Source organism: Papio anubis, chromosome 16, assembly GCF_008728515.1.
Source record: "Papio anubis isolate 15944 chromosome 16, Panubis1.0, whole genome shotgun sequence".
Taxonomy (NCBI): Eukaryota; Metazoa; Chordata; class Mammalia; order Primates; family Cercopithecidae; genus Papio; species Papio anubis.
This window is the reverse complement of record NC_044991.1, coordinates 21654114-21864498: the sequence shown is the minus strand read 5'-3', so window position 1 is coordinate 21864498 and position 210385 is coordinate 21654114. Positions and strand designations below refer to the sequence as shown.

At 45.6% G+C, this 210385-nt stretch overlaps 2 protein-coding genes and 1 pseudogene across 3 annotated transcripts; 1 reads left to right on the top strand and 2 right to left on the bottom strand.

Annotated features, from left to right (window-relative positions):
* Nucleotides 1-15307: 15307 nt before the first annotated feature.
* Nucleotides 15308-16332, bottom strand: LOC101018612 (annotated as a pseudogene).
* A 4179-nt stretch (nucleotides 16333-20511) lies between these two features.
* Nucleotides 20512-196344, top strand: ZNRF3 (zinc and ring finger 3). Its single transcript, XM_003905376.5, is given in 11 exon segments — nucleotides 20512-20755; nucleotides 20757-20788; nucleotides 20790-21006; nucleotides 126076-126201; nucleotides 180940-181014; nucleotides 181757-181888; nucleotides 183237-183347; nucleotides 185182-185349; nucleotides 186884-186986; nucleotides 187715-189487; nucleotides 192406-196344. Coding segments are annotated over 11 exon segments (2835 nt in total). The 5' UTR covers nucleotides 20512-20701; the 3' UTR covers nucleotides 192450-196344.
* Nucleotides 196345-197190: 846 nt separating this feature from the next.
* On the bottom strand, nucleotides 197191-200581 carry C16H22orf31 (chromosome 16 C22orf31 homolog). Of its 2 annotated transcripts, none has more exons than XM_009217001.3 (3): nucleotides 200500-200581; nucleotides 198983-199411; nucleotides 197191-197700 (listed from the first exon to the last, which is right to left on the bottom strand). In XM_009217001.3, exons 2-3 carry the CDS (start codon nucleotides 199289-199291, stop codon nucleotides 197260-197262), a joined length of 750 nt encoding a protein of 249 aa, XP_009215265.1. In that variant the 5' UTR covers nucleotides 199292-199411; nucleotides 200500-200581; the 3' UTR covers nucleotides 197191-197259. The 2 variants fall into 2 exon arrangements, with proteins under 2 accessions (XP_009215265.1, XP_003905427.1); XM_003905378.4 differs by having other exon boundaries at nucleotides 200363-200507.
* Nucleotides 200582-210385: the final 9804 nt, after the last annotated feature.

Genomic DNA, 210385 nt, shown 5'->3' with positions numbered 1-210385 from the left:
CTTATTTTCCCCTTCCCCAAGTAAATACTAATCCTAAGCTTGATGTTTATTATTCTCATGTAGTTCTTTCTACTTTTATTACATCCATACATATGGCCTAACAAGAAGTGGTATTGTTTTGCATGTTTGTACAGCTTATCTGTTTATTTATGTGAGACAGAGTGAGACTCTGTCACCCAGGCTGGAGGCAGTGGTTCGATCTTGACCCCCTGCAACCTCCATCTCCCAGGTTCAAGGGATTCTCATGTCTCAGCCTCCTAAGTACCTGGGACCACGGGCGCCTGCCACCACATCTGGTTAATTTTTGTATTTTTAGTAGAGATGAGGTTTCATCACGTTGCCCTGGCTGGTCTTGAACTCCTGGGCTCAAGCAATCCACCCACCTCGGCCTCCCAAAGTATTTGGATTACAGGCGTGAACCAGCATGGTTGGCTGACTTTAATCTTGAAGTTGATTTTTGTGTATGTTGTGATGCAGGAATCTTCCCCTGACACACACACTTTTCTTTTCTATGTGGATAACTACTTGTTCAATAATCAGTGGCAGAGCCAGGCATGGTGGCACTCCAGCTACTCAAGAGGCCGAGGCAAGAAGATTCATTGAGCCCAGGAGTTCAGGGCTGCAGTGAGCCATGATCACACTACTGCACTCCAATCTGAGTGTCAGAGGGAGGCCCTGTCTCAAAAATAAATCAATAAGGCCGGACGCAGTGGCTCAAGCCTGTAATCCCAGCACTTTGGGAGGCCAAGACAGGTGGATCAATAATGAGGCCAGGAGATTGAGACCACCATCCTGGCTAACACGTGAAACCCCATCTCTACTAAAAAATACAAAAAATCCAGCCGATGGTGGTGGGCATGGCTACTGCAGTCCCAGTAGCCACTGGGAGGCTGAGGCAGGAGAATGGCGCGGAACCCGGGAGGCGGAGCTTGCAGTGAGCTGATCCCGCCACTGCACTCCATCCTGGCAATGAGCCAGACTGGCCCCTGCAAAAAAAAATTAATTAATTAAATAAATAAATAAATAAATAAACAAATAAATAAAATAAAAGGAGAAAAAGAAAAAAGAAAAATCAATGGTAAATTTATTTAATATCATTTTCCTCATTTTAAAACCATCCTCATGTGCTGCTGTCTCCGCTTCTCTTGCTTTATAATCTGTTATGGTTGCACAAATTGCCCCCAATCCACCCTGCCCCCCTGCCAGCCCCTGCCACCACCTCCTCACTGCTCTGTTCTCCAGCCAAGTACCTTGACCTTCCTTTCACTTCTTTCTTTTTTTTTTTTTTTTTTTTTTTTTTTTTTTTGAGATGGAGTCTCGCTTCTGTCGCTTCAGGCTGGAGTGCAGTGGCTGATCTCAGCTCACTGTGTAAGCTCCCGCCTCCTGGCTTTATGCCATTCTTCCTGCCTCAGCCTCCTGAGAAGGACTACAGGCGCCCACCACCTCGGCCTGCTGTTTTGTATTTTAATAGAGGCGGATTTCACTCATGTTAGCCAGGATGGTCTCATCTCCTGATCCTTCTGGATCCGCTCTGTCCTCGCCCTCCCAAAGTGTTGGGATTACAGGCATGCAAGTTTCCTCCACTTCCGCTGGGCCCTTCCTTCTCACTCTCTAAAGGGCTGGGCTCTCTACCTCACTGATTTTTTTTTTTTTTTTTTTTTTTGAGAGTAGCTCATCACCTTAGGCTAGGAGTGGTGGTGATCTGACACTGCAACTCCACCCAGGTTCAAGTACTCTCTGCCTCGTGCCTCCCTGAGTAGCGTGATTATAGTTTCACTTACACTTGCATTTTGGTAGAGACAGGGTTTGACATCTTGGCCAGATTGATCTTGAACTCCCTGACCTCAGGTGATCCACCAACCCTCAGCCTCCCAAAGTGCTGGGATTATGTTGCATGAGCCAACTGCCTGACTACTGATTTGTTTCTCACTACCTAGCATGCCCATATTCTTCTGGTCTCAGTTGATACTAGTTGCAGTGGGTTGAAAGGTGGCCCTTCCAAAAGATATGTCTGCCTAGAATCTGTAAATGTGATCTCATTTGGGGAAAGTATGAAATTAGGCTGGGCATGGTGGCTCACGCCTGTAATCCTAGCACTTTGGGAGGCCAAGGCAGGTGGATCACTTGAGACCAGGAGTTTGAGACCAGCCTGGCCCACATGGTGAATCCGCATCTCTACTAAAAATACAAAAATTAGCTGGCCGTGGGGGTGCATGCCTGTAGTCCCAGCTACTTGAGAGGCTGAGGTGAGACAGTCACTTGAACCTGGGAGGCAGAGGTTGCAGTGAGCAGGGATTGGGCCACTGTACTCCAGCCTGGGCAACAAGGCGAGACTCTGTCTTAAAATAAAAAAAGAAAAGAAAAAAAGAAAAGAAAAATGAAGTCAATGATCTCCAGATGAGATCCTCCTGGATGACCTGGGTGGAGTCTACATCCAATGACAAGTGTCCTCATAATAGAGACAGGAGGAAAAGACAGAGCAAAGGGGAATGTCATGTGAAGATGGAGGCAGAGATTGGAGTGATGCAGCCACAAGCCAAAGAACTCTGGCAGCCACCAGAAGCTGAAAAAGACAAGGAAGCATCCTCCCCTAGTCTTTGGAGGGAGGATGGCCCTGGTGACACCTTGATTTAGGACTTATGGCCTCCAGAACTGTGAAATGGAGACAGGGTCTCCCTATGTTGTGCAGGTTGATCTCGAAGTCCTGGGCTCAAGTGATCCTCCCATCACACCAGAGGATTACAGGTGTTAGCCTCTGTGCCTGGCCTCATTTCTGTTGTTTTAAGCCACCAAGTTTGTGATAATTTGCTACAGCAGCCCTGGGAAAATACTAATAGGCAGGAAGCTGGAGTGGGGAACAGCAAAGTCAGGGGACAGGGCGGCGAGACTAGAGGCTGGAGAAGACCAGGCGGGTGGCAGGATGAGGCGTGCTCACCTCCCACACACACCAGGAGCAGGGCAGTCCTCTTACACATAGGCAGGTCCATTCCGCTGGGGCTAGGCAGATGGGGTCTCTACCTTCACTGATTTTCCTTAGAAAGAAGAAAGAAGAAAGAGAGTGATGGTGGTAAGGACAACAGGGCCCTGGGGTGCACACGGCTATGCTGTGGCTTGGAGAGAGGCAGACTCTTCTCAAAGAGAGGTTAAGGGCCTCTAGCTTTTGCTAGAGCATGGCTACAAGCAAGGTGGCTAAGGTCAAGAGACCACGGTGCAGAGGCAGATGCCAGCAGGCTAAAGGACAATTCTGGAATGGGGCAGTGGGAGGGGTCCTGTGTCTTTGGGCTTCTTTGATCCCTGAGACACTTTGGACGGGACAGAGCCTTGGCCACCAACGGGGTCATGTCTGTTTAAACAAAATTTAACACGGGAGGTAAATCATTAACTCATTGAAGAAACAAACAGGAGTGCAGGCCATATCTCTAGCAACAGGACTCGAGAGTCACAGGGATGTTAAGAACTCCTGAATATCAGAAGTGGCTGCCACTCATGGCTTCTGTAAGTGAGTGCAAGCATTTGGTGAGCGCCTTCTATAAGCGAGTCTCTGTGTCAGGTGCTGTGGGAACAGATGTGTGAAGATGCTCAGAGTCTGTCTTGAGCTTGGAGCTGGGGGAATACCAGCTCACAGCCATTGTGAGCATGCCCATGCCTGTCTATCATCTCATGTAATTCTCATGCCTCTGAGGTAGGGCAAGGATTGCCTGCATTTCATAGTCAAGGAAACCCAAGCTCAGAGAGGGAGAGCAACTTGTCTCAGCCACACAGCTTGTCAGTGGTGGAGAAAAACAAACAGGAGCTGGCTTTTGCAAAAAGGGGAAGAAATTGTTAGGGTTCGAGGATGTGTTTAGGAACTTAAGGGCAGGAAGCACAGCTTCCTAAAAGACAGGAGCCAGGTCCAGCAAAGCCATCAGGAGGCAAGACAGCCACTGACCCTGTCTGGGACCATGGAGTCTCCCAATTCTACTTCTCACGGGAGATTTATTTTATTCTTCCCTCTATTTGGAGGTTAAGAGCAAGGGTTCTGGCATCAGATAGGGCTCCAGTCCTGCCTTCACCATTTATTACCTCTGTGACCTCAGGTAAGCCTACTTCCCCACCTACAAAACAGAGATACCACGATCCCCAGGTAAGGATCACAGGAGAAAACATGGGCAAAGCCATTGGTACAGTGCCTGGCACACAATAAATGCTCAATAAAACCCAAGTTGCTATTATCATTTCACTGGTAGGAAACAGCCTCCCCAGGCCTCCCAGCTCCACGAACACCCATCAACTCACTAGCACCCTCCTTCTGACTTCTTCAGCCAGAAGAAGCAACTATTGCAAGTTGGTATAGCAACTATACCAACTATAGCAAGGGAGAGAGGAGGGTCACTTCATTCAAACACAGTTTCAAGTATGTGTGGACTAGTTTAAAGAAAAGTAGAGGCCCGAGAAATTGAGTAGACTAGTCAAAAGGTTTCTGTGACAGGAATTTCAACTGCAGGGTGTTGTGATCAACCTTTTCTGATTCCTCCATCATGAACACTTGGGGTATTGGGGGAGGGCAGTCAAGCTGAGGGAACAGCAGGATGAGGGCTCAGAGGTGGGAAAGGGCATGGTATGTTTGAGGGGGTGGTTGATCTATAGGCCATGGAAGGTGCAGAAGAGGCAGGAGGTATAGTTCGGGGCCCAATTAAGAAAAAGCCTTGAGGCCAGGCTCAGTGCCTCACGCCTGCAATTCCAGCACTTTGGGAAGCCAAGGTGGGAGGATGGCTTGAGGCCAGGAGTTCGAGAACAGCCTGGGCGACATAGCGAGATCTCCATCTCTACAAAAAGTAAAACAATTAACCAGACATGATGGCATGCTGAGATGGCAGTCCCAGGTACTTGGAAGGCTGAGGCAAGAGGATTGCTTGAGCCCAGGAGTTTGAGGCAGCAGTGAGCTATGATGGTGCCACTGCACTTCAGCCCGGATGACAGAGGGAGACCCTGCCAGGAACGAAGGAAGGAAGGAAGGGAGGGAGAGGGAGAGAGAGAGGAAGGAAGGAAGGAAGGAAGGAAGGAAGGAAGGAAGGAAGGGAGGGAGGGAGGGAGGGAGGGAAAGAGAGAAAGAGAGAAAGGAAGGAAAGAAGGAAAGAAAGAAAAAGAAAGAAAGAGAGAGAGAAACAGAGAGAGAAAGCAAGCAAGCTGGCTGGCCACAGTGGCTCACGCCTGTAATCCCAGCACTTTGGGAGTCCGAGGCAGGCGGATCACAAGGTCAGGAGATCGAGACCATCCTGGCTAACACGGTGAAACCCCGTCTCTACTAAAAGTACAAAAAATTAGCTGGGCATGGTAGCACGCACCTGTAGTCCCAGCTACTCGGGAGGCTGAGGCAGGAGAATGGCGTGAACCCGGGAGGCGGAGCTTGCAGTGAGCCAAGATCGCACCACTGCACTCCAGCCTGGGCGACAGAGTGAGACTCCGTCTCAAACAAACAAACAAACAAACAAAAAACAGAAAGAAAGAAAGAAGGAAAGAAAAAAACAGGCCTTGAATGTCAGGATTTTATTTTATTTTGGTGTAGACTCAAGAGTCATTCATTCATTTAGCAAACGTGTGGGAGGCATTACGCTGCATTCAACTGTATGGGAGGCATTTTGCCAGGGATTAATTACCTGCCTAAGCAAAAGGCATAGTCCTTGTCCTCAGGGAGTTAAATGGTCTAGTAGGAGGAAACAGGCACAAAAATGGATGAATGTTTTGCAGCATGATCCAAGCTCCAAGAGGGATCTGCTGAAGTGGGAGAACAGGGGGAGGAGCACCTGTCCACCAGCGGCTTGGGAGAGGCGCAGAGAAGACCTTAGAGGAAGCAACTACCCTGTCTATTTTTGCTTTTATGTGTTTTGCCTGACTACCATCCATTCCTTCTTTACTAAGTGGACACAGTCATCAGTCAAGCTGGGTCCACATAGTTTCAAAGTACTGACTCAGGTCCCCTGATCCAGAGAAGGGCAGATGAGCCAAGTCTAGCCAATCAACAGAAGCTATCTCCCTGGCCATAGTGATTGGTTCAGAGAGGTGTACATAAATCAGGTGTGGCCAATGAGAGTCAACCCATGATTTGGGTGGCACTGAGGGGAAAGGAGCTCTCTTTTTACCAGGAGTGTTGACAATGTGGATTATCTGAGCCCGGAAGAGAGGGGCCGCCATGTAAGAAACCGAGAAAAGTGGCGTCACAGAGGAAAGCAGAGCAGCAAACTGGAGAGCAATGGCATCTGACAGTGTCTTTGAGCCCCTGGTCCCATTTGTGTCTGAACCCGAAATTATCTCTAGACCTCAGCTAGGCAGGGTGGCTCACGCCTGTAATCCCAGCACTTTGGGAGGCCAAGGCAGGTGGATCACTTGAGTCCAGGAGTTTGAGATCAGCCTGGGCAAGATGGCAAAATCCCTTCTCTACTAAAAGTTTTTATTTTTAATCATCTGGGCTTGGTGGCGCGTGCCTTTAGTCCCAGCTTCTCAGGAGGCTGAAGTGGGAGGATCGCTTGAAACCAGGAGGTTGGAGCTGCAGTGAGCTGAGATTGTGCCACTGCACTCCAGCCTGGGTGACAAATTGAGACCTTGTCTCAAAAAATATATATATATAAAATATATATACACAAATATACATGTATGTAGTTACTGTATTAGTCTGTTCTCATGCTGCTAAAGACATACCCGAGACTGCATAATTTATAAAGGAAAGAGGTTTAATTGACTCACAGTTCCACATGGCTGGGGAGGTCTCACAATCATGGCTGAAGGCGAATGAGGAGCAAAGGCACTTCTCACATGGCAGCAGACAAGAGAGCTTGTGCTGGGGAACTCCCCTTTATAAAACCATCAGATCTCGTGAGACGTATTTACTCTCAGGAGAACAGCAGGGAAAACATGCCCCCATGATTCAATTACCTCCTAACAGGTCCTTCCCACAACACGTGGGAATTATGGGAGCTACAATCCAAGATGAGATTTGGGTGGAGACACAGCCAAACCTTATCAATATATTATCTCTGGACCTTGAAGTTATGCAAATCACTAAATTAGCTTTTTTTTTTTTGAGACAGGGTTTTGCTCTTGTTGCCCAGGCTGGAGTGCAATGGCACGATCTCAGCTCGCCGCAACCTCCGCCTCCCAGGTTCAAGGGATTCTTCTGCCTCAGCCTCCCAAGTAGCTGGGATTACAGGCAGGTGCCACCATGCCCGGCTAATCTTGTCTTTTTAGTAGAGACAGGGTTTCTCCATGTCGATCAGGCTGGTCTTGAACTCCTGACCTAAGGTGATCCACCCACCTCGGCCTCCCAAAGGGCTGGCATTACAGGTGTGAGCCATCTTTTTTTTTTTTTTGAGACAGAGTCTCACTCTGTCGCCCAGGGGCAAGATCTCCATCTCGGCTGGCTTCAACCTCCGCCTCCTGGGTTCAAACGATTCTCCTGCCTCAGCTTCCTGAGTAGCTGGGACTACAAGCGCCCGATACCATGCCCAGCTAATTTTTGTATTTTTAGTAGAGATGGGGTTTCACCATGTTGCTCAGACTGGTCTTGAACTCCTGACCTCAGATAATCCACCTGCCTTGTCCTCCCAAAGTGCTGGAATTACAGACTTGAGCCACCGCACCCGCCCTAAATTATCTTTTTTGCTAAGGCAATTTGAGAAGGCTTTCTGTCACTATAAGAGAAAGGGTTTTAATATGTTTGATCTCTTATTCCAGACTTCTGGTTTTCCTTTTTTTCTAAATAATTCTGATAAGTTTCTTCTATACCGTCTCAGGAAAAAAACATATATATTTGTATACATATATATGGAGTTCATATATATATATATATATATAATTTCACTGTATTTTCAAGGACGTTCATTGCAGCAGTGTTTGTAGAAGCCAAAGAGTGGAAACAATCTGCATCCACCAACAGAGAAGGAGTTATAGATAAATGAAGTTATAGCCTACATTTGCTTTAAAATAATGCAGAGGGGGAGGGAGGGAGACAGTATGGGGGAAAAGCTGAAGCAAGACTGGCCAGATTTTAATAATTAGTGAAACTGGGCTCATCCAGTTCCATTCACTCTTTTGAATATGTTTGAAATTTTCCAAGATAAAATTTTTAAAAATTTAAATTATGTTATATCCATTACCAGAATATTCTGCAACAGTGAAAAGTGAAATAGGGCCAGGCGCGGTGGCTCACGCCTGTAATTTTTGGTATTTTTAGTAGAGATGGGGTTTCATCATGTTGGCCAGGCTGGTCTCGAACTCCTAACCTCAGGGGATCCGCCTGCCTTGGCCTCTGAAAGTGCTGGGATTACAGGCGTGAGCCACCGCTCCCGGCTACTTAATGAGTTTTAATAATATAATAAAGACCCATGATCCCACCATCCAGAATGAAAACTAGGACTTTGAAAATAACCTACAGGCCCGGTGCGGTGACTCACGCCTGTAATCCCAGCACTTTGGGAGGCTGAGGCAGGTGGATCACGAGGTCAAGAGATCGAGCCCATCCTGGCTAACACAGTGAAACTGTCTTTACTAAAAAAGAAAAAAAAAAATACAAAAAATTAGCCGGGCGTGGTGGCGGGCGCCTGTAGTCCCAGCTACTTGGGAGGCTATATATATACACATATATACACACACACCTCTCGATATATATATACACACACACACTATATATATGTATATAGCATATATACATATACTGCTGCACTGCTGCAAGCCAGTGCCCCAAATACACAAACGAAGAAGGCAATGTTGTGGGATATCTCCCTGCCACATCATGTCTGTGCTCAGTATTTAATTGTTGCCAGATAGCACCTGTGTATAAATGAGACCATGTAGGAAGCTGGGCACCTCCATGCTGTGTACTTTTATTGATCTATTAGCTTATTGTAGGTTCTAGGTCTCGGTTTTCTGATCTCTAAGGTGTCTTTCAGCAACAAAACGTGAGGCTTATTTGAATTCCATGTCACATTTGGAGATGACAGATTTGTTATCTTCTGTGTTGTGAGTTATTTCTTCCAAGTGCCCTCAATTGAAATGATAAGGAGGCTGTACATGATGGCTCAGGCATGTAATCCTGGCACTTTGGGAGGCTGAGGTGGGAGGATCACTTGAAGCCAGGAGTTTGACCAGCCTGGGCAACAATGCAAGATCCTGTCTACAAAAACAAAAACAAAAACAGGCCACGCATGTTGACTCACGCCTATAATCCCAGCACATTGAGAGGCCGAGGTGGGTGAATCACTTGAGGTCAGGAGTTCAAGACCAGCTTGGCCAACATGGTGAAACCCCATCCCTACTAAAAATACAAAAATTAGCTGGATGTGGTGGTGCACACCTGTAATCCCAGTTAATCAGGAGGCTGAGGCAGGAGAATTGCTTGAACCTGGGTCGCACCACTGCACTCCAGCCTAGGCAAAAGAGTGAGACTCTGTCTCAAAAACAAAACAAAAACAACAAAACAAAAGTTAACCAGGTGTGGTGGTGCATGTCGGTCGTTCTAATTACTCAGGAGGCTGAGGTAGGAGGATTGCTTGAGCCCAGAAGTTTGGGGTTATAATGAGCTATGATCAATGCACTCCAGCCTGGGCAATACAGTGAAACTGTTTCAGGAAAAGTAAAATAAAAATAACAATAAATGATAAGGAACTCTAGTCTGAGTATTTTTTCATTCATTCACTTAATTAATACATAGAGCACTTCTTTATTTTAGGTTTCTGGCTTTGGAATCCTTTTCATTTTCCTTGATTTGCAAAAGATTTTCTGAGAGGTACATACCAGAGATTGAAAAGTGAAACTATGTTTGGTTCCACCGCTTTTAGAAAGTTTGGGTTTCTTGATCCACCTCAATCTCAGTTTCTTTGGTTTGTTGGTGCATATGTTGTATGTGAGTGTCTACCTCTTATCGCTGCTGCTAGTCACTGAACTAGTCAGCTTTACTGCTGCATTTGTCAGGAGTCTTTAGTTACAGGGATGGATCCAAGTGCTAAATGGATGCAACCAGTACCCTTCCTCTTCTTATTTATCTTATCTCAGCTTGTCTCTGCTCCTTTTTCCTGCAGCAGCAACAGCAGCGATAGCAGCATTTTCTATGCGGTTGAGGAAAAAAATCACAGTTTAAGTTTACATAATCCTTACAGTTTGAGACGCCAGAGGAGAAGAAAGATCTCTCTCCCAAATTGCCATAGATCGTATTTCAGGGAAGATTCTAATTGGTCCTACCTTGGTCACATGCCCACTTCTGAGCCAATGCTTGTAGTTAGGGGAGTGCAGTGCTTTGATTGGCTAGTCTGAGTCACATGCCCACTTATGTTGGGATGCTGAGCTCTGTGATTGACAGCCCCCCAGAGATAGCATGGGCTAGGAAGGCATGATACCCTGGGAAGGGATGTTGAGTCAGTAATTCCTGTTCATTACTACCTCCCTGCAAGCTGATGTTGTTTCCCACTCACAGTGAATGGACTGTGTATTCTCACCCAAACTATCTTCTTTCCTGTTAACTCACCTCTGTGGTAAGCTCTCCTGTCTGATACTGTTTGACATAAGTAATTGGCCTTTATTTCTTTCTGATATTTTCTCCCAATCCTTTTTTCTTTATCTTCAAATAGAGATATGATCAGTGTAAAAGCAACCTGACTTCCCTATCTTTTGAAGGTCTAATGATCCCTCATCCATCATCAGCCTTTCTTGGCCAAGTAGGCATATGATTACATTTCCACGTCAATTAAATGCTGCACCCTGAAGACAGATGTCTCTTGTGGTCAAGGGTGCTGCCCACGAATACAACTGTGTCCTATATATAGTGCAGTATTTATACTTCTGAGGTCTTGGAACTTCTTCCTTTTCCTCACCTTAATAGCTTAGAAGTGATAATTTTACCACTTGGTCCAATCAGTGTCTACTTTGTCTAATTTCTCTTCCGTGTCTCTTGAGTAAAAAATGGCCTATAGATGTATTCATTTAGCTCCACAGCAATACTAATCTATAAAAATCTATCATGAACATTTAGGCCGGGCACGGTGGCTCACGCATGTAATCCTAGCTCTTTGAGAGGCCAAGGCAGGTGGATCACCTGAGGTCAGGTGTTCGAGACCAGTCTGGCCAACATGGCGAAAACCCATCTCTACTAAACATACAAAAATTAGCCAGACGTGGTGGTGTGCACCTGTAATCCCAGCCACCCAGGAGGCTGAGGCAGGAGAATTGCTGGAACCCAGGAGGCAGAGGCTGCAGTGAGCCAAGATTGTGCCACTGCACTCCAGCATGGGCAACAGAGCAAGACTCCGTCTCAGAAAGAAAAACAGAAAATCTATTGTGAACATTTAAAAACTAGGAGATGCTACAAACAAATAAGAATTTTTACTTCTTTTGAACAAATCAGAAGATCTGTGCATCTTGGTTCCACATTCCCCATAGCAGTGACACGCTGGAGTGGCCCTCTGGACTGGCCATGCATTCCCCAGGCCACCACTCCCAAGGGTGTTCCCATTTGAAACACTGTTGTCATTTACCATCTCATTTGCTGGTTATTTTTGCTTACATTTGGCCCACTTCACTCAGTCACATTCCCTGCCTGGCCCCTGGAGCACTCTTGGAGTTTGTGACTCCCGGTTGGGCAGCCATTGCAAATCAGGGGCAGGTTGAAGCAAGGTTTAAACTACTGATGATTTGGGGCCTAGACTGGCTTTCTGCCTCAAGGCTCAAAGTAGACATAGATTGATGGCATACTTCAAAGGCCGAAGAGATACTTCTAAGAGTTTTGAAAGAACTGCCGCTACTTGTCTATATAACATCTATTGTGCCTTTCAAGAGAATTATATGATGTTTAAATACAATAAACGAAAGTTTCCAGAAATAGATATAAATACTTTGGAAGAATGCTAGCATGTCGTACATCTGGATCACCTGAAAGAGGCAACATAAGGTTCAAAGTCTTAAAATTATTTTGTAAAATGTTAATGTGTACTTATATTTTATTAAAATCTTTTATTGACTTCTTTATCTGTCCCATATAGTAATAAATGTTTCCGGATGGAAGGAAGAAATGGAAAAAGAAAGGAACTACTTGAATACAGAGACTAGTTAATCCATTTTTTTAATTTAGTTTTTTTGTTGTTTTTTCTTGAGATGGAGTCTTGTTCAGTCGCGCAGGCTGGAGTGCATTTGCATGATCTCAGCTCACTGCAACCTCTGCCTTCCAGGCAATTCTCCTGCCTTGGCTACCTGAGTAGCTGGGACTACAGGCACATGCCACTACGCCTGGCTAATTTTTTAATTTTTTAAGTAGAGATGGGGTTTTAGCATGTTGGCCAGGCGGGGCACAAACTGCTGACCTCAAGTGATTCACTCGCCTTGGCCTCCCAAAGTACTGGGATTTCAGATGTAAGCCACCGCCCTGGCCATGTTGTTTTTTTTTTTTTTTTTTTTTGAGACGGAGTCTCGCTCTGTCGCCCAGGCTGGAGTGCAGTGGCGCGATCTCGGCTCACTGCAAGCTCCGCCTCCCGCATTCACACCATTATCCTGCCTCAGCCTCCCAAGTAACTGGTAGCTGGGACTACAGGTGCCCGCCACCATGCCCGGCTAAGATTTTTGTATTTTTTTAGAAGAGACGGAGTTTCACCATGTTAGCCAGGATGGTCTTGATCTCCTGACTTTGCAATCCACCCACCTCGGCCTCCCAAACTGCCAGGATTACAGGTATGAGCCACTGTGCCCGGCCCCCTTTTTTTTTTTTTTGAGACGGAGTCTAGCTCTGTCGCCCAGGCTGGACTGCAGTGGCGCGATCTCGGCTTACTGCAAGCTCCGCCTCCCGGGTTCATGCCATCCTCCTGCCTCAGCCTCCCGAGTAGCTGGGACTACAGGCGCCCGCTACTATGCCCAGCTAATTTTTTGTATTTTTAGTAGAGACGGGGTTTCCCCATGTTAGCCAGGATGGTCTCGATCTCCTGACCTTGGGATCCACCCCGCTCGGCCTCCCAAAGTGCTGGGATTACAGGCGTGAGCCACCGCACCCGATGCCCGGCCCCATTTTTTAAATTTAGTTTTTATTTTTAAATAATTAGAAGTTGCAGAAATAGTACATAGGGCTTCTGTCTCAGCTTTCCTCAATGGTGACATCTTCCATAACTACAGGCCAATCTGTTTCCATATTCCAGTGGTACACATGGGTGTTCAATACAGTTTATTGAATCTATTTGCATATAGGAAATGAATGTTATAATCAGTTGATTTAGCATGTTAGTCTTTTTATTTATTTTTATTACTTTTGAATATGTAATAAAATGCACGTGAAGCAAACTTCACTAGGTACAAATGATATACAGTTGTCCCTTGGTATCCATGGAGGATTGGTTCCAGGACCTTCTGCAGATACCAAAATCCGACGATGTTCAAATCCTTTATATAAAATGGTATACAGTAGCCAGGCGTGGTGGCTCACTCCTGTAATCCCAGCACTTTGGGAGGGTGAGGCAGGCAGATCACATGGGGTCAGGAGTTCAAGACTAGCCCAGCCAACATAATGAAACCCCGTCTCTACTAAAAATAGAAAAAAAAATTAGCTGGGCGTGGTGGCGGGCGCCTGTAATCCCAGCTACTCAGGAGACTGAGGCAGGAGAATCACTTGAACAATTTCTAAAAAAAAAAAAAAAATAGTGTACAGTTCGCATATAACCTATACACATTTCCTGTATACTTTATTTATTTATTTATTTATTTATTTATTTTGAGACGGAGTCTTGCTCTGTCACCCAAGCGGCAGTGCAGTGATGCGAACTCGGCTTACTGCAACCTCCAAATCCTGGGTTCAAGTGATTCTCCTGCCTCAGCCTCCTGAGTAACTGGGACTACAGGCGCCCACCACGATGCCCAGCTAATTTTTTGTATTTTTAATAGAGACAGGTTTTCCCCATGTTAGCCAGGAGGGTCTCAAACTCCTGACCTCGTGATCTGCCCTTCTCGGCCTCCCAAAGTGCTGAGATGACAGGGGTGAGCCACTGTGCCCGGCCACCTTATTTTTATTTATTTATTTATTTATTTGTTTGTTTATTTATTTATTTATTTTGAGATGGAGTTTCACTCTGTCTCCCAGGCTGGAGTGCAGTGGCGCGATCTTGGCTCACTGCAAGCTTTGCCTCTCGGGTTCATGCTATTCTCCTGCCTCAGCCTCCCGAGTGGCTGGGACTACAGGCGCCCACCACCACGCCCGGCTAATTTTCTTGTATTTTTAGTAGAGATGGGGGTTTCACCATGTTAACTAGGATGGTCTTGATCTCCTGATCTCGTGATCCGCCCACCTCAGTCTCCCAAAGTGCTGGGATTACATGTGTGAACCACCGTGCCTGGCCCTTTTTTCCTGAATAGTTTCTATTCATGGCTCGTTGAATCCATGAATGCAGAACTCACAGAAATGGAGGGCCGACTTTTCAGGAAAAAGGAAGTTTCCCTTTATTCCTTGCCTCCCAGTCACCAAGATGCCTCTCCCAAGACAACCATTTATTAGTTTCTGATGTCTCCTTCCATATATAGGTAATATTTGCAAACCTTCATGTATCTGTTGTCTACTCATCCACCCCTCTTCTGTTGTAGAATACCATATACATCTGTGTTTATTTAGCACAGATACAGTCTCTTTAGGTACTAAATCATATGTTTATGAATTTGAAATCCCTGAACTCCCTATTTAGTCATATAAATAGAACTTTGCTGGTAGAACATTTCCTGAAGCTTTGTGTAGTTTTTGGCCTAAGTCAGTGAGATTTGCCAAAGGTTTGGCAGCTTTAACCAATGCTAATGCACCTGTTCTCAGTTATTTTCTTCTGAGCTGTGTCTGATAAGCAAGAAAAGGAATAAGTTAAATTACACCCAGGATGATCTGCTAGGGATGTGCCACACAAGATAATGAATGTGCTTCACTTCTATCACTTGATCCAGCTTGTGGATCCCTTCCTTGTCCTAGCTGATGGCTCTTATCTCTTATTTGAAGTTATTTTCTATCTCCCCTTGCTGCCTGCCAGATTTTGGTGAAACTTCATTACTCAGTGAATATTTCCTTTCTGAACAGCTTCACACTGCTAAAAGATGAATCATGCTACCTCTGTGTTGCTGAACTACGTCTTATTAAGCCTATGTCTCTCTTTCTCTCTCTGAGACAGAGTCTTGCTCTGTTGCACAGTCTGGAGTGCAGTGGCACGATCTTAGCTCACTGCAGCCTCCACCTCCTGGGTTCAAGAGATCCTCATACCTTACCCTCACAAGTAGCTGGAACCACAGGTGCCCACCACCATGCTTGGCTATTTTTTTTTTTGTAGAGATGGGGGTCACTTTATGTTGTCCAGGCCCTTTTTCCTTTTCTTTTTTTCTTTTTTTTTGGCAGATGAAAATTTATTACTACAGTGTTTTCACCATTAAAATTTATGATCTTGGTCTTTCCTTCTTTCCTTTATATAGGGCCAAAGAGACACATTGGCTACTTTGACAACCTTAAAGCGGACTCCAGGAATATCACCAACAGCATGACCTTTGCGACCAGATCCAGCAACCAGAACTTCATCATTTTCCTCAATAAAGTTCAAGCAACTGTCGTTGGGTACAAAGGCTGTGATTTTTTTGCCGTTCTTGATCAGCTGGACCCTGACACACTTCCTAATGGCAGAATTTGGCTGTGTGGCTTCAACTCCTACTTTTTCCAGCATGATTCCTTTTGCATGAGAAGCACCTCCAAAAGGGTTGGCCTTCAGGGCTGTGCCCAAATGGGCTTTCTTTTTTTTTTTTTTTTTTTGAGACGGAGTCTTGCTCTGTGCCCCAGGCTGGAGTGCAGTAGCGCGATCTCGGCTCGCTGCAAGCTCCGCCGCCCCCCCCCCCCCCATTCACGCCATTCTCCTGCCTCAGCCTCCCGAGTAGCTGGGACTACAGGCGCCCGCCACCTCGCCCGGCTAATTTTTCTTGTTTTTTTAGTAGAGACGGGGTTTCACCGTGTTAGCCAGGATGGTCTCGATCTCCTGACCTCGTGATCCGCCCGTCTCGGCCTCCCAAAGTGCTGGGATTACAGGCTTGAGCCACCGCGCCCGGCCTAAATGGGCTTTCTTGTACTGTTTATCATGCCACTTCTGGTCTCATCGGTGACTACGGAGCTTCCTAGCAGTACGAAGTCCACGACACTTGCCCATCCTGTCGGTGCCACGGGCCTCCCTTTTTCCTTTTTCTTCTTGAGAGATGGGGTCTTGCCATGTTGCCCAGGCTGGATTTGAACACCTGTGCTTGAGGGATCCTGCTACCTCAGTCTCCTGAGTAGCAGGGATTATAGGCACATGCCACAGTGCCCAGCTTTCATATCTTTCCTTTTCTTTCTTTCTTTCTTTTTTTTTGAGATAGGGTCTCACTCTGTTGCCCAGGCTGGAGTGCACTGGCACGATCTTGGCTCACTGTAACTTCTGACTCCTAGGTTCAAGCGATTCTCCTGTCTCAGTCTCCCAAGCAGCTGGGACTATAGGCATGTGCCACCACGCCTGGCTAACTTTTTTGTATTTTTAGTAGAGATGGAGTTTTGCCATGTTGGCCAAACTGGTCTCGAACTCCTGGCCTCAAGTGATCTACCCTCCTTGGTCTCCCAAAGTGCTGGGATTATGGGCATGAGACATTGTGCCCGGCCTCACATTGCATTTCTTGAGGAAAGGATGTTCATTCTTCTTCACACTCAGAATTTAGTTTGGTCCCATGAAGCCCAATGCTCCAATGCAGCTGTTAAAAAGCTGCCCCAAATGTTTGCAAAATGGGAGGAATACACATTGATGAGGTTATCACTCATTCATTCAGTCATTAATTCATGCAACAAATATTTATTGAGTGCATACCCTGGGTCAGGCAGCCTCGGCCTAAGTCACTGAGCAAGACAAAGATCTCTGTCATTAGAGAGCTTGTTCTCTGGTATGTGTGCATGTGGGGTGTGGAGGACAGACAAAAATAAATATGCAAATTATTTAGTATGTTAGAAGATGATAAATGCCTCAGGGGTAGGGGAAGGCAGGCCAAGGGAGGATAGGAGTGGATGACAGGGGACACAATGCAGTTTAAAATAGCATTGCCAGGGTAGTCCCTGTTGAGGGTGTGAAATGTGCGCTAAGACTTCAAAGAGCAGAGGATATCCTTATGCTGTATCCTGTGTGTGTGTGTTTGCATGAAAATACCACTAAAGACAGATTTTTTTTTTTTTTTTTTTTTTTTGAGACAGAGTCTAGCTCTGTCATCCAGGCTGGAGTGCAGCGGCTCAATCTCGGCTCACTGCAACCTCCGCCTCAGCCTCCCAAGTAGCTGAGACTACAGGCGTGCACCACCACAGCCGACTAGTTTTTGTATTTTTAGTAGAGACAGGGTTTCACTGTTGGCCAGGCTGGTCTCGAACTCCTGAGGCCGAGTGATCTGCTTGCCTCAGTCTCCCAAAGTGCTGGGATTACAGGCGTGAGCCACCATGCCCAGATGGAAATATTTTTTAACAGCTATTTTGAGATATAAATCATACCAGCCAGGTGTGGTGGCTCATGCCTGTTAATCCCAGCACTTTGAGAGACTCAGGTGGGAGAATTGCTTGAGCTCAGGAGTTTGAGTCCAATGTGGGCAATAAAACTAGACCCTGTCTTTACAAATAAAAATAAAAAATTAAAAATTTAGCTTGGTGTGGTGGTGTGTACCTGTAGTCCCAGCTACTCATGAGGCTGAGGCTGAAAGATCACTTGAGCCCAGGAGGTGAAGGCTGCAGTGAGCCGTGATGGCGCCACTGCACTCTCCTGACAGTGAGACCTTGTTTCTAAAAGAAAAAAAAATTCATATGCCATAACATTGACCCTTTAAAACTGTACGATTTAGTTGTTTTTAGTATATTTACAGAGTTGTGCAACCGTCACCATTATCTAATTCCAGAATATTTTCATCACCCTCCAAAGAAATCCATTAGCACTCACTACCCATTCCTGCCTTCCCCCATCCCCTGGCAACCACTAATCTACTTTCTGTCTCTATAGATTTGCCTGTTTTGGGCATTTCATATAAATGGAATCATAGAGTATGTGGGCTTTTGGGTCTGGCTTCTTTCACTTAGCATAATGTTTTGAAGGTTCATCCATGTTGTAGCATGTATTTCATTTTCTTTTCTTTTTCTTTTTCTTTTTTTTGAGATAGAGTCTCACTCTGTCACCCAGGCTATAGTGCAGTGGTGTGATCTTGGCTCACTGCAACCTCTGCCTTCCGGGTTCAAGGGATTCTCCTGCCTCAGACTCCTGAGTAGCTGGGATTACAGGCACATGCCACCATGCCCAGCTAATTTTTGTAATTTTAGTAGAGACAGGTTTTTGCCATGTTGGCCAGGCTGGTCTCAAAATCCTGATCTCAGGTGATCCACTTGGCCTCCCAAAGTGCTGGGATTACAGGTGTGAGCCACTGTGCCCAGCCAAGTGTTTCATTTCTTTTTTTTTTTGAAAGAAGTCTCGTTCTTGTCCCTCAGGTTTGGATCTCAGCTCACTGCAAACTCCGCCTCCCAGGTTCAAATGATTCTGCCTCTGCCTCTGCCTCCCAAGTAGCTCTCATTAAGGCGCCTGCCACCATACCTGGCTAATTTTTGTATTTTTAGTAGAGACAGGGTTTCACCATGTTGGCCAGGCTGGTCTCGAACTCCTGACCTCAGGTGATCAGCCTGCCTTGGCTTCCCAAAGTGCTGGGATTACAGACGTGAGCCACTGTGCCCGGCCAGTATTTCATTTCTTGATAGATAATATCTCATTGCATGGATAGAACACATTTGGTTATCCATTTATCAGTTGGTGGTGGGTGTCTTTGAATTTTAAATATTGCAAAATGTCATCCATGAGCTATAGAGATTTGCCCTCCCCCTTAATTAAGACCTGGATGGAGGCTGGGTGTGGCACCTGTAGTCCCAGCTACTCAGGAGGTTGAGCTGGGAGGATACTTGGGTACAGGAGTTCGATACTTGGGCACAGTGAGCTGTGATCAGACCACTGCATGCCAGCTTGTGCGACAGAGGGAGACCCTGTATCTAAATGAAAAAATAAAAAGACCTTGTGGGGGTCATTGTCAGGACCGATGGTGCCCAGTTGCAGTCAGCACTGGTTAGGCTCGGTTTTGGAGAAACTAAAAAGCCACCTCCCTCCAGAGTGCTGCTTTCCCAGGTGCCTCCCTGCTGAGTGGAAGCTCTGGGTGGTCCAAATGTGGTAATACAGATCTGTGGATTTTTCTCAAGTGTGTTTTCTGTTACACATTAGATTTTTTTTTTCAGCTTTAAAATGTAACCTTGGTAAGTTGTTTACTCAAGAAAATTCTCAATGAGTTTTCTTTCTTTCTTTTTGTCTTTTTAACATTTTGGGTGTGGTAGCAAGTAGAAGCAGATTCATCCTAACCAAATATTTGCAAATATCTGAACAAAGCTATTCTGGCCAGGGAAGGAAGACTCCACGGAGGAAGTGGGAATTGGATCTGGCTTTTGAAGGAGGGGTTCAATTCTCAGAGGACTAGATGAGGAAGGAAAAGGCATGTTCCAAAAAGGGGCAGGGAATTAAAAGTTTATTTTCTGGGTGAGTGGGAACCTCTGAGCCCTTAAGCACGTGCCTTAGATATGTTAGTTTGGCAGCCAGCAGTCTGTGCATAGACGGTGATAATGGTGTTGGACTCCTCTGGCCTGCACGTGGCGAGACTCAAAGTTTTCAGACTTCTTTTGGGGACGGTGTCTGAATTACAGTCTCTGGGGCTGCAGAAAGATGAACTCCATCAGAAGGTCCTCAAGGGCTTCCCCAACTCCTTCAGTACAGACTTCAGAGAGAGAAGCTGTCTAGGCGACACCTGTGCAAGAACTGGACACTACCCAAGCTGCAAACTGCCCCGACCATCCCGGCCTTCCCCGTTCGATCCTGGAGGTGGGGGTGGGAATGGAGAACCCAGAGCGGGCGATCAAGCTTCCTGGGAACTGTGAATTGGGGCGGGGGAATCAGGAAGGACGAGGCCTTTCAAGACCAAATGGCCCTAACTCCTGCACCCGACCAGGACGCGTGGCGCCTCCAGAGAGGACGAGCATCGCCCGGAGCAGGTTGCGGTCCCAGTTCCCGCCGAACTCTAGCAACCGCGAGGAGTAATGTCTGCCGTGGGAGGCGGAGCGCAGCGGGGGCGGAGCGAGGCCGAAGGGGCGGAGCGAGGCCGAAGGGGCGGAGTAGAGACGACCGGCGGGGGGCGGAGCGAGAATAATGGAGTGGAGCAAGACGGCGGGCGGGGGCGGAGCGAGGACGACGAGGCGGAGCGCAGACCGCCGGCGGGGGGCGGAGCTGGGATGATGGGGCGGAGCGAGAATAAAGGGGCGGAGCACAGATAGAAGTCGGGGCGGGGAAGGGCGGGGCGTTCTCGGCCTTCGGGCCCCGCCTCTCGCCTCAGGCGCGCCTGCCCCGCCTTCTCACTCCCCACGGCGGCGGTGGCGGAGGCCGAGGGCGGGGAGGGAGGGGAGAGCGGGTCACGACGCTGCCGGGGCCGGGATAACCCCTCACGTGGAGCAGATGAAAGGGCCGCGGCGCGACGGCCGGGGAAGCCGAGCTGAGACTGCGACCCACAAAGCCGCCGCCGCCGCCGCGATGGGGCTGTGAGGCGTCCGCCCGCGTTCGGTCCTCAGCCGGCCCGCGACTATGCCCGGCCGCGCCCGCCCTCCGCGCCCTCCCGCCGCAGGACCATGAGGCCGCGCTCGGGCGGGCGCCCAGGGGCCCCGGGCCGCTGCCGCCGCCGGCCTCCGCCGCCGCCCCCGCGGCCTCCGGTGCAGCTGTGCCTGCCGTGCCGCTGCCGCCGCTGCCGCTGCCGCTCGGGCTGCTGCTGGCGGCCGCGGGGCCCGGCGCGGCGCGGGCCAAGGAGACGGCGTTCGTGGAGGTGGTGCTGTTCGAGTCGAGCCCAAGCGGCGACTACACCACCTACACCACCGGCCTCACGGGCCGCTTCTCGCGGGCCGGGGCCACGCTCAGCGCCGAGGGCGAGATCGTGCAGGTAGCTGCCCGCCGCCCGGGCCCCGCGCCGCCGCCGCCACAAGATGGCTCCGGGGGCTGCGCCCGCCGACCCCGCCGCGGGCTGCCTGACTGGCGGGCGGGCGGGAGGGGTGGCCGAGAGGCCGGCGGCATCCCTCCCTTGCGGGCGGGCAGGCGGGCGGGACGCGGCCTCCGGGGCGCAGCCGCGGGGGTCGAGCGCACGTGGGGGCTAGAGCTCCTGTGAGCCCCGGGGCGGGAGGGGGATCCTGGCCCGGCACCCACGCTGGGGCGGCCCCCTTGGCCGGTTGGGTATTTAGGTCTGCCTCAGGTGGAAGTCCCGGGAACTACCTGTTGAATGTCAACTTTGGAAAGACAAGTGATGAGGGATGGGGTGGCTCGTTTCAGGTTGCAGGCTTTGCTTTCCATCCATGCATGTTCTTTTTGGGTGCGGCTAGGTTTGTCTGAAGGGCTGCACAACATTGGGTTCTTCCCCGGAACCTGCCGCCCGCCTCACCTGGGCGCCGCTGACCCTTCTGCGGGGCTCTGGACAAGCAGCAGCAGGCAGGGGAGGAGGCGGAGCTGGTCGAGGAGTGGGGATGGGGGTTCCCTGGAGTGGCAACGGAAGGCAGCCCTCTCTGCGTGCCTCACATTACAGAGGGTAGGAGGGATACTGCCTGCCCGTCCCTCGGCCAAAGACTAATGCGAAGGGCCTGCAAATGGGGAGATGGGGTCTCTCACTGACAGGGCCTCCACCTTGGACCAAGTGAAAGAGATCTGCATTCCGAAGGAAGCTGGCTAGGGAGAGCTTTAAGCTGTGCCTACTCTTTGGAGGAGGGACTCTCAACTGAAGCTTCTGCGGACGGTTAGCTGGGTGGATGTCTTCCCGCTTCCTTGGCCATGGTTTTATCAACTTGTTACTAGACGGCCAGCGCACTTATGGCAGTTAATATGCGCGCCTCGGATGGGGGCGATTTGTAAAGGTTGGCTTGTCTTTGAACTTTTGGGGTGATCGGATGTCTGCAGGGCCTAAGCTTTGTGGGCCTTCTGTGCTTTACTCTTGGATGAGTTATGAATGAAAAGAAGGGGACTGCATGGAATGACTGCATAGCAGCTCACAGCGTAGACAGTCTGTTCCGAGGTGTCCTTTTCCCTCCTTGGGTGCAGACTCAAAGCCCTGCCTTCATAGGACAGAGAGAGCTGTGCAGCCTGACTCCGTAGAGATGTGCCCTTACAAAGCTGGAGGAGGCACCCAGGCCCAAGCGATTAATCAGCAGCATTGCCTTACCGGGCTCTTATCCCCGTCTGAAAACTTCTGTGGGGTAAATAGAAGAGGAAACTCCTTCATTGAGCCCTTTGACTATGTTAATGCTTTTGGACTTAAAAAAATGTTGTAATTATGATCTTCATAAGTTTTAGAGATGATGCTTTGCTGAAGATTCCTAAACATTTAAGTCTTGCTCCTTGCAATTTCTTGTCTTTCTTTGAGGCTTTCATTGTGCCCTGATGGTTTTTGAAATGTTTGATTTACAACCTTATTAAAAAAAAAAAAAAGACGCTTTAGCGTGGCACTTGACTTTTTGAAGGAGACTTTTGAAGTTTGCAGTTTCTATCTGCAGTGTTTTAAAGTGTCACTCTTTCTCAACAGTAGTTTGGTGAGCGAGCTATCCATTATGAGGAGTGTTATGCTTTGGAGATAATCTTGGGTTCACCATTTAATACAAAATTAGCAGTTTAAACACCATTTGTAACTATTTTATCCTTGTGAGTAGAGAGATAATATGTGAATTTGGCAGAAGGAATCTATTCTCTTCTGAAACTTTTTGAAGTGCTTATCTAACTCTTTTGTAGTCCATTAGCCTAGCCAAAAAAGAAAAGAAAAAAAAAGTCAATAGTTGCTAAGTAAAGAAAAGTGACTTAAATGGTATTTAATAAGTTTACCTGTTAAGCAATCACTAATAGGTGTCCTTAATTCCCTTATAGCTGCAGTAATGTTGGTGAGTTTATCTGAGCTGTCTGAATAGTCATTTCATGGTGCACCTCGTATCTTTAGTAACTTTATTGTGGTGGCTGACTTGTTGAACCTCCCTGTTTCTGCGGACAGAGTGCAGTGTGGCTTTCAGGGATGTGTGTGTACAAAGGCTAGCGTGCTTTTATGAGTTCTGCAAATACTGTTTGATTGAAGGAACTGGTGTGGACCTTGTCTGGCAGCCCTGAAAAACTTTTTTGTAAGGAAGGCTGATGTTTTAGGGCCGCTGAGAGGGAATATAACGTTTTCTTTTGGTGAGAAATGAGAAAGCAGAAGGAATAAATTCGTGTCCAGCTTTGGATTAATCATGTTTTCTAAGTAACCTGACCTTTTCAAAACCTCCTTTTATTTACTCTTTAAAAATACCTCCTTTTGTTGACTATCTTGAAAAACCTTTATAGGCTTTAGAGATGATGCTGTGCTGAAGATTCCCAAACATTTTGTCCACAGTCTTCAAGAATAGTTTGAATCTTAACTCTTGCTCATTGTAATTTCTTGTCTTTCTTTGAGGCTTTCATTGTGCCCTGGTGACACAATCTCATTGAACTTTTCAAAACTTCCTTTTATTTACTATCTTAAAAGAAAACAGTAGCCGGGCATGGTGGCTGATGCCTGTAGTCCCAGCATTTTGGGAGGCTGAGGCAGGAGGATTGCTTGAGCCTAGGAGTTCGAGACCAGCCTGGGCAACACAGTTAGACCTGGTCTCTACACACACACACACACACACACACACACACACAAAGCCCAGTGTGGTGGCATGCGCCTGTAGTCCCAGCTACTTGGGAGGCTGAGGTGGGAGGATTGCTTGAGCCTGGGAGGCTGAGGTTGCAGTGAGCCATGATTACACCACTGTACTCCAGCCTGGACAACGGAGCAAGACTGTCTGTCAAAAACAAACAAACAAAAAACAGTGTGATTTGCTGATTAGCGTTTTATCGTCTCAGAGCAGAGTTCATTTTCCTATAACTAAAGCTAAATAGTAGCATTATAGCATTGCTTTTGTTATTTCCACCGGGGTTCTGTAGCAGTATTATTCATGGTTTAGGGGAGAAAAAACCTGTTTAGGAGTCTGTCACCTTTAAGAATTCTAAGATAAGAAATTGGTTTGCATTACTGATTTTTAACCCCCCTCCTTATTATATGCCAATGAAAAGTGTGAGAGTGTGTGTGTGTGTGTGTGTGTGTGTGTATATTTGTATAGTAGATACCATATCACAGTCTGGTTTGCCTAGATAATTCTAACTAGAGTACCTGTTCAGTCATTTCCATGGGTTAGGGTAGGGGAAGCCTAGTTAAGAATTGTCAGTTTGTTTGTCAGTGTCAGAGAGAGAGAGTGCAAGAGGGAGAGAGGTAGTAATTCAAACCTTAGGATTCGTCATCAGGAATCTTGGTTCTTCTCCTTTGCATTTTAGCTTAAATAACTATCCCAAGGTCACCAGTGTAATCTGAATGAAGAATTTTTTTTTTTTTTGGTCTCCATCTGTGAAAGTTGTGGCGAAAACAATTTGTGGGTATGAAATGCTATTAGTTACTTTTATTATCTTATTTATTTATGCAGTGTTAAAGCCCGTTTGCTTGTAAGAGTGTCAGGCATACAGTTTGAATGCTGGAGAAATTAATTACACTTCTCCTATAGTTCTGAAGTGTGGGACTTTAAAGGGTTCTTAGACATATTGATATATATTTCATCTTTGAACCAATTTGTTCTGTTAATGAGATCATTATCTGAAACTTTCAGACTTGGCTGTGCAACTCACATGGTTGGTGATGTTAAATAAAGGCCTGATTAAACACTGGCTAGTGGTATGTGGATTGGTTAAACAAAGAAAATTTGCATTGCTAGAGATGAAAGATTGTTTTAAAGTGGAAATACTTTTTTTTTTTTTTTTTGCTTGAAGTCAAATATTTAGAAAAGCTTGAGAAATTCATTTGTAGAAGGAATCTGAATGATAGGTTCTGTGTAACTTTAAATTCAGCCTTTCTGGATCCTAGGTTAAATGTTGAATGGACTTGAAAACAGAGAGAAGCTGAGGACATTTAAGAACTAAGTCATTTCCTTTAGCTATTAGGGGTGGGAAGAGAGCTGGGTGGTGGGTTAAAAGGGCTGATCAAGGTCCTTAAATATCCGATGTTAGGTAAAGGTATCACAGAGAGTAATTTTAGGAAACTAATTCCTCTGCTTTGTTTCCCTGTCAGTGTGCTTCTGCAGTTTAGCATTTGATCAAACACTTTCTTTTCATCTCCATTTTAAGTTAACTTAACAGGCCTGCCTCTAAAAATTGACTTGGTCTAGTAGAACAATTGTGTGCTGACAGCTGACCTGGATTTACACAGAAAGAGATTGCCCACTGTCTTCTCAGATGGGCCTTCAAAGGTTAAAACCAAGCATTTGATTCAGGGGGAAAAATTGGGGCTGTATTTTTGTCGTTATAAATTCTTAGAGCCTCTTGCCGGCCGGGCGCGGTGGCTCACGCCTGTAATCCCAGCACTTTGGGAGGCCGAGGCAGGCGGATCACAAGGTCAGGAGATGGAGACCATCCTGGCTAACACGGTGAAACCCCGTCTCTACTAAAAATACAAAAAAAAAAAAAAAAAAAAATTACCCGGGTGTGGTGGCGGTCGCCTGTAGTCCCAGCTACTTGGGAGGCTGAGGCAGGAGAATGGCGTGAACCCGGGAGGCGGAGCTTGCAGTGAGTGGAGATTGCGCTACTGCACTCCAGGCTGGACGACAGAGTGAGACTCTGTTTCAAAAAAAGAAAAAATTCTTAAAGCCTCTTATTTTCTGTTTTGTTCCCTGAGATCTCGTGGGAGTTACTAGTACAATTCTGAATAGGAATGAAGATGGGAGTTCAGTGTAGAGCTGTAGACTGAAGGGAAGGCAGTGATGGTTTCCTCTTATTTATACAGAGCACTGCCAAGCATGTCATGTTTTGGTTCATCTCATCCTGACACTAATGTGCAATTAGCCACTGTTGTTAACCCATTTTACAGAGGAGAAAAACCGAGGCTGAGAGAAGCAAGTTGACTTCTGTAACTTCACATGGCTAGCAAATGACAAACCTGGATTGAAACCCAGGTCTGCCTGGCCTGCTTGTTCTTGTTTTTGCCAAATGAATAGAATTTGACTGGTTAGGATTTTGACATAAATTCAAGTCTAATTTTTAACAACATATAATATAGCAGTCCTTAACCTGAGGGTCACAGACTTTTAGAGATAGCCCATGAAATCCTGCAAGTGTGTGCATATTCTTGTCTATGGGCAGTTACAACTTTGCCTCTTCCAGGGTTCTATGATGTGCCCCCTCCACCCCCAGGAGGAAAAAGGAAAGCTCTAATGTAGTGGAGCATTGAATAGTCCATTACCAAGACTTTGAGTGGGGTTCAGGCTGACAAGAGTTGTAGGGAAGAAGTCTACAGGTCTGGGTGCCTCCATTGAACATATTTATTTCGTAGACATCTATCACAGCCCTGTTCTGTACCAGACACTGTATTGCTGTTATCTTCTGGAGTTCAGTCTCTCATGGAGACAGACACATGCATGGATAAATGATATTTCTTCCCAAACGGGTCTCTCCACTGAACTGAGTGCTTAGGCCCTAAGGCATCCATTGTCTATAATGAATTAACTTCCCTCCTGTGCATTGTGCATCATCCTTGGGAGAAGTGAAAATATAGTCACTCAAAGACTTTTCTGCATTTATATGGCAAAGTGCAAGAACGCGACACTCTGAATGCAGGATGTGGGAAAGCAGAGTATAGTTCCTTTTCGTAGTTCATTGAAAAATGAAACAGAGCACCTGTCGCTGTTGAAATGCCTAAAGAGCAGCTTCTCACACCTTCCCTTGTGGACCTGTACCCCATGGGGTCTGTTTTTGCTCATTTCTGGATCTCCCCACTGGGTTCCCACTGCCTGCTATGTATGAGGCACTCAGTATTTATTGAATGAATGATGGAGAGTGGACATCAGGCAGGCAGTGGGTTTTATGGATTATTTATGCTTTAATTGATGAAAACAACTTGCTTTGGCTTGGTTAATAAATTCTGGGATTATCCTTCCTTTTTGGTTGTTGTTTCCAGAAACTTGCTTGGATGGAAAGGATGGCTCTCTCTCTGGTTCCCATAGACCCACTGGTATTATAATACCGGGTTGTATGAAAGTGATCTGGCTGGTTGCGGTGGCTCACGCCTGTAATCCCAGCACTTTGGGAGGCTGAGGTGGGCGGATCACAAGGTCAGGAGATTGAGACCATCCTGGCTAATGCAGTGAAACCCTGTCTCTACTAAAAATATAAAAAATTAGCCGGGCGTGGTGGCAGGGGCCTGTAGTCCCAGCTACTTGGGAGACTGAGGCAGGAGAATGGCATGAACCCGGGAGATGGAGGTTGCAGTGAGCCGAGATCGCGCCATTGCACTCCAGCCTGGGCAACAGAGTGAGACTCTGTCTCAAAAAAACAAAACAACAACAACAAAACTGTGTGAGGTGTTTATATTCCAAGGCAGGGTACCTGGCATAAGAAAAGTCTGAAGGTGTTCTTTTCCTGATGAAACTGAGTATTGACAAAGCCTTAAAGTGGATAGGTTATGGAAGGAAAGAATCTTGAATTTCCAGTGTCCCTGGGAGTAACAATAAGGGATTGGCATTCAGTATCACCATTAACCTAATCATAATTAACCTATATGCCATGCTAAAAACTTTGCTGCTTGCTTTCTTTCTCTCTCTCTCTTTTTCTTTTTTTCTTTTTTGACAGGGTCTCATCGTGTTGGCCAGGCTGGAGCACAGTGGTAGGACCATAGTTCGCTGTAGTCTTGGACTCCTGGGCTCAGGCAGTCCTCAGGCCTCAGCTTCCCCAGTAGCTAGGATTACAGGTGTATGCCACCATACCCGGCTAATTTTTTATTTTTTGTAGGTATAGTGTCTCGTTATATTGCCTAGGCTGGTCTTGCACTCCTGGCCTCCAGTGATCCTCCTGCCTTGGCCTCCCAGTGCTCTGGGATTACAGGTGAAAGCCACTATATCTGGTCAAAACTTTGCTTCTTGATGGTATTTTCCCAAGTCTGGAGAATTTGCATTTCTAATTTGTGACAAAAATGACATTTAAGTAAATCTTCATAATCAAAAGAACCAGATTCAGTCCTTTAATATGTTAGAAAGGAGACTGAAATCCAGAGAAATGCTTTGCTGAAGGCCACATGATAAGGTAGAGATGACCCAGGATTAATATTTGGGTCCCCTGACTCCCAGGCTTGGAGCCCTTCTGTTATCCCCGGCTGTACCCTGGCTGAGTGTGGCAGGGAACAACATATGCAGGGCATGCTTTATGATCAGATGTATAATTGAGGAAAGCCAGGCATTCTTAAATTGTATATTGGGTTTAAGTGGTTGCTTTTCTTCTCTAATTAATTTAGATTTCGAGTCTCTCAGTCTTCCTCCCTACCAGAACACAGTGCTTTGCTCACATTTAACAGACAAAGTAGATGGCATGTGCCAGGTTTTCAGATGAGGAAGCCAAGCGCAGAGAGGTAAAGTCACTTGTCAAAGTCACTGAGCAAGTCATTAGTGCAGCTGAGGTTCAAATCTGGTCTGTCTGATTCTAAACCATTTCTGTTTTCACAAGACTGCTTCACTTCACACTTTCTTATGATGAGGTTATGGGAACTGATGTGGAATTTAGAGTTGAGTTTAAACCCAAAATGATTGACCAAGAACTAAGTCTGTAACTTCAACTGAGAAGATGCCCTATCCTCACAAAGATGTATTTCCTTCCTTTCTTTTCCTCTTCTTTTTTTAAATCATAAAAGTCTCATTCTAACTTTTTTCCACAAAGAGCCCATCTGCCAAGTTCAGAAAGAGGGACCAGTGACTTGACATATACAACTGTCACTCGATGGCACTTCTGTTTTCAGCTATCGGGCAAGCTGGAACGGCTGTAGTTTTCTGGCATTTAAAGGGATTTCTGGTGTGAGACATACCTCCTTCCTGTGGCTGACTTTTATAGCAATTTGGGAGTCTGCAGGTCTTTCTCCAAAGAGGTTGTCCCCTGTTTGTGACCTTTCTTACTTTGCGCAGGCTCATTTAATCCTCCTGGTTGTTAAAACTTACTGTGAGTGCTACATTCCTCAGTTAGCAAACATTCAGTGATGCCCCACTGTCCATCAGATCCTTTGTGGGGCAAGGCAATGAACACATGAGTAGGACTTGGTCCCTGCCTGCAGGCAGCTGAGTGTAGGTGGCCAGACAGCACACGAGCGGTTGCCTTACAGTACAGTGGGGCATGCCCTATCTGGTAGGAAACAGCCTATAGGATACTGAAGAACACCTGGGGGAGGGAATCTGGCCCTGGTGCTAAGTTTAGACCTGAGCAGCCCATTGTCTGTCACCGTATGAGCATTCTGGCCTTTTCCAACTCATTTTTACCTACCTTTGAGGTTAAAGCTGATAACCTCTTTGAAGAGAGGTGCCTTTATACCTTTCTAACAGAATAGGAAGGAGGCAAAGAGTAGAGGTTCTTTGTTCTATTTGTAGCTTGAATGAGATGTTTTAAAATCTGACATTCAGTGGCTCTGTTTACTCTTGATAGTGTCAAAAGAATAAGGTCAGCTGGCCCGTTGTGGTTCAAAGGAGAGCATTTTATTTTTATTGCCCTTAAGATGTGTTGTAAGATTTGATATTAATTTCCTCCTCTCCCCAGCAGCCAGTGTAATATAGTTGTTTAGAAACTCAGTATAGAGTTTGATTCTGTGAAAACAAAGTTTGATCCTAGAATTTTGATGGGAAAACATATGTTAGAATGGGAACTTCTGGCCTCCTGGTGCAGGAGTGCCTGCATTTAAAAAATAAAAGAGTGGGGTAGTACTCAATTAGGTGTGTGTAAGGTCCCATCCAGCACTGTAAGAATTTGATTACAACTTGATTTTCTACTTGAGTTAATTTTAGTGTGCTATCTTGTCAGCAGACATTTATTGAATGTTTACTGTAGATACTGTATAGAGAAGAAACAGATTTTATGCACCCGTGATATAATTTGTGCTTTTCAGATGTTATTTCTCTGATTTATTTGAGAGTTTGAGGCTGTGTGAGCTACCATGCCAGCCTGGGTTATTTTCTTAATTTCTTTCTTTTTTTGAGACAAGGTCTGGCTCTATCGCCCAGGCTAGAGTGCAGTGGCGTGATCTTGGCTCACTGCAACCTCTGCCTCCCAGGCTTAAGCCGTCCTCCCACCTCAGTCTCCTGGGTAGCTGGGAATACAGGTGCACATCACCACACCCAACTAATGTTTGTATTTTTTGTAGAGATGGGGTTTCTCCATGTTGCCCAGGCTGGTCTTGAACTTGTGAGCTCAAGCAATTCACCCGCCTTGACCTCCCAAAGTGCTGGGATTATAGGCGTGAGCCACCATGCCTGTCCTGCTTTGGTTATTTTCATAGGATTTCTAGAATTAGGCTCACTGAATTAAGTGGTATAAAAAATTTTGAGGCTTTTGCTACGTATTTTTAGATTGCTTTACAGGAGTGGTCTAGTTTATACTCCCCTACCAGGTCACCATGTATGTTTCCACACGATAGCCCTACTCGCAACAGATAGTATGTTTTGCCCTGTTGCCCAGGCTGGAGTGCAATGGTGCAATCTTTCTTGGCTCACTGCAGCTTGAAATCTCAGGCTCAAGTGATCCTTCCGCCTCAGCCTCCCAAGTAACTGAGACTACAGGCATGCACCACCATGCCTGGCTAATTTTTTTTTTTTTGTAGAGATGGGGTTTTGCCATGTTGCCCAGGTTCATCTCAAACTCCTGGGCTCAAGTGAACCACCCACCTTGGCCTCCCAAAGTGCTTGAGACTACAGGTGTGAGCCACTGTGACCCACTGTATGTTTCTTTAAAAAAAAATGTCATAAAAGTGAAAGTCTATATATTCCCTATCATTTAGTAAATAGTAAAATACTGACTTTTTTTTTTTTGTCTGCCATGAGGATCTGAATTATGACTAATGTCTGCACTGAAGGGAAGGTACCTGGCATGGCATCTGGGTGCCTCCCTTGGAGGTGTATCAGAGCATGATTCAGGAGCAGCAGGTTGCCCTTGTGTTCTAGGCAGGAACACAACGTCTGTCCAGGCAGATGGCCATGCTCGGAGGCCTCACGGTGGGGACCACTGTGCTGTCGTCACACCCTGTGGCAGCAGATTGTTGCCCAGGAGGGTGCTGCTTCAGTTGCTGGTTTCTGCCCTTCCTCTTTCCCGTTGAGCAGGCTTTCTGCTTCTGAACCGGCTGGATTCAGAAAGGCTGAATGAATCTGTCCTCGAATTCAGAGTGACACTGTCAGTTGGTGGTGGGCAGAGATGCAGGTTGAGCCCAAGCACCAGACTCTCGGGGGTGCATCTAAGCAGCAAGCATATAGGCTGAAAACAGCTTCCAGGTGTTTTGTTCGATCTCTGTTAAAAATGTAGAAAGTGTACATAAAAATGGGCTCTTCTCAAAAAAAATTAAGAGATCTGGCATCAGGGGGTCCATAGTCCCATGAGGCAATAGCCTGCCATAGTGGAGTGGCAGCTGCCCCCTTCAGCAGGGGCACAGGCACAAGTCCCTATTGCATTGCCCAGCTTACTTCCCTCACTGACAGTTCCATTTACAGATGCCTGGCCCTGTAGGCATTGGGGTTGGCCATCCATTCTGTCTCTGGAAGTTCCAGAGTTGAAAGCTTTTAACTTGTGCTTGGCGAGTCTCTTTTCTCTCCTTCCCCAACCAACCTGAGTGTGAGATGTCCATCAGTGGACCCCATGAGTCTCAAGTTACGCTACTGAATAAGGCCCAGCTACCCTTGATGTGACCAGAGGGCATTTTTTGCTTTGGTATAGGTGTGGAAGGCTGAAGTCTGGAGCCATTGGCCTGTGCCTTCATAAAGATCTTTGCTCTTTCTCTCTTTTTGGCTCTATGGTTTCTCTTAACTCTGAGACTTAACTGCGCTGAAGGGCACCTCAATTGAAAATGCTGTGACTCAGCTCTCCTTTTGCAGTGAGGGAACTGGGGCAAGGGCTTCTAGCTTTTGGTCTTAAGAGCTGGGATTAGAACTCAGAACTTGGGGTTCTTTCTAGAACGGCATTCTGCTGCAATGGTTGAATTCCAGAAAATCTTCCATGTGCCTGTAGCTTTAGGGTTCCGGGTGTACTTTCACTTATAGTATCTTGGTTCATCCTCTCATTTGGGAGCACCTTTTCTGGATTCTGCCTCAGAAGGCTGTCTGCCGTTATGGTGGTCTGAGACGGAGTCTTGCTCTGTCGGCCAGGCTGGAGTGCAGTGGTGCGATCTCGGCTCACTGCAGCCTCCCCATCCTGGGTTCAAGCGATTCTCCTGCCTCAGCCTCCCGAGTAGCTGGGATTACAGGCGCCCACCATCACTCCCGGCTAATTTTTATTTTTATTTTTTTGAGATGGAGTCTTGCTCTGTCCCCCAGGTTGGAGTGCAGTGGCGCGATCTCGGCTCACTGCAACCTCCGCCTCACGGGTTCAAGCAATTCTCCTGCCTCAGCCTCCTGAGTAGCTGGGACTACAGGTGCATGCCACCATGTCTGTCTAATTTGTGTATTTTTAGTAGAGACAGGGTTTCACCATGTTGGCCAGGATGGTCTCGATCTCTTGACCTCATGATCCGCCCACTTTGGCCTCCCAAAGTGCTGGGATTACAGGTGTGAGCCACCACGCCTGGCCCCTATATTTTTAGTAGAGACAGGGTTTCGCCATGTTGGCCAGGCTGGTCTCAAACTCCTGACCTCAAGTGATCAGTCCGCCTCAGCCTCCCAAAGTGTTGGGATTACAGGTGTGAGCGTGAGCCACTGTGCCCAGCCTGAGAATGCTTTTCTTTATACCTAATTTGTATACTTTTCCTTAAATGCATTTGACATTGCGTGTTTAGCACCTTTATGGGATTTCTGGAATATCGCTGGGTGCCTGGAGACTTGGCATCTTTTCAGAATGTGCCTCAGTCTTGGAGTAGGTGGTGAGCAGACAGCTAATGGCATGTAAAGAATGTTGCAAGCTTGACTTGCAAAGCTATTTCAAAATTTAAATAAAGGTAGCTTGTGGCTGAGTTGAAGGGAAATGGTGGTATCTTCAAGACAATGCTTGGCTTGCTCTGCCCCTTGCTGACTTCCTTTTTCAGGCCTGATGCTGCCCAAGCTGTTTCCCTGTCTCTCATTCTCTATCTTTTGGTTTTTCTTTTTCTTTATTTATTTTTAAAAGAGACCAGGTTTCACTATGTTGCCCAGACTGGACTTGAACTCTTAGGCTCAAGTGATCCTTCTGTCTCAGCCTCCCGAGTAGCTGGGACTATGCAGGCATGTGCCACTGCAGTCGGCTCTCACATTCTCTTTCTTCCCATCAGTTCTTCCCTTCCCTTCAGATTCATCCTTCTAAAGTAATCTTTGGTCACATCAGTCTCTTGATCAAAATCTTTCGTGGTGTCCTGTTGATTACTACTGAGCTGAGTGAAGAGGTGACCTAGCTGCCCCAGTCTCTCATTGTTGCCTCTGGGATGTGGGCCTGTGTGTTGCTGTCCTTGTTCCTGAATGGGTCCTGGGCTTTCCTCTCTCTGTGCTTTTCTTTCTTTTTTGAGGGTGTAGGGGAGACAGAATCTCACTCTGTCATTCAGGCTGGAGTACAGTGGCACAATCTTGGTTCACTGCAAACTCCGCCTCCCGGGCTTAAGCAATCCTCTTGCCTCAGCCTCCTCAGTAGCTGGGACCACAGAAATGCGCCACAATGCCCTGCTAATTTTTGTATTTTTAGTAGAGACAGGGTTTCACCACATTTCCCAGGCTGGTCTTGAACTCCTGAGCTCAAGTGATCCACCTGCCTCAGCTCCCAAAGTGCTGGGATTACCAGCGTGAGCCACTGCACTTGGCCTGTGCCTTTCCTTTTGGATTGCCTGCTGCAATACATGTCTTCACCTCCATATTTTTGACTCCTATCTTTGCTTTCCACTGTCTTTTTCCTGTCCCAACTCCTCCCATCTGCAGCCAGACTTTCAATCCTTCCCATGAAGCTTTTTCCTGGATTCCACCAGTGTGTTCCTTTGAACCAGAGCACTCCATCTCCCTATTGCCTTGGATGTAAAACATGTAAATTATTTACCGAACCGGAATTCTCCTGATCACACTACTTTGGGATAGCATAGTGAGAGGAATGTGAAAGGGGTGTTAATGTGGCCTGCAGAAAAAAAGACTTGGCTTTTTTCTCTTTTTTTAGATGGGGTCTCACTCTGTCACCCAGGTTGGAGTGCAGTGGCACAATCTCAGCTCACTGCAACCTCCGCCTCCTAGTCTCAAAGGATTCTCCCACCTCAACCTCCTGAGGCTGGGAACATAGGCACACACCACCACACCTGGCTAATTTTTTGTATTTTTGGTAGAGAGGGGGTTTTGCTATGTTGCCCAGGCTGCGCTTGAACTCCTAATCTCGGGTGATCCACCCACCTCGGCCTCCCAAAGTGCTGGGATTGCAGGCGTGACCCACTGTGCCCAGCCAAGACTTGTTTTTTTGAGGGAGAATGTTCTATGATTGTTGCAACCATTTGCAAGCAGCTTTCACACATGGTATGTCCTGATTATTCCAAATAGTTGGGATAGTCCAGACTCTCAAAATAATTTCACCTTGCCTGTGCTTCCTGGAGGTCTGGAGAAAGGAGATAGTATGAGGAGGTGACACCTTCTGGCTCCTTCCAGCCTGGCTTGTGCCTGCCCTGGGAACATTGTTCAGAACATGCTAGAGAAGAGAATGTCACAGCCTGACTGTAGACTTCTGGGGATGTGTTTTATTTAAATATGTAAAATATAATAGTTTGGTGTCACTGAAAACACTGGGACTTTTGGAGGAATAGTAGAAGTTCTATGTAGCTTCAGAATGACCCATCAGAAACAACTGTATATGAGTCTTTACTTATATTTGTACCATATTGCTTCCCCCTACATTTTTTTCCCTTTGGAAGCTCTGGCATGGGCCTTGATCCTGTGTTTAAGTGCTGTGTGGGAAGCAGAATTTAAAAGGACTGTAGTAGTATTTCTAAAGAGTCTAACAGGCTACATGTGAGAGAATTTTAGATTTCAATTTAGCAAACATTTGATTTTCTAGTCTTTATGGGGCTGACTGTAAGCATTTGGGAAATTATTGAAGTATTGCTTAGTTCTGTGTAAGTTGGCATGTTGAGGGTTTTTTTTTTTTTTTTTTTTTTTTTGGTTACCATTGCTGTTTTTGTGGGACAGTGGTGATTATATGGGCATCGGGACCTTCAGAAATATTCCAGAATCTATGATATGTTGTATTCCACTTGTGCCAAAGGGGTTTCAGGCTGCCTTTTCATGGCATGTTCACTCCAGAAAAGCTCTAATGCCCATCAATAAATGTCACCCTCATCCTAGGAATTAAATGAAGAGATAATATGTAGTTTTGAAGTTTTGGTGTTATTGGGTTTAAATCTCTAGGACACATATAAACGCACTTGTGGTATTAAATGTGCCGGGTGGGTGATTTCAAGTTCCAGTGGCAGTGGTAATTTTTGCATTTCCTGACTCTTGTGTTTAAATTTGCAGTCTCAACATTGCATCACCATAGGTTTTCACATTTAATGAATATTTATGTTGAACTGAGTTCTATACGAATGTGGTGGTTTCTTACTTGATTATAGCTTGCTGTGTACTGTGGCCAGGAGTGCCCTACAGACAACAGAGTTGGCACACGTCTCAGCATGCCAAGCCCCGGCGGATGTGGTTAGGGACCACGGTGACTGGGGCATTGGTTGCCATACCAACCTTGTTTTTGGAAGGGGAATGCTCTGAAACAGCAATGGGATGGGGGCAGAATAGTTTTGAATATTCCAAGTAAAATTATTCCCTATATGTTCCCTGCAAGAAGATGCTGTAGAAAACTATAATTCTTACTATGTGCTCAGATAGCATGAGTTAATTTTCTTTCTTTTCTTCTTTCTGTCTTTTTTTTTTTTTTTTTAGACAGAGTCTCATTCTGTCGCCAAGGCTAAAGTACAGTGGTATGATCTTGGCTCACTTTAGCCTTGACCTCCTAGGCTCAAACGATCCTCCCACCTCAGCCTCCCAAGTAGCTGGGACCACAGGCTTGTGCCACCATGCCCAGCTAATTTTGTTTATGTTTTCTAGAAATGAAGTCTCAGTATGTTGCCCAGGCTAGTCTCGAACTCCTGGGCTCAAGCGATAGTTAATTTACTTTTGCAAGGCTGTTTTAATTGTCCTGTTGCAAAGGTGTGGAAGTTATATGATGGGCCTTTCATGTGTGAATTTCTTCCCTACTTGTCGGAGGGTAAACAGGGATCTTCTGTCTCTTCCTATTACAGACCCTCTTCTCTCAACTCTTGCCAACCTCCCTTGCCCTCTGGTAACCTAGTGATGACTGATTGGGGGAAGGAGAAGGGAAAGAAAAATAGGAAGGATAAATGGGGGATTCCTCCTCCCCCAGCTCCTTATCTACATTCCTCACTTTCCCCTATACCAGAAAGGGGTTTCCTTGCTCCTCCCTATTGTATATAAGCAAAGACCACAGTCGAAGGTGCGGTCACACATAAGTGGGATGTTAGGATGCCCTGCTCACGAGCTTCGGCAGACAGAACTGGGATGAGAGGAAGGAAACGTCCCTGGCATCTCATGCTGGAATGCTGTTACCTCTTTGCAAATGGTGCCTTGCATGATTAATTCTATGGTACTTGGTGGCGTGCAGTAAAATGTCTGGAAGGGAATTGATTGGGTCTGGTAAGCCAGATGGGAGCCCAGAATGGCAGAGTGGGATGTGACTTGCAGGTGGCATCTGCTGTTCTAGTGCCTCTTTACAGAAGATGACCTGAGCTTCCGGAGGCTGCCACCTGTCCAGGTTCAACAGCTTAGGCAGTCTGGTGTTGTGGAGGGCTTGTCCTCAAGCCTCATCACACAAAAAAAGTAAAAACCCCACCCCTTTGAAAAGAAACTTACTATTTCAGAAGAGGGAGGCGAACCACCGATTTAATCTTCACTTACTGACTTGGAGCCAACTCTCCATTAGATTGTAACCTCCTTCCGGGCAGGGTTGGTGTCTCAATCTTTTTAACATTTTTCAGCCGGGTGTGGTGGCTTACACCTATAATCCCAGCTTTGGGAGGCTGAGGTGGGATGATTGCTTGAGGCCAGGAATTTAAGACCAGCTTGGACAACATAGGGAGACTGTTCCTACAAAAAAAATTTTTTTAAAAAAATTAGCCAGGTGTGGTGGTGCACATCTGTATTCTTAGCTACTTGGGAGGCTGAGGTAATAGGATCACTTGAGCCCTGAAGGTTGAGGCTGCAGTGAGCTGTGGTCGTACCACTGCATTCCAGCCTGGGTAACAGAGAGAGACCTGTTTCTAAAAAAAAAAAAAAAAAAAAAAATTAATATAGAAAACATTCCCCAGTTCAACTTAAAGAGCCTCTTTGTTTGAATTAGGAAAAGCTGTACCTTCCTCAAGATACCTGACTTCTATTTGCTGCAAATCGGTCATAATGTGAATCTAGGATGAGCACAGATCTGAACGGCACCTCCTAGAGTTGTGCAGTGCACAAGGCCAATGCCCAGAAGGCACTCTTCCATCTCCCTGTTGGCTGATGTGGCACCTAAGTTGTTCCCCCTTCTCTAATGCTTCTCCCTCAGCAATTCTGATTTGCTGCTGCTTATTTCTGTAGTCCTAGGAAACCAGGGAACCATGTTTGTTAGAATTGTGTGTAAAGTTAGGGAACAGAGACATGAAGGGGGGGTGTGTAAGTAGTTTAGTATGTGGACTGGTTTGGCTGCTTTTCTGCTTTGTGCTGGCTCTTTGGAGATCAGCTGACTGGAGCACGGAGTCCTCACATTTTGGGGGCATGTAATAAATGGATGGGCGTTGTTTTTTTTTTTATTTTTTGAGACAGAGTCTCACTCTGTCACCCAGGCTAGAGTGTGTAGTGGCACGATCTCGGCTCACTGCAACCTCTGCCTCCCGAGTTCAAGCGATTCTCCTGCCTCCTGCCTCAGCCTCCTGAGTAGCTGGGATTACATGTGCACAACACCACACCTGGCTAATTTTTTGTATTTTTAGTAGAGATAGGGTTTTGCCATGTTGCCCAGGCTAGTGGATAGGCCTTTTATGGTGCAGAAATGGCACCACTATTTTGTGGGTATTCCTAATCACCAACTTTTAAGTTAACTTTTTTTTTTTTTTTTTTTGGACTTAGAGTCTCGGTCTGTTACCCAGGCTGGAGTGCAGTGGCTCGATCTTGGCTCACTGCAACTTCTGCCTCCAGGGCTCAAGCAATTCTCCTGCCTCAGCCTCCTGAGTAGCTGGGATTACAGGTGTGCGCCACCATGTCCAGCTAATGTTTGTATTTTTAAAATTATTATTATTATTATTATTTTTTGAGATGGAGTCTTGCTCTGTCGCCCAGGCTGGAGTGCAGTGGTGCAACCTCGTCTCACTGCAACCTCTGCCTCCTAGGTTCAGGTGATTCTCCTGCCTCAGCCTCTCAAGTAGCTGGGACTATAGGCGCCCGCCATCACACCCGGCTAATTTTTCGTATTTTTAGTAGAGATGGGGTTTCACTGTATTAGCCAGGATGGTCTCGATTTCCTGACCTCGTGATCCGCCCGCCTTGGCCTCCCAAAGTGCTGGGATTACAGGTTTGAGCCACCGCGCCCGGCTAATGTTTATATTTTTAGCAGAGACGGGGTTTTGCCATGTTGGCCAAGGCTGGTCTTGAACTCCTGACCTCAGGTGATCCACCCGCCTTGGCCTCCCAAAGTGCTGGGATTACAGGTGTGAGCTACCATGCTCGGCAAGTTAACTTTCAATAACCTGGTTTGGGTGTAAGTTCTTTTTAGTTCTTCAGACTACAACCTTTAGCCGACTGTATTTAAGAGGAGTTGGGAGGACAGAGCAGTGTTTTTTATTTTGCTATGCAGACACCCAGCATTTGCCAGGCCTTTTTCTTTTTATTTTCTTTTAGATGGGGTCTCACTCTGTTGCCCAGGCAGGAGTGCAGTGGTGCAATCTTGGTTCACTGCGACCTCCCCGTCCTGCGCTCAAATGACCCTCCCACCTTAGTCTGTTGAGTAGCTGGGACTACAGGCGCCCTGCTAATTTTTGTATTTTTCGCCAGGTTCTTTAAGCATGTTGTAAACTTTGTAGAACAAATTGGTTCTGGGTTTCCTTTGATGGGAGAGGCTGCAGAGTGCTGAGTCTGGAGCCAGACAGCTTGGGTTTGAATCTGGCCTTTGGCAGTTACCTGCTGTGGAAAGATGGCATTGCCTCTCTGGATCTCAGTTTCTGCATCAGTAAAATGGAGATAAACTTTTCCTAGTGTTGTTATGAGGATTACATGAGTTACTCACAGTATGCAGTTAATATTTAGTGGGGATGAGGTTGAAGAAAATACATAATTTCATGCTGCTCCTCACATATACCTAACGTTTATGTTGTAGTTCCCAAGTGGTTGGAAATTCTTATTCTAAAATGGTAGCTTATCAAAGTTAAAGGAATCCAAAAATGCCATTTACTGAGAAGAGAAGTGATCATAACATAGGAATTTTTTTTTTTAACATGCTTAGTGCCTTTCCACTTGGACCTAGGTCCCTTCTCCCCTAGTGTGGGGGTTCATGGGCTCCCCAGAGTAGTTCTTAAGCACTTTGCAAGAGGTGCAGGCTGCTCATTTCTCCAATTCCCAGTTCCTTCTGTTTCCTGGGAGGAATGCTTTGCTGCAGCTTCACCTGCTCATCCCTACTCTCTACAGCTGGATCATTGTCCAGGCCTTAAGCTCTGTTAGTCGGGCACGTGTGCACACACAGACACACGCACGCACCGCTGGATGTGAACTCTTGAGTCCAGTGTGTTTCTAGGCCAGCCTGCCTGTTGTTCCAGGTTGCTCCCAAGGAAAGGAGGGTGCTGATTCCTCCCTTGGATCCAGCCGGACGTGTGGAATGCTGCGACATACTAAGGCTGTGCTCTGGGGGCCTAATTACATGGGACTTGTGGCAAGCATAAGTGACTTCAGCGCTTGGTTTGATCCAGCGTGTGATTTTGCCAAAGCAAATACTTTTTAAATCTTAACCCCCCAAATTAGACACATTGACTTTTTCTAAAAATGGGAATGATTGGAGAGCATTATTATTATTTTTTAAATCCCCTCCCCCTCCTGACCTCCCCCTCACCAAGACTGGGCTTTGCATTCCTCTCCTTGAATGGAGAAGGTGAGTTCTGCCTACCTCCCCCTAACATTCCTGAAACTGGGTGCTAGAAAGATGCCCCTTTCTGAAGGTGTGTGTGTTTTCCCCAAGAGGTTCTGCTCCTTCCTACGTCAAGGCCAAAGAAAGGATTTGCCATCCTGATGGAACTTTCCTAACTGGGAACTCGTCCTGGATATCTTGGGATTCTGATCCAGAATGTGTATAGGGAAAACTGTTGGGTGACTTCCCATGGTGACCTTGAACGCGTCTGAGAGGCTCAGCCAAAATTTCTTGTGTGGCCTCTGAGTGAGCTAGCAAGCAAGCGAGGTCAGTGGGCCTTCCCGCTCAACACCCTGTCTCTCTCCTCAAAGTGTCTTGGGTAAAGGGCATACTCACAGGGTGGAATTAATCTGGCATTAGAGAGAGAGCTTGTTCTTATCTTGTCTAAACTGGAAAAAAAAATGCCTTTAAATAAGCAACCTAACCTCACCCCAGAAAACAACTCCTAGTTAACCTTGGCTCCTCTTCCCTAGGCCTCTGTCTTTAAGTCTGAGTGACCTGGTGGGATTGATCAGCTTTGAAGTCCTAAGATGCTATTTTAATACTGTTCTTTTACGTTGCAGGTTTCGAGACTGATTTAACTAGATTCTGGAGGAGCTTACTTTACAGCATTCTTAAGAGCTCGAACAATCTTGAAAGAGTTAAACTCTAATTAGCTCATTCCTAAGGTATTTAATGCCCTTATTAAAACTCAACTGCTCGTTCACTTTTTTCTTTAGTGAATCAGATTTCTTGAGGAGCTGAGCCTTCGCTCCTCAGATCACAGGCTCACATGTTGAAGCTGGCAGTGCTAGAGGCTAGTTCCTATCTGTGTGACAGCATTTTTAATTTAACAGGACCGCCTTTGATGTTCCCAAATATTTATAGGCAGCTTTAGATCATTTCAGTGTGTGCTTTCTTTTTCTTCTCTCTCTCTCTCTCTTTTAACTGGAGCAAAAGTTCTTCCTCATGCAACAGCCTTCCTTTTATCCTGTTTAGTTTATTTTTGTTTCCTTTGCAGCTTTGGCGAAGGCTGTTTGGCTGCATTCACACACACACATGAGATTGACCCTTCTTTTTGCTTCTTTGGTAAAGGCTACCTCTCTGTATCATCCTGCCTGCTTGAGATTGCTTAAGGCACTTCTCTTCATCCCTTGACTTTCTTCAGGCTGAGTTTTTTTCTAATCTGGCTCAGGAATCTGTTCTTTGGCTGACCTGAGAGCTTTCAGACTATCATGGAGACCTGGGCATTGTGTAAAGGTGTCTTTTTTTTTTTTTGAGACAGGTTCTCGCTCTGTCACCCAGACTGGAAGTGCTGTGGAATGATCATAGCTCACTATAACCTTGATCTCCTCAAGTGATCCTTCTACCTCAACCTCCCGAGTAGCTGGGACTACAGGCACTTGATACCACTCCCAGCTAATTTTTTTTTTTTTTCATTTTTTTTGTAGAGATGAGGTCTTGCTTTGTTGCCCAGATTGGTCTCGAATTCTTGGGCTCCGGCAGTCCTCCTGCCTTGGCCTCCCAAAGTGCTGAGATTACAGGTATGAGCCACCTCACCTGGCCTTGAAGGTGTCTCTTTATGGATGGCCAGGCTGTAATATCCTACTCTGCTTGCCAGCATTGACATTGATGGGGCCTAGGCAAGTTGGGATTTACAGTGTATCTTTTGCAGATACTGTTATAACTGGGGCAGGAAATTCAGATAGACAGAATTCTCTCCTGATCATTTCAGGCTTACGCTGTTAGACTTCTTGGCTGAAAATAACAGAGGATCAAAGATTTTGGTTTCAGGGATGGGAAAAACAGGGCTGCTAGGTAGATTTGTTAAGCTATTAGGAGAAAGAAAAAGGAAACTTTGTACCAATCAAAACCAATGATAGAACAGAGGATAGTGCTTCCTCCAGCTTGGCCTCTGGGTAAACTTTCTGCTTGTGAAACAATCCAAATTATTGAGTTCTCAGTTGCTATTACTTACCTGAGCCTGGCAGACAGAAGGCCAGAAGATTTCATGGCTTCTTCCATCCCTGCTGGCTGTGCCTCCTATTACATGGAAGCCTTTTAGTGCTGAAGGTCTCATAAGTGGTTGAAGAAATTTGGGAATGAATGAACACTGTGTGTAAGACACTATTCTTGAGACCTTATACTGTTTTTCTCACTAGATCCTTAAGAGGATTCTGAGCGATAAGAGATTTCATGTCTGTTTCTTTAGATGAGGACACTAAAGTGCAGAGACGTTTATATAGCTAGTGAATGGAGAAGCTGGCCTGGAGCTCAGGACTGTGTCTTATAGCCTCACCATGAGGTAGCTGGAGGCAGGTAAATCCAATGGCAGTCTGCTAACCTCTTAGAACTAAAAAAAAGCCTGTTGAGGCTGAGCACGGTGGCACACGCCTTTAATCCCAGCACTTTAGGAGGCTGAGGCAAGTGGATTGCTTGAGCCTAGGAGTTTGAGACCAGCCTGGGCAATGTGGTGAAACCTCATCTCTACAAAAAAAAATTCAAAAATTAACTGAGTGTGGTGGTGCATGTCTGTAGTTCCAGCTACTCAGAAGATTGAGGCAGAAGGATTGCTTGAGCCTGGGAGGCAGAGGTTATAGTGAGCTGAGATGGCGCCATTGCACTCCAGCCTAGGTGACAATGATACTCTGTCTCCAAAACAAAACAGAAACCTCTCAAGGCTAAACTCTACTGTATGTTGCATTGTGCGAGTTCAGAGCTGACCAGGCTGTTGCCATGTAAAGGGCACAGTGGTGGAGAGTACAGCCCTGGGGCCAGATAGGCCTGTGTTTGCATTTCAGCCTGCTACTGCCAGCTCTGTGACCTTGGCCAGGTCATCCAACCGCTCTGAACCTCTGCTTCTTCATCTATAACATGAGACATGTACGTCCAAAGGACTGTGAAAATTAGATAATATATGTAAGGCATACATTATGTGCTTAACACATTTCAGTTGGTGTTTGTCGCTGCTACAGAATTGTGACTTTCAAAGGGTTCACCAGTCCTGTGAGAAAGCATCAGGTAAACCAGCTATTAGAAGACGACTTGGCAGCTACAACAAGGAGATGTGATGGTGCTGAGTAGGAACCCAGGGCAGAAGCCACTGGCTTGGATTTTTATTTTCTTTCATTCAGCAGATACGTATTAAGTGCTTACACTGTGCTGGCAGAGCCACTGGATCACACTGATTGCTGCCAGCTCCCCCTCGCCTCCCAGTTTTCTCTTTCCCTTCTTAGGAGAATTTGAGCTAAAATGTTAATTGCTACCTGAAGAAAGATTTTCATGGAGTCATTTTCTTTTCTTTCTTTCTTTCTTTTTTTTTTTTTTGTGAAATGGAGTCTCGCTCTGTTACCAGGCTGGAGTGCAGGGGCATGATCTCGGCTCACTGCAACCTCCTCTGCTTCCCAGGTTCAAGCAATTCTCCTGCCTCAGCCTCCTGAGTAGCTGGGACTACAGTCATATGCTGCCACACCCGGCTAATTCTTTTCTCTTTTTTTTTTTTTGCATTTTAGTAGAGACAGGGTTTCACCATGTTGCCCAGGCTGGTCTTGAACTCCTGAGCTCAGGCAATCCGCCCACCTTGGCCTCCCAAAGTGCTAGGATTACAGGTGTGAGCCACCGTGCCTGGCCACATGGAGTCATTTTCACATAAAACGCCAAGGTTCCAAATGGCACAGCCACACTCCCATTTGACCATTTATCTTACATGGCCTTGTGCTGTCCTTCAACTCTCATTTTAATCTTATCTAATTTCCTCTAATTTCTCTGGTCTCTTCTACATGAGAACTTTACGGTCCTTGAGAATGTACAAGCGACTCACCAAGGGAGCAGGTGGTGGCCGCATGGTTTCCCACAGTGCCCAGATGGTGTCCATGCCTTTCATGGTCTGGTTCCATGGGGATTTGTTGATAAGATTTTGCTTTCATTTGGTTTTCCAACCCAGCACCATATTCAGATTTGATTACTGGCACTAGCTTTTTTTCTTTGCAGAGTTTCATTGTCTGAGTCACTGGCTATCTTGAAACATAAGTCCCATTCTCTACACCCCCTTCCCCTTTGCAATCAGTGGGGATAGTTATGTGGTAGATCTTTTTCCCTGCCCACAGCGCATGGTGCAGAGTGGTGTCAGCATACTTTCACTTGCTGAGTTGATTGGTAACATATTTGAATCTAGAACAAAAGATAAAATTGAAAAGCATTTGTGGTTGTCTTTGTATAGTTACAAACCTCTAAAATAGATTTGAGGTCATTTCTATGTCTTTCCTTTTGAATTAGCAAGCAAGCTTTCAGAGGGAAGTGGGTGTTTTCTAAATGCACTATTGATTTGAAGCTAACGTGATGCTCTACTTTTGGACCATAAAAATAATGTTAATTTTTGATTTGACTCTGTTTGGAGGGACCACTGGAATAGGTCATTTATATTCAACTCTGTTATCCATGCTTTCTTTAAATAGCATGTTTAATTTCACATTAAAACTAGCTTCTGTTCAGCTAAAACAACAACTGAAAAGATGGTTCGGAAGAAGGCAAAATGACAGAGAAAATGCAGCATGCAATGGAAATTGGCTGTAAGTCATCTCCATAAGGTGATTGAGAATGAAGTGAAGCCCAGCTTTCTTTCCAAAGAAGCCTCAACAACCCTCTATGTTAACTTACCTTCTCCTGGGAGTCTTGGTGGCCTCCTTTTGTCCTTGGTGTATGTTACATGCCAATCATGCTGTAGAGAAGGCAGTAATATCTAGAAACACATCTTGAACTAGTGTTGGGCCATATGCAAGTCTCTTTTGGTGGGGATATACGAGAGTCACTAACTAGCAACCGTTAGGGAAAAAGAAGTCCAAGAGGGTTGAATTAGTAACCACCGGGGCCTGTACGTGTTGACGTTTGCTTTTTTAAATGATCCTTGTGGCACATCATTTGCCCCATGTCATATGGGGCATGTCACCCCGTTCCCTGGATGTCAAAACTAAGAACAGAAGCAAAATCCATTCTGCATTGACTCTCCTTCTTTAGACTTAGCCGGATTGCTGATTGTGTGGTCAGTTGGATGCAAATTTGCTTTTGCTAAAGAAAAAGAAGGCCTGCTTTAATAATACAATGATAAGACCTGTGCTTTCAGTTTGTGTTTTTTAAAGCGGTGATTAGATCTGTCTGGGTGGAAAGCAAAGATGAAGCTATTGGTCAGGTAGAGACCATTGGTCCCAGATAAGGGCCTGGTGTCTCCGTTGGGTGTTTTTTTTTTTGAGATGGAGTCTCACTTTGTCTCCAGGCTAGAGTGCAGTGGCACGATCTCGGCTCACTGCAACCTCCACCTCCCGGGTTCAAGAAATTATCCTGCCTCAGGCTCCTGAGTAGCTGGGATTACAGCCGCACACCGCCATGCCCGGCTATTTTTTGTTTTGTATTTTAGTAGAGACAGGATTTCACCATGTTGCCCAGGCTGGTCTCGAACTCCTGAGCTCAGGCAGTCCGCCTGCCTCAGCGCCCCAAAGTGCTAGGATTACAGGTATGAGCCACCGTGTCGGGCCTCTGTTGGGTTTTTTAGGCGCACTTGTCTGAAGAAACTCTTTTGATTTTGAGCCACTTTTTAGAGCTTTGAAGCTCTTCCTGATTTTAACTGTTGCTACCTATGGAAAAATTGCTCTTTGGGAATAGACAGCAATTTGGAGCTAACGACTTTTAAGCATGGACCTCTCCTGGGGGCGTGTTGGGCCTGTTTACTAACTTTACTGTGGACTCCACCTTCAGACCAGGATGGTTTTCATTGTATTTTTTTTTCCTCAGAAAATAAACCAAAACTTGCCCTTGCTGATACAGAGTAGAGTGACTGTGCAAATCAGGTCTGCATGCTTATGTTCCTAGAAATGCAGTTCAGTGAAAAGAAAACAGCGCCTCAATGGATCAGATGAAACTTGATTTCACCCAGGCTGGAGTGCAGGGGTGTGATCTCAGCTCACTGCAGCCTCTGCCACCCAGGCTCAAGGGATCCTCCTGCCTCAGCCTCCTGAGTAGCTGGGACTATAGGCGCATGCCACCATGCCTGGCCTTTTTTTTTTTTTTTTTGTGATAGGGAAAGGGTTCTACCATGTTGCTCAGGCTAGTTGCAAACTCCTGGGCTCAAGCAGTCCATTCACCTCGGCCTTCTAAAGTGCTGGAATTACCGGTATGAGCCACCATGCCTGGTCACGCCCAGCTAATTTAATTTAATTTTTTTTTTTCTAGAGACAAGGGTCTTACTATGTTGCCCAGGCTGGTCTTGAACTCCTGGCCTCAAATGATCTTCCTGCCACTGCATCTGGCCTGATTTGTATTTGGGAGCCTCACTTTTTCTATTAACTTTTTTTTGTTTTCTTTTTGAGACGGAGTTTTGCTCTTGTCGCCCAAGCTGAGGTGCAGTGGCACAATCTCAGTTCACTGCAACCTCTGCCTCCTGGGTTCAAGCGATACTCCTGCCTCAGCCTCCTGAATAGTTGTGATTACAGATGCCCACCCCCATGCCTGGCTAATTTTAATAGAGATGGGGTTTCACCATGTTGACCAGATTGGTCTCGAACTCCTGACCTCAGGTGATCTGCCCGCCTCGGCCTCCCAAAGTGCTGAGATTACAGGCATGAGTCACCATGCCCAGCCTCTCCATCAGACTTTGGATCTGGAAGATAGTAAGAAAAAAAGCAAAGTAACTTAGTTCTGTCCTCTCCTAGTGGATGGAAGCAGTCTTGGCCTCTTCCTGATGGCCCACTTTGTTACTGAATTATTGGGTACGAAAGTGAGGTCTGCAACAGGCTTTGGATGTTTCAAGGTGTGTCTGGCTATGGTTTGCTTTCGGAGTGCCAGCCTTAATGTCCTCTTATTTTCTGGCAAGGATTGATGGATGTGGCACTGAATATTTTCTGAATAGTGTTCACAGAATCACTGAGTGAATGCTGACCTCCTCCTGTGTGTCTGTTGAGGGAGGGCTTATGGACCAGTGGGAAAGTCAGATGTGTCCCTGAGATGGTGACAGAATAACATGCATAGGCTGAGTGCCAAATGCCTGAGGCCCAGAGAAAGTGCCTAGAAATCAGAGAAAGGTCTTAGGGGTGGACCTCCAGCTGGACTCTTAAGGAAGATTGGTGCTTGGATTTGCTCCTGCTGGCTCTTGATGTGGGGAAGGCATTTCTTGCCGAGACCCAGGCTAGGCTGGCAACTAGTGGAGGTTTTCTAGCTTGTGTATACCTGGAGGCTGCCTGGCATAGAATGTGCCCATGGCAGGGTGGGGAGAAAGGAGAGGCCAAGTGAGGTGTGGCTGGGAGACAGGAGATCTGCTCTACTCTCTGGTCTGTCATTTAAGTGGGATCTATCGGAGTCAGCCTTTCTGAGCCTCAGTCTCCACATCTGCAAACTGGGCATGGGGCTAGATGAGATTCCTGGAGGGAATCGGGGGATCTGCAGTGGTGCCTCTGAAGGATGTCTGGGGACAGAAACGGGAGTGGGGAAGAAGCACACTAACTGCGGAATTGGGGAGGGCAAGTTAGGGGAGGGATAAGAGGGGCTTTGAATGCCAGAAAAGGGTGTTTGACTTTTATCATAAAGACCAGTGGGTCCCACAGCCAGAATATAGGTGATGTCTATGTGCATGGCCATGATTTTGGTGACCCGACTCCCGCCTGCCCCGTGTGTCCTCCAGCAGCATGGTATGTAATTGCAGCCCTCACTGCACAGCAGTCAGGAGGCTCATTCGGGGGCAGTTTTCCAGCAGTCACTCCTCTCCTGAGAACAGTCTGGAATGTAAGGGAGTAAGTGATGTTCTAGTGACAACCTTGAATTCACTTTATTAAAGATAAATAAATCACATGCCAACTCTGGCCTTTAGCTGTTATTAGTAACAAATTGCTCTCTACCCATGCACTTGACCATTCATGACACCTTAGAAGAAAATTGCTGCTGTGGCATTTGACCTTGGTTAGCACTTTTTTTTTTCTGAGAGTTTTTAAATATATCATGAGTATGTAGAAACTTCTGGGGAGCAATTCCTCAGCTGCCTTTCAAGTCCTGCCCCTAACCCCTCAGTTTGGGCTCCATCTGTTGACTGCCCTGGGTTTCAGAAGGGAGATTGCGAGTATGCTATCTTGAGCCTGCTCCGTTAGGATTAGGCAATAGAGTGATAGGCTGGTTTGGACATTTCTGGTTATTGACAGTCCTACTGTGGCTTCCCCCAAATGAATGTGGAATATATTTTTCTAAATCCAGCCAGTGAGCCAAATGAGCCACACTGGGATAAACTTTGTTTGTTTACAAATTATGTAAGAGAAGGGCCTGGCCATTAAATTCTTCTGTGCCAGAATTCCTACCCCTCTTCAAAGTTGTAATCAAACTAAACAAACACTTTCCACAGGAACTAACTCCCTCCCGAGAAACAGGAGCAGATGCTCCTGGGAGGCCTTCAGCAACTTTGGAATGTTTAAAGTAGAAATATGTAACCAAGGTGAAGTTGTTCCAGAAACATTGCCTGCCCTGGCCAGAACCAAAGCACGTGTCAGCTTTTTTATTTAGGGCAAGAGGTGCAGAATGTATTGGGCCAGTCCAGGCAGAATTTTCTCTAGAATGTTTAATTTTTAGTTTTCATCTTAACCTTGCTTCTCATAGTATCAGCTCCCTATGACCTTTATTCCCTTCTGCTTAAAAAAAGTAACTTTTTCTTTAAGCTTGATCTTATCTCTTATCTTTTAGCTCTATGCTGGATTACATCCGGGGATCAAGAAGCCCGCCCGCCTCTTAAAGCACTCAATTATTGCCTGTCTGTCCCTAGGAAAGATGTCAGCTGTAGCACAAACACTCCAGGGGAGGGAGGCTGAGTCTCACCTTACCTTCATTATTGTCTGGATAAGATAGGGAGAATTGCCACTCTTCATTTTTTTTGGAGATCCACAAAGACCATCAATCTAGGCTCAGGGACATAGTTTTCTTTTCTTTCTTTCTTTCCTTCCTTTCTTTCTTTTTTTTTTTTTTTGGAGACAGAGTTTCGCTTTTGTTGCCCAGGCTGTAGTGCAGTGGTTTGATCTCAGCTCACCGCAACCTCCGCCTCCTGGGTTCAAGCGATTCTCCTGCCTCAGCCTCCCAAGTAGCTGGAATTACGTCGTCCACCACCACACCCAGCTCATTTTTTTGTGTGTTTTTAATAGAGACGGGGTGTCACCATGTTGGCCAGGCTGGTCTTGAACTCCTGACCTCAGGTGATCCGCCCATCTTGGCCTCCCAAAGTGCTGGGATTACAGGCGTGAGCCACCGCGCCTGGCAGGGACACAGTTTTCGAATCCTTGCCGATTTAAGCCTTTATTGAGTGGCTTGATTTATTTTGGCTTGGGAAGTTGTGGATTTTTAGAACATCGGGTACATTTGTATTAAAATAGATGTATACTTTCTTAAGCCAATTGCAGATTTTTCTGGAGTTTGCCCAAGATGAGCTTTTCTCAAGGCATCGCCTGAAGAACAGCAGTCCTGCACAATGTTCTGTGATGAAAGGGTTCTATGAGGATCTATGCTATGCATTAATGGTGGGGCTCAGTATTTGAGAAATATCTAGTTTTCTCTTAGAGATATATTCTGCACAGTAGTGACTTAATGGCTCTGAGAAATTCTGTTGAAGAGCAATCTTTCACTTTATTTAATCTGGCTTCCCAAATATACTTGATCACAGAACTTTTTCTCAAAGGATTCAAGGTGCTAGGGGACATGGAGTGGTGGGTAGGCAGTATTAGGTTAGTTTAGGGTCTATACTGGTTCAGTTGATGTCCTGTTAGATTATGAGGATGGAAGGCCAACACCAAGTTAACTACCAGCTTTTCGCAGGGTCCTGGGATATAGTCATCACCACCTAGAATGAATGGCCTGAACACCTTTGAACTGTGGTAGGACTATTTCTTCCATTTCAGCTTAGATTTGTGGTCTTCTCTATAATTGGGTGACGGGGTATAGGGAGTTGTAGTATAAAAGAACCAAGAAACAGTGCTTCTTTTTGAGGAATTTAATTTCTACTGGAATGGGAAGATTCACGAAGAAGTTAAACAGTACCACCGTCCAAGTAGGTATGAAATAATGTCAAGCAGCCTGTCTTGTAGGCATTTTGTAGTCTGTCTTGTAGACAGGTGGGGCCCTGCAGGAAGCAGGGGCAGCCTTTATTGTGACTTGACTTACCAAGCTGTGGGGACTGTGATGGCAGGCAGATAAGATAGAGGAGTCCCCCCCGACCCCTGCAGTCCTAAATGCCTCTTCATTTGCCTCGCCTCTTTGTGTACTGTACTATGTGTGAAAGTCTCTTAGACTCCCCCCCAAAGTAGACATTTTAGAGTTGGATGAAATGCATGATAAGAACTCCCTCTGGTACTTCCCAAATGTATTTGATCCCAGAACTCCTTTTTCTCAAAGGACCCAAAGTACTGGGGAACATTTGGTTCCTTCTGGAAGGAGAACTCCCTCTGGCTGATCTGCAGGCCCCCACTGCCGGGTTGTCATCCTGGATTTGGGGGTGGCCACCCTCCGTGACTCTTAGGCCTTGAGCTTGGCTATCTGGTTTTGGGGACCTGGTGCCTTGGAAGTGCTGGGCTGAGTTGAATGGAAGTGCATTTGCTGGGTTAGTCTACCTTGGTTAATGCAGGAAAGAGTAGATAGGCTCTGCTGACTCTAGCTGCCCATAGGAAGGATGTGTGTGACATGAGCAGGGCTGAGATACCCCCCATCGAGGTGCTAAGAGGAATCTGAGATGAGGAGTTTAAATTATTCTCCAACTATGTGTCATATTTCATAGACTGTTGACTTAGAGCTTTTTTTTTTCTTTTTTTTTTAACTTTAAAAGTTGGAGGCCAGACACCGTGGCTCACGCCTGTAATCCCCGCACTTTGGGAGGCCGAGGTGGGAGGATCACCTGAGGTCAGGAGTTTGAGACCAGCCTGACCGACATGGTGAAACCCCATCTCTATTAAAAATACAAAATTAGCCGGGCGTGGTGGTGCATGCCTATAATCCCAGCTACTCGGGAGGCTAAGGCAGGAGAATTGCTTAAATCCGGGAGGCGGAGGTTGCAGTGAGCCGAGATTGCACCATTGTACTCCAGCCTGGGCAACAAGAGCAAAACTCTGTCTCAAAAAAAAAAAAAAAAAAAAATTAGGTTAACCTACCTGATGGATATTGTTGGCAGTTGAGCTCTGTCTAGCCTGGGACATTCAGCCTTTTGCCTCAGTAGCTTTTGATGAGGCCCCAGGCTCTGCTGTGCATTAATGGTAGGGCTTAGCCTCAGTTCAGGACCCAATCCCTGCCTTACCCCTCAGCCCCAAAGAGGAGACATTCTCTTTTTGCAGATGCTGATTATCAGAAATCGTTCTTCCTTACACTGAAACAAATTTCTTCTGCTCCTTGGTTCTGGTTCTGTCTTCTAGAGTATGTTAAGTATCCTTTGGTTGCCATAACAAAGTACCACTGGTTAGGTGGCTTAAATGACAGATGTACTTTCTCATGATTCTGAAGGCTAGAAGTCCAGGATCAAGGTGATCAGGGTTGATTTCTTCTGAGGCCTCTCTCCTTGGCTTATAAAGTGATGGTTTTCCTGTTTTCACGTGGCCTTCCATCTGTAACTGTCTGTGTCCAAATTTCCTCTTCTTATAAGGACACCAGTCATATTGTATCAGGGCCCACCTATATGACCTGCTTTAACTTGGTCACCTCTTTATAGACCCTGTCTCTAGGTAGTCACATTTCGAGGTACTGGGGGTTAGGACCTTAACATATCAATTTTTGAGAGACAGAACTCTGGCCATAACACAGAGCCATTAAGACATGATGGCCCTCCAGATTTTTGAAGGTGGTTTTCTTGTCACTTGTTTTTTCCTTGCTGAGAACCCCCAGTTCTTTCCATTCTTCATATGAGATGGTCTTGAAGTCCCTCACCATCTTGGAATCTTCTGGACTTGCCTTAGTTTTGGAGGGACAAAGTAGAATACCTTGGACTACTCGTGATATTATAGATAGAATTCATTCTAATGTCTGCTCAAGCAAACAATTTTGATGTTTTATGAAAAAGATTAAAAGGCTAAAAATTAGACTGTAAAGTTTCAGTAACAGCTTTAAGATATTTGTCTTTAATCTTGCCTGAACAGGTCTGACCACTGACACACGTGCATGGGCACTGCCCCCATACCCCACCACATGCATCCAGTGCTAACTCGATGTCTTCTTTTGACTTAAGCATTTACGTTAGAGTTAGTAAGTGCTCAAGGTCTAAGTTTATTCACCACCCTTCCTCCCTTCCTTCATACTTTTTTAGTTTTAGGAAACCTAGTTGGGAGGGTTTTTTCAAAAGAAAAAATGAATGTAGAGATTTTTATTTTTTTAATTTAAATTAAATTTACTTTTTTTGAGATGGGGTCTTGCTCTGTTGCCCAGGCCAGAGTACAGTGGTACGATCACAGCTCACTGCAGCCTCCGCCTCCTGGGCTCAAGCAATTCTTCCACCTTAGCCTCCTGAGTAGCTGGGACTACAGGCAGGTGCCACTGTGCCCGGCTAATTTTGTTTATTTTTTTGTAGAGGTGAGGTCTCACTAGGTTGCCCAGGTTGGTCGTGAACTCTTAGACTCAAGGGATCAGCCTCAGCCTCCCAAAGTGCTGGGATTATAGGCATGAACCACCATGCCTGACAGATTTTTATTTTTTAAGTGTAATTGCTGTCTGGAGAGCCTAGAAATAACTCAGTTACTGGAGTATAACTCATTTTAGGTTCATAGTCTCATGCCAACTTGTAGTGTAATTAGATTTAAAATTATTAGGTATCCCCTTCACTTTTGGAAATTATTTACTTTTTATTGCCCTTCTGCACCAAAAATTGTGTCAAAAAAGCTCATATGTTTTGTTCTTTGCATTTTCAGCACTTAGCAGAGTGAAGCTTAAAAAAGTTTGTTGAATGACTAAAGGCATCCTCTTAATCATCTTGTGCTTATTTAATCAGGAGCATCCTATTGTCTCTTTGATAGAAATGGCAGCTTGGGGTTTAGGGGTTATTCTGGCCGCTGTCCCTTTTGCTTTTGAATTGTGGAGATCCTCACAAAGAGACCCTCAGTGCTGTTCACTCTTCTGCTAAATTGTGGTCTGTAAGTCCTGATTGATAGTTTTGACAGGCTTTCTCTCCTTACCGTAGTGTCTTTAGATGGAGTGTGACGCTCTTGGAGTTCCTTTCTTTGAAGATACTTTGACTATACCGCCCAGGATTTCCAAATTGTAGCCTTTAGATGCCTGGAGCCCTGGCCCCACACAGCTGTTAGGCCCCTCTATTCTGGAGGCCCGACAACATTAAAAATACCAACTATTTATAGCATACTTTTCAGTGTCAGTAAATTATAGGATGCCCTTGCCAGTGGATGGGGTGAACACTCATCTGCCTGCCACTGTGTGATTGCCTAGAAGCGTTGGCCAGGTGGCAGGAGCTCAGCCCCACCTGAATGCTTCCAGGTCCTCACCTGGCACTCCCACAGGAAACTGAGGCCTGCCAGGATGTCTTAGGGTTTTAGTAGAGTCCATGTCCTTTGTGATGGAGTGGTTGAAGATTACAAACACAGACACACACACACACAAAAGACACCTAGGTATGTGGGCTCTTAAGAGAAGCCCGTTCTGATCTAACTGCCAACTCCCCAGGTGGCTGTGTTGTCAGCCATCTGTGCACAGAAGTTTGCTGCATCACTGGTGAGCTGGGGAGTGTCCTGTGCAATGTCCACTTTATCTTACTAGGAAGGATCCCCTCGTTTCAACAAGGTAACTGAAGAATGTGAATCTAAATTTGGGTAAGATATATTCTCTGTAGGGTGAAGAATTTGAAGAGTATATAAAAGCTCTTATAGCTGGGTGCCTTTAGTCCCAGCTACTTGTAAGGTTGATGCGGGAGGATCCCTTGAGCCCCGGAGTTTGAATCCAGCCTGGGCAATAGTGAGACCCCCTCTCTTTAAAAAGAAAAAGAGGCTGGGCGCGGTGGCTCACGCTTGTAATCCTAGCACTTTGGGAGGCCGAGGTGGGCGGATCACGAGGTCAGGAGATGGAGACCATCCTGGCTAACACGGTGAAACCCCGTCTCTACTAAAAATGCAAAAAATTAGCCGGACGAGGTGGCGGGCACCTGTAGTCCCAGCTACTCGGGAGGCTGAGGCAGGAGAATGGCGTGAACCCGGGAGGCGGAGCTCGCAGTGAGCCGAGATCTCGCCACTGTACTCCAGCCTAGGCGACTGAGCAAGACTCCGTCTCAAAAAAAAAGAAAAAAAAGAAGAAAAAAAAAGAAAAAGAGCTTTTAAGAAGGCCAAAAGGACCTAGGGTCTTTATCTTCCCTCAGCTGCCCCTTGGAAAGGATCTCCTGGCCTGCCATTCAGAGTACACGGTGAGGGGAGGCCCCCTCCACAGGGTACTGTTTAGAACAGGCTCAGTTGTTAGAACACTGCTGAGGGCGTTGTGTCCCCTGGCCACCAAGCCAAGTTGGACTTTTAGGGACAGGTTTTGTGGTGGTAGCTTTTGGATTCTTCACTTCTTTGCCTGGACTGAACAGTGAGCAGTGCTAAAGAGGCCTGTTCTGTTAGCTGGAGTTTCCATTGAAGTGCTAACTGCTGGATCCTTTGAACCTCTAGCCTGGGAGGGTATTTATAACTAGCTGTTTGCGTGCTTAGAGGAACTGAAGTCCTGCCTTTCTGTAGTGGTTTAAGAGCCGTGCCCTTGGTGTGGGCTGAAAGGGCAGGCCTGGCGAAGTGTGGGGACTCAAATGCCCAACTCCCCACGACCTTGTTTGCCTTCCCCCTGCCCTGCCAGCCCAGCGGACCTTTTAGGGTTAACTTCTCTGCTTTGGAAGCAGCTGGCCAGTTTACACTCCTCCCTGGGCTGTACAAAAATACTTCCTTTGAAGTGTTAGGAGAAGCGGTGAAGGGTAAAACCTGGTGAAGAATAAAACCTGGAGTGGGGCTTGAATGCACTTCTCTTCCAGGGAGTTTGCTGGGTGACTGAGCCCCACAGCCTTCCTCATAACCTATAGGGCTGAGTGGTTCTCCTCACATAGTTACAACTTGGAGCCTAGTTGCAGCTGGCGTGCGCGTGTGGGTGCGTGTGTGTGTGTGCACACGTTTATGTATGTGTATCTGCATGTGTGCATGCGTGTGTGTGTGTGTGTTTGTGTGTTTGTGTAAAGTCTCCTCAAAAGGAGTATTTCTCTTGAGAGAGAGAATGCAGCCACCAAGCTTGCCTGGTAGCTGGAATCCCTTTGAAGGCACTTTTCCCTGGGGCAGAGTAGGGGTAATATCCTGGGGTATGTGTGAAGCTACAATGTTTCTACTTGGTCCTAAAGCAGCCAGCCCTGTTCTTGCTCCCTTCTGGGGCAGGAAAGATGCCACTGATCCCATCTCTGATTCAGGTCAAAGCACAGCAGCCTAAAAGAATGCTGGGCTTGAAGTCAGTGGTGCTGGACTTCTCTTAACCTTGGGTTTCCCTTCAATAAAGTTGGGCTGGTGGAAATATCGGATTGGGGCACCTTGAGAAAGTGCAAGACACTTCTCTAATGTAAGGCCTGCAGTTGAGCAGAAATGGCATTTAGGATAAAGAGGCCAAAGAGAAGAATGCCAGAGCAGAAATGAGACGGAACAAAGCTTGAATGTCTTCTTAATCCTTGAGTATTTGCAGCCAAGGAAGGGTTGGGGCGAGATGGGAGGAGAGGCAGCTGTTATTTTCTAGAGAAGAATGCCAACCTGTTTCTCCCCACAGAGGGGGCCACACAAGTTCTTTCTGAACCGGAGTTTGTAGTCCCTTCCTTCCTGAAAAATGCCTTCATATGGATTTCTTATATCTTATTATACTACTTCCTATCTCCCTTAGACAAGGAGTGTCCCTTAGATAGATCTAAAATAATACCATAGAGCTAACATTTATTGTTGGCTTTTGCTAGGCATTGGGTTAAGCACCCAACATCAATGATCTCTTTTATTCCTCATAACAGCCCTGTGCTGGTAGCTGCTCTTGTCCTCATTGAATAGATGAGGAAAGGGAGGCTGGAAAAAGTGAAACGACTTATCCAAGGTCCTCTTACCTACTGATACAGGTATGGAAATACAGACCTGGTTAGGCTTTTAGTCCCTTTACTTTTTTTTATTTTTGAGATGGAGTCTTGCTCTGTCACCCAGGTTGGAGTGCAGTGGTGCAATCTTGGCTCACTGCACGTCAGCCTTCCGAGTAGCTGGGATTACAGGTGCGTGCCACCATGCCCGGCTAATTTTTGTGTTTTTAGTAGAGGTGGGGTTTCACTGTGTTGGCCAAGCTGGTCTCGAACTCCTGGCCTCAGGTGATTCGCTCGCCTCAGCCTCCCAAAGTGTTGGGCTTACAGGCTTGAGCCACCGCACGTGGCCTCATTTACTCTTAATAGGTATGTTACAATATGTGATGAGGGATGAAATTTAATTCTGTGCCCCAAACCTTATCAGAAGCTGTTTTTAAGGAAAGAGGTGAAACATTGAACTCTGTTCATTCTGGCTGTTTTGACCCATGTTATATTCATCAGTGGACTTTTATTTTATTTTTTGAGATGGAGTTTTGCTTTTGTTGCCCAGGCTGGAGTGCAGTGGCGCGATTTTGACTCACTGCAACCTCCGCCCCCTACCCCGGATTCAAGTGATTCTCATACCTCAGCCTCCCAAGTAGCTGGGATTACAGGCACCTGCCACCATGCCCAGCTATTTTTTGGGTACAAACGGGGTTTCACCATGTTGGCCAGGCTGATCTCGAACTCCTGACCTCGGGGGATCCACCCACCTCCGCCTCCCAAAAGTGTTGGGATTACAGGTGTAAGCCACCGTGCCCGGCCTATTTTTTTTGTTTTTGTTTTGAGACAGAGTCTTACTCTGTTGCCTAGGCTGTAGTGCAGTGGCGCAATCTTGGCTCACTGCAACCTCTGCCTCCCGGGTTCAAATGATTCTCGTGCCTCAGCCTCCTGAGTAGCTGGGATTGCAGGTGCCCACCACCACACCCAGCTAATTTTTGTATTTTTAGTAGAGACGGGGTATCACCATGTTGGCCAGCCTTGTCTCGAACTCCTGACCTCAAGTGATCCACCTGCCTCGGCCTCCCAAAGTACTGGGATTATAGGCATGCGCCACCGCGACTGACCAGTGGACTCTTATTGATCAGTTATATTTCAATACACATGAGTGTGTTTTGCCTTGTGGTTACTGAAAAGAAACTTTTCTTACTTCTCATTTTCTGTGTTGCCTTTACAACAGCTATGCTTTTTTCCCTCTGATTAGAAAGGATTGGGAGGATGGCTGCTCTGTAACTGCAGCTTTGTTACGGTTGAAGGTCTTGGTGTCGCGGATTGATGGGTAGCCTGAACCCCTTGGAATCCTTAGCTGTAGGCTTTGGTCTTTCCCCAGACTAGAACCAGACTTGGCACTTACTTCAAGGGGCTTGAGATCCTGTGCTTGACCCTCCTTAGCTCATGGGGGAAACCAAGGCCTGGGAAAGTTTGAGTTTGCCACCAGTAACACACGGGGCTAGACCTAGGGCCAGGCTGGCAGGTTCCCAGCCCACTGGCCACATGCTTCTCCTTTTCACCTGAATTTCAAACAGGAGGGAAGATGAAAGGAGTATAAATGACCAGTCAGAGGAGTAGGAGGGCTCTCATTTGCAGTTAGTTTCTTTTGATCTTCACCCCATTGTTTAAAAAACCCCCACCAAACCACAACTGGTAGCATGAGCACATGCTTCCCTCTGGTTCATTGAGGGGCAGTGATTTCTCTTTTAAGTGGGAAGTCCCCCCCACCCCTAGTGGTCTGTTTCACTTAGGGCCCCACACCACCTCTCCCATTCTGCTACTCAGCTGCCAGATGCCGTGCTCCCCTTCACAAATCTTTTAGAGCTTTTTACAGCTTATAGGATGGAGTCTAACTCCGCCTTCCCCTAATATTCTAAAGCCTTTGACATTTTGTGCCCAGTCTGTCTTTACAGTTTGGCATCCAATCACAGAGCCCCTTGCCTCTAGTCAAAGGGCTCCTCCGAACGAGCTTTGGCCTTTATTTGCATCTTTGCCCACATACTGCCCATCTTTCAAGGCTACCGCCTCCAGGAAGCTCTGTTGGACTAATGCAGCAGCCAGTTGCCTCTGCTGCCTCTGAACCTGAAACAATCTGGTCTGGCAACTCATTTGATGCTTAATATTATTTTGTGTTGTTTAATTTGTAGATGTGTCTGTCTCCATAACTAGATTGTAAGCTCACTGAGGTCAACAGCATGCCTTCTGAACTGCTTTGTATTCCCCTCTGAACTGCTTCGTATTCCCCCACAGCATTCCATAGGGCCTAGGTTGGATGCTGTGCAAAGTTCTGGGACTGAAATGCTGTCATCTTTCTAACTGTTAATAGGAATGGAAGAAATGAGTTTCCCCAAAAAGGAATAAAATGATTAACTAGAGAGATTTTTAATAGCATCTGTGCTATGTTAAGATTAATATATAGGTTGAGTATCCCTTATCCTAAATGCTCGGGACCAGAAGTGTTTCGGATTTTAGAATATTTGCATATACATAATGAGATGTCTTGGGTATGAGACCCAAGTCTAAACATGAAATTCATTTGTTTCATATACACCTTATTCACATAGCCTGAAGGTAATTTTATACAGTATTTTTAATAATTTTGTGCATGAAACAAAGTTCCTGTTAAGTACTTATGTGTGGAATTTCCACTTGTGGTGTCATGTTGGTGCTCAGAAAGCTTGAGATTTGGAAGCCTTTTGGATTTCATGTTTTTCGGTTAAGGATGCTTAACCTGTACTTTAAATCGGGTTGAATCGGGAATTTTAGTTTGTTGTAATTTTTTTTTATTCGTGTAATTTTGCTGGCAAACAGTCTATTGTGAAAATTTCGACCTAGACCCCTTCAAGATGAAAGTAAATAAATGCATGTTATTTAAAATTTGCTGTTGTTGCTATTCAGCACCCTAGATGCCTGTTTACTTTTTTACTTTGTTGTTCTTACAACTTTTTCTCTTTCTTGGATCCCTATTCACACTGTTACAATTGTGTTCTTAAACATACTTCTAATCTTTTTTAGCTATTATGATAATATATTTTGTTTTCTTGACCCTTTCTGTAGTTTGTTAGGTTGATGGCCTCCACTGGAATTTTAGGTTTGACCTCCCAAAGGTGGATCCACCTGTATGGAAAAGATTTGTTTTCCCTCTCCATCCCCTCCCAGTCCCTTCCTCTGCGTTCTGGCCTTGGGTGTATGAAATTCTGGCCTTGAACACACCTAACAGTCCTGGCCATGTCCGTTTCCCAGTTAACTCTTTTGTGCCCGATCTACATGTGGCATGTTCTGCCACAACTGTGGGTGGAATCATGCTTGTGCCCCCATATACCCTTTTCTTTCTTAGTATTTTTTCTTTTCTTACTCCTGAGTTAAACATGTAGCAGAAGAAGTGTAAAGACCCAGGGCCAGCATGAATAGTGCTCCGTTTTTAAGATGTGGAAACCGGCTTGGAGAAGTTAGGTGACTTATCCAATGCCGTACATCCAGTAAGGAGAAAAACTGGCCTTGTGACATAGCCCAGGGATGTGCTGTGCCCCGTGATGGCTCCATATATTGGTGTTGGGAGTTCAGTGGCTCATCAAGTGCCTGTAGCTCTTAAAGGAAAGGAGTTGATAAAATGAAGCAACCTGGGGCACTTACTCTAGGGACCATTTCTAATCTGATTTCTGTTAGTGGATTTTTGAGAGTGGGTTATTGTATTTCCTCCTGGTCTGGTGTGTTCATGGGTATTTTTCTGGAGAGATGGACTCTACATCCCAAAACTGGTGAGGATTCCCTGATAGAGGTGCCGTTAATGCCCCTCCCCATGCAGGGTTTATACTGGAGAAGCTGTGTCTGTGGCCTGCACCCCTCTGGAAGCTCCAGTGAGTGTCCTGGGGATACATTAGGAAAGTCAGATGTGATCTACCCTCACACCCGCCAGTCTCAAATGGCTTTTTTTCCTTCGTAAAAGTCAGCGAGGAATAAACTAAAAATAGCAGAGGGTTAGAGATTCCTTTTTTTTTTTCAAGCTCTTGTAGGAAATGTTACATGTGGACTCCAATAGATAGAACGAACATGTTTTGTATACACCGTCCCTCCATATACTCACCATCACCCAGAATAGTTGTCAACGCCTGGCCCCGCTTGTTTCACTTACACCCCCATGCCACCCCCATGTTATTTTGAAGCAAAGCCAGCCATATCATTTCCCCCTCCCCGTAAATATTTCTAAAATAACTATAAAAGCTTCTTTTTAAAAAAGCATGATCTCTAGGCTAATCCCACAAATGTTAAGCTAGTGATGTCCCCTTCCAAGGGGCAGCCCCGCACTCCCTAAGAGATGGTGTATGTGTTTGGCAGCTCATGCACTGGCAGCCAAGTCTGGAGGCTGGGTCTGGGGTGGAGCCCAAGTTGGGTGGGGGACCGAGCAGGCGAGGCCACGGCTCTGCGCTAGCCGGGCAATCATGATGATCTCGGATCCCGCGTGGGCGCTGTGATGGTATCGGCTTTGCCCCGGGCGGGAACCACAAGATCAAAGGCGCCGCACACCGGGGCGCTTCAAAGCCGGTGGAGCAGCCCGGATTGATGCCCAGAATGAGAGCTCTCTGCTGATGTAATCGTAGCCTGTGAGACAGGTTCTTTTTTTAATTTAAACAAAGACACCCCTTGTTTGTTTAGCGAGGTGAAGCATGTGTTGCAGAGGGCACACAGCCTCTGTAGGGCTCCACTCTGGCCTGGTGGGTCCATGATAGGGCAGGAATGCTGCAAATGACTAGAATTTTCAGGTGGATTCGTAGATTTTCCATAAAAGACAACCTGCTTCTGTTAAGAGTAATTTTTTCTCCCTTTTTTAGTATAGTCAGGCTTGTTCTCAAGTGACTTTCCTGAAATACCGAAAGTGCTTTCCTCTGATGGGGTTGTCAGGCTTTGGAACACACCTGGTTAGCTAGCTAGGAATTCAGATCAAAAAGTAGGTAAGCAGCCAGGGCATGGTGGCTCACGCCTGTAATCTCAGTGCTTTGGGAGGCTGAGAGGATTGCTTGAGCTCAGGAGTTCAAACCAGCTGTGGCAACATAGTGAGACCCCATCTCTTAAAAAAATTTAGCTGGGTGTAGTGGTGTGTGCCTGTAGTCCTAGCTACTTGGGAGGCTGAGGTGGGAGGATTGCTTGAGCCTACAAGTTCGAGACTACAGTGAACTATGATTGCATCACTGTACTGCAGCCTGGGCAACAGAGCAAGACCTTGTCTCTAAAAAACATAGTAATAAATAATAATTTTTAAAAAGTAGGCAAGAGGGCTGCCTTTGGTCAGTCTTTCCTTGGGTCTAGAAAGGAAGCTCATCTGTCCCTTCCCTAGAGTATGTGAGAGGCTTGCCCAAGACTGGTAGTCAGATCCTATCCTGTTGGAAGGAGACAGGGGTCTCCAAGAATATGGCTGAGTGCCAGGATCACCACCACCCCTAGCCTGAATATTCTCCCAGCCTCTGTAAAAATCATAGACATGTGGCTGATTTTTCTGGGTGTTCCCAGTTAAGGTGGTATCCCTGCCTTTAGTAGTTGATCAGTACACAAATCAGTAAAACCCTGTACCATACATACCTCCAAGAGTGAAATCGTGGTCATATTCTGTTCTTGCTTAGTAAATTCTTCTTGCTTAGTAAATCTTGCTGACAGATAGATGAAGAAGCCTGCCAAACTGAGTCAGCTTGTTGGATGCTGAGTTCCTTCCCAAGATGTTCCCTACATCAGAATTCAGGGTCAGTGGGGTCTGAGGCACTCTACTTAACTTAAGTCATAGTGACTAAAGTCCACTTCAGCATCTTTTTTTTTTTTTTTTTTTTTTTTTTTTTGAGACGGAGTCTCGCTGTGTCTCCCAGGCTGGAGTGCAGTGGCGTGATCTCGGCTCACTGCAAGCTCCGCCTCCCGGGTTCACGCCATTCTCCCGCCTCAGCCTCCCAAGTAGCTGAGACTACAGGCGCCCGCCACCACGCCCGGCTAGTTTTTTGTATTTTTAGTAGAGACGGGGTTTCACCATGTTAGCCAGGATAGTCTCGATCTCCTGACCTCGTGATCCACCCGCCTCGGCCTCCCAAAGTGCTGGGATTACAGGCTTGAGCCACCGCGCCCGGCCACTTCAGCATCTTACAGATGTCCCAACCAAACCCAGCATGTGTAAAACCAGATTTCTCTTCTCTCTACAAACCTGTTTCTGTTGGGTTCTTTTGTTACGCCAGCTAAAAAGCTGGTGTCATTCTAAACTGTTTATCCTCGATGAGGCGTCCCCTTCTCTCGCCCCATTATGCCTCTACCCATGCACATTGAATTGTCTGTAAGCTACTGGAAGGTTTTTTCCTTCCCTTTTAAACTACAAACTAGGTTTCCCCCATCTTCTATAAAAGCAGCCCCCAATATTGTGAATTTCAAACATGCAGGAAAAGTGAGAGTTTTGCAGTCATCCCCCATATACCCACGATCTATATTCTACCGTTAACACTTCACTGTACTTGCCTTCTCACATTTTTATCTGTCTGTGCATGTGATGGTTTTTTTGGGTTTTTTTGAGACAAGGTTTCACTGTGTTGCCCAGGCTGAAGTTCAGTGGAGCAATCATGAATCACTACAGCCTTAACTTCCTGAACTCAGGTGATTCTCCTACCTCGTGGTGGGTTTTTGATATTTGAAAACCAAGCACATGGGGGCTGAGATGTTTTAATGGATGTGACAGAGTATGTAAGGTTCCCTTTTTAATTTGGTTTCTATCACTTTTAGATCCAGGTCTCCCCTTCTCTCCCTATCTACTGCCTCCCCCTTCATCCCCACCCCATTCCCTGGCTGGGAATAGCCCTAGAGAACTGGTTTCTTTATTCAGACACTCAAGGGGGAACCCAGGAAGTTGCAGTGCCTGGAGGACCACCTGGTGCATGGAGTTTGCTGTGGAGACCCTGTTGTGTTTGAATGACTTGCCCTCTCACATTTCCTAAAGCCTACTGCCCCTCCTTCATCTTGTCCCTCTCTTTGCCTTCTAGTGGTATGGCCTTGTGGCTACAGTGAGCATGTGCACATTCTGTTCAGAGACTGTAGCTTTTTGTGCAGTGGAGTGGGGGTGCTACTGTAGAGCATGGAGCAAGCCAGCTGGGTGGAACTCCTGGTGGGTTTTAAACAAATTGGTTTGAAAAAAAAAACTCTAAACAGTATTTTGTTTTTTTGATTGATTGATTTTTTTTTTTTAAGAGATGGGGGGGGTCTCTCTGTGTTACCTAGGCGGACCTTGAACTCCTGGGGTCAAGTGATTCTGCCATCCTCAGTCTCCCCAGTAGCTGGGATTATAGGCACGCCACTGTGGCTGGCTTTTTAATTTTTTAAATTTTTTTTATTTTTTAAAGTCAATAAAATGGGCCAGGCATGGTGGCTCACACCTGTAATCTTTGCACTTTTGGAGGCCGAGGTGGGCAGATCACCTGAGGTCAGGAGTTGGAGACCAGCCTGGCTGGTGAAACCCCGTCTCTACTAAAAATACAAAAATTAGCCGGGCATGGTGGTGCATGCCTATAGTCCCAGCTACTCAGGAGGCTGAGGCAAGAGAATTGCTTGAACCCGGGAGGCGGAGGTTGCAGTGAGCCGAGAGCGTGCCACTGCACTCCAGCTTGGGCAATGAGCAAAACTCCATCTCAAAAAAAAAAAAAAAAAAGTGAATAAAACAAATGGCTGGGCGCAGTGGTTCATACCTGTAATTCCAATACTTTGGGAGGCTGAGGCAGGAGGATCACTTGAGGTCAGGAGTTTGAGACCAGCCTGGTCAACATGGTGAAACCCTGTCTCTACTAAAATACAAAAATTAGCTGGGTGTGGTGGCATATGCCTGTAGTCCCAGCTACTCGGGAGGCTGATGTGGGAGAATCACTTGAACCTGGGAAGCAGAGGTTGCAGTAAGCTGAGATCATTTCACTGCAACAGGGTGAGACTTCGTCTCAACAACAACAACAAAAAAGTGAATAAAACAAGTTCCTTTTCTTTTTTTTTTGTTGAGACGGAGTCTCGCGCTGTCGCCCAGGCTGGAGTGCAGTGGCGCGACCTCGGCTCACTGCAAGCTCCGCCTCCCGGGTTCACGCCATTCTCCTGCCTCAGCCTCCTGAGTAGCTGGGACTACAGGCGCCCACCACCGCGCCCGGCTAATTTTTTGTATTTTTAGTAGAGACGGGGTTTCACTGTGGTCTCGATCTCCTGACCTTGTGATCCGCCCGCCTCGGCCTCCCAAAGTGCTGGGATTACAGGCGTGAGCCACCGCGCCCGGCCAACAAGTTCCTTTTCTTGAGATTATCAGTGTAAACTTGAGTTTTGGCTGAGTGGGGGCATTCCATCGGACTTGGCAAAGTCAGCTTATCTGAAATGTTAACCCTTTCATAGAAAGGCTTTAGCTCTCACTTGTAAACCTGCTCAAAGCGCGGGGCATGGTGGCTCACACCTGTAATCCCAGCACTTTGGGAGGCCGAGGCGGGCGAATCACGAGGTCAGGAGATTGAGACCATCCTGGCTAACATGGTGAGACCCCGTCTCTACCAAAAAAAAAATAATAATAAAACAAAACAAAACAAAAAAAACCCGCTCAAAGGGTTCGGGAAGCCCAGAAAATTTTGACTTATATATTAAATGAGTATGTTTTGCAAAGTTAAGATGAGCTACAACTTGTTGCACTTAGACTAGCTTTCTATGAACTGTTTTCTTTTGCTTTGCTTTGCTTTGTATCCCCTCCAAAACAAATTAATATGTGATTGTGTGTTTGTATGTGTGTCTACGTATGTGTGTGTAAAGTCTTTTAGAGTAGAAGCAGCATTCATCATCTTTACTGTTGTAGACCTGTCCGGCTCCTGTTCACAAGGTAACCTGATTCTTAGAACAGACTAGATTCACAGAATAGATAAGCTCTTTCTCACATGGCAGCGAATTTTAATTCCAGTTGGTGGCTTCCCTGCTTACAGGAGCTCAGATAGATTTCTCTTTTACTGTGCGTGTATGTGTGTCAATATGTGTGCATGCATGAGCGTGCATCTTTAGGAGCATGATCTGACTTTGCATTGGGCTCCTGTGGCTTCCAGGATGCCAAGAGCTCTGTGACTTGAGCTACCTGAGTAGTGAATCTGCTGACTGTGCCTTTTGTGCCGGTATTGTGCCTATTGTATTTTGCTGTAGCTATAGAAGGCAGCTGCACAGGCTTTAAATAATGAAGCCAAGACCACTGTCTCCAATTTGATTCTGTTTAGAGACCATTTTTTGTACCGTCTAGAGCCAGTGATAATTGCAAGCTGATCTCCCAACCTTCTCTTTTGGTCTGTATTTAATTTTTGCCCAATCCTTTTTAAATTTTATTTTTTAAGTGTTTAAACCCATAGAAAAGTTGAATGAATAGTTAGTGTGTGTGGCAAAATGTTAACAGTTGCTTGATTTGTGTTCTCTGTTACATACACTTAGTTTTGATTTTTTTACCCACTTTTTTACTCACTTTTTAAAACCACCTTTTTAGGCTAGACTATTTGAAAGTTGCCAACATCATGACATTTCACGCCTTAGTACTCCAACATGCATACATCTGCTAAGACCAAGGACATACTCCTAACTGCTGTGTCATTATCACACCTAAGAACTTGACATATTTAAATTTCTCTGATTGTTCTGGAAATGTCTTTTATAGCTGGCTTTAAAAAATTCAGGACCCATGCAGGGTTCCCATAAGGTATTTAAACTTTTAAAATATTTATACTGAATAGATGCACAGGTCCTATAATGCTAACAGGAGGCAAAATACAAGGAAAGATTTCTCTCACAATTCTACTACCACAGTTTCAAACCAGTTTCTTTTTCATCTCTCTATTCTTTAAAAATGAGGCTTTGGACAGATTTTCTTTAGTTCACTTTCCTAACCATCCATGAGATAAAAAAAGAACACTGATCAAGACTGTGGTGCTGTTTCACTGCATAAGCACATATTGTGGTCTTTGAAAGTTCTTGCTGAGAGATTTGGAGTTTTATTAAGAATACCAGGAAGCCAGTGGCCTTTGAGTAATGTTTGAAACAAGAGGGAAGAAATCAACTATTGCTTTTGTTTGTTCAAAAGCTGACTTTATTGATGATATAACAGTGTCTGTAGGTCTTGGGATTCCTTTTTCCTTACTTTAAACGAGGTTTCTCCACCTCGGCACTGATGCTATTTGGAACTGGATAATTTTTTTTGTTGTGGCTCCTGTCCTGTGCATTGTAGGATATCAAGCCACATCCCAGGCCTCTACCCACAGGATGCCAGTAGCAAAACCTCCTTCCCAGTTATGACAACTAGAAATATCTCCAGACACAGCCAGATGTCCCCTGGTTGGGGGCGGGGGGGGGGGCAAAATTGACTTCATTTGAGAACTATTGTTCTAGAAATTCTTTAGGAGTAACTTGAGATTGACTGTGTTACTGATAAATATCTGCAGAGGGACATTTTCTTTTATAATAAGCTGTATCCCAATTTGAAAATCCAGAAGTGTCTAGATGTCCACTGGCCAAGGGATTGAAATCACTTGGCAGATGACAACTGAGTGTGTGCCTTTTCATGATTTTCACACTTTAGCAGAAGCCTTGTTATCTGATACTGTTGGGACCTGTAGGTGGTTGGGTAATTGAAAAGGTCAGTTAAGTTGAAGCAGGGAATGATTTAAAAAGAATCATCATTTGAAATTAAGTTTTAATTAAAGCTTATAAAAGGACATTCAAGCTCAGGCCTTTGTGAATAGGACCACAGATATGCACTCCTTAGAGTCTTACATTAACCTCAACCTTGACGTATCATTTAAAACATTTCTCTCTGTTTGATAAAAAATAGAAATCAAAAACATTTAAAAAGAAAAAATGAAAATGTACATTTCTGATGGGTTTTTTATTTGTTTTTTCAAAGCAGAGCAAATACTTATAAACACTTGTAAAGCTATCAGGAACTATCTAGAATCTTGCTTTTTTTTGTCTTCAAAAGTTGCACTTAGCTCTCAGGTGTTTTTTTTGTTTTTTGTTTTTTGTAGTTATTTGCCTTCATTTAGTCTTTCTTTTCGAAGTATATTCAACTTAGTGTTCATATAATAAAATTGTATATTTTGCATTGCTTAATATTAAAATCAGTTACATAACTGTAGGAGGTGAGTCTGCATAAACAGATCTAGAAACACATATAGCTCAGCTGGTGGGAGCAGTGGTGTGTGGAGGTACTAGAGTAGTTTCCCAGCCAGCAGTCTGCAGTGTGTGCAGGCTGAAGTTATAGGTCTGCTAATAGCCCCTGCCGTATTCTGAAGTTCATGGAAAGGCCCCCAGAGGATGGTTCCAATTTGAGAGTCGGAAGATTGGGTTCAAACCCTGGTTCTGTTGCTTTCTCCATGGTTTTGGGACAAGCCCATCAGTAGCCACAAGCCTCAGGTTCCTTATCTGTCAAATGGGAATGATAGTAATGCTTGTCTTGACTACGGAGCAGGTTATCCTGCAGGTTACACACAGGCCACATAACAGGAAATGCCTTTATAAATGTTCCATGGCACACTAGTATGTTATTAATGAGCTGGTTATTGCTGAACCCGAGATGTGCACTTCTGAGAATGTGTTAGCTAGCCTTTGCTCTTTAAGCACAGAGCACTTGAGCCTCACAGTGAGAGATTTAGGTCAGAAGAGGAACGGAGGGGGCCTTGCTCAATGCAAATTTATACCCACTCTTGCAGAAACAGCTTTGGGCTCCTGCCATGCTGAAGGTGGAGGCACATCACATGGCTGGGTCTTTGTCATAGGTTTTGCTTGAGTGGAGATTACTGACTTCTCAGTGATAAACCCAGCGAGCAGGCAGGGAGTGAGAATACCAAGGGTTTGGCCAGAGTGTAAGAGGCAGCCAAGGTTCTCATCACAAGTCCGTTACCCATGCTTTGATGTATATACAAAGTGAGTGACATCGTGAAGATTGTGCCACCCTGGAGGAGAAGAAGTAGTTTTTTCAGTGCAACACTTTAGGGTCTTCTGGAAAGTAAGAAATTCTATTTATTTTTGCCAGTATGCCTCTTTTGTTCTTCCAGTGATTCGTCAGCAGTTTGACTAAAATTAGAGCTGTCTGCTAGTCTTGTCCCATTGAATGGTTAGATAAATCTTGCACCGATGTTCATACCTTGAAGGACCCTTTGTTGTGGAACTTCATGTGTTAGAGAAACTGAACCCGTGTCAAATGGAGCAGATCCAATTGCTCTCTGTAACCTTGCTCCCTGGGCCCCAAAGAAAGCTAGAATCTCCCAGTTTTGGCCCAGTAGGTGAAGATGTTACTTTGTGAGTTCTTGTGTAACCTGAAGAAGACTGAAATTGTACGGCAGTTCTCATGAGGGAAACCCTGGGATTATTGGTCCAAGTCTCTCTCCAGTACAGCAGAAATTCTGCTGTTAGACTGGCATTACTGTCTTGACAAAAGGGGAAACAAAGAGGCTACTACTTTGTTAGGGAACCCCATCCATCTGTCCACCCATCTGTCCATCTGTCCACACACCCATCTGTCCACCTACCCATCCGTCTGTCCATCTGTGCAACAATGCAAGGTACTGTATAAGGTACTGGGAATATTGCAGTGGAAAAGACAAAAACCCCTGCCCTGTGGAGCCAACATTGTACTTGACAAACCAGGTCCTAGCACATTGTCACCCTAGAATCAGGAGGACTCTTCCTGCCCAGTTCCACTGGGCTAGACATGTAAAGAGAATGTGTGAGTAACAGCTGAACTTTGGTCTTACTCAGCTAAACTTTGGTCAAATGGCAAAATACGGGTGAGGTTCCTATGGACAGAGAAGGCAGACGGCATAATGGGGATATGCTGAGCTCAGTGATGCATTACTGTAGACAGCTTGAGAACTCTAGGCATGGGCCAGCTTGGGACAGAGGCCATGGAAGAGACGGGTATACTGTGTGGCACCTGTAGCTGAGGCTTAGATGATAACCTTATTCTGCTCTAGCGTGGAGATGACCCGTTCAGCCACACCTGTGGTCATCACTGAGTGCCTGTTTGTAACCAGGGTTGAAAGGATTGAAGCAGAGGTCTCTGTGATAAGTGGGAGGTGGAAGAACTGATGGCTTATCTTAGCTGGGGAGGCTGTTCCCTCTCCTGGCCTTGGTTTCCTCACCTGTAAAATAAGGCCGGTATCTCAAAGGTCACCCAAGTTAAAAAAAAAAAAATCTTAGCTTTGTTGAGTAAGAATGTAACCGGTTTCCTCTTTGATCTTTGATCAGTGATCCACATGAGTGGAGGGAACCTGACTTTTCCTGGTGCCCGCTGCCTTTGGAGTGAATACAAAATGTCCATTTTGCTGATGACAGGCTCCCTATTGGCATGCACAGAATCTCAGGCAGTGTGAGAGTGTAGTAGCCACCTAGCAACATTGGGTCTTTGCGTGTGTGTCCTTGTGATCTATTACCATGCTGCTCTTCATCTTGATCTAAGATACATTGCCAGTCTGCCCTGCATTGACTCAGCTGAGAGGCAAAACCGGGCAGAAAAGTGGGCTTCTGCAACTGGAACCCCAAAAGCCTGGGCAGAGCTGACCCGTATTGCCTTGAATCCTTGTCTTGGGTTGTTACTGGCCATGGTTGGCTCTCCTTAAGAACCATCAGAAAAGAAGGTCACCAAATGTCTGTCTGCCCATCAGGAGCTCTGCACTTGATCTCAGCCAAAAGGCTGAGAAGAGATTCATCAGGAGCTCTGTAGCCTTCTTGATACCAGCAGTAAATCTTTAATACGTGTCTTCTCTAAGAGATACTGTCTGTTGTCTCTGATCTTCCCCATGCCCCCTTCCTCTCCCTTCTTCTACCTTAATGAAAGAGCAAAACGGCTAATTATATGGAAACAAAGATTGCCAAGGTTTATATTAGGATGAAGTGTGTGTTCCACCTATGATAGTGGCCAAATCTTCCAAAGTACATCATCTGACATTTTAGAATACAGACTTCCCTTTCATAGCAAACCTGTATTTTAATAGCTTGTGGTTTTAAAAATATCATCTAAACTCATGAACTAACGCATTCTTCTCAATTATATCCCAACTCTACCATCATCTTCCCTTTCTTCTCCTTAACTTCTCTGGAAATTATTGGAATCTGCTTTTAAACACTGGGGGATTGTACATTATAGTTGTTTAAAAATGAATCAATTTAAGTTTGAGCAATATGGTAATTCAAAGCAGTTTTAGGTGTTATTGGGATTTTTTATAAAGAGCATTCCTGAGCCTGAATGAAGCAGTCAGTTTTCCTATGAGCCATGACCCCAGTGCATTAATGTTCAAGTCTCCTGGTGCTCATGATAACGATTAAGGAGTTAATGTTACCTCTGCCATGTTTAAACATTAACCAAAGGGCTTCCTCTGCTATTATCTGTTATCAACAATTACTTGGAACATTTTCTGGCAGTGGAGCTTTGTTTTTCCTCCGAGGAGATGCTAGAACAGGATGAGAATAGACATTAGGCCACATCAAAGGCAGATTCTTGATTATGTCCAAAGAAACTCTGGCCTTGTGGGTATGGAGAGTTTGCCTCCTTAATATTTTGTAAACTCCTCTCACACCCCCACCATACACACACAGACGCACACATACACACACACACACGCGCGCGCGCACACACACACACACACACACACACACACACCCTGTCCCTCTCCCTCTCTGTCTCCCTCACCCTTACCCTCACCCTCACCTGGGTCTGGGGAAGAGGACTGAGTGATTATTTCACTGTATCATGGTGAGTGGTACTGCTTTTCTTATTTGGGATACTCATTAGAGTTGCTCTGTGGAGATGGAATGATGGTGGGGTGCAGTTAAACACAGCTGAGTGCTTTCTGCTTAAGGACCTGATGTATTAATGCTCTCCAGGTCATTCATATTTGGGGGAAGGAACAAAGCGGGTACTGCTGTACTGCAGATGTGTTCATTTGGTTATTAACAAAAGGCTGGGTGACCCAGAAACTGAAACCCTGAGAACAAAAGTACTTTCCAGCTTCCAAATGGGAAGATCTTGGAGACTCTTGAGTGGCTCCTCTGGAGTGCTTTCTTTACCACCTAGCTGTTTGGAGCTGTCGTGCCTAATAGCTTCTGAGCCTAGAGGGCCCCATAAAATTTTAGCCTGTTTCTATATAGAGTGCTTTGGAGTGGCCATTTCTCTCTGTCTCTTATTTACTCTCAAATACCCTTTGGAAAAAGAGCTGATGAGGTGCATTGAGACTTGGCCTCAAAAGCCATTCATTGATAGCCATCACTCAACTCTCTTGGACTTAAATTTTGTTAAACAACAACAACAAAAAGTCTTAAAGAATTACTCCTGTTTCCCCGAATGTTGAAGTAAGAAAGAAAATAATTACTCCTGTAATGCAAGAAGACATACTTGTTAAAATCTAAACAGTGAAAAAGTATATCGATTAGGTTGGGCACAGTGGGAGGCTGAGGCAGCACTTTGGGAGGCTGAGGCAGGCAGATCACTCGGGGTCAGGAGTTCAAGACCAGCCTGGCCAACATGGTGAAACCCCATCTCTACTAAAAATACAAATATTAGCTGGGTATGGTGGCGGATGCCTGTAGTCCCAGCTACTCCGGAGGCTGAAGCACAAGAATCGCTTGAACCTGGGAGGTGGAGGCTGCAAAGAGCCGAGATCGTGCCACTGCACTCCAGCCTGGGTGACAGAGCGAGACTCTGTCTCAAAAAAAAAAAAAAAAAAAAAAAAGTGTATTGATTAAAAAGGGGAAACCCTCCCATCCTGTTTTTCCTGTAGATACCACTGGGACCAGCTGGGTTTCCAGTTTTTCTTTTCTGTGCATTTCTCTATACTCTATACTCACACAGGTTTTGCATAAATGGGATTATCCTATACACCTGTTACTTGACTTGCTGGCCCAGGATGTCTCTGAATGTAGGGTATGCTAGATGCACGATAACGCAACCCCATCATGGCTTATAATTCAGGCACTTAGCGTAGGCTGCTGGGTTTCACTTTTCTTCTGGAAACTTCAGGCATTGCCTCGCTTTCTGGATGTGCTATGGTTCTGGATTCTTCCTTTCTTTTTCTCTTTAAGAGGGCTTGTCTAGGATGGAATTTCAGAATAACTTGATTCTTTCCATTTGAGACACAAGCACACAGACCCCTTAGTGGAAGGTTTTTTGTTTGTTTGTTTGTTTTTTGAGACGGAGTCTCCCAGGCTGGAGTGCAGTGGCTTGATCTCAGCTCACTGCAAGCTCCGCCTCCCGGGTTCACGCCATTCTCCTGCTTCAGCCTCCCGAGTAGCTGGGACTACAGGCTCCCGCCACCTCGCCCAGCTAATTTTTTTATATTTTTAGTAGAGACGGGGTTTCACCGTGTTAGCCGGGATGGTCTTGATCTCCTGACCTCATGATCCGCCCATCTCAGCCTCCCAAAGTGCTGGGATTACAGGCATGAGCCACCGCGCGCGGCCTAGTGGAAGGTTTTTAAGGTTGCCTGTGTACCTGCCCTTTGCCCCTAGAGGTCCCACTGTGAGTGCCCCAGTCACATGATTCACTCCGGCCTTATGGGGGCAGCCCACCCTGACACCCATGTGGTGAAGACTACTCGTTGTCAGATTTCCAGTCATTCCTCTCTGCCCTTAGCTCTGTTGTTCTGTGGCTTTGCTTTCTGGGTGCTCTGCCTATGTCCTCAGTTCATTTCTCTCATTCCAGGTTCTTTGCCTGAAATATCCTCACTAGGCTCCACTCCTTGGGGTCAAGACTGCTGTCTTTGTGCACTTGGAGGCTGGCCTGTCTCTGTTGAAGTAATGTGTGGGTTGGGTGCCCACACCAACATCCCTGACACAGATCTGGCCAGCCACCTCGGATCAGCCTGCTACCTCCTCCCATCCCCTCTTAGATTTGTTCAGTTCCACCCTTCATTGGCTGCAGAAAATGATTCTCTACAATCTCTCACTGTGGTTTATGATAGAATCCATTTTCTTAAATCTGATGTAGGATCACTTTCACCAGCAGCAAGGTATTCTCTTAGGGTCTTCAAAATGGCTCCCCCACCCGAATTCCCAACCATCCCACTACCCCAGACAGTGGGGAGAGGAGAGTAGATGATACATTTGCTTCAAGGTGCTGCCTGTACTTCCCATCCATCACCACCAGGGCATATTGAACCCCTCTGGCTTTTCTGGTGCCCTCCGTGATGTGAGGGGAGCTCAGTGGTGCAGAGTGAACACAGGGTAATTTAGGAAGCTAAGCGCTCCATGTTGTCCTTGGCACAGGTTTCTCTGAGTCAGTTGGTCACTCCCTCCCAACTGCCATAGTTTTCTTTCACCTTGGGGCTTTTATTGTGAATCTCCGCTTACTGGTGCTCCTAATATCTTGCAAAGGTCTTTCGGCCATAGGTCCCTGATCAGGGAAAATTGTCTCCTCTCTGCACTCCAGTTTTTTTCTCCTTATCCTCTCTGGCTGAGAGTCCTGACCTGACTCAGCCACGCCCCAGAGCCAGAGCCCTGGCCACTTGTCCAGCTTGGTCCATCTCTCACTTCTACCTATTCAGCCTAGGTGTCGTGGCCATCATGCCCACCCAGCATGCCACCCTGTGTGGTCTCCTGCCTTGACAAGGTGTGTCCCCTGCCCAGGAGTACATCAGCAGGCAACCCTGACTCCTTTCAGCTCCTAGTGCCCCAGCACCTCTCCTGGGATCCTGAGGTCCACTCGCCGGATGCCCTGGCAGAACAGCAGGCTCCCGGGAGCACCTGGGATTGTGGCCCCTGCTTCCTGGGCCCAGGAAGTGCCCTGAGTAGCTACTTGGTGGTGGGTGGGTTCCTTCTGATCAGTTTATATTTACTTTACTCCTGCCCACCTTGGTTTTTTCATCCACAGAGTAGAAATAAATTAAGTGGCTCTAAAAAGTAGTGCTTCTTTTTTTAAGGTTGGATTTCTGTGCTTTTCTTTACCATGGCTTTCATAGTTTTGCTAATAGACAAAAACAGTCCCTCGACTGCCTCTGAGAGTAAAGCTGAAATAAAAATTCTAGGCGTCTTCTTCAATAGCTGGAGTCCTGCACTGTCCAAGGAGTCTCAGAATGTAGTAGGAGGGAAAGAAGCCAGCTGGGGATTATAAATCTACCTGGACCATGGAACAGGATCAAAGAAGGGCATTGAGCAGCCATCCCAAAGCCAGGGCTTGTAACTTAACATGACACCTCATTCATCTGAGCTGCTACTGCATGCAGGTTTAGGATTCTTTTTAAAATGTGCAGATGAGTCTCTATCTTTTAAACTCTTAGTTGTCATGCCTTGGCTGGTGCTGTTATTATAAAATTGAGACTAGAGGCCATACATTTGAAGATAAAGACGGTAATCTGCTGCCAACCTACTTCTCTCTTAAAAAAATATATATATATATGTGTATATATATGTGTGTGTGTGTATATATATGTGTGTGTGTGTATATATATATATGTATGTATGTATTTAACAAAGGAAAGGAAAAAACTCATGCCAGACTTGTTTGTCTGAGATTTATCACTGTAGGGATCCCAGAGGGTCCCATGGAAGCTGGCTTTAGTGGTGGCTGGGGCTGGGGACTGGACAGAACAGGTCAGTGTGAGCTTGAATTAGACTGCACCTCCCTCCTGGTGCGTGTACTGTTTGGGCATGTGTCAGCTCTTAAAATGCTGTTCATCCATCAACATACTGACCCCTTTTTCAAGTTTCATTGTTCTATTATTGTGACTATAAAAGTGGCACTTGTTACAAAACCAGTTTCTGTGATCTAGAACAGTGTTCTCAAACTTGCGACTATCAGAATCATCTGGCCCCACCTCTAGAGTGTCTGATCAGTAGCTTTGGGGTGGGGCCTGAGCATTTGCATTTCTAACAAGTTCCCAGATGCTGCTGCTACTGCGGCTGACCTGGCAACCACCCTTTGAGAACCACTGATCTGGATGGTACAAAGAAATTAACATCATCTTCAGTCTTACCACTCAGGAGAGAACCACTGTTAACATTTTAGGGTATAATGAATATATTCATACATATATGGACATATTTTTAAAAACAATGATAGTTTTGTGCTGTACATAATGTTGCTTTTTAAAAAAACTACCTTCTTTCTTTTGGAATAGTTTTAGATTTGTGGAAAAGTTGCAAAGATAGAACAGAGGGCTCCTGTATACCTAGTCCGCAGTTTCTCTTATTGTTAATATCTTACACCATTATGGAACATTTGTCAGAACAAAGGAGCCAACATTCATACATTACTGTTAACTAAACTCCACATTGTTGCTGCTTTTATTGAAAATACATGAATGTATTTTCATAAGATTCGAATATCAGAAATACATAATGACAGAGAGCCTCTTCACTCCTACCATCCCACTTCCTATATATTTCAGAGTATTTTTTGTATATTTATATACACATGTAATTATGCACACACACCCATCCATCTTATTTTGGGACATGCTTTTTCATTTAAATATGTCTTAAAAGCTTTTTTTCAGTATATCTAGATCTGCACCATTATTTTTAATGGACAACACATTGTTTTACACCCTTTTAAAATATATCTTATCTATTTTAATCTAGCAGATTAAAGGTGAGGTCTGGCACACCTCCCTTTTATCTTAAATTGGAGGTTAGAGATTATTTGTCCTCCTTTGTGGAGTACTTACTGTGTTCTAGGCACTGCCAAGCACTTAGCATATATTATCTAACCCAGTTATCAAAACAGTCTTATGACATAGGTGTCATTATCCCTGTTAACAGATGAGGAAACTGAGGGTCAGGGAGGTTAAGTGAGCAAAAACTTTTGACGACTTTCTAGCTGAAGCAGGCTGTCTCTGGTATTTTGGGTGCCATGAGCTGTTCAGCTTAGGGTGCACATTGCTTAGTTTATGGAGTCTTCCTGTGTGCTACACCTAGTGCCAGAATAGGAAGGTGAAGGATATGCTTAGGGAACTCACAGTCTCATAGCTGAGGGGAGAGGTATATATAAAACAAATGATTATGTGATAAGTATTACATTAGAGTTTTTAAGTTGTAAGGTGGGTTTTGGATACCTTAAAAAATCCACTGGAAGTAGGGCATGTGCTTGGAACCATGGCAGAACAGATGGAAGTGTAGCATCAGATTTGGCAATCAGACCCGAGTTCTAATTCTGAATATTACTGTTTAGCTGTGAGACTCTAGAGAAGGCAATTAACCGCTCTGAGTTTTTGTTATGAATATCTCAAAATAGGCCAGGCACAGTGGCTCATGCCTGTAATCCCAGCGCTTTGGGAGGCCAAGTCTAGCAGATTGCTTGAGGCCAGGAGTTTGAGACCAGCCTGGCCAACATGGCAAAACTCTGTCTTCACTAAAAATACAAAATTAGCTGGGCATGGTGGTATGTGCCTGTAATCCCAGGCTGAGGCAGGAGAATCGCTTGAACCTGGGAGGCGGAGGTAGCAGTGAGCCAAGATTGTGCCACTGCACTCCAGCCTGGGCAACAGAGTGAGGCTCTGTCTCCAAAAAAAAAAAAAAAAAAAAACCACACACAAAAACAAAAACTCTCAAAATATACTTCATATGGCTGTTAGGGTTACGATTAAATAAATACATATAAGAACTAGCTATTGTTCTGCTTAGTAAATATGTATATATAATGTGTTTAGTATATTTAGCATAAATGTATAATCTCTGCCACATCAGTTGCTGAGGGAAACCTGCCTTTAAAAGTCCTTGGAAAGTTCCAGACAGAAACAAGGAAAGAACCAAATCTCTAAGACCAAATCCTGAAGCCCTCCCTGAACCCCTGTGCCCCCAGTCTTTGCATCCTGGGAGCATTCTCTGAATGGGCCTCACTCCCATTTACATGTTATCCTGTTTGTGCCATCTCTCCTCTGCAACTACAGTTTCTTGGAGGGCAGAATCTGTGCCTTTCATTCTTGTGTCCCCTGCAGTTTAACGGAAGCACATTAAATATTAGTTGTAGAACCAGATGCTGTAGAAAGGGCCCACATCCTACACCCCAAGTCAGATGGAGCTTACATGTTATGGTTTTTGAAGAGTTTTTTCCGTCTCTTCCAACCATCCTTCCCCCACTGGGTTTTTTGTTGTTGTTGTTGTTGTTGTTGTTGTTGTTATTTTGAGATGAGTCTCACTGTGTCGCCCAGGCTGCAGTGCAGTCGCGTGATCTCGGCTCACTGCAAGCTCCGCCTCCCGGGTTCACGCCATTCTCCTGCCTCAGCCTCCAGAGTAGCTGAGACTATAGGCGCCCGCCACCATGCCCGGCTAATTTTTTGTATTTCTAGTAGAGACGAAGTTTCACCATGTTATCCCAGGATGGTCTCGATCTCCTGACCTCGTGATCTGCCTGCCTTGGCCTCCCAAAGTGCTGGGATTACAGGCGTGAACCACTGCGCCCGGCCTCCCCCACTGGTTTTTTAGGCATTAGCCTTTGACACCCAAACTTGAGTTTAACATAGAAGGGCCATTGAACATTTTATTCAAAAAGATTTTTAATGAATTATGTCTTGATATATGAGTAGTCCTCATTATGAGTTAACTTAATCCTCAGGTCTTTCACTGGGAGGAAAGATTTATGTTGATGTTTTTCCCCCAACGTAGAAAAGCAGAACAAAACCTTAGCAGGCCTATGTCTTGTATAGCCAGGGCAATTCTTACCAGACTGCCACAGGTTAGATAAAGTGCTGCCCGTTCTTTTCCTTTCCTGCTCGTGCTTAGAGGAGACAGCATTCTGGCAGAGATTTTGGGCCAGTGAAGTTGGAATAATACTGTAAAGAAGTTTTGGTTGAAGACAAGGCTAAATGAATTAAGGGAAAGACTAGTTTCTTTGCTGTGTAATGGCTTGGATAAATTTCTTTTTCTTTTTCTTTTTTTTTTTTTGACACGGACTCTCGCTCTGTCCTCCAGGCTGGAGTGCAGTGGGGCGATCTCGCTCACTGCAAGCTCCGCCTCCCGGGTTCCCGCCATTCTCCTGCCTCAGCCTCCCGAGTAGCTGGGACTACAGGCGCCTGCCACCATGCCCGGCTAATTTTTTGTATTTTTAGTAGAGATGAGGTTTCACCGTGTTAGCCAAGATGCTCTCGATCTCCTGACCTTATGATCTGCCCACCTCGGCCTCCCAAAGTGCTGGGATTACAGGGCTTGGATAAATTTCTGAGTTTGTCCTAGAAAGATTGGTAGTTAAAACATGTTCCATGTCAACCTGAACTGTCTAAATAGTAATCTTGAGAGGTATGGCAGTGTTATTTTTTTCTCCTTCTGGAAAATCAGCTAAACTTGTTAGAGTATGTGAAAATCCACTCTCCTAGATCTGAAGAGCAGGATTCTTTTTGGAGGGCAGTTACAGAGCCACACTAGGTTTCTGCCTTTTTTTTTTTTTTTTTTTTCTTTAAATAGGAGATTGCTGCCTCTTAAGCGAGCCAACGATTTAGAAAACTTAATCACAGGTTCTTCTTCCATTCACACTTAATCTGGTCATTCAGAGGCTCTTGCCCTCCCCTTCAGAGACTGCAGCGCCTGACCTGGGGCCACGGAGGTCTTCCTCCTCAGCCTTCAGAAGGTTCAAAGGGCAGGAGTGAGTCTGATTCTTTGGGTAGGGGGTTGGGTTGGATCTTTTAAAATTAATTTCTGGGTGTGAACTGGAAAAGAGACGAACCACTAGGTATTTACTCTCCTCCATAATTTACCATTGCAGCCAGAAGCCTGATGGTTTCAGCCCCCTAACCCAGAAAAAAATTTATAAAAATGACCAAAATGTTACAGAAATTTATTTCATGGAAGTTGTTCATTTTATGGACAATTGTTCCATTTTAAGCAGTTTGGTCACCCTCCTGATTCCCTTTTTTTTTTCCTCCCCCTTTCTGGACTTCAGTTCTCTAGCATGTTTAGTGACAGAAGCAAAAGGGCTTCAGGAAGTCTTTCTTCATGTAAATAAGCACCTACATCTCTCCCCATACTTTTATTTTCCTCTGGCATTAAAACGAGAAGAGCAGGGTAGGGGACTTGGAAATCCTATCATTGCAAAAATGGTTGGCTTAGATGCTGGTGGTGGTGGTGGCAGCCAGGGAGGGAAATCAAGAGTCCTTTACATGCTGTCTGGGTGCACCTGCTTGTTTATTAGATGCGTGGCTGTAAGCCATCTGGAGTAGTGCAAATTTATGTTTTTATTGATTTGAATTCAGAGGAGGTTTTTGGTCTTAATTAATTTAACTAATTTATTTTTCATTTTAGAAATTCAATTTCAGCTTCACCCTAATTGTCACTACTAAAATCCTATATATGCAATTCTAAGCTTGCCAAACTGATAAAATAAGATGACTTTATTACTTTTATTTTTTAAAATTTCTCGTTTTCCTTTTCTCTGTTCCACTTGGCTGAGGACAAATATAGATAAAATCTTGGCCTATTGAAGAGCCATTAAAATGTTGTTTTATTTTTGCTTCTAACCTGGGATGTTTTATATCTGCAAAATGTGGTAAAGACAGACCCATTGATTAAAAACTGACTGTTCGACTGGGCACTATGGCTCACACCTGTAATCCCAGCACTTTGGGAGGCTGAGGCAGGTGGGTCACTTGAGGCCCATAGTCCAGGACCAGCCTAGCCAACATGGTGAAAGCCTGTCTCTACTAAAAGTACAAAAATTAGCTGGGCGTGGTGGCATGTGTCTGTAATCCCAGCTACTCAGGAGGCTGAGGTGGGAGAATCTCTTGAACTCAGGAGACGGAGGTCGCAGTGAGCAGAGATCGCACCATTGCACTCCAGCCTGGGCAACGAGAGCTAAACTGTCTCAAAAACAAAACAACAACAACAACAACAAAAACAAACCAGACTGCATAAGTCTTTGACTTCTGAGTGTTTAGGCTGGAAGAAATTTCTGGTGCCATTTAGTTTTGTCCTGCACTTGGGGTGTGGTTCTTTGATGCAGTTTCAGGCCTGAAGCCAAATGTGTACCTCTAGCCCTGTGAACCTCTCACCTGTTTTAGGAAATAATTTTGAGCAAATCATACCTTCTTTGAGGATCTGAAAAGTTTGTCAAAAAAGCTTGTCTGGAGCTATGTGATGTGGCGTGACGCAGACACAGAGAGCCTGGATGAGGCTGTACAGATGTGCCCAACTGCCTGATAACCTGACTTCTCTGAAAACCTACTAAAACCAACAGGTGGACTGTTCTTTTTTTGGACAAGAAGAAAGACCTAGCACTTTCGTATAGCACATCAAGCCTTGGTAGCAACCAGAAACTAAGTGACGAATGCAAGCTTTTAGCCCCTTTCCTTCTTGTCCCTAGACCTTCATAGTTGTAGCTCGTCAGTAGAAAGAACTTTGGCCTGGGAGTTGGGAGATTACCTGGGCTCCAGATGAGCTGAGTTACCTCGGGCAAGTCTCTTAGTGTATCCCAAGATCTTTCTCCAGAGTGAGAGAATGGAATTTGATTCTCTAGCGGTCTCTTACACATCTTACAGATGTGAAAGAGACTGAGGTGTCCACTTAAGAGCTGCAAACTCTATTGACCCTTGTGTCTTTCAACTGGAAAAATGAGAGCAGCTTCTACTCAAATTAAGAAGTGCCCTCAGATTCCCCTATTTAGACTCTGTGAACCAGTGATAAGTCCCCTCTTCTGTGTGATTGGTGTTGCCCTTTTGGGATGGAGACATTTTGGACTAAAGATTTTAGAGATTTTTTTTACCGAGACAGGATCATATGTGTACTAAGATGTCCTTAAAGCTGGTACTGTCCCCTTTTATCACTAATGGCTGCTATTTCCAGAGCTGTGGGCTTTATCTGACCATCTTGCAGGTATTTTGAAAGATTTGACTAGCACTTAAAAGGTATGTTCAGAAAATGCTATTTTTCTGTATTTCTTCTTTACCCTATTTCCCTCTTGTTGAACAGTGAAAACTACCAGGTTTTATGTTCCACTGGGCAGCTGCTGCTGGTCTGATGTTTTTCTCTCTGTCCCTCCTCCTCCTTCTGTCTCCCCTACCCCGGGGGTCCTCCCCCAGTTCCACCCCCCGCCCCCCGCCCCATTCTTGCTGCGGTCTGAAGGGAGCTGTACCTTTGTGGTTCTTCTGCAGCTGCTGGACTTTGATGGGGACATGCTTGCTGCCTCTACACTTGCTTCCCTTAGCAACCGATCCTTTGACGATGACCTCTTGCTGTTTGCCTGTTGTCTCTCATGTTGGATTATAGATGAGAGATTTACCAGGCTGGGGGTAGAGGCCTGCTGTTAGCACATTTCTTTTAGGGTTCCCAGCGTCCCTCAGCCTGTGTTTTCTCTCTCTAAAATATGAGGTTTAGAGAGGGTGCATGTTTGTGTATGTGTGGCAGGGATATTAGTGCTGAATCAAACAGTTTTAAGTTCATAGGATTGTCCTAGTTGTGAGCTAATTTTGAAGTAGATGCGGTGGTGGTTACTGAAGCTACTTGATTTACTTCTCATTTTTATTACAATGTGATTAACACACATAGGAAGGGGGAGGGGTGCCATTTGTTCCTCTTTACACTTTCCAAGTGTTTGTGTGTTGGCACTAAACTTGTTTCCTGGTGTAATCTGAGCTCTGAGAATTGCCAAATTACCTAAATCTCCACACATTTTGGCACCTTTATTTTCTCCTAAAGCATTAAGTTTTTGCTTTATTTAAAGTAGCAGTATTCCTGGACTTGTGGACCTTATCCTACATGGGCAGCTTATAATGTCCCATGTGTAACTAGTATGTGCATTTATGTTTAACTCGATGGACTTGCCTTGGACAAAGTAGGAACAAGGACATTGTGGGACAGCAAGAATTCCAAAAGAACCCTGGATTAAGGCCAAAAAGGAAAAAAAAAAAGCCATTTTAAAAGCTACCCAAAGAGGAGAGTCTAAAATAAAATTAACAATCATTTTTATAAAAAGATACAAGAAAACAGATACTTACACACTGCTGGTGGGGAAAGTTGCTTGTAGCGGTACAATGTATCAAGAGTCTTAAAAATACTCATACCCCGGCCGGGCGCAGTGGCTCACACCTGTAATCCCAGCACTTTGTTTTGTTTGATTATATAGTCTTTGGGGGAACATTTTTTTTTTTCCTAAGTTTTCACAGTTTAGAGGAGGGCTACTTAAAGATTTCATTATATAAAGTTACTACTTTGGCTGGGTGCAGTGGCTCACACCTGTAATCCTAGCACTTTGGGAGGCTGAGGCAGGCAGATCACGAGGTCAGGAGATTGAGACCATCCTGGCCAACATGGTGAAACCCCGTCTCTACTAAAAATACAAAAAATTAGCTGGGCATGGTGGCACGCACTTGTAGTCCCAGCTACTCCGGAGGCTGAGGCAGGAGAATTGCTCGAGCCCAGAAGTCGGAGGTTGCAGTGAGCCAAGATCATGCCACTGCACTCCAGCCTGGGCAACAGAGCGAGACTCCGTCTCCAAAAAACAATAAATAAATAAAAATGATAATAATAATACTCATACCCCTTGACTCAACAGTTTTTCTTCTACGAGTTTATCCTTAAAAAAAGTTGAAGATGGGCTGGGTGCGGTGGCTTATGCCTGTAATCCCAGTACTTTGGGAGGCTGAGGTGGATGGATCACTTGAGCTCAGGAGCTCAAGACCAGCTAGCAACAGAATGAGACTCTGTCTCAGAAAAAAAAAAAAAAAAAAAAAGTCAAATATGTATATCTCAAGACTTACATGTAAGGATGTTCACTAACATGTTATTTGTAATAGAAAATTACTAACAATGAACATGTAATAATAAAGGGCTAGCTAAATGATAATACTTTTGTTCTTATAGTAGAGTACTATGCAGACATCTAGATAGTTTGAGAATACTTAATGTCAGGGGAAAATGCTCATAAGTGAAAAAAGCAGAATATTAAGCAATGTGTCATATGATCCTAATTTAAAAAGAAGGACCAGTCACGGTGGCTCACACCTGTAATCCCAGCACCTTGAGAGGCCAAGAAGGGTGGATGGCTTGATCCCAGGAGTTCGAGACCAGCCTGGGCAACATGGCAAAACCCGTCTCTGTTTTTTTTTTTTTTTTTAAGACGGAGTCTCACTCTGTCGTCAGGCTGGAGTGCAGTGGCGCGATCTTGGCTTACTGCAACCTCCACCTCTCGAGTTTAAGCAATTCTTCTGCCTCAGCCTTCCAAGCAACTGGGATTACAGGCGCCCGCCACCACACCCAGCTAATTTTTGTACTTTTAGTAGAGACGGGGTTTCACCGTGTTGGCCAGGATGGTCTTGATCTCTTGACCTCGTGATCTGCCCGCCTCGGCCTCCTGAAGTGCTGGGATTACAGGCGTGAGCCGCTGTGCCCGGCCCCATCTCTATTTTACAAAAGAATTTTGTGGCATACACAGAAAAAAATGAAATTCTGTCCCCAATCTGCCTCTTTGGTAATGGGATTTTTGGTGCTTTCATTTTGTTCATATTCCAAGTTCTTCCGTGGTCAGGTATCACAGATTGTGTATCCTTAATCTGAAAATCTGAAATCTGAAATGCTCCAAAATCTGAAACTGTTTTGAGTGCTGGCATGATGCTCAAAGGCAATGTTCATTGGAGCATTTCAGATTTTCAGATTAGGGATACTCAACTGGTTAGTGTAATGCAAATATTTCAGAATCTGAAAAAAATCTGAAATCTAACATTTCTGGTCCCAAGCATTTTGGATAAGGGACACCCCACCCTGTAGTTTTATAAGTTGAGAAAATTTTTGTTTTAACTGACTCTTCATCCCCCAAAAAGTATTTTGAGAATATTTTGTCTAAAGCTAAGGGCTTAATAGATGAACCAAGACAATGCCTTTTCTCTGTGTTTCTTGTTGTTGTTGTTAGAATGTGTTCGTGGGTTTGCATTTTTTAAAATTAAAGCCACCTTTTTTCTTTGCGTGAGCAATGACTTTGGGGTTTTAAGTTGCAGTTACCTGAAAGAAGTTATATCGCTTAACAGGAACTCAGTACAATGATGTATCATCCTTCTGTAATCATGTAATGATGCCTGACTTCAAAATGACTTACTAGTATTTGGGAATTGGTGTTTGGACTGGTTGTTTATGAGAAAGTCCAGGTGGACCGTCCATTTACTAAATATGGACGAATGGCAAGGGACTTGAGAGCTTTCTGTTTGATGGTGGTTGGAATCACTAGTTATGGATGCCATCTTTATTTGGAAATGTTTGCAATTTGGGAAGAATGAGAAGTGTTAGCGGATGATGGTTCTATGAACAGGTTGTCTAGGAGCATCAGAGTGGGAGGAGAGTGTTTTGGGGACTGGGGAATGGGTTTCATTTGTGTTTGGCAGTAGCTGGTGATGGCTGTTGATAGTTGAAAGGTCTATGGTCTCTGTTGAGGAGTACTTGACTATGAGGTTGGTTGAGTCAGGGGGTAAGTAGCTATGAACTCACAAGCTGACAGGCCTTATGCCTCCTCAGCCTTCACTGTTCACCAATTGCTTGGGAAACCTGTAAGAATGGGGAGAAGAGAAATGTAGCAGCCATATCCTGGGCAGGTATTGAGAGGGTAGTTCAAAATGTTGGAATATGGGTAAAACTAGAATGCTGCACTTCTATTGGACTCATCATTTGGGAGAGACTAGTGAGGGTAGAGTTGGTTCTCTTAAGACGGTTTAGTCTTTTAACACTTTATTTTGAATCCTTTAAGCACATATGGGAATGCACAGGTAGACAGAATTTTCTTCCACTGATAACTTGCTATCAGCCACGTATTACTGAGTAGTATTTCATTGTGTGGATATACCACATTTTATGTATCCACTCTTCAGTCAGTAGGCATTTGGGTTGTTTTCACTCTGTTTATTATGAACAATGCTGCTATGAATGTTCATGTACAAGTTGTGGACATGTTTTCATTTCTCTTGGGTATATACTTAGGAGCGGAATTGCTGGGTCATATTGGCCACTCTATGTTTCACATCTTGAGGAATTGCCAGACTGTTTTCCAACATATCTATACCATTTTACTTTTCCCATCAGCCGTGTATGAGGATTCTAATTTCTCCATACTCTCTCTAATGCTTGTTATTATTTATGTTCTTTTTATTATGGCCATTCTATATTAGTAGGTATGAAGTGGTATCTCATTGTGGTTTTGGTTTGCATTTCCCTCATGCCTAATGATGTTGAGCATCTTTTCATGTACTTATTAGCCATTCATATACCTTCTTTGGAGAAATATCTGTTTAGATCATTTGTCCATTTCAGTTGGGTTACTCATTTTGTTATTGAATCATAAGAGTAGTTACACTTTTACAGTGTTGGATCACAAAGAGATTTACCATCTGAGAAGTTAGAATTGAACATTTAAAATTCATTTAAGAATGGTTAAAAACACATTACATGTTAACAAACATAAGTTTTTTTTTTTTTTTTTTTGAGACAGAGTCTTGCTCTGTCACCAGGCTGGAGTGCAGTGGTGCGATCTCGACTCACTGCAACCTCTGCCTCCCAGGTTCAAGTGATTCTCCTGCCTCAGCCTACGGAGTAGCTGGGACTACAGGCGCGTGCCACCACGCCCAGCTAATTTTTTGTATTTTTAGTAGAGACGGGGTTTCACCATGTTGGCCAGGATGGTCTCAATCTCTTGACCTTGTGATCTGTCCACCTCGACCTCCCAAAGTGCTGAGATTACAGGCGTGAGCCACCGTGCCCGGCTACAAATAACATTTTTATTAAAAAAATTTTTTTTTTCTTAAAGATGTGGTCTTGCTCTGTCGCCTAGACTGGAGTGCAGTGGCACAATCATAGCTCATGCAGCCTTGAATTCTTGGGCTCAAGTGATCCTCCTGTCTCAACCTTCCAAGTAGCTGGGGCTACAGGCATGTGCCACCATGCCTGGCTATTTAAAAAAAAATTTTTGTAGAGACCGAGTCTTGCTTTGCTGCCTAGGCTAGTCTCGAACTCTTGGCTTCAAGTGATCCTCCCGCCTTGGCCTCCCAAAGTGCTGGGATTACAGGTGTTGGCCAGCACGCCTGGCCAAAAATATCTTTGTCTTTTAGAAAATACAGTGAGAAGAATGGCCTTGTTTTATGTATTTGCAAATCTTTTTAATGCCTTGCTTAGTAAGACAGTTGATTTCTTGCATCTACTTCTGTACCTAGTCTGTTACAATATGCTTTGGTTGAAGTATAATGAAGAAAATCTAGCCTTACACAGACATGTAGTTGGAAAAGGGAGGAGTATTTTATAGCCTGTTAAGGTATTAGTAATTACGAATATTCTTTGATACTGTATCTAAACTGGACAAGAGGTAGTTTCTGAAAGATTAGTTGCAATGTGGAATCTGAAACCATGTCAGTGAACTATTCCTACTCTTTCACTTTGAAATCTATTGGTCTCTGTTGCATTTTGAATGGAACTTTTACTAATGAGTGATTTTGTATTATCATCTCATGCATTGGTCATTTAGAAAATATTGATTCACTTAGTCATGTAGCTCTTCCAAATACTAACATATTTCATTATACAGTACTTAAAAGTTCACATTTAATTAATTAATTATTTTTAAGATGGATTTTTGCTCCTGTTGCCCAGGCTGGAGTGCAGTGGCATGATCTTGGCTCACTACAATCTCTGCCTCCCGGATTCAGGCAATTCCCTTGCCTCACCCTCCTGAGTAGCTGGGATTACAGGCATGCGCCACCATGCCCGGCTAATTTTGTATTTTTAGAAGAGATGGGTTTTACCATGTTGGTCAGGCTGTCTCGAACTCCCGACCTCAGGTGATCTGCCTGCCTCTACCTCCCAAAGTGCTGGGATTAAAGGCGTGAGCCACAGCACCCAGCCTATTTATTTATTTTTGAGTCAGGGTCTCACTCTGTTGCCCAGGCTGGAGGGCAGTGGCACGATCTAGGCTCACTGCAGCCTCTACCTCTTAGGCTCAAGTAATCCTTCCACCTCAGCCTCCAGGTGTCTAGGGCTATAGCTGCGTGCCACTGTGACCAGCTAATTAAAAAAATTTTCTTTTGTACTGATGGGGTTTTACCATGTTGCCCAGGATGGTCTCAAACTCCTGAGCTCAAGCGATCTTTCCACCTCGGCCCCACAAAGTGCTGGGATTAAGCGTACACCACCATGCCCTGCCAAAAATTTACATTTGTTCCCAATAGAAGAGTCTCTAAGTATCAGGATTCTGTCAGACTCATAGTGATAGATAAAAATTGACCAAAATTTTAATTTTTGCTTGAAAGTTCAAATTTTATCATTGGCAAAAAATATTATCAATTGTTTCCTTGGAGTGATGGGCTCATTTCATTCCTTTTTGAGAAAATGTCTGCCCTGCACTCATCTGTATAACTGTACTTTACGGTCAGTTACTTGTTTAAGTAAAAATGGTGTTCCGTGAAAAAAATTGACTAGTTTGGCTTATAGCTAACAATCATACAAATATTTTGTTTTGAGGCAACCATTGTGCTTTAGTATGCAGTGGAAGTGCTTTATGCGTATTTAACCATTTCGTCACGCAGAATATTTTTTGTAAATGTACTCAAAGGTTGAGATTTAATAAAGTTAATAGTTTTTATTGCTTCATCTACATTGCTTCATCAACATTCTTAAGGAAACTTTTATTTCAATTCCAAGTATACAATGATCAAGAGTGCAGTTTAGTGTCACTGCTGTAATTCTTGCAACAGTTTTTCCCACCATTGCTTTTATACACGAATCAGTGCAAATGTCAGCAGACTGTAAAAGGCTAATAATGTCTTTGTGTTATTGCAAAAATGGTTTTGCCCTCACAGATTACCTGAAAAGGTTGAAGGACAAACCCCCACCCACCGCCCCCTGTCCTGGGCTTGCAGGTGGGATGAGAACCACTGGGCTAGACAGCGTTTAATGGAAATGGGTGTTTTGAAGGTGCTTGCTTCTCTGTTATCTGAGACTGGTAGCATAACCTTGCATGGTGATAGCAGCAAAATCTGTATAGTGTTGTGTACCTTGTTGCGTTGTTCTTTCCAATCTTTAGCAATATGCAAAAATCACAAAGCACTAACCACTGAGACTCCTTTGAAAATAAACTGCTTCTGCATTTTCTTCTTCCTTTCCTTTTCTTTCTAACAAGAAAAGCACCTCTTCAGCACCTAACTTGGCAAATGTGCTGTTTCCCTTATTTCATGTTTTGAGTTTCAAAAAGACAGTGGCTCTTTAGGGCCTTCCTCCATATCTCTGTTTCTGAGGATATTCGTTATACTGAGAACCCTTGATTGATGTCTAGTTCAGGCCCAGGCCAGTGGCTGGCAATGACCTGATTCTTGCCATGTAAATCCTTACTGAATGGCATGAGACTCCAACTTAGCAGTTCATGGAATTGTAAGGTGAGCCCAGTTTCCCAGCCAATTATGACTCCATCTAAAGCCGTAGCTGGGCCATTAATGTATTTTGCGCCTTGTCCTCTTTTATATCTTGCCAAACTCTGAGAGTCTACTGTATAGCTACTGGCAACAGGCCTCTGCCAAAACAGTCTATGAATGTATCATTTTACACCTCATTTTTCCTTGTTTCCCCCTGTGATGGCACCTTGCCTGTGTTTCTCTCTCCCACATCTTTCTACCCACTTAAAACAATTATTCATTTAACTTATTCCTTTATTGTAATATTATAGACTTTTGGCTTCTGTAGTTATTTAGTGTTAAAGAGATTCTGAAGAATGAAAATGCTAATATCTTCTTATAGCGCCCTTCCTTTTTCAACCACCAGTGGTTCTCCTGAGGGCCCTCTTCTGGGTTGAATTGTATCCCCCCAAATGTATATGTTGAAACCCTAACTCCCAGCACCTCAGAATGTGACCTTATTTGGAGATTGAGTCTTTACGGAGGTAATCAAGTTCAATTAAGGTCATCAGGGTGGGCCCTAATCCAATATGATTGGTGTCCTTATTAAAAGGGGAAATTTGGACGTATGCACACACACCAAGAGCGCGCCAAGTGAAGATGGAGGCAGTGATTGGGGTGGATTCCACAAGCCAAGAAACACCAGACTGCCAGCAGCCCACCAGAAGCTAGGGGAGAGGTATGGTACGGATTCCCTCACAGCCCCCAGAAGAAATCAACCCTGTTGACATCTTGATTTTGGACTTCTAGTGTCAACTGCGAGATGACAAATTTCTTTTTTACCCAGTTTATGGTATTTCATTAAGGCAGCCCTGGGAAATGAATACCGACTCAAAGCTGTCTGCTGTCTCCCATGGCCCTGTGGTTCTCTTGCTTACCTTGGACCTTTGTTCTTCAGGTCACACCAAGGCTGGTCTCCCAGGGTGACCTGTGCGCCTGCCGTGTGAGGTTCCTCCTCAGAGCAGTGCTCTGTGATGCTCACACTAATGAAGAATGCAAGGTTGAGGACTGTGTTTTCTGGAAAGATGGATAGAGATGGTTTAGGGACTCAGAGACAGGCGACTCCATGTACCTGCTTCCATCCCGTTTGCATGTACCTCTTACCCTGCATTGATGAGAGGTATTAAAATCCTACTGGCCTCCACTTGCTCCTCTTCTCCATGGAGCAAGGAGCACTGAGCCAGCATGGGTGTATCTGGCTTTCTTTTCTCCAAGTGCATTCTCCATGGGACCCTTCTGTGGGTTCCCAGCTGACCGCTGGTTTGCACCACACAGCCAGGAGAAGTGGCCAAGAAAAGCGAGCTGCTGGATGGAATGCTCAGGGCCCCAAAACATTACTCTTCGTGGTAGTTTGGTTCTTGCCAGGATGTCCTTGTAAAACTTTTATGAAGATGTTGTTGTGCTTGCATTGGAGGTTGAAATTTGCTGTTAACCTTGCTAAGTCCCATGTCCCCCAGGAATGTGGAACGCTAAGGAAATGCTCTGGCCCTCCCTTCTGGACGGGCGCTCCACTGCAGCAGCTGCCTGCATAGAAAGTTGAGCTGGCTGGCTGGATTAAGGGATATCAGCTAGGCCTTTGTTTAAAAATATTTAAAATATGTTTGAACCTCCCTTTATCAACAAAGAACAGTTTCTTTCAGCAGAGAGAAGTTTTTCATTTCCATGTTTTTTGTTGTTGTTTTTTTTTAACCATTTTGTTTGGTTCTTTTGTATATTAGCGACTTTAGAAAAGTATTCCCATTCACAGTTTGAAAGCCAAGTATAAAAGGTATTGCATCGTTATTTTCTATTTTACTTAAGAGAAAAGAGCAGTTTGCTTCTATTAAGAACATAATGTTTATGAAGATAATCTTCTGGCTTGAGTTAATTTTTTCTGGTGCCGAGCTTTGACAGTTAAAAAACAAGAACGTGTTTGCGAATGTATTTAAAACATCTCTGGAATTAGGAGTTCATGGAGGTATATTAGGTAATGAGAATGAGCTTTGGAAGTTACAAAGAAATAAAAGAGGTTCCTGTGTCTGAGTCTGCTGGTATGAGAGCCAGGAGTATTAACCTCCAGAGGGTCCTTGACTATTAGGTCTTTTGAGTTAAGTTTCAGGATAAGGCAGCATTTTTCTAAAATCCAGGTTTTCCCTTGCCTGCCTTTGTGATGATGACGGTGTGTATCAGGTTTCTGCTTAACGTCAGATCTTCTTTGGGTATCTTCCCAGTGTTATTAGAAACCTGAGATATTTCCCTACTTACTTGCAGGAGGAGCCAGCATGTTGCACAACTGCAGGGGCCCCATTCATCTTAGAGTGTATGGATTAGACCAGGGCATCAAGGGCCGTAGGCAGCATGCAGTGCTATGTGCAGGTGCTAGCAGGGAAGGCATGGTAGGTGAAGATTTCTGTTTCTTGGGTGCATTAATATGGAATTATTTTTCAAAATGGATTCTAGCCATACCCTTGTTATTCCATGTTTTTAAACCAGATCATTCATCTTGAGGAGTACTCAGCCAACTCTAGGTACAGCTTTTCCTCCAGCCCCTCAGCCACTGCTTGACAGGGTTGTGAGGCCACAGCCTGTGAGAGATCAATCTGGAGAATTATTAGGTATCTCTTAAGTTGCTTTAAAATCGCTTGGAGGCCAATCCTGAAGTTTAGGAAAAGAGTGTGCTTGTGTTTCTTCTGTTTACTCCTTTCTCGTCTAAGTGTTCTTGTCCTTCAGTTGACTCTGGAGACTGGAATATGAGTAAAGAACATAAAAGGGATTTCAGTTAAATATTAGAACCTTTCAAGTTTCAGGGCTTTCAACTGAGCTTAGTGACGTGCCACCGATGACCAAGGTTCCATTATATCCTGAAGGGATATTTCTCTAAGGCCAATTAGGCATCAATCATTAATCAGACACTTTACAAATGGTACTTATATTAGGTTGAATCTTATGACCTTGCCATTTTTGTAGATCAGAAATAGTTGGATATTGGCAGTTTCCCATGGTTTTACCTGGAGTCCTCTGGAGAGGCCATGTAGCATTGTGCTTCAGAATAGGGACCTGGGACCTGTATGCCTTGTGCTGGGCTGGAATTTTCACCTTGGCACTTATTTGTATGTGACATTGGACAGGTCACCCACTGCCATTGGCTGACATTGATTGCTCTGAAAATGGGGTGGTTGTGGTTCCACACCATAGGGTTGTTTTTAAGATTAAATATGTCCATGTATGTAAAGCACCTAGGACAGGGCCTGGCACACGGCTCACTCTTTGTGTGGTTTTTTTCATGACTTCTTCATTCTTAGGACCTTCACAGTTTCTGCCATATCTGTGTGCCACCTGTGTAGTCGTTGTCTTGGTCAGCACAGGCTGCTATAACAAAGTACCAGGGACTGCGTGGTTAAACAGACATTTATTTCTCATAGTTCTACATGTCGGAAGTCTGAGATCAGAGTGCCAGCATGGTCGGGTTCTGGTGAGGGCCCTCGTCCTGGCTCACGGAGCTGTCTTCTTGCTGTGTCCTCCCGTGGCAGAGAAAGCGTGAATGAGTGAACAAACTCTCTGTCATCTCTTCTTAGAAGGATCCTAATCTCATCATGATGGCCCTGCCCTCGTGACCTTATTTAATCTTAATTACCTCCCAAAGACTCCACCCATCCCCAAGTGCATATTGGGGGAGTTAGGGCTTCAAAATATGACTTCTGGAGAGACCCAATTCAGTCCATAGCAGTCATTTATTTAGTGTTTTTCTTTAAAAGTGGCAATTTTAAAAACAGGAATAACTTGGGCTGGGCATGGTGGCTCATGCCTGTAATCCCAGCACCTTGGGAGGCAGAGGTGGGCGGATCATGAGGTCAGGAGATTGAGACCATCCTGGCCAACATGGTGAAACCCCATCTCTACTAAAAATACAAAAAAATTAGCCAGGCGTGGTGGCGGTCACCTGTAGTCCCAGCTCCTCGGGAGGCTGAGGCAGGAGAATGGCGTGAACCCGGGGGCGGAGCTTGCAGGGAGCTGAGATCACGCCACTGCGCTCCAACCTGGGCGACAGAGTGAGACTCTGTCTCAAAACAAAACAAAAAAACAGGAATAACTTATTTCGTTCATTCTTGGATGCTTTTCTTGCTTTTGTATATCGTCTGTGAAATTAGAATGTCTTTTTTTTTTTTTTTGAGTCACTCTGTTGACCAGGCTGGAGTACAGTCTATGACCATGGCTCACCACAGCCTCTATCTCCTGGGCTCCAGCAATCCTCCTGAGTAGCTGGGACTACAGGTATGTGCCACCATGCCCAACTAATTTTTGTATGTTTTATAGAGACAGGGTTTCACCATGTTGCCCAGGCTGGTCTTGGAATTCCTGGGCTCAAGGGATCCTCCCACCTTGGCCTCCCACAGTGCTGGGATTACAGGCATGAGCCGCCATATGCTGGGCACTGTGGGATAATATCTTAAAATCCATGACATGTCCTGGTTTAATTTTTTTCTTGTCCACTAAAAGATATAATGGCTGATGGCATCATGGATTTGGTAGGAAATGGTATTTTTGTGGGTTTTTTTTTGTGTTTTTGTTTTTTTTTTTGAGACAAGGTCTTGCTCTGTCGCCCAGGCTGGAGTACAGTGGTGCAATCACGGCTCACTGCAGCCTTGACCTCTTGGGCTCAAACGATCCTCCTGCCTCACCTTCTGGAGTAGCTGGGTCTGCAGGCACATGCCACCACACCCAGCTAATTTTTAAAACATGTTTTATAGCGATGGAGTCTTGCTATGTTGCCCAGGCTTGAACTCCTGGGGTCATTCAGGTGATCCTCCTTCCCCAGCCTCCCGAAGTGCTGGGATTACAGGGATGAACCACCATGCCCAACCCCTTTAAAATGGTATTTTTTAAAGGAAATATTATCAAGAGTGTGTGCTAGTTATGTTTTTCCAACCCATGTTAAAATGAATAAATGTCTGTTGTTTTAAAAAGTCCTCCTGTGTACCACCTTGCAACCTCTGTGGATTAGCAGTGGACTCCTGGCTTACCCTTTGGGAAACATGAATGTAGAATGTAGTGTATGGTTTTCGAATCAGGTTTTGTGGCTCAGCCTCTTCACCCAGCATGGCTGTGCTTTGGTTGGTCTCACGCACTGAAGTGTTACTTAAGGTTTGGATTATGGGAAGGACTTTTACTACTAAAGAGGTTGGAAAACCACACGTTTTGGGAGGCTGAGGTGGGAGGATCACCTGAGCCCAGGAGTTCAAGACCAACCTCGGCAACATGGCGAGACCCTGTCTCTATAAAAACTAAAAAAAAGAAAAAAAAAAAAAGCCGGGCATAGTGGCTCGTGCCTGTGGTTCCACCTACTTGGGAGGCCAAGGTGGGACAATCATGTGAACCCAGGAGGTCCGGGCTACAGTGAACCAGGTTCACATCACTGCACTCTGGCCTAGATAACAGAGTGTGAGACCTTGTCTCAAAAGAAAACCACATCAGTAAGCCATCTTCTCGTTTACCTCACTAACATCCTGTTGAGGTGTCCCACAAACCAAACAGGATGTGGGGGTGCGGAGGATTATCCCCTCTAGGAGCAAGTTGCCCCATCTGGTTGAGGGAGAGGTGGTTCTGTCACCACTAGAGCACGTTGAGTGCTGCAGAGATGGCTGGCGACAGGGATGTCTGGCCTGGCAGATGTCGCCTTCAAGGAGGGAGTGTGCTCATTGCAGCCTGCTTTCTGGGATGAGAGTAGGCTAGTAATGCGATGCCTGGGGCCTTCCCTGATATAGAAGGCACTGGACAGGCATGTAATACGGATAAGGTAGAGAGGGTGATGGATAGTTTTTTAGATTTTCTGAATGGCCTTTTTCTCCATTTCCTGGTTTTTTGTTTTTTTGTTTTTTAAAAGCTGCATCCTTTTGCATTGAATGAAACCCCATCAAGGGCATCTCCTAACTCTTCTTCCCTTCTCTTGGCCAGGGCTGGTGTTTTTTGTGTGTTTGTGACTGACAATGCAGAATGGAGAATTTGGAGAAGGTAGTTTTGCCTTTTTTCCTACAGGAAGAGGGACTTGTCTACAAATAAAGGGGTCTGCCTTTCAGTCCTTTGAAGCCACCTGATCTGACAAAGACAATCTCCCTGTCCCTTTTTGAACCTTAAGCTGAGCAAAAAATTACTTAGTTGCTGAAAGCGGGTCAGTGTAGAGGACTTCCTGCACTCCTGCTTTGACTTCATCTGCAAGAGAGCTGAGAAATGAGTCAGGCATTTCTGCTTCTTGAGACTTCTCTTGGTGTGGCAGGGCATCCTGTTGAGGAGGGACTCCATTGCCTCGTGCCCTGGGTATAAACAGTCCCAGAGGGCTTTGGAATCAGCCTGGGTCAATTCTGGAGGAAAAATAAGGCCTAATAAGCATGCTTCTTTTCCCAGAATGTAGCCACAGGGGTCTAAGCAGCTGATTGTGGGGTCCAGGGCCACCAGGAGTCTTGGCTGGTCCAGCGTATCTTGATTTGTTAGGAAGGTGGATTTGAATTCAGTCTAGAGAAGATAACGTGCCTATTGTGCAGAATGCAGACCTTTTTGTTCAAGGCTGTGTGCATTTGGAAGTAGAATGACAAAGCAGTGTAGATTTACACAGAGCATCTTTGAGTCTATTACAACCCTAAGTTTTATGGTTTTGAGCCAGGAAAGTACTTTTCACATTCTGTCTTTGCAGTCCTGAGATTTTACTGTGGTGGCACTGGTTATGAGATAAGACTCACAGTTACAAAATTCCAAGCTGAGGATTATCATCTAGAACCACTCCATAGTTGGATCCTTGGGCTCACTCTTCACTCTGTCACTCACAGCACCTGTCACAATGCATGTATGTTACCCAGAGGGTGCCCAGTAAATTTATTGAACAAGTTTCTAAACTTCCAGATTGCTTTCTGATTGGACAATAATGACTGTTCTTTTTTTTTTTTTTTTTTGAGACGGAGTCTCGCCCTGACGCCCAGGCTGGAGTGCAATGGCACGATCTCGGCAAACTGCAACCTCTGCCTCCCAGGTTCAATCAATTCTCCTACCCCAGCTGCCCAAGTAGCTGGGATTACAGGCGCGCACCACCATGCCCAGCTAATTTTTTGTATCATTAGTAGAGACGGGGTTTCACCATGTTGGCCAGTCTGGTCTCAAACTCCTGGCCTTGTGATCCGCCCGCCTTGGCCTCCCAAAGTGCTGTGGTTACAGGTGTGAGCCACCACGCCTGGCCAATGTCAGTTCTTTTTGAGACCTTGACCATTACACTGAATCCATTACACTGAAGTTTCTTGAGACTGTACCATGATTGGGGTGGGAAATAAATGTTGTGTGCAGTTTTGGATTTGGAGAACTTTGTGGGAGTGAAGAGTCAAGAAGGATGCTTTTAAAAGCATAACTCTTCTATCTATTTTTTAATAACAGCTGACGTTGCAATTCATGGGAACAATGAATTTTGTCTTTTCTGAAACTTAGTAACCACTTGGTCTGTCAACAATTATTTGAGTAGTCTACTGGGCAGGCAATAAAGCAGTGATCAATAGATTTGGAGATGGATAAAACAGTTGGTTTTCTCTCACTCCCCTCCTTTAGGGAGGGAAAGGTATATATGAGACAGTGATTAAGAGCATTAAATGAGGGAGGCAGGCGGTGTCAGAGTGCCTTGTTTGAACATGGGTCCAGCTGACTGTGTGTTTCTTTGAGTATATGACCTCCTGAGCCCAGGTTCCTTATCATCCCATGGGGCAGTAATCACTCTCCTGCCCTCCTTACCGGGAGGAAGTGGATGTGACCTGAATTATGAGTTGTAAAGACTGAACACTGGAAATGATTGCCACTGATAGAGAAAGGGTGTAAGAGTGGCCCTTTTGGAGTGCTGAGGACACCAGGAGCCTCAGGCTCATGACTGTCCTCTTTTGGTTCTCCTCCCCTCCTTGTGTACCAATCACCCAAGGAAGGTGATTCATTAGACTTCATTAGACATACTTCCCAGTTCAGTTTCTCTCTTAGCTCAGAGTAAACAAGTGACTCTCTGTTCAGAACTGAATGAATTGCATCTGGTACTTTTAGTCCTTGCATCTTACAGTGAAGATTAAATGGTACTCTGGAGGTTTGGCAAGATGAGACTCACTTCATCACCAGAGAAGAATGGAGTCACTTGGGAGGGAGCACCCGTTCTGGTATGAAATTTCTCCTGATCACAAGTGCTTGTGAAAATTAACCTTTTGCATACTCTCATCCTTCTCAAGGAAAGGCTGAATTGCTTCTCAAGTTTGGTCCTGCAACCTTGGGTGAGAATTCTGGTTTTGTTGCAAAGCTAGAGCTCAGAAACAAGAAAGTACAAGTCCATTTTTCTTGGAGGAAGAGGGCAGGCAGCTCAGCTTACATGAGCATCTGATCCAGCAGTCCATAGCTCCCTGTGTGGGAAGTGTCCCCTTAGCTGTGGAACCCAGGTAGGTAGGTGAACACCTCACCTCATGACTGCCACACCTTATGACTGCCCATTAGCTGCTGCGTCCCCTCTCCTCCTTCTCTTTTCTTCTCTCTTTCTGGAGGAATAGTCTAGTTTGGTTTGGAGATGAACGTCTGGCCTGGGAAGATCTCTTTCAAATAAGATTATGCCCATCTGTGGCTTAAGAAGTTACTCATTCACCAAGACACATGCTTGTGTCTAGAAGTAATACCATCATGTTACCACAATAATATTAAGTAGAGCATATATAACTGCCATTTTTGTAAATAAAATCAGGAAACTGTAGCCATTTCATATGGTAATTCCCAGTAACTCTTGAGAATCTGAGTTGTGATTTCTGTCATGTAGACAAGTATGATGGACCGAATATTCATTTAATTTCCCTACCAATTCATGTGTTGAAGCCCTAACCCCCACAGTGATGGTATTTGGAGATGGGGTCTATGGGAGGCAGTTAGGGTTAGATGAGGTCAAGAGGGTCGGACCTTCACGATGGTCTTAGTGCCCTTATAAGAAGGGACACCAGGGAGCTTGCTCTCTTTTTCTCCCCTTTATGCACAAAGAGGAGGTCATGTGAGCATGCAGGGAAATGGTGGCCACCGCAAGCCAAGAGAAGAGGCCTCAGAGTGAAACCTGCCTCAGTGGCACCTTGATCTTGGACTTCCCAGCTCCAGAACTGTGAGAAAATAAGTTTCTGTTGTTTAAGCCTCCCAGTCTAGGGTACTTTGTTATGATAGCCTGAGCAGACTAAGATACTTAGTTCAGATAGAAAGTGAGAAGCTAATTTGAGTATGTTCTTTATCTGTTCTTGGCCTGTTTTCTTTGGTCTAGGCAAGTCATTTTGAAGGTGTTCTGTGAAGTTCATCTTCATCAGAATCACCTGGGAAGCATGTTAAAAAACCAGAGTCTGGGTCCCAACCCCAGAGATTCTGATGAGGGTTATATGTGTGGCTGGGCTGTGCATTTTTCATTTGTTTATGTTTTTTCTTTGAGGTAAACTTTACATGTAGTGAAATACACAAATCCTAAGTGTACTGTCTCATGGGTTTTTAACAAATGAGTTGCTTTGTGAAACCCAACCCCTGTCAAGATAGAGAACAACATGACCATCAGCCCAGAAAGTTCCCTGGTGTCCCTTCCCAATCAGTCCCCACTTGGGACCTTCAGTGGCATCCCAGAGCTGTTTATTATGGTGGCAGTGGCTAGAGAGCTACTGTTAATTAATTTGAGCAACAGTGCAGCTGAGAAATTTGATCTAGCAGGGGGCGTCTGGGACTGCCATCCTGAATTCAAGGTTCTCAAATCCTGTAGCTCTTGGGTCATATTAATAGGAGCTATATTTTTTAAAAGGGATAGTTGGGCAACTGGTTAGAAGGAAATGGCAATGAGTTCATCTTTGGGCCTATTTTGAAATTGGGTTGTTTCCAGTTCTGAGTGGGGAGGTTGCATTGTTGTTCTGAGTCTCAGATTGGAGCCCATTACCTGCCAGGCTCCTGCTCATTCTTACCTCCTCTTGGAGGGATCCCAAACAATTCTAATTCCACTAGTAAGGTTTCCCAGCCGGTCACTTTTCCCTAGCTGTTCCCAGTCGTTCTAAGTGTAGAAGCTACATCATCCTTGGCTTCTGCCTAGTGGCTCACTTAACTGCATCATCTCACTTTATCATGTTGCTGTTTATCTTTTGTAACATAAAGTTTTATTATTTGACATACTATCTCAGTCTGTTCCTTTTGCTGTAATAAAATACCTGAAACTGGGTGATTTATAAAATAAATTTATTTCTCACAGTTGGGGAGGCTGGGAAGTCCAAGATCAAGGCGCCAACAGATTTGGTTTCTGCTGAAGGCTCACTTTCTGCTTCCAAGATGGCACCTTGTTGCTGTGTCCTCACGTGGCAGAAGATGGAAGGGCAAAAGGGTCAACTCTTCTTCAAAACCTTTTATAAGGGCACTAATCTGTTCATGAGAGAAGAGCCTACATGTTCTAATCACCTCCCAAGACCCCTCACCTCTTAATACCATCACTTTGCGGGTTAAGTTCCAATGTGCATTTTGGAGGGCCATATACATTCAAACCATAGCATATGCATTATCTCATTTAATCCAGAGCTAATGGTTGACATCCCATCCCACTGGGACAAGAACACATGTGATAGTTGAGCTTAAAGTGTCAAAATATGGAAGGTATTCAGAGGGAACAGTGATAGTGAGCTGGAGAGTTCTGGAAAGATCATGTGGCGGCAATGGGGCTTGGAGCTGGACCATGAAGAATGGATGGGGCAGAGGACGGGCAGGCAGGAGAATGGGGGATAAAGACCTCCTAGGCAAATTTAGTATGGCATCTTGGTTTTATTAAATAAGTAGCATTTGATACTCTTTAGTCTACTTTACCTTTTCCTTCCAACAACTCTGTGAATTAGATGGGGCAGATGGTTAAATTCTATTTACTGTTGAGAAATTGAGGTCCAGAGAGAAAAAAAATGCTTTACCCAAGACACGCAGTGAAATTAATGGCAGCCTGAGCTTCTCACCCTTGCTGTTTGAGTTTCTCCATGTCACCTGACCACCCACTGGTATCTGACCGCAAAAGACCTTCCTTGCTGACTTCCTGTGGTATTTTATTTTGTTTTGCACAGCATGGTGCTGCTGTTAAAAACTAAGTCTTTTAAAAACATTTCCTCAGTAGCATCAAACACATGTCTTTATCTTCTTGATTCAAGCTGGTCCTGACTTTAATTTGATGTCTTTGGGATATCTTGAGGAGAATAGGGTAAGAATACGTGTGGACTTTCATTCTTGAGAATATAGGAAAGTATTAGATTTCAGAGTCCGAGGTTAACACAGTGGTCACCAGCCTAATGTGGCTATTTAAATTTGAGTTAATTAGTAAAACTTAAAATTCAGTTCCTGGTTTGCATTTACCACATCCCAACTGCTCAGTAGCAACATGTGGCTTGCAGCTCCTACATTGCCGGTAGAGAAATAGAACATCGCCATTATTGCAGAATGTTGTGTTGGACAGCACTAGTCTAAAGCTGCTGTCTCAACTAAGTGACTTCTCTGTAACCTCTGACTCTCTGTAACTTCTAACTTCTCTGTAACCTTTGACCTTACAAGGTAGGCTTGGAGTGCAGAGGGGTGCAATGAAGTTGTCTGTGATACTGATGCTTATCTCAGGCCATACTGTAATGTTCTCTGGGTCATCTCTCCAAAAGACACAAGAAGTCACTTGTTTTTCACAGAGAGAGAACCTCTGATTCTAGCTATTATATTGACTCTTGTAGAGGTGCTACAGACAGGCCATGATAGGATCTGGAGCCAGTGTGTTATCATTTCTTCCATAGTTATAGATGGAGTGCTCCATGTGTCATTAGTCATTTACAGTGTCGTGTGTGTTAGCCTCAGTGTCTACCCATGAGGATATATGCCTATTTTGGAGAGGGATGCAGGGGAGGACAGCTGCAGCTCTATCTGAAGGAATGAGCTGCCATATTGATGCCTCCATCCTTAAGAATGTTCTCTGTTGTGGTTGCTGGTCTCTGGCTGACATTTGGTATGTACATTCTTTGAGTCTGCAAGAATAAAAGGCTCAGTGCAGTGTTATAGGCAGGGGTCTGCTCTTAGTTCAAATGCGTTGAGGGAAGCCGTTTTATGCACAGTGACTTGTACCCTGAACATCCTTTTGGAAAGATGAAGCAAAGAGGGTTATTGTGTGATTTCATCATATACATGGCCTGAATGGATGGTAAGACTGTTGAATGGAAGGTTGGGTAGATTAGAGTGTGCTGCCAAAGGCAAAAGGGCTCTGGCCAGGGGCCCAATACTACTGTGAACAGGATGCAAATGATGGTGGCCTCACAGGAGATACACTGAAAGGGGAGTTGGGTGGGACTGGAGCTAACCCCATTTGAGGTCCCCAAGACCATGTAATGAAGCAGGAAACCCAACACACAGAGTGCATGAAAGCAGGACACGGTGATGATTCCTGAATGGGCAGAGGGCCCCAGAGAGGGAGACAGTGACTTGGGTTCTTTAAGGGCTCACAGGCTATACCCACAGGCTACAGATTCACCTCATTCCATCCCCTTCTCTGTAATTGCCCTGGTGAGTTTCCAAATGAAGGGAAAGAGCCAATAGCCCTTTAGGAAGAGATGCACTAGATGAAAATCACCTGATTAAAATATTGCTGTTAATCGCGGGAGAGCGGGGTAGGGAGGGAAAAAAACCACAGGCTCAAGCGTTAAAAGCAATAAATTATATGTTAGGCTTTGCCACCCAGTATGACCTTGGGCAAGTCGCATAAGGGCCCCATTCCCTCTGATCCTGGAGCAGGGGGAATGCCTGCCACCTGCCTACCTCATGGGGGTTTTGGGAGGATTAATAAGATAATGTCTGAGCTGTGCTTTGGGCTCCTTGGAGACAGCCACTGTATATCAGGAATTATTAGCACAAGCCAGGACAGTTTCTTGCCCATTCTTTACCTCATTAAGCTACCTATGCCTGATTACATCTGCTTATAAAAGTTCCTGCTCGGGGCCGGGCGCGGTGGCTCAAGCCTGTAATCCTAGCACTTTGGGAGGCCCAGACGGGCGGATCACGAGGTCAGGAGATCGAGACCATCCTGGCTAACACGGTGAAACCCCGTCTCTACTAAAAAATACAAAAAACTAGCCGGGCGAGGTGGCTGGCGCCTGTAGTCCCAGCTACTCGGGAGGCTGAGGCAGGAGAATAGCGTAAACCCGGGAGGCGGAGCTTGCAGTGAGCTGAGATCCGGCCACTGCACTCCAGTCTGGGCGACAGAGCAAGACTCCGTCTCAAAAAAAAAAAAAAAAAAAAAAAAAAAGTTCCTGCTCAAAGAAGAGTGGACTGGGAAGGTCATAACCCAGCCTGGATCTCTCCTGGTAGGTTTCATTAAAGCCACTCCCTAAACCCATACTCCTCAGCAACAGGGCACCTTGAAAGCTTAGCGCAGTGCCCCCATCTAATGCCAGAGATGGACAGTTAAAAAGAAAAGAATAAAAGATCCTATGGACTTTTTGCACTTCTGTGCTTTGTGTTACCACTACCAACCCACCCGCATTCTAGCACACCTAGGGGAGTGACTGCCAGATTGCAGGGGATGAGGGACAAGCTCCAGGAGCCTTTAGCTACTCAGTTTTAGACTGAAACCAGGTGGCTCTAAGTTCACATACCAAGAAACCTATATTTATTGTGTTTCTAAGTGACGGCAAGTCCATGTTGTATGAATGTGTATTATGTATAAAAGACACAAAGTAGCCAGGTGCGGTGGCTCACGCCTGTAATCCCAGCACTTTGGGAGGCCGAGGCAGGCGAATCACGAGGTCAAGAGATCGAGACCATCCTGGCTAACATGGTGAAACCCTGTCTCTACTAAAAATACAAAAAGTAGCCGGTCATGGTGGCGGGCGCCTGTTGTCTCAGCTACTTGGGAGGCTGAGGCAGGAGAATGGCATGAACCCAGGAGGCGGAGCTTGCAGTGAGCAGAGATGGCACCATTGCACTCCAGCCTGGGTGACAGAGCGAGACTCCGTCTCAAAAAAAGAAAAGACAAAGTATATTCAGTGTGGGTCTCTATCCTCAAAGGTCTTCATCCAGTTGGATAAATTTGACATTTATTCCTAGAAAGCTCACTAGCCTTGATATAGACCAGGGGGAGAAGTCAGATTAGGGGATGGAAGCACTTCAGGTCAAAGGGTTCAGAGGCCAAGCCTGGGCCAGGGGCAGAGGGGTGAGGGGAACAACTCAGCTACAACATCCTCAAGTGTATCCAGAGGCCATGCAGACAGAGGCTTGAACCGCAGTTCACAGGAGACTTTCAGGTGCCTGTGATCTTCCTGGAATAGGAGAGGACAGGATTCAAGGCCATCTCCCACCCACCACCTATCTCCTGGGAGGCTACCATGAGATGGTCTCTCATTACCTCCCAGGTTCTGATGAGGATGAACTTCTGTACTCCAGCCCCCTCAGAATAGAGTTGCAGAAGGTAAAGCTGCTTAACTACAGTGGACTCCTCAGCAACAGGGCATCCCACAACTCATGCTGCAGTCATCTGGCCCCTTCTATTCCAAGGTCATAATTTTTTGGTATGAAGGACAAAGCCATGGAGAGCTAGCACCTTTGGCTACTCTTTATTTTGCTGTCTATGTAAGTAATAAACTGCCTGAATCCAAAAGTGGCTTGTGATACCTTTACCAGCCGAATTAGTAAGGCTGTGGCCTTGCCTTGTCTCGTATGCTTGATAAGAGGGTGTGGTCAACTCTCACCTTGACTGCGCCAAAGCTTTACGCCAAAAGGATAGAGCTGGTTCCCAGGGCCTGTCAAAAGAGAAGGGAGCAGGACTGAGGGCAACCAGCAAAGCTTTAGACCCATGCAGACCAGTGCCACCTGGCTCAGCCATCGTAGCACAGCTGGAATTCTTTCCACAGCCACACACAAGGACATTAATACTGACATTATAAGGTTGTTGTTAAGATCGGAGATAATGTATGTTATACTTCCATAGCAGTCCCAGACACAACTGCTAAAACAGAAAATAACAGCCACTAACATTTACTATGTGCTTGCCTTGTTCCAGGCACTGTTCTGCTAGTTTTATAGGCTAACTCATCTGATCCTTACAACTACCTTTGAAGTAGATATTCTTGTTTTATGTAGATGAGGAAGCCAAGACAAAGAAGTTCAGAAATTTGCTCAAGGTCACACACAAGTTAGTGGCAGAGCTGGGATTTAAACCCAGGCAGGCTATGAGCCTACTACTAATTCGGTTGGTAAAGGTATCACAAGCCACTTTTGGATTCAGGCAGTTTATTACTTACATAGACAGCAAAAGAAACAGTAGCCAAAGGTGCCAGCTCCCCATGGCTTTGTCCTTCATACCAAAAAATTACCTGCCTCAGTGGACATTAGCGATATTCCCACACTTTGCTGCTAAAAAGAAAGTAACATTGTATCCAGTCTAAGTTCTGAGAAGAGTTCTGGTCTCCTATATCTTCCTATCAGGTTGAGCCTGAGTAGAAGGAAACAACAAGACAGAAGGGCTGGCAGGGATCTAAATAGAGAGGACTCTAAAAGTGATGAGTGATCTGGTTTGCAGGTGGTAGAGTATGTACTTGGTTTGTAGTTAAGGAGAAGGACAAACTTCAAAAGCTGTCTTATAAGTCAAAGGCCCCAATTTAGGAATACGCAAGTGTCGGTAATACATTTAGCCAAATGCTGGACAAGGTAAGGTAGATGTGACAATGGACATGAAAATGCCAAATACAGAATTGTGGTCACATTTTGTAGGAAGAAAGAGAGAAATACTGTTTTTCAGGCTAGTATTTGATGTATTGTTACTGTTTTATATCTCAACCTCTTGATTTCTTGAAAAAGTATAAACTTGATGACTTTACTGCATAATAAATCCACCCATTGCACCCACATTGCAAGCAAACTCCACCCACTCCATAAATTGGTGCTCTTCCTACTACATCTCCTGTCTACTTTCAGATAGTTTTCCTAAAGCCCTGACTGGCAAAAGCCTAATTCTGCCCTCTGCAAAGATCTCAAGTCCTTGTCTAACTAAAGGGGAAAAACATTAAAAATGAAATGTTTGAAACTCAGCAGAGTGAACAGAATGAAACTACTGCCTATAGTCGTGTGTCGCATAATGACGTTTCAGTCAACAACAGACTGCATATACAACAGTGGTTCCGTAAAGATTGTAATGGAACTGAAAAATTTTTATTACTCAGTATTTACTATATATTTTTATGTTAGAGTGTACTCTTCTACTTATTAAAAAAGAAGTTGGGGGCCGGGCGCGGTGGCTCACGCCTGTAATCCCAGCACTTTGGGAGGCCGAGACGGGTGGATCACGAGGTCAGGAGATCGAGACCATCCTGGCTAACACGGTGAAACCCCGTCTCTACTAAGAAATACAAAAAACTAGCCGGGCGAGGTGGCGGGCGCCTGTAGTCCCAGCTACTCGGGAGGCTGAGGCCGGAGAATGGTGTGAACCCGGGAGGCGGAGCTTGCAGTGAGCTGAGATCCGGCCACTGCACTCCAGCCTGGGCTACAGAGCGAGACTCCGTCTCAAAAAAAAAAAAAAGAAGTTGGCCGGGCGCGGTGGCTCACGCCTGTAATCCTAGCACTTTGGGAAGCCGAGGCGGGCGGATCACGAGGTCAGGAGATCGAGAGCATCCTAGCTAAGAGGGTGAAACCCCGTCTCTACTAAAAATACAAAAAAATTAGCTGGGCGTGGTGGCGGGCTCCTGTAGTCCCACCTACTTGGGAGGTTGAGGCAGGGGAACGGCGTGAACCCGGGAGGCGGAGCTTGCAGTGAGCTGAGATCTGGCCACTGCACTCCAGCCTGGGAGACACAGGGTCTTAAAAAAAAAAAAAAAAAAAAGCTCCATGTGTGTTACTGTACCTAAAGACCTTCCAGTGGGACAAGATATGGACATGGAAGACAGTGACATTGATGATCCTGACCTTGTGTAGGCCTAGGCTAATATGTATGTCTTAATTTTTAACAAAAAAAGTTTAAAAACAAACAAAAAAAAGTTTTAATAGAAAAAAGCTTATGAAATAAGGATATAAAAAAATATTTTTGTACAGCTGTACAATGTGTTTCTTATTAGAGAGTTATTACAAAAGTCAAAAGTTAAAAAAATTAAAAAGTTTATAAAGTAAAAAAGTTACAGTAAGTTAAGGTTAATTTATTATTGAAGAAAGGAAAGCATTTTTTATAAATTTAGTGCAGCCTAAGTTGTAGGCATATAGTTTTAAAAATCTTTTTTTTTTTTTTTTTGAGATGGAGTCTTGCTCTGTTGCCCAGGCTGGAGTGCAATGGCCTAATGTCGGCTCACTGCAACTTCTGCCTCCTGGGTTCAAGTGATTCTCCTGCCTCAGCCTCCTGAGTAGCTGGGATTACAGGTGCCTGCCACCATGCCCATCTAATTTTTTTGTATGTTTAGTAGAGATGGGGTTTCACCATGTTGGCGAGGTGGTCTCGAACTCCTAACCTCAGGTGATCCACCCACCTCAGCCTCCCTAAGTGCTGGGATTGCAGGTGTGAGCCACTGCACCCAGCCTAAAAATCTTTTATCCCATATTTTTACTGTACCTTTTCTATGTTTAGATATGTTTAAATACACAGATACTTACCATGGTGTTACAGTTGCCTTCAGTACAGTAACATGCTGTACCAGTTTGTAGCCTAAGAGTCATAGGCTATATACTGTACAGCCTAGGTGTGTAGTAGGCTATTGCATCCAGGTTTGTGTCACCACAGTCTATGATGTTTGCACAGTGACAGAATCGCCTAATATTTCTCAGAACATGACCCCGTCATGAGGTGACACATAACTATTTAGATTAAGGCTTTCGGTGAAGTAGAACCATAGACAGAAAAGAAAAGACTAACTTTGAATTGTTATTCCTTCACAGATCATCTGTCTTCTCTGTTAGTTTTGGAAACTTGTTTTATCCCTATATTGGGCTATTTCACTGTGACATATCTAGGGGTGAATTTATGGATTTAATACATCCAGTTGAGGCTGGGTGCGGTGGCTCATGCTTGTAATCCCAGAACTTTGGGAGGCTGAGGTGGGTGGATCACTTGAGTCCAGGAGCTCAAGACTAGCCTAGGCAACATAGTGAAACCCCATCTCTACAAAAAAGACAAAAATTAGCCAAGCATGGTGACACACACTTGTAGTCCCAACTACTCAGGCGGCTGAGGCAGGAGGATTGCTTGAGCCTGGCGGGGGTTGAGGCTGCAGTGAGCTGAGATCACGCCACTGCACTCCAGCCTAGGTGACAGAGTAAGACCCTGTCTCAAAAAAAAAAAAAAAAAAAAAAAGAAAAGAAGGAAAAAAAGAAAAGAAAAAACGTAACTATATAACAAGTGGAGCAAAGCACTCTGTTTTTGAAAACTTATGTCTTACTTCACTTCTGGAAAGTTCGCAACCTTCATCTTTCTGAATAGGGTTGGTCTGCCACCACTCCAACACCCTTCCCCTGGATACCTATCAAAGCTGTGTTAGAGGCTTAGGTCTGCTCTCTGTGTCACTAACTACTATTTTTATTCTTCCTCTACTGCAACCTAGGTGACTTCCTCAGCATGTCTCTCAGTTCACTAATCCTATCTCCATCTTTGTCCAGTTTGGATTATCATTTAAAATTTAAATTTCAATGTCTGTTTTTTATTTCTAGCATGTATGCATTATTCTTTTTAAAAAATATTCATGTACTATTATTTCCTTTCTGCCTGTTGTGTTTTATATTTCCTTATTCTTTCTTACAGCTATAATTCCTTTTTTCATCTCTCATAGTTCCTAAAACATACACTTAAAAGTCATTGTCAGGCTGAGTACAGTGGCTCACGCCTGCAATCCCAGCACTTTGGGAGGCCGAGGCGGGTAGATCACCTGAGGTTAGGAGTTCAAGACCAGTCTCGCCAACATGGTGAAACCCTGTCTCTACTAAAAATACAAAATTAGCCGAGCATGGTGGCACACGCCTGTAATCCCAGCTACTTGGGAGGCTGAGCCAGGAGAATTGCTTGAACCCAGGAGGCGGAAGTTGCCGTGAGCTGAGATCGTGCCATTGCACTCTAGCCTGGGCGACAAGAGTGAAACTCTGTCTCAAAAAAATAAATAAAATAAAAATCATTGTCAGACTGCCCTACTTTAATCTCAAATAAATTAGCCCCCCGGTGTCGATTTTGTTGGCTGTCTTCTTGAGTTAGTTTTCCTTTGGTATTTTGGAAATTGGGTTTGCACACTCATGGAGTCAGAGTTAGTTTGGAGGAAGTGGTCTTCTCTGTACCATCCCTCTCCCAACAGCTTTGTGGTTACTTCTCCAAGGACCTCTAAGCCTATAATAGGTCTCATAGTAACATATCAGGACCCCCAGGACATAGAGACACAGATAAACTTCAATCTTCATACCTCCAGGTGGCCTTGGCCCACATGCGGGCTGTAGATTGTACCTGCTTCTTCGTAACATCCTAGGCTTCACTGTGAGCTGTAATTGTCAGATGTTTTCAGTCTCCTTTCATAGTTGGGGCAGTCTAGCCCAAACCTTGGTTTTAAGTAAGGACAGTGGCTCTCATCCCACCCTACTTGGGCTACTTTTAGTTCCCAGTCCACCAGAATAGAGCTCCTAGCACCACCACCTACTTTCAGACTCAAAGCACAGCAGGACTGTGGCTTCAACATTCATCTTTGCTTTATTCTGTTCTGTTCTTTCCCCGCCCGCCCCCCCCACCCCGCCCCGCGCCCATAGCTAATGTTTATCTTGTTTTTAAGCATAGTTTACACCTTTCATTTTCTTTTTGTATTTGATGTTTGGAATGGAGGGGAGGGAAACTGAATCAAAAATAAACTTATACACTGAGCTGAAGGTGGTATGTAAAGGAGGTAAGGATAGAGTCAAGCCTAGTGGGGGTAGATTATACCAGGCAGAGGGAATAAGAACAAGTGCAAAAACCCTATGGTAGGCAGGTCTGGCATGTGGGAGGAACAACAGGGAGGCCAGTGTGGCTGGAACAGGATGAACAGGAAAGAGACTGGCAGAAGAGAGGGGTGAAAGGTCATGGCAGGTCAGACATAGGGTTTTCCAGGGCTTCATAAGTCAGCTAGGAAGCCAGTGGTAACTTGCACAGAGTAGTAACATGGCATGACTTATATTTTAACAGGATTGCACTGGCTGCTGTATTTGAGAAAAGACTGGGGAAGGGGCAGTGTTAGGCAGTGGAAGAGTTGAAAGAGAGCAGTTAGGAGCTCTGGCAGTAACCCAGAGGAGAAGTCAAGCGGGCTTAGAACAGGGTGGAAACAGGGGAGGTGGTGGAAAGTGGTTGGATTCTGAATAGGTTTTGTAGGTAGAGTCAGCAGAATTTGCTGAAGGATTGGATGTGGGTAGGGGAGAAAGGAGTCAAGGATGACTCCAATAAGTGAAATGCCATTACTTGAGAAGAGGAAAATGACAGAATAGGTTTGTTTTGGAGGAAGCTCAGTTTTAAATAATGAAATGAAAATTAGCCCTTCTTACCTGACTACAAAGATATAATTACTGTAAGACTCAAAAGAAGACTGAAGACTGTTATTCAGAATATAGAAATAACTCTGAAAATTCAGTAAGTACACAACTCAATTAAAAGCAGGTAAAAGATTTGAATAGACTTTACAAAGAAGAGATAGGGGTGGCAAATAAACACATGAAAAGTTGCTCAACAACATTAGGCATCAGTAAATGCAAAATAAAACACAATGAGATACTGCTGCATGCCACTAGAATGGCTAAAATTAAAAGGCTGATAATAAAAAGTGTCAGTGAGGAAGTGGAACATGGGAACGAACTCTCATACATTGCTTTTGGTAATCCAAAATGGCACAGTTCCTCTGGAAAAGTTTGGAATTTCTTATAAAACTCAACATACACCTACCATGTGACCCAGACATTCCACTCCTAGGTATTTACATAAGAGAAATAAAAACACTTGTCTATACAAACCTACTCAAATATCCATAGCAGCTTTATTTGTAATAGTGAAAAAGTGGAAACAATCCAATGTCCATCAACAAATGAGTGAATGAAAAGTGGTTCGCCCATACAGTGGACCACTACTCTGCAATAAGCAGCAAAACACTGATACATGGATGAACCTCAAGAACATGATGCTGAATCAAAGGACCCAGGGTTCTTCCTTTCCCCCCCAAAAAGAGTACATAATACATCATGTTTCCATTTATGTGGAATTCCGGAAAATATAAACTAACTTATATAGTAACATAAATCAGATCAGTGATAGTCTGGGTATAGGGTGGAAGAAGAAATGGACCATCAGGGAACAAGAAACTTTCAGGGGTGATGAAATGTTCTGTATCTTGATAGTGGTAGTGGTTTCACAGATGTCTGTACCTGTCAAAACTTACTACACATTGTTATCAGTAAATGATTAGTTTATTGCATATAAATACCTCAATTAAGTCTGTGTTTGTTTTTTTGGGTGTGGTGGCACAAGTCTATAGTCCCTGCAAGTTGGGAGGCTAAGGTGGAAGGACTGCTTGAGCCCAGGAATTTGAGGCTGCACTATGATGGTGCCACTGTACCCCAGTCTGCACAATAGAGCAAGACCCTGTCTCTAAAAAAATCTATTTTTTAAATTGCTGAATTCAGGCTATGAACAATGACAACATTCTTAAAAGAGAGTCAACAAGTCTACCATGGAGGTCTATGACCCAACCAAAAGTGGTAATAATTCCAGTGCTGACCACTTGATTATCACCAGCAGCCTGTTATGTAGATGGGCTTTTAGTTCATAAACAGATGACTTGGTGAAGAAAAAAGGGAACTTTACTCTTCTGATTCAGGTCTGGCTCAGAACCAGGCCATGAAACACCCAAGGACCTAAGACACAATGCCCTTTTAAGACTGCTAGCATGAAAGTGGTTCTTTTCCATGCCTCATAAGCCCTAATCGTGGTAGAATAAAGACTGACATCCCACAGGATGTAAGACATGTGTTTATAAAGGACATTGACTTGTGCCATCTCACTCAGGTGGGGCTGGCACCATTCCTATTTTACAGATGAGGAAACAGCCTTGGGGAAATAAAGTAATTGCCTGGAATAGTGGAGCTCAGCTGCATTCTTTTTAAAACTTAATAAGAAATTTTTAAGAGATGCTCTCTCTCTCTCTCTCTCTCTGTCATTCAGGCAGGAGTGCAGTGGCACCATGATAGGTCACCTGTCACCTTGAACTCCTGGGCACAAGCAATCCTCCCACCTCAGCCTCCCGAGCAGCTGGGATTACAGGTTTACACCACCACACCTGCCTAAGTTTTTGTATTTTTTGTAGAGACAGGGTTTCTCCATGTTGCTGAGGCTGGTCTCAAACTGGCTTCAAGTGATCCCCTTGCCTCGGCCTCCCAAAGTGCTGGGATTATAGGGATGAGCCACTGTGCCCAGCCTGTTCTTTTCGTCATGTGACTCCACTGGTGATAGAGTCTTGCCCCACTATGTTTTTCCCTTTCTCCCCATTTACCCTTTATTTGCATAATTCTTTAATAACAGCTTTATTGAGATATAATCCACATACCATATAATTCACCTATATAAAGTGTATAATTCAGTGGCTTTTAGTATATTCAGAGTTGTACAACCATCACCACAATCTATTTTAGAACATTTAAATCACCTCAGAAAGAAACCCTGTACCTTTTAGCTCTTACTCCGCTGTCTTCCCATTCTTCTACCTCCCCAGTGCTAGGCAACCACTAATCGACTGTCGCTGTCCTATTCTGGGCTTTCATGTAATAGAATCATATAAGATGTGGACTTTTGTGACTAGCTTCTTTTACTCAGCATGTTCTCAAGATTTATCCCTGTTGTAGCATGTACCAGTACTCCGTTCATTTTTGTGGCCAAATAATACTCCATGGTGCAGGTTAACCACACTTGATGTTTCCATTCATCGGCTGATGGACATTCACATTGTTTCCACTCTTTGGTTATTATGAATAGTGCTGCTATGAACATTCATGTACAAGTTCCTGTGGCCATGTTTTCTTTTCTCTTGGGTATATACTTAGGAGTGGAATTGCTGGGTGTCATATGGTCACTCTATGTTTAAGCCTTTGAGGAACTGCCAGACTGTTTTCCAAAGTGGCTGCTCCATTCTGCATTGCCATCAGCGGTGTTTGAGGGTTCTAATTACTCCACATTGTAGCCAACACTTGGTATGACATGATATCTCATTATGGTTTTGATTTGCATTTCCTTGATGGCTAATGATGTTGAGCATCTTTTAATGTGCTTGTTGACATTTGCATATCTCTTGGAGAAATATGTATTCAGATCCTATGCCCATTTTTAATTGAATAGTTTGTCTTTTTATTATTGAGTTGTAAAAGTTCACATACATTTTCTTCTGTGGGTTTTATACTTTTAAATTATTTATTTATTTATTTTTTAGAGACAGGGCCTTGCTGTTTCCAGGCTGGAGCGCAGTGGAGCCATCATGGCTTAATGCAGCCTCAAACTTGTGGGCTCAATCCTCCTGCCTCAGCCTCCCAAGTAGCCATGATTACAGGCATGTACCACCACACCTGGCTGATTTTTTAAATGTTTGCAGACAGAGTTCATATGTTACTTTTAGGCTGGTCTTTAAACTCCTGGGCCTATATCCTCCTACCTTGGAAGCGCCAGACAGGTATGGTTTCTCACAGTGCATGGCCTTTTACACTTCTTTGATGGTGTCCTTACAGCACAAAAGCTTATGACAGAGTCTCGGGCCTGTTGCTCATAGGCTGGAGTGCAGCGGCCGGATCTCAGCTCACTGCAGCTCCGCCTCCGGCTTTACGCCATTCTCCTGCCTCAGCCTTCCCGAAAGTAGCTGGGACTACAGGTGCTCGCCACCTCAGCCCCAGCTAAGTTTCAGATGGTAGAGAGACGGGTTTCACCGCGGTCAGCCAGGATGGTGTCGCATCTCCTGACCTCGCGATCCGCCTGCCTCTGCCTCCCAAAGTGCTGGGATTGAAGAGGCTTGAGCCACCTGTTACCGCCAACAGCAATAAAAGCTTCTTAATTTACGTTCATTTTGTCAATTTTTTCTTTGGTTGCCTATGCTTTTGGTGTAATATCTATTGCTCTACTTTTTGCATGCCAGGTACACGGGCCTCTTTTTATCTGATCCTCAGAAATATAAGCAGGATGGGCAGGATCAGGACTGCCCTTCAGATAAGGTTACGTGACTCTTCTAAGGTCACACAGAAGAGGCAGTACTGGGATCCACCGTGGGCCAGTGCAGCTCAAAGCTCTTGTTCATCATAGCACACCACAGCATAGCACAGCATCATCAGGGAGTGGAGAATAAGAGGTTCTGCCTTAGGCCCTTCACTAAAGTGCCCCCTCTTAACACCGTGTTGAGAATCCCCTTCTCAGAATGGTTACTTGGCAAATGTTGAATTATTTCTTCCATTTTGTTTCTATGTTTTTCCAATGAAAGAAATTTTTTTTGAAAAAGAATGAACTTAAAATCTTGATTGGAAGGTAATGAACCTGCCTCTCAAGGGCCTGCCTTCCTTTGCATTCAGACAACTACTCAAGGTTACAACAAACCAATACATCCATTGGTCCCTTGTAAGAAATTCCCCAAATATCAGGAAACATTGTGGGAAAGGAATGCATCTCTTTTTTTGTTTTTTTGTTTTTTGGTTTTTTCCAGACGGAGTCTCGCTTTGTCACCCAGGCTGGAGTACAGTGGCGCAATCTCAGCTCACTGCAAGCTCCACCTCCTGGGTTCACGCCATTCTCCTGCCTCAGCCTCCCGAGTAGCTGGGACTACAGGCACCTGCCATCATACCTGGCTAATTTTGTTTTTGTATTTTTAGTAGAGATGGAGTTTCACCGTGTTAGCCAGGATGGTCTCGATCTCCTGACCTCGTGATCCGCCCGCCTTGGCCTCCCAAAGTGCTGGGATTACAGGCGTGAGCCACCGTGCCTGGCTGAAATGCATCTCTTTGACAATGCATGTTACTACTTAATACTGCCATTTGTTATACATAGAGCCAATTTATGGAAAAAAAGCCCTGGTTAGCTTCAAATTTTGGTCACCTGTCCTGTCAGCAGATGCATATACATTTTATAATTGTTTTCAAACTCCTGATTAAACAACATTACACTAAAGAAGGGCTCAGCTCTTAATCACTGTTCCTTGCCTGGCGTCCAGCCACAAGGTCAGTGCTTAGCAAATGTTGGTTTTAATGAGTAGTAGAATCCAAAAAAGAAAAAATCTCCTACTATTCTTACTCTCCAGTCCATTAACTTTGTAAATTCTTTGTTTCCTTTTAGTTTTCATCTAGATACAGATGTGATTTTTATTTATTTTTATTTTTTTGAGAGAGGCTGTCCAGGCTGGAGCGCAATGGCCAGATCATAGCTCACTGCAGCCTCAACCCTCCAGGCTCAAGCAATCCTCCCACCTTGGCCTCTCGATTAGCAAGGACCGGACCACAGGGGCATGCCACCTAATTTTTTAATTTTTGTAGAGACGGGGGTCTCACCGTGTTGCCCAGGTTAGTCCCAAACTCCTGGGCTCAAGTAATCCTCCCACCTTGGCCTCCCAAAGTGCTGAGATTACAGGCAGATATGATTTTTAAATCTGTACATTAACTTCTCTGAAAATTTTGTACATACTTCTAATACTATATTATCTTCATTATTATCTTACTGTGGTGACATTACATCCCATAAATTATGCACATTGTTTTTATTACATAGTCTTTGGGGGAACTTTTTTTTCCCTAAGTTTTCACAGTTTAGAGGAGGTCTACTTAAAGATTTCATCATATAAAGTAACTACTTTGGCTGGGTGCAGTGGCTCACGCCTGTAATCCTAGCATTTTGGGAGTCCGAGGTGGGCAGATCATGAGGTTAAGAGTTCAAGACCAGCCTGGCCAACGTGATGAAACCTCGTCTCTACTAAAAGTACAAAAATTAGCCAGGCATGGTAGCGGGTGCCTGTAATCCCAGCTCCTTGGGAGGCTAAGGCAGGAGAATCGCTTGAATCTGGGAGGCAGAGGTTGCAGTGAGCTGAGATCGTACGACTGCACTCTACCCTGGGCAACAGAGCAAGCCTCTGTTTCAAGAAAAAAAAAATTACTACTTTGAGGTTATTTCCTCAGGGTTTGTTTGAAAAATGAAATTGTTGGGGGAAGGACATACAGAGCTTGGGCATTGTCTCATTGCCAGACCGCTTCCCCCCAAATCGAGCCAATTTGCAGCATGGCCAGAATGCGTTTGCCCAAGTAGGGTTTAGTAGCTGGTTTACTTGACTGATTTTGCCGTTGTATTCATCACCAATAAGGTGGATGATGATTCTGTTTTCTTACTATAAATTAGTTGCATGTGTCCCTTAACTCTCAATCATTTCTTTCCTTGCAGTGTATCTTTGTTCTGTACCTGCTCATATGGAGAAGTTTAAAAAATACGTTTGTACTTTCTGCCCCACTTTGTCACTATCTGGTTCACTAATTGTCCTAAAGGAATTGACTTAGCTCATGTTGCTTCATCATTTATAAAAATATAAATGAGACAGAGGTTGCAGTGAGTGAAGATCATGCCACTGCACTCCAGCATGGGCAACAGAGCAGTACCCTGTCTCAAAAAATAAATAGGCTGGGTGCAGTGGCTTATACCTGTAATCCCAGCACGTTGGGAGGCGGAGGTGGGTGGGTTACTTGAGTTGGATCCAGGAGTTTGAGACCAGCCTGGACAACATAGTGAGACCCTGTCTCTACTAAAAATACAAAAATTAGCTGGGCATGGTGGTGCATGCCTGTAATCCCAACTACCTGGGGGACTGAGAGATTGCGCCTCTACACGCCAGCGTGGGTGACAAAGTGAGACCCTGTCTCAATAAAAAATAAATTAATATAGCTTTGGAATTTTTTTCACTTATTTTTCTAGTTTCAGTTCAGCATCATGTAGTTTGAATGATTTGTTGTTTTATAGTATTGTATTTCATCTTAATTTAGTAACTCTTTGATGTGTTTAAGCACCTAATCCTTTTCATAATAAGAACGATCAAGTGTCCTTTATAAGTTGCCTTGCAATTTGAAGTAAAACTGTGTCAGTGAATTTCTATGTAGAGAACAATACTTGTCATCTGGTAGGCACATGGGTCTCTTTGAGTCACTTCAAGAATGAATTTAGAATTAATTTAGCTTAAGGTTTCTATAGTCTACTGCACGCTTTAAAAATTTTTTTAACTTACGAGGCATCTTATCTATTTGAAACTAGCAACAGCCATTCTAAGTGAGGGTTTGTAAAGTCCGATACGAGATATACATGGGGCCATATGTAAGTTTCAACATAATTCTCTGACAAAATGAAAGTCTAGGGCATGGGAGATACTCAAGGGAAAAAGTGGATTTGAAATGCTTGCTGCTTCCCCAAGTTTCTGACAGGTCACTTCTCAGTTGTTCATTTGGTACAGAGGAACCAAATAAGTATAGAGGCTCTTTTTGGGTTTTCTCAAAAAAAGTGATACCCACTGGGAGAGACTCCAGCTGAGTGTTCCGAAAGCCAGAGTCCTCAGCCGAGAGAACTCCACAGTCCTCAGGCAGTTCCCAGCTGGAATTCTCTGTGAAACAGCAGCAACAGCCAGCAGCTTTTTAGTGTCTGGGGTAGTTTCTGACCCATCACAGTTACCCTCATTGCTATGACAACAGGGAGAATAACTATTCAGGTTCTGTTTGATTCTAGATCCAGAAAAAGGGTTAGGCTGTTTGTTCAAAGAGCAAAAGAATTGTCCGTTTCTTTGTACAATAGAAGAGGGAAAAAAATCCTTATGATTCAAGAGAAAAATGGGTGGGGCTGTCCTTTTTCCATTCCTTCACGTAAATTATAAGTCTCAGTTCTAGCCACCACACCTTATAAGAAAAGGTCTGGGACTGATGTGAAACTCTGTACCACAGCGACACCCTACCCTGGCTGATAGTGGCAAAAGAACAAAAGGAAGGAAGTTTCCCTTTTAAATCCCCAGGAATTTTTTGATGAGATAATATTACAGAGTGAAATGTCTCGTCCTCCTATTAGTTTAGTATTTGGCTCCTGTGTAACAGTAACCCACTTAGAAGCAGGCGGCTGTTTTGAAGTTATTTTAAACTCTCAGCCTAGTGTAGAGATTTGTAACCTTGGATAAAAGCACCACTAGCCCTAGTTTCAATTTTGCCCTTTCAGACATGTGGAAGGTGCACCAGTATATCTCAAGGATTTTGTACTGAAAGCTTCTTAAAGAGCTGGTCTTGGTTTCAAAGTTTGGCTTGATGTACCATACTCAAGGGAACATAGTTCTTTTTCTCCAGATATTTAACCTTGTCTGACATCGTCTTTTGGCTTCGAAGTTCCCCTACCTTCTTTGTCCATTAACAAAACATGAAACCACATGAAACCATGATAGTCAGTCTCACTGGGCTCTGAGGAAATTGAAGAAAGTTCATCTTCATATTTAAACATAAAATGAGTTGTTTGATACCTGGTACCAGAGATGGCCAGGTATATGCATTGCTTGTTGGTAGCATTTTGCCTTAGTAACTCTATTCAGAAATGCAAGTGGAATGTTCAGTGCCTCTTCTAGAGGTTATATCTGTGTCTGGGAGAAAACTGGAGCTTCTCAGAACAATCACCCTGGTTATTGTGTCTGCTGTCTCTGTAACACTCAAATCTATGTCACACTCTGATGCCACCTGGGAGCTATTTTTGGTTGCGAAGGGTGGTGAGAGCTACCGGTTCTTTCTCTTACTTTGTCTCCCTGAGTCATCACCAGCCCACATCCTGGATGGCTCCCAGAACAGCCATCTCAGACAAAGTCTCCCTTCAGATGTCTGCTCCTCAGTGCAGGGATCCTGTGGGGTCTCTCTTGGGCCTGATGAAATCCTTCCCTGCCTTTTCCAGTGAGGAGGACCCATAGAATCTGCTGGAACACTTGGAGAAAGGGAGTTATTATTTCTAGCATTGCATAAAATTTTTGATCAAAATCATTCACATGTCTGTTTATAAAAAGACAAAGCGTACATCACAGTTTATAATAAAAAAGAGCATTTTCTTGATTCACCTTCACTACCCCTGATTGCTATTCCCAGAGGCAACTATTTTCAATTCTTTAGTGGTTTCTTTTGCTCTTCATCTTTGTGATTGTTTCTAAATTTCTGTAACTCTTATAGTCAATTGCAGAATAATGTGTTGACCTCCTTCTGTAGAAAAAGATTTTGCTTTTCACTCCCCTCTTCTCATTTCTGCATTCTTCCAATGTAGTTATATCACATAGGTCATACCCTGATTATGGGTTCCGATCCTGGTGTAACTTTTTGTTTTTTTTTTCTGGAGTTAATCATTGCTCCCCTCACCCTGGCCCTCCATTACTTTAGTTTGCTGTAACTATCACTTGTCATCCTCTTGTTCAGAACTATAAAACTCTCCTCAGTATCATCTAACCCACTGGGTAATGAGTTATGTTTTTGTTGTTGTTTGTTTGTTTGGCTGTCCTGTAGCCTCATCCTTCTGGCCCCATCTGGACCTGTCCTTTAACAGGCTGGTTGCAAAGCCATCGTCCTGGGATTTCTCTTTATTTCTCTAATCTGTGGGAGTCCCTGTGCTTGGATCCCATGCCTGCCTTTTCCTTAGTTTTATTTCTTTGTTTTGTTGTTGCTGACAGCAACTCCTGAGGTTGGACATGGGTGGGAAAATTTGAGACTTGCTTTTTTGGGGAGGACATCTTCCATTCTCCCTCCCCTTCTACTGCCCTTTCAAGGTGCTGTCACGGTGAAGGGCACCAGTGTTGTGGTCTCTGTGTATAGTAAGCAGTAGCCACCCCAGCGTGCTTGGGCTGCTGTGGCCCCACAGCAAGGCCAAGGAGGAGCAGCCTTTGCTCCTATACCATTGCCAGTAAATCTTTTTTGTCCTGGGAATGTCTTTGATGACTCAATAATCAATAACTGTAAGAGCTAGGTCTTTAAAAGTTCATGCAGCAAGTTGATTAAATCCTGATGTATTTGCCCTGGTACCTCACTTAGCAGAGCAGAGACCCAAGTGGCTCACCAAAGACAGCAAGAGACATGGTAGCAGGCCTGCCTCCAGGCCAGAGATCATTTGTTCAGCCAGCAGTCATTTATTGAGCACCTGTTGGGTACAAAGCTCTGGGTAGGGTGAAAGGGGACTTCTGAATAAGACTGTCTTCCTAGAAGCAGGTACCCATCTTAGAGGGGAGGCTGTAGGAACCAGTAAGCACCATACAAAGCATTTGAGACTCAAGAAGTATTAGTTGATTCAAGAAAGCTCCATGGAAGGGGTGACATTTAAGTTGGTCTTGAAGGGCAAAGTATTCTAGGTAAAGGCATAAAATACAAATGAACATGACAGGTCTAGAGAAGTTGAAGGAGAGAGCTTTCCCATTGATGAAATGTCTACTGGTGTTACTATGTTGATGTATTTTATCTCATTTAATCCTTAAGGATGTCTGTATTTGTCCTTATCAGTTAAGACAGATGCTACAGTCTCCATTTTACAGATAAGAAAATCCATATGGAAAACATATAGGGGCATAGAGTGTGGAAGTACAGGCATTAGAGACTCAGAAGGGTAGGTGGAGGGGAGGAAGGGGAATGGATTATGGGAAATTACTTAATGGGTACCATTTACATTATTCAGGTGATGGATACACTAAAAGCCCAGATTTCACCCACTACACAATATAGCCATGTAACAAAATCACACTTCAATTTATACAAATAATTTTAAAAATCAAGGTTTATAGAAATCAAGTCATCTGCCTAGGTGATGTGCATCATAAAAGGCAGAAGTGAGATTTCAACACAAGATTGCATGATCTCAAATCTCATTCCTTCCTTCCCAAAAGAACAAAATAAGGAGTGAGAGGGTAAGAGCGACAGTTTCATAATAATGTCAAACTCATGATAAAGGAGTGGGTAGGCATTTTCCTTCGGTTGACTTAAGCAAGATGTTGAGTATCCCAAAGTTATTGCACAAAGAGCAAAAGTAAAACAAAATCAAAGTTATAACCCAGGGCGTATTTTCTGTTATACCCTTGTACTTTCATTGTAGCTTATTATTTGCATCAAGTTCTTCTGTGAATCTGCCCCAGAAGTTTTGCTTGTCTTCTCATTTCAGGCCATCCTTCCCCTTAGTATTCTCTGTTCGATGGAGTCTTGGTTCCAGTCTAAGGTTTCCATGTCTATTTGATTTTTTCTTTATGTTTTCATTAGTAGTTCATTCTGATGTCCTTGAGTTCTTACAACTCAGCTGTTTTTAACTTTCTTAAAAATAATAAGGCGAAAACATAAATGTCAAGCATCTGACTAGGAAAGCCCTATGCATCCATATATTTTAAGAAAGTAAACTCAGAAATGCCTGCAACTTTTAAATGCTTATATGCTACATTAAGTTCAAAGTTAATATGCTTGAACACCATACACTGAAGTATCCTACGAAGAATTTTGAATGATTAGGCATTCAGAACCACACAGATCTTGTATGTTGTCAGTGCCTATATGTCGCTGGCTGGTGTTAGCATGTGTGAATAACATGCCTGGTTTTTACCTGATGATTGCAGGGATGGCGTGGAAGCAGTGTCTAGCTGAAACTTTGGAAGAATATAGGAATTTCTTGTGGAAAAGGTTCTTATTCTCTACAGATGATTGTTATCCAAATTAGGACCTTGGGATCTTTTAAAATTAGAGGCTAATAATTCTTTTTTATCTTTTAAAAAAAATTGAGACACAATCTTGCTATGTTGGCCAGGCTGGTCTCAAGCGCCTGGGTTCAAATCATCCTCCCACCTCAGCTTCCCAGTAGCTGGGATTGTAGGCGTGTGTCACTATGCCTGGCTTAGGGCCCAGTATTTCTTAGGAGAAAGTAGAAATAAACATTTCATTGGGGCTATATCTTGAAAAATAAAAATGAAAGTAATGGTTTATATTTAAATTATAATTGCAGCCTTGGACTGATTTTTGAGAATAAACAAAGATTGAATCTCGTGTGGGCAGTGTGGGGATATTCTCAGCAAAATTGTATAAGACTGTGCATATGGCATCCTTTACTTAGGTTTGAGTTCAGCCGGGTGCGATGGCTCATGCCTGTAATCCCAGCACTTTGGGAGTCCAAGGCAGGTGGATCACCTGAGGTCAGGAATTTGAGACCAGCCTGGCCAACAAGGTGAAACCCTGACTGTACTAAAAATACAAAAATTAGCCAAGTGTGGTGGTGGGTGGCTGTAATCCCAGCTACTCAGGAGGCTGAGGCAAGAGAATTGCTTGAACCCAGGAGGCAGAGGTTGCAGTGAGCCGAGATCTCACCACTGTGCTCCAGCCTGGGCAACGGAGACTCTGTCTAAAAAAAAAAAGTTGTTTTCCAACTGAGAGGACTCTCACTTTTTCCAAAGGTCTCTCTTAATCCTTTGATCATTCTCTGTGGAAGCTCCCATGCGTGTTTCTTCTTTAATCCTTAACTAGATTGTTTGCCATTGGCTTTGAGTAGAATCCAGTTGTTGACTAATAGGACTTTCATGGACTCTGTTAAATTCTGCATTGGTTGCTGATTTGCAGTTCTAGTTTGCAACTTATTTACATAGTTTAGTCACTATATCATCTGATATTCCAACAATTAGCAGGAGTTCCCTGTTGGATTAAATATGATATTAAAATGTGTAAACCGGTCAGGTGCAGCAGCTCACACCTGTAATTCCAGCACTTTGGGAGGCCGAGGCAGAAGGATTGCTTGAGCCTAGGAGTTCAATACCAGCCTGGGCAACATAGTGAGACCTGTCTCTACACACACAAAAAAAGTCAATAAATGAGGTGGCAGGATTGCTTGAGCCTAGGAGGTCGAGGCTGCAGTAAGCTGTGATCGTGCCACTGCACTCCCATCTGGGGGACAGAATGAGACCCTGCCTTAAAAAAAAAAAAAGGTGTTAACATAGTAGATGTCCAATTAATGGGAAAGGCCTCTCTTTCACTTTCCCCGTAAAATGCAAACAAAATGGTATGTTCATTTGCATTTTATACCTTTGCCTAGAATACTCCATCCTTGGGACAGGTCAGTTCACTAAGGAATATTTTCACATAATGACTACTTCTGCTTCTCTATAAAAACATCTCCAGAGCTCATAACTTGGAGCCCTTGGGAAAAGAGAACCTCAGAGTGGAAGTGGCTGGAGGCCTAGGGTAGTTGATACTGTCATCGGGGCCAGCTAACAGAGACCTGAATCATATAATATGGTATTCAATAGGTGGGTCAAAGGAGCCTGTTAGATTGAATTAACAGACTTGTGCTGGAGATGTAAACTGGAATAAGGATCTCAGGAGAGAAGGAACTTAAGGTGGAAGTGGGAAAGTGGAATGGATGGTTAGGTAGGTTTTTTATCCTCTGAGATGTGATCTTAGTGGCTTCTTTACCCTCCACAAGAGGGTAAAGCATCCCTCCCACTGGCACTTTAGAAAAATCTTTTTAGTTTTAAAGGCTTTCATTCCTGTTCACAAGTCAGTGCCCTTTATGGGGCTGACGTGTTGCGCTGCTAAGTCACCCACCCCAGTGTTGGGAAGATTTGATAGAGGAGTTTGGAGGAAAGTGGGAAGGAATGACTGCTTAGGAGAGGAGAGAGGCTGGCAGTGAAGTGCAGCGCAGGGCACTGGCCTGACAGCCCTAAGGGACCCCTGGGTGTGTTTGAGGCTTACATAGTTCAGATTTCTGCATGCCTGGACACGCTCTCCACATGCTTTTCCTGAGGCCGTGTGTTCTGCTTCTTCAAGAGAGTAAGCCTCCGGCCTGGTCAGGCCCACTTCCACCTCACTGGCTGCAGTGGGTCAGGCCTGGGCTTTGGCTTCAGCTGCCTCTGGGTTCCCATTCCTTGTCTTCTCCCCATCCTCCACATCTGCCACTTTCCCAAGCCTCGTCTTTTCTCCAGCTGTCCTCGACTATCCCTCCATTTCTTTCTACCGTGGCCTTAAGTCTTTGCGTCGTGGGTGTTCAGCATTTGCAGACATTTAGCTTTGCCTCATGTCATATTTACTGTTGGTTTATTGTCATGCGTGTGTATGTGTTCTCCCTAACTTAGCATCTCTCAAAGTGTGTCCCATGAAATCATGTGATCAGATTAAATGCAAAACAAGTTTATAAACAAAGGGTAGGAAATGGTGGTTTTAGCAAAGGTTAAAAGCCCTATTAAACCATTGGCCACTGCAGAGCTTTAATTCACACATGTAGATCCTGAGTACCTATGAAGAGCTTCTCAGTGTTATTTACTTGTGCAAGAACCTGTTTTTCATCTTGTGGTAGGTAGTATTCTGCAGGACACAGTTTCCTGAAGGGCTGCTGGAATTCACTTAGGCTCTGGAAGGGTAGAAAGCACATTGTCCTTCACTGTGGGAATCTCCGTGTTAGCTGAGGACAGTGCTAGGCAGGGCGTAAGTCATTCCTGAGTAAGCTCTTAGGACAGTTGCTTTTTGTTTTTTTTTTAAACCTTTTAATTGTGAAATTCATATAAAATTCACCATTGTAATCATTTTAAAGCATGAAATTCAGTGGCATTTAATATGTTCACAGTGTTGTGCAATCTTCACCACCATCTAGTTCCAGAACGTTTCCATCACCCAAAAGGAAGCCCTGTACCCATTGAGCAGTCACTCCTCATTTGCCCCCTCCCTGCTGCCCTTGGCAACCACTAGTCTGCTTTCTGTCTCAATGGATTTGCCTCTTCTGGACATGTAATGGAATCATACAGTATGCAGTGTTTTGTGCCTGGCTCCTTTCTTTAGTAAAGTTTTGATATAGATGCAACGTCTTAGACCTGAGTGATGCCTCTGCTCCTCCAAAGCAACTCTTTATCATTGGTCAAACCCCATAAATATATAAGTAACCAAAAGCAGCCATTCATCTGGAAACCTCCAAGTTGCGTGGCCAGGTTAAAAATTCTGTGGAATATTGGTTGCCGTTACCATGATTTGACCTGAGACTTCCGGAAGCTGGCTGAGCTGTGCTGGAGTGAGCCGGGTCTTGAGCCCTTTCCCGGAGGTCAGAGGTGCCTGAGCTGTTGACATAATTGGCTCATTCCTCTTGCTCACCTTTTTTCTAGTCGGAGGTCTCAGCATTTCAGACTACTCATTGTTTAATAACTGTAGAACATTCTAGAGTGGGCTGAATCCTGCGGGGGCATCCTGGAGGAAAGGTTGCACCACCCGCAGCACCACAGAACCTCCATTGGCCCTTCAGGCATATTCCGTGAGCCTGAAAGCTCCTGCAAAGTTGGATGTCCCAGGGCCCTCTATCTCATATCTTGGAATTCCCAAGGGGTGGGGTATCTCTCATCCACTATAAAGACAGCTGCTGGCCGCCCTGTGCTCAGCAGTGGTGACCTCTCACCTGCCTTATGAACTTGTGCAACCCCTTTCCTATTGTTTCATTGAATTGTCAAGGATCTCTCATTTTTGGCCTGCACCCTTTGCCCTCCACTTGTTGCTGTCTCTAGAGTCCAAGAATACCACTGCTGAAGAGGTTACCTGCCTGCCTAAAATAACTTCTTTCAGTACACCATCTTCTGCCTAAGAACCTGTAATACTGTCTTGGTGTCCAGACTCCATCCTGATTTTTGAGCCCTTCTCTTTCCTTCTCAGTGTAGACAGTAACCCTTCCTACTCATCAGACTGGATGCATTCTTTTCCCCCCTCTATATCATCTCTTAGCAACTCCTCCCCAGGCTTGGAACTGACTTCCCTCTCTCATTTTGCCCTGGTCAGTCTAACTCTTCCTTCGAAGCTCTCTCGAGGCTCAGCAGCTGCACAAAGTCTCCCCAGACATTCTAGCAACTCTTGCTGCCTGCACCAAACTCATGTTACACTTGAATACCACAGGATTTAGAGCTGGAAACTTTTTTTTCTAAGGATTTTATCTCTTAGACTTCCCCTGTCAGATGGTCAGCTCTCAGAGGAAGGGAGGATAAAGTAAGCAAGTGGAGTGGGAAGGCACTGGATTGTGAATCCAAGGGCCTGGAGACCTCCGGGTGTGCTACATACTGGCTGTGTGTTGGAAAAGCCACTTATCTTGGATTTCTGTTCTTATCTGTAAAACAACCAGGGGACAAGGTGGGCGTATTAGTTTCCTATTTGCTGCTGTAACAAGTTTCTACAAACTTAGTGGCTTAAAGCAACACAAATATTTTCTCTTACAGTTCTGGAGGTCAGAAGTTCCAAACAGGTCTTCAGGGCTACATTCTTTCTGGAAGCTTGAGGGGAGAATCCATTTTTCATCTTTGTCAGCTTCTAGAGGCCATCCTCATTTCTTGATTAATGGCCCCCTCCTCCACCTTCAGAGTACATCAGCCTCTGCTTCTGTCATCACATCTGTTCTCCGTCTTTCTCATGCTTCCCTGCTTCCCTTATGAGGACCTTGGTGATTGCTCTGGACCAACCCAGATAATTCAGGGAATCTGTCCATCTCAAACTCAATCACATCTGCAAAGTCTCTGGCTGTGTCAGGTAACTTATGCACAGGTTCTGGAGATTAGGACATAGATATCTTGGGGACCATATTCTGTCTGCAGTGTGTTCTTAGGTCTCTTGTGTTTCTAACTTGTCATGAATCTAAAGATGTATTTCTTACCCTTATTTAAGAGCTTAGCACACACAGTGCTAGGCTTATCAACTTCTTGATAAGTTATGTTTATCCCTGAGGATTTCCTCTTCTCAGATTGTTATTAGGGATTCTAGGGCCTGGTACCACTCAATGATAGAACTGTGAGCACAGACCTTAGGGTTGTTCTGGTTTGACTGCACTTTCACACACAGAAATTTGACACTGCTTATCTACCCATCTTTGATTTTGTGCTTTGCAAATTTTGAAAAGACCTCAAAGAATTTTATCTGTTTCCCAGTAACCACGGGTAGCCTTTAAACAGCCTGTTAATTACACTGGTGATTTCTGTGGTCTCTGCATAGAGTCCGGGATGTGTTTCCAGATCCTCTTACGTAAGTTGAAGTAGACATGTTGTTGAAGTCTAGAAGCCAAACAATCTTGGATACTAACCTAGCTAGTCTTGTCTGTAATTGCTACTTAGTGTTAAATTTATGGTATTTCACAGCAATTTAGATTGGCATTTATATGGGAATTGTGCTGTTTTCTTTCCCTAGATCCTATTGGGCAGTTTCCACCTTGGATCACCATCACTTAAAAGGCAGTAAAGAAGCATGCATAATATACATTTATAATGGCTCTATTGTGTTCTCCCCAGTGCTCAGCTCATTGTGCTGAAATAAAATTCCCCTTGGGTTGAAAAACCATCCCCACTCTTAAAATTTTAAGTTTTGACATTACTTTTGGCTATAGTATCTGAGAAATACACAGTATGAGTCAAGCAAACATGTAGCTTGCCTGCTGAAGTTTTCTTTCCATTTTATTTCCTAGATGCACCCACTGGGCCTATGTAATAATAATGATGAAGAGGACTTGTATGAATATGGCTGGGTAGGAGTGGTGAAGCTGGAACAGCCAGAATTGGACCCGAAACCATGCCTCACTGTCCTAGGCAAGGTAAGCACCGGGCCCTTGGAATCACTGTGTTTCTGGTTGGTGTTTTCTGCTTTTCCATTTCAGCATTCCTCAGATAGTTGATTATGGAGAAAAGCCATGCTGGCACAGTGCTTCTTCCCAGCTGAAGTTGTCTAAGGTGGGGACTGAGACATGCCTTATAGTGGCCCACCAGTGTTTACAAGCCCAGACTCAGAGAGACTGCCAGTCTCAGAGTGGGCTCTAGCCTCTTGTCCACCATGTGGCCTTGGGCAAGTTGCTTCACTCAAGGAGTGTTAGTTTCTCATCTGTGAAATGGGCTAATAATAGAGATTCACAATACTTTATCTTACACCCTTGGGGCAAGATGTTTCAGAATTCTGAGATTTGGGGGGTTTAGAAAGGCATTAAGGGGTATAGATTTTATATTAAGTAACCTCCAAGAGACCCAGGGAAGCACTCAGTAACCAAACACATTCACATTTGTATAGCAAACCATAGGGATCTTCACATTAAGTGGGATAACTAAAATCTAAATAACCTAATGTTAGTTCACGGCAGCTTTGCCTCCAGATGAGTTTCAGGTCCATTAAGTTTTGCTGCCAAGTAAGTTATGGGAAAATGTTTGGGTTTTAGAGCTTTTTTTGGTTTCAGAATGGCAGACAGCAATTATGGTCCTGTATTAGAACTTACCTCGTAGGTGGTTAGGAGGTGAGATGAGATGCAAACGCCTCACACAAAAGTAAGCCCTCAATAAACGTTTGCTGCCATTGGCTACCATCACTCCATTTAGAAGTACTAAAAAAGACATTTTAGCCAAGAGGGTCAGCATTACTTTGACTGCAGTATAAGATAGAAATAAATTTACTTTGGAAAGGCACTCATCAACAATCGTAAAATATGACAGGTAACAACCTGTTTTAAACTGGATTTTGTTTAAACTGCATCATTTTGTTAAAAAGAAAGGTTTAGAGAAGGTGATTTGAAGTTTGGTTGGGAGAAAGGTGGTCTCTCCTAAGGATAGTGGTACTGACTGGATATCTGTTATATTCTCAAAAGCTGCCATTCTAGGTACCATGGGGAGAGAGCTGGGGCAAAAAAACTGTCCTGGTTCCTAACCTCTTGAGGCTCTCTTTGAGAAATCCAGGAGAGAGAAGGGGTAGTTTTGAAGCAGGGTGCTAGAGAGGGGAGACTTTCCAGACTTAAAGTAGTCCCTGCCATAGTCTCTTGAAAGACCTTTGGCCCCAGGTACAGGTCTAATCTATTTGTGGTTTTTGCATCCCTCTTGTCTTCTGAATAACTTCAAGTCACTTGTCAAGTTTTCCTGCCCTTTAGTTGGAAAAAAGAACCCCACAGGAATTATTAGCTGTTTGCTTTACAGTTCACAAAGTTGAATCGAGGTGTTTTAGGTGGCTCAGGCCCTGATACTTCATCGTTTAAATAATTGGCCAGAGCTGCTTAGTGGTGGTAGGAGAGCAATGACCCCCTTGAGGATATTTTAGTGTTTTCCTAGGAGAAATGCCAGCTACATCTACAGGGTAGGAACAGTGCTTTCCTTGTAGGCATTACGCTCCTATTATAACATTTTCTCCTGTACTTTAACTGCTGTTATGCAGGAATCGGCTCCTTGGCTTCATTTGCTTTGCCCCAGTCTGGTGGGGCTCCATCTTTTTGTCTCTCGCATCTATAAATGGGTTGGAACAGGGATCACAGGGTCATCCTGTAGTTCTCCCATGGTTTAGTGGTGGGGAAACTTGCTGAAGTCACTCGGAGAACCCAACTATTTCCTCCTCTGCCTGGAACAACCATGTAGTGGTTTTACTTGGAGAGTTTTGTATGATTTGGCCTGCTGGCCCGTGATGCCAGGGGGAATAAAAAACCCTAGGCATATGTTGAATCATTAAGTGCTTCTTAAGTTGATTCATTCTCCAAATATTTATTGGATGCAGGGGCCCAGAAGCTGAGCATGTGGTTCTACCTGCTTGCAAGCAGCAGCCCCCACGTTTCTCTGGAAAGGCTGATGGCGGGCAGCATTTGCACATGGTTAGTCATTGCAGTTTGGCTTTGAGTTTACACCTGAATAAAATCATTAGCACAAAGCTTGGGCCAAAGAAAGACAGTTTTGCATTTGTTTAAAGCCTGGGCCGGTGCGGGAGGTGCGATGAGTCAAGATCTCTGTCTCTTCCTCTCTTGCTCTCCTGCCTCCCCTCTCTCTTTCTCTCATCATCTTAAAGTGTGGTTGTTCTCAGTCTCAATTTCATTAACTTTGACAACTGCGTTTTCTTGTTTTCTGAGCCCCCAGGGGCTGGTAGCAAAAAAATAGGTTAAAGGAGGGCAAAGTGATTCCCGCAGCTTAGTCCCTGCAGAATTCATGATTTTCCATCCATTTCTTGGCTCTGAAAAAGCGGGCAGTGGACAGAGGCAGAAAAGGCATAGGAGGAAAACAGCCAAGCTAGCTTGAGGGTGGGGGCTCCTTCCTGTGGATGTTGAAACTTGTTGAAAACCCACGAAGGGAGGACTCTGTCCGCTGCAGGCGGGCCAGGCATTCGGAAAAGCCTGTGGGGGAAGAGGGGTGGCCTAGACACAGGCTAACCCCCTCCCCAGCACCCACCCTCTTCACCCACCCACCCACTCACAGACAATGCCACAGGGCGACACCTTGAAATAAGAGAGGAATGTCCTAAATTAAAATGCCTCTCCAAGAGTTCAAATAAAATTTCATTTTAAAAGCGAAAGACATAAACTTGTCACCTCGGTTTATTACTGAGTGCTTTTGAACTTCTCAGAAAAGAACGCTCTAAACTCATGAGAGAAATATGATTTATGATCCCCTCCTTCTCTTCTTTTCCATTCTGTGGGAGGAGGTACAGACAGGATCAGCTAGGGAGGCAGAGTTGGGATGAGGGCAAGCCCCCACCGGGGAGCAGCAGGCCAGGGCGCCAGGCCAGACCCTGCCTCAGACCAGGCATGGACACATCTCTCCAGCTTTCTGAGCCTCTCTCTTGTACTTAATGTGAAGAGGCTGTTCTGGGTTCCTTGTTCTTCTAATATTTTGAGCTTCTGTATCATATTTAAAATCTTTCTTTGATATTCTAGTTTGGAGAGATTCTACTTACAGCATTGAAAGACAGACTCTGTTACCTGTGAGAGTTTAAGTCCTAAAAAGTTAAAATAGAATAAAACTGACATTTCTTAGAGTTTGCTATTAAGTAAGGGTGTTGGCCAGGCATGGTTGCTCACACTTGTAATCCCAGCACTTTGGGAGGCTGTGGCGGGCAGATCACTTGAGGCCAGGAGTTTGAGACCAGCCTGGCCAATATGGCAAAATCCCGTCTCTATTAAAAAAACAAAATTAGCTGGGAGTGGTAGTGCGAACCTGTAGTTCCATCTACTTGGGAGGCTGAGGCAGGAGAATCGCTGGAGGTGGAGGTTGGAGTGTGCTGTGATTGTGCCACTGTACTCTAGGCTGGGCAACAGAGGAAGACCCTGTCTCCAATCAATCAATCAGTCAATCAATGTAAGGGTCTTAAACCATCGCCAAATCACAGGAGTCTATGTTTATGTCCCGGGCATTTTAACCCTCCAATTCAATCAGTGTTTATTAAGCATCTTATAGAGCTCCTAAGAATTTTGAAGGTTGACTTTAATAGCTTCACCTGTGGAGAGTCTCATGGCCGGGAACATGAGAGGTGCTGGTGTTTCTAGCAAAGCCTGGTTTGCCCTGACTCTGTAACTCATGGTGGAATAAATGCCCCATAACCACCACCCCATGTTAGAGAAGATTCTTAGGGAGAGGTTTGGAAAACAGCATGGGCCAGGCATGGTGGCTCATGCCTGTAATCCTAGCACTGTGGGAGGCTGAGGCGCGCCGATTGCATGAGCTCAGGGATTTGAGACCAACCTGGGCAACATGGCAAAATACCATCTCTACAAACAACACAAAAATTAGCCAGTCATGGTGGTGCATGCCTGTGGTTTCAGCTACTTGGGAGGCTGAGGTGGGAGGATTGCTTGAGCCCAAGAGGTCAAGGCTGCAGTGAGCTGAGATTGTGCCACTGCCCTCCAGCCTGGCCAACAGAGAGACCTTCTCTCTCCCAAAACAAAAAAACAAAAAAAAAAGAGAGAGAAAAAGAACATGATCAACAGGCATGGTTTTAGCTCTCTCCAAGGCTTAAGAGTACAATGTGGGGAAATTAAGAAAAGGACAAGAAAGGGAATGTCATATTACAGAGACCCAGCCTTGACTGACTGAGCTCGGAAAAGGTACTTCATTTCTCGGTGCATTCTTCTCTGTGCAGCAGGGCTGATGCTGCCTTTGTCATTGTAGTGGGGGGTCTACGAGATATTTATGGAGCACTTAGCTCAGAGCCTGGCTTATGGGAAATGTTGGATGACCATGTAGAAGTCAGCCGTCAGGTATTGGGTGCTTGCCGAGTGCTGAGAGCTTTACCTATGGTGTCTCCTTTAATTGTTAAGGCTAATTTGAGATCCAATCCAGATTCCCATTTTACCATGAGCAAATCGAGTCCTAGAGAGTTCTCTACATAACCTGAGACTGAATAGCTCAGAAGAGCCAAGATCTGAAATAAGACCCTTCTGCTTCTCTTTGCAGATCTGAAATAAGACCCTTTCTTCTGGCCAGGTGTGGTGGCTCACACCTGTAATCCCAGCACTTTGGGAGGCCGAGGTGGGAGGATCACAAGGTCAGGAGATCGAGATTATCCTGGCTAGCACAGTGAAATCCCATCTCTACTAAAAATACCCAAAATTAGCCAGGTGTGGTGGCAGGCGTCTGTAGTCCCAGCTACTCGGGAGGCTGAGGCAGGAGAATGGCATGAACCCACAAGGCAGAGCTTGCAGTGAGTTGAGATCATGCCACTGCACTCCAGCCTGGGCAACAGAGCGAGACTCTGTCAGAAAACAAAAAACAAAAAAACAACCCTTTCTTCTCTTTGCCTCCTTTTGTCTTTGCCAGTTTTTCTAGATAAGAATCAGATGCTTACCTGGGCATGGTGGCTCACACCTGTAATCTGAACACTTTGAGAGGCTGAGTCAGGAGAGTTGCTTGAGGCCAGCAGTTCAAGACCAGTTTGGGCAACATAGTGAGACCTCCTGTCCACAAAAGAATAAAAATAAATAAATAAATAAGCTGGGCATGGTGACACACGCCTGTAGTACTAGCTACTCAGGAGGCTGAGGCAAGAGGATCGCTTGAGCCCAGGAGTTCGAGGCTGCAGTGAGCCATGATCATGCCAGTGCACTATAGCCTGGGATATAGAGTGAGACCCTGTTTCTCTCCCTCTTCCCGCCCCCCCCCTACCCCTAGCCCCCCAAAAAAGAAAAGAAATCAGATGCCTTTTAGTAGTCACAGGCTTGGTTAAAACTGTTAGTTCCACATAATAGAAACTCAGCCTGAGCTCTGTTGAGCAGAAAGAGGAATTTGCTCTGAGGATTCTGGGCTGTGTCACAGAACCCATGACAGGGGTACTGATGCCCTTGCACAGCAGCTGACTCCAGGGCTTGGATGCCAGCGGCCCCCTCCTCAAGTCTTCTCCATCCATGCATCTGCTCTATTCTCTCACTCCCCATTTGGTAGGAGACACAGCCCCCCAGTATCCCTGGGCCTGAACTCTCTGGGTTTTGAGTCTGAAAAATTCCAGAAAAGGGATTCATTGGCCCATCTTGGACTGGGGGTTCATCCTTAGGCTAGTCAACTGTGCCCCAGGGGCTGCGCTGCCATGGGTAGGGAGCAAGGGGGAGATGTGTTCTCCAGAAGAGAGCTGGTGGCAGGCAGTGCTGGGCTGCCATCCTCATAGCAGGCCCCTGCAGTCACTAAGTCATGTATGTGATCATGAGCTTGTGGGCGATGTCCTCAGTCTATCTCTGAGTCATTCAGAGAAGGTTCGGTTGGAAGGAACTCACGGTCTATATGTACTACGTAGAATCAAATCCTCTTCTTCCCCTGAACACAGAGAGTGATTGTGGTGAGTGAAAAGTGAGTCCACGTGGACTGGAGGAGTTAGGCAGGTTTACAGAGGGGGAGTTGTGTAAGACAAAGGTACGAGGAGACAGGATGAGGTAGGAAAAGAATCTCCAGAACAGGGCAGAAGAAAAGGGAGCAAGATGTTCTTCAAGGAGCATTGAAAGCTGCTGCGGAAGGAAGAGGCTCTCAAGTTAAAGAGTTTGGTGTTCATTCTCTAAAGAACTGGGAGCCACTGAAGGCTTCTGACAAAAGAGCGGGTATTGTAGGATCTGTGTTCTGGGAATGTTCGCTTGGTAGTGGCATCTATTCTGGTTGCAGAGAGATCAAGTTACTCTGCCACTAGATGTTTTGAGGAACCCAGTGGACCCAGACATCTATTCTTTTAAATGCTTTAGCGGGGTTCAAGCCAGTGAAATTACCGAGGGCTCTTCATGTTTGCCGTCTCTCCTTTCTCTGTTTACACATAGGCAAATGTGAAATGTAGAAGCAACATGTCCAACAGCATGGGAAGGTGGAAAACTATGTTGAGAGGGAGGAGAGCTGGTTTTTAATCCGGCTCTTCTGATAAGCAGCGGGGAAACCAAGGTACGAGGGGTGGATGGAAAATTGAACCATATGGTCAGCCCACTAACCCACGTCCAGCCCTCAGTGTCTTGGGAACTTCTTTGCAAAGCACAAATACAGACTCTGGTAATCAAAATCACCAGAAGACAGAGAACAGAGTCAAAGGAAGCTTGACTTTTCAAAGTGGTTGGGGGAGGGGGACCATGTAAGGGTTAAGACTTGGGTTTAGTCATCATACTAACACAGGTTCCAACCCCAGTTCTAACCCTTTTTTGAGACAGGGTCTTGCTTTGTTGCCCAGGCTGGAGTGCAGTAGCATGATCATGGCTCACTCAGCCTCAAACTCCCGGGCTCAAGTAATCCTCCCACTTCAGCCTCCCAAGTAGCTGGGACTACAGGTGTGGGCCACCATGCCTAGCTAGTTTAAAATTTTTTTTTGTAGAGACAGGGTCTCAATATATATATATATATATATTTTTTTTTTTTTTTGAGACAGAGTCTCGCTCTGCTGCCCAGGCTGGAGTGCAGTGGCGTGATCTTGGCTCACTGCAAGCTCCGCCTCCCGGGTTCATGCCATTCTCCTGCCTCAGCCTCCCGAGTAGCTGGGACTACAGGCGCCCGCCACCTCGCCCGGCTAGTTTTTTTGTATTTTTTAGTAGAGACGGGGTTTCACTGTGTCAGCCAGGATGGTCTCGATCTCCTGACCTCGTGATCCGCCCGTCTCGGCCTCCCAAAGTGCTGGGATTACAGGCTTGAGCCACCGCGCCCGGCCAGGGTCTCAATATATTATCCAGGCAACAGGCTCCTAGGCTCAAGCAATCCTTCTGCCTCCCAAAGTGCTGGGATTACAGGCATGAGCCAACCGCACTCAGCCCCAAGCCTTCTAAGCTCTGTGAGCTCCTGCAGTCACTTAACCCCTCTGCGTGTTTAGATGGGAACAGCCCCTAAAGGAGATAATGTATATCAAGTGTTGATCACATTCCTGGCACAACCAAAAGCACTAAACCAAATGGTGACTCTTATTGTCCATCTTCTGTTCCTTTCTCCCTCCCTTATTGTACTTCAGTTCCTTTTTTTTTGAGACGGAGTTTCACTCTTGTTGCCCAGACTAGAGTGCAGTGGCACAATCTTGGCTCACTGCTGCCTCCGCCTCCTGGGTTCAAGCGATTGTCCTGCCTCAGCCTCCTGAGTAGCTGGGATTACAGGCATGCGCCATCACGCCCGGATAACTTATTTTTGTTTTTTGTTTTTTAGTAGAGATGGAGTTTCTCTATGTTGGTAGGGCTGGTCTCAAACTCCCGACCTCAGGTGATCTGCTCACCTCAGCCTCCCAAAGTGCTGGGATTACAGGCATGAGCCACCGCGCCCGGCCCCTTCAGTTCCTTTTATCACTCAAAATGGTATTATTTAAGGAGTCAAATACGTAGAGACAGAAAGTAGAATGGTGGTTCCTGGGGTGGGGTAAGGGACAAGGGGAGTTGTTTAATGGGTATGAAGCTTCCATTTGAGAAGAGGAAAAAGTACTGGAGATGAGTGGTGGTCATGGTTGGATGACAGCGTGAATATGCTTAATGCCACTGAACTGTGCACTTAAAAATGATTACAGTGGCAAATTTCATGTTATGTATATTTTACCGCAGTTACAAAAACAATGGTATTACTTAAATCATTTCATAATATATGGAAGTTGAGGGCAGTGGGCATAAAAAAAAAATAAGCATTTTTTTTTTCCCCTTAAGTGATGGAGCATAGTTGCTCCAGGAAAGAAGTGAGTGACTGATGTTACTGAATCCTGGGGGAAAGCAAACCCTGCATCCCATAGAATGTTATTCCCAGGGAGGGTTATGGATAATCTAGGTACAGTACAATGAGGACAGAGACCAAACCCTTCTTTGTGCATCAGGCTGCCCTGGGGAAATTTTCTACTTATATTTCAAAGAATAACTCCCAAAATAGAGAATTTTGGGGAAGGGAAGACAGACTTTTGTTATCCTCTCTTCATGACAAAGTGGATGGAGGACAGGAAAATAAAACTTATTGAAATCCAAGGCTAGGCGCGGTGGCTCACACCTGTAATCCCAGCACTTTGGGAGGCCGAGGCGGGTGGATCACGAAGTCAGGAGATTGAGACCATCCTGGCTAACACGGTGAAACCCCATCTCTACTAAAAATACAAAAAAAATTAGTGACTTCATCACTCTGACAACTAATGGAATGTGTGCCTGTGTATTCTGTGTTTTAAAGATTTCTCAGATTATAATTCCTAATTTATATCAATAGATATAACCGAATCAGAAGTTCTTGGGTTTCTGAATCATTTTTGAGAATGTGAAAGGAGACCTGTAATCTGAGTTCATTGAGCTGGCATTATGGCCCCACTGTAAAGATGATCTCAGAGAGCTTAACTGGGTTAGAGAAACCCTTTTATAAAATTAGTGGAAATGAACAGAAACTAGAGGACGATACAGGGAGTAAAGGTGAGCTATTCTGTTCTGCAGTACTGGGGCCAAAAGAATGTTGGTTCTGAAGTGTTAGTAATTTGAGTAAAACCAACGGGTTGCAGTTTTCCACATTTAATAACAACCAGACAGTGAATTTGAAGAACTTCAGTGAAGAAGATCTCAATATCTTTGCTGCTTGCATTGGGATATAACATTCAGCCTTGACACAGAACAGAGTTTACCTGGATGGGTCTTTACTTGAGACAGGAACTTGGGTAAAGCTACAGAGTTTTTTACAAGCCATGTAGATGTTGTGGGGATGAGGGGCTTTATTCTTTTTTTTTTTTTTTTTTTTTTTGAGACGGAGTTTCGCGCGATCCCCCCTTGCTCGGTGGCCCAGGCTGGAGTGCCGTGGTGCGATCTCGGCTCACTGCAAGCTCCGCCTCCCGGGTTTACACCGTTTTCCTGCCTCAGCCTCCTGAGTAGCTGGGACTACAGGCGCCCGTCACTACGCCCGGCTAATTTTTTTGTATTTTTAGTAGAGACGGAGTTTCACCGTGTTAGCCAGGATGGTCTTGATCTCCTGACCTCGTGATCCGCCCGTCTCGGCCTCCCAAAGTGCTGGGATTACAGGCGTGAGCCATCACGCCCGGCCAAGGGGCCTTATCCTTCCGCATACCATTCTCATTTGGGGTTTTGATCACAGATATGTATTTCCTGGGATACCTGAGTGCCCTGGGCTTTAACCCAAGTCCGGCTTAGACACTCCTGCGTGGTGAGATTCTCAAAAAGGGACGATTGGGCTGGAATCCTTGGGTCTGATTTTCTGTGGGAAGGGGAAGAGGCTAACTGTCCCATGGACCTGGTCACAGCTGTTCCACATCATAGGTCTTGGCCTCGCCAGGCCTTCTCTGGTCAGTGAAACAAGTAGGTATTTGTCACGTACCTGAGCACGGGGCACCCTGACTATTGCTTATTGATTGCCATGGCATCCCTGAAAGCACACTGCAACTATTTGGTACTGACCTGTGCGGTTTCCCACATTTAATAACAAACAACCAGACAACAGCCTGGTCCTCTTATCACATTGTTTCCAAACGGGAGCAATTTTCACCCCAGGGGACACTTAGCAATGTCTGGAAACGTTTCTGGTCTTCAGAAATGTCAGAGTTGGGAGGTGGGAGTGGGGGTGCTTACTGGTATCTAGTGGAATTCCCCTTCCTCCTTCATTCCTTTCTTTGCCCCATTGCCTGCCATGAACAACAGGTTCCCGGTAGCCTTTATGCCATGGTTCTTTTGGGAATTGGTGCTCTGGCACATTCATCTCTCTTGAGGAGTGCGAAGAGCCTAGATCTTAAAGCTGAACAGCTGAGGTGCAAGTGATCGTTCTGTTCAGTAAGAGCTGGGTTACTTTGGGCTGGTTAACCTCTCTGCCTCCGTTTCTCCATACCCCCTCTGTAAAGAGAATTCTGATAATTAAAAAAAGAATAATGTGGCTGGGTACAGTGGCTCACACCTATAATCCCAGCACTTTGGGAGGCGAGAGGATTACTTGAAGTCAGGAGTTCCAGACCAGCCTGGGCAACAAGTGAGAACTCATTTCAACAAAAAAACAAAAAAAATTAGCCGGACATGGTGGCACACACTGTAGTCTCAGCTACTCAGAAGGTTAACATGGGAGGATCATTTGAGCCCAGGAGTTCAAGGCTGTAGTGAGCTATAATCACACAACTGAGAGTGAGACCCTGGCTCTTAAAAAAATAAAATAAAATAAAAAGTATGGCCCAGGCGTGGTGGCTCACGCCTGTAATCCCAGCACTTTGGGAGGCTGAGGCGAGCGGATCACCTGAGGTCAGGAGTTCGAGACCAGCCTGGCCAACATGGTGAAACCCCATCTGTACTAAAATTACATAAATTAGCCGGACTTGGTGGCGGGCACCTATAATCCCAGCTATTCGGGAGGCTGAGGCAGGAGAATCGCTGGAATCTAGGAGGCAAAGGTTGCAGTGAGCCAAGATCGCGCCACTGCATTCCAGCCTGAGCGACAGAGCGAGACTCCATCTAAAAAAAATAAAAAAGTATGTAAAGTTCTTGGAATATGTGAATACTCAAGAAATATCACTATTAATTTCTAAACATACTCCTACCAAGCAGATGGAAGTCCCTTTTCTAAGGTGAGCAAGATGAGTTTCTTGTTGAGGAGGAAGTTCGGAAAGCTCTTCATATTTATTTTAAGGAATATTTGGGTAGCTATCTCCTGTATTTGGTTAAAAACGGATGCAAGCAAGAAACTTAGTAAAGGAAATCAGATCGGAAAGAAAAGATTGGGATGATGTAAGTGGAAAAACTCAGGGAATACCAGTTTTCTTCTAAGGTCGTATGTATGATTTGAAAGTCACAAAATTTTAATTTGATGCTTTTCATCTACACCTAAATCTTCCATGAACCTCTTGGTTAAAAGGCTATATTAAGCAGAATACTTTTAAAAAACTAGATCAGAGACATTTTTAGCTATAAAAGCCTAACTGAAACCATTATTTGAGATCCACTGGGAGGCTTAAGAGAGTTTTGAAGATAGAGTGAATGAACAGAACAAATGATGTGTCTGTCAAGCTGAGGAGCACAGGCGGCTGGCCACCTCCCAGGATGGGGGGGAAGCCTAGCTCTAGACACTCCTCCCTGCCACTGTCCCCATCCATTGAATCAGGCTCTTGATGCAAAAAGGGTCACAAATGAGGCTAAACCAGAAAACTAGAGATGGTATGACTGGCCAGCTGAAAAGCCCATCAAAAATAGCTACTGAAGCCACGTGCGGTGGCTCACGCCGGTAATCCCAACACTTTGGGAGGCCGAGGTGGACAGATCTCTTGAGGTCAGGAGCTTGAGACCAGCCTGGCCAACATGATGAAACCTCATCTCTAATAAAAATTAAAAAAAATTAACCAAGTGTGGTGGTGGGTGCCTGTAATCCCAGCTACTCAGAAGGCTGAGGCAGGAGAATTGCTTGAACCTGGGAGGTGGAGGTTGCAGTGAGCCGAGATTATGCCACTGCACTTCAGTCTGGGCGACAGAGCAAGACTCTGTCTCAAAAAAAAAAAAAAAATGCTACTGAAAAAAGAATTAGCCGGGCATGGTCAGCTACTTGGGAGGCTGAGGTGGGAGGATCACTTGAGGCCGCAGTGAGCTATGATTGTGTCAGTGTACTCTAGCCTGGGTGATAGAGCGAGACCCCTGACTCTCAAAAAAAAGCTACTGAACTTGTCTACTTTTGAGAGGCCATTTTGAAGGATAGAGGAAGTACCAGTACTAGGTTAGTTGGCCAGAATCTCTCATTCCTGGAGACAAGCGCAAAAGTCCCATCTGCTTTTTGTTCTCAAGTAGAGGGGGCCTCATATACATCTGGCCATGCACATACATTATGCCAGCCACAACAGTGGGCAGTCACTCGAATGCATTTCAGGTTGCTGGGGCTACCATGACAGTGACTACATGTGATTAGTTTTCTGTCTACCAACCTCCCAGAAAACCTGGACGTTTCTGGAGTTCCCCTCCCTCTCAGTGTACTTGTATAGCACCTGTGCAGGACAGCACCACATCCCTAGCCTTGGTGACATAAATTCTCACTGAGTGTAGAGACAGAAGGAAAGGGGACGGTGGAGAAAGCTTGTCTATGAGCCTTGGTCACAAGACCTCAGACTGCAGAGAAGTGCAATTACTTTTCTTCTGTCCTATGTGTTTCCAAAAGCATCATATTTCATTTGATAAAAGGTACAGGGGACCATTCTGCTTTCATAATGTTGTTTTCCAAATCAAGCATCTGGCTCTGTGGTCTGACTAATGCTTTTTGTGCTGAATATTAAGTTTGAGACAGTCTAAACAATTCCTTTGGGGGTACTGAAATGCTTTAAATTTTGCATCATTTTTGCTAGTTATAAAAACAATAAAAGAGTTTCAACACATTAACAGTTGTTCTAAGCACTGTTGGATTAAATAAAATTCTGGTCAGCCTGAAGAACGTGGGCTATTTCTTATACTATATATAAAGGTATGTGGCCTTTAACTATTTCACATTAACCTGTTACTAGAGGTTTTCACAAATGTATCAATTCATAAAAGAACCTCAGAGAAAATAATGTGAAATATGCAAGGAATTTTTGTTACCTTGGCTTGATTTTTAGAAGTTAAATTTTAAAATGTTTTAGCTTTAGAAGCTTCTTTTTTCATCTATTTGTAAACATAGTCATTTTCTTGGTGTTTTCTAATTTTTTAAGTTTTAATTGAAATCTTAACATTTTTTATAACCTAATTGTAAAGGTATAGTTAACAATTTACAATTTATAGCATCAACTTAATTTTACTGGTTCAGTTACTGTATTATTCCATTTGCATTACTCTGAGGAATAACTGAGACTGGGAAATTTATAAAGAAAGAGATTGAATTGGCTTATGGTTCTGCAAGGTGTACAGGAAGTGTGTTGTAGCATCTGGTTCTAGTGAGGGCCTCAGGAAGCTTACAATCACTGCAGCAGGCAAAGGGGGAGTTGATGTATCACATGGCGAGAGTGGGAGTGAGAGGGGGGTGGGATGCTACTAGGCTGATGCAACCACGGCTCACTGCAGCCTCAACCTCCGGGGATCAGGCGATCCTCCCACCTCAGCCTCCTGAGTAGCTGGGACTATAGGCATTCCCCACCACACTCGGCTCATTTTTAGATTATTTTTTGTAGAGAGAGGGTCTTGCTCTGTTGTCCAGGTTGGTCAGGAACTCCTGACCTCATGATCCTCCCGCCTTGGTCTCCCAAAGCTTTGCCTATTTTTTTAATTGGCTAATTTTTCCTTTTATTATTAAGTTTATTGAGTTATAAGAGTTCTTTATCTGCTCTAGACATAAGTCCCTTGTTAGATACATTATTTATAAGTATTTTCTCCCTTTGTGTGGGATATCTTTTCACTTTCTTGATGATATTCTTTAAAGCATAAGATTTTTTAATTTTTTTTTTTTGAGATGGAGTCTCGCTCTGTTGCCCAGGCTGGAGTATAGTGGCATGCAACCTCCGCCTCCTGGGTTCAAGTGATTCTCCAGCCTCAGCCTTCTGAGTAGCTGGGATTACAGGCGTGAACCACCGCACTCAGCTAATTTTTGTATTTTTTAGTAGAGGCGGGTTTTTGCCATGTTGGCCAGGCTGGTCTTGAACTTCTGACCTCAAATGATCTGCCCACCTCGGCCTCCCAAAGTGCTGGGATTACAGGCGTGAGCTACCGTGCCTGGCCAAAAGTTTTTAATTTTTTTTTTTTTTTTTTTGAGACGGAGTCTGGGTCTGTCACCCAGGCTGGAGTGCTGTGGCCGATCTCAGCTCACTGCAAGCTCCGCCTCCCGGGTTCACGCCATTCTCCTGCCTCAGCCTCCCGAGTAGCTGGGACTACAGGCGCCCGCCACCTCGCCCGGCTAGTTTTTTGTATTTTTTAGTAGAGACGGGGTTTCACCGTGTCAGCCAGGATGGTCTCGATCTCCTGACCTCGTGATCCGCCCGTCTCGGCCTCCCAAAGTGCTGGGATTACAGGCTTGAGCCACCGCGCCCGGCCAAAAGTTTTTAATCTTGATGAAGTCTGGTTTATCTATTTTTCCTTTGGTTGCCTGTGCTTTTTGTGTCATATCTAAGAAACCATTGGAACCATTGGCAGGCACATTCTGTCACTGAGATTTGCCAGTTGTCCTTATTATAATATTTTTCATGGTCATGTATTTAAGGTCCTTCTGAGATTCCTAAAAATAATGAATTCCCTTTTTCTCTTCAAAAGCTTTTAAATTAATAGAGGGTCTAGACGTGTTCCTCTCTCTTCGTTACTTGTCCTTATCCTGACCTGCCTTAAAGCAAGATCCCTTGATTTCACCTGGGACATCTGAGCCACAAAAGTCTCTATATAGCCATTGGCAAGAGGATGGTAGATCCTTATGTATACCGATAGTCAGGAGTCCTTCAGATCCAGCTCAATAGCAGAGTGGCTGGTTAAAAATGTGGAAAGATAGGAGAGCCACTGCCTAATCTCCTCCAGTTTTTAGCTAACAATGGTTCTGGAAGAGACTGGCCTGCTATTTCCTACAATCCCAGAAAGTACCCATGAATGAACATGCTGCTGCTGACCAGCCTTAGGGAGGGCCCGATTTCTTATGGGCTTAAAGTTATAGTCCATCAAATCTAAGTTAGAGAAGATAAAAGACAGCTTATCAAAATAAAGGTACTAGAGGTGCCATTTTGAAACCTAATACTGTGGAAAGGATGTAGGCAAGTGACAGCTGTCAGTAAGCTTCCCACCCCTGCTGCACTTTCGGTGCATTTGAAAAGAGAACAACTCCAAGGTTCCATTTTATAATGTTAAAGATCTAAAAAAAATGTTTCCAAATTAATTTTTCTCTCAAAGGTTTGCTGATGCGCACCAGACTGAAAATAATTGCCCTAACTGATGGCCAGGCCCTTATTCTCAGAAGGGGATGTAGTTGTCTTTGTGGGATGGGTATCCTTAACCAGGATCTGCGCTCCTAAGAACAGCAGCAACAGGCAGTGCAGGGACCTTCTGTTGAGTTCTACCCATAAACCACAGCCTGTCTGGAAGGTCTGACTCCAGGCCATTCAGCCTTGGCAAGCATGTGCTTCCGAAAGTGCCTGGCAGAAATGGGAGCTGATAGACAGGCGCACGTGGCAGGGGAGATGCTTATGCAGTGGTTTCACACTAACTAGACCAGAGACCATTTCCCACGTTCTTTTTCATAACACCAGAAGCACCAAGGAAAGAAAAGAAAAAAATCGCACTTATTTTTGGGTCTCTTCTATCACATGAAATTCATCTGAAACAGTCCAAATTTTGTTTGATGTTTTAGCACCCCATTTTTCCTGTTATAAGATATTCAGTCTCTCTGCAGATATAACGCAATTGGCTTTTATATCATGATTATGTTTTTCTTTTTTCTTTTTTTTTTTTTTTGAGATGGAGTCTCGCTTGACGCCCAGGATGGAGTGCTGGAGTGCAGTGGCGCGATCTCAGCTCACTGCAAGCTCCGCCTCCCGGGTTCACACCATTCTCCTGGTTCAGCCTCCTGAGTACCTGGGACTACAGGCGCCCACCACCACGCCCGGCTAATTTTTTGTGTTTTTAGTAGAGAGGGGGTTTCACCGTGTTAGCCAGGATGGTCTCGATCTCCTGACCTCGTGATCCACCCGTCTCGGCCTCCCAAAGTGCTGGGATTACAGGCGTGAGCCACCGCGCCTGGCCATGATTATGTTTTTCAAAATAAAATAAATAGAGTTGACTACCACACAGAAGTTTTACTTGGCATGGAAATTGACTCTTCACTAAAGGTCAAAATAGAATCCATTTGTTTTGCAAAAGGATTGCCTGTAGAATTGCTTTCACCAATCCACAGTACCCTGCAATACCCCCCTCAACAAACACACAAAAAAGACAAAACAATATGCACCCATCTCTTAAGAAGTGACTGAAGGCAAACTGTAATCCCAGCATTTTGGGAAGTCAAGGCAGGAGGATTTCTTTAGCTCAAGAGTTGGAGACCAGCCTGGGCAACATAGTGAGACCCTGTCTCTACAAAACATTAAAAAATTAGCCAGGTGTGGTGGTGCATGCCTGTGCTCCCAGCTACTCGGGAGGCTGAAGTGGGAGGCTTGAGCCTGGGAGGTGGAGGCTGCAGTGGGTGGTGATCATACTACTACAACTTGGGCAACAAAGCAAGACCCTGTTTCAAAAAAAAAAGAAGTGACTGAATTATATAAACTTGGATCTCTTACCAGCCCCCTGCATACCCCAATCCCTCTATCTTTGCTTAGGTTGGGCTCTCTGTTATGAATAACAGAAAACAAGAAAATAGCCTGTTTTGGGCAATCCAGGTGTGTTTCAGAGATTTGGAGTTAAAAAGTCAAGTAAATATTTTGGCAACCCAACAAAGGTAAGAAAAGAAGCATGCACCTAATGGGCTTCTCAAATTACAGGCTTGTCCAAACACTGCTTTCCTCAAGAGACGCTGGTCAGGGATGAAGCCTGCCCTGCTGTCAACAGCAAGGCCCGGCTGAGAAGTGGGCTTGCTTCTCTTGCTGATCCTGGCCCTGAGCCAGATAGGACGTTGTTTGACTTTGATTCAGTCTGACCCAAGAGAAAATATACTCATCAGCAAGTGGAGGATCTTTCCTTCTTAACAGACTTTAGTCATATTGCTTCCTCTTCCTTGCTGAAAGGAAAACCTGATAACTTTTTCTCCCCCGTTAAATTGTAACCCTGAAGTTAGGAGGCACAGTATCTCAGATACTCTCAGATAACAAGAGACACTTTTTCAGTCTCTGAAACTTCATCTATCTCAAGGGTTGGGAGGCAGACAGCTATGAAAGAAGACCCAAAAGCAGCAGAATCTGGGCATCTCAAGTGTACACCAAGCACACCAGTCTAGGTGGCCCCTCTGTCACCTGGTTTAAGAACAGACATCTCAGAAGGAAGGAGCTCTGACCAGCTAGTGGCATGTCTCCTTTCAAGCTGTGCTTTGTGTCTCTTCAACAGAAAGGCGGACATCAGAGAACTGCCTCTCTTCCTCGCCCTCCCCCAGTGGCTTCCCCTGGATCACCTTGGCAGGGCCTCATCCTGGGGAGGGCGGGCGGAGGAGGGAGGAGGGAGGAGGGCGGGTGGCGGCTGCAGTGGCGGCTCCTTTGATCACCTCCCGCCCGGTTCCAGTCCCCGCTGCCAACAGGCCAGCCAAAGGCCCGACTCTACTGATCTGATGAGGTGCTGAATAGGACCCGAGGGGCAGGGACAGAGCAAGAAGAAAGCTTCGGGAATGAAAAGGAAACCCCGTGAACCTGCTCGGCTTCATTGGCCGGATTTTCCTACCAGGGAGCCGCTCAGTTCCTGCCAGCCAGGGACTGCCTGCCCCTCACTCTGGCCCCTCTTGTCTCCGCTTTTCAGACCTTGTGTGTGTTTTGTGTTTGAATCACGGCTGCTCTCCCTGGTTCTCAGGCTAGGAACCCACTGCGCCTGTTTCCATGGTCACTGGGAAGCTCTTAGCGCCATGTGCTTCAAAGGGAACCTTTCCCCTCCCAGCACTCGCTGCTGCCTGCCCCAGGCAGGCTCACAATAAGCGGCTCCTCCAAGCCAGGCCTCTGACCCTCACTTGCCAGGAGGAAAACCTTGCCTTTGCCAAGCAAGGCTGTGCAGCCTCACAGAAATATTCCTCAACAGAGCATGTGGATGCACACACACTTGTGGCACATCAGTCCCCACATGCCTACTTGTAGATTTTTATGAGATGTAGAGCTTATAGATTGGTGAGAGAGTGTTAACTTTCCTCATATCCCTCTCTTTAGGGACCTTTCTGAAATTTAAGAAAAGAGCAAAGCCTAAGCCCCTTGTAGGAAAAGAGATGGGCTGGTTTGACGTAGGAGGAGAGGAGGAAGAAGACCCACGTCTTTTGGGTCAGCAGAGAATGGAATTGAAGCACTTGGCTCTGGGCTTCTTCTCCCTGCAGCTGGAGTGGTGAGGGTGGTACCCATTTACTCTTCCAGGGCTAAGGATGCCCAAGCAGTTGCCCATCAGGCTTGAAATTTGGCTTTGTTTATTTGTTGAATAATGCAGGGGAATGAAGCCTCTCACATCTGACTGGAAAGAGTCAATGATCTATTGATCTTGGAGGGCTGCTATATGATGACACTGGAATTAAAAGGTGACTGTCAGGCCTGGCGTGGTGGCTCACACCTGTAATCTCAGCACTTTGGGAGGCGAGGTAGGTGGATCTGAGGTCTGACCTGAGGTCACGAGTTCAAGACCAGCCTGACCAACATGGAGAAACCCCATCTCTACTACAAATACAATATTAGCTGGGTGTGGTGGCACATGCCTGTAGTCTCAGCTATTGGGAGGCTGAAGCAGGAGAAGCGCTTGAACCCAGGAGGCAGAGGTTGCAATGAGCCGAGATCGTGCCATTGCACTCTAGCCTGGGCAACAAGAGTGAAATTCCGTCTCAAAAAAAAAAAAAAAAAAGACTGTCCTCTGAAGAGCTTATGTTTTAGATGCAAAGCCTGCTCCCCTAGCTTGGAGCTCACGATATTAATATCTACCTTGGGCTTATTTTTGTATTTTTAATAGAGATGGGGTTTCACCATGTTGGTCAGCCTGGTCTCGATCTCCTGACCTCAAGCGATCTGCCCGCCTCGTCCTTCCAAAGTGCTGGGATTACAGGTTTGAGCCACTGCACCTGGCCCAATTAGGTTCTTTGACTCCTGATACTCTCTTTCCTTATCATTCCTGGTTCCTTGTCAGTCTCCAGGCTGGCTGCTGTTGGAGTGTGGGTGGCCCCCTGCAGAAGACACTCTCAGTAGTTCTGCTACATGGCTTTCTGTGTAGTGATGGGAATTTCAGGGCCATTTCAGATGTGCCTTTATATTACTAGAATAAAATGCACCTATTTGGTATTAATTCTAATTCCTACTTGTAACTCATCATCCTTCTGGAAAAGATTTCTAAAACTTGCAGACTTGAAGCTTCCGTAGTTGTACTAAAATCTGTCTTCTGGTCACATGTAGCATTTTAAGGGTAGGTTTTGATAAAGTCTTAGCCCAGGAGCCGCAGCATCCCAAAGATGCTTTTCTGTTAGAACATGCATGCACAGACCTAAAAGTTAGTACATTTGGCATGCCTGTGAAAAGCAAACTGAAGAAAAATGCTGGTTACCATAAAACAGGTGTCATGATTGCATTCCTACTGTGTGCCAGGTGTTTTCACACATTATCTGAAATCCTTACAGTATCCTAGGAGAGAATTGTTACCAGATGATCATTTTGCTGCTAATGCAGGGATGAGAGGACAGAATGACTTGAATAATGTGTGTGGTCATGCAGCTGGTCTGGGCAGAGGAGGGTGGGAGCACAGGCCCCTGGCTCCAATGAATGGTCTTCACAGGGGTACCTACCGGTGGTTTTGGGATTACTTTGGATGGATTCTAGGGGGAAAGTTTGGTTAAATTTAGGTACCTGGCTTCTCATCATTTGGGTACTTGGGAACCTAATAAGTGAACAAAACATCCCACCGAAATTATCTTGTTCAGGTCATGCACGGTGGCTCACACCTGTAATCCTAGCACTTTGGGAAGCCGAGGCAGGGGAATCGCTTGAGGCCAGGAGTTCAAGACCAGCCTGGGAAACATGGCAAGACCCCTGTCTGCACAAAAAAAATTTTTTCTTTTCAACTAGCTGGGCCTGGTGGCACCCACCTGTAGTGCAGCTACTCAGGAGGTGAGGCAGGAGGATCGTTTGAGGCTGCAGTGAGCTGTGATTGCACCACTGTACTCCAGCCTGGGTGACAAAGCAAGACCTCATCTCTAGAAAACAAACCTCTCCTGTAGCTTTTAATTTGCTCCCGATCTTTCCCTTTTGTAATATTTTTATCATATCTCTCCCCTTTTTCTTTTGTCAGTTTGCCCCTTTCATAGAAATTCTATTTCCTTTTTGCAAAGTTACCTGAAATTGTACCTTTCTCATTTGTATGTTCAAACAGTGAGGAAGGAAATGAGAGAGGGTGGCACAATTAATCTGTGTTCAAAAATGTCATCATCACTGTGTCTTGTTTGATAAGCAGATTGTATTCTTACTAGTGAGCGTAGAAGATCCTGAATAGTTCAGAGTCTGGCCAGGGCACCACAGCCACACATTTCAGAGCACTGGGCCATGGCTATGGATTCCCCTGGGGAACAAGTTTGCTGATGACCCTGTTTGTGCTCTCCCTGAGGGTGATGGTTTCACTTATTCCATGCTCTGAGCCAACTTTCCTAAGATTCTTTTATCTAACATGACCTGCAGAAGTTAATGGTGGCATGATTTACTTTGACCATTTTAGATGAAGATGTGTGTCTTGAAGAGACTAGGAAAGAGGGGCTTGAAGTTCTGATTCACTCGAACTTTTTTGGGTTTTATGTCTTTCCTTTCTCCTCAGCATCAAGGCCGTCTAACTTCAAGGCTGAATGAATGAGTTCTGTTTTCCTTAATAGGGAGAGGGAGGAGATGGCCTAGGACTCATTCATACCTGTGCGTGTGGAGAGTGCATTAGTGATAGATCTTGACTTAATTCGTGGTTTTTCAGAAGATTGTTGGTTTTTTTCATTGGTAACACCAACAACTATCCTTGTTGGCAGCTTTAACCAGAAGGACTAGGGAAGTTGGACATCTCGTACCACTCACAGTTGATTCTCTAATGCAGTTCTCTTGTTTAAATTCTGTGGCTGTGATAATCTAGGTAGCCAATTACTCTTTTCTTGTTAACTAAGAAGATTTATACTGCTGTTGGGCTAGGGTTTGTAATTTAAGGTGTGGACATGTCCAGGATGTTAAATTTAGCTTGTGTCTCAGAACTAGAGCTATCCAAACTCTTTTTTTGCTCTGGTTTCCCTGGTCCCTTGATGTTCAGCAGCAGCTTTGCAGTACCCACAGCACTCCAACCTCCCTCCTTGGTGCTGCAGGGCCACTGTGAGGAGGGAATCAGGACAGGATCCTTCAGGTCTTGGCTTAGATGTCCTTTTTTCCTAAAAGTCTTTCTGGACCAATAGTTGTCAGCAGGGACGACTTCACAGAAGAGATGAAACTTAACTTTTAAGACTGGCTGGGTTTGGGGTAGGGAAGAGACGAAGAAGGAAATTCCAGCAGTGGGACTGGCAGGAGCAGAAATAACATGTGTGGCGTTATCCCAGAGCCAGTCAAAAGGAGCAACTTGACTGGGCATGATGGTTTTAGCAGGCAGGAGAAGGTCCCCTCGATAAGGAAGGCATTTCCAGGGAGTGCATAAATAATGAGGCATGCAAAATAATCTGTCATAAGAGTAGAGTTTAAAAAAATAAATTCAAAAAAAGAGGCATGCTGAAGAGTAGTGCGCAGTGGAGGGAGGGAACAGGATGTGCTTAGGCCTAGAAATAGATTGCCAGTCTGGTCATTTCTATGATATTGCTGTATATTACTGTTCTGTGGCAATTTAAGTAAAAGAGAGGAATAAAACTTGGTAATGTATTAGAGGCCTTAAAACTTAAAATCCAAGAGGAGTTCTGTATACATGAACTAAAGTGGGACTTGGTAGAAGTTGCCCAGGAAACATAAAAAAACGAACAGGGCTCTCATTTCCCCACCTCTGTAGTCCTAATTCTTTCTCCTTGAATCTTCTCTCTTCTCTTTAAAATGATGGTAAAATATACATTATATAAGCTTTACCATTAAGTGTACGAGTTCAGTGGCATTTATTTAAGCACATTCACTCTGCTGTGCCCCCATCATCACTGACTATCTCCAGAACTTTTTCCTCTTCTTTTTTTTTTTGAGACGGAGTCTCGCTCTGTCGCTCAGGCTGGAGTCCAGTGGCACGATCTTGGCTTACTGTAAGCTGTGCCTCCCAGGTTCACGCCATTCTCCTGCCTCAGTCTCCCGAGTAGCTGGGACTACAGGCGCCCACTACCACGTCCAGCCAATTTTTTGCACTTTTAGTAGAGACGGGGTTTCACCATGTTAGCCAGGATGGTCTCGATCTCCTGACCTCGTGATCCGCCCGCCTGAGCCTCCCAAAGTGCTGGGATTGCAGGCGTGAGCCACTACATCTGGCCTCAAAAGTTTTTACTCTTAATGAAGCCCACTTTATCCATTTTTTCTTTTGTCACCTGTGCTTTCGGTGTCTCGTCTTTTTTTGTGCTTGCTCCTTAATTCATCTTAATCTACCTTTTTTTTGTTTTAAACAAATATAAGGTTACACCAACATATCTTCCTACACAGCCTTGGTTTATAATTTACTGTTTGCCCTAAGAATTTCAGAAAGGAAAAGAATTCTTGCTTCCCTGGCTAGGCTCTTGGGGTCTTGATGTGCAAGAAAAAATGCTGTTGTGAATACAAAGAATGATGAGGAAGTATACAAAAGGTGCCCTAGGCTGGCTGCAGGGGTCCAGCAGGCTGGCTACATTATTCTGTGGTCAACCTCTTACAAATGGGGTGCTCCTGTCCGTCTCCATGGCCAGCTGCCACCAGCCCCATGGTGTGAATGGCAAGGAAGTGGGGACTGGCGGCTGGCCGAACTCCAGGATGCAGCCTTGGCTGGCAGAGAACCAAAGGCAGAGGGGGAAAAACACTCTTGAGTATGAGAGAAATAATGCTAGCTCCGAAACCTGTAATTCGCAAGTTTAAAAAAATTAAAAAAATAAAAAAGATTTTTCAACCAAACTGTGCTTTTATCTTTCGGTTCTGAATGGGAGATTGTTCACACAGCTAAGCTGGCTGCAGAAGCTAGGCCAGTTAAAACAATATGCAGGCAGCTCTCCTCCAAGTAACCAGAAACTGTTGGCTCAAAGGAGCCTGAACTGAGGAACCAACCTGCTGGGAGACGTTTTCCAAGTAACTCCAAGCAACAGCCTGAATGTAAATCCTCCTGCTGGGGAATGGCACTTTGGCAAATGAAGACCCTAATTAGAGATGGAAGGGTTTCTATTTTGTTTTTCTTTAATCCTTACCCTGGGGCCTTTGCAGGGCCACCATGTCTCTGCTTGTGTGCAAAGAAATTTCCAGCTTCTCTTTGTAACAAGATCCTCTTTTGGGAAAGAAGCAACAAGCCGACAATGTGGGCCCACCACAGCCGGGGGACCCCGCAACCAGCCTAATCCAAAACAAAAGCCTTGGTCTGGGCTGGAGCGGCTGGGTCACCTGGATTGGCCAAGTCGTTTGAAGTTGCTGGCCAAGTTGGATCTTATGTTGCCCCCACCCCATGAGACACTCAAATCCGTGCTTAGAGTGCAAGTGAAGTTTCTTAACTTCCAAAGGAGAACAGCAGTGTGAACAAAATGCAAAGCAGTAAGAGAACCATAGCTCTGAGGCACTAGGGCCAAGGTCCAATGGAATGGGTGTGGAGCCCTCTTATCTCCTCAGCCTTCCGTTTGGGTCTTCACTATTGGATCTAAACAGTGAGGCAGAGGGACTGTGCTCTCTTTCAAATTGATCACCTTAGTTCTCAAAACATCCAGAAGTATCACATGTGTGGAGAACCTGCCCACGCCAGTGTTTTGTTGTGGGTGCATCATTGATCCAGTTGTGGGTGCATCATTGATCCTCAGGGTCTTAGAACTGATGATTCTGCTCAATTTCATTTCTCTTTGGCCCTGGAAAGGGCAGTTGAGTAGAGCTCTCTGGGCCCAAAGTATCGAGCTGGTCAGTGAATGATAGAATCAGTTTTAGATAGTTGTGGATAACTGAAGTGAAAAGGACTTACCTTTCAGCATCCTTCACATTGGTAGGTGTAGGAAGGGCCCCCATCGAGGGCTGTTAACTTACTTGTTGTTAAATTCGCAGCTTACTACAGGATGCTTGTGTCTAAGTGACTTCAAAAACTTCTGAAGGGAAATTACACATTTTTTAGTCTAACATAGGAAGGATGCTTCTCCCTAACCATGACTCCATACTGAGTCTCAGGCTGGGCTCTGTCCAGAGAGAATTATCTTTAATATTTACAACTCTGTGAGCTGGTTGATATCCTGCTTTAAAGATGAATACATTGAGACTCAGGGGAAGGGGCTAAGCTACAGACACTAGCCATGGCTCCGTCCCAGGTTAGCTTCAGACCTCCTGCTCTTCTCATCAGTTCTGCCCTTTGAGTTACTTAAGCCTATAGATGGTAGGTGATACAGTTCTGCATGACAGACTGACAGGTTCCTGACCAATAGTCTGCTCCTACCCCTCTTTGTTGGGAAGCCCAGTGCTGTTGAAGAGCCACCCATTCCTGGTTGCCACATGCTTGACAAATAGGTCTGCTGCATTTACTTCCCAGAAATCCTCAGCTTGCTCATGCTGTCTAAAGTTAGCTTTCAGGGAATCCCAAGATGTTTCTTTTTCAGCTCTCTGCTTGTGGTCAGGCTGCTTCAGTTGGAGAAAAATGGCCCATTCTGTTTGCTGTCGGGCAAAATGATGACTATGAAGATTATCCCTTCCATGCTAGTAACTTCCCGTGTTCCAGCTTCTTAGTTTAATTTTCAATGAAGCTTCTAGAAACCACTTAAAGTCATTGGGAAACAGGTACATCCAGGACTAAAAAGAAAACTGGGTTTGTAGATGCAACATTGATCCCTCTAAAAAGATAAGGCAAGACAACACATTACCCTTTTGTCTTTGATTTTATTCCTTGGCTCCTTAGAACATGTGCTGATTAAATGGCAAAATATGGTGGCAATTTTTACCCTTTGTTATTATTGAAAATCTTTGCCAAGTTACAGTTATAGCTAATTTAAAGCTGTATCCAACGAAAATGGTGTTAGGAGAGGGTCCCTGATAATTTGGATGTCAACTTGCACTTGTACCTAATGAACAGCTTGACTCCTTCCTGGCTAAATTTATGACAGTGGCTTTGGAAGGGGACTCAGATATCAAGAACCAGATTCTATCACAGATTTTTAGATTACCTGTATAGGCCATAAAAGCGTGATTATATGGAGTAAATTAAATAATACTGGATTTTTGGCATTGCTGCTTCATTAGCATGAGGCACTGGATGGGGTAGACCTGGAGGCCTGGTTAGGCTGGGCACAATACTCTAACATAAGCAACCATGGGCCTCACAGAATATTGGTGGTAGCCTTTCCCAGGATGGCTTTACGTTGCTAATAGTGCTAAAAATGTCTGCGTTCAGAGAAAAACATTATGAAAGTCTTAATAGTCTCAATATTATCCCCTAAATAGCTTTTCCCTGGATTTTTTTCATCTGTCCTGGTCATTTCTGTGTCACTGCTGTAAAGTCACACAGCCATTCCGAGTGTTGCAGTGACAGCAGTGAGGATCCCAGCCAAAATCTTGTCCTCAGGAAGAGCTGAGACATGTTACTCTAATTGTCACTGATGGTTTTCTTGCTTTGGGGTCATGTCTCACCCCTTACCCCCTCACTTAGTGTCATATTTGATGATGTTCAGTCATCTGAAGTCACTCATTTATCCCCTGAATGTCCCCACTGGTTCCCCGAGTGGCAGCAGCCCCCTGACGTGCAGGAGTTGTAGTGCAGGCTTGGATGATGTGATTCCCGATGTAGGTGGGACCCCTGAACCAAGAACAGTTCAGCAGTTGCAGCTGCTCAGAAGCTAGGCTTACACACCATCTCCCTGCCACTCCGTGTTTGACAGAAAACAGAGGTGCTTCAGCCTCCTAGCTGCACTTAAAGGTAGCCTGGACATAGTGAGCTTGAGTAAGTATCTCCCTTTTGTAGCTCAGTGTAAAATACAGACTCTGTTTCTGGAATTCATTCACATGCTTATTAAGCACCGCCTATATCCCAAGCAGTGTGCTAGATGCTGCTGATACAGTACTTATTACAGTAGACAAGTTCACTGCCCCCATGGGGCTCCTGGTCAGTAGAGGAGACACAGAGACAACCAGCAAGTAAACATAAACACAACAAACAGGGCAACTGCAGATTGTGATGCAGCTGCAAGACCAACAAACTGGGTAAGTGGGGCATTTCTCTGCATCGGCTGCCTTGAGCCAAGAGCTCAGAGTCAAGGTTCCTGAAAGAAGAGAGGGAAAGATTCCCACACCCCCCTCCCCACATCAGAGCTTTCCTGCCTCCGCTCCATTATCTGTTCTTTGACACATCTGCAATCTGGGGTGTGCTCTGATGCTTCCTGTCATTCTGTCACTTTCTAACCCATCAAACAGCACTTTCCTACCATATAAGTATTAGTATCTGCCTCCTGTCTGCTAAGTAATAAAATGAAGGCACTCAAGTCTTATAGAAAGTTAGCTGCTTTATTTTAGGTATCTCGTTAAATATCCTCTACTTGACTATTGTGTGACAATTGCTTTTAAATCCTCTGAGAGTTGCATAATATGCTATGTGATACAAAAGGATGTATATATAAAATCTTTATTTTTCTAATAATTGCCTATAACTTACCAGTTTGAATTGTTTTAACGCTTAGTGTAGCCTAAGAAGTCCAAAGTTTAATTGAAATCCAGTTTTGTTTTTTGGCTTTGAGTTAATATTCTTCCTTCCAGGCTGGGCGCCATGGCTCACGCCTATAATTCCAGCACTTTGGGAGGCCAAGGCGGGCAGATCACCTGAGGTCAGGAGTTCAAGACCAGCCTGGCCAACATGGTGAAACCCCGTCTCTACTAAAAATACAAAAATTAGCCAGGCGTGGTGGTGCAGGCCTGTAGTCCCAGCTACTCAGGAGGCTGAGGTGGGAGGATCACTTGAACCTGGGAGGCGGAGGTTCCAGTGAGCTGAGATTACACCACTGCACTCCCATCTGGGTGACAGAGTGAGACTCTGTTTAAAAAAAAAAAAAAAAAAATTCTTCCTTCCAGACTTCTTTCCGTCTCCCATGGTATTAGGAAGGGAAGGACAGCTGGGCATGATGGCTCACACCTGTAATCCCAGCACTTTGGGAGGCCGAGGCAGGTAGATCACTTGAGGTTGGGAGTTCAAGAACAGCCTGACCAACACGGTGAAACCCCGTCTCTACTAAAATACAAAATTAGCCGGGCGTGGTGGCATATGCCTGTAATCCCAGCTACTTGGGAGGCAAAGGAAAGAGAATCGCTTGAACTTGGGAGGCTGAGGTTGTGGTGAGCCGAGATCGCGCCATTGCACTCCAGCCTGGGCAACAAGAGCGAAACTCCATCTCAAAAAAAAAAAAAAAGTACTGAAACTGGCTTGGCTGATGAGAGTTGTATCTTATACTGTTAACTGAATAATGCTGTAAGAGGCTAAGTGATCATTACTAAATGATGCCCCTGGTACTAGTGAAGGTTGTTGTCATAGTTCATGCAGACCTGCACAGTGTATCGACCTCATGTTCACATGAAGATCTAGAGACCTGATCAACGAAGTGTCCTCTCAGCCCCTGATAGGTGCATTCTGGGAGGTGAAGTGGCATGCGACCGCCTTGAAGACAGGTGAAAGCCTAGAGACAGGTTGTAATGGGTTAGAACTTTCTCTTTAGAAAATAGTGAATAAGGAAACAAGGCTTTGCTAGGGCAGGGGGTGGGAGCTCTAGCAAATAAGAGGTTCTACTAGAACCCAATTCCTTTGTTCCACTAAGTAAAGTCTTGCTAACACTGAATAATTATAGTAGAGAAAGCCTGAATGAGGCCATCCTTTTACTTGTTCAATAAAGGTTAATATAAGGACCCAATGGGACTTGAGATGGAGCTTGAATTTAGGGATTTTTGCAAATTACCTGTTAAGGCCATGAAAACAGAAGTGTGTTTGTTCCTTAATATGTACGTGACCTCTTACTATTTAAGAGTGATTACTGATTAACCAGGGAGTTTCAAAGGAGACGTTTTCCTATTCAGATTTAAAGAAGTTGCTCCAGCAGAGAGAACTGGCTTATGTTGGAGTGAGCTATGAACAGAGTACGGCTGCTGTATCTCAGAGCATTGTTCATTCACCTGGAGAAACTTCCTTCCTGTGTCAACCACCTGTAGCATACTAGGGGTTGTGCCCACCCAGTGGTGCACTAAAGCCACCTCTGCAATATGTTTTCATCCAAGAAACATGAAGTGGGAAGGAAAAGTAACACTTGGCTAGAAAGGAAGGTTGTCTGCTCCCTATATTCTCTGCAAAATTGAGACAGCAACTCTTTGCCCCCACAAATGGACTTCAGGACAGAGCCATTGAGTGCCAAAGACGGGCTCAGCCTCTGGAGTCTACTTGTCTATTTCCATTTCCAAAGGTGAGATGTTGTCCAGGTAGAGATCTGTCAGTTTTATGAAGGCCAAAGATGGATTCGCCCCACAGGGTACACCTGTGCAGTATTTTAAGTGTAAATTGGTTGCCAACAGTTGAATTGGAAGATTTAATATAAAAATTCACATTTCTACCTTCTCTTGAAAAATCAGAAGGTCTGGCAGTGCTGGTGCCCCATTCCTCCTGGTAAAGGAAACCCCAGCTGCCTAGAAATTGCCCCCATCAGGCAGGTGTGCACTGTCCAGTCTGCCACGGTGCCTGCCACTCTCTGCTGTCCTCACACTGCAGCAGCACATCTATTGCCATAAATCTTATGTGTGGCCCCTGTGGACAATTGAGTTTGCAGTCTGTGTTGTGTGATTTTTAAACTGCAGGGATGAAGATCATCCAGGCTGTCTATGGAAAGTTGAGCAAATGAAGTGTGAACACAGACCAATAATTTCTGACAGTCAAACAATAAATATGAAGAAGGACCACAGAGAAGCTGGATTAGCAGACTTGTGTACTCTGATTTTGTCAAGCACTGTAAGACCAATTTAGGGTGACCGTATCATTTGTCATCCAAGCTGAGACACTTCTGAGAATGGAAGGGGTTATGGTGGGAGGAGAAATGTAAATGGGCTGTCCTGGGCATGCTAGGACAGAAACTATGGCCACCCTAGGCCTATGAATGTGACATGAAAACAGAAAGCTTATATTCCGTCAACCAGGGTGGGTGCAGAAAAGTCTCATAAGAGGAGTTCACACAGAGGCTATGCTGGTATAGAAATTGTTCTAGAAAAATTGGGCAAGGTTTTGCAGAGAAAGGAGGCTTTTAGATGTGTCCTTGAGCATGAGAAGGGCTTTGAGAGGTAACCAAGGATCCAGGAGAGCAATTGAGGTAACATGAGTAACCTGTGCAACAGCTGGAAGATGTTTGTATGCCTTAACTTTTCAGAAATGGGGGAACTGTGTGGGTGGAGCATCTGGTGCTTAAAGGGCAAATAGTATGGGAGGGGAGGGCAGACGGGCAGACTGGATCCAAACTGGATCCAAAGGAGAGTCTTGAACATTATAAGGAATTGAGACTTGAATCTGAGAAGGATGAGAAGACAGCTCAGGGCATCATGTATGGAATGAACTGGAAAAAGAGTGGAGACAGAGAAACTGCTGCATTACTGGGTAGCAGGGATGCAAAGGGAGAGCCCACTTGAGAGTGATTCTCTATGGCGATTGGATGTGGAGAGAGGAAGGGGAAGGGGTAGTGAGAGAAGAGGAGGAAGATTTGGGTTTCTAGGTTTGCATGCTGGTGATTCCGTTAACCTGAGACAAGTAATGTAGGTTTGGGAGAAACTTGGTGACTTTGACTTTGTTCAGGATTAGAGCCCTGACTTTGACTTTGACTTTGAACTGGAACCCTTTGAACTCTAGCCCTGAAAAGGGTCAGGGCTAAGAGATGAAGGTTGAGAAGTCATTAGATAGGGGAGTGTGTATTCAGACCAGGAGTCCAGAATGAGCTTGTTCAGAAAGAGTATAGACTAGGAAGAGAAAAGGGGCCCAGCATAGGACTTCAAGGAAAACAAGTAAGTGAGTTAGGACCATGTAAGAGCCAGTGAAGGGAACCCAAAGACCTCAGAGAGAAGAAAACAGAAACAGGCTGAGGAGCACAAAGGAATGTAAACAGGTTGGTAGAGTAGCATTAGTACAGATGACAACACAGGTGAGGTAGCTTGGCCCTGAGCATTCATTTAGCACAGGTGTATCAGTTAGCTTTTGCTGCATAACAAACTGCCCTTAAAATGTAGCACCCTGAAAACAACAGTCGTTTTCATTGCTCATGTTCTGTGGGTTAGCTGAGCAGTTCTTCTGGTCTGGGCCAGCCTGGCTGATCTCTGTGGTCAGCTAGTGGTTCCTCTGGGACTGAGTGATCTAGGATGGCCTCACTCAAGTATTTGGGACCTCACCTGGGATAGCCATGCCCTCTCAATATGTGGTCTCTTATCATCCAGTAGACTAGCCTAGGCTTCTTACATGATAGTTCTCAAGGTTCCCAGCCACAAGAGAGGGCAAGCATGAACACCCATGAACTATTCGATGCCCTCAAGCACTTTCCAAGCTTCTGCTGGCATTGTATTTGCTCATGTCCCATTGACCAAAGCAACTTATGTGGCCAAGCCTAAATTCAAGGGGTGGAAAAATAAACTCAATTTATTGATGGGAGGAATCATAAAATATTGTGGCCATTTTCTTTACTCCAAGAAGTGTGAATGTCTTGTAACACTTGGCAGGAGATATTTGATTCTTTGGGTCAATCATGTAACTTCCTTCCAGTTGAGCTAGGAAAGATTGAAGATTACAGCAGAACAACTTAAATTCTGAAGACCCATTTAATTGTCATTATTTTAATTCTGTTCCCATATGAAAGCTGAAGGTAGTGCAAGGAAAAACCATACCACTTGCATTCGTGACATGAAGCTAAAGCGATTACTAAAGAAATTGATAATACCCAGTTCAAAACTCAAACACAAGTCCCCTCTATCAAAACAGTACTGTCTGATTTGTAGCAATTAACACCTTAGTAACATGATTTATTTAAGACTAGATCAATTATTAGTAATCATTAATTGGCACCTACCATGTACCCAAACTACACCAAGCACTTTACACCCAGGAACTATTTGATCCCCTCAACAACCATATAAAGTACAATCACTGTCTTAATTCTACAGATGAGGAAACTAGGGATCAAATATTAAGTGTCTTGCCCGAGGATATCAGTAAGTGTGATAGAACCAGAAATAGGAAATAGGGATTTCCCTTAGGCCACTGGGCTCCCCTGACTGTGGGCAGCATTAGCAAGTGTGCATCCCACCCCATCCCCATCTTGATTATCCTTATCTTGATGAAATACAGTTGTCCCTTCACATTTGTGGGAAATTGGTTGCAAGACTGCCGCACCCCGACATTCCCCCATGGATACCAAAAGCCACAGATGCTCAAGTACCTTATATAAAATGGCGGCAGTGTTTGCATATAACCTATGCACATCCTCCCGTATACTTTAAATCATCTCTGATTACTTTATGATACCTAATACAATGTAAGTGCTATGTATTAATAAATAGTTGTCATAATGCATTGTTCAGGGAATAAATGACAAGGAAAAAAAGTCTTGTTCAGTACAGATACAACCATCCTTTTTTTTTTCTTTTTTTCCCCCAAGACAGTTTTGCTTTGTCACCCAGGCTGGGGTGCAGTGGCATGATCTCGGCTCACTGCAACTTTCGCCTCCTGGGTTCAAGCGATTCTTGAGCCTCAGCCTCCTGAGTAGCTGGGACTATAGGTGCATGCCACCATGCCCGGCTGATTTTTTGTGTTTTAGTACAGACAGGGTTTCACCATGTTGCCCAGGCTGGTTTTAAACTCCTAGGCTCAGGCAATCCACCTGCCTTGGACTCCCAGAATGGTAGGATTACAATGAGCCACTACACCTGGCCACAACCATCCTTTTTCTTTTCCGAGTATTTTTCATCCATGGTTGGTTGAATGCACAGATGTGAAACCCACTGATAAGGAGGGCCCACTGTATACTCATGTCTACTAACCTGGGGTCTGCCTGCCTCCCAGAGTCCAGGCGGGCTCTGTTCTGCTGGTCTAACTTACCCAGTCATCCAGATTTCATTGAGAGAGGCTTTGTGTGTGTGTGTGTGTGTGTTTGTGTGTGTGTGTGAGAGAGAGAGAGAGAGACGGAGTCTCGCTCTGTCACCCAGGCTGGAGTGCAGTGGGGCGATCTCGGCTCACTGCAAGCTCCGCCTCCCACGTTCACGCCATTCTCCTGCCTCAGCCTCTTGAGTATCTGGGACTACAGGCGCCTGCCTCCATGCACGGCTAATTTTTTGTATTTTTAGTAGAGACAGGGTTTCACCGCGTTAGCCAGGATGATCTCGATCCCCTGACCTCGTGATCCGTCTGCCTCGGCCTCCCAAAGTGCTGGGATTACAGGTGTGAGCCACCGCACCCAGCCTGTTTTAAAATACTTTAATCTCAGCTACTCAGAAGGCTGAGGCAGGAGAATCACTTGAACCCAGGAGGTGGAGGTTGCAGTGAGCTAAGGTCACGCTGTCGCACTCCAGCTGGGGAAACAAGAGCGAAACTCTGTCTCAAAAAAAATAAATAAATAAAATAAAATACTGAGCCAGTTTTAGTAGATATCAGAAAGAGGTATTATCTTGCTCGATCTGCATAATTTTTAAAACTAGCTTTGGAATTTTCCTATATTAACTAAAATTAAATGCATTCACATGGTAAAAGGTTGTCTGTGTCAAAATAGTTTTGCTTTGAAGTGATAAGGGGCAACAATGGAAAAAGAATAGTTGCAGATTCTCCCCTCCTTTTCTCCCTTCACTCCTTGTTTGAATCTTTTTTTTTTGTTTTTTGTTTTTTTTTGAGACAGAATCTCATTCCGTCCCCCAGGCTGGAGTGCAGTGGTGTGATCTCGCTCACAACCTCCACCTCCCAGGTTCAAGTGATTCTTCTACCTCAGCCTCCCGAGTAGCTGGGATTACAGGCACGCACCACTATCCCTGGCTCATTTTTGTATATTTAGTAGAGGTGGGGTTTCACCATGTTGGCTAGGCTGGTTTCGAACTCCTGACGTCAAATGATCCACCCACCCCAGCCTCCCAAAGTGCTGGGATTACAGGTGTAAGCCACTGCGCCTGGCCTTGTTTTAATCTTTATTGAAGTATAATAGACGTGATAAAAAAACATGTATTTAAAGTGCACAATTTGATAAGGTTTGACTAATATGCACACACACATACACACACACACCCCCATGAAATCACAGTCAAGATGAACATATCTGTCGCTCCCCCGAAATTCCCTCAATTCCCTTTTAAAATCCCTCCCTCCCTTTCCTGGCTTCCCTGCCAAACCCCAGACAACTACTGATCTGCTTTCTCCTACTGTAGACCAGTTTGCATTTTATAGAATTTTATACGAATGGAATCATTGCAGTATGTACTGCTTTTTCTGGCTTCTTTGACTCAGCATAATTATTTTGAGATACATTCATGTGGATTGTGTATATGAGTAGTTCATTCCTTTTATTACTTTTTAAGTAAGAAAAGAGAACGCTGTTTTTTTTTACTCTGAACTTGGGCCAGGACGATTGAAGTTACCTACGAATTGTACATTAACCAACTAATGGCAGTGAAGAGTTAATCTGTAACTTCATCTGTTAGCTGTTAACGTGACCCCCAAACCTAACCTCCTCTTGACTGTCAGATCCTGATCCCAGACACACTTTCTCTTAAGGCTAAAACTGAAGTAGGACTGGAGACTTGGGGAGCCTGATATTTCTGAGTCTTGGTTGGTCCCTGCCCATCACTGGATCTTGGTGTAGCATGTTCTCATAATAGTGTGAGGACAGGGTTAGGTATGTGACTGTGTGACCAGCAGTACTCTGTTAAACACCCTGACTTTAAATTACTTCGTGAAGTTTCAGATGGGGGGGAAAAAACCCACAGCCCTGACTTTAGTCAGCTGTCCATCTTGTAAGTTTGAGTTGAGTCCTAATCCTCTTAGAAGCAAACTCAGTAGGTTGGAGAATTTATTGTTGTTACAGAGGTACTCACTTCAAAATGTATTAAGTGAACTCAACTGGTATATTTGAAAATATTGGCCGGGCGCGGTGGCTCAAGCCTGTAATCCCAGCACTTTGGGAGGCCGAGATGGGCGGATCACGAGGTCAGGACATCGAGACCATCCTGGCTAACACGGTGAAACCCCGTCTCTACTAAGAAATACAAAAAATAGCCGGGTGAGGTGGCGGGCACCTGTAGTCCCAGCTACTCGGGAGGCTGAGGCCGGAGAATGGCGTGAACCCGGGAGGCGGAGCTTGCAGTGAGCTGAGATCCCGCCACTGCACTCCAGCCTGGCCGACAGAGTGAGACTCCGTCTCAAAAAAAAAAAAAAGAAAAGAAAAGAAAATATTTTAATTTACCCTTCTTTTCAAGATTCCATCTTCCTTATAAGCTACTATACACTTGCCTGCTAGCAGGTCCTTTATAGTCAGCTTCCCTGTAACAAATGAGTTTTTTGATTATAAATTTATGGGGTACAAGTATAATTTGGTTACATGGGTATATTTGCATAGTGGAAACGTCAGGGCTTTTAGTGTAGCCATTACCTGAATTATGTATATTGTACCCATTAAGTAATTTCTCATCCTCCACCCCCGCTCACCTCCGACAAATTGGTTTTTAAAAAATTCTTTCCTTGGCCGGGTGCAGTGGCTCACGCCTGTAATCCCAGCACTTTGGGAGGCCGAGGTGGGTGGATTATAAGGTCAGGAGATTGAGACCATCCTGGCTAACTCGGTGAAACCCCGTCTCTATTAAAAATACAAAAAATTAGCTGGGCGTGGTGGCGGGCGCCTGTAGTCCCAGCTACTTGGGAGGCTGAGGCAGGAGAATTGCTTGAACCCGGGAGGCGGAGCTTGCAGTGAGCCGAAATCGCGCCACTGCACTCCAGCCTGGGCGACAGAGCAAGACTCTGTCTCAAAAAAAAAAAAAAAAAAAAAAATTCTTTCCTTAAATGCTTGGCTTCAAATCTCCTGGTATAGTAATTCTGTAATTCTGACAAAAATTGCTTGAAATAATACAAAAATGTCTATGTGTTTACTAATAGATCCTGATTAAATATATTTTAAAGTTATTGAAAAACTAACATTGGAGTCAACAAAAAAAAAATTTCAATATTATAAAACTTAACGGACTCTACAGAAGTGGGGGCAGGGTTGACAGGAAGCAGTTGGCTCTGATGGAACACCCTTTCCCACTGCCAGCACACTCTGACCTCAGGAAACTCATGCCTCCTTTGCAAATCTTGGACATGGGACTAGGTGCACTTTCATCCCACTCCAGGACTGAGGGACACTTGATTCAGATGGACCATAGTCAAGGACCCTGTTGCCTAAGAGACCCTCTTTGCCCCCTGGCATGAGGACTGCAGTGACTTTCAAGTGGCTCCCAGGAGTGGAGAAGCAGTCTGCTTCCCTTGCATGGGATACAGTAACTCCCAGGCATGGAGAAGCAGGCTCAGTTCCCTATCGTGGGCTATATTAGCCCCCACGAATGGAGAAGCAGGCTCAGTCTCTCCTAGGGTGTGCTGCATCGTCTCCCAGGAAGGGATAAGGAGGCTAAGTCTCCTCTAGTGCACCACATTGGCTCCCAGGGCCAGGAGAAGCAGGATCAGTCATTTATTCCATGTAGGGCCGTCTGGCCAGAACTCTTCCCTCCAAAGGGAGTGGTTTGTGGTCCCTCTTCTGGATTTTGCTCACCAATCTTTCCAAATGTCCTAGCCACCTGGTAGGTATGCAGTTTGATTTGTTTAGCCTCAAAATACCAGCCAGTTCCCCATGCCTGCCTGATAGCTGGGTGCCTCTTGAGCCAGTGTTGGCATATTCTACAATTACCTGCTTACTTGTGGGGGTTACATAGTGCTTGTAGTTACAGCTCTCTCCACTTACCCACAAACCAGACTGCCAAACTCCTGGATCATAAAACAAAGCGTAAGCACCCTGGATCATGACCCAGCTCTTTTCCTGTTCTTCTTTTGAGACTTTCCTAACAGGAAAGGCTCTGGGTAATTGATAGAGATTATCCCTGATTCCCTTAATGTAACCTTTTTACTCTTTCCTTTTCCTGGGATTAAGCTGTTCTTTTGCAAGAAGTCCTTTTCTTAATGACAGTCATTCACCTATTATTGACCAAAGGAAGCCATCCGGCCCAACTCCACCTTTCTGGGGTTCGGAGTCCCTCGAGTCTCTTTCATTATAATGACTTTTAAAGGCATTAACTGTTTTTTTTTTCTTTCAATTTTCTGCACTGTTAAAGGCTGTCAAACTATACTTTAATCTGCCTTCCTGAAACAATAATTGCCCCTGTATTTGTTGGTGAATATGAGTGTTAATATTGAGTAGATGCTTTAATATTTGCTGAGGGTTCCCAGGCAGCGTGCGGTGCTACTGAGGTTTGCTGTTCACAGGGTAACAAGTTGATATAAAGTGGGGACACAGAGGCCCAGTCAGCAGTGCCTTTCTACCTGCTTTCTTCTTGCAGTCCTGTGATACTCCTCTCCTTCAGGGCACTTACCTCTTCCTGTGCATGTAGGGTCCTAGTATAACTACTGGAACTCCATGAGAAGAGGCACTAGATCTTTTAGGACTAGATTCTTTTGGCATATGATTGTATCTTCATGGTATATGCTCAATAAGTATTTGTTAAATTAATGAATATTTTGCCTGGAAGCACATAGCCACAGGACTGGGCCTTGGAGTAGAGATTATGAACCCCTTCCAGAAAAAAATAAAATTTCAGGTAGTGACCCAAAAATGTCAGTAAACTATAGTGACTGCTTGGATGCTGTGTTCCAGAAACTAAACTGTGGACATGCCAGCTGCCACCAACAGAAAGGGTAATCACTAAATAGTTGTGAAGTTTATACGATGGCCATGTGAGTGGACGATGATACCCAACCATGCAACCCTATGCTACTTTTTTTTTTTTTTTTTTTTTTGAGACAGAATATCACTCTGTCGCTCAGGCTGGAGTGCAGTGGAGCCATCTTCGCTCACTGCAACCTCCACTTCCCGCGTTCAAGAGATTCTCCTGCCTCAGCCTCCTGAATAGCTGGGATTACAGGTGCCCACCACCACGCCCAGCTAATTTTTGCATTTTTAGTAGAGACAGGGTTTCACCATCTTGGCCAGGCTGATCTCAAACTCCTGACCTCAAGTGGTCCACCTGCCTCAGCCTCCCAAAGTGCTGGGATTACAGACTTGAGCCACCGCCCCTGGCCTCTATGCCAGCTTTTGCTAACCTCTCCCCTTCATGCTATTTGGTGTGTCTGCTGCCTCCACCAGCACCTTTGATATCCAACTGCTGGCTGGCCTTCTCTTCCTCTTCATTCTGGCAGCTTGGCCTCCATGAAGCCTTTCCTGACATGGCATACATCACTCCCATCCAGGCTCCTCCACTGCAGAACTGTATGGAGCATCCTTCAAAATAATCCCACCCAATTAAACTCTTAATCCATTTCTTTTCCTTGTTGGTCTAGTTCCATTTCTTTTTCTTTCTTTTCTTTTTCTTTTTTTTTTTTTTTTTGACAGAGTCTTGCTCTGTCACCCAGCCTGGAATACAAGGGCATGATCTCAGCTCACTGCAGCATCCGCCTCCCAGGTTCAAGTGATTTTCCTGCCTCAGCCTCCCAAGTAGCTGGGATTACAGGTGCAGGTCACCATGCCCGGCTAATTTTTTTGTATTTTTAGTAGAGATGGGGTTTCACCATATTGGCCAGGCTGGTCTCGAACTCCTGACCTCAGGTGATCTGCCTGCCTCAGCCTCCCAAAGTGTTGGGATTACAGGCATGAGCCACCGCGCCCAGCCTCTAGTTCCATTTCTTTAACGTAGTGCATTGCAAGCCCCTCACTGCTTTCCAGCAGGGCATTGATGGGATTGTGAACATAGGACAGAAAGTGGTATTAATGATTATTTTTGCACCCCGGACGCATGGTAGGGATGCTTGGGAGCACCTTTATTCTCCAGCTAGCATTAGCTTTTGGGCTGAGGAAGGCTAGCTTGATGACTCTGCCACTTCTCCTTCCCCCTCCATCACCAGTACCATTGTGATGACTATTATTGAGTACTAGGACTGGAATGCATTTGGGAGAAATAAAAGCATAGATTTGACACAGCCTTCATTCTGTTAGCCTGTAGAAAGGTGATTATAGCCCTTGTTATTTGAATTAGACCCGAAAATATTGGACATTTTAGGGTCTAATTCAATATAGGACATTCTGCTTTTAACTTATGTTTTACAGCCTAACCCATGACTGCTATGGCCAATAGCCCTTCTCCACACCCCCAGATCCCCTCACTAAAATTGCTTCTAATGGCAGAGCTGTCACCACTTATCACAGAGAAGTGGATATTAGTTGGGCAGTTGACATACAAGTTCTGTGACTTGGTTAGCTCAGTTCAGAGTATGTTTGAGGGCTGGCTTCAAGAAAGCATGTGTTTCTTTTTCTTTCTTTCTTTCTTTCTTTTTTTTTTTTTTTTTGAGATGGAGTCTCGCTCTGTCACCGAGGCTGGAGTGCAGTGGCGCAATCTCAGCTCACTGCAAACTCTGCCTCCCGAGTTCACACCATTCTCCTACCTCAGCCTCCCGAGTAGCTGGGACTACAGGCACCTGCCACCACGCCCGGCTAATTTTTTATGTTTTTAGTAGAGACCGGGTTTCACCATGTTAGCCAGAATGGTCTCGATCTCCTGACCTCTTGATCTGCCCGCCTCAGTAGGACTTAAACCTGAAAATGGTGTCCTTGAGTCTTTGTCTATTTTTATCCTGTTATCACAGAAGACCCATCTGGAACTTGCATTCCATTGCTCTCTCCTACTCAAGGCAGAGGCTCCTATGCAAGATCCTGGGACTCCTGTGGCATAGAGGCCAAAGGCCTGGACCCAAAAGTCAGGAGGATTTCTGCCACGAACCCCAAACGCTTGCCCCGTATAAATGGTTGCTCTTGTGCCCATGGCCATGTCCCCCCAGCATTTTTGTGCCTGCTGGGTTCCAGGTACCAGGCCAAGACCTGGTGACCAGAGGATGCCTGTGATCATTGTTGTTTGGAGGCTTTTGATTGTGAGCAACCCAGACTTCTGCTTTGGGGGTATCTTTCCCCAGTCATCACAAAAAGCTCAATTGTTTATTGCCTTGAAGACACATTTTCTCTTTAACAAGCGCTTTCCTTAAGTCTGAGGTAGAGTAGCATAAGTGGGTTTCTTAAAAACCAGAAATGCAGCTGAGAAAGGAATTGGACCATTCTAGGAGGGAAAGAGCAAGGGCTTAATGAGTTAGGTTAAGAAGCACATTCCCAGCTCACCATCTCTCCCTCTCTTACCTCCTTAGCATCTTGGTCTGTGGTTACCCATCCTGGCTGCACCTAAGAGTTGGCCTGAGGAGCTTTCAAACCTACAAAGGCTAGATCTACCTCCAGCCTAGTTCCCATCAGTCAGTCTCCAGGAAGGAGTCTGCCCCTCTATTTTTTTATTTTATTTTATTTTATTTATTTTATTTTATTTTATTTTATTTTATTTATTTATTTATTTTTGAGACAAAGTCTTGTTCTTGTCCCCCAGGCTTGAGTGCAATGGCGCAATCTTGGCTCACTGCAACATCCGCCTCCCGGGTTCAAGCGATTCTCCTGCCTCAGCCTCTCGAGTAGTTGGGATTACAGGCACCTGCCACCACACCCAGCTAATTTTTGTATTTTTAGTAGAGACAGGGTTTCACCATGTTGGCCAGGCTGGTCTTGAACTCCTGACCTCAGGTGATCTGCCCGCCTTGGCCTCCCAAAGTGCTGGGATTACAAGCGTGAGCCACTGTGCCTGGCCCCCTCTATTTTTTAATAAGCTCCCCCAGGCATTCTAATATACCACTGGGCTGACAGCCACTGACCACCCTCTGCCAGACTCATGCCACAGCATCATTTCTTGGCCTAAACTGGGACGTCCAGGCATGTATATGAAGTGTAGCATGGTCATGTCAACTTCCAGAAGCCTTCAGGAGATAGATTCAATGTCATCCCCATTGTGCAGATGAAATAAAACAGAAAATTCATCACATGCTCACAGTCACAGAGCTCTGTAGGTGAGCTAGAATTTCAGTCCAAGCAGTCTGAGGTACCCCCTTTTCTTCCTGCTCTTCCACTATGGCAGTGCTAAAAACAGTCTGGGTTGGCCAGCCTGGCTTTGGTAGGGTGTCATCAAACTGACTGCACCCAGATAAGAATAGCATGACTGAGGGGGGTTGTGTAACTGCCCTTCTCTAGAGAAAAGGATTTGATTCTGTAGCTGTTATAAAATGATTTTGGTTTAAGGTGAAGAGATAGTGAAACTTTTCTTAAACTCTGCTAATACAAAATCACATAAAAGGAGTCAATACCATAGGGTACACAGGGGACCATTTTGAAACAACTTAGATCCTTAAGAAGAATAAAAGATGAAAGTTATAGTGTTTGTGAGCTTGCATTGGCTACATTGGCAATGAATATAACCCCTTTGGATGAAATAGTCTCTGACTAAATAGACTTGAGTTTTTAAGCAGGTAACCCTGTACAAAAGTAAGGAAATGTTCCACCCTGCCACCTCCCAGGGAGGGCCAGATGTGATGCGATGAGTGTGATAGGCAGCAAGGGGAGAAAAAAATGCCTCCTTATGTTGACTGCATGAGCTGCATGACATTTGTAAAAGGAAATTTCAAGAGGAGGGAGACCAGGTGGGTTAGGATAAGAGCTATCTGGAATTTCCTTGTGTTACCAGGAAATATAATACTTACATAAGCTATTAATGGAATGTTTGGAGGTTCAGCATTCATGTTGATATATGTGCACGTATCTCCATTACACTTGATTTTAGAACGCCCTCGGACAACGTGAGTATTTCTCTGGCCTGGGATTATGGAGAGAGGCTTAGGTCAAATGTCAGCTCTCCACTCTGTGGCTGAGTATCCATGGGTAAGTTATGTAACCTTTGAGCCTCCAGCTGTAAAATGGGAATCAACACCACCTCCCTTGCGGAGTTGCTCTGCAGATTCAGTACCATTTGAAAGCACTTGGTACCTTGCCTGGAACATTAATAGGTACTTTCCTTACTTTCCCTCTTGGAATCTCAGTACTGCTCTGTGACCAAGCAGGGGGGACCGTGCTTTAAGGCCCCTCTTTTAAACCTTCTGGCCACAGGGTGAGGAGTCCAAGGGGAAGCCCCCATCCAAACCATTCCCAGCATCCCTAAACTCCCCTAAGATGACTTTGTGTTGGGTTCCAGCCCTTACAGACCTCTCTTCTAGGACCATCCTCCTGGAGGCACAGTGCATTGGCAGCATGCCCCTCTTCCCAAGGATGTAGACACAGCTTGGCCTCCAAGCCTGGGGTGTTCACCTGCCTGTGTACAACCCCCTCAAAGTGCAGGGTGGACCAGGGGTCAGCTGTCTACACATTGACATGCTCTGGCAAGGAGATCCAAGGAGTTAAAAAGCTCACCTGGAACCTATGTTTCAAGTTCTTATGAAGGTACATATGTCAAGATAGAAGAGTAAGATCTATTTTATTTACTAGTTTGTAAGCCCTTGTCCCCTGTCCCACAAATGTTAGAAGCAAGCCTGCTTCTAGCATGCAAAAATGCTTTCATCCGAATTACTTTCCTCTTCATAAAAATAAGAAAATAGTGTAATCAAAATAATTTTCTGCCTTCTCAATAAGTTTACCACCTGATTCAGCAATTTTCTAACACCTTCCTTTGCCTCATTGTAAGCATTCCCAGAGCGTGCTGGTTAGATGACCTTTGAGTCTACACCAGTCCAACTGAATCAGGAGAGGAGCTCCAGAATGTGCATCGGACAGTCATGCCAGAGGCCGTGTGCGATTTTAGGTTAGATCAGTGGTTCTCTGCACTACCTGAATTTCAAAATAACTGCGAAACTTCTAAAAAAATATTACTGCTGGGGTTTTATCCACATAGATCAAATCATCTCTAGGGGTAGGTCCTGGGCACGAGTTTTTTTGTTTGTTTGTTTTGTTTTAATCTTCCCAGTTGCCTCCTCAGTGAGTGAAGGTTGAGAAGCACAGTTGCACCTGTGAGGAACTCAGCCTTCAGAAAGAGCCTGTGCGCCGCCTCTCATCCTCCAGAGAGGCTGTAGGGTGTCCAGACTTTGCAGGCACTGTTGTTCCTCGTTAAGCCTGATGCTGCCACCTAATTAACACTTGTTTATATTAATTAGTTGCCATATGCATTGAAGGGGGGTGGTCCTTTTTGAAGTTCCTAGTTGCTGACTATATAAGATTTGGCCTGAAGTGGGACTTCTGGAAACTCAACCAAGATAACGGCTTCCAGGTTCTTCCAAAAGCTTATCTTCCAGGCATGGACAGGTAATGAAACAACCCCACTGCAGTTTTTTCCGTAACATCTTTCACCCCACAGTATCGATGGGAACAGGACAGTATCGATGGAACAGGAGGGTGTGCACAGGCTTTCCTGGGTTTTTGGTGCTCCTTGTCAGGTGTTAAAACAAAGAGGATCATTGTGTTTCTTGGAACTGGTCTAAACGTCTATGTTTAAGATTAAGATCTAGGGAAATGCATTTCCGTTTGACACCCACTAGTTTCTGATTGTGAAAAGGGTACCAACCTGTGCAATGGCGCCGCGACCCGGCCGCGGACTCCAGCCTCTTCAGTCGGGTACCTTTAATTAGGAGAAATTAAGTGGGGCTGCTACATATTTTGAGAATAAGTAACACTATTTAAGCTTAGGCAGCCTTAACCACTAACTTAACCGCTGAATTCTGGCTGCTACATGTCTCCTAAATAGATCAGCATAATCTTAACTAGGACTTAAAATGCATCATCTTCGTTCCGGAACTCAGAACCTGCAGCCGACGGGAGCCTTTGGAGGCTTAATGACCTTAATTATGGCGAGAAATATCTTCTCCCGGTGGGGAGGGGCGCGGCCGGTGGCGAGGAGGGCACTTTCCCGGGTCGGAGAAGGCCGGTTGGCAGCCCGCCCCGAAAGTCCCGGCCCGCTGGATTGGGGGTTCGGGGGTGGGGGGAAACATAGAGAAGCAGGGCTGGTGGAGGGGAGGAGGGACCCTGCGGGGCGGTGCAGGCGGGATGGGAGTAGGGAGGAGGAGGGCTCCTGGCGCGGGGAGGAGCCTCGGGAGGGGGGATGTTGGCCGCAGGGCCTCGGAGTTCTGAGCTGTGTTTGTGGCTTCAGCGCTTTGATCTCCTGCCAGGGAAACCTGGAAGGTCAGGCCGGGCTGCAGCCAAGCCCCGGAGCGAGGAGCCGACGGGTGGAGCTGGCAGCACTGCGCCACCCACCCTCACCTCCCGACCCCCTAGGCAGTGAAGCCCGCCTGGCCGCCCTGGCCTCTCGTCCCCGATCCTACCCCTGCCCCTCTTTACCTTCTGTGTGTTGGTCTCCTGTAGACCGTAGATTAAGGGGCTCGAAGTCTTGAAAGTAAGCTAGCCAAATACCCTGCAAGTTTGGCTTAGTAAAATCGTGTATGTTGTATATACTTCAAAAGAAACCAGATTTTTTTTAAGCTGTGTGCGTCCCTTTCCTCCACCCTTCTCATCCCCACCCTAGTAGAAATTACCTAAGAGCCGCAGGTGATTTCCCTCTGGTGGTTTGTGAGTGTTAGGGTCTAGTTTGCTTCCCCCCTTCTACCACCACCACCCCCCTTCCTGGCACGAGGATTTTCTCACCGGTTACCCATGTGCTCTGGTGTGTGACCTCATTTCCTATGGAATGAAAAGTTTCTGTCGGAAAACAGGGCCCTTGGTGAGGCAGGCCTTGGGAGCCCCCTTGCCCAGCGAGAATGTCCTGTGTCATGCAGTGACTCATGCTTCAGAGAACAGCAGCTGACCAGAATGTTCAAGAGCCTGGTGCCTGGGTGGTCACTACTAAGTGAAGAACTCGAGGAGGAGGAAAGGAAAAACTGAGGAGTGAGGATTTAAAATCCACTTAGTGGCCTCCAGAGGGAGGGGCATAACAGAACTCAAAGAGCCTGGGCTCTCTGGACTGGGGTAGGACCCGCCAAGAGGGACCTCTAGGCGTCAGGCGTGGCCAGTCCCTAGGACGAACCGGGTGTTCTCCATCGTGTTAACCGCCCCTTTCCCCTCCTTGACCACAGGAGCAGGCCTGGTGGCGGCAACAGAAACAGGGCTGGTTGCTGCCGCCCTGCATTTCAGCTGTGCCGTGTTCCAGGCTCTGGCTTTAGATGGCTGTATCTCTCAAGCCTTCAGACCTATGCTTAGGTCTCTTGTTACCCCAAATTAGGGCACCATGGAGTTGGGGATTTTGAACCTGTGGTAAAATTTGCCACCGGTTCACTCAGAGAACCAAGGCAACAGAGCTTCGCACCAGGTGGGGAAAGCAGCGAAACCTGCACTTTCCTGGGGTTGGGCCCCTGTGTGGTGTGGCCATATTTCTCCACAGGTACAGGATGAACTCCATCAGTCTTTTAGGCTGGAGGAAAGTCAAGGCCCCCTGGTGATAATGGGAGGATGCTGTGAAAATTCACATGCAGCCTGTTCTTGTGGACATGGCCAAGGGTAGTCATCTGGTCAGCTTTCTTTTGGTAAAGGTACTAAGGGAGGCTCCCATTCCTGCAGAATGGAAGAAACAAACACTGCAAGTGGCTGGGCTTGTTTTCAGAGAGCTTTGATATCCAGAGATGAGCACATGCAGGGGCTGGGGCCTGATACAGATCCGCAACAAGGCCAAGCCACTTTTAGTGCCTGGGGTCAAGGTTGGCCAGAGGAGACACGATGCCTGCTTTCAAACTGACAACCAGTAAAAAGGCTGTCAGGAAATGCAACAGCAAAAGATGGCACCAGTAATAAGAAACCGAATCCTGAGAATCTAAAGTACGAAGAATATTATGTTCCAAGAAGATTTGTTAGAGAACAGACCTTTCCCAAAAGTCAAAGGGAGGAGACAGGTGGCCTAGAGTGAGCTGCAATCAGTGCTTTCAGTAGCAGGGCCCTTGGTGTTTGATGCTAACCCCTAGGGCAAAAACTGATCCTTTAGGTTAATCAACAAACATTTCTTGGCCATTTACCCTGTGCCAGGCCTTTTGCCAGGTTCTGGGAATTCAGCAGGAAAGAAGTCTGACACACTGGCTGCCCTTTAGTGAAGGAGGCATTTTAAGTAAACAATGACAGTGTGACGCCATAAGTGCCACAGTGGCAGAGCACAGCATAAGGCCACTGGGCACCGCAGCCTGAGCGAATAATACCTGAGCAGAAAGAGAGAAGCAGTAAAGATGAACCCTGTGTGTGAAGGGGGTAATGTGCTCCTCATGGTTGGTTTCCTCTTACCCCAAATGAGGCCACCATTGAGTTTGGGATTTTGAAGAGAACTAAAAGAAGCTCAGTCTAGGCCGGATGTAGTGGCTCAGGCCTGTAATCCCAGCACTTTGGGAGGCCAAGGAGGGTGGATCACCTGAGGCCAGGAGTTCGAGACCAGCCTGGCCAACATGGCGAAACCCTGTCTCTACTAAAAATAGAAAAAATTAGCCAGGCAGGATGGTGCACACCTGTAATCCCAACTACTCGGGAGGCTGAGGCAGGAGAATCGCTTGAACCCAGGAGATGGAGGCTGCAGTGAGCTAAGATCGTGCCACTGCACTCCAGCATGGGTGACAGAGTGAGACTCCATCTCAAAAAAAAAAGCTCAATCTAGTTCAACTTAGGAGTTTGAGTGTTGTGTTCAGAAGTAATAAGCAGGAGGAGGTCACATCTTGCTCTAAGAGCAGCACAGTCATTGGAGAAGGGTGGTGCAGGTCAGATCCATGATTGAAAATGGTCCCTCTGCTACTGCATGGAGACCGTGTTGGGGAGGGGGCAGGGGCATGCAAGGTGGGCTGGGCTCAGGAGCCCCCAGAGGAGAATGTTGTTGAGGCTCATGTCAGAAATCTGGTGTCCTGGCCAGGGTGGCAGCAGTGGGGATGAAAAAACGATGGAGAATCAGCAAAATTTGGCAAGCCATTGGGCATAGGTGAAAAGGCAAAGGGCTGCAGTTTTGACTTGGCCCCATGGGTGAAGGAATGGGAGAGATGGGGTACCTCCTTGAGGAGAGAGCCCAGGTTGTAGGGAAGTAAGGATTGTATGAAGAGCAGGCCCATGTCAAGACCCAAGGAGCAGAGTCCTAAAGCCTGCTCCATGGAGTTGCTGCAAACAGGCTTTGTGTCCAAAAAAGTTTGGGATGCTGGGTAAAATAGGAGCCTCTCGCATATTAATGATGTATATGTCAGGGATAGCTCTGGAATATGCAGCATTTCTCAAAGGACACTGACCAGGAAAATCATTCCCTTAGATGCACTTTGGGAAAGGCTACTATAGAGATATGAGGCAAGTGAAGCCATGTTCTTAATTTCTTACCCATTTGCCCTTGGAACTAAATGTACATGCTCTTCCTTAGGACTCTCCTGGCCTCTTCAGAGAGGGATCTACCAGCACCATGGGCAGGATGTGTGCTTGGTGAGGACAGGAGTCTGTGACCATGCTTGCTGCCTGCTGCTGTATGAGTCCCCAGGGTCTAGAACACATAGTAACCAGTTAATAACTACCGTAGAACAACTAAATTAATATATGGTTAATGCAAATAGAATTTGACTGTGTTAATTTGAGTATGAACCATGCCCAGGGCCATCTGCTTTGTTAAGCTTTTTTTTTTTTTTTTTTTTTTTTTTTTTTTTTTTTTTAAGACACACGGAGTCTTGCTATATTGGCCAGGCTGGTCTCAAACTCCTGGCCTCAAGTGATCCTCCCACCTCAGCCTCCCAAAGTGCTGGGATTACAGGTGTGAGCCACCATGCCTAGCCATGTTAGGCTTTATGGGGCATACCAGTGTGGTCAGTAAGGTCTACCTCCTGGCTCCTGGGAGTTTCTGTTAATCTCCAAGGGTATGCCTGGCACCCAAGCAAGGCCTTTATGTATAGGACATCGATACCCTTTGACTCAGCAGGACCACTCATGGCTATTTTAAGGACCGTTGCCTCTAGAATATGAGTACAAGGATATGAATACAACACTGTTTATAACAGAGAAAATGTAGAAATCTGCTATATGCCTCTCAGGGAGATGGTCATTAAAGGAGCTCTGAATAACCATACAATGGAATGATATGTGTAGCTGGTAAGAAAAATGAACGTTTTCCCACATCAATGCATATAAATATTGTTGAGTAAATTGTTGAGTTAAGGGGGGAGTAGAGTACAGAACAGTGTATGTCCAATATGTCCAATGTATTTATTTTTAACAGCCGGGGTCTGTGTTGCCCAGGCTGGCCCTCAAGCTCCTGGGCTCAAGCGATCCTCCCTCCTCAGCCTCCCAAGTAGCTGGGATTATAGGTACTCATCCAGCATATTTTTAACTACATTTTGGTGTGTGTGTGTCTGCAACACATATGCATTTTATTCTTGCCAATATATGGGTTTAAAAAACATTGGAGCCAGGCGCGGTGGCTCAAGCCTGTAATCCCAGCATTTTGGGAGGCCGAGACGGGTGGATCACAAGGTCAGGAGATCGAGACCATCCTGGCTAACACGGTGAAACCCCGTCTCTACTAAAAAATACAAAAAACTAGCTGGGCGAGGTGGCAGGCGCCTGTAGTCCTAGCTACTCAGGAGGCTGAGGCAGGAGAATGGCGTAAACCCGGGAGGCGGAGCTTGCAATGAGCGGAGATCCCGCCACTGCACTCCAGCCTGGGCGACAGAGCGAGACTCCGTCTCAAAAAAAAAAAAAAAAAAAATTGGAGGATATAAACCACACCATTATGTTAAAATGCTGGGATATAGGGGGTAACAGATGAGTTATTTTTTGCTTTCAATAGCTGAGTTATTTTAAATTGTTCACCTCATACACATATTACCCTTATAAATAGCAAAAACTCTAAAGATGATCGTATTTTCAGGGAAAATGTATTACAGAAGTAGTAAACAACAGAAGAGAAACCCTAAGATATTAGAGCTCAGAGAGAGGTATCTTACCTGTCCTTTGGCTGAGGAGAAGTACCATTGGTTTTATGGAAAAGGTTGCACAGGAACTTGACCTTGAAGGATTAGTAGTATTCGTATTAATATGATCAGCTCATTATAGTTCACTCTAAAGTGTCTGTCTGCATGTGAAATATCATCTAGAGAGTTACCCTCAAACTGACTTCTTTCTCCCTTCCACCCAGCTCATCAACAGGCCACCTAACCCAGAAATTAAATCTGTTGACAAATTTGCCTGTATTGTCTGTGCCAGTCTAGCTATCTTGTCATTTATACAGGTAAATAAGAGTTGGGTGTGTATATAAGGAGGGACATTAAAATTTGATATGGATTTTATTGAGATTATTCATAATCTTTATATTCTTTGGCACAGGGCCTATGTCCTCTGAAAACTAGTATTATTTATTCAATGTAGTATTAATTATAATTTTAAAAACTGGAACAACCCAAATATCAGAAATACATGTGTAGCATATAAGAAAAAAAATCACAGCCATTTAAAATATTTACAAAGAATTTTTAATAACTTAGAAGCTTATGATAAAAAAGGCAGAAGGCAAAATTGTATTCAGTAGAGGCAAAAAAGTCTGTTTGGGGCTCCCATATGTCTGCAACTTCCTGTAAGAGGTTGAAGACATATCTTCATATTAGCACTAACAGTCCAGCTTCCTTGGTTATCTTATGGTCAGGAATGTGAGACAAATGAGATTTTTAGTCATCTTTTGGGTTATTTTCTATTAAAACTGTATTCTGTCAAAGTTTTCCTGCAATAAAGGGTAGGCACTAGGGATACCACATCCAAGAGCTTGACAGAGGAACAGGTAAACAGGTGAAAGTGGAATCCGTGTCCCAAAGACTCCAGGGAATAGGTATGGGGGTAGGTCCAAGCCCCATACCAAGTCTGGGTTACACACACTGGGGAAAATGCCAGATCCATTCCTGAGTGGAATTCCTGGTAAGTGGCGGGCTCTAGGCTTCACGTTTTCCCACCCACAAAGTGGTGATGGGACAATTCTCATCATAATTGGTACATTTGCACTGGGACATTCTAGACTCACTCTTACTAATAAAAGCACTTCCTTATGAGAAAAGCACATCACATTCAGAGTCAGGGAGCACTTTCTTTTTACCAGTAATAACCTGAGTATGGTACCAGGCAGGCTTGCTTTCATTTATAATAAACATTTATTGAATAACCATAGGAGTGGTAAGTGCCAACCACAGTAGAACCCTGTCTTCTAGAGGCTGGAATTTTGTACTTTGCAAATGTATTTTAAGGGTGCAAGTGTTTGCTCTGTTGCTACTTGTCTCAATGACTACAGACATTGTCTAGTCTTGGGTCCAGCAGCCCTGGGAAGGTAAATAAGGGACCATGGCAACTTTATATTCAGCACTCTGCTTTGGGTTTCCAGTCACCTGCTGGCTGGTGCCAACGTGCCCTGGCCTGAGCAAGGATGGAAGTAGCAAAGGTGATGAAGAATGTGAAGATACCCTTGTGGGTGAGGAAGAGGGAAGGGCACACAGAGGGCAGCAAGACAAGGCCTTTGGCTGCTTCTGGGAGGCCTTGCCAAAACTTCGCACCTGTGTTCTGCGGTCACACCCTTCTCTTAATCTTGCACTCCAGGCTGTGCACAGTTTAGGGATAACGGCCCTCTCCAGCTACAGCCCAGTTTACCAGTGACTTTCATCCAACCATATCCACCAGGCTGCATCCCATCCTTTCTTTGAAAGGGCCCCAGCTTCAGAGTTTTGCACGTTAAGTATGTGACTTAAAGATCCTAAAGATAGGATTTCTGGTGGTCACAAGACTGTGAACTCCTAACTAGGGTCTAGGTTTGTTTTGAAATAATATTCTGGTCTACACTTGAGTAAGTAAAATGGTGAATGATCTATGAGAGTGATTGGTTCAAGGAATATGCCTCATCAATTTTTAAACTGAAAATATGGGCAAGGGACAGAAAATGACCAAGTAATGTTCTGTTTTTGTTTTTCTTTTTAAGACAGGGTCTCGCCCTGTCACCCAGGCTGGAGTGCAGTGACACAATCATGGCTCACTACACCTTCAGCCTCCTGGGCTCAAGCAGTCCACCTCAGCCTCCTGACTAGGTGGGACTACAGGTGAACGCCACCATGCCTGGATAGTTTTTAACTTTTTTGTGGAGACGGTCTTGCTATATTACCCAGGCTAGTCTTGAACTCCTGGCTTCAAGCAATCCTCCTGCCTCAGCCTCCAAAAGTGCTGAGATTATAGGCATGAGCCACTGCACCTGGCCTGTATTTTTTTTAATTTCCTTTCCGAACAATATAATAAAGGTGTCTTCTTCTAAATATGGGTTATTCGTAGCCTATTTTAAATCCTAAGCTGGCTTCTGACAAGCGAATTCCCAGTAGGGTCTTAGCTTGGCTTCTCTCCTGTCCAGTCCTGGTATGTACAGGAAGTGCAAACTTATTTTAATAGTAGTTTACATTAAATGTAATTTTAAAAGTAGATCACCTGTGTGAATGAAGCATTTTCTCAAACAAGATATGTGTCCTTAGATCCCATACATTAGCCTGGTTGTATTGGAAGTCAAGCTGTAAATGGAATTTAAGCACCATATATATATAGAGAGAGAGAGAGAAACAGGTTCAAAACCCTGGGCCCAAGTGATACTCCCGCCTCAGCCTCCCGAGTAGCTGGGATTACAGGCCCATGCAACTGCAACCAGCTGCCTTATTACTGACCTGCCCCCTTCACTGTAAAAACCAGGAAACATATCACCATGTCCAAGATTTTGTGAAAAACGTATTTTATGTCTCTCAAATGGATCATGCTTCATTCGGAACCTCTGAGTCCTTGAGACCTCCACGTTCTGGGCGGAGCAGGGAAGCCTGAACTTTAAGAAGGCCATGTGGCTAAATGGCTTCCCTGAGGCATGTCTCTCCTGGGAAGGCATTCCCTACCCCAGATCCTGCAGCCTTTCATCCCGAGGCCATTAGACTCTCCAGGTGCACCCGCATCAAAGTGCAGGTACCGCACAGCGCTCTCCTGATCTGGACTTATCTGAATTGCACATTCCCCGAGGGTGCTGTTTGATGTGCTTGATTGTGGAATGAAAGCCAAATAAAGGAATGAGAGGGCCTGTTTATTTCCTCATTTTTAGTGCTTTTCCTCAGGGCCCTTCTATGTCTGGAGAAGGAATTTATGAAAAAGCCTGGGATACCACCTAAGCGGAAAACACCAGCATCTACTTACAATTATATTACCTCTGGCATCCATGAGATCCATGAGCTGTTGGCCTCAGGCAAAGTAGTCTGTGTCCCTAAAGAACTCTATGGATAGCCAGTATGGTTGTCCATGGCTCATGCCTGTAATCTCAGCACTTTGGGAGGCTGGAATGGGAGGATCACTTGAGCCCAGGAGCTCAAGACCAACCTGGGCAACACAGTGAGACCTTGTCTCTACAAAAAAAAAAAAATTAGCCTGGCATGGTAGCATGCACCTGCAATCCCAGCTACTCAGGCGGCTGAGGCAGGAGGATCATTCCAACCCAGGAGTTTCAGGCAGCAGTGAGCTGTGATCGCACCACTCCAGCCCAGGTGACAGAGTGAAAGCCCATCTCTGATAGATAGAAAGATAGATAGCTCTATGGTGGAGGAAAGTGACGCCACCCTGGCTTCACACTTTCTCAGCTGTGTCATCAGCTGTGTCATCAGCATCCTCTCTTCCTGGAGGAGGGTGACAGGGCCAGTGCAGTTCTGAGTTGCTCTGATAGCCCACTGCTTCTCAGTTGAGTGGCCAAGGCTGGGAATTTAGAAAGGACCCTAGTCATAATAACATAGGCGGCCTCCCCGCACCCACCCCCCCCCCCCCCCCTTTTTTTTTTTTTCCTGAGACTGGAGTCTTGCTCTGGAGTCGCCCAGGCTGGAGTGCAGTGGCCAGATCTCAGCTCACTGCGAGCTCCGCTTCCCAGGTTTACGCCATTCTCCTGCCTCAGCCTCCCGAGTAGCTGGGACTACAGGCACCCACCACCTTGCCTGGCTAGTTTTTTATATTTTTTTAGTAGAGACGGGGTTTCACCGTGTTAGCCAGGATGGTCTCCATCTCCTGACCTCGTGATCTGCCCGTCTTGGCCTCCCAAAGTGCTGGGATTACAGGCTTGAGCCACCGTGCCCGGCCCCCCCCGCTTTTTTTTTGAGACAGTCTCACTCACTCTCGCCCAGGCTGGAGTGCCGTGGCGTGATCTCTGCAACCTCTGCCTCCCAGGCTCAAGCGATTCTCCTGCCTCAGCCTCCCGGAGTACAAGCACATGCCACCACATCCAGCTGATTTTTTGCATTTTTGGTAGAGACAGGCTTTCACCATGTTGGCCAGGCTGGGCTGGAACTCCTGACCTCAGGTGATCCACCAGCCTCAGCCTCCCAGAGTGCCGGAATTACAGGCATAGGCCACCGTGCCCAGCCATCCCCCACCGCCTTTTTATTTTTAACAGATGGGGAAACTGAGGCTGAGGCTGAAAGCGATTGAGTGACTTGTCCACTGTTAGCAGCATGCCAGTGGCAGAGGCAGGAATAGCTCCCAGCATTCATTCCTGACTCCTAGACTAGCAATCTGGTGATGAAACAGGGTGTGGTGAACAATGCATTGAGACTTTCAATGCATTGAATCTCCATTCAAAAAGAAAGGGTCCCCTGCAAGACAAGGACAGATTGTCCAGGGTGCCAGAACTTCTTGAACTGCCAAGGAACTTGCAGTATACTGAAGATTTTACTGAAGTTGTTTTTGGTACTGTGGTGCTAAATACAAGGAATTGGTTTGTTGTAAAAGCTATAGGGTGAGACTGCCCTCTAGTGGCCCAGTGGAGCCATTGGTCTAGCTGTGTTCTGGGCAATGTGGCTTTCTCGCGCTCCGTCAATGTAGAGTGATTATTCCTATGGAAAGGAATTTCAGTTTTATTCTTTCTCAAGCACTGTGGCCAATATTAACTCTATTGATCTCTAAGCACTAGCCATCATTTGCCCATCTTATAGAAGGCTGGTTTTGCCTTCTATACATACACACATTAGAAGTGTCTTACTTCTCTAACAAGATTCAGGCTCCTAAAAGCCAGGGTATGCATGTATGTATGTATGTATTTTGTGAAGACAGGGTCTTGCGCTGTCACTCAGGCTAGAATGAAGTGGTCCAATCACAACTCAATCTCTACCTCTTGGGCTCAATCAAACCTCCTGCCTCAGCCTCCTGAGTAGCTGAGACTACAGGCATGCCCTGCCACACCGAGCTAATTTTTCTGTTATTTTTTAGATATGGGGTCTTGCTGTGTTGCCTAGACTGGTCTCGAACTCCAGCCAGGCTATATCTTAAGTCCTTTTTTTCCACAGCTTCTACCTTGCTGTCACCTTAGCTGGACATGGAATTAGAAGGTTCTTTGGGATGGAAAGGAGTCCTTCCCCCACCTCCCCCAAAAAGAATCCCATCACTTCTCATTTGTTCCTAAAACATTCTAATCTCATCTCTCTGATCGGTAGTTCCCCAAATGGTTGAATCATCTGAATCCCCCAGAAAGCATACACAACTCAGTTTCCTGGGCCTGACTCCAGCCCTGCTCAATCAGTCTCTGTGGTTTGAGCCAGGAAATCTGCTTTACAAACTTCCCAAGTGGCTTTTGATGTGTAGCCAGGTCTGGCAGCCAACTGCTTCAAAACCCCATTTACAATTATTTTTCACAGCTCCCACCACCGACAGTGTCTCCAGAGGTCTTCAGCTTGTGTCACTTATTAAAATTAACCATTTTGAGACTCATTCAGAAATACTCAATATATTCTTCTAACTGGGTGACATGGGAAGGAGAAAGGAACCACATGAGATGGACCAAAGGCATTTGCTTTGGTTGCCAGTGACTCTGAAACAGGAAATACTGAAATCAGTACCTCTGTACTGACCGGGCAGGTTGTTAATGTGTAGGTCGTTTTCAGTATTTGGGCTGGATAGGAAGACAAAAGTTTGTTAAGTAATCAATTATGTATTTTCCCCTATTATAAGTCATCTGATCTCACAATTACTATACAAGGTAGGTGAAATTGTCCTCTTTAAAAAAAAAAGTTTTTTAATTGACAGATAATAATTGTACATATTCGTGGGGTACATAGTGATAATACATACAAGGTATAGTGATCAGATCAGGGTAATTAGCATATCCATTATCTCAAACATTTATCACTTCTTTGTATTGGGAATATCCTCCTCCTAGCTATTTGAAACTATGTATTATTGTTAACTTTAGTTATCGGTCCCCTTCTTTATAGATGGGAAAATTGAGGGTTAGGAAAGTGAGGTAACGTCCCTGATGTCACATAAGTTGGTAACTGTCAGATTCTGCATTTGATTACAGGCCTGAATGCCAAGGCCAGCTTTGGAAAGGTAAGAGGACCAGAGGGCCAACCTGCTCTTTTTTACTCTGGCAGGCCAAGCGAGCGGTACAGCGGGGAGCTACTGCAGTCATCTTTGATGTGTCTGAAAACCCAGAAGCTATTGACCAGGTAAACTCCTCAGGCCATGCTAACACTGCAGCCTCCCTGAGAAAGGCACTTCCTTTAGTGAGCTTGGCTTGTCCCGGTTATGTCACCCTCATCTCAGGGCATTTGCTCTTGTCTTCTGAAGTTAGATGTCCATGTTTAGGCATAATCCCCAAGGGAGGTGTACTGGGTGAGGTTAAGAGCCAGGGAATTGGGGCACAGGAGGCATTTTCTCTTTTTTCCCCCCGAGACAGTCTTGCTCTGTCGCCAGGCTGGAGTGCACTGACACAATCTCAGTTCACTGCAATCTCCACCTCCCGGGTTAAAACGATTCTCCTGCCTCAGCGTCCCAAGTATCTGGGATTATAGGCATGCGCCACCACGCCTGGCTAATTTTTGTATTTTTAGTAGAGATGGGGTTTCACCATGTTGGCCAGGCTGGAACTCTTGACCTTGTGATCCATCTGCCTCGGCCTCCCAAAGTGCTGGGATTACAGGTGTGAGCCACTGCGCCGGGCGAATGGGGCATTTTCTAAGACCTTTCTGGCCCTTCTGCTTGCCCAGTCCATCCCAAAACAAGCGTTATTCTCAGCCTTGCTCTTTTGGGAACTCTGTAATGTTCCCAAAAGAACATTGGGAAGGCTGTAGTGTTGGAAGAGCTGGAGGATTCCAGACAGGTATTCAATGTTCCTTCCCTCCAGCCTTTCTTTCTACTGCTTCTTAAAGTAAGCACACCTTTTAACCAGAGCCCTCTTTTCTTCCTTAGCTGAACCAGGGCTCGGAAGACCCACTCAAGAGGCCGGTGGTGTATGTGAAGGGTGCAGATGCCATTAAGCTGATGAACATCGTCAACAAGCAGAAAGTGGCTCGAGCAAGGATCCAGCACCGCCCTCCTCGAGTGAGCCTCCACACTGTTTGGCACAGGCTCGGGGCCTTCTCTGCTACTACCTGTCCCTTTATTTCCCTTGGCCTTTCATTCCTATCTCTCTAAAATGCTGGCAACCCCAGGTTCCTGCAGGCTTAGATCACCTACTGGACTCAAGGCCAGGGAGAAATGTTACTCGTGTTCCTTTATAGCGAATTTGAAAAATCCTACCAGAAATAGATACCTTTGTGCTAAGATGTCTCTGGCCTCTTCCACCTGGCATTCCCTCTTGGCAATCTCTCATCCTTTCTTTTCCATCCCATCTCCCTCTGAAAGGCAAACTGAGGAGGATTGAAGGGATGGGGCACCCAGCACCTGCCTTCCCGTGTCTTCCTTCTTCAATCTGACTTAGACACTAGAAAAAAGGCTTGTATTTCCTTCTTCCTGTAAAGTAGATTACCTTATTGAAACTCCCCAAGTTAATTTAAGTCTGGAAAAGTTAGCTTTCAACTGGGATTGAGTTCGATGGCTAATGAATAGCATCTGCATCTCTTAAGTATGTGGAAGAGACACTACTGGCCACTAACTCTTAACTGGCCTCTTCTCCTCAAACCTCAAGCTGAAGAATTCCAGGAACCTTGGGCTGGTGCCCTATATTGGTGTTATTTCCTCCTCACAAATATTGGGACATTCACAATGTAGGATGATGCTTTTCCATGCACAACATAGCCGGATACATGCAGCTTCCACTTTGCAAAGCTCTATTCCCATTGGCCAAATGGAGGTCCCAGATAAGGTGGCTGCGAGGTTTTAGGAGGCAGTGAGGAAAAGGTAAGAACTAAAAGTAGAGGGAGTTTGCTGAACTGACTTGCTGGCTTCTTTTTAAAGGAAAAAAAAAGTGCTTTGGTAAATATGACTCATTGTAGTGGAAGCTGATATTTGTGGAAGCAGCATACAATTTTCTGAGTTGTTGTAAACCATTAATTATATGGTTAGTAATCACTGTTCCCTCAAAACATGACACTTACTCTTTTGTCCTATAAATGTGATTATTTGTGTTTATTTGGAAGGGCCTTTCTTACCAGTTACAGCCAACTTTGCAGTATTCCACGGGGAGCCAGGCTTTACCAAGAATCCCCTTGGCTCTTGGGGGGCCTGGCTGAGATCGCCACAGGCATCCCCCTGGGCCACACCGAAGGCACTACATGGGCCTAGGGAGCACACCATGTACATATGAGCAGAACCCCAGGAGTTTCCTGCAAATTGAGGGGAAACTCATCCCAGTCACCCCATCTTTATCCTGACCAAGCCAAGATAGCCCATGTGCCGATTACCAGGCTGCAGAGAGGCTGTGACTCACTGTGTCTGTGTTCCGTTCCAGCAACCCACTGAATACTTTGACATGGGGATTTTCCTGGCTTTCTTCGTCGTGGTCTCCTTGGTCTGCCTCATCCTTCTTGTCAAAATCAAGCTGAAGCAGCGACGCAGTCAGGTAGGGCCTCTATGTGTAACCCATGAGCAGTAACCCCTGTTGCCCTGACACTGGGGAAAACCAGGACTCTTACCACCTTATTTTTTGATGGTGCAACATGGAGCCTCACAGCTGTGGACTCTGAGCTCCACAGCGTGTTCCCAGCGGCCTAGAAACAGCAAAGATGGAAAAAAAGTAAGAGCAAACTAGGCCAGGCACCATGGCTCACGCCTGCAATCCCAGCACTTTGGGAGGCTGAGGCAGGCAGATCACTTGAGCTCATGAGTTCAAGACCAGCCTGGTCAACATGGCAAAACCCCGTCTCTAGCAAAAATATAAAAATTATCTGAGCATAGTGGCACGTACCTGTAGTCCTAGCTACTTGGGAGACTGAGGTGGGAGGATCACTTGAGCCTGGGGGACAGAGGTTGCAATGAGCTATGATCGCACCACTGCATTCCAGCCTTAGTAACAGAGTAAGACCCTGTCTCAAAAAAAAAAAAAAAAAAAAAAAAGAGAGCGCAAAACTTACAGCCCAGTGCCTTCTCTGTTCTAAAAGGGCTAGTCCTACAAAGGCTGAGCATTGGGAATATCCCCAGCAGGTGTTTCGAAGGAAGTGTTTATTTTATTTTTTTATTTATTTGAGATAAGATCTCACTCTGTCACCCAGGCTGAAGTGCAGTGGCATGATCTCGGCTCACTGCAACCTCCACCTCCCAGGGTCGAGTGAATCTCGTGCCTCAGCCTCCCGAGTAGCTGGAATTACAGGCACCCGGCTAATTTTTGTATTTTTGGTAGAGATGGGGTTTCACCATGTTGGCCAGGCTGGTCTCAAACTCCTAACCTCAGGTGATCCGCCTGCCTTGGCCTCCCAAAATGCTAGGATTACAGGCATGAGCCACCGCGCCTGGCCCAAAGGAAGTGTTTAAATCAATGTTAATAAGTATTATAAACACTCCACAGGTCTAGAATATGTGCTGTGGCAGTCTGAATTTTGAGTGCTTTCTCAGAAGTCTATTCTGGCGTGATTGAGAAGTATTTGCCTGTCCCAGTGCATCAAGTGGCGCCCTAGAGCCTTGGTCCTCAGATAGGATCTGTGGTCCAGCAGCAACAGCAGCACCTGGAAGCCTGATAGAAATGCAGGGTCTCAGGCCCCACTTCAGACCACCTACACAGTATACCAGGCTCTCCGGGTGATGCTTGATGAACAGTAGCTGCTGTAGCACTGCAGCTACCACATCACTTTGTGCTTGTAGGAAGGAGAAACTCAGGGGTGGAGGGTGGTGAGAGGATAAGCAGAGATCTGGACCCGCAAATGTATGGCAGGGTCATGTCTCAGGGGAGAGATGGTGGATCCTGGAAGGCAATCTGTAGAGAAGAGAATCACCAAAGTTCTCATGAAGGTTAAGCGACCAATCCCAACAGGATGATGGCTTGTGTTTTTTGAGCACAGCCTATTTGCCAGGTGCTAAGCACTTACACATTGTCTATTTACTATCACCACCTCTTTCAACAGAAAGAGGAGGAACCCTTGGCATAGAACAGGTTGATAACTGAGGGTCTGGCAGAGTTAGGAGGCAGCAAGTCCAGGTAATTGGAGGAGACCCCTGCCTTCAAATCAGAGAGACCCCTGCTAGTCTTGCCACTTGGGAAAAGCCTAGGGTGATGTCGTGGACGCCCCATGCGTCTGGAGAATATGTGCTATGGCAGTCTGAGTTTTGAGCGACTTCTCAGAAGTGTTCTGGCGTGGTAGAGAATTGTCCGCCTGACCCAGTGAATCGAGTGTCATGTCCCTGGGGTGACTGCCACTGTCATATGTACTGGACCCTCACACAGACCACATTCTGCCATGCAGAATTCCATGAACAGGCTGGCTGTGCAGGCTCTAGAGAAGATGGAAACCAGAAAGTTCAACTCCAAGAGCAAGGGACGCCGGGAGGGGAGCTGTGGGGCCCTGGACACACTCAGCAGCAGCTCCACATCCGACTGTGCCATCTGTCTGGAGAAGTACATTGATGGAGAGGTAATGGCAGAAGCAGACCCATCCTGGGTGGGAAAACATAGACAGGTCAGCAGAGGTGCCCAAGACCTAGAAGGACAGGGCCCTGTGTTCCATCACACACGTCAACTTTTAGAGTCGCTCTTCTGAAAATTCTGAGACTTAACTTGATACTTGACTGGGTGTTTTTACTTACAAAGAGATGGGATTTTATATCCCTCACTTTTTTTTCTTGTAGCTCTTTAAAAATTTTAGGCCTAGTATCATGCCTGTAGTCCTAGCTACTTGGGAGGCTGAGGTGGAAGGATCAGTTGAGGCTAGGAATTCGAGGCTGCAGTGAGCTATTATTACACCACTGCATGCCAGCCTGGGCAACAGAGTGAGACCTTGTCTCTCTCAGAAAGAAAATTTCAGACCTTCAGAAAAGACTAGTACCATAGACGATATATGTTAAGGGCCTAGAATCATCCATGATGTACATTTTGCCACACTTGCTCACCCTCCCTCACTCTCCCTCTTTCTAGACAGATACATACATAAACATATTTGGGGGGTAGAGAGCAAACCACTTGAGAATTACAGACATTTGATGCCCCTTTGCTGAAAATATTCCACTGCTGCAGAGACTGTTGGATGGAAACGAAATTTTTGCAGAATAGAATAGTTAGATTCTTACACAGACTCTGGATTCTAATCCTGGCCTGGGTGGATTCTAGTTTTGTGACCTTGGGCAAGTGATTTTGTTTTCTTGTGACATGGGCCCAACACTGACCAGTATTCCAGGTGATAATGAGGGTTCCATGAGAAGATCCAGGGTAGACCCTTTGTCATTCTGTCAGGCACAGTGTTAGGTATGAGCTGGAATATTGTGCTAGACAGGTCAGAAAATTGAAAGACAAAGTAAAATGAGCAAATCTGGAAGATGCTTAGGCTTAGGAACTCTGAAGGTGGTTCTATCCCAATAACTCCATCTGTCTAGATAGGTTGCTTTTCTTATAAACCATGTACCCCCATGATGAGGTTCAGGGTCCAGTAAAGGAGGGGAGAGCAGAGCTTTGCCCCTTTGCTGCCCCATCTGTCAATCATGAGTCCCAGGCATCTTCCTTTCTACTGTTGCCCATTTGGGATACCCGGGGGTAGGCAGCACCTCAGAGATGCAGAATATCTTGGGGTATACCTGGTCCTCTCTCCATACCCCTAGGCCTCGCATCCTCACTAGCACAAGGCCTTGGCCTTCCCTGGGTGGAGGCATGAGTGTGCTTGCCCTCCTCCAACTACAGGAAAGACGCCTGCCTCTGTGCGTGCCCACTCCCTTAACACTGAGGACTGTGGTGGGGGCTCACTGCTGGCAGTTTCCTTCTCCCTACAACATATGGGTGGGCCCTGCTTCTAGGAAATTGAGCCCTAATTGGAGGTGGGGAGGAGAGCAGGAGGTAGGGAGGGGAGTGGGGAAGGGCACTGGCATGCAGTGCAGCGCTCCTTGGTCTGTGCTGGGCTCTGCAGGAGGACACACTTGCGAGGCTGAAGGCAGACCTGTGTCCCCTCTCTCCCTGCCCAGGAGCTGCGGGTCATCCCCTGTACTCACCGGTTTCACAGGAAGTGCGTGGACCCCTGGCTGCTGCAGCACCACACCTGCCCCCACTGTCGGCACAACATCATAGGTAACTGTCACCTGCCTCAGCCATTGCTGAAGAGTCAAGTTAGAGGACGCTGTCCCTACCAAGTGCCTAGCTAGAGTGTGACACACACCACACGCTTGGGAGTGAGCAGAGCCACTGTGGCACTGCCCTCTGGACTTGGAGGCCTGGCAGCCCTGGGTTTTGGAGGTTGTCTGCACAACCCTTAGGAGAGCCTGGCATTAAGAATCACCCTGAGTTCAAGTTTGGGCTTCACATTAAGCAGCTTCCCGACCTCAGGCAAGACATCTGGCCTCTCCCAGGCCTGAGGCCCCTAATGTCTTTAGTGGCAGTAACAGTAATGGTGGTTGCCCACACCCCGCACCATGGGGTGTTCCTAGGACCATGAGGGACGATGAGTGTGCAGTGGCCAGCTTGTGCTGTTGCTCCTGCATCACTGTGTCATTAAACAGGGATGGAGGGACACTGGCGTCTTTGAGTCCGATTCTTTTCTGCAGACTCCTGTGGTGCCCAGTCAGGCAGAGCAGTGGGGAGTTGGGAGCGGGGCCTTTACAGGAGATGGGCCATTTCACACAGATAGGCAGGTCAACCTCTGCCGCTGCAGCTGAGTTTGGGGGCAGGGTTGTGAGATTGGGCACCTCGGCAGGTGACCAAGCCTGCTGCTTCAGCCTCTGCCCGTTTTAAAAATCCCTCTAGCCCCTGACACCAGTATGCTCAGCCCTGCCTACTCTGTTTCCTCCGCTTGTCCCCAGAACAAAAGGGAAACCCAAGTGCGGTGTGTGTGGAGACCAGCAACCTTTCACGTGGTCGGCAGCAGAGGGTGACCCTGCCGGTGCATTACCCCGGCCGCGTGCACAGGACCAACGCCATCCCAGCCTACCCAACGAGGACAAGCATGGACTCCCACGGCAACCCCGTCACCTTGCTGACCGTGGACCGGAACGGGGAGCAGAGCCTTTATTCCCCGCAGACCCCCGCCTACATCCGCAGCTACCCACCCCTCCACCTGGACCACAGCCTGGCCGCTCACCGCTGCGGCCTGGAGCACCGGGCCTACTCTCCAGCCCACCCCTTCCGCAGGCCCAAGTTGAGCGGCCGCAGCTTCTCCAAGGCAGCTTGCTTCTCCCAGTATGAGACCATGTACCAGCACTACTACTTCCAGGGCCTCAGCTACCCGGAGCAGGAGGGGCAGTCCCCGCCTAGCCTCACGCCCCGGGGCCCGGCCCGTGCCTTTCCTCCCAGCGCCTTTCCTCCCGGCGGCAGTGGCAGCCTGCTCTTCCCGACAGTGGTGCACGTGGCCCCGCCCTCCCACTCCCACCTGGAGAGCGGCAGCACGTCCAGCTTCAGCTGCTATCACGGCCACCGCTCGGTGTGCAGTGGCTACCTGGCCGACTGCCCGGGCAGCGACAGCAGCAGCAGCAGCAGCTCCGGCCAGTGCCATTGTTCCTCCAGTGACTCTGTGGTAGACTGCACTGAGGTCAGCAACCAGGGCGTGTACGGGAGCTGCTCCACCTTCCGCAGCTCCCTCAGCAGCGACTATGACCCCTTCATCTACCGCAGCCGGAGCCCCTGTCGTGCCAGTGAGGCGGGGGGCTCGGGCAGCTCGGGCCGGGGGCCTCCCATGTGCTTCGAGGGCTCCCCTCCCCCCGAGGAGCTCCCGGTGGTGCACAGTCATGGTGCTGGGCGGGGCGAGCCTTGGCCGGGCCCTGCTTCTCCCTCGGGGGATCAGGTGTCCACCTGCAGCCTGGAGATGAACTACAGCAGCAGCTCCTCCCTGGAGCACAGGGGGCCCAATAGCTCTACCTCAGAAGTGGGGCTCGAGGCTTCTCCTGGGGCCGCCCCGGACCTCAGGAGGACCTGGAAGGGGGGCCACGAGGGGCCGTCGTGTGCCTGCTGCTGCGAGCCCCAACCCTCCCCACCCGGACCTAGTGCCGGAGCAGCTGGCAGCAGCACCTTGTTCCTGGGGCCCCACCTTTACGAGGGCTCCGGCCCGGCGGGTGGGGAGCCCCAGTCAGGAAGCTCCCAGGGCCTGTACGGCCTTCACCCTGACCATTTGCCCAGGACAGATGGGGTGAAATACGAGGGCCTGCCCTGCTGCTTCTATGAAGAGAAGCAGGTGGCCCGTGGCGGCGGAGGGGGCAGCGGCTGCTACACTGAGGACTACTCGGTGAGTGTGCAGTACACGCTCACCGAGGAGCCCCCGCCCGGCTGCTACCCCGGGGCCCGGGACCTGAGCCAGCGCATCCCCATCATTCCGGAGGATGTGGACTGTGACCTGGGCCTGCCCTCGGACTGCCAAGGGACCCACAGCCTCGGCTCCTGGGGTGGGACGCGGGGCCCGGACACCCCACGGCCCCATAGGGGCCTGGGAGCAACCCGGGAAGAGGAGCGGGCTCTGTGCTGCCAGGCTAGGGCCCTGCTGCGGCCTGGCTGCCCTCCGGAGGAGGCGGGTGCTGCCAGGGCCAGCTTCCCTAATGCCCTCCAGGACACTCAGGAGTCCAGCGCCACGGCCACTGAGGCTGCAGGTGAGAGCAGGAAATGGCAGTAGGTCAGAGCAGGAGTTTCCGTCAGGGTCGTCTCCTCATCTTCTGTCTTAAGCGTTTTCTGAGTGACTTCTTTTTTGCCCTTAGCTTTAAACACCGTCTGAGACTGAAGACTTCCAAGGGTTACTCCTCAGCCTAGCCCTCCTCCCTTGAAGTTCAGACCCTTTGAGCCCTCTGCTTCCACAATCTCGGCATCTCTCTCCCAAGATGCCTGCAGCCTGTCATGTCCACAGCAGTGCTCTTATTTCCCCCTCTGCCCTGCTTCCCATCCACATGCTCACACCAAAAACCTAGCACCAGCTGAGGGTAGTGGCTCATGCCTGTAATCCCAACACTTTAGGAGGCCGAGGCCGAGGATCACTTGAGGCTGGGGGTTGGAGACCAGCCTGGCCAACATGGCAAAACCATGGAGTCTGTTCATGACTCTCAGGGCTGGGATATTATGTAGGAGGCACTCCGTAAACATTCTCGTTACTCAGTACAAAAATGCTAGCCGGGGGTGGTGGCGGGTGCCTGCAATCCCAGCTGCTCGGGAGGCTGAGGCAGAAGAATGGCTGAACCACCTGGTTGGCAGGGCACAGTGAGCCAAGAGATCAAGCTACTGCACTCCAGCCTGGGCTGACAGAGCAAGACACTGTCTCAAAAAAAAAAAGGCCGAGTGGCGGTGGCTCACGTCTGTAATCCCAGCACTTTGGGAGGCCCGGTGGTAGGATCCTGGAGTCAGGAAATCCCGAGACCACGGTGAAACCCTGTCTCTACTAAAAATACAAAAATTAGCCAGGCAGCGGTAGTGAAGCCCGTAGTCCTTTCGGGAGGCTAGAGGCAGGAGAGTGCGTGAACCGGCCGAAGCTTTGCAGTGAGCCGAGGTCAGCACTGCACTCCAGCCTGGGGACAGTGGGACTCCATCTCAAAAAAAAAAAAAGCCCGGACCCAGTGGCTGGCCGCCTGTAATCCCTGCACTTTGGGAGGGCCAAGGCAGGTGAATCACTTGAATTCAGGAGTTCGAGACCAGCTTGGCCAACATGGTGAAACCCCATCTCTAAAATACAAAAAAAATTAGCTAGGCATAGTGGGCACCTGTAATTCCAGCTACTCGGGAGGCTGAGGCAGGAGAATCGCCTGAACCTGGGAGGTGGAGGTTGCAGTGAGCTGCAATCACACCACTGCACTCCAGTCTAGGTGACAGAGCAAGACTCCATCTCAAAAACAAAAAAAAGCCTAGGACCCATCCCTATGCCCACCCTGCCCCTTGCACTCCAGCCTCCTGGGCTTCTCAACTTGTCTGTGAAGGACCCCAGTTGTTTGTTTTTGCTTCAGTCCATGAAAATGAATTCCCAGAAAACGAAACTTAGCAAAAGACATGTAAGATACCAGTCCAGATATTTTATTATTAGATTGAACAGACATCAGATTGCTACAAGATTTCCAAATATGCTGCCTCAGTAATAAACTGTGGAGTCTAGCACCTCTGAGTAGCACTGCAACAGATCTACCTGCAAAGTACATCCCAAATATATCTACTTCTCTGCACCCTCATTGCTATCCCCTCAGTCCAGCCCCATTTTCCTCTCCAGGACGGAGGCAATAACCTCTGACTGGTCTGCTGTCACTGGTCTTGCTTTCTATTCCGCCTGGAGCCAGAGTGGCCTTTTTTGAAACATAAGTTGACGTCTTTGTGCTGGAAAATCCTTCCATGACTTGCCATTACCTTTAAAATCTTAAAAATGTTGGCCAGGTGTGTCGACTCACGCCTGTAATCCCAGCACTTTGGGAGGCTGAGGCAGGCAGATCACCAGGTCAAGAGATCGAGACCATCCTGGCCAACATGGCGAAACCTCATCTCTAATAAAAATATGAAAATTAGCTGGGCATGGTGGTGGGTGCCTGTAGTTTCAGCTACTCAGGAGACTGAGGCAGGAGAATTGCTTGAACCCGGGACACGGAGGTTGCAGTGAGCCGAGATCGCCCCATTGTGTTTCCACCTGGCAACAGAGCGAGACTCCATCTAAAAAAAAAAAAAAAAAAAGTTAACTTCTGGCCCAGTGCTTTGGAAGGCCAAGGCAGGAGGATCACTTGAGGCCAGGAGTTGGAGATCAGCCTGGGGAACAGAGAATGAACCTATCTCTTTTTTTTTTAATTAGCTTGGCAGGGTGACACATGCCATTAGTCCCAGATACTCAGGAGGCTGAGCCCAAGAGATTGGCTACTCACTTGAGCCCAAGGATTGAGGCTGTAGTCATGATCTCACCACTGCACTTAAACCTAGGCAACACAGCAAGACTCTGTCTCAAAAATTAATAATAATAAATGTTAACATCTCAGTTCTGTGTGATCCAGCCCCTGCCAGCCCATCTGATGAGCTGGTTCACTCTCCTTGCTTGCTGCTTTCACCCTCTGTGGCCCCGTCCCGTTCTCCCCATATGCCAAGCTTACTCCAGCTCCCAGACCTCTCCACTACTTCTGTCCTCCAAATCTTAGATTAAGCGACACTCCAGCCCCCTCTGAGATCACCTGCACACCCTCTGTTCACTTCCTGTTATCCTATTGCTAAATTACTTTCTCTTAAGGTCCATAAGCTCTGTGAGGGGGTCCTCTCTCCTGCTTTTCCCAGGGCCTGACGCACACTGGACACGCAGTTACCATCTCTAATATATTGGGTTTTCATGCTACCTAAGGGCTTCTAGAAAGCTCTTAGTACATCCAAATGAGAGAGGCTGGGTCTCCAGGGGGCACCTGTGCTCTCAGCACAGATGGAGCCCCTCTGGGAACTGGAGCCTGCTTCAGCCCTTTAGCATACACAGGCCTGCCACACGCTGGGGACAGGGCCACCTGAGTCCCTTGCCTGGTCCCATGTGTGGTGCCAGCTCCCTCCCCTGATGATTGTTCTCTCTCTTTCCCAGGACCGAGATCTCGCTCAGCAGACAGCAGCAGCACCGGAGCCTGAGCTCAGGAGGAACTCTTAACCTGGAAATGGGGAACTGTATGGAGACTCCAAACTGACTTCCTTCAAAAAACAAAAACAAAAAAATTTTTTAGCTTTGACAAACACACAAAAGTGGTAATAAAGAGAGCCCTCCTTGTCAACCCAAAATGTGAGCCCCCTGTGGCAAAACCACCCCCTACCCCATTAACAAATCAACAGACAAAATTCTCCGAGTCCTTTGCCTCTTTTGATAACATGTTGTTGTTCTGTTTTGTAAAGTGTGTGTGCTTGGGGTTCTGAGGTGTGGGATTGAGTTCTCTGCTTTTTTTTTTTTTTAAGATATTGTATGTAAATGTAAAAAGTTATTTAAATATATATTTTAAAGAACCCTAACCGCCAACTTTTGCTGAAAAAGAAAAAAAAATCACTGCTGCATTAAATGAACCACATCATGTGTAGATACTGTTGTCTCCCTGGAGGGAGCTCAGGCCTTTGAAAAGCTCAGGGCTTCACCTGCCTTAGAAAATGAACCAGAAACTTGAAGTAAAGCTAGTTGATATGGGTACAGGCTCTGAGTGCAAAGCTGCCTCTTTCTTTCTCGTGGCAAATGCCAATGTATACTATTTCAGGTCTCAGATGCCATGCCCCTCCAGCCCACGCCTTTAGGCAGGTGATGGCAGCAGCTAGGAATAGGGTGTACATGATCTGCAGCCCTGCGGAGCCAGGTCAAGCCGCTGCTACGAAAGCTCCAGGGTGATGGGGACAATTCTGCCCAGTGCCCTCAGTCTGCCCCCTCAGGTCATGGTCCCAAGTGAAACAACAGAGTTCACAGCCCTGGTCTTGGCTGAGGTCCAGGTCATAGTAAGGGCATGTTCTTGGGACCCTCAACCTGAACTCTGACCCTCGGGGCAGGGAAGAGGAGGCTGTCCCCTTTGGTTGTCCTGACTTTGGAGTCCTTTGCAAAAATGTTTTGGGCTCCCTGCCACTGGCTGCAGAAATGGCTCGACGGGGTGTGTGGGGACAGACACCCAGAAGGAATGTACTTTTGTGGCCTTGGTGTCCAACGGGGCTGGGGGAGAGTGCTCCCCACTGACCCAGCGGCACACCGATGTGCAGTGCGCATGCGTCTGTGTGGGGGCAGCCACACCCCTCGGCTGCTGCTTCCTTGGGCTGCCTTTCTAGGGGCATGTGCCTGGACCTACGAGGTCTGCACTGAGCTCCATTTGAATGATACCTTCCCCATCCCGTTTCCCCATGGAAGCACCGCTTCAGGGTTATTCAGTCCTCTGCCTCGTGGCTGAAACTGCTCATCTCGTCTGCAGATGTCTACTATCCTGTCTACCTAATGCACTATTATGTATTGATTCCCCATGAGACAGAGAGAGAGACTATCAGATAGTTTACACCCAAAGGGTAGGTTTTTGTATATTTTTCCAGCCTTTTTTATTAAGGGGAAGGGGAGAGTTTAAAAGCCCAAACCGTTGTGGTTTAAAGGTGTTTCATTTTTAAAAGGGAGAGAGAATCTATTTAAAGCTATTTCAGATCAGGGATTGTCATCCTTTTTGTCCAATGTATTCCTTGTTCTTTAAAAAAATTTTTTTTAGAGGGAACTAATCATATTAGTCCTTGTGTTCACTAACTCTTCTGGTCACTTGTATTTATTCATTCATTCATCAGATATTTGTTGCCATCTGAAAGAACTGGCCCATTGGGTCTGAAAGCTCGCTTGAGAATAGGAAACTTGAGACCTGGCCCCCTATGGGTAGGAGAACAAGGACCACCTGGATTGCCAGGTGATGGTGCTGGCCTTTCTCCAGTCTTGAACGAGAATCTCACTCTATCAGAATGTTTTTCTTAACCTCAGTGTATGATGAGGAAATTTACTTATCTCTAGCTAGGATTTGACATCTATTCCAACATCAAATGATCAAAACATTTGCCATTGAGGCTTCACTGGTGAGATCCGTCCTCCATCCGCGGGTGCAGTCCCTTGAGGGCTTCTCCTCGGACTGTGCCCCGCACACCTGTTACCGAGGGTGTGAGAAGCGCCTAAGCTGGTGACATGTGATCTGGGACGCCTTCATTTCTCGGGCCAGGAGTAGCAGCTGCTAAGGACAACAGCTTGCATTACATGGTTTTAAGGAAGCGGGATCTGACTTTTAATATGAACTGCAAAAAGCAGCTTCTCATTGAGATTTTGTTGTTGTTGTTTGTGGGGGTTTTTTTGTTTTGTTTTGTTTTTAATGCCTTTGAGTGCATATTTTCTTCCTCGTCTGAAACCGAACTCCCAAAGTAGCTTTCTTTAGCCCTGGCTGGAAAACCACCCCTCAATAGCCTTAAGCAATAAATAGATGAGTACGGAATGTGGCTTCCACTGGGCTTATTAAAATAAGTGTGTCTAGTTTTCACTTGAACCAGTGATAACCGCAGATGGCAAAAGAAACCCATTTAATTTTTGTAGCTTACAGGTGGTAGAAACAAAAATGCAATTTTAAAACCTTAAATACCAAATACCAACCATTGTCTTTGTTTGTTTGTTTGTTTGTTTGTTTGTTTTTTGAGACGGAGTTTCGCTCTTGTTGCCCAGGGTAGAGTGCAGTGGCGCAATCTCAGCTTACAGCAACTTCCGCCTCCCGAGTCCAAGTGATTCTTCTGCCTCAGCCTCCCAAGTAGCTGGGATTACAGGCATGCACCACCATGCCCAACTAATTTTGTATTTTTAGTAGAGACGAGGTTTCTCCATGTTGGTCAGGCTAGTCTTGAATTCCCGACCTCAGGTGATCCACCCGCCTCGGCCTCCCAAAGTGCTAGAATTACAGATGTGAGCCACCGCGCTGGTAACACCAACGATTGTCTTTTAAATTTGTGTTCGCCTCTCAGACAGGGAGATTACCAGAACAAAATAACCAATGGTCTTATTTTTTTCACACATAAATCAAAAGAAATGTCCTCTTTAAAGTTTTAAGATTCCACCAATGACAGATACCCTTTTAGGTGGACTCTTGAGTGGTTTGTAGTGGTTTTATAGCCATGGAAACTGGGAGTATCTCATTTTCTACTGAGAACCTCTGCCCCCAATCCCTCTAAGTTGGGGTGTGACAGTTGGGCATGGTTAAGTGACCCAGCCCTGGGTGTAGGACAGCCATGTACGGTGAAGAGTTCTAGAACCAGCTAAACGTGGAAGTTTGGGTATTTACCAACAAGGTACCTCTTTACGGATGCAGCCCCAGTAAGCTGGCTTTAACCTCAGCTCCTTCCCCATCTCCTCCTAAACCCAAGCCCTTTTATAAAATAAAGCCCCATCTGTCCCACTGCTCACATATTTATGTGCTGCTAGTCTCTACTCGAAGTTTGTGCAGGACTAATGCTTTTAAAATGAGGTCTAAAAAAAAATTACTAATCGAGAATATTATTCTTTAAACAGAACTGCCTTTTTCTACTCTTTATGTAAACTCTTTCTATTGTGTTGGTCTAACAAGGCACTATTTTAAAATTTTTAAATTTCTCCCATAGCACTTAAAGAGATTTTGTAAAGACTTTGCTGTAAAGATTTTGTAATAAAATGGTCTAAGGGCTCTTTTTCCAACATTACCATTTTTTAAAAATGTTTTAAAAGCTAGAAAACAACTTATGTATATTCTGTATATGTATAGCAGCACATTTCATTTATGGAAATATGTTCTCAGAATATTTATTTACTAATATATTTATCTTAAGCCATGTCTTATGTTGAGAGTGTGACATTGTTGGAATAATCATTGAAAATGACTAACACAAGACCCTGTAAATACATGATAATTGCACACAGATTTTACATATTTGCAGACCAAAAATGATTTAAAACAAGTTGTAGTCTTCTATGGTTTTGTAACAAATTGTACAAATGACTGTAAAAAAAATACAATTTTATCAAGTATGTGTTATATGTCGTCATTGCTCTGTTCAGTAAAAGTCTACAGATTCAACAAGGGGAAGTTCGCATGGGGCAGTACTTTTAACTTCTACTTGCCCATGGAGGCATTCATACAACTTTCTCTCCTGTTAATATAGAATCCAGGTTACTGGGGGTTTAGGCAGTGTCACAGGAGAGCATCTGTTATAGGGTGTGTGGGTTTATATCCTTGTGAGAATGGTAGGCTTTCTGCTCAGCCCTATGTAGAAGGAGCTAGGGAGAGTGATAGTGATCGAGCCTAGTGGTCCACTTTTTAAAAATCGGGAACCATATGGCCAGCCGTGGGAGCTCATACGTATAATCCCAGCTATTCAGAAGGTTGAGGCAGGAGGATCTCTTGAGGTAGGAGTTGGAGACCAGCCTCAGCAACATAGTGAGACCCCATCTCTCTACTAAGAGAAAAAAAAAGCTATACATGTTGGGGTCCACATGTAGTCTTAGCTACTCAGGAGGCTGAGGCAGGAGGATTGCTTGAGCCCAGGAAGTCGAGACTGCAGTGAGCTATGATCATGCCACTGCACTCCAGCCTGGGCAACAGAGCTGTCTCAAAAGAAAGAAAAGAAAGGGAAAGAAGGAAGGAAATAAGGAACCATAGCCTGAATGTAAAACATCTGCTTTATCTGTCAGGCCTTTTCCTACCTGGAAGACTAACAGACCCTCAAGGCCTTGGAGGAAAAAATACTCCCAGCATCTACCCCTCAAAATGACCTAATCATGAGTGGAAAGGGACCGTTGGTCTTGAGCGAATCTGGTTCCTCTTTGTTTCCCTGAGAGGGTGTCGCTAATTTGTAAAGCACTCAGATGACAGGGAAGGTGCAAAGTTGTGTTTATTTTTCAGATCTCTAGCAGAGAATACCGTAATCCCATGAGTTCCTGTTCCTATTTTTTGCTCTTTAACTTGGGCCATTTATTGAGTACAGGCTCCTCGTGGACACCTGGCCGCTTCCTGCCAGGGAACCGGTCCTTCTGAGCACCTTCAGAGATGGCACCCTGACTGCACAGAGCCTCCCAGAGCTTTTGTTTAATGGCCTTGCCCAACTCCAGGCTGTACCTCTTGGGAGTCCCTGAAGGATTCCACAGCATTGGCTCTACCACAGCGTGGTACAGAGCCTGGTAACCCTCTGTGGGGAGACCGTGGATGGTTAGCGTGTCCTCCGACAACTGCTGTCTCTTTTGGGTTTCAGGAAGCAACACTGGGCCCTTCCAGGCTGCTGTCCCACTGTCTTGGGGTAGTGCTTGGGTGGCAGCCACATGTTCAGCATATCTGTCCTCAAGATCTTGGCGGACTGTTAGTTTTTTCTCCTTTGAACTTTCTTTACTCTAGCCAGGAAGAAAGCAGAGAAGTCAAAGCTAAAACTTGAGAGGGGAGCTCAGAATAATTATCTGGGATTTGTGTCCCAGAGTCTTGGTTACAGCAACAACCAACATTTGTCTAGCATGTTCTAGTTTACTGAATTCCTTTATGTACATACCACTGCGTGTGTTCTCCATAACCCTGTGAGGTCAGCAGGAGACAGCTTTAAAGGCAAAGAAATTGGAATTGGTTTGCCCAAGGCCACACAGCTAGAAGGTTAATAACCACAGCTGTCATCTATTGAATACCACTCAAGATGCTAATTATTTACCCTCTGCCAGGCTCTGTTCAAAAGCCTTTTGCATGTATTGACTTATTTAATCTTCATGAAGCCCTGTGAGGGAAGGGCCATTATCCTCCATTTAATATGATAATATCAAGGCACAAAGAAATTAAGCCCGAGGTCGTCCTCAGTTATAGTCAGAGTTGGGATTTGAATCTTGATGGCCTAGCTCCAGGGTACACTGAGCTCTGCTGGCCACCATGGGGTAACAGACCTGGACTCCAATCAGGCCTTCTTAGGTGAAGTTCTCCATGTGGACGCTCACAATCCAAATCTATAGCCGACCACTGGTGTGTGTGTGTGTGTGTGTGCGCGCACACACACAAGCACACACTACCCATATCCTAGCCTTCCTTCTCACCCTTATTTTTCCTTCATGTCAAGTCTGTGGTTGTGAAAGCCACCTCATCCTTCTCTAGAACTAAGCATAGTATAAATGATATGGTATAAATGATAAATAGCATGACCCCACAATCAGGGGCATTCTTCCACTCTAACATGCTACACCTCCTCCCCACATTCTGTCTTCAACTTTAGGATTTCCTTCACTTGGTATTGATCTTTGTGTTTTGTTTTGTTTTGTTTTGTTTTGTTTTTTTGAGACAGAGTCTTGCTCTGTTGCCCAATCAGGAATGCAGTAGTGCAATCATGGCTCACTGCAGCCTCAACCTCCTGGGCTCAAGTAATCCTCCCTCCTTAACCTCCCAAGTAGCTGGGATCACAGGCATGTGCCATCATGCCTGGCAATTTTTTTTTTTTTTTTAGTAGAGATGAGGTCTCCCTATGTTGCAAAGGCTGGTCTTGAACTCTCTGAGCTCAAGCGATCCTCCCTACTTGGCCTCCCAAAGTGCTGAGATTACAGGCGGTAGCTGCACGCCATATAATCTCAACCGTTAGTGTTCTCTGGCTTTATCTTTTCCCTCCCCTCGCCCGTCACATTTTCCCCACCACTGGTCCTCATCTACCTCTCTAATGCCTCCTGCAGGCCTCCTGTGCCCTGCTGGCCGCTTGCTCTTGGAACTGATGGAGTTTCTTTTCCTGGCCTGCTGGGTGGCTTTCATCACTGAATCGTCCTTGTGCTTTAATCTCTTCGAGAGTTTTGCTTCTCCACACTTGCGTGGTGCTGGGCAGCACTTATTCTTCAGTTGCCGCCTGAGTACAAGCTTAACCAGGGAGAAGGAATTGGCAATTAATGGGTTCCTTACAACTTCCCAAGAGGAAGTGGTAGCTGGTGCTGTGGTGTTAATGTTCTGCTTTGCACACGTTCTGGCCATCCAGATGTTGGTGAGAGCTGGTGAGTCCACATAGCAGTCCTGAAGCCTGGTATTTAATAAGATGGACTGTCGGAGTCCATAGATAGGGATGCTGGGGTCTTGTCTCACATTGATTGGGTGCTAGAATTATAAGAGGGAGAAATGAATTTTAAAAGGACCGTTCTTTAGCAGAGAATAAAAGATCTACTTTGAAGGCAAAATGTTAACATCTTTTTATAGGCCATTCCTTCCACCCAGTTCTTAGAATTTTACTATATGTCCTCTCCTGCTCACTAAAGCCTTTTATACCAAGTAGGGAGGAGATAGTAACTCCACAAGGTTACAGTAATATTCAGGCTCTCAAACAACATAGCATGCTGGGGCAGGAAGTCAGGGGTCAGGGAGGGTTCACAAGGAATTGAAGGCAATTCCTGCCTGCTGGAAAATATGGAAGGCAGGGTCACTCAAGACTTCATATGAGCTGTAGACACTCAACTATGCTGCAACACAGACATGACAGCCAGTAAGTTCTGCCAAACCCTGAATACGCTTTACATTTTCTTTTTTATGGTGTGGGGGGGGTGCGGGTACGGAGTTTAGCTCTTGTTGCCTAGGCTGGAGTGCAATGGTGCAATGTCGGCTCACCGCAACCTCCGCCTCCCGGGTTCAAGTGATTCTCCTGCCTCAGCCTCCCAAGTAGCTGGGATTACAGGTATGCGCCACCACACCCAGCTAATTTTGTATTTTTAGTAGAGACGGGGTTTCTCCATGTTGGTCAGGCTAGTCTCGAACTCACGACCTCAGATGATCCGCCTGCCTCAGCCTCCCAAAGTGCTGGGATTACAAGCGTGATCCACCACGCCCGGCTGAATACACTTTCTAACCAACGGCCAGGTGCCAAGAAGAGCTCATTCACAGGGAAATCAATATCCTCTGGGGACCATAAAAGCAATATGAAAACATTAATGCTGCCGGCCTCCATTTCCTGGGGCCAACTAAGAGCAACAGAACAATTTGGATAGATCAGAATCACATATTTAAAGAGACCTGGCTTTCTTAGAAATGTCATCTATAGAAATAAAATCACCTTACCATATTTCAGTTGCCTTAAATTTTATTTTCGCTAGCTTAGTAGGGGGAAGAAATATATATTTTCTCTTTCCCTTTTCTCGCTCTCTGTTTTTTTTTTTTGTTTGTTTGTTTTGTTTTGTTTTAATATTTCTAGTCACCTGTCTTTCTCTGCCTCAGTCACGTATGGGCAAATTGCTGTTTGTTTAGATTTGGGCTTAATGCCAGCAGCTTTGAGCCATTATCTCTAGTATTTGTGATGTCACTTTGGTTTGTGATGTGGGTGTGGGTGGGTGTTACATCATCAGACTTTATAGTTAAATTATGTGGGAAGAAGTTCTATATGGTTTTGTTTCTAGCCTCAGAAACTTCTGAAGTCCTCATTTCCCCCAAAATGGCTTGGATGAATTTTGAAGATCTTCATGTTCTTATGAAGTATGTTTTGCAGGAAATGTAGTCAAATGTGCAGACCAGATTTGGGGATACAGGTAGTGAGATGCATCCCTACATGTGCAAAAGTGCCCTCCTTCATGTACATAAAGGAGGCACTGTTAAGTTCTCAGAATAGCTGCCAAGGTTAGGGACCAGAAATGAAAGAACACGTTCCTGCAGCCCTGGGCACCTTTCCCTGCGTGTCTCTCCCAGGAAGACTACATGGTTTCTGGAATGTGGTTTTATTTTACATCCCATGGCAAATGCAGTAATTAGAGCTGTTAGCAGTGTCAAGGGCTTGAAACGAGAACAAAGCCGCCTCTTCCTGGGAACTCTTGGGCAATGCCTCACTCCTTATCAGGTGCTCGTCCTGTTGGTGGGTTTGATTTTTTTATTTGTAAAATGCCTCGGGAGCCTCCCTCCTGAGGGGGAGGAGAGTGAAATGATGGAAAAACAGAGTATGAATCTGGCAGGGGCTCCTGGAATCGCATGTGTTGCCTGTTGGAGTTTTTAAGTGTTGTCCCTGGAGTGAATCAAAGCCTGCAGGCGGACTGCACCACAGGCTGTGGTGGAACCACCTCCAGGCCTACGGCAGCTGGACCCACAGACACTTGGGAGGACAATGGTTTCCTTTCAGTAGCGAGCCCTGGCCTCACCTCCTCAGAGCTGGGTCGGTTTTAGAGCAGGGCTTTGGAAAGGGTTTGTCTTTGGGAAGAGTTTGCAAATGTCTGGAGACTGGGCAGGCAAGCAACTTTTCAAAGCTGGTCAATCTTGGAAAAATGGCACGGGGCTCCTGGGCTACCTGGAAATTACCATCTGTCTTTACTCTGCAAAGCAGGGACAGGAGGAAAATGTCAAGCAAAAAAAAAGGCATAATAGGAATAGGTCATCTGTTTCTCTTTTCTTCTTCCCCATCTTGAGTTTGGCTTTCCTGCACCTCATCTTTCCAGACACTCATCTGTTAGATTTACTTTGCTAGGTCTTTTACTCAATGACTCTGCTAGGTCTTTTACTCACTCTGTCCGCAGGCTGGAGTGCAGTGGCGTGATCTCAGCTCACTGCAACCTCCGCGTCCTGGGGTTCAAGCAATTCTCGTCCTCAGCCACCCAAGAAGCTGGGATTACAGGCGCGCACCACCAAGCCCAGCGAATTTCTGTATTTTTAGTAGAGACGAGTTTTCATCATGTTGGCCCAGCTGTTCTCAAACTCCTGGTCTCAAGTGATCCACCCACCTTGGCCTCCCAAAGTGCTGGGATTACAGGCGTGAGCCTGTGCCCAGCCTCAATCTCCTTCTTCCAGCACAGAGCTGTTCACATGGGCAGTACTTGATACATACTCTTCAAGTTCAGTCAAATTCTGCCTTCTTTGCCTTCATTGTAACTCACTTCAATTGACTATGCCACAACAGGTAACCCTCTCAGCCTTCCTTAAAACTAACCCAGGGTACCTTGGTTTAACCTATTTCTCCTATGTCAATAAAACTAGTATTTATTCAATCCTTCCTGAAGGCCAGGCACTGTTCTAGCCACTTTATTAGCATCATGTCATGAAATGCTACCAACAGTCCTATGAATTTGAGTACTATTCCCTGTTTTACAGATAAAGAAACTGAGGCACAAATTGCTCAATTATCATACCCCAAGTAACCAACAAAGGCTGAACCCAACCCAACCAAAGTCTACAATGCCCTGTATAATGCTCTTGGGTTTTTTTTTTTTTTGGTTTTTTTTTTTTGTTTTTTTTTTTAGTTTCACTCTTGTTGCCCAGGCGGCTGGAGTGCAGTGGCACGATCTTGGCTCACTGCAACCTCCACTTCCCGGGTTCAAGGATTCTCCTGCCTCAGCCTCCCAAGTAGCTGGGATTACAGGCACGCACTACCATGCCTGTCTAATTTTTGTATTTTTAGTAGAGATGGGGTTTCACCATGTTGGCCAGGCTAGTCTCAAACTCCTGACCTCGGGTGATCCACCCACCTTGGCCTCCCAAAGTGCTGGGATTACAGGAATGAATCACCACACCCAGCCCTACTGTCCTTGTTCTTAAACGCTCACAGTTATCACCGTGATGCCTGGCCTCGCTGTTAGTCAGCCTATCCATCTACCATACCCAGGCCCAGTTCTAGTCCTGTCCTTGTCATGAGACTTTCTCTAGGCTCATGAGAGAGTCTGCCTGTGTTGGCATCCCAGATCCATCTTTCATTAGGCAAGTGAATTCATACCCGTGAACCTTAATTTCCTCAGCTGTGAAATGGGCCTAGTCATAGTGCCTACCTAAGGATTATTGTGAGGGTGAAGTGGGACAATGCATCTGAAGTACTTGGCATGGCTCCTGGTGTATAGTAAGCACTCAATAAATATTTGCTTTTTTGTATTTTTGTTTTTGTTTTGAGACAGGGTCTTAGTCTGTCACCTAGGCTGGAGTGTAGTGGTGTGATCGTGGTTAATGGGAGTGTCGACCTCCTGGGCTCAAGCAGTCCTCCCACCTTGGCCTCCTAAGTAGCTGGGATCACAGGCTTGTGCCACCATGCCCAGCTAATTTTTTTTTTTTTTGTAGGGATGAGGTCTCCCTATGTTGCTCAGCTTAGTCTGGAACACCTGGGCTCAAGTGATCCTCCCAAAGTGCTGGGACTACAGCTGTGAACCAACACACCCATCCCATGTGAACGTTATTATTTATTTATTTATTTATTTATTTATTTTGAGACAGAGTCTCAATCTGTCACCCAGGCTGGAGTGCAGTGGCACATTTCTCAGCTCACTGCAACCTCTGCCTCCCAGGTTCAAGCAATTCTCCTGCCTCAGCCTCCCAAGTAGCTGGGATTACAGGTGCCCGCCACCACACCCGGCTAATTTTTATATTTTTAGCATAGACAAGGTTTCACCATGTTGGCCAGGCTGGTGTCAAACTCCTGACCTTGTGATCTACCCGCCTTCACCTCCCAAAGTGCTGGGATTTCAAGCGTGAGCCACCGGGGCGCCTGACCATGTGAATGTTATTAATATTATGGTCCATTTACTCATCTGACCGTTTTTTGAGCTCCTGTTACCCATGGTCTAAGTGATGTAACGCAACATTTGATATGATCTTCATCTCAGGTCACTCATGTGCATCAATCTGGTTTATGGCCGGGTGTGGTGGTTCCCACCTATAATCCCAGCACTTTGGGAGGCTCAGGCAGAAGGATCACTTGAATCCAGGAGTTCAAGATGAGCTTGGGCAACAAAGCAAGACCCCATCTCTACAAAAAAGAAAAAGAACAAAGAAAAATAATCTAGTGTATGAGGTCCAGCAATGAGCCTCTTGGAAGTAGGGAATATTTCTGATCTGACTTGGGTATCCGACTTTCATGATTCATCTTTATTATGTATTTGTCACATTGATTGACCTCACGGAAGTGTTGAATGTAGAGGAGCTACATCCCCTGGTTATGGGAGTGGTTCAGAATATTCTATGCTTTGTTACATGGAAAGGGAAGCAGGTAGCTGAAGATAAGATAAGGAAGTGGTTAGTCTTTAGCAGAGATTGTCCCATCAAAAGTTGTTTAGAATTATAAAGTCAGGATAGAATGACTATTTGGTCCGGGGTACTGAAACCATGGCAAGAATTTCCATCATGGGTGCCAGCACTTGATCCGGGGAACTCGGGGTTAAAGCGGTAGGGCTTCCAAGTTGCTGAAAGACCTCTTCCTTAGTTTGATTCTTCCATGAAGGTTTTTTATTCTGCTGACCTCAGTCTCACTAACCTTTATTTTCCACCCATCATTTGGAGCTGTGCTTCCTGACATATCTAAACCACCGCTTCTATTTGCAAACACATCTGTCCTTCTTTGATGTTTAGCCAAACTTTCCTGACAGTATTTTTAGCTCCTATAATCTTCCTTCTTCCTTTTTTTTTTTTTTTTTTTTTTTTTTTGGTCTTTCTTTTACTACTACCTTTCTTCTTTTTAGCTTCTCTTAGCTCTTATTCTCCTTCTGGTGGATCAGCTAATAAAGAAGAAATTGAGTCAATTTCTATTAATTCTTGTCTTCCGCCTCTATGGCCCCGCCCCACCCACGCAATTCTAGTGGAATTTAGTTGCTTTTAATTTCCTCAGATGTTTTTGTTTTAACACCCAAGCAGTAAACTTTCATACCCATGTGGGAACATATCTGAGGTTCATGATGCAGAAGAGAAACACTTTGGATGGGAAAGAATTGGAAAAGATTCCTGAACTATGATGCAAACTCCGAGGACCAATGATTTGGACCACATGTGCTGAATATGCTCCAATCGTGGGCCAAGTATGTGAAATAATGGTGTCCTGTCTGCTTCCCACCAGTTCTCACCTGACTCCCGCAGAGACTCCCGCTTCTTTCTTTCCTTCCTTCCTTCCTTTCTCCTTTTCTTTTCTTTTTTTTGAGATGGAGTCTCGCTGTGCTGCCCAGGCTGGAGTGCAGTGGCACGATCTTGGCTGACTGCAACCTCTGCCTCCTGGGTTCAAGCAATTCTCCTGCCTCAGCCTTCCGAGTAGCTGGAATTACAGGCACTCACCACCACACCCGGCTAATTTTTGTATTTTTAGTAGAGACGGGGTTTCATCATGTTGGCCAGGCTGGTCTTGAACTCCTGACCTCAGGTGATCCACCCGCCTCAGCCTCCCAAAGTGCTGGGATTACAAGCGTGAGCCACCACACCCAGCCAGTGCCTCCTCATTGCTAACCCAAACCCTGCTGTGAGCCTTCAGAGGTGCCCACCTGGATGCCCCACAGACACATCTAACTCATTATGTTCAAGACCAGATTCTTTCTCTTCCTTCACCCCCATCAGAACAAGCAAATGACTGCCTCTCTTGAATTTCCCATCACTAGTTGTCTGAGCCAGAATCCTGGGAGACTCAGTAATGACACAGTGCAGACTCAAGCCTGAGACTGAAGGAAAATCGGGAATACAGATCTTATCTTCATTTAAAGTTGAGATAGTCTGTTCATAATGGATTTTTTTGCATTCATTTAGATGTTAAAAATTATTTTAAAATATTGCATTAAATACTATTTATTAAATATATTATTCGATGTATAAAATATCTATTAAATAATATTTATCTTGATTACCGGATTTTTTATCATGTTTTCTAAAAGTCCTCTTAAACTCTGTGCCTGAGGCACATACCTCACTTGCCTCATTCCAATCCCAGCTCTGTCCACTCAGCATTTGGTGACAGAACCCTATTATTTTATTTTTTATTAATTATTATTATTAATTTTCTTTTCTTTTTTTTGAGACGGACTCTCACATTGTCGCCCAGGCAAGAGTGCAGTGACACAACCTCGGCTCCCTACAACTTCCACCACCAGGGTTCAAGCGATTCTCCTGTGTTAGCCTCCCAAGTAGCTGGGATTACAGGCATGAGCCACCACTCCCAGCTAATTTTTGTATTTTTAGCAGAAATGTGGCTTTGCCATATTGGCCAGGCTGGACTCAAACTCCTGACCTCAGGTGATCTGCCAGCGTCAGACTCCCAAAGCAATGAGATTACAAGCATGAGCCACCGCACCCAGCCTGTTACTATTAATTTTAGAGACAGGCTGGATTGCAGTGGCTCTATCCTCAAACTACTGGATTCAAGAGATCCTCCCACCTCAGCTTCCCAAGGTGCTGGGATTACAAGCGTGAGCCACCACACCTGGCTTAATGACAGAACAAGGAAGCATTAGGTACAGTAGCAAGCACCTGTAGCCCCAGCTACTAAGTCTGAGGCAAGAGGATTGTTGGAGCCCAGGAATTCGAGGCTGTAGTGTGCCATGATTGTGAATTATCACTGCACTCCAACCTGGGCGACATATCAAACCCTGTCTTTTTTTTTTTTTTTTTTTTTTTGAGACAGAGTCTCACTCTTGCCTGGGTTGGAGGACAGTGGCACTATACATGCTCACTACAACTTCTGCCTCTCAGGTTCAAGCGATTCTCCTGACTCAGCATCCCAAGTACCTGAGACTACAGGTGCCTGCCACTACGCCCAGCTAGTTTTTGTATTTTTGTAGAGATAGGGTTTTACTATGTTGATCAGGCTGGGATTACAGGCGCATGCTCCCACACCTGGCTAATTTTTGTATATATATAAAAAATATATATATATATATTTATATATATATTTTTTTGGTACAGATGGGGTTTCACCATGTTGGCCAAGCTGGTCTGGAACTCCTAACCTCAAATGATCCACCTATCTCGGCCTCCCAAAGTGCTGTGATTACAGGTATGAGCCACCACATCTGGTTCCAAGACCCTGTCTTTAAAACAAAAGAGACAAGGAGGTGGCTCAGCCTGGCTTTTTGGCTTTTTTTTTTTTTTTTTTTTTTGAGACGGAGTCTCGGTCTGTCACCTAGGCTAGAGTGCAGTGACGTGATCTCAGCTCACTGCAACCTCTGCCTCCTGGGTTCAAGCGATCCTCTGGCCTCAGCCTCCCAAGTACCTGAGACTACAGGTGCCTGCCAGTACGCCCAGCTAGTTTTTGTATTTCTGTAGAGATGGGGTTTCACTATGTTGATCAGGCTGGTCTTGAACTCCTGACTTTGTGATCCACCTGCCTCGGCCTCCCAAAGTGCTGGGATACAGGTGTGAGCCACCGCACCTGGCCCAGCCTGGTACTTGAGAGGGTAAGACTAGGGTTCCACTGCCTGGGTTCAAAGCTCAGCTCCACCACAATGTCACCTTTGGGCAAGTCATTTAATCTCTCTTTGTACTGGGGTGGGTGTGGGCTGGTAAGAATGCCTCCCTCACAAGGTTACTGGGAGGATTTTGTGAAATGCAACCATGGACGCCCTGCACAGCTTTAGTCGAGTCCGCAGTAAACGTTTGCTATTGCTGTCACTATAATCCGGCCCCCTCCTCCAGGGCTCTCTCCATAAAAAGACTGTCCTTTGAGTGGAAATCATCCCAACTGGAGTTTCAAAGACACTTGAATGACCAAAACTCCAACATCGTAGGTCTCCTGGCTTCTTGACCAATCCTGCTGCCCTCGGAGGAAGAAAGGGGCCTGACTTGCACAGTACAAACAAACGGACACCAACATCTTTCTGGAGGCCCAAGAGCTGCATTCAGCGTCCTCACTCTTTCCATGAAATAAAGCTGCTAAACACCCCAGGCATGTAAAGCACTGAAATGAGTATCCCGGGTTGCTCTCTGCCAGAAGCCAGGACCACATAGTGGAGCAAAAGACCTTGAGCTGTTAAGCGCCATGACCTAGACACGCCGGGCTGTATTTTTAGCCTCTTGTGCACTGTTTCCATCACCTGTGCTGGGCTTTCAGCTGGAAAAGAGAAGGCGGGGGTGGAGAAGGCTAGAGGGATGTTTCTTACCGCAGCCAGTGCCAGGAGGAGCTTGCCAGGATTTCCAAGTCCTGTTGTACAACAGGGCCATTTTCATGGGCGTGCAACAGGTATATTAACATAGGCCCCCTTGCTACCTGCTTGGAAGGGCCTCATACATGCTTTATCTTTTTATCTTCTGCTGTCACTGTCTTGAAATTTTTTTTTTTTTTGAGATGGAGTCTTGCTGTGTGGCATGATTTTGGCTCACTGCAACCTCCACCTCCCAGTTTCAAGCAATTCTCCTGTCTCAGCCTCCTGAGTAGCTGGGATTACAGGCGCCTACCACCACTCCCGGATACAATTTTTTGTATTTTTAGTAGAGATGGGGTTTCACCATGTTGGCCAGGCTGGTCTCAAACTTCTGATCTCAGGTGATCCACCTGCCTTGGCCTCCCTAAATGCTGGGATTATAGGTGTGACCCACGGCGCCTGGCCTGTCTTGAAATTCTTAATAAGTTTGGACAAAGGACATACGTTTTCATTTCTCACTGTGCCATGCCAATTATATGGCTGGTCCTAAGGAGTACACATGACAGAGAGAGCCAACTGGAGGAGGGGCTGCTGCCAGCCCAGGAGGGGTGCCTTCCCACAGCAGGCAGGGCAGACCAAAGCTACTATCACAGGGCATGGCTGCCCAGACTTGGCCAAATAAACCTTGTTTCCAGCCTCCTGGGTGCCCTTCCTATTTTCTTCTCTGAAACCTGAATGAGATGTCGAAAGAACCTTGGAAACTGTAGAGAACTGTGTCCTGCTTTGCTAAAGTCTTTCTCTGGCATCCTGTTTAAAGTAGCCCAAAGGTTAGCTGGGTGTGATGGCGTGCCTCTGTAGTCCCAGCTACCCAGGAGGCTGAGGTGGGAGGATCATTGGAGCCCAAGAATTGGAGGCTGCAGTGATCCATGATCTCATCACTGCACTCCAGTGTGGGCGACAGAGGGAGGCCCTGTCTCCAGAAAAAGAAAAAGAAAAAAAAATCCACAGAGCCTTCAGTTAACATAATTTTCTAGTCTTTGTATTACTTTTTGTTCTCAGGAATTTGCGTGTTTTCAGATTGACTAGAATGTAAGTTCCAAGAGGAAGGTTTGGTCTTGGTGGCTGTGTCCTCAGCCCTCAGCAAGTTCCTCGCTGAATATTTGCTGAACAAAGGAAAGTTCGACTTTATTGTTTGCTTTGGGCTGAGGGCTTCACCTGCATCTTCTCATTTCATTCTCTTCAAAGGCACTGCTGTCTGGGAGGGCACAGAAGTCCCAGAGTAAGGGTTCTCAGGTCCGGTGGAGAAGGTGGGAAGGGCCCAAAATGGTGGAAAAGGGGAAAGCTGGACAAAAATGGGGATCACCGGTGGTAGGAGGTGGGGGGCTCCCCAGGACCGAGGCTGGCTGGGTGAGGGGATGGTGGGTGCCCCTAAGCTCCAATAAGAAGCTCAGAGGGTCCTTGAACTCGGGAGTGACACATGAAAACAATAACTGAACAAGATTCTTCTTGCTACAGCGCTGAGTAGTGTGGGTGGAGAGGGACAGAGATTGAGAGGCCTCGTGGGAGGTAGCTGCGCCCTTCGGGCCCGGACCTGAGAGCAGCCGTGGGTGGAGAAAGGAGTATGGGGGGACGCAGGCTCTGGGAGTGGGCAAGGGGGCGGCGCCCGGGGGTTGAGGGGGCCCAGGGGCGAGTGTACCTACGGCGGGCCTGTCCCGCCCAGCCGCGCTCTGGGTGCGGCGAGTCTGCACACTGGGGCAGATGTTCCCGCCGCCGCGCCGGGCGCAGGTCTGCACTTGCAAGCCCGGGACCAGAGACTTGAAAGCTGCCGGCGCGCCGCCCAGACCTGCCCCGCCGGGCGTCACCGCTGCGCTTTAGGCGGGAGCTGCAGGAAAATCCCCTCTGCCTTGGGGGAGGGCGGGGGAGGAGGACGGCCCACGACCGACCCCGGGCGAGGCAGGGAAAGACCTTGCCGGGGTCGGCGGGGAGGAGGGCAAAGGGCCTACCACACGCGGGCCGAAAGTTTAAGCAAGCCGCGCGCTCTCTGATGCCTAACATCCCAGGCTGTAGGATAAGCAGCACTATCCCATCCATTTCTGGTCGTTGCACTGGGCGTTTTACTTGCTTCTATCTCATCGAATCCTCTGAAGGCCTTTTATTATTCCTATTCTGCAAACGGCTGAGCCTCAGACACATCAGGAAACTTGCCCTAGTTGAAACTGGCTATGTGATAAGATACGGAACCAGGGGGTCAGTATGTGGCTGCAAACTTGGGGTGGAGAAAGGAATTCAACATTTG

What these genes read in the sequence shown, in the direction of transcription:
- C16H22orf31 (XM_003905378.4), bottom strand. An exon ending in CTGCAGGAGGCATTAGAGAG is followed by an intron (nt 197,701 to 198,982) that starts GTAGATGAGGAC and finishes CTTCCTGGCTAG; the next exon opens with AGTAAAGAAAGTTCAAAGGA.